Source organism: Saccoglossus kowalevskii, chromosome 13, assembly GCF_978046115.1.
Source record: "Saccoglossus kowalevskii chromosome 13, keSacKowa6.1, whole genome shotgun sequence".
NCBI classification, from domain to species: Eukaryota; Metazoa; Hemichordata; class Enteropneusta; family Harrimaniidae; genus Saccoglossus; species Saccoglossus kowalevskii.
This window is the reverse complement of record NC_140653.1, coordinates 31271962-31523830: the sequence shown is the minus strand read 5'-3', so window position 1 is coordinate 31523830 and position 251869 is coordinate 31271962. Positions and strand designations below refer to the sequence as shown.

Sequence of the window (251869 nt, the reverse complement as noted above, 5' to 3'; positions counted from 1 at the left end):
ATGAAAGTTTGGGAGCAAATTACTTATTAAAACCTTTCTCGCGTTCAATACACGTGCAGTTTCTGTAATAGAAGAGACTTTCTAATGAATGGATGGATGTGTGTACGTGTGAATGGGTAAGCGGGGTCCGGAGTGTGGCATTCTCTACCGTCATACTATCAGTCCTTAGTAACAGTGGTTACCGTAGGGTGGCGAGCGATCCTTGTTACGCAGGATGGAGTGTGGATGTGGTTTTACCTTTCATGTGTTTGATTATAAGATCTCCAGCAAATAAATATATATAGATGCAGGGAGTAGTCAATGCCTCAATGCAAGTACTACCACAGCTCATTACTGCTAAAAAAAACCTTTATGGTTAGAATGATGTCACGTGGTACAAAAACTGAATATTCAGTCAGCTTTCAGAATTATTATATCATTAAATCGTCTGCGCATGCACAAACGGTTTGTCTAGGGGCTTATCAATTTGAAAACCGAGAGGTGAACTCGTAGACTTTGTGAGAACAAAAAGTGTCGTGAAAATTAAAAAGAAGTGTTTCACAACGAAAAAGATTAAGGAGTGTGGACAATGTGAATAAAGTATTTAGTCAAAAACACGAATTATTCCAGCTTCTCATTTCACCATGAAAAGAAGTCGTCTGTTTACATCTGAATTTAGTATTTAGTCGGTTACACAAATATTTGTAAAGTTCAAATCAGCAATAGAAGCAGAGATGCTACATTAGGGGAAGAAATTATTTTCTTAAACAACCAGAAAGGGATCGGTGAAGTGATAACAATCTCTTCGCAAACTGAAAAGAAAGCGCGAATGCCTTTTCAACTGCATTGCAGAATTTCTGTACAGATGAGGATGTATGCAAAACAATGAGATCACTAACTATAAGCAAGGGCTTGAATGTTAGCAGTAGTACCGGAGGTACATTACTTGGGGTTTGTAACTACGGTGACATGATACCAAGATCCCGTTTCAATCTCGCTCTTACATAAGCGTTTCAACTCAGAAAAATGCGAATGCGCATGCCCGAGGTAACTAGGATACTGGAATGTCCAGGTGTATCAAAATAGCTGCTCACGATATGACGGATTACGATAACTATATTTTCTGTACATTTTTGATGAAATACATTTTTTCACTATGAATGTGGTAATACATGTTTTATTGTTTTATTACAAACTGCCTATGTCATGTCAGAAGGTCGTATCATCAGTCTCGCTATCTACGAGATGAGACTTGAAATGGATCTTGACATGATGTTACCATACAGTAGTATGCGTAATGTACCTCTGGTAGTATTTAAACACACTTTATTAAAAAACGTAAGTAATTAATATCATTGTTTTATTGGGACAGATAATCCGACAAGACTGTTGATGTACTCAAACACACTTAATGCGTTGTCTGTATGATATTGACTTCCCTGAAGAATGATAACTTTAACGACAAATTTACAATAGTTTCGATCAAAATGTTTTACTTTAATAATATGGTAAATAATTTAACGATATACCTTGATTGAATACTGGTAATTTCAAATATAATGTTTTGTCTTTTCTAAAAACAGCTAAACAGTTATTTTTGTATTTTTAAATTGAGATTGTCGAGAAACTTTTGTAAATATATTACTCTTCAGATCGTTTCCGTTTCCTGTTCTCTGTGCTCTTTTCGCAACAGTATCAATCACGCATGCGTCCTCTGCGTTGAACGTCAATACACGGATCATATAATATTAATATTAAACTCATACTGCATTAAGGATTAGATTAAGGTTTGAGGCCCAACTAATATTTTACAATGGCGATGGCATTTGACTATGTACGGGGTATTCCGATCAACACTAAAGTTTTATCTCGATAAGTGGGATTATTTTCACAATTGCTCTTAACAACATATTCTTTTCCACTAAAAATGTTCATTTTTGTATTTTTTCTATCACAATAACGCACTCAAACCAAACAATAGCTAAAGAGTAGTTCAAAAACCGGGAATCCAGATTTTATCCTGCGTATTTTCTTGCAAAGTGGTGAACTCGGAATTTATGCATAAATTACCACAAACATTTGTAACATAGTGTAATTATATTTCTTCTATTCGATATTACATGAACTAACCCCGAACTGACCTCGGAAGGCGAAACACCTGCTGTGGTCACATGCGATTTTCACTACTCACAATTCTTACTGATACACATTTTAGAATAATGATTTCTATGTTTATTTTATTTAGTAGACAGTCATCCGCCAACTATTACCAATGGAACATCGATCTCAAAAAGCAATTGATACGACTGCAATCAACGTATTATAAAGACGGTACATTGACGGCGTACACAGACCTACGGAAATCAACAAGCTTGGCAGGATATTATAACTGGATACACAACAACCCCCTGTGGGTATACTTATTCCGCTAGTACCGGCCTTCCATGCTTATTCGAAGCTTATGTCTTCACGATTATTGATACTATTACGGTCAACTATTCGTGGTCAACCAATACATTATTTCATTGAAATTAATGATGCCATTCAGACTTTGAGAATTATTTGGTACGAGAGCTGAAGAACAGCTGCAGTTGGATGGCATCTTGCATGGCCTCACTCACATCGTCATATATGAATACTGGTGACAAAACTTACAACACATCAAGTGAACAGTTACCATCACAGGGAGCCCAGGAACTATAATCAACTGTACGCAGTCCCTATGAGCGGGGGGGGGGGGGGGGTGGTATCGGCTAGTATATAGTGTAAGAAATAGACTATTTCTTACACTAGATACCAGCCGATACCCCCCCCCCCCCCGCTCATAGAGACTGCGTATTACAGTTGATTATAGTTCCTGGGCTCCCTGTGGATATAAATGCTATAAGATTGAGAATATTGGTGACTGTAGATATTGTTTTTGTCACAAACAGTTTGACTATGCAATTACGGGGGACTTCAAGTTATTCATTATAAAGTGGAATGTCTACGAGTCATTGACAGACTCAAAGCAGAAGATGAAGTAAAATCTCACATTTCACGTCACTCTTTTATTTCTGCATATAACACTGTAAATCAATTATCTAGTCGGATAAATTGTCATACGCAGAATGTATGACTGAATTGCATGATATATTCGTCCCAGTAGACATTCATTCTGCAAACACGGTTAATTTAACTCAAATGGAAATAACATCACTAATTGTGTATCTACTCTTTCTAATGAAGAATTCACAAGAACCATTTATCACATGGGTGTCACATTTCATTTCATTTCCAGAGGAAAATTTTGCATTGGATCCCCAGACGCCACAAAATCCTTATCAAACAACGTGATACAAGACAATAACAAATACTGTAAACAATGCATATCTCCATGTTAACTCATTCCCCGTCAACTAACCGTTATGTAAAACTAGAAGCACTAAAAAAAAAAAAATACATGTCACATGACGTCACACCTCTTACTATGTAGTGTGGATACTGACTTGAAAATCGCGATTGTGTAGTGTAGTCGTTTTGATCAACGTCCCCTTGTTACCATGACAACAATACCGCATACTAGTAATTATAAGTAGCTTCATTGTGTATGTACCAACAGTTGTGTGAGTTATAACTCAGCGTTATTTTTCATCTTGCTTGTAACTTCGTGTAAAGAATAAAATATATACTCCAATTGCAATAGTGGCGTTTGTAGTATTTGAATGCATGGCTCAAATTTCTGTCCGTGCGACCCACTGTGTAGATTGACATGTAAAATATACAACAGCGTTGTCATGGTGACGACCGATATTACTGCTGTAATCCAGTAACTAAGAAACATTGGGTATGTATGGAGTTTACTGAGTATACAGCGATACCTACTAGCGAATCGTTCACATAAAATGTCAATCAAATTATGATTATTATTATTATTATATTATTGCGTATTTCTAAATGGAGTCGCGGTTGGTGAATTGGAATTTGCAGTAACGTCTACTTCATCTCAAACATCCCACCATTGATTTATTCGAGACCTCATTTTGACTATGAACTGGAAACTGTTTGTCAGCTATCGCGCCACGACATGCTTGGCATTTTCTCTCGGAGTATTTGCACATTGCTACATAGAAATATATATTCGAGGGTAACAGTCAGTGAAAGGTGACTGATCTCGGAGCTGTTCTACATCATCTAGGTTCCTTTCCCCTTGTTGTCGATCATTGTTATGCTAATGTGCCCAACCCAAGGTCATTGATCTGTGTTAAGTCAATTCTACACAAATATTATACAATCTACGTGTTCTCGCCGTTTCTACATTCGCCATTTGCACTCAGCGCTGTTGGGAAAACCGTCACCCCTGCAAAGTAGCCACGATGCAAGGTAAAACTGCAGAAAAAGACAGGTACGTATAAATGATTTGCGGTCTAGACCCACCCACGTACATTACGGGAAGTATTATATGGTACATTGTGCCTGCAACGTCTGTAACTAACCAACTTTCAGTGTCAGGGTCTAAAATTGAAAGACGACTGAATTAACAGCACGCGTGTCCCGTATACATAGATATAATCATATTGTGTAGTCATTGACGCCACACTCAATTGAAAACGTTGAGCGGCCATTGTGATCGCCTACGATATCTTCAGATACACGCAGTGGGTACACGTCAAATAATGTAATATACCTATGGAGTATATGGGAATATAATGTCCAGTGCGTGTAAGGAGAAGTGCTTATTATTCATGTCAGTAATTGCCTTGCACTGTAATCGGTATATTTCCTTCACTTGATGCAGGGGGCATATTATGTGTAACACCAAATTACGAACCTCACGTCTTGAAAACTGTATTACAGAATGGCTTTGTTTTTATACAGTAAAATAAAATGATTGATATTCTTATCACGGTTTAACTAACAAATCGTGAAACGCGACGCTGACTACCCCGATTCTTCTCTGGTTTAGACTCGCCAGTAAATGCGGTGTTCCGAAAACCGTCTTCACGGCGATGTGTGTTCCTTTGTGTTCGAAAGCAACGTATTTATCTAGTACGAATATAATAGCCTTGGTTGTTGAAAATGTACTTCAAGTTCATGCTGTCACTGTTTTTTTTTTAATAGAAGTTCAGAAAAAGGTCTCCTTGTATTCTAGCATCCTGGGTAAATATTTAGTTGAATATAGGTGTAACATTGGATACCAAGCTATCCTGCTGGTTACGTCACACTGAATTTGATACATTATTACGTGCATTCGATTCTTGAATTCATTGTTAATGTTACCATAGCGACTCATTAAAACATATGTTAATACTCCACTTAAGATGAACAAAAAACAATCCAACCAGCCGTATTGCAATATAGCGCACTGTTTTGTAAACAAAATAGCAATATTGATAGTTCAAATGTAACAGTTTAAACAATATTGCAAGACAGTGAGCTATATTTTCCACAGTAAAATTACAATGAAATCAGGAGATGACAATATAATACATCCGGAGTTACGGGGAACCAAAATTGTAATTGCATATTACAGCGTATGGCATGGTGGGAGTGTGTACAAATCCTTTGCAATCTCAGAAGTCACTGGGTTGGTGTGGCTTGTTAGCTTGTGTATATATCTGGTAGCGTCGCTTATGTATGGGCTTTGAATACGAACGCAACGTTCAGCAACATCAATGAGGTTTGATTGACAACCCTCATTGATGGTGCTGTACGTTACCTTGCGTAAAACGTAAATTACAGTTTACCTCACTATGATGACGCATTGGTTGTGGGATACGAAAACAGAACCCGAACCATGCGCACTGCATACACAATATCACAGTCCATTGAGGGACTGTGGCAATATATGCTATTAACTTTAACAAGTTTATGACTTAGACATATCTCATGAGTATTATTTTAAAGTGCAATTATTAATAGAAAACATTTATTATGAAACGCCGGTGCCGGAATCATGTATATTAGGTCTTGACCCCCACTCTGTCTAGTGTGGCTATTTCAAGACTGTATCATACTAAGCTTTCTATCATGCTAAACTAGTCACCAAATTTAACAAGTGTCTCCGCTGTTTACTCTGATCGCCAGCGTGAGCGTTGACAAGCCTAAATAGGTTTAAATTGTATACAGCGCCACCAGACAGTGGCTGTTCTCGGCACCATGCGTCTAGTGAGATTCTGCCTAATGTGTAGTACTTCTACAATAGAAGAGGAGTTTCACTTCCCCCTTGAATGTCAACTATATCATATCGCATCATGGCATAAGACATGCTGTCTGTCCACACATACGTACTAACTCTGTTTTTTGTTGGGCTGATCACGCTAATAACAACGTCACATCTGCACTCTAGTAAGGTAGAAGAAAAAAAAACCTGCCCACCTTTGCCAGGGCATCAGCCGGAAAACGTATTTTTCCTATCTTCGTGCCAAAAGTAAAAATCTCGGACATATCTCATTCTACTTTGCGTGAGTGTGTGCCCAAAGTCGCTATTTGGTTCTTGGATTGGTGCTTGGTTCAACATGATTGTTTGCCTTCGCGGGTCACCAATCAGCCAACCGCTTGTCACGATTTAATTTGATTTATATTGAATCATAGACCTTGGAATCTCTTTTTAAGGTCTATGAGTATGATATGTACGTTTATAATGCGTTATGAACTCTATTTGCTCGTGTCGTGACGATGCGAAATAATACAGTAGATCGTGGTGAGATGGGGTTTGAAAAATAAACTGTCGCGTGAACTCTTTGCAAAATGAAAAAAGGCGATTCTCTGGCCACTCCTTTCTTCTCTTTTGAATTTCAAATGAAGTGCGTTTATACATATTCATAATATATACATAAGTTCATCAAATCTTGTGTATGAGTGTAGTTATGTTTTAATATTTCCAGAAATTACGAAGAGTCAAAGCAAGCAAGACAGGTCGACTCGAGAGAAAGTGATAAAGATGCAGAAAAAGTAAGAGGTAAAAAAGATGCGACAGCAATTGCTTCAACATCGGTTGGAGGTGCAAAAAATGACGGGTTTGATGACGTTGAACTTGATGAAGTCAAAGATAAAACCAAAGAGGGACAAACAGACACACAGAAAAAGAGAGACCAAGACACCAAAGACTCAAACGACAAAGCAACTAGGTGCAGCTGTACAAGAAAGCAGGTTATTTTTATCGTAGTAATCGGACTGCTTATTTTCGCCCTTGTGATTGCAACAATTGTGGCGATTCGCGTGACCCAGGATCAGCAGCTGATAACGACACCGTCGCCGAATGGATTTAATAACGGTGCTGTTGCAAGTGATTACACCGAATGTTCTGAAGCTGGGAGGTAAGATGGGTTAGGAAAATCATTCAATTGAAGTGGGGATTTACATTACCAGCTATGTCAGACATACCCTTTTCAAGCTGGTTAGGGATGCCCTAAAAATGTGACTTTATTTACACCTACAAAATCTACAAACCAAAATATATTTAAAGGGCAGTGGCCGTCACGCCACGCATGTGTGAGATATGGGTTCCATATAAACAAAGATGGCGACTTTGACTTTTGAGACGTTACCAAGATTTAATTAGATAATTTCTTTGGTGATTGGAAGGTATCGGAGGTGTTACAGGAGGAAATTAGTGCTAGTTGCGTCCAGATAATAATCGTGAGTGCATTGGATTGTGGCAAAATCATTTATCAACATAAATGTCGGACATTCGCGGCACGTATAATCCATGCATATCCCAAAATTTATCAAATAATGTATGATGTCCTATAGATAAAAGCAAAAGTCATGTTTGTAAAATTTACATACACGATACAAACAAAAGATTGGTATACAACATGTTTCATTGAATAATATAATAATATAATTCAAACCCTTTAGGTTCTAGTCTGGGGTATACAGCAGGTATAATACATGATATACACTGGAAAAGTGGATATACAATATATTCCCAAGTGCATAGAAAAGTTTCTTATGGTGACAAAACTGTTATTTAATTTTCTACCCAAAACAGTGTCATATATTATACATAAAATCCTAAAAACGGGATTCACTTGGCTTGCACATCTCCAGAAGGTAATTTATCCGTACTTGCTCTCCAGTATATGAACATGGCTATATGACGTCACACTATGCTAACATATATGTTCGGCAGTATTAATTACCAACACTATTGGTATAAATAGCATTCCAGTTGTCGGCGAAATGTTATTTGTATTGCTGCCACGCAAAGCTACTGCGCAACAATCAGTTTGATCGATAGTGTGGGTTTCTACTGTCTGGCAAGCTGTAATTAACTTCGTGACCGGAACACAAAACTAACACCATGAAATAACAGTGACGGACAATGCATATTTGACGATCAGACATATACTCTGCTGATTTTGAGAGTAAATAGTTCTAAAATGACTGAGTAACTGTTTTCAGCTGAGCAAGCTACAACAAATTTACAGCATGTACCATAACCCTGGGTTATACTCATCTTTAATGTTCAAGGTATAATGTTCCAGCTTGCTGCCTCAACATACGCAATTTTTGAACGGATACGAAACCATCCGAGTGGACGTTGGCTACAACAGTTTGGAGGGGAGGTCGGGGTTAGGATGGGTTCAAACATATTTAGACAAAGTTATCTTACGTGAATTCTTATTAAAATTCGCCTACTAATGTTTTGTAGTATTTTTGATTGAGAGAAATTTCCCGAGGTTTGGAATCACTCGCTCTCGTTCTAGTTATTGGAAAAGTTAACTTGAACATATCGAGTAAAATATGCAGAATAAGGCATACTGAATACATCATATAGGATGACATTGGACAGAATGTGTGTTCGTTTTTCTCGCTTCAGAGATGTTTTACAAGATGGTGGGTCGGCCGTGGATGCTGCCATAGCAACGGCGCTATGCCTTGGAGTGGTACAAAGCGAAAGCTCTGGAATTGGTGGTGGATTTGTGATGACTGTGTACAACAAACTGACTGGCGAAAACGTGTTTTTTGATGCAAGAGGGATGGCACCTATGGCAGCAGAATCGACAATGTGTTCAACTGACAACATGCAGTGTAAATATGGTAAGTTTCTATGCTTACAATGTGTTCAGAAATGTGTTCCACTGACAACCTGCAGTGTACATATGGTAAGTTTCTATGCTTACAATGTGTTCAGAAATATGTTCCACTGACAACATGCAGTGTAAATATGGTAAGTTTCTATGCTTACAATGTGTTCAGAAATGTGTTCCACTTACAGCATGCAGTGTAAATATGGTAAGTTTCTATGCTTACAATGTGTTCAAAAATGTGTTCCACTGACAACATGCAGTGTACATATGGTAAGTTTCTATGCTTACAATGTGTTCAGAAATATGTTCCACTGACAACATGCAGTGTAAATATGGTAAGTTTCTATGCTTACAATGTGTTCAGAAATGTGTTCAACTGACAACATGCAGTGTAAATATGGTAAGTTTCTATGCTTACAATGTGTTCAGAAATGTGTTCCACTTACAACATGCAGTGTAAATATGGTAAGTTTCTATGCTTACAATGTGTTCAGAAATGTGTTCAACTGACAACATGCAGTGTAAATATGGTAAGTTTCTATGCTTACAATGTGTTCAGAAATGTGTTCCACTTACAACATGCAGTGTAAATATGGTAAGTTTATATGCTTACAATGTGTTCAGAAATGTGTTCAACTGACAACATGCAGTGTAAATATGGTAAGTTTCTATGCTAACAATGTGTTCAGAAATGTGTTCCACTGACAACATGCAGTGTAAATATGGTAAGTTCCTATGCTTACAATGTGTTCGGAAATGTGTTCCATGCACAGTGTAAATATGATGAACTCTCACACTGCTTATTCTACAATGCGCACAGTTTATTCAGATCATTTATACTTGATAACTTTGAATTCTTAATAGATGACATAATTGTTGGTATGATCCAAAAAATAAACATTTTTTTGCTTTTCAAATTGTTTCATGTTTAACTTAAAAAACGTCATTCAAACTTGTTTTTGTTTATTGGATGTTATCGAAGTTCACCACGTAATATGAAGCGTTCATTTGACACCAAACGTGTCTTGATTATTGGAATAAGATCGACGTAATTAGAACGTTTTTATCAGAAGCAAACCAGTAAAGGAGATCTTGGAGGTATTGGTGGATTTTCCCTATTTGCGGTCGGCCATTAGGAACTTAGTTGTTTTTGGTGGTGGAAGTAGAAGAAATACCGTGCAAAATATTTTGTCTTCACTACTTAGTTTTGGGCTAGACTTTTTTTTTGCTTTTCTCTGTCCAGTGTGCATGGTTGTATGTGGATAATTCCTGTCTGTTAATGTTCCTGTAGATTTTGGTTTTGTAAATTTTCTGTTAAGGGCGGTGGTCGTCGCGCCCCGCATGTGCGAGATGTGGGTTTCATATTAGTCCTGCGTACAGTGCTGTGTGTACGGGGACGCGTTCGATTGATAGATGTCCCCACCACCGAACGCGTCCCCGTACACACAGCACTGTACGCAGGGCTAGGTCTCATATGAACAAGATGGCGACTTTGACTATTGCGCGGACCAACGAGTATACCGTTACCATTGCTTTAACTAGGTAATTTCGTTGGTGATTTGAAGGTGTCGAAGGAGTCATCGACGGCAATTGGTGCACGTCGCGCTCAGATCAAAACTCGTACTCGTGATTTCCACTGGAAGGACGCATTCGGTTGTAGGTAAAGCATTGTTTATCAACACAAATGTCGCACATGCGCGACGACCACCGCCCTTAAGTATTAGCTAATTATAGTAACATGAAATGTACACTGAGTACCCTCCATTCGCAGTCACGTCAGGTTAAACGTGGAAAAGTGCAGCGAATCGTTCTACGTTTTATGTACCCCAGTTATGACCGTAGATGGTGCTCCAGTATCCAAACTCACTGCAGTTGTAGATTTTACAGGTCAACGTGATACAAGTTATATCCGCTAAACTATTTCAGTTTCAAATTCTGTAAGATAAAATAGCATGGCATATAGTAGAATATGATTTCGTGAACATAAAATATAGTATTTGACAATGTATGCATGTACAGTCGCAGTTCTAAAGAATTTGGCTCATCTGGCTGGTATCCCGAGTCGCTACGGTTTTGTCGCATCCAACTTTTTACGACTCAATGATGTTAATTGTACATTTTAAATATTGTTTTGTTTTCTTAGGCGCCAAAGCGGTAGCTGTCCCAGGTGAGCTCCGTGGCTACAAAGCTGCACATGATCGTTTTGGTGTGTTACCATGGAAACAGCTATTCCAACCAGCAATACGAATAGCCAACAATGGTTTCACTGTCAGTTCACACCTTTCCAAGGCGCTCCGAGAATTAACTCTTGATCCATCTGTGGCATTCACAGATTTTACAATATTATGGTGAGTTTGTAACATCATATTTGCAATGGTTTGTCGACACTACGTGTATGCTAGGCCATTTTTTGCGATTCTCTAGGTGGAGAATAACACTCACCAGAAGCGCGGTCATGTTTTCGAAAATAAATCACTGACTAGAGGATCACCATGCAGCTTACCGTGTTGACGCAATTTGATTAAAATAAGATCTTTTTTTATTTATTATTTTACATTTTTTTTATTTTAAATATTTTATTTATATATTATGCTATAATCGCGAAATGCCACAAGACGATAGTTGAATGGTAAAAATAACATAACATACACGAAATAAAAACAAACACGCCACATAATACGTAATGTTAGCACTGAATAAATGAAAATGTGTTTCACTGATAAAGGTTGCTGTATGCAGAAGATGCGTATACAGAATGGAAAAGTGAAGGCGATAACATGACAAGACCAGTACTTGCCAAGTTGCTTGAACTGATTGCAGAAAATGGTGCAGATGAGTTTTACACTGGTAAAACTGCAAAAGCACTTATAAGGGATATTCAAGAAAATGGTGAGTACAGATGTGAGCTTATATAGGTGGAATGGGGACTCCTGGTTTAACATGGCATGGTAAAACAAATCCCGACTTTGATTATGGATGATTGGTTGAATCGCATTCTGACACTTACAGGTGTTATTCGATGTTAGACGAAAGGCATATATCTTTACATAAGTAATTATTCGTCTTTGTCGATGGTGTAGTGCACTTATCAAAAAACGGCTCAAGAATTTCTCGTATTTCCATAGGTGGTATCATGGCAACAGAAGACCTTAGTGAGTATGAGGTCAGAGTTGACGACCCTCTTGTGGTAGAAATAGGAGATTACACTGTGATTACACCGCCGCCACCGACAAGTGGTGCAATCCTAGCATTCATGCTGAAAGCTCTTCAAGGTATGGTATTAGCTGAATGTTATATTTATGAAACACAAAATGTTTTTTTAGATTGATCCTAACGCTGCCAAATGGCAATAAAATAAAATAAAATAAAATAAAATTAAATTAAATTAAATTAAATTAAATTAAATGATGTATGTATATATGTATCGCAGATTATAACAGGATTCACCATATAAACGAACGAAATTGACAATACTCGACTAGAGAGGGCGCCATTTCACAGCAACCACGCCGGTGCCAGGAGTTGCAGAAATAATGCATTAGATATATCGTTACCCTTTTGCTTGTACACACATTAAGCAGTAAGCTCTAGTGTCAGGCTATGAAATCAACGAAATGGAATTGAAGTACGCAAAACTCTTCTTCCGCGAATTCAATATAAACTATAAATATTACATCTAATTTGCACTGAATTATGTATTAAAGCGGGAGGGTCGTCACTTGCGGAATTTAGTCCCAAGCGACGATAACAACACACAAAGGCTCATGGGTAGACGCTTGTTTGTAAACATTGACACGCTGAGGTACTCCAAGAACGCAAACCTCCGCCTCAATCAGGTTGTTTTTATTATGCGATTACCGGTTTATAAGTGCTGAATTAAACCAAAGGCAATAATCATATGACCGTATATTAATAGGATTGACCTTCGCCATATCTGCAAAATCCTTACAAACACCTCTACTATATTGTATTAACCATATTGACTTCCATACTGAGTATTGAACACTAGTATTTAAAAATGAGCCAGTTTGGCAACGGTAAATAATCCGTCCAAATTGTGCTCTCTCCATAGCAACTGGATTTAGAATCTTCTAATGTAATCACGAGTTTATATCTGACTGAAACCCCTACTAACAATCAAAAACAGTTGTCGTTAACTTTTTTGAATCTAACAATAAACTAGATCTAACTGGTTGGTTCATGTAGGTACATTTCCCTTCTAAAAATAGCTGAATTACAGATACACAATTGTTCTCAAAATTGCTGTTTCCATGGCAACTGGTTCCGGATGACTCATAACATCTAATTAATTGATACGTGAGTCAGTGGTAAACCTTACTGAATATATCATGAGGAGCCATGCATAACTTTTAGAATTACAAATAAATAATCATTTCAGAAATTGGTGATTCCATGGCAACCGTGATTGGTTCTTGTGCCAAGGGCGACCTCTCTTTCATGAGAGTCTATCGATTCGACTTATCTTGCTTGCAGACAAACAAATAAATAAAAACAAGTCTGAAATTTGTAACACAGTAAAGACCTATGCTCGCTATGATACAATTGCCAAATATTCTCCGAAATAAAGAGTGGCTATTTACCAATGCTGGTATTACACCACTGGATCGCAGCAGCAATCTGCTTATTTTAATTCCCCAAGCTCATTGTGACTTAACTCGCCATGCATCATTGGAAAAAAGCGTTTGTGAAAATAACGAAGCCCGAAAACAGGATCAGAGCATTCAGAAAGAATTTATTTAATGATTAGCGGGATATCAGTTCAGTTGATATCGAATTCAACCCACCTATGTATACGTATACGTGCTAACGTCAAATTCACCCTTAACTGGCGTGATTTTCAACGCATTTATAATTGATTTAAATTTTTCTTGGTTATGTTTATCTGAAATATTCGTGTGCACCTCGACCCTTAGCTGCAGCGCCGCCAGACGGGATTGCATTTTACCACCAATTTATCGAGACGTGTAAGTTTGCTTTTGCCCAGAGAAGCAAAATTGCTGATCCAGTATTTGAAGATGTGGAAGCAGTAAGTAATCTAAATGTGGTATTTTTTAATTTTGCTCGTTTATATTTTCCTTCCACAAAGATGCTACGAATATTGAACTATTACATATATATGTACTCTTCAAATTATTCAAATATGATTTTACGATGATAATGCGGATGCGTTTGTTGAAAGTGTCACAGTTGTCGTGTAGCACACGTTTGAACGTATTTCACATGCGTTGTATACGTCACGTGGACCCACATAGAACACTGTGCGTCATGACGACTGTGACGTACTCTACCCATCGAGAGCTAAATGAAAAAATGTGATTGAAAAAATAAAAACTAATATCAACCATGCTTTGTTTACTTTTAAAGGCTGTAATGAGCCTCATATCGCAAGAATTCGTGGATGAAGTAGTTTCTATTATCAAACGTGGGCAGCCAACTTATGACACAGTGCATGGCTATGGAGATGTCTTCGTGTCTAGTAATGCAGACCGTGATAACAATCTGGGCGGCACACACATATCCGTCATCGCTGTCAATGGCGATGCTGTTTCTATGACGTCATCACTATCCTCAAAGTAAATTTAATTTTATATTATTTATTATTATTTACAATTCCACATTATGTCAACACATGTTTATCAACAGACTCATTGTGGACGCATTTATCATTAAGAGTTTTGTATTTGCACCCGTGACCGTGACAAAAGCATGAACACACTAGTACATACAATACATGAATACTAGTTGACGTGCAATTATACGAACTTTAATTTGAAACACAAATTGCTTTATATGTTGTTGTCACAATGAATCGTATTACAAGCACGAAGAACAAAATGATGTTATTTGATTTTGTTATTTATTTCATTTCTAGTTTTGGTTCGCGTTTTGTATCTGAAAACACAATCGTCCTTCTCAATAACCACATGTCTGAATTTACGCTGGATAACTCCAATACAATAAACAGTATAGCACCAGGGAAACGTCCATTGTCTTCTATGGCACCGTCTATAGTGCTGGATAATCAGAACAACGTTACCATGGTAATTGGAGGAACTGGAGGCGAAAGAGCGGTACCCTCAATCGCAATGGTATGTAATTTACATTTTCACAGGAACGCTTGCGGGTGACTGTGGGTGTTTGTGTGGATGTCTTAGATTCTGTTGTCAATGCAAGGGCAAACTTTTCTGACTGAAATAAAAAAAAAGATTTCCTGCAAGACATACTGTTAAAAAACGTACAGACTAGTACACTTATCCGTTCCGGGTATGCAGTTTTATAGTCATTGGCAATGTTTTATAGTGTTGTATCACGATCACTTCAGTGTTCAGTGTTGTTTATTACCAGGTGATGTATGAGATACTTTATTTAAACCAAACCCTTGCTGATGCCGTGAATAACGCACGACTCTATAACCCACTGGATCCTAATGTTGTCATTTTTGAAAAGGAATTATCCAAGGTGAGTGTGATCGTTATTAATATATAGAAAAAAACAAATATCACACCTTTTATTTAAAGATATAATATAGACGAACAAATTTTTTTTTTTAATATTGTTGTCCGATACTCCATGCTGTTGACTAAAAATCTACGATTTATCGTAATCTGAACATTTTGCATTTTGCAAGACAAACAACAGTATTATTAGATGAAAATTAAAATAACTATTGCGCATGTGCAGTCACAGTAATTGTTCGTAACAAAACAACCAGTGCACTTATGCATATGAGAGAATTTCATTTTTTTATTGAACTAATGTGCTACAAGAACTGCATTTTTAAGCTCATGTTAAAGCATAGTTCAATGTATGTATTAAAGCGGGGGAGTCGTCACCTGCGCATGCGTCAGATGGCCATAGCGTGTCATTGTTTACAAACAAGAGTCTACCCATGAGCCTTTGCGTTTTTAGCGTGTGTTGTTATGGTCGCTTGGGACTCAATTCCCGCGCGTGCGCAGGTGACGACCCTCCCACTTTAATATACAGTATCGAACAACAATATTAAAAATTACATGTACTCACCCATATTGCATCTTTAACGAATTATCCACTTTTTACGCCGTAACTATTATGTTATGTTTTACGCAGGCTATTCGAGATCAACTACAGGTAATTGGACACGCTCTGCAACAATTCGACCAAACTGAACTGTTTTCATCTGTTGAATCCATCCTCGTTCAAGACAATACAATTGAAACCGTCCCTGATTTACGTAAACCTGGGTTGCCAGCAGGATATTAACCATAATATAGCGCATTTGCTTGTCCACTAAAATGTGCTATAAGTTGTGATGAATTTGTGCCACGGCTGTCTCAAATTGGCCAATGGGCGTTCTGGAATGCGGTAACCTGGCAAAGGAGATAACAGCTCTGGCTCCCAGTATGCCACAAATCAAGCTACGCGTATTCATAGTCACGATGTGATTGGCAGAAACTTCCCAATTCGCGACAGGCGTGGTACAAATTAGTTGAATCATAGTCATTAAATGGTTACTGCACATAAATCATCACGTGACCATGATTTGACTATTACGTAACGTAGTGTATACTCCACTCCACTTTCACTCGGACGAACGAAGAATGAATACGTATCGATGTTTATTGACATGGTGACAACACTTGTGGGCCACCGTATAATCAAGGTAAAATAACTGCCGAAGATTTCTGATGTCTAAAACGTCAATGTCTGTAATATACGAGCTTCATCCGTAAATGGGAAAAGAAGCGGTACTTATTCGGAGTAGGATCTTTAAAGATGATTAAACTCTCAAAATGGAATATATTAAATTGATTAAAGTTAAATGTATACACTGAACAGATTAAGTGATTTATATCAAATTGCAATCAGTTCGAACAAATCCGTCATTTGATTCTGTAAAATAAGGATGTGGTTGATACGGTTCAGAGAAAACACGTTCCAAAGGCGCAATAATTAGAGATTGCCATAGTAATATTGACTGCCGTATGCTTCTTAAAAGCAACAAAACTTATATATTGCCGATGAATATCGAATGACGAACGTGCAAAGTGCATACGATATTTCTGGAAGCCATTAATTTGGTGTTCCCTTTTTTTTTAAAAAAAAAAGATCAGTTTTTGCATGATACAATTTCAGACATAATGCAATTTCATAGAAGAAGGTTTAGCGATTTTGGTTATTTCCTTTGGTTTCGGCAAGGTTGTAATATATTGTAAGCGTTAAATAGAAATGAAACTGATTTCGTGTTTAATCGAATGTATTGCAGATGTACACACCAATGAACCCTCATCATGTTGTATAATGTGGCCGTTCGTTAACACACGACATTTTTTTAAATAAATCTGTAAGACTATTACAGCGTCCATATTTAGATTTAAGTCTGTGGTGTGAGATCAATTTGATGTGGGACTGAGGTGGTGTGGGACCGATGTGATGTGGTATCTATGTGATGTTGGACCAATGTAATGTGGGACCAATATGATGTAGGACCAATGTGACGTGGGACCAATGTGATGTGGGACCAATGTGGTGTGGGACCAATGTGCCGTGGGACCAATGTGATGTGGGACCAATGTGTCGTGGGACCAATGTGATGTGGGACCAATGTGATGTGGGACCTATGTGACGTGGGATCGGTGTGATGTGGAATCGATGTGATGTGGGACCAATGTGATGTGGGACAAATGTGACAGGGACCGATGTGGTGTGGGACCTATGTGGTGTGGGACCGATGTGATGTGGGACAGATGTGACGTGGGACCGATGTGATGTGGGACCGATGTGACGTGGGACCGATGTGATGTGGGACCGATGTGACGTGGGACCGATGCCTAAACTCATTTTTCTGCCATATGACATCATGCTCGCAATACCGAGGATAACTTTCGATATAGGTAAACAAAGACAAACGCAGGTCAACTTATTGAACGCAATTTGATAGATGAAGTTCGCACAGTAGATGAATATAACAAGCTGACACTGTAGTTTAATATGTTGAGTATGTGCAGTATTTGAATAGATTTAGCTAGTACAACATTTCAAGTTCACGCATTATTTCCACATTATGTAACAAATATGATATGGAGCTCACACACTAGTTCAACAGATCGTACTCGTATAGAAACAATTCAACAGTAGTTTACGGTGGCCTGTCATGTTCATTCCACAGCAATTGGTTGTATTTCACCACATAAGCAGACAACATTAATGGTATTGGACACTACAATTCACAATCAGTGTCAACGTGTTAAACATTGTTTATGTTCGTTAGTGATGTCATCTATTTAACAGCCTTCTACAACATCCAATCGTCGTGAGTTGAATGCATTATGTATGTTTGTTCAACTTACAAATTATCACTAGATCTCAACAAAGCTATTCATTTTAATCGACATATACACTGACCACCAACAGTTTTCACTTTTTACAGCATGATAACTCCACCGCAATTGTTTATTAATCACTATCATGCCATGTTCAGCTTATTGTCACTCGTCGTGTTTAAATTATACATAATGTTCAATATTTCATAGTTAGTTTAGTATTACCATATTCTAACGGGCCTCTGTGTACAAATCAAAGCCACCAATGTCTCTCTCAGTGAACACAGTAATTAAGACAATGTCTCTCTCAGTGAACACAGTAATTAAGACAATGTCTCTCTCAGTGAACACAGTAATTAAGACAATATCTCTCTCAGTGAACACAGTAATTAAGACAATATCTCTCTCAGTGAACACAGTAATTAAGACAATGTCTCTCTCAGTGAACACAGTAATTAAGACAATATCTCTCTCAGTGAACACAGTAATTAAGACAATGTCTCTCTCGGTGAACACATTAATTAAGACAATGTCTCTCTCGGTGAACACAGTAATTAAGACAATGTCTCTCTCAGTGAACACAGTAATTAAGACAATGTCTCTCTCGGTGAACACAGTAATTAAGACAATGTCTCTCTCAGTGAACACAGTAATTAAGACAATATCTCTCTCAGTGAACACAGTAATTAAGACAATATCTCTCTCAGTGAACACAGTAATTAAGACAATATCTCTCTCAGTGAACACAGTAATTAAGACAATATCTCTCTCGGTGAACACAGTAATTAAGACAATATCTCTCTCAGTGAACACAGTAATTAAGACAATGTCTCTCAGTGAACACAGTAATTAAGACAATGTCTCTCTCAGTGAACACAGTAATTAAGACACTATCTCTCTCAGTGAACACAGTAATTAAGACAATGTCTCTCTCAGTGAACACAGTAATTAAGACAATGTCTCTCTCGGTGAACACAGTAATTAAGACAATGTCTCTCTCGGTGAACACATTAATTAAGACAATGTCTCTCTCGGTGAACACAGTAATTAAGACAATGTCTCTCTCAGTGAACACAGTAATTAAGACAATGTCTCTCTCAGTGAACACAGTAATTAAGACAATATCTCTCTCAGTGAACACAGTAATTAAGACAATGTCTCTCTCGGTGAACACAGTAATTAAGACAATGTCTCTCTCGGTGAACACATTAATTAAGACAATGTCTCTCTCAGTGAACACAGTAATTAAGACAATGTCTCTCTCGGTGAACACATTAATTAAGACAATGTCTCTCTCAGTGAACACAGTAATTAAGACAATATCTCTCTCAGTGAACACAGTAATTAAGACAATGTCTCTCTCGGTGAACACAGTAATTAAGACAATGTCTCTCTCGGTGAACACAGTAATTAAGACAATGTCTCTCTCAGTGAACACAGTAATTAAGACAATATCTCTCTCAGTGAACACAGTAATTAAGACAATGTCTCTCTCGGTGAACACAGTAATTAAGACAATGTCTCTCTCGGTGAACACATTAATTAAGACAATGTCTCTCTCAGTGAACACAGTAATTAAGACAATGTCTCTCTCAGTGAACACAGTAATTAAGACAATGTCTCTCTCGGTGAACACATTAATTAAGACAATGTCTCTCTCGGTGAACACAGTAATTAAGACAATGTCTCTCTCAGTGAACACAGTAATTAAGACAATGTCTCTCTCAGTGAACACAGTAATTAAGACAATGTCTCTCTCAGTGAACACAGTAATTAAGACAATGTCTCTCTCGGTGAACACAGTAATTAAGACAATGTCTCTCTCAGTGAACACAGTAATTAAGACAATGTCTCTCTCGGTGAACACAGTAATTAAGACAATGTCTCTCTCGGTGAACACATTAATTAAGACAATGTCTCTCTCGGTGAACACAGTAATTAAGACAATGTCTCTCTCGGTGAACACATTAATTAAGACAATGTCTCTCTCAGTGAACACAGTAATTAAGACAATATCTCTCTCGGTGAACACATTAATTAAGACAATGTCTCTCGCGATGAACACAGTAATTGAGAGAATTGTGGGTATGCCAAATACATTCACGATGTATTTTATTTACTCAGTATCATGTGATTATCTTCAGCTGATCCAGATCAACATAGAGGCGAGCAGATACCAAAATACATATGGTAAAAACATAGGAAATATGGTAGTAGCTGCATTACAGAAATCTCCTTGGCAACAGTCATAACATGACTGATGTTGACCGTTTGTTTCACATTCCCCTTTGTTTGGGCAGCGAGTTGTACAAAATCTGTCCACTGCTACTAGTTCCTGGGAAATTGTCACAATAGTCTCATTAACCTGCAATGAAATGAAACATATTCATTCAGTAGACTGTTCAATGAATTCACAATTATAGTGTAATGTTTCAAGAAAGAAACGATTAAGCATATAAAAATTGTCACTTTCAATTTTCTAAGTAATTGTTCAACGTGCTTTCTGATCTCATGTAGCTTCTTGATAGACTATGTGTGACAATCAGGCTATATCATCAGCACGATAAATAATTCAAACCGAAACTTATGACCTCAATTGTTACGTTCATTTATAAAAGTTGACTGTGATTTACTTGCGTCGAGAATAAATAGCAACAATTACTTACATTAGGCTGGGGATTTTGAAGCCATACAACAATTATAGTACTTCTGTGCAGACAGACTAATAATTTAAACTAACAAGAGAAAACTTACCACACACACACCAATACAATTTCTGTGCTTGTCAATGAATTCAGAGTTGAAATTATTATTTCCACAGTCGCCATCCAAACCCGGGTTGTTCACTCCCGTGTCATGTGATGTACTGCAGTAGTAGCAATCAAAACCATAAGCACAGCTTACTAAAACACAACATAAAACAAGCATTAAATCACGCTTTAACTTTGATGAAATAAAAAAAAAACATGTCAAGAACAATGCTTACACACATCCAGTAAACGTCACAAAGAAGATTTGTGCACCGGGTACTAATATAGACATATTAATATACTCTATGCATATCAATGCACTCCAGACATACTAATTTACTAAAGGCTTATCAATATATTCCATGCATATCAATATATCCCAGGCATATCAATATACTCCATGCACATCAATATGCTCTAGGCATACTAATATACTCCAGACAAACTAATATACTTTATGCATATTGTATATCAATATACTCCAGACATACTAATATACTCCAGGCATATCAATATACTCCATGTATATCAATATATGCCAAGCATATCAATATACTCCATGCATATCAATATATCCCAGGCATACTAATATACTCCAGACAAACTAATATACATTATGCATATCAATATACTCCAGATATACTAATATACTCCAGGCATAACAATATACTGCAGACATACTAATATACTCAAGGTATATCAATGTATTCCAGACATACCAGTATACGCCAGACATATCAATATACCCCAGGCATATGATTATACTCCAGGCAAAATATACTCCAGACATACTAATATACTCTAGACATACTATAGTATACTCCAGACATACTAATATACTCTAAACATACTATAATATACTCCAGACATACTAATATACTCTAAACATACTATAATATACTCCAGACATACTAATATACTCTAAACATACTATAATATACTCCAGACATACTAATATACTCTAGACATATTAATATGATCTTAGAGGTTTTATTTAAAATGTCATTGATTGTGACAATCCGTATAAAAAATATTTACCGTGTTTCGCAATGCGCACTGGTTGAATATTTAAAAACGAATTAAAGAATGGCGCTGTGTTCAAATGACATGACAATTCAGTAGCCATGGCAAAAGTAATATATTCATTTATCGTTCCACTGTGTTATGGTTTTTTGGGGTATACACTCAGGTGTTCGAGTACGAACACGAAAGGAAGTGCAATGTGGTTGAAATTTGAATAAACAAGAATAAAAAAGATAGAAATAGCAAATAGCAAATTAATAGATATTTGGTTGTCTCATTGCACTAAAATTACCGCATATATGTAATATAAATATATGTAGTGTCTATTGAAATTGGATAAACATTTATCTAATGATTGCGTAAATCCAACAATTTATTTTGATAAAAAATAACACTGCTTACATAATATATTGTCTAATGATTATATAAATGGGCTCTAATATGACAACTGGACACCCGTGGTTAGTCAAGATACATTGTATGCACCGTTTCTATGACAACCTTTTGATTGGCGCTGGTTTTAGAAAGCATGCTTATCTTGTCTGTTTAGAATGGTACATACGTGTACTGGGACAGCCAGTCGCCATCAGTTGTTTTATCTACTAACTAATCTACCATACTCTAGGGCGCTGGGGACGGTTTCAATAGTTTCATCCTACTAGACGCTTTGTGTAGATACAATGTACCCATGTTTGGTAATATTTTTTTTTCTGAAAACGTTATTGCCGAGAGCAAACAGTTTTATAGGATCCTATATCATATCCTATAAGTGTATGGTTACGCGGTATCTGTAAACAATGACGTATTGATGTTAATATTGTCATTCGTTTATTCGAGAAACGTCTATCACAATAAACCACTGACATATAGTAGTAACTGTAGTAATTAGTAATTAGTGTCATTGGCCAGTTACCCCTGGGAGTGTGTACTTCTAAATAAATTAGTAGATTGTGTCTCTCATCAACCACAATTAACCTATTTACAATATCCCAAGGCTGGAATTAATATATTTGCAACGTGAAAACCACCGTACTTTATATGATACAGTTGTGTACGGCGTCTGCTGTATCCAGCATCGACACGTAACACGTTTATACTGAAGAAGTGCGCACCATAAAATAATATGCCGTTGCCAAACACTTGTTTTTTCACTAAGCTCACTTTTCTTTGCGATATGTCATGATAAAAAATAAAATATATATTCATATAGACTTGGTTATAATCTCACTGAAAGTGGACGATAAATCTAATCTTCTAATCTACATTTAAAAATAAGGTTGTTCATGTTTGATTAAGTGTTCACAACCTCAATCTCGAAACAGAGATGCATACTAAATTGAAATTACCAACAGAAAAATGAATCTTTGCCCAAAGAATGAAGTAGATAATAAATATTATGTTACCGCACCAAGGCTTTTTACTACGATCAATGAAAAACAATTGTATGAAGAAGCCGGAAGCATGGAAAAAAAGATCTAATTTTTAACGATAACGGGCAACAAAAATATTGCAATGAATATTGCATTGGCAAAATTTATTGAAAAAACAACTAACAGCAGCACCTCTTGTCGGCATAGCATAATCATCATTTTATGAATGTATTTCTTGCCACAGATAGAATTTCCAAGCTTCTATTGATGTATTTCACCGTATTGTAGGGATAGTTTTTGTTTTGACGTGCAAGTATTTCGTCGTGTATTTAGTTTTTGTTGTTGTTCAATGTAACCATTATAATTCCCCAAGGGGATGAGTGTTTCAATAAATAGATTGTAAAATGGACCACAAGCAATCAACTAAATTTAAACTTGACGTTCCAAATTTTCTCGAAATTCTACTACATTTTAAAATAAGTTACATTACGATAGCCGTTCTAGTAATTCCTACAGTACAATTTATATCGTTACAATGTAAAGTTAGAATGTATATAACTCAACACCATTTCAGTGCTTTATTATACAGAATTCTTTATTCAAATATCAACCAATTACTAATTTACGTTGGAATGACCATTAAGAGACATCAATAAACTAAAGCCAGTTAATCGAAATGTTAATGAGATGTACATGTGATGAAAGTACGTAATTATAGACCGACAATTGCGAAGTTATTAAATATGGATCCTAATATAGATCTAATACCTGATATAAGTACACTCCGTGAGAGACCAGATTTCTGAAAACGCAGTAGCTAATAGTTCAACACATTTACGTAATATCAAATCTAGTAGCCCGAGGCATTTTGATGGAAAGACGAGCGGTTCTCGTTCGTTATCAGATTTCTTTCATCCAATATATTGTATCTGGTTGACGGCGATTTCTATCGGCGATGGCACGTGTGTTTATATTCACGGATACAATCGTCGTTGGATGGTGTCTTCTTTTTAACTATTGTTTGAATGGATGTCAAAATTTGTTACGAAAAAAAAATCATGCCAACATTTTATGATAAAACATAAGCCTTTATGTAGTGTGTTTTCTAGTTTATATAACATGAATAGATATGTAATCTGTATATCGTATTTGAATAAGGATTGCAGACTGCGTTGAATACTGGATTTCATTCGTGGCAAAGTGCAAATGATGTACGATCGTAGACTTGTATTGTATTCCATTCACATATCACTTCGTTTACAGGCTGGTAATTGCACGGTGGCTTTCAGACATAAAAAAACAGCCATATTGTCGCAGGAGGTGTTTATAATATAATATACTACAATAGAGTAATATACCTAATATCACCACGAATTCGATTAGTGTGCTGGCATCTAAGCTGATTTGTTTCTCATTACTTGTCACTCTATGTTCGAAGGATGGCTGTTTTTCTCTAAAGAAGATTACATTTCAATTGATGACCGACTTCCTATCCACTCTTTCTAATGACAGATTTGGTTTATAAGGACGATGGAAATATTTAGGCAAATCCAATTTATTTTTGAACGCAAACATTTATCTACGAAAAAACATAATGGAAAACCATTTACCACATTGAGTACAATATATCGACTTACATTATCATAAACCTAAACTTTATATTGTATAACTATATTAATTATTTTAGTGATCGGAGTCGTGTAGCTACGTCATTGGCTGTAATAATGTGGTCATGGCGTACACGAATCCCGTGTGATGAAATGAACCTTAGTTTGATAAATAAGTATGTTATGTAGCAAACTATAATGTATTATTACCAGACAAAATATAATAAATATATTCTGATCTCAGCGCAAACGGGTCGTAAATGCACAAATACTTGTTTTTGCTTGCATATTAATTATTGATATATGATTAGGGTTTTAGTGTGCATGTTACTTTAGATTAAATACATTATTTGCATAATTGTTCATTTGTTATATAGGACCAAAGCCTAAGCGATAATGATTCAAAAAATAAACATCATAGAATATCTTTCAAATCTGAGTTAAAACGTTATCTTATTTCATTGACATAATTATAATTGACATTTATTTATTTATTTATTTATTTATTTATTTATTTATTTATTTATTTATTTATTTATTTATTTATTTATTTATTTATTTATTTATTTATTTATTTATTTATTTATTTATTTATTTATTTATTTATTTATTTATTTATTTATTTATTTATTTATTTATTTATTTATTTATTTATTTATATAAAATTGTGTTCAATTGTACTTATTATATTTACAGATATTTAATCGATTGTTATCTCAACATATATTTACAGAACTGTATAACTGTTTATGAAATAAGGGCCACGGACACGATTAGTTCTTTCGAACTATTTCCGTGGTCCCCATCAGAGCATCGCGATCACTATATCCCCCCTGGTTTTCATTATCAATTAATTTAGTCCGAATTACTTGTAATTACGTCGTTTCTGGTGAAATAAACAATAACAAATAGTTGTCAATAAATATTTCACATTTTAATACTTATCGAAAGCATCCTTATGTTTGCAAAGAAAACTGACGTGATTTCACAGCGTGGACTTTGCAGGTGAACAGTTAGTCGTGGACAACCACTGGTAAAAGCAATGAAAGAGACAACCTTGTGACATTGACAAATTAATTCACAATATAGTGATTGGATGTTCACTGTAGAGCTTGAAATCTCGTTATCACTAAAAGCGCCAATGCGTATAGCAACGACAAGAGCTGGTATATCTACAACTGACAATCACTTTTACACTTACCTGATATGATCACTATAATTACACTTATGTATACAGACATCTTCCAAGATCCCATAATTCTACACATATACACACGATGCGACGACGAATCAGCGGAAATGCATCCCTACCACGTAATGTGCATGTATCCGTGATAAACAGATGGAAATGGAAGGAAATAAATTACATTATTATTTAACGGGAGCAATGGGGTGATTCATGATTCCCACAAGAAAAGAACGAATTGAATGATGATCGTTATATCAGTTTGAAACGAAATTGATATCCTTTATTCGTGATTCACAAAAATTGTACTTATTAAAGTTAATAGCTTATTTCTCTTGTCTTTTAATAAAGCCGTGTTAAATATAGTATCTATGGTTGTAATATTAGTATCATAGACTGCGTGACTACCATGCAGGTCAGCCATGATAGACCGATGAGTGGCCTCAAGTGACACAATGTAACCTACAATCAAAATACCGTTACCATGATACCGTATCTTGATTTCTGTCTGAATACAAATATCAATATGAAACTGTTATTCTTAATTTTCTTTAATTTGTCTAATTATACTATAACAGTATTTATTTAATGTTTCAGGCGTATCAGGTCTATGTCATTTTGTCAAAATATGCTCAAAATATAATTTTTCTTGAAAAATGGTTCTATCACTTTTGTCATATCTTTATATTACCATACCTGATTCAATATATTTAACGAATAATAGACATAATATTGAACAGTTGATAATGATAGTGTTCTCTAGTCTGACGGTATGTATCATAATGGCAACTATTCTACTGACGACCTCGGTAAGCTAGTAGTTCATTACAACACTACAAATCATAACACATTCATCCTGAACAACTTAAGACCGTTGTGGTCACAAACTGACCTTGATCATCATTTCAAATTTGTATTATACACACAATGTCCATTAGCACTAGTGTATCTATTAGACGTACCAAATGAATTCCCTTGGGCAATTGGTGCATATTTCACAACAGAAACAGTGAATGATAACGAAGACCCGCGTTCTTTACTCATCTTGAGTGAAATGTCTTAATTACGTTACATCAATATTAATACTGGTACGCTAAGAACGGATAAGATAGGATTTTAGGAATAATTCGTGATATTAGTTTTAACTATAATATTCACTCACCTTCGATGCAAGGTTCATACATCAGCCAGATATGAAACGTGCCAGTAAGACGTATTTACATTTTATCGATTAACAGTACAGAATTAAAAGTCGAAATGACTGCTGTAATTGCTCTGCTGCACACAATGCTAACCCCGATGAAAAAATAATCAGTGCGTTTCATTTGTGATACTTATTTGTATGCAAATGATATGTAAAATACGTACTACGTCACTAGCGGGCGGATGTACAGGATGTGCTCTCGATGAATACCAATACATCGCTCTGATTTGGTAAAACAACCTTAAATGATAGATTGTCAATAAATCGGTCACTTCAATTAGAAATGATAATTTTTATTGTTTATCAACAAAATGTAGACTATTCTTGTATCATGTAGTTGTTTGTGCCTCACAAAAATCGTTAGGGTCTAATGAGCATATTAATAATTATTATTATTTATGCCGTACTTAATATTCATATTTCTAGCCTGATATGTGTTTGTACATGGTGCCTGTATTTTTATTATTCCGTTTATCCCGATCACTTCCGAAAACAAATCTATAGCATCGCTATGGGTTCACCCATATGAAATGCACTAAAGCCTTTTTATAAGAAATATTTTTATTCATTTATTTTAGAAATGCTGTATGCGTTGTCTAGGGTACTGGCGAAAAATAGTTCGAAGTCAACATTCTTGTAATTCACATACATCAGAAACATTACCCACTCGGCGGATTTCAAATATTACTGTATATTGTCTAGGGCTTCATTTTGTTGCCATAGAGGGCACTTTTCTCGGTTAAGCCTCACTTTGCAGTGTCAACAGTGTCATGTTGAATTACAGCCAGAATAAACCAATCTCCCTTGGAACATTCCAATATCCCTAGTAACGTTGCCAGCAGTGTTTGTTATGATTTCAGTGTTTGCAATCCAAATAGGTTGACGCTCCTCGGCACAACCATTTTCACAAGGGGTGTCTGTTGTAAAATAAACCACAATGTACATGAAAACCATACACTAATATTTTATTGCATTCAGCCAATGGGCGCAATAAATTTATTATTATTATATAATATACATTTTGTTTTAAATTTGTCATTTTACCCAAGTAACACGTATGTCATATTGAAAAGGAAAATCCAAAGTAGGATCACACAGGTTGGCTGAATATTATATGAGACGTTGTTTGAATTCTTCGGAAAATATAAATCATGTGACCTGTATATCAACATAATACGTTCTCGTCAAAATAGCCTTATGCAATACACAAAGCCTTACAAAATAAAAAACAACTTCTTTAGAGTTGCACAAATTGTCTATGAAAATCGCAAATCGTTCAAGATTGTAACGATGGTCTGCTGTCATTCTATTCTTAGTCATCGCAGGCGCCATTTGGTTTATGTTTATTGCTATGTGCTAACTTGGACAACTCTCATGCTGAATGGACGCAGGTTTTACAGGCATGTCCAATCAGATGTTTGTGTTTTATCAAGGTATAATATTTGACCACTCGGTAGAATCACTCACAAGTTCACGATTGGGGGAGTTTACATGGAGATCGAAAAACGATTCACAGTGTGGCTACAGTGCCTTCAACTATGAACGATTCAACGTAGTATATCGGAAGACGAGAATAACATGCGATTTGCCTTTTTCCTCGTTCTATAACACAATCCCCCACTTACATTCAATATTAAATCACATTTAATGGATGTCAGTTCAAATGGTAAACATTCTCCCTAATGATTATCATGGTTTTTGTAATAAATTCATAATTGATGTTGTAGAACAATATTACGTGCCTTCTTTCATAAGACAAAATATGTGTGAGAGTTAATTAGCGACGGTATGATCTTTAACATAAGCACTCACATTATTTCTCTGAGAATTTAAAGCAAACTTTGAAAGTTATAATTGACGTAATCCCACTGGCATTTCAATCTGTATGCGATGGGCACTTGTCTTCAGTTTGGTCTTTGTAGAGCGATATGGGGGTTTTTCATCCTTTGAAAGTGTTTCTCTAGCAAAAAAAAATGTTTTTAATTCCCTGTACGTACCTAGTTTATTTTTATGATTTTTGTCTTTGTTATCATTGAGCATAATTAATCAAATTTAAGTTTGACTATACGTTTACCCGCTTTGTTGAATATTATTTTAATTTAGTAATACTTAGTTAATTAGTATAAATAATGTTATAAGATTTTCGTTGCTTAAGCACAGTTGTGAAAAGCTTTCTCAATGTATGAAGGAGTGTTATCTGTCTGTAATTGACGGGGTCAGTTTCGGAATAGTGACCACTATAAATATAAGGTAAAATGTGTTTGTAATGAAACAATGAGGGAGTTCCTTGATCGTTTCATTTTGTTATTTTATCCATATATGGTGCGTTTCTATTGTTTAACTTGCTGATTATTTATGAGCTGTAAAATGCATTTGTCCATAATAATAATAATAATAATTTTAGAGATGTTAATTTGACATTACTGTATCTCATTGTCCAAAATTATGTCATTTTGTAATGATCGTATTTTTAAAATTCTGAAGCTTGACTCTCAATATCTTCACTATTTTATAATTCTTTAATTAGATCCCATCAGTTCTTTGGGACAGATTTACCCATGATTACCTGGTTTGTTTATATAGTATGATTGTTAAATTCCCTTTAATTTCCCCCAATAATTTTTCTTTAGATTTTAACATCTAGATTTCATTTCTGCGTCATATGGATTAATACAGAGTTCAGTTGACAGTCTTTGTATCTTCTTTTTCATAAAAAAGATATATTCGTTGAACCATTTTGTTTTTTTCTTAGTGATGTTTTATTATGCATTTTTCTATTTTTCTTACGACATATATGTTTAAGCTCTTACCAGCTTCTCTAAGATAGACATTTGATAATAGCATGCTTGTATTTTCGATTGAATGTTGTTTGTGAGAGAAATTAGAATTGTTAAAATTGTCAATTAACTTATTAATACTTTCATAATTAAAATGGTAATTTGAGTCACATTGGGATTTTCAATTACATATTGTGCTTGGCTAATGTAATTCAGCGTGCCATCCGTTACGTCACATCGCACTAACGAACTAACAAAAAAACAAAAACGTCGAAGCCTCAGATTCAGTTGAGCTAATACGCAAATATTACTTTGTTAATAATTTGGTATTTAGTTATTGATATGAGATGCCGAATCCAAAAACAATACAATGTTGAGTGATTCCGATGATTTTTCAGTGAAAGTTCATGAAAATTGGCAAAGAGTGTATCATTCAAACTTACACCAGGGCCTTGGCGCACATAGTTGTGATCTGTAATAATTACCATCACAATATTTTCACGAAATGATGTGTCTCGTTTTTAAAAGACCAATAGCGATCAATAGTTTTAAAATGATTAAAATCTTACTTTTTATTTTTTTAAAACGTAAATTCCCGATTTATCCGAGTAAATACACTTCTCAGTGAAGAAATTTTGCTTGTGTTCAATCAATTGTTGAATCTCAAGGTTTTTATTTGATTTAATGATTACAAATATTTTATGGCATCGAAATAAAAGAAAAAAAAGTAAAGTTGTTATTGTTATATGTATTCATACTAGTGAATGAATGCAATTCAGTGACGAATTTCGTGCACATTATTGTCGACTGCGGAGTGCGGAATACTTGTGGAAGATTAGACCTCAGAGCCACTGTATCTGGGCCATGTATAAAGGGACTCCATTCACTCGACTCAACCAGTAGCAATACCGCCCTCTATGGATAGATGTTTTAAGTATCGCCTACTAATCTCGCGATTAACGAGACTCGTTTCTTCCGTGTTCTATTCGACTATGACGACCAGCAGGATATCGTCACGTTGGTTCCACCGCGTACTGTATTTATTATACCATATGTAGTTCTTTCGATCGTGGTTTAAGTCATGCTAAGGGTTCTTCTTTATGTATGTGATATTGTATACCCGACATTCACGTGAAAGTCGATTACAGCGAGTGACTTCTCAATAATTCTCAGGCTTGTGGACAACTTTGTTCGTATCCAGTTACGTAGTCGGCTGCAACGTTCACTTCCAGGAGAACAGAATGAAGGCGTCGTCGCTTGTACTTCACTTTCGATTGCTTTTGGTGATTTTGACATTCGCCTCAGAAATTGTGATGTCGGCCATATTTACAGACAAGTGGGCTGTTCACATAGTCGGTGGTGATACTGAAGCGGACCGATTGGCATCGAAGTATGGTTTTATTAATTTGGGCGAGGTAAGTGCAAGTATTGTACCCTGTGAAATGAACACATGGGCTGTTCATGCAACTACATGGGTGATTGAAGTGTTATACAGTAAGAAATTCATGTATATAATATTGACCCTGATTAACAACATTACTGGTTTTGGAATACAACCTTTTGTGCGTGCTATATGAATTGGTGATAGTATTAGGGTGGGCATACTAGATATAGACATGCCAGTAATAAAATGTTATAAATAAATTTCAACAGAGTAGCCTGTACATGTGAATGTGCATGTAACTCAGGGTAGGGGTGGGATACTGGCAGGTTTTAGTCACGTTAAATAATTTACAAAATAACTATAAATAATCCAGACTATTAATGTGCATGTCTTTCATGTTTATGTGCATTCATTCAAGTTATTTTCAAAATATTGTCTTGTTAACAAAAATTCTTTATTGTTGCAAACACCCTATGTAACCTACTCTTTTACACGGGAACAATAAAGTTCATTCATTCATTTCACTTTTCTATAGTATTTAGACACACATTTTATTTTCTGGGTATACAATGGTTTCAGGTTTCTAAACACAATAAAAGAATTGCAAATTTATAAATCCGAAAAATTGACTTGTATGTTGCAGCGGGTGAATAAACCTCCTGAAAGTGACTAGATAATCTGTATGTTGCAGCGGGTGAATAAACCTCCTGAAAGTGACTAGATAATCTGTATGTTGCAGCGGGTGAATAAACCTCCTGAAAGTGACTAGATAATCTGTATGTTGCAGCGGGTGAATAAACCTCCTGAAAGTGACTAGATAATCTGTATGTTGCAGCGGGTGAATAAACCTCCTGAAAGTGACTAGATAATCTGTATGTTGCAGCGGGTGAATAAACCTTCTGAAAGTGACTAGATAATCTGTATGTTGCAGCGGGTGAATAAACCTTCTGAAAGTGACTAGATAATCTGTATGTTGCAGCGGGTGAATAAACCTCCTGAAAGTGACTAGATAATCTGTATGTTGCAGCGGGTGAATAAACCTCCTGAAAGTGACTAGATAATCTGTATGTGCAGCGAAAGTCAATCAATCGACATAGGCATATCGATCATAATGAATCTGATTGGCTTTGCAGTACAGCTTTTCTGAAACCACATAACTGGCATTACACTTTACTTTATTGAGAGCGCATAAAATTTTCGTAAAGGAATTTAAATTGTTACATACCTAAAAAACAAACAAATACAGTGCAATTATTATAACCCCCCCCCCCCCACACACACACACACAAACAAACACCATCAAATATATCTACAAATTGTGGTGTTGCTGTTTTGGTATAAATTATGTTTTTGATAAATTTTTCATTAATTTATAATAGGCTTTGGTCGTCATGCCTCATCTTGATATGGGACTCATAGTAACATACAACACCTGTAAAATACATTATTTGTTTACATGAGCTGCGCGATGACCACCAGCTTTAAAAATATGAAATTTGTCATTCATAAAGAGGGTCTTGAAATTGGTAAAATATATCAAAGGACATGTTAAAATCCACAAAAAAACTAAAATTTAGTAAACTCTCCAATATCTTAAGTCGTAACTGTAAGTATGAATTTGACCATTCTGTCCATGCATTTTTCAATGAAAAGATGATTTGCAGATGTTTAGAATTGTACAGCAAATTAAAGTACCGATTGTTTCAAGGTTTGTAACATTGCAGACTGTAACTAAGTACTTTAAAAACGTCTGTTATATTTGATTCTTCTTCATTGGTGTCCAATAAATAATCTGATTACATATAAAATGTTGTTGTTACAGCAAGTCTCAGAAGTATTGAGGCAGCCAATTTGCAAACTCGCTAGCGAATTGGCTAACTGCTTGGGTTTTGACTAAACAGTTGGCTTTTGAATCTCGCTGGTGCTGACTTGTGGTCGCGTCCACTTTAGGCGAGTCTAAGTTGCACTAGGGGACATAGAATGCTTTTACGTAGCCTAGTAGGTACATGTCTAGATTCCCTGAATGATTTACTTTGTTATGAGGCATGATAATGTAAAAGTAGTTTCCATGGTAAGCCTGAGAATAGCCACAGTCAGTTGGCATAAAGCGATAATATGATTAATGCTGATATTTACTACTATATGGGGGTTGCTATTTTGAACACTGCTTGAAACTAAATAAAGAGACACGTTGATAAACAGTTTCCTACAAATTAGGAAGAAAATGACAAACTTTCACATCTAAATGATCCGTTTGAGTAACATTAGCCAACCGCTAAAAAATCAACCTCATTACACATAGAACACTTTCCCTGGTATATTTGAAAGTGAAATCGTCATTCAACTGTGGCTGATTAGCTCCTAATGTATGATGACCGTCCCCTGCTGTTATATAGATTCGCCCAGAGTGGGCGTCATCACAAGTCGACGCCAACGAGATTCGAAAGCCAACTGTTTAGTCAAAACCCAAGCAGTTAGTGAATTCGCTAGCTAGTTTGCAAATTGGCTGCCCCAATACTTCTGAGACTTGCTGTAATATATAAGGCCCTTCACTGCCAGTTCCCCAAGTATATTACTGAAATGTTGCATTCACATGTGTACTTGTGGTCTCAATCTTGTGGTTAATGACATGTCAAGACCAGGCATTTTCTGTATGTGGACCACATATGTGGAATGCCCTGCCGAACCAAATAAAAAGATGTAAATTTTGTCTGTCTGCGAAGACTTATGTTTATGAAATTACGATTAAATTTGGACACTAATTACATTAGAAACATCATGATGATCATGAAGTTCTGTTGCAACAACTATCAGTAAATGTGTTGTGAGGCACCTCACTGTCTTTTCCTGTGACCTGTTAGAGTCTGGTCCTAATCATGGCCCTTAAAAAAAAATTATTTGAAAGTACAAATATGCAGCCAAACAAGGCCGGACGTGAGTACCAATGTGGACAACCACTTGGGGATGATCTTTGGTCACTTATTGTTGAATGTCATTTTATGGTCAAGATATACCTGGTGTACCTTTGAACTGTCACTGTACATGGAAAGCGATTGCAATTTCACAGATACAGTATTTCCAACCTTCCCACATGGCTATGCCTCCCCTGACAAGTGATATCACTCCCAATGAATAGATGCAGCCTAGGAAGTTGCGAGTAGCTACTCGCAAATGCGTCTAAAATATATGTCTATGCGAGTACAAACTTGTAAGTATCCGCATTTAGCTTGTAGATTTCAGAAACTGTCGTATTTTGCGAGTGAAAATTGAAGCCCTACACGCAGCTGAAACGTGGCTTGCACAAGTCAGACTAGACAAGATACCGTGCACGATCTTTAGGCTTTGAATAATTTACGATGTACTGGGAAAGTCATAATAAAGGAATAGTAACATTGTAAATATGTTATTGGCAGTTGTTTTGTTCTAGTCAAAATACAGTCTTTGCAGTTAGTGTGTCTGTATGTGTGTGTGTGTGTGTATGTGTGTATGTGTGTCCGACTGTTCCACTGCTATCTCAAGAACCATACATCGTTTTTTGATGAAACTTGGTGCATAGATGCTCTGGGCCAATGCACAGATTTGATTAGGTTTTGGTAAAAATCCATGCTCGTTAATTACCTAATTTGCATGATAATTAGCTAATTTTTAGCTGTTCTATGACTGTTCCACTGATATCTAAAGAACCAGTAATTGGATTTTGATGAAACTTGGTACATAGATGCTCTGAACATATGCGCAGATTTGATTAGTTTTTGGTAAAAATCCGTGCATATTAATTACCTAATTTGCATGATAATTAGCTATTTTTTAGTGGTTCCATGACTGTTCCACTGATATCTAAACAACCACTCATTGGATTTTGATGAAACTTGGTACATAGATGCTCTGAACTAATGCTAGGTTTTGATTAGTTTTTGGTAATAATCCGTGGATACTAATTACCTAATTTGCATAATGATTAGTCAATTTTCGGGTTTTCCACTGATATCTCAAGTACTAATCATCACATTTCAATGAAACTTGGTACATAGATGTCATATGACACTGCACAGACCTGATAGTTTTTATGGTAATATCAGTACATATAATTACCTAATTTGCATAATTAATTAATTTTCAGCTTTTGATATAAGTAGTGAGCATTACATTTCAATGAAACTTGGTACTTACATACTCAAGGACTATGCAGAGATTGATTGTTTCGAATAAATATTTGTGCATATTAATCACCTAATTTGCATAATTAGTTAATTTTCAGCTTTTCCACGGGTATCTCAAGTACTAATCATCGCATTTCAATGAAACTTGGTACATATATTCTTTAGGACTATGCAGAGACCTGATTAGTTTCAGGGTAAATAATTGTGCATATTAATTACCTAATTTGCATAATTAATTTTCAGCTTTTCTACTGATATCTAAAGTACTAATCATCACATTTCAATGAATCTAGAATTATGCAGAGACCCAATTAGTTTTTGGTAAATATTTGTGCATATTAATCACCTAATTTGCATAATTAACCAATTTCCAACTTTCACACTGATATCTCAGGTACTAATCATCACATATCAATGAATGTTTATACATGGATGCTGTAGAACAATAGACAGACCTGGATAATTGTGGGTTAAAATCTGTACATATTAATTACCCTATTTGCATAATTAACCAATTTTAAGCTTTCACACTGATATTTAAAGTACTAATTTCCATTTTAATGAAACTTAGTACAAAGATGCTTTAGGACAATGTACAAACCTAATTAGTTTGGGGCAAAACTCTGTTCATATTATTTCCCTAATTAGCATAATAATTCATAATTTTTTGGTTCTAATCACATTTCAATTAAACTTGGTACATAGAGTTTTTGTTACATTGCGCAGACCTCATTAGTTTTACAATCAAATCTGTTCATGTTAATTTTCTGATTTGCATAATTAGTTTTCAGCTAAGTAATTTCAAATTACATTTAATGTGTCTCCAATACTCTCAGCACATGGGAGTTCTTTCTAAGCTTTCTTTGATTTTAAATGAATGCCGGTTTTACACTGTCGGCAGCTTTTTGATTGTCAAGTAAATAATTTTCATTGGCTAACGTGACGGCGTTTTTCAGTGTCAATTAAGTCGTGTTGGAAACATCAATAATCAAAGTCACACTGTCGCATTTTCGGCTCGAACAAGACATGGCGAATAAGCAGATTACTAATTTCATTCGGTCGGTTGGGCATAACAAAATCCCAACAACAAACTCCGGGACATCAGATTCTACATCCTCGCATTCAGCCACAAAACGGAAGATGTGGGTGATCTAATACTTATCAGCCTGGAAGGAAGGCCCAAGCATGGCCGAATTTGATCCTTCAGGTTCTGTTCCCAGATGGATGCAGGAATCGGTGTGGGCAAGACTACCAAATGTGAAACTGGAGTGGCCTGATAACATCGTACATGCAGTGTTCGACCAGGATACAAATCAAGACTGTTTGTAACAGAACAGTATCTCTCATTACAGTATGTCATTATTGTAGTTGTATTCGCAAAGATTAGCATAACATATTTTATTTGTTTTACGCATGAAACAATTTTGCTCCTAATTTTTTAGTGCTTAGGAGCATTTTGCTCCTTGCCAAAAAGTTAACTTCCTAGGCTGAGATGGTGGAAGCTGGTTGTCAATCTGTATATTTTATTTTGTTGTAGATGCTGTAGGGGAAGTAAATGGCTAGCTTTTGTCTGTAGTATTTATTAGCCCCTGTTAGGCACAGCTTGAGGCTAAATATATTTCTAACACTGCGCCTTATGTAAAAGTACACTTTTAATATAGATGGTAGTAGTTTTTGTATCACTTGTAGTAGAAGTAATAACAACTTTTAAAAGTTCAAAGCAGTCACCTGCGCATACGACAGATGGCTATAGCGTGTCATTGTTTACAAACAAGTGTCTACCCACGAGCCTTTGCGTTTTTAGCGTGTGTTATCATCGCTCGAAACTCAATTCCTGTGCATGTGCATGTGCAGGTGATGACCCTCCCACTTTAACTGAATCTTGCCTTGAGATTACACAAGTGAAGGGGTATCTCTAATAAATTAGTACAGTGACTTAAACTTGATAACTTAGGGCCTGTCAGGAGCTGTGTAATGTACACAGTACAGTCTGAGCACAACATAACATTTAGTTTGATTTAAGGTGGCTTAAAACTAGATTAGCTTGCTTTAAAAAAATCACTCTATATTTACATTGTGCAGTAATCTGCCTAAATATGTCTTGTATTAGTAACATAGGTAAATACTAAAGGAATATGTTGATTTTATTGATGAAAAAGCAAAGCCAGCTATGAAGTTAAGTTACACCTGTATTGTACTTTAGATGTAGACCAAGTTTGCATGCTATTGCAAGTAATGCTTTTTCCTTGATATAAAGCAGTATTATATTTTTTATCCATGTTTTGTCACTCCATTATCAGACAGTAGAATATTGCTTTGACTCAAACATGCATATTAATTAATTATAAAAATCAAAAAAATTCTATAGTGGTTTCTGTGCTTACGAGTGAACAAGATGGTGCATGCTGGAATCAAGTCTGTGACTGAATTAAGTGTTGTGTTACTATTTTTCTGGCTGACTTGCTGGGTGTACAGTGAAATTCAAAAGCACACAAGGGAGGTAATGAGTTTGGTGTGTTTATAAGCAAAATCTCAAAAGCCTATGAGAGGATTTTGATTGAATTTAGCACATGTGTACATGTACCTTTATGTGTGCAGACATGCATATTAAGTAGCCAATCTTGATAGCCAATCTTAATAGCCAATCTTGATAGCCAATCCTGATAGCCAATCCTGATAGCCAATCATGATAGCCGTTCTTGATAGCCGTTCTTGATAGCCAATCATGATAACCAATCTTGATAGCCATTCTTAATAGCCAATCTTGATAGCCAATCTTGATAGCCAATCATGATAGCCAATCTTGATAGCCAATCTTGATAGCCATTCTTGATATCCAATCATGATACCAATCCTGATAGCCAATCTTGATAGCCAATCTTGATATCCAATCTTGATAGCCAATCTTGATAGCCAATCTTGATAGCCAATCTTGATAGCCAATCTTGATAGCCATTCTTGATAGCCATTCTTGATAGCTATTCTTGATATCCAATCTTGATAGCCAATCTTGATAGCCAATCATGATAGCCATTCTTGATAGCCGTTCTTGATAGCCATTCTTGATATCCAATCTTGATAGCCAATCATGATAGCCAATCATGATAGCCAATCTTGATAGCCATTCTTGATAGCCAATCTTGATAGCCAATCATGATAGCCAATCTTGATAGCCAATCATGATAGCAAATCATGATAGCCATTCTTGATAGCCATTTTTGATAGCCATTCTTGATATCCAATCTTGATAGCCAATCATGATAGCCATTCTTGATAGCCAATCTTGATAGCCAATCATGATAGCCAATCTTGATAGCCAATCATGATAGCAAATCATGATAGCCATTCTTGATAGCCATTTTTGATAGCCATTCTTGATATCCAATCTTGATAGCCAATCATGATAGCCATTCTTGATAGCCGTTCTTGATAGCCGTTCTTGATAGCCGTTCTTGATAGCCAATCTTGATAGCCAATCATGATAGCCAATCTTGATAGCCATTCTTGATAGCCAATCTTGATAGCCAATCTTGATAGCCAATCTTGATAGCCAATCTTGATAGCCAATCTTGATAGCCAATCTTGATAGCCATTCTTGATAGCCAATCTTGATATCCAATCTTGATATCCAATCTTGATATCCAATCTTGATAGCCACTCTTGATAGCCACTCTTGATAGCCAATCTTGATAGCCAATCTTGATAACCAATCATGATAGCCATTCTTGATAGCCAATCTTGATAGCCAATCATGATAGCCAATCTTGATAGCCAATCTTGATAGCCATTCTTGATAGCCAATCATGATAGCCAATCTTGATAGCCATTCTTGATAGCCAATCTTGATAGCCAATCTTGATAGCCAATCTTGATAGTCGTTCTTGATAGCCAATCATGATAGCCATTCTTGATAGCCAATCTTGATGGCCAATCTTGATAGCCAATCTTAATAGCCAATCTTGATAGCCAATCTTGATATCCAATCCTGATAGCCAATCCTGATAGCCAATAGCCATTCTTGATAGCCAATCTTGATAGCCATTCTTGATAGCCAATCTTGATAGCCATTCATGATAGCCAATCTTGATAGTCAATCTTGATAGCCAATCTTGATAGCCAATTTTGATAGCCAATTTTGATAGCCATTCTTAATAGCCATTTTTAATAGCCAATCTTGATGGCCAATCTTGATAGCCAATCTTGATAGCCAATCTTGATAGCCAATATTGATAGCCATTCTTGATAGCCATTCTTGATAGCCATTCTTGATAGCCATTCTTGATAGCCAATCATGATAGCCAATCTTGTTCGCCATTCTTGATAGCCAATCATGATAGCCATTCTTGATATCCAATCTTGATATCCAATCTTGATATCCAATCTTGATAGCCAATCTTGATAGCCATTCTTGATAGCCATTCTTGATAGCCAATCTTGATAGCCATTCTTGATAGCCAATCTTGATAGCCAATCTTGATATCCAATCTTGATATCCAATCTTGATATCCAATCTTGATAGCCAATCTTGATAGCCAATCTTGATGGCCATTCTTGATGGCCATTCTTGATATCCAATCTTGATGGCCAATCTTGATGGCCAATCTTGATGGCCAATCTTGATAGCCAATCATGATAGCCAATCTTGATATCCAATCTTGATATCCAATCTTGATAGCCAATCATGATAGCCAATCATGATAGCCAATCATGATAGCCAGTCTTGATAGCCAATCATGATAGCCAATCATGATAGCCAATCTTGATAGCCAATCATGATAGCCAATCATGATAGCCAATCATGATAGCCAATCATGATATCCAATCTTGATATCCAATCTTGATAGCCAATCTTGATAGCCAATCTTGATAGCCAATCTTGATAGCCATTCTTGATAGCCAATCATGATAGCCAATCATGATAGCCATTCTTGATATCCAATCTTGATATCCAATCTTGATATCCAATCTTGATATCCAATCTTGATATCCAATCTTGATATCCAATCTTGATATCCAATCTTGATAGCCAATCTTGATAGCCAATCTTGATAGCCAATCATGATAGCCAATCTTGATAGCCATTCTTGATAGCCAATCTTGATAGCCAATCTTGATAGCCAATCATGATAGCCAATCATGATAGCCAATCTTGATAGCCAATCTTGATAGCCAATCTTGATAGCCAATCTTGATAGCCAATCTTGATAACCAATCATGATAACCAATCATGATAGCCAATCATGATAACCAATCATGATAGCCAATCATGATAACCAATCATGATAGCCAATCATGATAGCCAATCTTGATAGCCAATCATGATAGCCAATCTTGATAGCCAATCTTGATAGCCAATCATGATAGCCAATCATGATAACCAATCATGATAACCAATCATGATGGCCATTCTTGATAGCCAATCATGATAGCCAATCATGATAGCCATTCTTGATATCCAATCTTGATAGCCATTCTTGATAGCCATTCTTGATATCCAATCTTGATATCCAATCTTGATATCCAATCTTGATATCCAATCTTGATATCCAATCTTGATAGCCAATCTTGATAGTCAATCATGATAGCCAATCTTGATAGCCATTCTTGATAGCCAATCTTGATAGCCAATCTTGATATCCAATCTTGATAGCCATTCTTGATAGCCAATCTTGATAGCCAATCATGATAGGTTAATCGCTCATATTTACTCATATTTACTAATCTCATGGTACAATAATAATGTATATTATGAATAAATATTAAATGGCAGTGGTCGTCTACAGATTCTACAAATTAGTTGGGTTGGGTTGGGTTGAGTTGGGGTGGCAGTGGAAGATTTCATTTGTACACCATTTTATAATAAGGTCACCAAGTTAATTAAAAAGTTGATATTAATTATAGTAAAAACAAACAAACTCAGCCCCTGGTCTGAAACCATATATTACAATGACATCTCTCACAACAACCTTAAAAATGGAGATTTTATTAAAATATACTGGTACATGTAAAGTGGTGTTGTTGTGATTTTAAAATGCCATATTGTTCAGGAGATGTCACTTCCTGTTCCAGCCAAGTATTGCGTGCATGCAAGTTTTTGTGTTTGTTGAACAGTATGAAAATTTAATAGAATAGGAATACTAACATATTGTGTGGGAAGACTAACTTCTGCTACATATTACATACATAGAAATATGAGTACACAATTACTGTAGGCAAACTCGGGTAACCATGACAATTAATAAATTATGCAAATTAAACTGTATTATTGTTGGCCTGGTATGTTATAATATAATTTTGGTGTAAATTTGATTGTTATTTTTTAATCTTAAAACCTTGATTTATTTATTGAAATCTCACTGAATGTAATGAGTATTCTTGATTGATATGTAAATATTATTTATTTTGGCATTCATTCATTCAACAAGGATATTCCAATTTTCCTCCAAAAGGAGATATATAATTTCAAATGGTGTCCTGCAACAAAATATACATGAAAAATAAAAAAATAAAAACATTTAAATAACTGAAAACACGCAAAACATATACTCAAAATCACGAAATCATTAACAAAATATTTTACTGTAGTTTCAAACATATCCTGAATTGATTTTAATTCAAATTATGCAATCAGAGTTTCCTTATGTGTTCTATACATGTACATATGGTAGCAAATAAATATTTGTTTTCTAAACTTAAAATACAATTTCAGAATTTAGGATCGTTTTCTGTAGCATTTAATAATGAGTCAGAGAAAATTTAAAATGTATTTGATATCTTTCAGACAAAATAACAATTTTAGAGGGAGGGGGCCCTATTAAACTCATCACCATGGTAACTAATAATGATTTGTGTTTCTCTTTCTTTTTTCCCCAGATCATTGATAATTATTATCACTTTCTGGACAGGAGAATAAATAAACGTTCCATTCAAGCTAGCAATAAAATTCACCATATGTTACTTGGAAAAGAACCAACCGTAAGTATTTTGGTGTATACCTCAGTACAGACAGACTGTGAGTGTGTGAGCAACAGAGCAATATGCCACTATTCTAATGAAAGGTTTGTATAATGGATATTGTATTCAGCCCATTGCTTTCAACAGTCTTCAAAATATTGGTTTTACATACAACATTTTTTCAATTAATTAATTATAATTAATTTATTTATTTATTTGTTTGTGTGTGTGTGTGATTATTCACACAGAGTAGTCATCATCATCTGCGACAGGGTAGTTTTCGCTTTATAAAAATAGTAATAATAATAGGAAGTTAGTTCTGTACATGTCTATGATGCATACATGCATGAGATTCAACATGTCTAAATATTTCATATTAAAATGGATTTAATTCAGTCTAGATAATGTAAGATTACTCATGTTTTTTTAATCTTTTCATCTTTCCGAGTAACATATTTTTGTTATCTCAAAGTTATGAAAGTGTCATTTGTTGTGACATATCAAATCACATCTTAGTGTCTGAGAATAGATACAATGTAGAGATAGGCGATAATCCAATAAACAATATTTTTATGCAGCTTTTCACTCACAAAGTAGACCCAGAAGATTGTTACCATGGCAGCAGCAGTATATTAGAATTCCAGATTTGGACTAATGATAATCTTTAATTTACGGAGATCACAAATATATTTTTAGCTTTGTCAAAGTCGAGCAGATCTGTTCATATTACTGGCCATTTACGCCAACTTTACATTTTTGTACTTATGGCTTTGATACTTTCCAGAAAGATACTTTGAAAATGGCTTGCCAAATTGCTGTGATATTTAATATGGTAGAATTTCAGACTTTTTGTATTCAATCTGTGTATGTAGTTGTGTACAAGATTGCTTTCAGACTAAGCATCACAATGAGTAGAACTATATCAGGAAATAGGATGCTTGTTTATACCTTTTCTGTAGCAAGGTATATAAGGGGAAAATGCCTGTCCTCGTTGTTGTCGTCATTGACTCTGTTGTAAAACTTTTTTCTTGTGGTTACAATAACACAAACCGTTTCTATCCAATTTCTTTCAAACTTTGATATTATATTAACCAGTTTAGGATCTCAGCTAAGTTCGATTATGGTGTATGTTCTATGTATATTTTTCAAGATATTCATTAAATTTCACTTAAAGTTGTCTTCTTGTAATAATAACTTGAACAGTTTGTATTCAATCATCTTCAAATTTAGGAAACTTGTCAATTGCTATGAAATATGAAGTAAAGTATTCAAGATATGGGGTAAAATTTGACTTAAATAACATTTTTTAGATGTAGAAACAAGGGAACAGAATGAACACATTCATACTGATATGTTATGCGTATAAATAAAAAGGTGACAAGTTTGTCATCTTTTTCAAATCTGGCTAGTTTGTCGTCTTTTTCAAATCTGGCTAGTTTGTCATCTTTTTCAAATCTGGCTAGTTTGTCATCTTTTTCAAATCTGGCTAGTTTGTCGTCTTTTTCAAATCTGGCTAGTTTGTCATCTTTTTCAAATCTGGCTAGTTTGTCATCTTTTTCAAATCTGGCTAGTTTGTCATCTTTTTCAAATCTGGCTAGTTTGTCATCTTTTTCAAATCTGGCTAGTTTGTCATCTTTTTCAAATCTGGCTAGTTTATCATCTTTTTCAAATCTGGCTAGTTTGTCGTTTTTTTCAAATCTGGCTAGTTTGTCGTTTTTTTCAAATCTGGCTAGTTTGTCATCTTTTTCAAATCTGGCTAGTTTGTCATCTTTTTCAAATCTGGCTAGTTTGTCGTCTTTTTCAAATCTGGCTAGTTTTCATTTTTTTCAAATCTGGCTAGTTTTCATTTTTTTCAAATCTGGCTAGTTTTCATTTTAAATACATTATTGCACTACTATTTGAAAACTTCTTTTACAATTTGTGCTATAATATTTTATAAAGGTACATTGAGACTGATATAGTATATGTAGTATTATCTGAGGAACACATTGGCTAGTATTTTTCTTGTCAAAATTGTTAGCAGAGCTGTTGATTGTCCATCGTCGTTATTGTCCTGCAAACATTTTTTTTCATGACTTTTTGAAAACCGTTAACTCTATGACTTTCATAATTGGTACATTTATTCCCTTTGTGGACCTCTAATGGATTTGATCGTTTCATCTCTATATCTTTAATTCTCTATTTTTAATGAATATTTTTTTTTACTTTTTGGTAAAATAAACTTCTTCTCTGATTGTTTTGATACTTAGTATATATAGTATATATTTACCTTGGTTTGACCTCTATTAAATTTCAATATTTTAATTTGTGACATAACACTCTACTACGGTAATTTACATATATATCCTATAACTAGAGTTGATGAATCCAAAACATTGCTGCTATTAGTATTAAACTTATCCTTATCAGTGATAAGATCTAAACACAAGAATGGAAACACTCTTGTATGTTGTTTGTTCCTAAACTATTAGGACCTTTCATAAGATTCAAGTTATATTATTCTATAAGATTAATACAGTACATGTAGTATTATTTGAAGAACACAAATTTTCATTATTTTTTTTAAGTAATTATGATGACTTTTTTAAGCTTTATTTTCTGCACAAAATGCTTAGATAATATATTCCATTGTTTCAGAACTTTCATACTCACTTTTGCCAGATATTAGATTTTTAGTTTGTTGTCCATCCATACATGTGTTATTAAATATAGGTTCTCAATGGATAAGGTTGTAATAGTTACACTATGTTAACTTTGTGTTTAACATGTTGATTGTGTGCTCTTCTTTCTTCTTTAGCCTTTCAGCTTCCTGTAGAGCATATGCCACCCACAGTCTCCTTCCACTCTCCTTCTACTCTCTTCTGCTCTGGGCTAGTCTAGTGATGGTGTGCCAGTTGTGCCCCATCTTCTTCATTTCCTGTTCCCATGTTCTACGCCAGGTGTTTCTTGGCCTTCCTCTATTTCTCTTCCCCTGCGGATTTCATTGCAATGCCTTTCTAGTGATGGCCACCATATTCCCAGTATTTTTCTTAAACAAGAGTTTATAAAGGCTTGAATTTTCCTGTTGCATTCTGAGGTTGTCTTCCATGTCTCTGAGCCATATAACAATACGGCTTTCACTTTTGTATTGAAAATCTTTATCTTGTGTTTTTTGATTGCTCAATGAGTGTTTTAAAATTTAAGTGGTTATTCCCCATTAATGTGCCAACAACTCAGAATATGCAACAATTTGAATACTAATTATAAGCAATCTTTCTAGTTCTTGACAGTCAAATTAGTTACATCATTTTCACTTGACTAATGGCACATACACCCAGGGTTATAGCCAGAAATAAAAAGTGTCAGCGTGACTAAAATATGTATTTAAATGCAAAATAATTGTTGCTAGTCTGTAGCCACAGACTTGTAGTCAATTTGTTGTAGACTATTTAAGGCTATTTCGTGAAACCTGGTTTTTTTAACCAAAAATTGACAGGTTTGTGGAAATTTAAACTATCAAATTATATTTTGTGCCTGTGTAAAATGAAAAGTAGATATATAAGCTTTCTGAAACCCTGCATATACCGCTCGTACTTCACACTTTTGTGGTTTATTAACTAGTACATTTTCACTTTCACTTATGAAATCAATGTCAAAAACAGATGTTGTGATATTTTTAGCTCTTCTGTCGATTAAGTGGAGTGGAGCAACATGTACAATGTACATTACATTTATATTACTGATTGTCAGTGTTAGACTTCTTTGAAAACCTTAACCATACGGATACTGTGCTGGAAGGTACTTTGGGTAGTTCTTTCTCAGATTTATTCATTTCGTGTTGATATATTTAATTCTCTAATTTTTTGCATTTTTGGGTAGACCTCCACCAATTTTGTTTTCATTTCATGATTACAACTTCAGTTTTCTAATTTTTAGAAAAAATTTCACCATTTTGGCAAATCTTTTATTATTGAAAACAGCTAGTATAATACATTGTAACAATTTACTAATTTTTGGTTTGGTAAAACCATGAAGGTAGAAAAGAGAAAGAGTGAGGACGCTATTTAAGCCCATGTTAATCTTATAAACATCCTTTGTTTTCGGTCTGGTTAAGCCACTTATTGTTTTTCTTCAGAAGTCGTTTTATCTACATGATGATAGCCGCTTATTTACACAAGAAACTGAGAGTAGAACTGAAAAAAATAAATTCTGTTTAAACATCATCTATAAAATTGAATGCGCAAACCATAAATAAAAGAATTGTGCATGCGCAATGACCTTTATCGGATCACAAAGGTCATTTCACACTTGTTGATACCGGAAATTCTTCATACGGACGCTACAAGATGTGTGATTACTTCTTTTCTGATATTTTTCATCGCAATAGTCGTCCAACTTTGGACATTGATTGAAAAAATCTCGCAAATTTTCGCAGTGAAATTTAAAGATACATGATAAGATTATAACAAGATGTTTTGACAAGTCATTTTTCATTGGTGTGCAGAACTGTGCAGATGTCGAAAATCGCGCCTTTTGTTGTAATGGATTTCGGGCGTTGAGTAAACTCAGCGTACCTCTTTCGCTGCATTTTGTATTATTGTTATCTGTTTGGGCATGCGCAGTGCGTTGAAAATCTTCGTGAAGCTTCCGAATACAGCCGCAACACGTAAGCCGATTAACTGTGACAGTGTACAGCGTGTTTGCAAACTAATTACAATGTGTACTGAGTAAACAAATCCAAAGCATCATGAAACCAGCGGAAACAATAGCGTCCTCACTCCTTCTCTTTTCTACCTCCATGGTAAAACTGATATCTTTGGCTTCATATCCCAGAAGCTAATAGCTTACATATTCATTAGGCAAGTACCTTGCAATTGGGTGGTTCTGTATCAGATTTTTAGCTCCACTGTCATAGAAGATGACAGAGCTTATTGTAAATTGTCTGTCTGTTCTGGCCACCCATCCAGCATCAGTTTTTTAGCAAATACCAGTACATAGTTTTGTTATGGGAGGGGAGATATAAGCTGATAAAATATGGAACCTCAAAACTGTGCTATGAATTGGATGTGAATAATTTTGGTGATATAAAGTTAGGTATGTCTAAAACAACTACTTTCTTGTGGTTGAACTGTATTTAATTGCCTTGTTTGGCAAGCATTACTTTCGACTACCACAGTTTTCTTAATAGTACAGCCAAGCTCTTTCAACTGTCAGGTTTCATGACAATACCTTGCATTTTCTGCATTTTAGAACAATGTTTTGTTAGTTTTAAGCAGTCATTGGATGTTGTGAACATGAGTTAAATGACCAAAGGCTTAATTCTTTCAATGCTAGAAATAGAATATAATTTTAAACAATATTGTAAAGTCACCATCTGTTTTATCCTGTAGATGGAAACATTGATATTTGCATTCAGTGGATTTAAAAAAAGATATAATACATGTACGGTTATAGGAAGTGCTATACATAGCATATGAAATTATGTAAATTGTGGCCATGTGTCTTTGATTAAAATAAGGCATACTATAGAGGTATATATTCAGTAGATTTAACACATTGCCAGTTTACACCATTACATAACATGCATATCAGCTGTTCATAGAGGTTTCCAGCAGGCAGCATGTTAATTAATATGTTAATTTTAGTGGATTTGACTTGGTTTACTGGTTTTTGGAAAGAATAATTCATTCTGTTGTTAAATATGAATATTCATTAGGTTAAAATTAGTATATGTTAGCTGCCAGCAAAATAAACAGATAAATAAAAATCGGCGAATACTGTAAAATGACTAATTTTCACTGGGTTTAAATTTCACTGATTTAGCATTTCAGGCATATTCAGTGGGTTTTAAATTCACGGTTTTATCATTTAGATAATGTGTTCTATGCTAAATTTTACATATTCACTGGGTTTTAATTTAGCGCAATTTCCAGGCAGCGAAATAAGCAAAATTAAAACCCACTGAATAATTAACCCTTTTACAGTAATTAAGCCTTCTACAGTATTTTCAGTGTTCTAGTACCGGTACAGTGTATACAATAAATCAAGTGCCTGTTTTCCTGCACTACTATTGGAGATGTTTTCTAATAGAGCAAAAACAGTAAATATTAATTACCTATACACAATGAATAAATAAAGTTTTGACAGTAGAGTCTATATTTTCATCTGATTTCCCCTGGTCATAGTAAAATTTGTTATTTCCATTGTATGTCTACATGTATGCATATGGTGACACCTTAACTCTGTTTATATTTAGATCTTAAACACTGAGTACTGTAAACCCATTTATTTTCACCAGCATTTAATTTCACTATTTTGATGCTTTGCGTAATTTCACTGGGTTCGAAGGTCAACAACTTGGCAGGGTTGAAGGTCAACAACTTGGCGGGGTTGAAGGTCGACAACTTGGCAGGGTTGAAGGTCGACAACTTGGCAGGGTTGAAGGTCAACAACTTGGCAGGGTTGAAGGTCACCATCTTGGCAGGGTTGAAGGTCGCCAACTTGGCAGGGTTGAAGGTCGCCAACTTGGCAGGGTTGAAGGTCGCCAACTTGGCAGGGTTGAAGGTTGCCAACTTGGCAGGGTTGAAGGTCGCCAACTTGGCAGGGTTGAAGGTCGCCAACTTGGCAGGGTTGAAGGTCGCCAACTTGGCAGGGTTGAAGGTCGACAACTTGGCAGGGTTGAAGGTCGCCAACTTGGCAGGGTTGAAGGTCGCCTACTTGGCAGGGTTGAAGATTGACAACTTGACAGGGTTGAAGGTCGACAACTTGGCAGGGTTGAAGGTCGACAACTTGGCAGGGTTGAAGGTCGACAACTTGGCCAGGTTGAAGATCGACAACTTGGCAGGGTTGAAGGTCGACAACTTGGCCGGGTTGAGGGTCGACAACTTGGCCGGGTTGAGGGTCGCCAACTTGGCAGGGTTGAAGGTCGCCAACTTGGCAGGGTTGAAGGTCGCCAACTTGGCAGGGTTGAAGGTCGCCAACTTGGCAGGGTTGAAGGTCGCCAACTTGGCAGGGTTGAAGGTCGCCAACTTGGCAGGGTTGAAGGTCGACAACTTGGCTGGGTTGAAGGTCGACAACTTGGCCGGGTTGAAGGTCGCCAACTTGGCCGGGTTGAAGGTCGCCAACTTGGCCAGGTTGAAGGTCGCCAACTTGGCCGGGTTGAAGGTCGCCAACTTGGCCGGGTTGAAGGTCAACAACTTGGCCGGGTTGAAGGTCAACAACTTGGCCGGGTTGAAGGTCAACAACTTGGCCGGGTTGAAGGTCAACAACTTGGCAGGGTTGAAGGTCAACAACTTGGTTTGGGAACAATGAGTTCTGTCTGTTATTGTTTTATATAATCACATAGATTTAATTTAGCAGATGATTATTTATCAATGAAAATAGCAAAATTGAAAATCAGAGAATAATTAATAACAAAATATTAAAGGGTTATTGCTTTTTATACAACCAGTGAAGTATGCTGACAGTGTTTGGGTAACCATTATTGCTTTTGTTTAATCATTTCAGGTTAAATGGCTTGAACAACAAGTATCCAAAAAAAGAGTTAAAAGAGACTATCAAAGCACTGATTTTAATGATCCTCAGTGGCCTATTTGGTATATGGTAAGTTTATTATGTGTAGCTCAGTCCACAGTGGCCTATTTGGTATATGGTAAGTTTATTATGTGTAGCTCAATCCACAGTGGCCTATTTGGTATATGGTAAGTTTATTATGTGTAGCTCAATCCACAGTGGCCTATTTGGTATATGGTAAGTTTATTATGTGTAGCTCAATCCACAGTGGCCTATTTGGTATATGGTAAGTTTTTTATGTGTAGCTCAATTCACAGTGGCCTGTTTGGTATATGGTAAGTTTATTATGTGCAGCCTAATCCACAGTGGCCTGTTCGGTATATGGTAAGTTTATTATGTGTAGCTGAATCCTCAGTGGCCTATTTTGTATATGGTAAGTTTATTATGTGTAGCTCAATCCACAGTGGCCTATTTGGTATATGGTAAGTTTATTATGTGCAGCCTAATCCACAGTGGCCTATTTTGTATATGGTAAGTTTATTATGTGTAGCTCAATCCTCAGTGACCTATTTGGTATATGGTAAGTTTATTATGTGCAGCTCAATCCACAGTGGCCTATTTTGTATATGGTAAGTTTATTATGTGTAGCTCAATCCACAGTGGCCTATTTGGTATATGGTAAGTTTATTATGTGTAGCTCAATCCACAGTGGCCTATTTGGTATATGGTAAGTTTATTATGTGTAGCTCAATCCACAGTGGCCTGTTTGGTATATGGTAAGTTTATTATGTGTAGCTCAATCCGCAGTGGCCTATTTGGTATATGGTAAGTTTATTATGTGCAGCTCAATCTACAGTGACTTATTTGGTATATGGTAAGTTTATTATGTGTAGCTCAATCCTCAGTGGCCTATTTGGTATATGGTAAGTTTATTATGTGTAGCTCAATCCACAGTGGCCTATTTGGTATATGGTAAGTTTATTATGTGTAGCTCAATCCACAGTGGCCTATTTGGTATATGGTAAGTTTATTATGTGCAGCCTAATCTACAGTGGCCTGTTTGGTATATGGTAAGTTTATTATGTGCAGCCTAATCCACAGTGGCCTGTTTGATATATGGTAAGTTTATTATGTGCAGCCTAATCCACAATGGCGTATTTGGTATATGGTAAGTTTATTATGTGTAGCTCAATCCACAGTGGCCTATTTGGTATATGGTAAGTTTATTATGTGTAGCTCAATCCTCAGTGGCCTATTTTGTATATGGTAAGTTTATTATGTGTAGCTCAATCCACAGTGGCCTATTTGGTATATGGTAAGTTTATTATGTGTAGCTCAATCCACAGTGACCTATTTGGTATATGGTAAGTTTATTATGTGTAGCTCAATCCTCAGTGGCCTATTTGGTATATGGTAAGTTTATTATGTGTAGCTCAATCCACAGTGACCTATTTAAATTATATTCAATTATATCAGAATTAAGTGATAAATACATCTGACATCTTCTTTGAAATGAAACCTTTAAGACATAAACGCTTGTAATTAGTAAAAACTTACATGGCATACATATAATTATTTTTACAGTTATTTATCCTTCCACCAAAATTTAGCCATAAATAAATCCTATATTTATTAACATTTTCTTAGTTTGTGCCAAAAGATGGAAAGTCCTTGTTTATTTGGTTCAAACTAATTTAGGACTTAAAAACAACACATCAATTTAACAAACAATATAATATACGTGTACAGTATTTGTCCATATCTTATGATAGAATCTTGGTACAAATGTAAGTATAACTGCTTTTGAAGACTACATACCTTTCAACCATTGTTCACAAAACGTTTCTACCCTAAGGCCATTGTAAATTGACATGACCTTTAACCTTTTTCTGTTACTGAGGCTACATTGTACATGTATCGTTTAGTAAGAATTATACACAAATACTCACGATCAGATGGATGATAAAAAACTGCCTGTGAAGCACAAAATTTGTTAAAGCACAGTGTATTACTTGTCAAAAAAAGAATAAAATTGAAACGATTGGTTTTTAACACCTACTGTGTACATGTTACCTGTGATGTCATATGAATATTTCATGATATGCTGACATCATAACCTTCTCAGAATTTCCTCAGTTTTTTCATTTGTTTGTTGTTAAATAACTCCACAGTGATATGCCTAAATTCTAAAAGGATGGGAATGATTCTGTTATTTAACAATGGAGAATTCTAAAAACCAATTATGGCTTAATAATTAGATGTTATTAGGAGTTTTCAAATGGATAGATTCCAAAAATATCATCCAAAAGTGAAATACCTATAAAGTATTTGGCACTTTCCAATCAATATACTACTTGCCAAGACCTTAATCCTTAATTCATAATTCTGATTAGTTATATAGTTAAAATATTTGGTAATCCTAAGTAACTTTTCGAATAGCTAGACATTTTGGGCAATGAACCATTATCAGTAGCACATGGTGACTGATTTAATGCTCAAATGAATAAGGATAGATAAGGACTCTCAGAGTTTGATGCATATCCAGCTGAATTCATTCGTTTCTGTGTGGGTGGAATATTACATATGAGAGAACACATCTAGGGATTGAATTATTAAACATTTCCCAGCATGCACAGTGTGCATGTTGCTTTGAAAATTATCAGTTTTTATACCAAATATTGTTATTGATAATAAAGTTTGTTCTGGAAACATGTTTATCGTGAGACAATGCAGCAGCATCAATTTGTGTTTATCTGAGAACATATGTTAATTTGATTTCCTATCCTTATCTATCATGCATTCATCTCCAGTAATTACATATCATTGAACACATCTGCCAATATACTATATAAACTCTATTAGAGGACATCTCATAAACCCCAAATTACATTTGTTGTATTCTAGAGGATTAAAATGCCACTTATTTTGACCATAGACACACCTGTCATTTACATAAACACATACATAAAGCAAATACCATTAATCCTACTAACAGTGAATGTACAGTGACTGTAACATATATGTCACATCACAATTTGTTTTATTTCATAATTCACACTTCAAGACAGCTTGAACCATGTAGTAATTTTATGTGTGGTAAAAGTAACAATTTAAATCAGTAAAAATCTTTTTTTACTGTTCCATCAGCTGTATTATATTTTTAGCTCCGCTGTCGACTTTGTCGAGCGGAGCTTATCATACGAGTGATTGTCCGTCGTCGTCATTTGTGTCAATGTTTTACTTTTTCGACTACTTCTTGAAAACTACAAGCCTGAATGCTTTGATACTTGGTGTATATGTACCTTGGGTAGACCTCTCTCAGATTTGTTCATTTTGTAATGACATCTTTAATTCTCTAATTTTGGTGAATATTTTTGTCATTTTTGGTAAAAAGTGATATTTTCGACTTCTTGTTAAAAACCTCAAGTCCAATTGCTTTGATGTTACATATATAGGTACTACATGTGGTTCTAACTCAGATTCGTTCATTTCATGATGATATCTTTAATTCTCTAATTTTGATGAATATTTTTGTAATTTTTGGTAAAAAGTGATATTTTCCACATCTTGTTGAAAACCGCAAGTCTGATTGTTTTGATACTATACATATTGTTCATTTTTTAATGATACTTTCTGTTCTTTAATTGAAATGTGCATTGCTAACAGCAGAGCTATCTCAGCCGAGAGGCTGCTTGTTTTACTCTCCAACTAGTAGCTTCGTAGTGAGTGGCTTTGGTGGTGAGTAGCTTTCGTCATGAGTAGGGCTTTGTCTCAGTAACTGGTCCTTTCATAAGAGTTGAGAATTATTAGTATTTGTGTCATTAACAAGTGGTGTTAATCTGCATTTGAGGTTTTTATCATTTTTAATGGTTGTATATATTTTTATACATACAGGTTCACTCACAAAAATTGTGTACTTTGCAGTTTTCATTACTTGTATACTGTGTTCTCCAGCATAAATATCAGATTGTCGAAGCATAAGAATGTAATGTGAATTTCGTTCATTAATGCTATATGACACCCTTATCAAACACTATGCAGAGACATGCATTGTAAATGATGCATGACACCCTTATCAAACACTATGCAGAGACATGCATTGTAAATGGTGCATGACACCCTTATCAAACACTATGCAGAGACATGCATTGTAAATGATGCATGACACCCTTATCAAACACTATGCCGAGACATGCATTGTAAATGGTCCATGACACCCTTATCAAACACTATGCAGACATGCATGGCACCCTTATCAAACACTATGCAGAGACATGCATTGTAAATGGTGCATGACACCTTTATCAAACACTATGCAGAGACATGCATTGTAAATGATGCATGACACCCTTATCAAACACTATGCCGAGACATGCATTGTAAATGGTCCATGACACCCTTATCAAACACTATGCAAAGACATGCATTGTAAATGATGCATGACACCCTTATCAAACACTATGCAGAGACATGCATTGTAAATGATGCATGACACCCTAATCAAACACTATGCAGAGACATGCATTGTAAATGATGCATGGCACCCTTATCAAACACTATGCCGAGACATGCATTGTAAATGGTCCATGACACCCTTATCAAACATTATGCAGAGACATGCATTGTAAATGATGCATGACACCCTTATCAAACACTATGCCGAGACATGCATTGTAAATGGTCCATGACACCCTTATCAAACACTATGCAAAGACATGCATTGTAAATGATGCATGACACCCTTATCAAACACTATGCAGAGACATGCATTGTAAATGATGCATGACACCCTTATCAAACACTATGCAGAGACATGCATTGTAAATGATGCATGACACCCTTATCAAACACTATGCAGAGACATGCATTGTAAATGATGCATGACACCCTTATCAAACACTATGCAGAGACATGCATTGTAAATGATGCATGTCACCCTTATTAAACACTACTCAGAGACATGCATTGTAAATGATGCATAACACCCTTATCAAACACTATGCAGAGACATGCATTGTAAATGATGCATGACACCCTTATCAAACACTATGCAGAGACATGCATTGTAAATGATGCATGACACCCTTATCAAACACTATGCCGAGACATGCATTGTAAATGATGCATGACACCCTTATCAAACACTATGCAGAGACATGCATTGTAAATGCTGCATGACACCCTTATCAAACACTATGCAGAGACATGCATTGTAAATGATGCATAACACCCTTATCAAACACTATGCAGAGACATGCATTGTAAATGCTGCATGACACCCTTATCAAACACTATGCAGAGACATGCATTGTAAATGATGCATGGCACCCTTATCAAACACTATGCAGAGACATGCATTGTAAATGATGCATGACACCCTTATCAAACACTATGCAGAGACATGCATTGTAAATGATGCATGACACCCTTATCAAACACTATGCAGAGACATGCATTGTAAATGATGCATGACACCCTTATCAAACACTATGCTGAGACATGCATTGTAAATGATGCATGGCACCCTTATCAAACACTATGCAGAGACATGCATTGTAAATGATGCATGACACCCTTATCAAACACTATGCAGAGACATGCATTGTAAATGATGCATGGCACCCTTATCAAACACTATGCAGAGACATGCATTGTAAATGATGCATGGCACCTTTATCAAACACTATGCCGAGACATGCATTGTAAATGATGCATGGCACCTTTATCAAACACTATGCCGAGACATGCATTGTAAATGATGCATGACACCCTTATCAAACACTATGCCGAGACATGCATTGTAAATGATGCATGACACCCTTATCAAACACTATGCAGAGACATGCATTGTAAATAGCACTTGGTACACTATATTGCATTGTATGAAACAATACTTAGAAACATGGATTTTATTATATGGGACATGGTAACCTTATAGAACATTACTCAGACCCACTAAAGTGTATTAGTTATTGAGGTTACTTGACATGAGTTCATTTAGGCTGAAAGTCACCATTATAATAATTACATTTACTATTACTTGGGTTATTATGATTGCTTGGTTAGTAATGTTGTAACATGGATCAAATGAGAATGGTGACAGTCAATGCATACATTCAATGGCTGCTAATAATGATTAATTCACCTAGACTGGTTGTACATCTAGAGAGAATGAGATTATATTGTGGTGAGACTCGTCCATCTATTGTGACAGACTATAAATAATTAATTAAGTGCTAACAATTTATCTGACATTTAATTAATAACATTTATTAATTTCTGTCTGAAATATAAGCTGATATTTACATGTACGTTTTGTACATGAGTGGAACAAAGTGATTTTTTTCTTGACAAATAGTTTTTATTAATATTTGCACATTAAATATTTTATATAAAATACATTTATTATATATCATTTTTGAAGCTTCTATATATGTTAATTCACATGTAGGCATGTTTTAGTTAGAACATTAGATCAGTTGAGTAATCATACAATTTTTTTAAACAAATATGGAAAATAAATATATTCTGTGATTAGTTTTGAGGTTATTATGAGAATACCATCGAATATGAATAATAATAGTATTGCATATCCCACAATGCATATCAATATGTACTCATTTTCTTAACCAACCATATGCAAAATGGTAAATAAGAAATAACTTGTCTCCAGATATTAATTTCAAATTTTTGTCCCTGAAAATTGACAATTCTTGTCACAAGCCAGAAAGATATACAGTGAAATGGTTTTCTTTCTGTGTGTCCATTTTTCAATCTAGACTGTACATATATTATCCTTTTTTATTGTCATCACTTTCTCATTTAATTACAAAATGTGTTGGATAATAAGATTTGGATACTACAATTTACAACCCTTCCTAGATGGTATATTTTTACATAAATTGTGTCGGTAATATTCTATATTAATTTGGAGACTAGTTCAAAATTAAATTTCATTTGCCTTAGCATGTGTGATATTATTCCAGTCTTCTCCCAAATGGAATTTGTCTGCATGTATTATCGGTTGTTTAAACTAATTTATTTAGTTCATTGCTATAGTAAGTCTGTTGATACACAAAGCCAATGCATATACCGGGTACCTGTAAATGTTATTATATTCATATTTGGATGAAGGCGTCAATGCTGATTTATTTCATAGACTGGAGTTTATAATATTATAATTACATTTTACAGTTTGCTCACAAACTGAAATGATCTGATCAGTTTAACATTGTACCTTGATATGCTAACCTCAAAATGTGTTTTCTTGGGTTCTACATTGAATAGTTCCTATTTTGGAAACAGTTTGTAAGTTTGTTGTTAGACAATTCATTGGTCCTACGTTCAATACTCGGTAGTGCCCATTTTGATGAAGTCCAGAAACATCTTTTCAGTGTCATATTTAGCACATTTTAAAATCAATACAACTACAATGTATGGTCTGGTCTTCGCATGAAATAGTATAGTGCATACTACTTCTAGCCCTGTCGTCCGCCCGTCCGTCCGTCCGTTACAGTTTTTCTGATGTTTATGGACAGATTGCTCAAACTTTGCACATTGTTGATATATAATGATGTAGTTATGCTTCAGATTGGATTCCAATTGGCCTAACCAAGTTACATTTTATGTCACAGAGGCCATTGTTACAGAGGCCATTTCTTCCAAGACTTCAGATATTGGTGTTACCTAGATCAATTTGTTAAATCTGTTGAATGTTGGTCAAATTGGTCAGGTATGTATATGTGTGCAGTGCTGTGTATGGAGAATGCCCCTATATTGCAGTATGGACCAACATGATGTCAAAATGTACAATTAGTATAACAAATTTAATAAAATAAAAAGTGATTTTTGCCTATATTATACATAGTTAAACTAGCCAGTGGAACTATAAAATTGCAAGTATTGTTGCAAATAGTGACATGCAATTAGTACAAGTACTATAATAATGTTCTCAGACAAGAGATATGACTGAAATATCTAGTCATACATGGTTATGATTTCATTAAATATATACATTTGTCATACCATAGCCCATTGGAATCAGCCTGATCATAAATACCATATTTGCTGTCTGAAAAGTGCATGTACTTTTAGTAAATGACAGAGGTGTGTTCATTGTCAAAATAAGACATATTTCTGAATCAATGGTTTAGCTTACAATAAATGCATTATTTACTTTATGTGCACTTTTATTGGACATGTGCCTTTAATATAGTAATCACTCAGTATTCCTTATTTTTACTTCATGCCTCCAATACTCCTAGCACAAAGGAGTTCTTTCTAAGATTTCTTTGATATTTATTTAACCTTACAAGTGGTCTATATATTTTGATTACATGTACATGAATACATTACTGGCTTTGTTTCTTTACAATATTTATCATTGCCATTAGTAGTACTGTAAATTCTTTATTTTGCTGGAATTAATTTTCACTCAAAAGTCATTTTTGAGTGTTTTGGATGGAATTTATTTCCACTAATTTTTGATGAGTTGAATGTAAAATATAGGAAAAAAGGTATATTCACTGGATTTTATTCACTTAATCACCCCATCCCAAAATAGCAAAAAAATTTGAAGTATGAAAATTTGCATGTAATAATGAAAGCAAAAATATGACGTTCGCATATGAAAACAATATATTTTGCATGACAAACTGCATCCATTGTTTGCTTGGATATTCAGGCAAACAGTAAGCATAAACGTCCCTAGGAGGATTTACCGTAGATTATTCAAAATGGTAATTGAGTAATATTGCTTTTCTTTTACACACATTGATACTCAACTCATTAAAATCAGTAATACACATACATGTACATTTGTAATTAGATATGAATAGTCATGTAGACTGGTTATAAACTCAAATCCATGTTATATTTTTGCGTTTATTTGCCTCACTCTCAGATTTGGTTGATATTGTCAAACTGAGCTGTTATCCATCATACTATTTTGATTTCAACTGCTTACTGTAAAATACTTTATTTTTGCTGGAATTATTTTTCGGTGAAAGGACTTGTTGGGAGTTTTGTATGGAATTCATTTTCACTGATTTTTGACTAGTTGAATGTAAAATATAGGGAAAAGGGTATATTTGCTGGATTTTATTTTCACTGAATCATTCTTTCATCAAAATTGCGAAAACTAAATATTTTTAGTATTTACTAATTTATAAAGTTGCTTCATTTGCTAATTCATTTGATATATTTGTTATTTTGCAAATAAATATGTCTGGTGCAAATCAGCCTAGTATCTCCATACATACCCATAATAAATATGTTCTATTTTCAGCATTACATAGAGTGTATAATGAAAGCTTGATAAAGATGAGAAAATCACACAATCAACCACTTTCTAGTTTACGATCTCAATACACTGCTATTATTGATCTGTAATTACCTCCCAAAGAATATTGTAATAGTATGCATACATATTCTATATTTGTGTTAATAGGATGTAGTGGTTCTTATACCTGCTTAATTGATACTGCGTACATAATATACATTACTGATGGTCACCATCTTATAAAACTATTCACCGCATACATGTAGGAATTGTCCAAATATGGCTAAAGTCAATACAAACTAAATTAGACCACAAAACACCCTGGATGTTTCTATTCTAAACCATAGATTGTATTTGTGTGGTAGTGAAGCTATGTGATACCTGTAAAATCATAAACTAACTGCTAATGTTATTTCTCCTTCAGAAAAAGAATACAGTACAGCCATTGACATGTTATCATGATTGTAGGTTTTGTTGTAAATCATGCATGTACATGTATATTGTAATTTGTCTTAAATCTGAGAAGTTTCTCTAAAAGGTCAAACAGTTTTTGTTTACTCTTAAATTTCAGAAACGCTCACAAGGCAAAGACATGAATATTGTATTAGCATGGGAGAAGGGTTACTCAGGGAAAAATGTTGTGGTAACAATTTTGGATGATGGTATTGAAAAAAATCACCCAGATCTCATCGATAATTATGTAAGTCCCTTATATTCTCAGTTTTCATATATTACACTGTATCAGTTTTTGGTATATACTGTGAATAAACTAACCCAAGTCCCAATGTTCATTTTTGTGGTTCTGGATCAGGCTGTCTAGAACAATATGTAAAAACTTGGTGTTGGTGGATGTCATCAAGGAGGCATCTTGTGTGCTGATGATGCGCTGTGACTTAGGTAGTGCATCATCTACAATCTACTGATTGAAGAAAGGCAGTTGTCAAGCAATCCTATCATTAGGGGTTTTGTACACTACCGGGGGTAGTTGCTAACTAATTGAATCACATAGAAATGCTTTGTTGTTGATGTATGTGATTCTCGCTGCTGTTGGGGAGAATAAATTTATTATCCCTTATCAATTCTCACCAATATATTATAATCTCTCCATTAGATAATAATAAATGTATTATTATCAACAGTAGCAGGAATGAAAATGTAATAATTCTGACAAACTGTTCTACTCTGTAGTTTGTTTATGCATCATGTACATTTGTAGATGAATACTGAAAGTGGACACATTACAAATTGTATCTTTCTATCATAAACTATTTAATTAATTCCTGTGAATAAGAGAGTCATGCTGCCTAAAATTTCTACCGTCATACACTTTGGATTGTTCTCATTGTTGGTCAAATGAAGTGTTCTCCATTCCTTTGGAAAATGCTGTTATCTCATTCATGCATCTCAGCTAATGGCACTTGACATTGAGATAAGACAACATAACTGTACTTGTAAATGTAAGCTCCTGCTGTGTAAATCTGTGCTCAGGTGGTCTGTTGGATTTGGTCCATAATGTAATGATAAATCTCTGATTTGATGTGAGTTTCTAAATTAACCATTTTGGTAAATATGATAAAATTATTGTTTTATCTTATTTTTCTGTTTAAATTGTTTCAAATTCTTTTTTTAGTAATGCTACATGTCTTATCTCTCTGTCATTGTATTTATATCTTTTCAATTTTTATTATATTCATATTGAATTTTCTGCTACACTGTGACTTTGTCAAGTGGAGCTTTATTTTATACCGGTATGACTGATTTTCCATTGTCTGTCATCGCCGTTAGCATCCACATCAATTTTTTACTTTTTTTACTTCTTCTTAAAAACTACAAGTCTGATTGTTTTGATACTTATACATATAGATACTACAGGTGGGCCTGTAATTTCTCTAATTTTGATAAATATTTTTGTCATTTTTGATAAAAAGTGATATTTTCGACTTTTTGTTAATTGCTTTGATATTATACCACAGGTGGGCCGATTGGTGGATTAATGTATTTTCTTTATTCTTATTAAAAGTTTGGCATTTCAGGCTGCAAAAGAATTTCATAAACTATGCTTGCTGGTGTATCTACTGAGCAACTTCAACACTTGAGTGGTGACCTTAATATCCATCATTATATTGGATTGGATTTCTTCAAACCTTCAAATTGTCATGTTACGTCATCATTGTTCACTTCACACACACACTATGATTCCCTTATCCTAAATTTCAGATATCTAGCTTATTTGTTTTCAGAAAAGTACGTTTTATTTTGCCATTATTGTTTGATTTGCTGACAACTGTGTATATTATTTGCTGACAACTGTGTATATTATTTGCTGTATTTGTGTTTATTTGCTTGTGTTTCAAATAGGATAGTGATGCTAGTTATGATGTTAATTCACACGACTCTGATCCGTCTCCAAGATATGATCCGACTAATGAAAATAAGTATGTATCTGATGATCTTTCATAAATGGCAATACTCACTCATAAACTAGTTCCTATGTATGAATGTCACTTTTTGATCAGTTCAAATTTATCTTTCATTTTATATAAAAATGACACAAATTACATTATATGAGATACGACAATCAAAAATAATCATCATCATGTGAATTTTGTGAGTGAGTATGGTCTCATTTTGATGCCATGGAAACCCATTCTCTTTTGCATAACTGCTCCTATTATTTGGCAAATGACTGCGGGTGCCTGTTTAATATTGTCAACTTACTCAGCATCTCAGAATGGTTTTCCATGTCCTGTATTGAGCTCTGTTTCTGACATATGATTTATATGATTTAATAATTCCATGCAAACAATAACCAGGACAATGGTGCTAGTTATGATATAAATGGTAACGATCATGATCCACAACCAAGATATACTAAAAGTAACGAAAACAGGTTGGAGTGTCTTTAACAGTAAATTGTTTTATTTTAGAACAATTTATATTTATAATTGGTATTTATGTTGTCATACATGTATGTATGTTTATTTTATTCTTAATGGGTATGTCTCAACAATTTGATTATGTATCATTCTGAGGTTCTGGTCAATATTTGTCAATAAATTGCTCTGGTCAATATTTGTATATTTAATAATCTGGTCAATATTTGTATATTTAATAATCTGGTCAATATTTGTCAATTTATTGCTCTGGTCAATATTTGTAAAGTTATTGCTCTGGTCAATATTTTTATATTTATTGCTCTGGTCAATATTTGTCAATTTATTGCTCTGGTCAATATTTGTCAATTTATTGCTCTGGTCAATATTTGTATATTTATTGCTCTGGTCAATATTTGTATATTTTATTGCTTTGGTCAATATTTGTATATTTATTGCTCTGGTCAATATTTGTCAATTTATTGCTCTGGTCAATATTTGTATATTTATTGCTCTGGTCTATATTTGTATATTTATTGCTCTGGTCAATATTTGTCAAGTTATTGTTCTGGTCAATATTTATCAAGTGTTTTTGGTTCTGATCAATGTTTGTCAACAATTGATTAAACTAATCAAACAATTTTTACAAAATGTTGACAAAGTGTGTACAGATTATGCATATCATGTTGTTTCATACCCAGGTACAAGTATATCAACAACACCGTTTGTTGCGTCTGTTTAGTGCATACACGAATTTTTTCATTGCTTACAATTGTGTAGTTGTATTTCTCATTATTAGATGTATAATACATCTGTGTTCATTGAAACTACAGTTGCCCAATTTTACCATTTCTGTATGTGCAGCGTGCAAGTTTTTTGTGCTGCCAGTATTCTAGATTTGAGATACTCCATGTCTAGACCTATAACAGTTAACCAGGCATTTGTTTTTATCACTCGGCTTTAGAGTAGTGCTTACTGGCCTGTTCTGCACCTCCAGCATTATGCAAATTTCTTTTCATATTCCCAGACATGCTGGAAATGCAAAATATCCTATGAATAAATTTATATCATTTCGCAGATGTATGGCTCTTAAATCTGTGTGGGATTTGGAGAATACTGTATATGACAAAAGTAATGATACATGTAGATAGAACACGCGAAGGGAAATGACTGAAAGAGAATTTGAATCATTCATTCATTCATTATATCTACTCATGCTATTACTTGAGTGACTGAAATCTGATACGAGAAAACGACAGTTCCGATTAATATAACATGTTATAATGACCAACAACAAATACTGATTAATATGTTTGCCATATTTGGTTATAAAAATGTTCTGAAATGAATTCAAAAAGAAATTAAAAACTAAACTTTGAAGAATGATCAATTTATGTATATCCACGATTAAGGTCATTCCCAGGCATTTTTCATATCAAATAAAAGTGAAAATATTATCACATTCTTTTATTTTAAATGTGTGACATAATTATTGATTTAGTCATCATCTTTTGGGCTTTTTTACTTGTATGAAACATTTTTAGAAACTATTGGAATAGACCGTTTTCCGTTCACTGCGAGATCAATATTTTCACCATATGTACCTAAACAATATTTCGAGATATGACGAAACCTTTTTACCTCAGAAACCAATGGTAAATGGCCTAAAAATTACTATTTTCATGGGTGTTTAACCCATTCTTTGTGTGAAAATTTTGATGACCAACATTTTTTTTTTTTAATAAGCAACAGTATAAATTAAAGCCATACGGCGAAAGTCAAGGGAATCTGGTGATAAGTAATAATGGTAGCAAACTACATTAAAGATAGTAAAAAATGTATTGCCTTTGAAACTAGATAATGTCACAGTGGTATTTGTATGCTGGTACTAGGTGATCATGTTCTATCTGTGAATAATCTTGCATTTAATACCCCAAGGAATTGGAAGGTAGAATGTTATAGAACATGTTGGTAGAACATAGGCACAGACATGGACACAGATGTGTTGAAGATGCAATGTGGCTAACTTATGGGTGTGTTTTAAACATTTTTTTAAACATTTATAATTTATCAAAAAATACAAATGTTGATTTAGCAGTTAACATTGTAGTGTTCATAAGGACTTCAAAGTACCTGTACGCTTTGGTAAATCTACCAGTAATTCTCATACGCATTGCAGCTGTAAAACTGTTTCTACCATGATACAGTTTTTAACAGAATTATTGAAACATACTCTAAGTTACCACATTGCCTCTTTAAATGTGGTTTTTCACATCAGTTTAATATTGACTGCGTCTTGTTTTGATGTTATTGTGATTGTACAGTATATGGCAGATCAGTTTACACAAATATTCACAAGATGATAGTAGCTAGTGCAGTTGTTGCCAACGTACAGGGATAGCAGTATAAAGGCTGTTGATAATTCTATACTAAGTGTATTATGACTCAGTCTTTTCATTGGGACATTCATGGCAGCATTTATCTGGGTTCCTTCATTTTCTTTGTAATTAGATGTTTTTTTGTATTTTTAAAGATATTCATATTTGATTGATATATTTCTTATATATAATTAATATTAGTAATTATTCTATTTTAGACATGGTACACGATGTGCTGGTGAGGTGGCTTCCCAAGCAAATAATAACGTGTGTGGTGTGGGAGCTGCTTTCAATGCTAAAATTGGAGGTAATTATTTAAACTATATGATTCATCAGTATTCAAACAATTCAACTATTTAATCCATCAATGTTTGTTTCTATGGTAATACCCTTCAACACACACAGGCTCTTTCTAAACTTAATTATTATTTTTAAGGAATATTTATTAATTTTGTCCAAAACTTGTATAATTTTAAAATCCCACAAAATCATTTATTGAGACCCAGCATCTCTAAATGACAGTCACTTCATTCCTTGCATAGACTGTGCTCTCAGATAATTTCTACTTTTCATCAGGTGTAAGGATGTTGGATGGTGATGTAACTGATGCTGTGGAGGCCCAATCACTGAGTCTCAATCCACAACATATAGATATTTATAGTGCTAGTTGGGGTCCTGATGATGATGGTAAAACTGTTGATGGGCCAGCACAGATGGCTAAGAAAGCATTTCTGGACGGTGTCACAAAGGTAAATGCATTGCACTCTTGTTGATAAAATTAAGTTCCCATTCTATTGACATTTTAAATGAATTATTTTGACTAAGTTACTGTAAAATATTCATATTCATATTCAGTGGGTTTTAAATTCATGGTTTTATCATTTAGATAATGTGTTCTATGCTAAATTTTACATATTCACTGTGTTTTAATTTAGCGTATTTTCCAGTCAGCGAAATAAGCAAAATTAAAACCCAGTTAATAATTAACCCCTTTACAGTATTTATAAATCTCTTCTCTGTGAAAACCATGTCAATTTCTTTGTACCTCTCACAGGGACGTGGTGGACTGGGATCCATTTTTGTCTGGGCATCTGGTAATGGTGGTCGACAGCATGATAGTTGTAACTGTGATGGTTATACTAACAGTATTTATACATTGTCTATAAGTAGTGTGTCTGAGACTGGTAGTATACCATGGTATTCAGAGGCTTGCTCTTCTACTCTAGCTACTACATACAGTAGTGGTAGTGGTAGTGAAAAACAAATTGTGAGTAAAAAGAATTTTTCTCTATAAAACTTTGATTTATTTTTGCCATTAAAACATCAAATCACAGAAATTCCTAGCAGTAAAAATTGAGAGTATTTTGCTGAAGAAATGAGTACTAGCTTTTGCCATGTATTATATACTGTAACACAACAGGCAAAAATTGAAAAACATCATTTGGTTCTAAAATTGAAATTTTACTGGTATTTCATTATGATAACTAAAATACTCAATACTTTTAAAATATGCAAAGTGATTTAAATTATAGAGGTAACAAAAAGTGAAAAACTTGGCAAATGCAGTGCAGTTATGTTTCATAAATGACCTTTCTCTATCGATGATGGCAGAGAACATAACATGAAAGTGATTTTCTCCTTCAATTATGAGTCAAATCATGTATACAAAATACAAGCTGTTCTCTGATTGGTCTGACAGTTAAGTGTTAGGGTTGGGTAGCCAATCAGGCACAGTGTTGTAAGTAGATTCCCATATTCTTGCAGGTAACCACAGATCTGCACAAAAAGTGCACAGACAGACACAGTGGAACATCAGCTTCAGCACCATTAGCTGCTGGTATTTGTGCATTAGCACTTGAAGCAAAGTAAGTTATGCTCTAATTCTTTGAAGATTACATGTATGTTTCCCTATGTTTGCATTTTTTTTTCTTCAAACACATTGCTGTCTAAAGGAAATACACATATTACTAATCACTATTTTTTGCACAAGATGGACTGTTTCTTCGTACCACTATTTATTAGTCCCCGTTCAGACATACCGGTAGTTCGAAAACGGGGACTTATGTTTTGACCTCCGTGTGCTTGCACGCGTGCGTGCGTGCGTGCGTCCGGACCTGTATCTTAGAAATGCCTGGACCAATCACAATCAAACTTCACACATACATCATACATGATATTATACATATGCACGTCAATATGTTTCACGATCTGATTCAAGATGGCCGAATGGCAGCCTTTTTTGTGCTAAAAATCATCAAAATCAAGCATTTCTCTGCTGTTTACAGATGGATTTCGTTCAAACTTAGTATATACATTAGACATTATGGGACCTTGATGCAAATGATTTTGTTTTTCAGATAAGATTCAAAATGGCCGACTGGCGGCCATTTTGTTTTAATGAATGTGGTTCTCGTGCCATATCTCTAGCTTACTTTCACTGATTATGTTCAAATTTTAAATATTCATTATACATCATGTCATAGATAGACAGATATATTGGTTTGACGATCCTATTCAAAATGGCCAAATGGTGGCCATTTTTGTGCTAAAAAATCATCAAATATCAAGCATTTCTGGCATTTATGGATGGATTTTGTTCAAACTTGGTACATATATTAGACATTACAGTTTCCTGATGCACGTCATTTTATTTTTCAGATTGGATTTAAAATGGCTGACTGGCGGCCATTTTGTTTTAATGATTGGGCTTCTAGAGCCATATCTCTTAAATGCTTTGACTGATTATATTCAAATTTTATATATTAGTTATACATCATGTTATATATATATATACATGTATTCAAAATGGCTGATTTTGAATGCTGTTCCAGAGCAATATCTCTCAATATGAACATGTACTTGTGTGACGATCAGATACAAATGTCAATCATTTTAATGTTAAAAAATCAGATTCCTGACATGGTTATATTCCAGTTATATTACTATAAACAAAACTATATATCTTAAATTTCATAACTAACGGGGACTGTGCCATGCACGGCTTGTTCATATTTCTATACAGGCAGTAATGTTCTGAGTATTAAAGCAGACATCAGTCAATGCTTGGAACAAAAGGGTTTTCCAGTTTCAACACTTGAGGGCGTTTTCACTTTAAAACATTTATTAGTCAACTCACTGTAATTTTCTGTTGATACATTTTAAGATTACTGATTAAGTTACTGTTTGGAGTCTTTCATAATTTCACCACAAACTTATGAAACAAACTTTCAAAGCCATTCAATTAATATTCTGCAGTAATTCGCAGCATATTACTTGTCATGACTCTCATTTATATTGCAGTATCCTCGGGGGGCGGACATCCGGGCATTTTCACCGCCTGGCAACCTGCGGCGGTGAAAACAAAGGCCCAAAACTCGCAGAAAACGGTACTTTGGGATGATTGTTGAGACTCCTCTGAACAGTGTAACAAGATTAGCCCTACGTGTGTAACATATATAAATTTGGTTGTTTGGGATTACTTCAAAGTTGAGTTTGTGTTGTTTTCTCGAATTTTCACCGGCTCGACCGGCGTTCTTCAGCAGCGCGCACAGAGCCCGTAGAAATGCATGTACAGTGGTGCGTGTCGTAGCAACGTGGAACGTCTTGTGACGTAGCTCCGCCCCCGAGGATACATTGTACATGGTGATGGCAATTCATAAAATTACAGAAATGGCAAAAAATATAAATTCAGTATGCCTAATCTCAGTTTCAATTCAATGGCTTTTCTTGGCAACCGCGACCAGCAATTCGGAATTTTTGTCATGAACAGATTCAATTTAATTTAGCTGTCAAGTGTCTCCCTGGTATTGGTATCATGATTGAGATATTAACTATTAAACCTCAATGATTATATTTCTAGTTCTAGCCATTGAAAAAAATTAATCTTATTATAAGATAATAAATGAATCATTATGTATAGTGATGTGTAATATTACAATGTTACGGGTAGTAATAACCAAGTCAGTGCATCCAATATCTTACACCTGTTTTCAAATACATGTACTGTTTCTTTCTCCATATTGTAACAAATCAATAGCGCCCTCTATGTTGAATATTGAATTTTTTTATTATTTTTTTTATTACTTGCAGTCCAAAGCTAACATGGCGTGATATGCAATACATTGTAGTAATCACTTCACGCAGTGAGAATCTGAATGCCAATGATTGGGTTACTAATGGTGGGGGTTATCACATTAGTCATTCATTTGGATTTGGTTTAATGGATGCCACTGCCATTGTTGAATATGCAGAGAATTGGAATACTGTACCAGAACAACACATATGTTCTCAGAAATCACTGGCAACACCTGTGTAAGTATTTCAACCTTTCACAGATAGAGTTATTTTCTCTTTTCAAGTCTGAATGAAGAGAGCTCATAGCTCTTTTCATATTTATCTTAGAAGTAAAGTTCATGAATGGTTTTCAGATTTGTCTATTTATTCTTCTGATTTTCTATTTTGAAAAAAAAATGTAAATATTTATCCAAATTGATGAATTTATTTCTTTGTCAGTCTTTACTCAGATTTGTAATTTTCTGTGTATATTTGCAAATTAAATTTTGAGATTGCTGTAAAGAAATTTAATGAAATTCCTGCCACAGATTGTTTTACTGGACTGGCAAGTTTACCTACAAGAAACAAAAAATATTTATTGAAATAAACTTTTCACAGTACACCTCAAAATACAATTTGCACAAAATAAAAGATTGACATTGAAATACTGTTTTGCACTGGTACAACAAATTGTTTATACCTGACCACCATTTTTTAATGAATTCTGTACTAGTAAATATGAATCAATAATTATTGCACATTGTGTTTTCTTTCAGTGCTATTACCAGCAATGGTCTCAAGTTAACAACAACCACATCTGGATGTCAAGGATCCAGTGATGAAGTAGTATACATAGAACATGTACAAGCAATACTGAGTCTGTCTTACAGTCGTCGTGGTGATTTGGAAATATACTTGACTTCTCCTCATGGTACCAAATCTATGTTATTACCACAGAGGAGTAGAGACAGTGACAGCCATGAAGGTTTTAAAAGCTGGCCCTTCATGACCACACACTGCTGGGGTGAGAGATCTTTTGGAACATGGACCTTAGAAATTCATGATAAAGGAAATAATAAGAACAACCATGGTATGTAAAAAAAAAACATTAAAATATTATCATCATTTTAACTGCAAAGTAGCATACAATGAGAATCGTTAGGGGTAAAAATGTTGGCTGAGCATCTTGTGTATAAGAATTCTTGCATTCAATTATCTAACGAACTCCTTAACAATCTTTCTTGGAAAAGAACCGTGTCTTTTCATCACATCAAACACATCAAGTGGTTCATATGTTTATGTGGCTGCTATTTTGAGTAAAATTCTTTGACACTAGTGTGTGCAGTGGGTGGTTATTTTACTTTTGTGTGTTTGACTGATAAACAAAAAGTCTAACGAAATGAGTGTTTAAACTTGTCTTGCCATTGTCCAATTCCCACGGTTTCACTGAAGCCAACTATCCATGGACGTCTCTGCAAACATGTGCTTGATCGTATTAAAAAAAAAATGTATTTGACCTCAGTTTAATTGATTGATTTGAGCAGGATTAATTAATGAACCTCCCTGTAACAACAGTTCGTATGAATTTCAGAATTAAACTAATAGTCATAACAAAAATATGTGACTTTGCGACAAAAATTAACATGCGACTTTGCTATGGAAACACGTCACAACATGTGATTTTGTGTTCCATTTACCACGGAAATGCGCCTAAGTGTGTGCCATTGTGTTTGATTTCCTTAACAGTGAATACCGGTTTATAGTAGGATATATGCTAAAGAATAATGGTTAGGTGACAGCTAAATATATCAACATTGATTGGTAAAAAATGTTGTTTTGCTTGCCATACCACAATCTCCAGTCGGGCCCACAGAAGCTTGTAATATGTGTATATACAAATAACAATGCTGTTATTTTGATGTATGAATCATAAGATAATAACATTAATAGCTAGAGAAACGTACCGATCACTGAATCATGTTGCCAGCAAACTTGGAATCACTAAAAAATGTTATGTTATATATTTCAGGCATGTTGACTGACTGGACATTGGTATTACATGGGACTAGTACTGATCCACTTGATGATTTTCGTGCAGTCAATAAAACAAGTGAGACAATCCACTGTCCCATGGGATTCTACACAACTAGTCAAACAGTTAATAGCAGTCTTGATTACCAGTGTAATCCATGCCATACTACATGCAGGACATGTACAGCTTCAGGACCTAATCAGTGTACCTCATGTCATTTCTTTTATGAGAAACATGACACATCATGTGTTTTTATTCAAGAGATGTCGGATATGGAACGTGGTTCAAACATCTACTACATAATAGCTGTTATTCTTTGTGTTGCTGCAATTGCCTTGTTTGGTATCATCTTTGGTCTTTTACAAGCGAACACCCAAGGACTGCTTTGTTGTAATTCTACATCATATGTCAGTTTGGATAAACAACATTTTAATGGATTGGCTGCTAAAGAGTACTTGGAGAGTGATGATGAGCTGTATGAAGATGGTGAAGAGGCTGAAAACGAACATTTTACAGTAATGTCAAAGTGAAAGACTTTTCATTCATTCAATAAATCTATTAGATTGTACATTTCTAATGTGAATATTGCCTTACTTGGATCATGCAAATTTAAATAAACAATTTATATAGCTCCTAAATTTACATGCATTTTTTCGAACAAAAAATCATGAACAATGAATTATTTTGAAACAATGTAAACCTAGTATTTATGTAGCTTTAGCCTTTGACATTTTTAATTCCTGGCCTGTGGCTACCAACTCGAAGACTCTAATAGCCCTCCATGTGCCACAATTTTATTCCTCAATTAGGATTGAATCATTTAATCTTATGTTAGATAATCAGAGGGAGTGATAATATTAGGACAGTTTTGGTTCTGAATGTATTCACTGTTGAGATCAGTGTCTCAGCTTTTCTGGATAAGATAATTTTTTCAAACGATGAAAATTCCTTCAGCTAGAAGGCTTGGAATTTTCCCACTTTATTTTGATCAAGAGTTTGCACTTTTAATAACTCCCATCCCACAAACTGGTTCATTTTAAGCTTGCACGCAATGTTACTGTCTTGTCATTGTCGTTCCGTCTCTAACTCTGTTTCTTGAGGTTACACTAACGCCAGCTATTCTTGTCCAATCATGTTAGTCATTATGAAATCTTGCTCAACTTCTGGTTTGATTTTCTTTTCTTTTTTCTGAAAATGTGATTTAAAATTATCTTCTTGTGTTTATGATGAATGAAAAACAGTTTTATTTGATCATCTTCAAACTCAAAAATTTTATCAATCACTATAAAATTTCAATTTTTAAAATAGTTTTATATTGGTGTGATTATCATGATATAAGTTAAAATTAAACATAAAAAAGTGCAGAAATGAAGACATTTGCACGGATGTTCATGAGAAACAGATTCAGTGATATATACTCCGTTACTTCGATAGTAACTGGATATGTTGTTTTCACTATGGTAGTATAAATAATTTTTTTCATCATTCTCAAGTGTTTTTCCTGGCAAAATCGGGAACTTGCGCAATTCATAGTATATTGTTCTATAAAAGACCTTGTGATACAAAATGTTATTGTACAAGTTTTAAAACATACCCAAGCATTATTTAGTTTACATTTTCTCAGAGTTGGATAATCACCAGTGTGTTGTGTGGGATCTCAGCCAAGTCTGATTTTTGATGTCTTGCTTGTATATTTTTATTTGTGACAATGTAATCATCTTTAAACATGGATCACTGTAAAATATCAATTAAGTTCAATTTTGAGGTGACTAGCATGTATTATTTTTACAATGTAAGTGAAATGTAGTTTTTATTATGTGCTGTATATCATTTTTCCAGCCAAAACTTGACGCATAATTTTGCTGCCAAAACTCTGGCCTGTAAAATTTGTTGTAGATGTATTTAGTATCTTTTCTGCTATTCTTGTTTTTTTTCTATCATGAACCTTAAGATGATCATAATATGCATTATTAATGGTACAAAATATTATTAAACAAGTATTTATACCTACCCCAGCATTTATTTAATTTATAACCTTTTAGATATTCACACTTAGCATCAGTCTAGTTTGTATCTATCCTGAATTCTTATTCATTATGTAATATCTAGATTCTCAACAGGTTTCTAAAGTTGCATTATGTTTTTATTCAAGATGGTCTGAAGATTGCATGATTTTTAGAAGACTAGTGCCATGAACCATGACTTATCTCAGTAATTTTCAAACAGTTGCCATTTGGTGATAAAGGAAATCACATGGCCGCTATGTTGAGGGCTATAGGTTTTATTGCCAATAAACTGTTTTTCTTCACTCTCCTACTTACTTTTTAGAATTGTCAATACATGATGGAAAACATCACTACTCCCACATTGTATAATAAGCCAGAAATAAACCAACTTTTCATTTGGAATCATCAGTGTTTTATTAACTTGATTGCCCAGTGTCTCAGATTGTGGTGAGATGCTGTGGATTGGTGATATGACTGGTGAGCTAGTAATGTGATGTGGATAGGACTGGTGAGCTAGTAATGTGATGTGGATAGGACTGGTGAGCTAGTAATGTGATGTGGATATGACTGGTGAGCTAGTAATGTGATGTGGATAGGACTGGTGAGCTAGTAATGGGATGTGGATAGAACTGGTGAGCTAGTAATGTGATGTGGATAGGACTTGTGAGCTAGTAATGTGATGCAGATAGAACTGGTGAGCTAGTGATGTGACGGTAGATAGGACTGGTGAGCTAGTAATGTGATGTGATGTAGATAAGACTGGTGAGCTGTAATGTGATGTAGATAGTACTGGTGAGCTAGTAATATGATGTAGATAGGACTGGTGAGCTGTAATGTGATGTAGATAAGACTGGTGAGCTAGTAATGTGATGTAGATAGAACTGGTGAGCTAGTAATGTGATGTAGATAGTACTGATGAGCTGTAATGTGATGTATATAGTACTGGTGAGCTGTAATGTGATGTAGATAAGACTGGTGAGCTAGTAATGTGATGTAGATAGTACTGGTGAGCTGTAATGTGATGTAGATAGGACTGGTGAGCTAGTAATGTGATGTAGATAGGACTGGTGAGCTAGTAATGTGATGTAGATAGGACTGGTGAGCTAGTAATGTGATGTAGATAGGACTGGTGAGCTAGTAATGTGATGTAGGTAGGACTGGTGAGCTGTAATGTGATGTAGATAGCACTGGTGAGCTGTAATGTGATGCAGATAGAACTGGTGAGCTAGTGATGTGACGGTAGATAGGACTGGTGAGCTTGTGATGTGATGTGATTGCCCAGTGTCTCAGATTGTGGTGAGATGCTGTGGATTGGTGATATGACTGGTGAGCTAGTAATGTGATGTGGATAGGACTCGTGAGCTAGTAATGGGATGTGGATAGAACTGGTGAGCTAGTAATGTGATGTGGATAGGACTTGTGAGCTAGTAATGTGATGCAGATAGAACTGGTGAGCTAGTGATGTGACGGTAGATAGGACTGGTGAGCTTGTGATGTGATGTGATGTGGATAGGACTGGTGAGCTGTAATGTGATGTAGATAGGACTGGTGAGCTGTAATGTAATGTAGATAGGACTGGTGAGCTAGTAATGTGATGTAGATAGGACTGGTGAGCTAGTAATGTGATGTGGATAGGACTGGTGAGCTAGTAATGTGATGTGGATAGGACTGGTGAGCTAGTAATGTGATGTGGATAGGACTGGTGAGCTAGTAATGGGATGTGGATAGAACTGGTGAGCTAGTAATGTGATGTGGATAGGACTTGTGAGCTAGTAATGTGATGTGGATAGGACTTGTGAGCTAGTAATGTGATGCAGATAGAACTGGTGAGCTAGTGATGTGACGGTAGATAGGACTGGTGAGCTTGTGATGTGATGTGATGTGGATAGGACTGGTGAGCTGTAATGTGATGTAGATAGGACTGGTGAGCTGTAATGTAATGTAGATAGGACTGGTGAGCTAGTAATGTTATGTAGATAGGACTGGTGAGCTAGTAATGTGATGTAGATAGGACTGGTGAGCTAGTAATGTGATGTGGATAGGACTGGTGAGCTAGTAATGTGATGTGGATAGGACTGGTGAGCTAGTAATGAGATGTGGATAGAACTGGTGAGCTAGTAATGGATGTGAATAGAACTGGTGAGCTAGTAATGTGATGTGGATAGGACTTGTGAGCTAGTAATGTGATGCAGATAGAACTGGTGAGCTAGTGATGTGACGGTAGATAGGACTGGTGAGCTTGTGATGTGATGTGATGTGGATAGGACTGGTGAGCTAGTAATGTAATGTAGATAGGACTGGTGAGCTAGTAATGTTATGTAGATAGGACTGGTGAGCTAGTAATGTGATGTAGATAGGACTGGTGAGCTAGTAATGTGATGTAGATAGGACTGGTGAGCTAGTAATGTGATGTAGATAGGACTGGTGAGTTAGTAATGTGATGTAGATAGGACTGGTGAGCTAGTAATGTGATGTAGATAGGACTGGTGAGCTAGTAATGTGATGTGGATAGGACTGGTGAGCTAGTAATGTGATGTGGATAGGACTGGTGAGCTAGTAATGTGATGTGGATAGGACTGGTGAGCTAGTAATGTGATGTGGATAGGACTGGTGAGCTAGTGATGTGATGTGGATAGGACTGATGAGCTAGTAATGTGATGTGGATAGGACTGCTGAGCTAGTAATGTGATGTACATAGGACTGGTGAGCTAGTAATGTGATGTACATAGGACTGGTGAGCTGTAATGTGGTGTAGATAGTACTGGTGAGCTGTAATGTGATGTAGATAGGACTGGTGAGCTAGTAATGTGATGTAGATAGTACTGGTGAGCTGTAATGTGATGTAGATAGTACTGGTGAGCTAGTAATGTGATGTAGATAGGACTGGTGAGCTAGTAATGTGATGTGATGTAGATAAGACTGGTGAGCTGTAATGTGATGTAGGTAGGACTGGTGAGCTAGTAATGTGATGTAGGTAGGACTGGTGAGCTGTAATGTGATGTAGATAGTACTGGTGAGCTGTAATGTGATGTAGATAGGACTGGTGAGCTAGTAATGTGATGTAGATAGTACTGGTGAGCTAGTAATATGATGTAGATAGGACTGGTGAGCTGTAATGTGATGTAGATAAGACTGGTGAGCTAGTAATGTGATGTAGATAGAACTGGTGAGCTAGTAATGTGATGTAGATAGTACTGGTGAGCTGTAATGTGATGTATATAGTACTGGTGAGCTGTAATGTGATGTAGATAAGACTGGTGAGCTAGTAATGTGATGTAGATAGTACTGGTGAGCTGTAATGTGATGTAGATAGGACTGGTGAGCTAGTAATGTGATGTAGATAGGACTGGTGAGCTAGTAATGTGATGTAGATAGTACTGGTGAGCTGTAATGTGATGTAGATAAGACTGGTGAGCTGTAATGTGATGTAGATAGGACTGGTGAGCTAGTAATGTGATGTAGGTAGGACTGGTGAGCTGTAATGTGATGTAGATAGCACTGGTGAGCTGTAATGTGATGTAGATAGGATTGGTGAGCTGTAATGTGATGTAGATAAGACTGGTGAGCTAGTAATGTGATGTAGATAGTACTGGTGAGCTGTAATGTGATGTATATAGTACTGGTGAGCTAGTAATATGATGTAGATAGTACTGGTGAGCTAGTAATGTGATGTAGATAGGACTGGTGAGCTAGTAATGTAATGTAGATAGTACTGGTGAGCTGTAATGTGATGTAGATAGTACTGGTGAGCTAGTAATGTGATGTAGATAGTACTGGTGAGCTGTAATGTGATGTAGATAGGACTGGTGAGCTGTAATGTGATGTAGATAGTACTGGTGAGCTGTAATGTGATGTAGATAGGACTGGTGAGCTAGTAATGTGATGTAGATAGGACTGGTGAGCTAGTAATGTGATGTAGATAGTACTGGTGAGCTGTAATGTGATGTAGATAAGACTGGTGAGCTGTAATGTGATGTAGATAGGACTGGTGAGCTAGTAATGTGATGTAGGTACGACTGGTGAGCTGTAATGTGATGTAGATAGCACTGGTGAGCTGTAATGTGATGTAGATAGGACTGGTGAGCTGTAATGTGATGTAGATAGGACTGGTGAGCTAGTAATGTGATGTAGATAGTACTGGTGAGCTGTAATGTGATGTAGATAGGACTGGTGAGCTAGTAATGTGATGTGATGTAGGTAGGACTGGTGAGCTAGAATGTGATGTGGATAGGACTGGTGAGCTAGTAATGTGATGTAGATAGTACTGGTGAGCTGTAATGTGATGTGGATAGGACTTGTGAGCTCGTAATGTGATGTGATGTGATGTAGATAGGAGTGGTGAGCTGTAATGTGATGTAGATAGGACTGGTGAGCTAGTAATGTGATGTAGATATGACTTGTGAGCTGTAATGTGATGTAGATAGGACTGGTGAGCTAGTAATGTGATGTAGATAGGACTGGTGAGCTAGTAATGTGATGTAGATAGGACTAGTGAGCTGTAATGTGATGTGGATAGGACTTGTGAGCTCGTAATGTGATGTGATGTGATGTAGATAAGACTGGTGAGCTGTAATGTGATGTAGATAGGACTGGTGAGTTACTAATGTGATGTGATGTAGATAGTACTGGTGAGCTAGTAATGTGATGTAGATAGGACTTGTGAGCTGTAATGTGATGTAGATAGGACTGGTGAGCTGTAATGTGATGTAGATAGGGCTGGTGAGATAGTAATGTGATGTAGATAGGACTGGTGAGCTAGTAATGTGATGTGGATAGGACTTGTGAGCTAGTAATGTCATGTAGATAAGACTGGTGAGCTGTAATGTGATGTAGATAGGACTGGTGAGCTAGTAATGTGATGTAGATAGGACTTGTGAGCTAGTAATGTAATGTGATGTGATGTAGATAGTACTGGTGAGCTAGTAATGTGATGTGATGTGATGTAGATAGTACTGGTGAGCTAGTAATGTGATGTAGATAGTACTGGTGAGCTAGTAATGTGATGTAGATAGTACCGGTGAGCTGTAATGTGATGTAGATAGGACCGGTGAGCTAGTAATGTGATGTAGATAGGACTTGTGAGCGAGTAATGTGATGTAGATAGTACCGGTGAGCTGTAATGTGATGTAGATAGTACCGGTGAGCTGTAATGTGATGTAGATATGACTGGTGAGCTGTGATGTGATGTGATGTAGATAGAACTTGTGAGCTAGTAATGTGATGTGATGTGATGTAGATAGTACTGGTGAGCTAGTAATGTGATGTAGATAGGACTGGTGAGCTAGTAATGTGATGTAGATAGGACTTGTGAGCTAGTAATGTGATGTGATGTGATGTAGATAGTACTGATGAGCTAGTAATGTGATGTAGATAGGACTGGTGAACTGTAATGTGATGTAGATAGTACCGGTGAGCTGTAATGTGATGTGATGTGATGTGATGTAGATAGTACTGGTGAGATAGTAATGTGATGTAGATAGGACTGGTGAGCTGTAATGTGATGTAGATAGGACTGGTGGGCTAGTAATGTTATGTGGATAGGACTGGTGAGCTAGTATTGGGATGTAGATAGGACTGGTGAGCTAGTAATGTGATGTGGATAGGACTGGTGAGCTGTAATGTGATGTAGATAGGACTGGTGAGCTGTAATGTGATGTAGATAAGACTGGTGAGCTGTAATGTAATGTGGATAGGACTGGTGAGCTAGTAATGTAATGTGATGTGGACATGATTTCGCCATGAGTGGCTTATGTGATGTATGGCATTAGCAGCAAGTAGCTGTTGAGTTGTTAATTTGTCCTCATTGTTTGTGCAGTTGTTCTTGCAGGAGTTCTCAAAGAAGACCAATGCTCTGATATGGCCCTCATTTTCTTACTTAGACTACGAACCACTTGACTATTTATAGAATGGGCTTTGCATCACATGCTCTTGTTACACAGCTTAGTGACAGATGGGTCGTACCATTACCAATCTCTGTGGAAACTGTAGAGGGGTGTCAGGGCTACATTTTGAGGGGAATTATAGTGGTGATACTGAAACAAACCCAGGCCCTGGTAATATACAAAGACCTGAATTAACAAAGAAGTCAAACTGTTATTAAAGTTGTTCTTGAGCATATATACGTGTATGAGACATAGTTTGTTTGCACTTTTGTACTCTGAGATTTTGGACTCGGGTCAAGTTCTCAGTTATCAGTACGATACTAGATTAAGGGAAATCACTTTATGATGAGTTGTACCCACATAGAGTACATATTAATTCAACTGTTTGCAGAAGTTCCATGTATTATTTTAACGTGAGTATTTTATAATTAAATTAAGGGGACTGTGACATTCATGTCTTGTTACTAATGAATTTTATTACAACAAATAAAAATTGAAAGAAATTGCAATATAAAATATTTCATCAGTGACACTTCAGTGCTGTAAATTTTCCGGCGACATTTGCTTGAATCTGTAAAAATGAAATGTATATTAGAAAAGAAAATGTAATTTTTTGGGATAAATTGAGAAATATAGCAAGGTCTTCCGGTTTCATTGTAACGTTCACAGCTGTAAGAGCTGTGTCCCTAGCGACAATTAATAGATATAAATAATTTTTGTCATTAGTAGAAAACGTAAAATTGTTACAAAGTTTTTTTAAATAGGAAATCTGCTCCCAACTCTTCACGATGGGTGAACTGAGTTGGATAATTCTGAAGGTATCAACATATACACATTTAGTTTTATATAAAGTTTTTGTTGAAGATAATTGTTTTCTATTCCTGGTGAATGAGTGGTCTCACAAATAGCCTTGTGTTCAGTTTACAAAACTGTCATTTTCTAGACATGCTAGATGAATCAGGTGAAATGTAATTACAGGTAAAATGAAGTGAAAATATATATTGCATGTAAATACATGTGACCACAGTCACTCTCCTAGTAGAGTGACTGTGACAGATCCATATCTCAGGTGGGTCGAAATATTATTGGAATGGACGACAAATTAATTTATGAAAGTATATATGTTGATTTTTTTAAATGACAAAATAGGTTGATTGTAGATACGGTAAGATTTAATAAAGAATGTTGCCGTAGTTTAATGCATGATATGGTTAAAAGTAGACAAGGTGAGCATGCAAATAAATTGTTTATTACTTATAGAATGACGTGCATTTAAATATTATTACATTAACATGCATAATACATGAAATATGCAATGATATGCATAAATAAGATATAAGGTACTTTATAAGTAGCTACTGTAAAGGGTTAATTATTCACTGGATTTTAATTGTGCTTATTTCGCTGACTGGAAAATGCCCTAAATGAAAATACAGGGAATATGTAAAATTTAGCGTAGAACACATTAGCTAAATGATGAAACCGTGAATTTGAAACCCACTGAATATGTCTGAAATGCTAAATCAGTGAAATGTAAACCAATTTCTGCCAGCAACCTGTGAAGATAGACACTGGCAGTAAAAACGTATGAAAAAATATAGTATTGAAATAATGGTATATGTTGAGAAATTTTAGCATGTTATTTTTTCATAACAATTATGTCCAATGAATCCAATTATCTGATTGACCTGACACATGATTTGTTGATGATATATCATTGATTAAGTCCAGCAGTTAGATAACATTTTTATTAGAAGCGCCCAGGGAATTTACAGTGCACATAGTGCGGCCGTCTCCCAGCAAATGATTTAGCCCATGCATTGTCCGTGTCAAAATCGCGAAACTATCCGTTTTCACGCTATCTGGGAAGTTTGAATTACTGAACGAAGCACAGGACGACGAAGCTGAAATACCCAAGAACTAACACATGCCAAAAATTATATCTCAAAAGTAATTATTCGTGCTATATGTTGAGTTTAACTTGACTGGAAGTGCAAATTTGGTACTACTCTAAATAATAATCATTACAAGCTTAGTTAACAAACTGGCTTATTTGATTTTTTTTAAGTTAAATAAAGGACATCTGATACTACTAATAATAAAATACTTTATTAAACTTATATTCTCATTTGGAATCTAGATAAAAATACAATAAAAGTTTGAGCGAAACAAACCATAATTGAATAGACAAAAGAGAGACTTTAGGCAGCTGGTAAGTTTGTTTGCTAGTACGTTCACATCTAAAAAAAGATATTTTGGTGTATCATTCTCTAAGACGAGAAATTAATGTCGCCACCACCACCACCCCACGAAATGGGTACCAGGTCCCCCACAACCGAGCACCTACTAATCTAAGATTTTTCTGAGGTCCAAATTATGACCTAAATTCGTAAACATCTTTGATTGCCGGAAATGACTGTCACATTGATAAAGGTCAAGAATTAATCATGTCACCTGGGCGGTATATTGCGGTTTCAAAACGGCCTTGCATTCCAGAAGACAGGATCCCTTGTTATTGTGTCTTATACGGATGACCAGTTTACCTGAACTGAATCCCTTGTATCTAGCCGAACTATGTGGTTGGCCTGCTTATCAAGACAGAATCCTTTGTATTGTGAAAATAACCCACATTTTGCATGGTGTATGTACATCTGTGCAAAATGTTGGTCTTCCTACTAAACTATGGTAGCCACTGTCATCCAAATTGCTGCAGAAATCTGTGTTGAGATCAGCTTATGTGCAGGCATAAATGGTCAATATTATCAAGTAAAAATAGAATATTTTTTTTAAAGGTAGAAGCCTACTCATAAATAAAAAAAAACTGTTATGGCACACGTTTGTGAAGGGCGGGAAACATTATCTAAAGAATTTCGTGGCAGAAGGGAAAATTTACAGGAATATTTCGCAAGGCAGTGATGTGAAACATATCCCTCATCATAAGAGGTGGAGAGCGGGTAAAGAAATCAAATAAATCTCGAGGGGAGTTGAGGTATTCTCTAGCCAGAACAGCTTTCAATTTTCCTTCTTTACTCACAATTCTTTACTTCGTTGACTGTACCTTCTGCGATGATTGTAGAGAGGTCTACCTATCAATATACAATAAGATATTTTTCATGTGAAAATTCTGTTTTTATTTTCCTGCAAGTACGCAACCTTTTTATGATATACATATAGTTTGTTGGTGTTAGATTAGATTAGAATATCTTCTCCCCGGTGACTATTTATCCAGGTCTCAGCATGAGAATATACATACAGTATTCGTCCATGATTCATTGATGTCAAAAATATATTCACTATATTAAACAAGAATCTTTTCTAGCTTGTTAAAGGGGAACCGCTCAATCCCAGGGATTGCACCAAATAATCATGGGACACTATTCTTTATGTTGTTTACAAAGTTAATCTATCTTTTGTTATCCATTGTAATTTTAATCCAGAAAGTAAATTTGTTGTGAGATTAGGGCAACTGGAAGTGCCCCTTTAACAACACTCAAGATAAGAAATGGATAGTTGGAATTGACTGTTTCACCCGGGACACCTCTAGTTTTTTTATAGCTTGGCGATGATAATTAACAAATATATACATGTATGTAATAAATAGCATTTGTTTAATTATTTGGGTTTTCAGCCCTCAAATTACTGAACATGATCCCAATGGATTACGGTCAATGTTTGTTCTGTCTCGGCTTGAATGGCAGGCGTTAACACCGACACATCCACAGTCAACTGGCGCACGCGTGATAATAAAATAAATGCTATATTTACTATATGGGGGCGCCATCTTGAATGCGGCATAAAACTAAATAAGAGACACATACGCAAAATTGACAAATACACAAAGGGGTGTAATGTTATGTTTTATGTTAGGCTCAGAAATATTTTCGTTCACTCGGTCCATGCATTGAGCTCTTTATTTAATTCCATGACTTTTCCATGTTTTCTTTTTGGGAAAAACACCAATAATTATACAAACACATCGAGAACAACAATCAGGAAAGGAAACCCGGATTTCACGTCAATTTATTTTGCAATCAGACAATCATACCGTACTTGTGGCAGAACGTAACGTCACAATATTTTTTTAAATAAAATACTCCTTCTCAATAAAATCTAGGTCAAAGGGTCAGATTGCGTGCATATAATTATAGATAGTTAAACCTAAATATATTTGATTTCTTACGGCTATTCAACGTTTGAGGAAATCAGAATAGAACTTGAATAGGTACGTGTATACAATAGTGGCGACATGGCTATTGAGACTATTCGACTATGATTGGTATCGGTATGATACCACTGAATCTTAACGTCTATAGTCGTAGCTGGTCAGATACCGCAACAGCTATCCCATATATAGACATCATCATATCTTTAACCACCCTCCTAGTTCCATATAATATATTGGAATGTTTATACTGTGGAAGTGGTCGAAAGTCGCGGCATCGATCGCACAATTAAAAATTATGTTCCGTTTTTCAGGATACTGAGCTATCAGGTGGCAGAGATGTTCTTTCGCACTCCGTACTCGTGTAAACGTTAACATGTAACTGTTTGGTTCTGTAGGAATGTCATCGTTATCAATATACCACTATTTGAGACTTGTTTTTGCTTCCATGTAGTGTTCCATTCAATGTCATCACGCCTCTGCCTACGCTGATATCTAACCACTGTACTTGCAACAGTGAATGCGACGCGAAGTGAGGAATTGGAGAAAGATTTATTCGAGAGGTTGAGAGACAAGTCACGAGGCTCTGTCATGAATTTGTTTTTGCGTGTCTGTTGACCGACTTAATTAGCTGATTACGAGTGAATTGCTGTGTTATGTCTGTCATCGTTTAGGCCTATTTGAAGTTTTGGACGGAACTTGGCTCAGTGATTTGGAACTAATAACCGTCGCTATTCTGACTACTATTTCTGACAGTTAGTATTCATAATTATTAATGTAGTGAACGATTAATCAAAAGATATGACGTATTCAGTACTTAGTGTGATTGGCTTTATGATTGAAGGTTATGCCTTAGAGTCTTTTTACTGCATTGTAATTGGTCAAGGTTTTGAAATTGAATAAAGAGAGTTTGAGTTGGTCTTGGCGAATACTCCACAAAAGACGCAGTCTAAGTCCAGCCTAAGAGAGTCGTGGTCCAGTCCTGGAGAATAAGTTTTTCTATATTATTAAAAGGTGAACATTAATATAAAAAAGTGTCGGCCGATTTTTTTTCATTCATTTCGCCATAGTACAGCGCCCTCTGTTGACAATTTGATTAAACCTGCAAAAAATGGGTGCTGTAAAATATTTAGGAAAAAAACAAAAAAAAATCGCCTCATCGTCATATTTATAAAAACTGAACTACCACATAAATACTGTGAAACTTCCATATAAGGGATCAAAATAATGTAATGTAGCGATTATGGGTCCTTTCAGCTGATACCAACCACGCCTTGGGAAAATATGATAAAATGTTTCTCCATATCCTTCATACTAGCCCCCCCGTTATCTCATGGTCCTGCCCTTACATCAACAGCTGCATTGATCTGTTCGACCAGGTATGTCGATGTCAGGGCGGTAGATCAAAAGAAAGCTACTTGACGAGTTAAATCATCATGGTTACGTCATAAAAACCATAAATCAAGAACTCCCATTTCCCAATTCAAGACAGTAGTGGTACAAATGTTGGTAGAAAAACCCGAGTACATGTGCATTGGGGGGGGGGCTCCCCTGGAAAATTGTCAGGGATATACCCTTTTTCTCCGTCCAGAACGCTCCCGCTTTCCAAACCACAACAATCTGAAAATGAATATGTTTACAAACATTTCTGACAAATATATGTCTCTTCATGAGTACTTTTTGACACTAGTCATGTAAGGTATTGAACCAGTTTATATTAATAATAATAATAATATATCAATATATACAGCTATCTATATATCTACATACAGCTTTTCAATGGAAATAACCAGGGATGTACTATCTCGGCTTGTTGGGTATTTAGATGGTTACATCAGCAAATGTTTTTGTCTGAAATTAGATTCATAGAATTCTGTCATTTTGAATTCTGAAGGGGTAAATGTGAATAGAAGTGGTCTCACGGTGAATAGGTAAAAAAAATCCACACGTCACAATGAATACGCTGAAAACACAGTGCTGATCTGATCACAACGAGAAGTCGTGTAGTACTCGCATATTGCATCAGCCTTATTAACATAATACGCACAAATTAACATAACAAAGCACACGTTCCTGTTTCGCCCATGCTTGTGTACAAAACATACTTTTACTGACAACGAACCGGTGAACATATTTTTAACGTTCTGTCTAATGTACACTGGAGAAATGCGGATTTTCTCCTATTTTCTGACAGACTAGGTTTAATTACAGTAATATTGTTGGTATCGGTCACTGTCATACCGAAAACCGTGGGAAATACGCCGAAAACGTCGTACACGCTACCGGAATTTACCGTATATCATACAGTTGGCGGCAAGAAGAGCTACACATCCTGTAATTCCAAGTCAGAATATTGTATTTTATCACACATTCACCGTGTATATTCGACGAATGTGAAATCGTTTTTTTTAAAAAATAATTATTGTATTACTAGATACTATTTATTCGTATTTGTTGGTTGTTCATCTTGGACCATGATTTTGTTAAGAACCCTGGCAGTGCTTCGAGGTACATTTTTATTGGTGGTTATCGCCGAAAGGTGCACGATTTCTTCTAGTTTTAAGGGTAAGTAGTTGACACTCTCTATAAAGTATTGTGACTAGCTAGCTACATACGTGTTAGTATGTAAATATACTGTTTTCTTAAATTTTCACCTTGCAGTCTCAACTAAACATGTTGTTACTGGTTTTCCTTTCAAGGCGACATTTCTGATTTCAAACATTTGACTGTATTAAACAAGTATGGGAAAGACAATTTTATATTTATACCAACAGGGCGACAAAGTTGAAACAATGATTGCGTGAGCTGAAAGATGCGACTGTTTATAGTGAACTGTGTACAGGGCATATGGGTTTGTGCTTGTCACGTAACATTAACAGGGACTCTATATTTTGGTTATTTCTAATCCATTTACCATATTTAGTTTTCGGTATATTCCACACCACACGTATATCGAAGACACGCCGCTCAATAATTAACATATGTTATGTATGGGCGGTACTGAAACAACCTATAAGAAAACGATTTCATTCATTAATCCGTGAACACACCCACTTCTGTGTAGCTTTCACGTGCTCTTTTCGCGCTCACCACGTGAACACAAGTCAAGTGGTTTGAATTCATGTTCCAGGGCCACGATATACACACTACACAGTTTGCGTAAATCAGCATGTTTGGACGTCAGTAACCCATGAGGTCGACCCATGACATGGCGAATTCTGTGATGTAATGGTAATGATAAGTGCATCTTGTTTGTTCCCTAAATAGAATACAATAAAGATACTGAAACAATATATTACATTAAACCTTATAAAAATGATATCAAGAATATTGTTTTATAATTCAAATAAGGAATATTTTGCACAAGTTGTTTTATCTTCGAATCTTTCGTCGTTTGTGACAACATTTTTTGGTGCGACTGAACAAATTATCTTTTGTGAGAATATACTACTAGTATATTTATACTACGGCATGGGGTGCGTGGGCGTATGCAGTGATCAAATATGCGCTGCAGACAGTCTGTTTTTTTGTTTGAGGTTGGTGTTATACATCCACACACTGATGGTGTTCGTGGCTCGTAGATTTTGCATCTAAAATACCACCCTGTTTTATCATATTGATTCTCTGCTAATTTGAAATGTACATTGGTATAGTCAAGCATATGACTCCAAGATATCAACACGGAATCAAGTGCCACAAAAGACAATTAACTAATTAATTAATTATAATTGATAATTAATTATATTGGCAGTGCAATATTTATACTACCAAAATCTAGATATCACAAAATATTTTATACGGCACGGTGGAGATCGAAAACTGTTGAAAAATGTCTGCAATTTGCAATAGAAAGTTGGATGATGCAATCGAACGCACATGTGTTAAACCATCCAGGCACTACTAATTATTGTTATGAGTAAGACGTGCTGAGATGCAATATTATTAAAATCTAAAAAAAAATTCTATTTTTAAAATCACATGTTCTTTTATCCAGCGGCACATTATTATGTCTGCCTTTCTCAATTTTAAGGCCATCGTTGCTTGTCCTAAATTTTTAAATTAACCTTCTAAGACCATGGTTCTGCACATTAATTAAGTAATTTTCAAATTTGAAATTTTGTTTTAAAGAGTCTGTATGTTCTTGGTTTGTTTTTATTTCATGTAGTTACCCAGAGACGTGAGATACGTATTAATTAATACGGCGCTCCCGGCTTAGTGGTGGTTGTTCTCCTTGTATGTACTATAGGGGAAGTTTTTTTACGTAGTCGATTGGCCTTTCACGTGACAGCTGCACTTTTTTGACGGTGGCAAGACCAGATTATGTATACAAGAGCTCTCTCTCTCTCTGGATTCCTCCCTTATCACATCCCTCTCATGGTTTGATTTATAGATGCATTCGAGGCCACTGACTGCAAAACGCCTTACTATTTTAACTAACGGAACACGTTAATCGTGGTAATTACGTCACTACGTTACGTCAGTTCGAAACGGAACTAAAAACTGCAATAAGCCGCGTGGGCCGGAAATCCTGACTCAAAAGGATTCACTTGAGTGCACAGCACGATCTGTGTTGTTTAAACCATTCAACTGATTTAATTGCTTTCTTAGTATTTCTTTTGATTCCGGCGAACCGCTGCTTATTGATATCCCATACTTCCATTGCAACCTCCGATATTGCCGATTCAATAGCCTAGAATATTGGTACGGCGATAACTGTGAGGTACAGTAATACGAATTAAGTAAAAAATACGATCCGAAAAGATTACGTGTACAAATCTAAACCTACATTCTTCTGTTCTTCATTAGTTTAGTAGTACGAGAATCCGTATATAGATTCTCATTTCAGATACAGTCTGTGGACATCAGTTCCGTTCGTTATTGTTGTATGGGACCCCGGGTCATATTTGTATTATTACTGAATATTGTATTCATGTCTGGGAATGAAGAGAGCGGGACACCCGGCCATAATCGTCATTTTGTGCGACTCTTTTGAAAATGTGCCCACTGTACTCGTCATTCGTCTGTGCATTGTACCTCAGACTAGTAATACAAGTCTGAGATTGTACGCATCCCCCAGGCTGTTTCCGATAAATTATATTACCCACCAAGTGGGGTCCGTTTTCTGTGCCGTGGATTCTGGGAAAAGATCTACTTGTTCAATTTGATAGCGGTCTACATTCACCATTCACAAGCTTAAAAAAATCGCTACTTTTGTATCGTACAAAATAAACAACAAAAATTAAAGTAAAGATGTATTGCAAAAAGGAGGAAAGAATAGGGTTCACTGACAATGTATCATCATCATCGCACACGATCTCTAACTGTTTCTTTTGACCTTTACATGTATATTATATTTTACTGATATTCACAGAACAAAATATAAAAAAGCGGTGTGATCACATATTTATTTTTTGTATACGAGCAAACATACACATACGATAATCTGAAAAATTGAAGAATTAAAGTCTCTGCTATGTTTTTGTTGATTTAGATAGTAAAATCATAATTTAATTGGCAAAGCCCATACGGGAGGTAATGCCGTACTGATATATGTCTGAACGTAATTTGCATACTAATTAACTGTTTTCATCTAGTTTATTCTGTATCATAACAACGGTTTTCTCCAATGGGTTGAAACTTGGTATATGCTTAAAACTTGTATGGTTGATTCGCTGATAAATATTTTCTGATTAATCTGTTCAGTTTGATTAGCTAGTTTACATACTAATTAACTGTTTATATAATATTTTGTTTGTATCGTAACATTTTGCTCAACTAAGTATTTGCGTACTGTAAATATTTGAAATTACTCTGCGCATATTAATTATGCTAATTTGCTTACTAATTACTAGTAAATGTTTTCAGCTTGTTTATTGTGTATCATAGCAATAGTTCGCTAAAATGGTTTGAAACATTGTACCTGCTTACTGTTTTGTTTCAAATTTATGTATACATATAATACAGCTAATTTGCATACTAATTACCTATCTTTGTTTGTATAATATTAAATAATTACCAGGGCATAAGATTATTCACTACCATAATCTGTATATTATATATATATATAAGATAAGATAAGATAAGATAATTCTTTATTACAACCTTATAGAATGAATTACATATCTATTTTGGTTTATGAAATGCAATAAAGGTGTTAAAATAAACATAACAAGTTAGATATCTTATATCTACTACAATACAGATACATGGAATAATGTAAATTATATATATATATATACTACTATAAACTATGTTTTGCTTGTATATATGATATAATTTCCTATTTTGTTAGTGGACCTTCACGAACGAAGTATTACAGAAGAAAATATTGACGGAGTCTATAGTTGTAAAGCGTCAGAGAAGTATGCGTTTGCAAGTCAATGCGTCGACTATTGTCCCGTTGGAACTCATACTGATGATGAACACGGTGTATGTATTCAGTGCGACGAGAGCTGCAAAACATGCCAAGATGACGCCACGATATGTACGAGTTGTCACGAACCATATTATCTACTTGGAAACAGGTGAGCATTTCCTGGTGACGTCGTGCACCACCTATATTGTCGCCGAATCTCGTATCATCGGCCCCTGGAAGTTAATACAGGGAAATGTGTTACTTGTTACAACTAATTAATTCTATACCACAGACCCAGTGTCATACTAGATAGAGGGACTGTCGCTATATTAAATAAACCATTGTCAGTAAATTGTGATGCTTTCAACTTTGGTATACCCGATAATATACGACAGCATATGTTGATGTGTTCAGTAAATATTGTATTTAACAGTGACGGGTACACAGAGGTATGCTTTAATTGTGAATATCTCTTGGCAGGTATAAATGTGCAAGCAGAATCCGGATAACACGTCTGTACCACATCCGGTAGACCCAAGAATGTTTACCCATTCAAAAAACCTGTATACCGAAGGACACGAATAACAATTGTATTCAACTTCTTAGTGGTATGTGTGTACTACACATGTACAGACTGTGTCCATACATGTTTTGCTGGCTTCCTATGTTCACTTAACTGAAATATTTCCCAATTGAAGCGACACAGACGTTTTGCAGCACATTAGAATTTCGTGTTGACACATAATGAATTTCACACGCGTTGTGTACGTAACGTGGGACCCATATCGATCACGACCCCTTGTGTACGTCACACAAATGTGGGACAAAACTCGAACGAAAAGTCCTCGTGACAATATCTTCCCCGAGTTTCATGCCTCACATAGTATATAAACATCGGAGAAGATGACAGTCACATCTATTATAATATCATTTTTAATATATCGCACCTTTTACGATACATGATTTTATATATAAATACAACAAACATCACAATTGCGTGAAATTAGTCAGATCGTAACGTGTCCCAGTTGAAGGTAGATGTTGTGTTAACGACGCACATTTGTGTTAGGCTAGTTTATAGGGGGCATAGCTCTTCTGTGTTGATAAAAATCCTAGTCTCAATAACAAATTTGATGACACTAACTAAAGAAACACCACAAAGACTATTAGCCGACACAAAAAGAGCAACGGATCCACAGCTAAATCAAACTGTTTCACTCGTTAAAACACGGTATATCTCTTTCTGGAGGATGTAGTGGCCCTAAAAAGTACCGTTTTGTACAGTTTCTGAGCTAAACGAACAGATATCCCGCTGCACTGAAGAATGATCTAGTGTCAGCTGGTGTAATTTGCTCAACGGCAGAGTATATAGAATACGGAAAATCTTCCGTCGAAGCTGATTAAAGACAACGGTGGTCGCTCTAAACACCTTTATTTTGTTAAAACAAAATTCCCCGGACTATTTCACACACACAAATACTTTTCACAACAATGATGAATGTACACGCTCAACGCGTGTTCAGAGAAACTTCCACTTCCTGAACTCAAATGGGTGTCAGACTGGGTTGCCAGACCGGGGTGCCAGGCAGCTCCAGCTTATTACAGGATTTAGTTATCGGTATATTGAAAATTGTCGAACCGTTACCATCCAAATCTTGTTTTTATACGAACGTGTTACATTCCGGGTTTGTTCGGCACAAATGTGATCACAGTTACCACTCCTTTTTGTCGCTGATTGTTTTTAAAATGTAGCCAGTTTGTTGTGACAGTTATACCGGCCAACAAGCAATCGACGGCACCAGGTGCCTGGCAGGACAAACGCACAATCAATCAAACGGACCGACCGTTCCAAACTAATTTCGAGCAATTATGCGGTTCGTTGTATGATGAATCGGATCTTTTACCATAGATCGCTATAATTCAGGCGTCGCGTGTATACGCTTAATGATTTAATGTTAACCAAACTCGTAACAAAGTACAAATGGAAAAGGAGCCTCGAGTAATTCGAGATTCGAGATCTCTGAAATTTTCGTGGGACGGTTTTGTCCTATTTGTCACTTGTCTTTTTGTCCGGGAAGTTTTTGGTTTGGAATGTCGTCCTGTTTCTATTTTTAAATTGTGGTTGCTTAGTCGAAATTTACATAATGTTTGTCTTAGTTCAACGTTTTTCAGTGATATCAAATAGTTTTCTAATTCAAATTTATTTTAAAATTTTCTGTATGTTCTCAATTTATTACTCTCTCGATCATTATTCAATTCTTCTTTCCAGTACTGTTTAAAAAGAATGTGGTTTAGTCTACCACAGTCTTTACTACAGTACAGTATGTTATTATATTGATGACGACAACATAAGGTTGAGATATAAAAAATACAAATTTCATTCTCACCATACATTATTATTCTTTCACAATTAATTAATTCGATTAATTGCTATATTTTTGATGTCCCACTTTCCAGAGTTTCAAGAGTGCAGTGCCTGGGTATTTTAACAAAATCAAATTTAACTTACTTGGTATATTTTAGTGTTTTTAAGAAAGCTTTGAAAATGCCAGGGATTGTCAAACGTATTTATTTTTTTACCATTTTTAATCAGGGGCTCGCCGATAGAAGTACACACAGAGGAATAAATCAATAAGGAGCAGCAATACGCAAGTGTGAAAGCAGAAATAAACATTTCAATTATGTAATTGTAATAGCTATGTTGAACTGTATAGAATCGCTGGCATAGGGAGCACTTTGAATCTGTTGAAAGAGTTCATCTCAGATTCGTCAAATTATCTGTCACAGAGCTGGTACTCAGTATGAACTTGAAAACTATAAATATAATATCTGACGTCTTTATATAAGAGACGTAAATACATTGTTGTTTTTATACAAATTATCTGTCACAGAGCTGGTACTCAGTATGAACTTGAAAACTATAAACATAATATCTGACGTCTTTATATCAGAGACGTAAATACATTGATGTTTTTATACAAATTATCTGTCACAGAGCTGGTACTCAGTATGAACTTGAAAACTATAAACATATCTGACGTCTTTATATCATAGACGTAAATACATTGATGTTTTTATACAAATTATCTGTCACAGAGCTGGTACTCAGTATGAACTTGAAAACTATAAACATATATATCTGCCGTCTTTATATCAGAGACGTAAATACATTGATGTTTTTATACAAATTATCTGTCACAGAGCTGGTACTCAGTATGAACTTGAAAACTATAAACATATCTGCCGTCTTTATATCAGAGACGTAAATACATTGATGTCTTTATATCAGAGACGTAGATACATTGATGTCTTTATATCAGAGACGTAGATACATTGATGTCTTTATATCAGACGTAAATACATTGATGTTTTTATACAAGTTGTTCATGATGATGCACATGATATTTTATCTCAAGTTTTTTTTAACGCACCTGTCAGAATTCTTCGTCTTTTTCAGACCTTGTGTCAGTTTAATTATTTTACATGTAAATGGAAGTCTATAAATTAGCCCAGGCTCAGTCGTAGGATATACAAACATTATATGACAATGTCATAATTGTATGTGTAGTAACTAAGTGTTTACGCTGGAGAGAAAAAAATATGCTATGCCATCATGAGTCAGCTGTTTTCTTGATATTGATGTCCTCTTCTTTTCAATGGGAATTGCGCTGGAAACTGTGCTACACGCTCGTAGCTTTGTGCCACAAGCATTGTTGAGTAAAAACGCAATGTCACTGTGAATATAGCGTCTTTAACATGCGTACATGAAAACGTATTCAGACTATACTTTATGAATGATTTACTAGTATTTTAGAATACGTTACAATATGAATAAGGCCTAACAAAAATTATTGGTTCCGGTCAGGTGTGACTGGTATAAAAGAAGGTGTGACATCGACATGCACAAATACCTGGGCAGACGTATTTCACATTAGTACAATTATTGTCAAGGGGGTCTCTGACGCAGGTTTTTGGTTCAATATTCTATATCTACTATCCCATTAAATGTATTCCATAATATATATATATACTTTTATCAACTATCAAAAAGGCGATGATGAGAAAGTTTCTTTTTTCTCTTAATCTAATACTTCACGAAATGAACAACATCGGTGAGTCTTTCCACAGTCCCTCTAATAAAGTTGCCTCTTAGTATATTATATAATGTAATAATAATAATAATAATAATAATAATAATAATAATAATAATAATAAACTTTATTGAAGTCGTATCCTAAAAATGGACATGTATTTGTTCCACTACAATACGATGTATATGAGCAAATAACCTGATTAAAAGATCGTCATGTCAGCAGCTCGCCATAATGCGAGAGTAAATACATGTTACATTAAATCTATTTAGAAAGATGCGTTTGCACACAGTCCCTCGTGCGATATAGGGACAGTTGTATGTCACCTACAGTTGTGTATTAACACCTTCGACAGCGAAGTGTGTTACCCTTGGTCATGTAAGTTACTTATTCAATGTATATTTCACTACAGAATAGTATAGAATATATAATTCTTCACTAATACCGTGAATATAATGTGACATTTCTTTTTTTGGCACAGATGCGTGTTGGACTGTGCACCCAAACTGAACCGCGGTCCTCCTCGTAGCCGGCTTAGACTCCGTGGTGGCAGCACGTCATTTGAAGGACGTTTGGAAATTCTACATGAAAATACATGGGGTACAATCTGTGACGATGAATGGGATATCGTCGACGCCGATGTCGTCTGTCGCGAACTCCAAATGGGTAATAATTGTTTATTTTATATTATTCAAAGCTTTGTCACAAATATGTTGTTTTTTCGTGGTGTATAATTATTAGGAAACCAAATTTCAGCAAATTTGACTATATATTTATTTATTGATTTGCAATTGACAAATATGTCTGACAATAAATATCCATAGAGGCGGGCACATACAAACTGCTGACAAAACAATATTTATTTTCTTAGGCTATGCATTGGACGCACTAACTATGTCATCAGGAGCATTCAGCGAAGGATCTAACCGAATGCCTGTACATCTAGATAATGTCAACTGCGATGGCACAGAAGCAAAATTAGAATTCTGTTCCCATGATCACTGGGGGCAACACAATTGTGGACATTTCGAAGATGCAGGTACAGTATATAATTTGTACTAGGACAGAAAATGAATGTTATCTTACTCCAGCTTGTTCATTTCGTATTTGTAGGATACTAAGGATATGGGTTTTGTATACCGGGGGGGGGGGGTGATTATTTTATTTTTGCCAACACCAGTATGATTTTGCAATATTCTGTGTGATAAAATTGTTCGCACACAGTCTTGAAGGCCGGTGACAAATAAAAAATAACCATAGTAACTAAGTAAATATAAACTTGTAGTTACATTTTGGGACGTATTTACTTTAATTAATTTGTCTGTGGTCAATTAATTTAAATGTGAATAGCATGTAGACGTTTTTTTAAAAAATGATAAACATATATTCGAAGATTCGTCAAGTGGATTTGCAGAATGTGAAAACTGGCACACTGAACGTCATGCCGCCATCTGAAATTGTTGCGCAATTAAACACTTTCGAAACAATATGTTGTAATAATCTTATTGTTATAAGTTGTATGTTTCATTGTAATCCCTTGGCATTATGTTTTGAGAGAAGGTGATGGCCATGGGCAATATTTTACTATATTAAGTGTTACAATACACTGTTTTTGTTTTACATTTCTAGGAGTTCGGTGTTCTGGACCCGATTTAACCCGTCTGTGTGTGGATACGTGTGGCGACGGGTTTTATCACAGACCAGAAACTCATATGTGTGGGTTGTGTTCAGAGATATGTCTAACATGCTACCGCCAGTCCGATAACTGTCTTACTTGTGATGAACCACGCTTTCTTCTTTCATCATCGTGTGTATTAGAGTGCGGTCATGGATATTTTGGAAACACAGTCACACGAAAATGCGAGCCATGTCACGATAGCTGTCGCAACTGCAAAGACGGTGTTCTGAATAATCACTGTACAAGCTGTTACGATCACCAGTATCTTCGTGGAAATCAGTGCGTAGATTCATGTGACAACCAACTTTCCAAAAATAAAGCGGTTCGTCTTGTGGCTGGACCCACTGAATTCGAAGGACGTGTTGAGGTATTTATTTCCTACTTTTATAGTTTTAGAGACGCTTACAATGTCACTATGAAAGTTTCGTTTGAAGTGAAGTGTTCTGGGTAAATTAAAACATGGCGGACGTTTTGAAATGTACGATTGCAAAAAGTGATCCCCGAAGCATAGGTGATTCAATCTTGTACGACATTATTCTTTGTATGGTGAATGGGTGAGCGAGTGTGTTGTCATTTGACCTACTGAGTTGTACATTAAATGTAGAGATTGTAACATGCATTGGAACCCCAGGGAGCTGACGATTTGGTTGTAAATTAGACTACATATATTATTTTATTTATTTGTCTTATTCCTGGGCTCCCTGTGGTTCGATCGAACAGATCGCAGTGGCTGTTGATTTGGACAGGGCCAGTGATTTGGACGATTTGGTTTTAAATTAGACAACATATATTATTTTATTTATTTGTCTTATACAGGTATATATTAATGGTGAATGGGGGACAGTATGTGATGATGGTTGGGATATACATGATGCTAATGTTGTATGTCGTTCTCTGGGTTATGGAAAAGCACTGGCAGCCGTCAGATCACCGGCTTATGGTCCTGGAACAGGTACAGTTTGCATTAGACAAAGTGTTGTAAATTGTATGTATAAGAATGTACATGTATATACAATATGTGTAAATAAATCTGAACAAAAAAATGAACCATTTTATTTATTTATTTATTTATTTATTTATTTATTTATTTCCACACTTAGGGAAATGGCAATGTAATTCTTGCTATTAAAGCTGGACAGTCACATACAGATATCATAATGAAAAATTCAATTTATCTAATTGGCATTTCTTCCAGCTTAATATCAATGACTCTGTAAAACATTGAATTGTTGCCGCTATGATAAGAAGAAATATAAACTATAAGTAAAATGCCAATATTAATGTGGCACACAACCATCTAGAAATGTCCTGAGTGGTAATCATTTCCCTTTGTACACCGTTTTGATTGGTTACAAGTTTGGGTGCCCTTTAATTTATTCAAGGACCATCCAGCATATATTGCTAATGCATAAATTATTCACTGGATTTTAATTTTGCTATTTCGCTGATTTCCCTGAAAAATTGGTGGAATATGTGAATATGATCAAAACATAATGGTGAAATTAAATGTCAGTGAAAATGTATGGTTTTGTTGTATTACCTTTTCAAGCATGTAGTCAGTTTTGCTTGGAAACCTCAATTCATAAAACTCAAACCAGTTGTGTTTGAACAAACATTTAACAAGCACCAACGTGTTAATACAAGTCATATGGTCATTTTAAATATTCTTCCTCCATTGATGAAGATATCTATTCAAATCGTGTTTTGCCCAGCAAGATGGAACTGTTTTTTTGTTCAGTTTATCAGCAGCTGATTTTTTACGCAGGAAGTGGTCGGCTTGCCATTTGAATACCATGGTCAAATTGTTCATCTGTTTTAAAATAGATAAAATAAATAATTTTTGGGTTTTTTTTTCATAAATAAAACAACTGTCATTACCTATGGGTAAATTATGTTAATTTGGTTTAAAATTAACAAGACATTTTTAGAAAAATACATTAAAAAGTGCCAAAATGACTAACATCTGGTGTGAAAAATTTAAGGTTCAATTAACAAGTACCGGTATAAAATATCTTATCAAGAGAAATGAAAACACTTATTCTATCATTATGATTTTTACCGTTTTGATATTCATTTAAATTATTTAATTTAAACTTTAAATTAATTAAGTGATTATGACATTTTTAAGTTGTTGTTGTTGAGCAGCCAACTTGAGTTATAGTATTTTATACATCTCATTTTATCATCTGACTTTGGTGCTTTCAGTTGTTTGGACTGTATGACAAAGAAAAAACATGATTCTACTTTTTACTTTGTACATTTTGTTGATGACTTATTTAAATTGTACTTTGCTACAATGATTATTACAGGTAATATATTGATGGATGAAGTGGATTGTGCTGGAGATGAAGCAGAATTAATCAATTGTCGTCAACATGCGTGGGGAGAAAACGATTGTGGACATAATGAAGATGCTGGAGTACGCTGCTCTTCTACAGAATCTACAGGTAAAAAAAACAGATATCATTAAATTCTACATATAACTACGGTAATTTCTTGCGTACTCTAAAAAATTCATATTTATTAAATTCAAATAATAAGTTAAATAGTTTTCTACATCATATGCACACAAGCTTTTCAAATTGTGCAATTACCGGTATTGCTAATTATCATTCATACCTTTAGGTCAATTAAAAAATATATTTACATATATCGTACTGTTGAATACTTTCTTTTCGCTTGGAATTAATTCAGTGAAAAAAATATTCAGCAAAAATACCTTTTTCCTATACTTTACATTCAACTTGTCAAAAATCAATGAAAATAACTTCCATACAAAACACCCAAAAAGTCTATTCAGCAAAAATTGAATCCATCTAAGTATAGATCATATAAAAATATCTGCTTACAACTGGTCATTTTGTGCACTTTTCGACACTGCTTATCAGCCACCTCAAGTGCCAAATCTACCTAATATTACATGCAAGAACGAAAAAAATCTGTCGAGATTTCACGTTTTCCCTGTAAAAAGGGTGTTGCTGTTCCTTTCTGGACTCCCTTCCTGTGTATACTACCGGTACCAACTCCTACCATGTCCTTACTTGGTGACGCATGTCAAGCTATAATCAGGCAACAGTACTCATTTTGCCTAATCTCCAACTTTTATCAACCGCCTAATTTCTGACCGGAAAATGATCATATTTTTATCCCTTTCTTTTCTCGCTCGCTTATTAAAAACACTGAAAACTTGTCCAAACACTGATCACTGCCACATGAGTTGTCGAAATGGTTGTTTTAACACTAAAGTATCTTTCGCGAATGCACCTTAACTATGACCTCTTGTTACGTGAATGATCCACAACAAGCTGATAGAGTGGACTGTGTTCCGTTTGAATCCAGGGCTGCTACTTCGTTTCAACAATATGATTACAGCCATGTATTTACAATGCGAGCGAGCAGACAGACAATATTTCAGACAATGATGATTGGAAGTTTTCAAGTGCTCATCATAACTCTCCTACAGCCCTTTGAACATAACCCGGAGTAAATCATGGCTCAAATTGATAGGGAGTAAAACATAGAATTGGAAGAGCTGTCCATGCATTGACCAATCACAAAAGAGCTCACAAACACTGATGAATATTTTTGCTGTACTTAAAGGGGCACCTTCCAGTTAAGATTAATTTCACAACAAATTTACTTTCTGGATTAAAATAACAATGGATAACAAAAGATAGATTAACATTGTAAACAACATAAACAATAGTGTCCCATGATTCTTTGGTGCAATCCATGGGATTGAGCGGTTCCCCTTTAACAAAGAGGTTTGGTACTAAAAACAATGGAACATTTATAGGATTAAAGTTGGATTTAGATCATGTTATCCCGCTTGGAAGTGTTGTAAGCAGAAATTTTCATATGTTTGTGCTATTAGAAGCACATCTCTAGTGAAGGAGCCTGGTACCTGCAAATTGCACTGTAGTAGGAGTACTTCAAATTCATCCGCACATTTATTTTTGCATTATAAGTTTAGCGTGTATATAACACACAATATGTTTCTTCAAACTTTTATGAATCACAATAGCTAATTACATTGGGATGTTAATAATAATAAAGATAATTTATTGCATCCTTAGAAATACAGTGTTTCCATCAGTTTATAGCAACAAAAGTAAGATATTAAAAAACAAAATAACAAAATAACTATAGCAAATAATAAATGATAGATTTTAGTGTTTTTGTTAAGTATCTTTCTCGTTTCTCATTAAGAACGAGCTGTGTATAAATTCTCCAACAAGTTTGATTACATTTGTGTTAGAATTTTTCATTAAGTATGTAAATTTCTGTTGGTCAGTTTTTGTTTCATCAGGAAACTGTATATTTGAGAATATATCCATTCGCAGTGTGTGATATTTTGGGCATTTGATGAGGAGATGCATTTCATCTTCTATGTCTGCTAAAGTACATTGTTTACAAATCCTGTTTTCCAAAGAAATTTTAGGTTGGGTATGTCTACCCTTTTCTATTGCTAGGCTGTGATTACTTGTTCGGAATCTAGAGACAGAAATTCTATGTTTTAGATTCAGTATAATTAAGTAACTTTCAAAGTTGTAGTTTGTTTTGAATTGAGTATATGTTCTCAACTTAGGTTTATCCATAATTGTCTCCTTCCAGAATTCAATATATTTTTGTTTAATATTGTTTCCTATTCTCTTTATATTTTGTTTTGTTGCATTCAATTTGTCATTGATATTCTTTATATCTAATGTGTTATCTTCCTTATTTAACTCTTTGTAAATTGACATAATCCATGGGAGTTTGCAGTTTATCTGTTCATGGTATGCCTGTTTTGTTAAATTACATTCTGGAAGTTCTTTGATCCGTGCCAAATACTTTATAAGATTTATTTTGATGTCTACTAGTAATGGTAGTTCACCTATTTCTGCTCTACAAGCTAGATTTGATGAAAATTTATTCAATCCAAGCATTCTTTTACTAAATTTCAGATGGGTTTTCTCGATTGGTGTAATGTCCCATTTATTATTTTCTTGAATTTCGAAGCCCCATACATCTGATCCATATAATAGTATTGGTCTTATACATGTTTTGAATAGGTGTAACATTGTTTTGCAGTCAGTTTCTTTTGGCACAGAAGTCATCATTGCATATAAAGCTCTTGTGGCTTTGTCTGCCAAATTATTTCTTGTGTCGCTGAATTTACCATTCGACTGTAATGATACCCCAAGGTAGTTGTATGAAAATACACAACTAATATTTTGACCTTGATATGTAAATTTTTCAGTATTTCTCAAGTATCCTCTTTTAAATATTACAATTTTACTTTTTGACATATTCACTTGGAGTTTCCAATTTTGGCAATATTTCTCCAAATTATTGATTGATCTCTGTAGACCTTTATTTGTTTCTGATATTAAAACTAGATCATCTGCATAAAACAGTGAGCTAATTTTGATGTTATTAAGTTGAACTTGATCTTTGTCATTGTTTTGTATTGGACTATTTAAGTCATTGACGTATAGATTGAAAAGCATTGGACTCATAACACATCCCTGTCTTACACCTGTGATAGTTTCAAATATCGGAGATATCTTATCACCAAAACGAATACACAAATGTATATATGAAACATTAAACAAACAAACAAACAAGCACTGCTATGTTTTTGCATAAAGTTTGTCTTTGGAGAGGCTTAGATGAAGAATGTATTTGATTATTTATTGTTTCTTGTCAGATGCACTTGAACTTTAGTTTATTTGTAAACAGTAATGTTTGACAACGGATTGTCTTTTGATTATTTCACCATCCTTTACATATGTGGGTAATCTGATAATCAGACTGATTGCTGTTTTAGTGAATGTATTGCACAATTTTACTCAAAGACCGACCATTTTTGGGGATACATCGGTGCTCAATATGAAAGTTACATACCTTTTCTTATTTTCAATATAAGTATACTGGGGTTATATAATCCTCGCCCTATCATTCAACCTTCTGTTTATGCCACATAATATTCACAAAATATAATTTAATTATCCGGGAAAGTATTGTTAGCTGGAGTTATTTATAGGTCAAAATTTTGACCATTCTCACGTCTTTCTCACGTACGTGAGTTGGGCCGGAAATTAGCCATTGTCACGTAATTACTTTTTCGTGCGGGAGTTTGACAGTTTCCGGTCAGTTCTCACGTGCGTGAGAATGGCTATTTTTTAGTGTGTTCTCATGTGAAAAAGAAACATTGCGTCCCAATCTCACGTGCGTGAGAATGATTGTTTTTTAGTGCGTTCTCACGTGAAAAAGAAAAATGCGTGAGATCCCTTATAGGGTTTTGCGTCCCAATCCCACGTGCGTGAGAAAGACTGTTTTTAAGTGCGTTCTCACGTGAAAAGAAACATTGCATTTTGAGTCCGATCTCACGTCCGTGAGAATGATTGTTTTTTAGTGCGTTCTCACGTGAAAATCGAGAATGCGTTAGATCGCGATCTCTCGTGCGTGAGAATGATTGTTTTTTAGTGCGCTCACGTGAAAAAGGAAAATGCGTGAGAACCCTTATAGGGTTTTGCGTCCCAATCTCACGTGCTTGAGAATTGTGATTTTTTTAGTGTGTTCTCACGTGAAAAAGGAAAATGTGTTAGAGCCCGAACTCACGTGCGTGAGAATGATTGTTTTTTAGTGCGTTCTCACGTGAAAAAGCAACACGCACGTGAGATCGGGATCTAACGCATTTTCGATTTTCACGTGAGAACGCACTATAAACCAATTATTCTCACGCACGTGAGATCGGGATCTAACACATTTTCGATTTTCACGTGATAACGCACTAAAAACAATCATTCTCATGCACGTGAGATCGGGATCTAACGCATTTTCGATTTTCACGTGAGAACGCACTAAAAAACAATCATTCTCACGCTTGAGATCGGGACGCAAAACCCTATAAGGGATCTCACGCATTTTTCTTTTTCACGTGAGAACGCACTAAAAAACAATCATTCTCACGCATTTTCCTTTTTCACAACATCTATAAAGGATCTAATGCATTTTCTCTTTACGTGAGAACGCACTTAAAAACAACCATTCTCACACACGTGAGATTGAGACGTAAAACCCTACAAGGGTTCTCACTCAATTTTCTTTTTCACGTGAGAACGCACTAAAAAAAAAAACTCTCACGCACGTGAGATTGGGACGCAAAACCCTATAAGGGTTCTCACGCATTTTTCTTTCCACGTGAGAACTCTCTAAAAAACAATCATTCTCACGCACGTTCACGCATTTATCTTTGTAACCCTTGAAGTGTACTGTGTTACGTGAGAACACGCGTAAAACCACCCATTTTCACGCGCACGCGTGAGTTTGGCCGATTTCCGGTCTAACTCACGTACGTGAGAATTACGTGAGCATGGTCATTTTTTGGCATTTTAAATACCTGTTAGCTGACCAGGTTTCATGATGAGTCAAATGTTTCAGAAGTCAAACTTGACCAAAAAAAGTGTTTAAAAGTAGGGGTTGGGCACTTAATCTAACGTACCAATACGTCTAATAGAGAAAATACTGTACAGTAATTACATTTATTAGAAGTCTATTATATTCTGTATGTTTAAACATTTCATGTGTTATACTGATTTCAATCTTTTTATTGTGAAAACTTGTGTGCTGTGGTTTTTGTGATATGTAGTCAATAAATATAAAAGTGTAAAAGTAAAATGTAAATGTAAAAGTATGCTAGAAAACACATAAAATATTCAGTATTTTAATATTTCTATATGTAATACTATTTTTAACCTAATTTTCTAGCATTGTTGCTTGCCTTGAATGTAATTAACAGTCTATGTTCTCCATTTATTCCTATAATGTCTATTATAGCACTGGCATATAGTAGATAATGGTGTCATGCACAATTAAATCATTTTCTGTCAAGTTTGTTATCCACTCATTTCAACCAAAAATGTTAAAAACATTTCGATCATTTCTGGTAATGTAAGGTTGCCTGGAGATGTATTATAAATGAGTAAAGCAACATAATAGTCACCATCATAACCTGAAGATTCCTAGAAAGTATGAATATACTTTCACTTTCCAAATGATTAGTTGTGCATGAACGATCTGTCACATTGAGGATTGATAAACTTATAGTTTCACTTCACTTTTAATTACTTTACTATAAAATAATATCATTATTATACCATATAGAATATGTGATAATTCATTTAATTTAAAATTACACATGTAATGAATAAATTTAGTTTATTCCTCATGATCATCAATGATATGCCTGCCCATATTATCAACTTCACATACTTTCTATAATGAATATCAAATAATTTCTTCACTGTGACATAAAACTACAGTATCTTAAGAATGTTGAAGCCATTCTTTTTTTTCTTACAATCATACATTAAATTTTGGCATGTAAGCATGATATTGGGTGTATTGTCTGTATGCATGTGTAAAGGTAGCTTCAGAAAAAAAAATATGATTCAGACATTTCTGAATGCTAAGCATGCTAACTGCCTATATCATTTGAAAGCTTAAATATAAGTGGATATGGTAGTGCATATGCTGTATCTGTGTACTTTTATTTTATTGTTTTGCAAAAGTATTTTAAATCCATTCTTTGCTGGAATTCTGAAAAAATTCTGAAAAAATTAAAACTTTGTCCTATTCAGTGCGAGCCAAAAAACCTAATGAAAGGTACAAGAGCAGAATTTTATATCTGTAAAAAAAAAATTTCCACATGCACTTTGTTTTTGCTTTTGGTATCTAGTGGTAAAAATGTACATGTATAGAGATCTGTATATTCCCTTCTAGTTTGATGATGTAGAATCAAAGTTTAGTTTGACACTTTAGGCAAGATTACAATTTGGATATACAAGTTCAGAATTTGATTTCAGCAAAGTATGGTGGTAAAATTCTGGTGGCATGAATTAAGTAGTATCATAGTTGGTGATATTGACTTTTTATTTGATTCAGGGTGGTATTTGGGGTCTGTGGAGGTAGATAAGAATGGTAAGTAAAACGGTGGCATTATTATTGTTTCTCATTAATCCTTTTGTTAGTGATACCACTTTGAATTTGCTTGCCTAGTATGTGCACACTAAACTCACAGCCAGCAGTTGCTTTTTTTTGGAAGAGTAAAATATGCAAAATGGAATCAGAATGGTATGGGGCACAGGGGAGCTGCTTTTCAGCACGTTGGCAAGTTGTCATAACCATCCTGTTATTCAGGACCACAATGGAGCAGGAAATACACCATTTATTTTGCTGTTTTTGCTGCCCTGAATAACAGAATATGTATTGCATCTATGTAACATTCACAGCATTCATGAAATATGCAGTGTCCAAGAAACGTGCACAGCATTCATGGAATGTGCACAGCATTTATGAAACGTGCACAGCATTCATGAAACGTGCACAGCATTCATGAAACGTGCACGGCATTCATGAAACGTGCACAGCATTCATGAAACGTGCACAGCATTCATGGAACGTGCACAGCATTCATGGAACGTGCACAGCATTCATGGAACGTGCACAGCATTCATGAAACGTGCACAGCATTTATGAAACGTGCACAGCATTCATGGAACGTGCACAGCATTCATGAAACGTGCACAGCATTCATGAAACGTACACAGCATTCATTAAAACGTGCACAGCATTCATTAAAACGTGCACAGCATTCATGAAACGTGCACAGCATTCATGAAACGTGCACAGCATTCATGAAACGTGCACAGCATTCATGAAACGTGCACAGCATTCATGAAACGTGCACAGCATTCATGAAACGTGCACAGCATTCATGGAACGTGCACAGCATTCATGGAACGTGCACAGCATTCATGGAACGTGCACAGCATTCATGGAACGTGCACAGCATTCATGGAACGTGCACAGCATTCATGAAACGTGCACAGCATTTATGAAACGTACACAGCATTCATGGAACGTGCACAGCATTCATGAAACGTGCACAGCATTCATGAAACGTACACAGCATTCATTAAAACGTGCACAGCATTCATTAAAACGTGCACAGCATTCATGAAACGTGCACAGCATTCATGAAACGTGCACAGCATTCATGAAACGTGCACAGCATTCATGAAACGTGCACAGCATTCATGAAACGTGCACAGCATTCATGGAACGTGCACAGCATTCATGGAACGTGCACAGCATTCATGGAACGTGCACAGCATTCATGGAACGTGCACAGCATTCATGGAACGTGCACAGCATTCATGGAACGTGCACAGCATGCATGGAACGTGCACAGCATTCATGAAACGTGCACAGCATTCATGAAACGTGCACAGCATTCATGGAACGTGCACAGCATTCATGGAACGCGTGCACAGAACTTTCGAGTTTAACTAAAAAAATGATAATTCACAAATTTGTCTGCTCATTGTATAAGCACCTATGAATGGCAAGCAAGCACTCCACGGTTCGATAGTTTGAGTTCAACAATTGGTGTCACTGGGATCATTCTAAGACCAGTCTTAATTATCATGAATCCAATGGAATAATCACATGGTAATATGAATGAAAAAAGTGCCATTGATGAAAATTCATTCAGCTTAGACACTGTACATGTGGGTCAGACAGTACCTATCACGATGTGTGTAACCACAATATGTCATGTATGTGTGTGTCATTGTTTATCAATACAGTTTTTCAAATATAGGTTGGTATGATGTGGATGCTTAAGAGTTTTCATGTTAGAACATGTTCTATTGCCAATGTATATTTATTAGCATAAGGCAAACAACTAAAACTTCACAAATAGGTCCATACCACTGCTTTATCTTAACCCTTTGAGTGTTTTGGACCAAACATTCTAGTTTTTGATCAAAAAATAGAACTATTTTGTGGTTGCTGCCCGAAGTTGAATTTGGCGCCCAAAGTGTTAAATTATTATAGTGTTTGACCTCAATTTAAAAAAAAAAGAAGGAAGTTTTCTAATTGATTAGGCCATGTAATATTTTTTCTCCATGTATTAAATTTGGAATCCACATAAAGTAATATGATGTATATCTCCTAAATTTGGTTCATGAACTTGCATTGACCTTGTTTTAAGTATTCACTCTATAAGTCCAAAGACTTCCATGAAACTCATCAACTGTAATACTCACTGCTTGAAATAAATCTTGGTTTTTAGCATAAATAAAAATAAAAAAAAATATTTTATTATCATTGTGAAGAACATATAGGATTAGTTGGTAGTTGATGAAAAATTTTTGGAACGAAGTGAAAAAACACAAGATCAAAAGAATCAAAAAAATTTACATGGAAACAATACGGTTTTAAAGTTACTCAATGTTTTATACGTTACGAATCATGGGGATGATTTCTCAGAATACAAACATTAATTGTAAAGACTTTAATACACTTTGAACTATTTCTATTTAGGTGCAACTGGTAAGTGCTTAGATCACTGTGGACTAGGATATTGGATGAAAGAAAACAAGGAATGTGTTGCCTGTAATGCTGACTGCTTAGATTGTGTTCATAGTGCCAATGATTGCATCAAGTGCAAATCACCCATGTTTTTACTCAAAAATGTAAGTACTGCTTCTGTCTTGAACATAAATAATACAATATTGGGTGAATTTATTAGTAATTATTTCTTTTATATCTCCATGGTCAATCAAAAAAACCATTCATACTTACATACAGACAGACAAGACTATATACTACATATATTGTATTGGCTATTAATAATAAGCAATGATAAATAAAATGTATCTTTTAATTTTTCTCTTCAAAGTGTTGTTTTTGGAGTATAATATTCAAATTTGTTTGTGCCATAAACACCTTTCATGAGAGAAACCCACATATTTTGGTGTATTTTGATCTGTAGCAAATAGAAATTATGTTTTTTGGTCCAAAATTAACAAAGAAATGAAAGTAAAAATATATAGCGTCCAACATATTTTTACATGCTTCGTATGTTTTGAAGACAAGTATATAAAAACTATAAATATATGATACGAATACCACGTCAGCATTTCATCACATTTTTTATCGGTAAATCTCACTCATAAAATAAAATAAAATATTTATTAAATTGAATAATTTTCAAATGTAAGGTGTTACTCATTACAATAAACCCATGAAAAACATATAAAATATTTCACTAAAATTTTGATGTAGACCATAATGGCATTCAGATAAAACATGTCAGGTGTAATTTATTTTCATTTTGAGGCATTTTTTGTGTCTATTTCCCAGCTGGGTTATTTCATCATCTTTGTAATACTATGACTGAAAGGTGAAAGGCCTTAAATGTTTCATCATCCTTGTGTATAGCATTAACATACTGTAAATTATGCCATCTGCAAATGCACCTTAAAGGCCCCAGACTCTGAATACCAATCTTGAGATTCTGTGAATGAACTTCATTGATTGGTACCTATTCCAATATTTAAATTTAAACATCAATAGCAATGTATAAAACTGAAATATTAGAATCGTTATTGTATATTTAGAAAGTGTAAATGTCACACTGTTAACCTTTAGAGGATTTACATTCAAATGTTTTTCCAGTTGTCACAGTAGGGTGTCTGTATGAATGAGAACTTTACTACCTCGTTCCCATGTTATTCACTTCACTTCACTTCACTTCAATGCCCCATTGTCCATTTTTCCATGCATTTCCTCTTTTTTTCTTAATTACTCATATTATTAATTCTTAACCTGTTTCTCAATAGTAAATTTAAATACATTTTTCCGGGTTGATGAGACTACCATACCAGTCAATTGTGACTATATGTATTTTTCAAGCTATTTAATTTCCAATAAAAGCTATTTTTAGCTAATATAGTTACAAATTACATTACAAATTACTATTTCTACTGTGGTGTGGGTGGGTAGGATGAGGTTGTGTGGGTGGGATGGGGTGGTGTGGGTGGGATGGAGTGGTGTGGGTCGGATGGGGTGGTGTGGGTCGGATGGGCTGGTGTGGGTAGGATGGTGTGGGTGGGTAGTTTGGGGTGGTGTGGGTGGGGTGGTGTGGGCGGGATGGGGTGGTGTGGGTCGGATGGGGTGGGTGGGTAGTTTGGGGTGGGTGGGGTGGGGTGGGGTGGTGTGGGTCGGATGGGGTGGTGTGGGTAGGATGGTGTGGGTGGGTAGTTTGGGGTGGTGTGGGCGGGATGAGGTGGTATTGGTGGGATGGGGTGGTGTGGGTAGGATGGTGTGTGGGTGGGATGGGATGGTGTGGGTGGGATGGGGGTGGTGTGGGTGGGTAGGATGGGGTGGTGTGGGTAGGATGGGGTGGTGTGGGTAGGATGGTGTGGTGTGGGTGGGATGGTGTGGGTGGGATGGGGTGGTGCGGGTGGCAAGGATGGGGTGGTGTGGGTAGGATGGGGTGGTGTGGGTAGGATGGTGTGGTGTGGGTGGGATGGTGTGGGTGGGTGGAATGGGGTGGTGTGGGTAGGATGGGGTGGTGTGGGTGGGATAGTGTGGTGTGGGAATGATGGTTGTAATATTTTGTTCGTGTTGATATCAGTTTAAATTGAAAATTGTTTTATAGTGTATGTATTTTATCCTAACAGAAATGAGGGTAAATAGAACCAGTCTAAATTGAAATATTTAAAATGTTTTTAATGTAGAAGTAATAATTTTCACTGAAATTAGTTATTGTATTTTCAGATTTTCCAATAATAAAATAAGTTCTAAAATTTTTGAAATCTTACATATTATTTTCCGATTTCTAATATCGGTAAAAATTATAAAATTAAAACTGATTGAATAGTTTCTCTATATGTTGTTGTGCAGCATGCATTGATTCACAGGCTTCTATCTACAAACACAATACAAATTGATCTACATTATATGGATGTAACAAATTATTTAGAAAAATGAACCCCATATGCATCAGGACTCGTTGTGAGAAAAAAATTAGGGTGCAGAAAAACAGTTAATTTTTTCTGGTCACCAGGCATTGAAACATTGCATCACAGCTTTTTTTGGTGTCAGATTATTAGTGAAATTTTAAAATCAGTTTTTATGAAATATCAAAATAAAAGCACAAATTTAATAATAGAAAAAAAATGAAATTTCACTGTATCTATTTTGGAAAACAAATAGATGGAAACTCTTTTTCTTTTTTCCTGGCATTATACATATGTGCATCATCTGGAAAGCCATTGTACAACAATTGAAAGGATTTATTGATGATTGCATCATATTGTGTACTGTCCATATGTGCACATGTATATGCACAGATGTGAATTAATTGTACACATTATGCTGATTCGTTACTTCACTGTTGACAAGTTTTTACTGCATTATACCTTTGTGAAATGAATTCTATTTGTCACATTGCTTTATGATTTAATATATTTATTACTTTAATATTCATGTTAATATTTATTAGTTAATATGTAAATTTTGAAAACTAAATTTGTCAACAGTAGCCAACTAGTGACAAAACAGTGGCCAAATAGTGGCCAAACAGTAGCCAAGTAATGGTAAAACAGTGGCCAAATAGTGGCCAAACAGTAGCTAAGTAATGGTAAAAGAGTGGCCAAATAGTAGTCAATTAGTGGCCACACAGTAGCCAACTAGTTGCAAAACAGTAGCCAACTAGTAGCAAAACAGTAGCCAACTAGAGGCAAAATAGTAGCCAATTAGTGGCCAAACAGTAGCCAAGTCATGGTAAAACAGTGGCTAAATAGTGGCCAAACAGTAGCCAAATAGTGGCCAAACAGTAGCTAAGTAATGGTAAAAGAGTGGCCAAACAGTAGTCAATTAGTGGCCACACAGTAGCCAACTAGTTGCAAAACAGTAGCCAACTAGTGGCAAAACAGTGACAAAACAGTAGCCAACTAGAGGCAAAATAGTAGCCAATTAGTGGCCAAACAGTAGCCAAGTCATGGTAAAACAGTGGCTAAATAGTGGCCAAACAGTAGCCAAATAGTGGCCAAACAGTAGCTAAGTAATGGTAAAAGAGTGGCCAAACAGTAGTCAATTAGTGGCCACACAGTAGCCAACTAGTTGCAAAACAGTAGCCAACTAGTGGCAAAACAGTAGCCAACTAGAGGCAAAATAGTAGCCAACTAGTGGCAAAACAGTAGCCAACTAGTGGCAAAACAGTAGCCAACTAGAGGCAAAATAGTAGCCAACTAGTGGCAAAACAGTGACAAAACAGTAGCCAAGTCATGGTAAAACAGTGGCTAAATAGTGGCCAGTAACCAATACTGAGTTATCTATATTTTAAGCTGACACTTACCACTGTGAACGCCACCATGGTTTCTAAATCTCAATGTATTTTATTTCAGAATGGACTTGGACAATGTGTTACTGACTGTGGTACTACGATGTATGGTAATACAATTGATAACGTCTGCTTACCCTGTGACACTATGAAATGTGCTACATGTGATAATGCACCTACCAATGATAACTGCACTTCATGTCCAGATGGTCAAGTACTCAAGGTAGATTACATGCACTCATAAAATATATAAAGTGATATTTTTGACTTCTTGTTAAAAACTGCAAGTCCAATTGCTTTGATATTACATATATAGGTACTACATGTGGACCTCTCTCAGGTTAGTTCATTTCATGATATCTTTAATTCTCTAATTTTGATGAATATTTTTGACTCCCATGTGCGAAGCACAAAATGGGAGTCTTTGCAGTTAGTGTGTCTGTATGTGTGTGTGTGTGTGTGTGTGTATGTGTGTATGTGTGTATGTGTGTCCGACTGTTCCACTGCTATCTCAAGAACCATACATCGGTTTTTGATGAAACTTGGTGCATAGATGCTCTGGGCCAATGCGCAGATTTGATTAGGTTTTGGTAAAAATCCATGCTCGTTAATTACCTAATTTGCATGATAATTAGCTAATTTTTAGCTGTTCTATGACTGTTCCACTGATATCTAAAGAACCACTCATTGGATTTTGATGAAACTTGGTACATAGATGCTCTGAACATGTGCGCAGATTTGATTAGTTTTTGGTAAAAATCCGTGCATATTAATTACCTAATTTGCATGATAATTAGCTGATTTTTAGCTGTTCCATGATTGTTCCACTGATATCTAAACAACCACTCATTGGATTTTGATGAAACTTTGTACATACATGCTCTGAACTAATGCTAGGTTTTGATTAGTTTTTGGTAATAATCCGTGGATACTAATTACCTAATTTGCATAATGATTAGTCAATTTTTGTTTTTTCCACTGATATCTCAAGTACTAATCATCACATTTCAATGAAACTTGGTACATAGATGTCATATGACACTGCACAGACCTGATAGTTTTTATGGTAATATCAGTACATATTAATTACCTAATTTGCATAATTAATTTTCAGCATTTGATATAAGTACTAATCATCACATTTCAATGAAACTTGGTACATAGATGTCATATGACACTGCACAGACCTGATAGTTTTTATGGTAATATCAGTACATATTAATTACCTAATTTGCATAATTAATTAATTTTCAGCATTTGATATAAGTAGTGAGCATTACATTTCAATGAAACTTGGTACTTACATACTCAAGGACTATGCAGAGATTGATTGTTTCCGATAAATATTTGTGCATATTAATCACCTAATTTGCATAATGATTAGTCAATTTTCGGTTTTTCCACTGATATCTCAAGTACTAATCATCACATTTCAATGAAACATGGTACATAGATGTCATATGACACTGCACAGACCTGATAGTTTTATGGTAATATCAGTACATATTAATTACCTAATTTGCATAATTAATTAATTTTCAGCATTTGATATAAGTACTAATCATCACATTTCAATGAAACTTGGTACATAGATGTCATATGACACTGCACAGACCTGATAGTTTTTATGGTAATATCAGTACATATTAATTACCTAATTTGCATAATTAATTAATTTTCAGCATTTGATATAAGTAGTGAGCATTACATTTCAATGAAACTTGGTACTTACATACTCGAGGACTATGCAGAGATTGATTGTTTCTGATAAATATTTGTGCATATTAATCACCTAATTTGCATAATTAGTTAATTTTCAGCTTTTCCACGGGTATCTCAAGTACTAATCATCGCATTTCAATGAAACTTGGTACATAGATCCTTTAGGACTATGCAAAGACCTGATTAGTTTTAGGGCAAATAATTGTGCATATTAATAAATAATTTGCATAATTAATTTTCAGCTTTTCTACTGATATCTAAAGTACTAATCATCACATTTCAATGAATCTAGAATTATGCAGACCCAATGAGTTTCTGGTAAATATTTGTGCATATTAATCACCTAATTTGCATAATTAACCAACTTTCACACTGATATCTCGGGTACTAAACATCACATATCAATGAATGTACATGGATGCTGTAGGACAATAGACAGACCTGGATAATTGTGGGTTAAAACCTGTACATATTAATTACCTAATTTGCATAATTAACCAATTTTAAGCTTTCACACTGATATCTAAAGTACTAATTATTCCATTTCAATGAAACTTAGTACAAAGATGCTCTAGGACAATGTACAAACCTAATTAGTTTGGGGTAAAAATCTGTTCATATTAATTCCCTAATAAGCATAATAATTCATAATTTTTTGGTTCTAATCACATTTCAATTAAACTTGGAAACATAGATTTTCTGTTACATTAGTTTTACACTCAAATCTGTTCATATTAATTTTCTGATTTGCATAATTAGTTTTCAGCTAAGTAATTTCGAATTATATTTAATGTGTCTCCAATACTCTCAGCACATGGGAGTTCTTTCTAAGCTTTCTTTGATTGTCATTTTTGGTAAAAAGTGATATTTTCGACTTCTTGTTAAAAACCGCAAGTCCAATTGCTTTGATATTACATATATAGGTACTACATGTGGACCTCCATCAGATTTGTTCATTTTGTAATGATATCTTCAATTCTCTAATTTTGGTGAATATTTTTGGTAAAAAGTGACATTTTCGACTTCTTGTTAAAAACCGCAAGTCCAATTGCTTTGATATTACATATATAGGTACTACATGTGGACCTCTCTCAGACTTGTTCATTTTGTAATGATATCTTTAATTCTCTAATTTTGGTGAATATTTTTGTCATTTTTGTAAAAAGTGATATTTTCGACTTCTTGTTAAAAACCGCAAGTCCAATTGCATTTATATTACATATATAGGTACTACATGTGGACCTCTGTCAGATTTGTTCATTTTGTAATGATATCTTTAATTCTGTAATTGATGAATATTTTTGTCATTTTTGGTGAAAAGTGATATTTTTGAATTCTGGAAATGAAATGTGCAATGCTAACAGCAGAGCTGGATTTTCACACACAGACAAACTTGTAAACACAATACTGGAAAATACACACTGTACAACATACCGCACTATAAATAATATCCACAAATAGAATTGTAAATATTTGCAAGTTTCAGTACCGTATAATCTCATGAATAAGCTTCATTCTAAAAATGGAGCTACCGGTAGATGCTTTAATTCAGACATCAGGAAAGAGTATAAGACCTTCATTTGGTTCTAAAATGGGTGTCATGAAATGTTGAAATTAGTTATTTTCGAAAGATAAACTGAGCATTGAAGAAGAATTTAACTTTTTACGATGATCACAGCTGAATGTTGAAACAAAGTTTTACCCATTCATGCTATAGCCACAATAAACATGCTCTTGAATAAGCATCAATGACTACGGAAAACCTAAATTAGACTCTAATCTTGGCATCAGGAAAGATTGAAAAGTTCAAAAAATAATTAAACAGTATATCTCTTTCTGAAATATGTTCGTGTATGTGAAAGTTTGTGCTGCAGCTTATAGTGCAGGATTTCCCATGTCTCAAGTTAGGGGTGCTTCTTCTATTAAAGCTGCGGCCTCAGTTACGATTTTTATGGTATTAGTGTTTTCGATACACACTGGAAAGTTCTTTCTCATAATGTTTTCTATGCCATAAAATTTATATTGACTTTGCCCAATATTTCTGAATAGAAATATTGGTGAAAATGTAACTCTCCAACTGTGGGTCAGTATTTGTTTGTATTTTGTTCACTACAACACAATGTAATATGAATTTACAGGTATCAACTTGTGAATTGACATGTGGACCAGATATGTATCTATATAACAATAGCTGTCGTGCTGACTGTGGTCCTGGTTTCTATGGTAACCCTGCTTCATTTGTGTGCGAGACCTGCCCTGATGAATGTCTTACATGTGCCTATAACAGTGACAACCACTTGCTGTGTAAAACATGCAAAATTCCAAAGGTAAATAAAAGTTGTTTATTATTTCTCAATTCTTTGGGTCTTTCATTGCAGTCATATCTTCACTTTTGTTGTTGGTTTAGACTTTTTTAAGCAATGAATGATAAATGAAGACTATCGATAGTTATATTTTGAAATAATAACTGATGAGAAAAGTAACTTTTCTATGGACTAGGGTCCTAGAGTGTCAAAGTAACTTTCACTATGGTCCTAGGGAGTCAAAGTAAATTTTAGTAGGGTCCCAGGGAGTCAAAGTAACTTTCACTAGGGTCCTAGAGAGTCAAAGTAACTTTCACATAATTTCCTAAAAAATAACCTCAAATAATCAAAATTTAACTAGGAAAAAGTGTGTGCATATACATCAGTAAGAAACACTATTGTTACAGTAGTAATTCACTGCTGTCTGACCTTGTGTCAATGTCTCAAATCAATGGACTTGTTATACATTTGTGTTTGCAAAATTCTTCTTCTTATACTATGATAATTCTTCCCTATAGATATTCAAAAATGGCCAGTGTGTGTCAGAGTGCCCGTCTCCGCAATTTGCTGCCATTGTGGATCCTTCTCAGCTTGAATCAACTGCACAGATCAGATTGGTCGGAGGCAAGAATCAACTTGAAGGAAGATTAGAAGTATGTATGGTCGTATTTATATGTTGCAAGACATGTACACCATGCCTAGAATATATGTATGTTTAAATGTCTCAGACCTTTAAGCTATTCCTAGTCTCGTCAATGCCAATTTTATCGAATACTCAGGATGCATGGCAACCTCGTGTTGTTATTCCAGAATTGTTTCACTAAAAAAGTCTGATTTTTGAACCTAGATATCTGATTTATAAACCTAGATATCTGATTTATAAACCTAGATATCTGGTTTATGAACCTAGATATCTGGTTAATGAACCTGGATATCTGATTTATAAACATGGATATCTGATTTATAAACCTAGTTTTTGAACCTAGATATCTGATTTATGAACCTAGATATCTGGTTCATGAAGCTAGATATCTGGTTAATGAACCTAGATATCTAATTTTTAAACCTAGATATCTGGTTTATGAACCTAGATATCTGGTTAATGAACCTGGATATCTGATTTATAAACATGGATATCTGATTTATAAACCTAGTTTTTGAACCTAGATATCTGATTTATGAACCTAGATATCTGGTTCATGAAGCTAGATATCTGATTTATAAACCTGGATATCTGATTTTTAAACCTAGTTTATAAACCTGGATGTCTGATTTATGAACCTAGATATCTGGTTCATGAAGCTAGATATCTGGTTAATGAACCTAGATATCTCATTTTTAAACCTAGATATCTGGTTTATGAACCTAGATATCTGGTTAATGAACCTGGATATCTGATTTATAAACATGGATATCTGATTTATAAACATGGATATCTGATTTATAAACCTAGTTTTTGAACCTAGATATCTGATTTATGAACCTAGATATCTGGTTCATGAAGCTAGATATCTGATTTATAAACCTGGATATCTGATTTTTAAACCTAGTTTATAAACCTGGATGTCTGATTTTTGAACCTAGATATCTGATTTATTAACCTAGATATATGGTTAATGAACCTGGATATTTGATTTATAAACATGGATATCTGATTTATAAACCTGGATATCTGATTTTTAAACCTAGTTTATGAACCTGGATGTCTGATTTTTGAACCTAGATATCTGATTTTTGAACCTAGATATCTGATTTATAAACCTAGATATCTGGTTTATGAACCTAGATATCTGGTTTATGAACCTAGATATCTGGTTTATGAACAGCAATTCTTGTATTCTACCATTAATATGAAAAATACATCATGTGACCCTAGTGTCACTCATTTGTCTATTATCATTTTATCTGTAGATTTTTCATGATGGCAGTTGGGGGACAGTCTGCAATGATTTCTGGGAGATGGATGCTGCCAATATTTCCTGTCGTCAACTCAATTTGGGTGAATATTTTTTGTCTGATTGCAGGATCATGCATACTTTAGGAGTTGAAAAAAATCAAGCAGACTTTATGTTCTTGAAACTACTTGTTGCTATTTGCAGCCAAGAATCTTTAATTATTACCGGTAACTCTGAACACCTACATGTATACATTTTTGTCACCGTTTTTCAATGATTTTGATCACTAGTAGCCAATGAGAAATTATTTCCATCTGGCTGAAAATTAAAAAAAGAAATATAGAAAAATTTTCACTCATGTGCAAATATACTTAGCAAGAAAATTTTGATCTAAAAAGTGATGATATTCGAAGGGTAAAATGCGATTTACTTTTGCAGGTCATGTGATTGGTTTACTTGAACTTGGAGGTACTGATGGAATTGTGGGAGGAAATGAGCGCATCTGGTTAGACAATGTCATGTGTAATGGTGACGAGACTCGCATAGAAGACTGTCAACACAAAGATTGGGGTGATAATAATTGTAATCATAACAAAGATGTGGCAATAAGATGTTCAGGTAATATAGTTTTACCGTTTCACTACCAGTTCCCTATTTTCATCATAAATTCACTTTCCTTCAGAAGAATGGGAAAAAATAGCCAAATTTAATTTAATCAAAACAAATTTTGTCTATTTATCTAAGAAAAAAATGCAGAAAAATTTGGGCAAGAAAAGTGGTGAAAAGGTTATTATGAAGCGGTTAATATTGATTTCATGTTTGTCGTCATCGTATGCATCTACTTTAATAATTTTATTTTAATAAAAGTATTGTCATAAAGGGGGGCATTGATTTCATGTTTGTCGTCATCGTATGCATCTACTTTAATAATTTTATTTTAATAAAAGTATTGTCATAAAGGGGGGCATTGATTTCATGTTTGTCGTCATCGTATGCATCTACTTTAATAATTTTATTTTAATAAAAGTATTGTCATAAAGGGGGGCATTGATTTCATGTTTGTCGTCATCGTATGCATCTACTTTAATAATTTTATTTTAATAAAAGTATTGTCATAAAGGGGGGCATTGATTTCCATAGATATAAGCAAATACATTCAATTTTCAAATTTATTAACAAGTAGTCAATCGTCAATACATGATCCCACAAAAAACTAAACATGAAAATGACCAGAAACTTGTTTGGGGGATCTGAATTGTCGCCTTGTTCTCATCAATTATCTTAACCTTTCGTATATGAACATTGAAATATTAGGGATACAAAATCACAGTTGAGTCAAAGTACAAGTAGAATTTGATATGTCGAAAAAACCTGTCAACAAACAAGATGTTTTCTGATTGGTCTGACTGTTTGGGGTGAATAGCCAATCAGACACAACTTTCTATTGCATTGAAATGCTTAATTGTCAAGGATCCATGAATTGTGAGAAGTCAGAGGTTAATCATATTGTTGTTGATTATATCCTGTATTTAACTCTAAACTCTTTACCCTGACCTATTTACATACATTGTAGTACCAGTACAAATAATATTTTATGTGTCTAAAAATAATAAATAAAAAAACTCATGCATACTACCCTATAAAATAGAGTTTGTTAAGACATTCTCGTTGTTTGGAAACTCAAGCAAATGTAACAACTACAGATAAAAATGTGTGATATGAATTCACACACCACGTGGCCAGGATTTTACAACCCAGATTACTTAGTAAACAAGCCAGTCAGCAGTTTGAATGTATGTTTTCATGTTCTTCAGGGCCTGGTATTCGCGAGTGTCGTATAACTTGTCCAGAAGGTTTCTATTCCAATGATGAAGATCACACATGCCATCCATGTTTTGGTAACTGTGCTCGTTGTTCTGGTTCATCATACCATTGCACTGCATGTGTGGAGGGCACATACTTCAATGGTACAACGTGTGTTGAAGAGTGTAACCATGGTTACCATCCCAATCACCAACAGCAGACTTGTGAACCATGCGATGATATCTGTGCAAGTTGCAGATTTGATAAGTCAACTTGTACAAGTTGTAATTGGCCACTCTATTTGCAAAGTAAGTCAGTAAATTGAAATTAAACATGTTGCACGTTGGTGTTATTGGTATTATTTCCATTTTCAAGGTCATAATTTATAATCTTATTATGAAAGATATATTTAGCTACTTTGAATGCCATCAATGCAATCTCTATGAATTGTGAACCCTGCATTGTGTTAAACAAAAGAATGAGGTTTCAGTTTCCATACTCATTCCTGATACCAAAATTAAAATCACCTAAATATATTCTTTTCTTCAATAGACATTGATGATGTTTTTGACTCCCATGTGCGAAGCACAAAATGGGAGTCTTTGCAGTTAGTGTGTCTGTATGTGTGTGTGTATGTGTGTATGTGTGTATGTGTGTATGTGGGTATGTGTGTATGTGTGTATGTGTGTATGTGTGTGTGTGTGTATGTGTGTCCGACTGTTCCACTGCTATCTCAAGAACCATACATCGGTTTTTGATGAAACTTGGTGCATAGATGCTCTGGGCCAATGCGCAGATTTGATTAGGTTTTGGTAAAAATCCATGCTCGTTAATTACCTAATTTGCATGATAATTAGCTAATTTTTAGCTGTTCTATGACTGTTCCACTGATATCTAAAGAACCACTCATTGGATTTTGATGAAACTTGGTACATAGATGCTCTGAACATATGCGCAGATTTGATTAATTTTTGGTAAAAATCCGTGCATATTAATTACCTAATTTGCATGATAATTAGCTATTTTTTAGTGGTTTCATGACTGTTCCACTGATATCTAAACAACCACTCATTGGATTTTGATGAAACTTGGTACATAGATGCTCTGAACTAATGCTAGGTTTTGATTAGTTTTTGGTAATAATCCGTGGACACTAATTACCTAATTTGCATAATGATTAGTCAATTTTCGGTTTTTCCACTGATATCTCAAGTACTAATCATCACATTTCAATGAAACTTGGTACATAGATGTCATACGACACTGCACAGACCTGATAGTTTTTATGGTAATATCAGTACATATTAATTACCTAATTTGCATAATTAATTAATTTTCAGCATTTGATATAAGTAGTTAGCATTACATTTCAATGAAACTTGGTACTTCCATACTCAAGGACTATGCAGAGATTGATTGTTTTCGATAAATATTTGTGCATATTAATCACCTAATTTGCATAATTAGTTAATTTTCAGCTTTTCCACGGGTATCTCAAGTACTAATCATCGCATTTCAATGAAACTTGGTACATAGATCCTTTAGGGTAAATAATTGTGCATATTAATTACCTAATTTGCATAATTAATTTTCAGCTTTTCTACTGATATCTCAAGTACTAATCATCATATTTCAATGAATCTAGAATTATGCAGACCCAATTAGTTTCCGGTAAATATTTGTGCATATTAATCACCTAATTTGCATAATTAACCAACTTTCACACTGATATCTCAGGTACTATACATCACATATCAATGAATGTACATGGATGCTGTAGGACAATAGACAGACCTGAATAATTGCGGGTTAAAATCTGTACATATTAATTACCTAATTTGCATAATTAACCAATTTTAAGCTTTCACACTGATATCTAAAGTACCGTAAAAACTCCAAAATTTCGACCGGTTTTAAATAATTTGTGTTAGATATGTGACGTGTTTTTAGAGTCAAAATTAAGGTGCATTTTCGGACGGTCGAATTTTTCAGAATAGAAATCAGCAAATGAAAAAATGGGGATGATAGACAGTGTGCTTCATTAGTTTTTAAAAAATGCAATGTCCGTCAATTGACGTAAACTTCCTCATGTTTCACGGTAAAAGCAAAGGTCGTGGCCGAGTTGTAACTCAAAATCTAAACAAAGTCATCAATCAGTGAGTATTATGACAAGCAAAACAAAACATCAAGACGCGGAGAAGAGGTCAGCACAAAACTAATAGGTCAAAAGACAAAGCTGTCTCGCACTACCTAGAAAAACTTGCGAATGTTCGAAGTACAGGTACCCATTGGACAAAAGATACATGGAAGTTTAGCAAACGATCTCCCCGACTTATTTGAGGGACCAAATACTGCCGTAAATTCGCCCTTGGATTAAAAAATAAAATGGGATTTAAGAAAATAAAATGAAGGAAATACTCGCTGTTACGGCACGCCTGATTGGCTGAAAATGAGTATGCGCACTTGATTTAACCAGAACTCTGTGCGAATCCCCCTTGATTCTGGCTGCTGGCCATTTTCGATCATGAAATTGTCGGATATCACCAGAAAACGCGCGATTTGTGCAGTTTTGAATAAAACCTAGTTAGCGATTATGAACAATGGTTATTAACATAACACCTGACCCCCTCTGCACTTTTTGTTTCGCATTTTAAGGTAAGAAATCAACATTTGAAACCGACAGGGTGTCGATTTACTAGGTGCCATGTTTCACAACTTGTTTATTTATATACGTATAGCGGATCATTTTTTTTTGAAAATTAGTATTTATTGATTTTCAGCCCCCAAGTGACTGTGCTCCAATACTCTCAGCACATGGGAGTTCTTTCTAAGCTTTCTTTGATTGTTTTTTAAAGCGTGATGGCCGTCGCGCAGTGCGTGTTCGAATTTCGTGTAAATAAACAATGTATTTTACATGCGTTGTATATGTCGCTATGAGTCCCAAATCGAACAGGATGCGGCGCAACGACCACCGCGCTTTAAATGATATAAATAAAATTCGATGTGAAGATATATACTTTATATTTAATAATGCACTTCTCATACTCTCTACAGATTCCCAGTGTGTATCTGAATGTAATGGCTTCAAATCTGTAATCAGTGATAAAATACGGTTAGCTGGTGGAAGTACACCATTAGAAGGGCGAGTTGAAATAAAAGATGAACATGGTGATTATGGTACTATATGTGATGATATGTGGGATTTACAAGATGCTGAGGTAGTATGCCAAGAACTGAAGTTAGGTCATGCAGTTGAGGCTGTCATTATGGCACAGTGAGTGTAAAACATAATATAATAACCAATCTCTATTGGCCTTTACAAGACAAATCAGCTGTACTGTGTGTCCATTGGCCACTGCTGCCAATGCTGGGTGTATAATAAATAGGTATTGTGTAACAAGTCTTAACAGTACTCTGTATCCATTGGTTACCTCCAGTGTTCTCCCCAGGCCAAAACAGCGTCGCGGACCGCGACGCGATCGGATTTGCCCGCAACGCTATGTGTTTCCTCCGCGATGCTATTATTTATCCCATGATCAGATTTCTTCAGTCTCTCACAGACTGTAAAGTTTCCTGGCTAACAAGTTAAATCTACAAATGCATTGTATTAACGCCAATTTCCCGGGATAATTCCCTGTTGTTTCTCATTGGTTGGATATCGTTTAAAAAAAAACAAAGCAGTTCTATAAAGACAAAGCCGTAAGCCCCGGTGTCAAACGCTTTTTGCCAAATGTATATTCATATGCAAATGATATAGTCACACTTGGGGTCAAAAGCCACATGTTTCTGGTGTGTACGAAAGGTATATTGTATTTGTTTTTCGAGATCAAAATGTGAAAAAATATGTATTTATGATGTAAAAAATTTGACCTCGTGATCGTGAATCCAAGATGGCGTCATCCACGTAAAATCCGGCGAGCGTAAACTTCCCACTCGGATCGCATATCGTGCTCAGATCCGGATGAATTAAGTGAAGCAATTGTTCACATTTGTGTTGAACAGACAACATTGACGATTAAAAAAATACATAAAGATGGATAATTTCAGCCAGAAAAACTATTATTGCTCGAACATAGTAGCGTAAGTAACGTGACTCGTAACAGTTGTTGTACTTAACCGGAAAACAACAGAAACGGTAGATAAGCACTGAGAAATTATTAACCCAATGTTTAATTTACCAGGACCGAACAGGGTTTTATAGAGTTGCTGATTGGTGGGCCAAGCAAAAAACAGAAAACTCAGTATTTCTGCGGGACATTTGCAATACTAAACATGCGGTGCACTTTTATTGTATACAGATTGTACATAAAATAAATAGAAAAAAAAACTGGTCTTGTTTTATTTTTGCCATATAACAAACAATATGTTAATTTATGTTAATTATTTGCTAATTATTATGCAAATTAGCCGCGACTCTATGGAAAATTTCTGGGGAGAACACTGGTTACACCTGCCTTATGTATCTTATTGGCCAATTAGTAAGAGTTAAATGTCTTTATAATACTCTGTATCCATTGGCTACCTCATCCGGACACCTGCCTTATGTATTTTATTGGCCAATTAGTAAGAGTTAAATGTCTTTATAATACTCTGTATCCATTGGCTACCTCATCCGGACACCTGCCTTATGTATCTTATTGACCAATCAGTAAGAGTTAAATGTCTTCATAATACTCTGTATCCATTGGCTACCTCATCCAAACACCTGCTTTATGTATCTTATTGACCAATCAGTAAGAGTTTCAAATATTTACTCAGGTATATCAGTGTACATGTTGTAATTTATTTAATTACACGTTTCATGAGTCTGGGAAAATAGTGAAATATATTGTATTAGTGGATGATTCATCAAATCAATGTTTACACACTATATGCTAAAGATGTTATAATGTTTCTTTGTTTTCAGCTTCGGACAAGGTCAAAATCACATTATACTAGATGAAGTTCAGTGTATTGGGAATGAAAGTTCAATATTTTCATGTCAACATGATGGATGGAAAGCAAGTGACTGTCGACATTCTGAAGATGCAGGTCAGTGTTCACTGCTATTATGCCATTAAATGTCCGTGGTAAACTATCTATTTTCTAAAAGCTTAATAAACTGATGGAATATAATACAACTGATGTAGTGTTCACTGCTATTATGTCATTAAAAAAAATGTCCTTGGTAAACTATCTATTTTCTAAAAGCTTAATAAACTGATGCAATATAATACAACTGATGTAGTGTTCACTGCTATTATGTCATTAAATGTCCCTGGTAAACTATCTATTTTCTAAAAGCTTAATAAACTGATGGAATATAATACAACTGATGTAGTGTTCATTGCTATTATGTCATTAAATGTCCCTGGTAAACTATCTATTTTCTAAAAGCTTAATAAACTGATGGAATATAATACAACTGATGTAGTGTTCACTGCTAATATGTCATTAAATGTCCCTGGTAAACTATCTATTTTCTAAAAGCTTAATAAACTGATGCAATATAATACAACTGATGTAGTGTTCACTGCTATTATGCCATTAAATGTCCCTGGTAAACTATCTATTTTCTAAAAGCTTAATAAACTGATGCAATATAATACAACTGATGTAGTGTTCACTGCTATTATGCCATTAAATGTCCGTGGTAAACTATCTATTTTCTAAAAGCTTAATAAACTGATGCAATATAATACAACTGATGTAGTGTTCACTGCTATTATGCCATTAAATGTCCCTGGTAAACTATCTATTTTCTAAAAGTTTAATAAACTGATGGAATATAATACAACTGATGTAGTGTTCACTGCTATTATGTCATTAAATGTCCCTGGTAAACTATCTATTTTCTAAAAGCTTAATAAACTGATGGAATATAATACAACTGATGTAGTGTTCACTGCTATTATGCCATTAAATGTCCCTGGTAAACTATCTATTTTCTAAAAGCTTAATAAACTGATGCAATATAATACAACTGATGTAGTGTTCACTGCTATTATGTCATTAAATGTCCCTGGTAAACTATCTATTTTCTAAAAGCTTAATAAACTGATGGAATATAATACAACTGATGTAGTGTTCACTGCTATTATGCCATTAAATGTCCCTGGTAAACTATCTATTTTCTAAAAGCTTAATAAACTGATGCAATATAATACAACTGATGTAGTGTTCACTGCTATTATGTCATTAAATGTCCCTGGTAAACTATCTATTTTCTAAAAGCTTAATAAACTGATGCAATATAATACAACTGATGTAGTGTTCACTGCTATTATGCCATTAAATGTCCCTGGTAAACTATCTATTTTCTAAAAGCTTAATAAACTGATGCAATATAATACAACTGATGTAGTGTTCACTGCTATTATGTCATTAAATGTCCTTGGTAAACTATCTATTTTCTAAAAGCTTAATAAACTGATGCAATATAATACAACTGATGTAGTGTTCACTGCTATTATGTCATTAAATGTCCTTGGTAAACTATCTATTTTCTAAAAGCCTAATAAACTGATGCAATATAATACAACTGATGTAGTGTTCACTGCTATTATGTCATTAAATGTCCCTGGTAAACTATCTATTTTCTAAAAGCTTAATAAACTGATGGAATATAATACAACTGATGTAGTGTTCACTGCTATTATGCCATTAAATGTCCCTGGTAAACTATCTATTTTCTAAAAGCCTAATAAACTGATGCAATATAATACAACTGATGTAGTGTTCACTGCTATTATGTCATTAAATGTCCCTGGTAAACTATCTATTTTCTAAAAGCTTAATAAACTGATGGAATATAATACAACTGATGTAGTGTTCACTGCTATTATGCCATTAAATGTCCCTGGTAAACTATCTATTTTCTAAAAGCTTAATAAACTGATGGAATATAATACAACTGATGTAGTGTTCACTGCTATTATGCCATTAAATGTCCCTGGTAAACTATCTATTTTCTAAAAGCTTAATAAACTGATGCAATATAATACAACTGATGTGAGGCAGTTTTCTAATCTAAACTTTCTAGATTGCTCCAAAGATCAGTGCGAGCTACTTTTTTCCTATTTTTCTGACCACAATACTATTGTTTTTTTTTAGGTGTTGTTTGTTCTGGTCCAGATACTTCTGCATATTGTATTGCAACATCTGATTGCACTGATGGTTATTATGTCACCCCAACAAAGGAATGTGGTAAATGTTCACCAGCATGCGTCACTTGTCAAAATGATCCTGATCATTGTCTGACTTGTCCACCAAACAGATATGTCAATTCTGAAAATAAATGTGTTCAGTTCTGTGAAGAAGGTTACTATGGTGACCAGAGTGGTCAATGCAAGATGTGCAGGTTTGTTACCTTTTACCTTTAGATTTGTTTACTTTTAAAATAACAATGGCGAATGCAATGCACAAGAATTTTTTTTTTTTCAACTGAGGAATGATTGTTATATGATTTATTGAATGTATAATTGAATTGTATTGACTTACTGTCTTGATAAATGAATGAACAAGCAAACAAACAAATGTTTGTTGTAGATCTATTATTGGCAATACTTACTATTAAAAGTAGCTTTTGGATTAATAAATTTGTAATTTTGTTTTCAGTACTCAGTGTTTTGATTGTGTAGATACTGCCAGTAAATGCAGTAAATGTCCACCTAACAAGTATCTAAGTATGATGAACACTTGTGTGGATAGTTGTGGTACAGGTTATATCAGCAAAGGAAACAATGAAATAAGACTTGTTGGTGGTAGTGATGAATTTGAAGGCAGAGTTGAGGTGAGTTCAATAGCGTAAAGGAGTTTTTAGTAACTGAACACTGAGACCTTTCATCAACATGACATTACTGTCATTGGTGGGGTTCGCCTACTCACAGACTTCTTCTGGCCACTGTCACCGGTTTAATTCTACTGTCTGTTTGTGTGTAGGGCACGTACCACAATCACAACAAAAATCAATATTTACAAAAGTCATGTACATTCACTCAGGAATTACAAGACGTACAATATGTCACACACTGTCATGTGAATTAAATACACAAACTTGATAGGCTGAAATAAAATGAAGGTGGTGCAAGGTTGGATTGTACTTGAGCAGGAACTACATCATAGGAAACCAGAACATCTGAAGGTTACCCAATTCCATAACAATAGCTATAGTACTGGTTATATCAGCAGTTTATATACATTGTACATAGCTGTTGTAATGAGCTTGAAGTCTGAGTTGATGCAAGTTAATTGTGGTACTGGCGCAGTTATTTAATGCCATCACCTTTGTTAAAGTGATACAATATTTTTGAAGCAATATATTTACATATAATTTGATTATCTATCAGGTATATTATAATGGTGTATGGGGGACTGTTTGTGATGATAGCTGGCATATTGAAGACGCCACGGTGGTTTGTCGTCAACTCAGCTTAGGATCAGCTATCTCGATATTTGAAAGTAGTCATTTTGGTCCCGGTAGTGGACCTATTCTTATGGATGACGTTGAATGTTTAGGCTTTGAGAGAACACTACAGCAATGTTCCATGCATCATCTTGGTATTGGTCACAGTGATTGTGGTCATCAAGAAGATGTTGGTATACGATGTACAGGACCAGACTCAATGCAGCAGTGTGTCATGGAATGTGGACCTGGGTATGTATTGCTGAAAATATTTACGCGTTACCAGTGCTAGATTTTGGCAATGAAATCGGTGATTTGTGTTTATACTACAAAATACTTTGGATCTCAATTTTAACTTTAAAATAAAGGTTATACAATATTCATTGAAGACCTGCTGGAGATACACGCACAGTTCAAAATTTCTGCTTTGTACATGTACATCTAATTTACATCTGCTAATGATTCTGATATCATGTCTCTTTGTTGTATTGCTAACACATTGCTATTGATATCAATTCCTGTCTTACAAATCAGATTCAGACCCATAGTAACAATGTGTTTCTCCAGAGTCTCCAAAACATCTACACTGCTCTAAAAGCTGTCAGTGTTAAATCATGTTGATATCTAAACATCGCATGATTTCATCTTCGCTAGTCAAGGTCTAAGTTTATTCGGCCAAACCTCTAAAGAGACCTTGGCAGAACGACCATCAAATATGCATAATTCTAACAGCGCCCCCAGTAGTCAGTTGCGGCTAATCATTGTCCAATCAGTTTTCGTGTTACAAATCGCTCTTTGGCGTTTCATTTTAAACAAAATGAAAGCGCCCATGAATCGTGATATTTGTGATGATAAAATTGCGAAAGTTTTCGGTGTTGGTGCCCTTAAGCCTCATCAGGTACATGCAATTGACGCAGTTTTGTGTGGGAAGGATGTCTTCATAGCGACAAAAACAGGAAGTGGAATTTTGTTTTATAATTTGGTACCTCCAAGCTGATTGGGCGCCTTGTATCTCACTGCTTAAGATACGCAATTAGCCTATGCGATCCCGCACAGTATCGTGTAGAGGCCTATAGGTCGATTCGGACAATGCATGATTTGGGCATGCAACATTTAAGCTAGGAAATGTGTATGGAGAGTATTTGATTTCCTTGGTTCCAGTAAACCCAGCCCACAGTATGTGACTATATGGTTCCAAGAAATTTAATATAGAGGTCTCAGAAGGTGTACATCTAGGCTAGCCCCATTATTATATTATATTATGCTCTGCTGTAATGTTTAACATTTTGTATTTGTAGTTATTATGCTGGAGTTGATCATGTCTGTCTTCATTGTGCCGCTACCTGCAAATATTGCAGTAACTCTCCAGAAGAATGTACAGCCTGTGCAGAACCAAACTTTTTATATGGCACGACTTGTATTGATAAATGCCCAACTGGTTACTATGGTAACACAATTGACAGAGAATGTCAGTTATGTGATAGCAAATGCACTAGTTGTTTTGATGGGGATAGCAATGCAGTCTGTAAATCCTGCAACATTGGATATGCACTGATTGGTTAGTATCTGTATTTTATTGCTTTAGAGTTTTGACAACTAACATACAATGTAGCTTAGTATACTAAATTTATTTTCACTGAAATAACACTGGTTGTTTTATCTGAAGTTTGTCACTGATATTTGATGAGTTGATTGAGTTATTTTCAAAGGATTTTATTTTCACTGATTCTAAGTTTCATAAAATTGCATGGTATCAGACAGCTGTCGGTTAAAAACCTGGTATATTCTACATGTACATGAATACAGACAGCTGTCGGTTAAAAACCTGGTATATTCTACATGTACATGAATGCGGACAGCGGTCAGTTAAAATCCTGGTATACATGTAGTCTACATGAATGCCTGAGGAATAATTTACTGGTAGTACGGGTATATAGCCACAACTTGCCGATAGTTACACCACGCATGCAGATTCTCATCTGATACTGTTTTTTCAAATAGTGGAAAATTCCACCCAATGAGAAGGGTCTGACATGCTTCTTTTTCAAATTTTAATAATTAATAATATTAATAACCTTATTACACAACTGCACCATCAATGGGTGCTGTATGGTAGGGATACAGATCTGGTAGTGGAAAATTCCACTCTATGAGAAGGGTCTGACATGCTTTTTTTTCAAATAGTGGAAAATTCCACTCAATGAGAAGGGGCTGACATGCTTCTTTTTCAAATAGTGGTACATCCACCCAATGAGAAGGGTCTGACATGCTGCTTACATGATTCCTACCTCATCGGTGTTTATTACCATATTCCTATGTACAAAATATTGCCTTCACTTGAAACCTTGGAAATTTGCACAAAAGCATGTTATTTAGGGTGAATGAAATTAAATGAAATAACCATCCTTATATTGCTATATGTGTGTTAACTATGACAGTATGCACTGAAGACTGGCACATTTTATTTAACACATATCATAACAGAACTTTGCAATATACTTCAGTTCTAAACTATTCATAATTGTTCTTTAACAGACTATACGTGTGTTACTGAATGCCCAGGAGGACAATATGTGTTAAGTTCTATTTTACCATCTCGACCTAACCCGATGTTAGTGAGACTAAATAATCCAACAAGTGTCAATACATATGAAGGAAGGGTAGAGGTGTTCTATGATGGACAATGGGGGACTGTATGTCATGATAAATGGGATTTAGTTGATGCTGATGTAAGTAAAACAGATTTTTATTTTATTGAATCAAATTATCATTGATACTTTAATTTTATGAATGACAAATTTTTGCAAATTTTAAAAGGCAGTAAATTCTGTTGCAGTTATTTTGATTTTGGGGATTTTTTTTTGGTTTGATTTCAAACGTTCACACTTCCTGGTATTTTTAGTGGCTACAAATTTACTATCAATTATTATTTCTCCCCAAAAATGATATGATATTGATATTTATCACATACAGAATCAAATTGTAGTAGAAATTTACAAATTATATAGGAATATTTAACATTGGCCACATATTCTGTTATTCGGCAAATTAGTTTAAGTTACGTTGTTAATCTCCACATCAAATATTAGTGTACTGGTACTTCACAACAAATGAGTGCATGACCCCATGCTTACAATGTAGCTTGAAATAATCTCTGTATTTAGTGGTTCCATGCATATTCTTACCAGATATAGCACAGGTTTATCTATAAACAACTACTGATATCATATTTTGTATCTTTAGAAAAATTGAGAAAAACAACAAATCGAAGTAAACTTCTATTTCATGAATTATACAATATGATTTGTAAATTACCTTGGTCCAATGTATTTACAGATTGTTTGCCAAGAATTAGGATATGGTAAAGCACTCAGTGCTCCGCTGTCCTCGTCGTATGGTATTGTTAGTTCAGATACGCCAGTGTGGATGGATGATGTAGACTGCAAGGGATATGAAATGTCTTTGACGCAATGTCAACATACCGGATGGGGACAAGGAAATTGTGACAGTAACCATGGTGAAGATGCAGGTCAGTTGTGGAATTTCTGTCAACCGATTCTGTATGCAAGTCTGGTGTAGATTCATTTGCTGTATCAGTTCACCAGATCTTGTTTTTGATGAAATAGATGTCGCTGTTTGTTTAAAAAACCAATATGGATAACTTTGTGTTTTTTTAGTGAGTTTATATAATAAATAATTTTATTTAATACTGCCACTGGATATAATCTTTAGGGTATGATTTATCATAAAATAAACAAGCACAGTATTCATTTGATACAATGACAAAATACTTGTGTGTAGAACAAGATTTGAATTATATTAATTTTTGAAAGTATTAATAGTAAATATAATTCAACTAAACGTGTTTGCTGCTAACTTATTTTTACTTCAATATACAGATACAATATATTTTAATACAACAAAGTTATGCATGCTTCTTGTTGAATTGTGTATTGCAACAACACACATCACTATAATATACTGAATCTTTGCATTTCTTTAGGTGTGAGATGTGATGGTAGTAGTTACAAGAAACCACCACTCAATATGTGTCGTCAAGTACGCGAGTTCCCCTGTGAAAGACATGGTTGTTATGCTGGCGTTGAATGTGTTGAGTTAACCAATGGTAAATCAGTGTGTCTACAGTGTCCTGATGGTCAAGTAGGGGATGGAGAAAACTGTACTGGTATGTTTCTAATATTTCAAACTAATTCAGGATTTTTAAAATCACATAGTTTGCGACAAATTTAACAAATCGCCTACTGAACGACCTGAACAGATAAATAATAAAAATAAATGGAGAAAACTAGTATCAACTACCGTAGGTGATGTTTTAACATCATCTTATAGACATTATTAATTATTCCACCTTTGGGCGAAGTAAGTTCATTCGTCCAGTGGACATTTTTTTGACTTTATCTGCTTATCATAACAAGTACTGGTATATCATGGTACGTACCATAGACATACTCGTATATTGTGGCAGAATAACGACGATTTGCCTCTGCTATTCCTGTGTTTTATTTGGTCAGGGTGTGTGTACATTTGTTTGTCTTCAAAATTACAGGGGCTATGTCATCAGTCCATACTGTATGCATGAACCATCACAATTAACTAAACTCATAAACCACACTGGATATATTTGATTCTTCAAAAATACACATTTAGTTTGCTAAAATTCACTGAGAGGAGGTTGTATTCCAGCGAGAAAAATTAGCCTAATTTCCTACTCACCATGCAGTTTTTAGCTCTGCTGTCGACTTTGTCGAGCGGAGCTTATCATATGAGTGATTGTCCGTCGTCGTCCGTGTCAATGTTTTACATTTTCGACTTCTTCTTGAAAACTGTAAGCCTGAATGCTTTGATACTTGGTGTATATGTACCCTGTGTAGACCTCTCTCAGATTTGTTCATTTCATGATGATATCTTCAATTCCCTAATTTTGGTGAATATTTTTGTAATTTTTGGTAAAAAGTCCAATTGCTTTGATATCACATATACATGTGTATAGGTACTACATGTGGACCTCTCTCAGATTTGTTCATTTTGTAATGATATCTGTAATTCTCTAATTTTGGTGAATATTTTTGTAATTTTTGGTAAAAAATTATATTTTTGACTTCTTGTTAAAAACCACAAGTCCAATTGCTTTGATATTACATATATAGGTACTACATGTGGACCACTCTCAAATTTGTTCATTTCATAATGATATCTTTAATTTTCTAATTTTGGTGAATATTTTTGTCATTTTTGGTAAAAAGTGATATTTTCAACTTCTTGTTAGAAACCGCAAGTCCAATTGCTTTGATATTACATATATAGGTACTACATGTGGACCACTCTCAAATTTGTTCATTTCATAATGATATCTTTAATTTTCTAATTTTGGTGAATATTTTTGTCATTTTTGGTAAAAAGTGATATTTTCAACTTCTTGTTAGAAACCGCAAGTCCAATTGCTTTGATATTACATATATAGGTACTACATGTGGACCACTCTCAAATTTGTTCATTTCATAATGATATCTTTAATTTTCTAATTTTGGTGAATATTTTTGTCATTTTTGGTAAAAAGTGATAATTTCGACTTCTTGTTAAAAACGACAAGTCCAATTGCTTTGATATTACATATATATAGGTACTACATGTGGACCTCTCTCAGATTTGTTCATTTTGTAATGATATCTTAAATTCTCTAATTTTGGTGAATATTTTTGTCATTTTTGGTAAAAAGTGATATTTTCAACTTCTTGTTAGAAACCGCAAGTCCAATTGCTTTGATATTACATATATAGATACTACATATGGACCACTCTCAAATTTGTTCATTTCATGATGATATCTTCAATTCTCTAATTTTGATGAATATTTTTGTCATTTTTGGTAAAAAGTGATATTTTCTTTTTATTTATGGTCAAAAATGATATTTTTGAATTCTTGTTGAAAACAGCAAGTCCCATTGCATTGATACTATGCATATTGTTCATTTTCCAATGATATCTTCTGTTCTTTAATCGAAATGTGCATTGCTAACAGCGGAGCTATCTCAGCCGAGAGGCTGCTTGTTTTAGTTCTCGTTCAGATTCTTGTGTACTGCTTAGGAAAAAATAACTGAGGATTGTTGAAAGAACACTTCATCCAACAGTCTTTTTGTCTAATTATAATTGAACCATTTTCTGTATTGATTTTTACAGTGGTATCAACTGATATTCCTGAGTTTAAAGTTACACCCAGCAATCGGACAACAAGACTTGGATTCAATGCCATTATGACATGTGTTGCTGATGGAAATCCAGCTCCAACCATTACAATAGACAGTTGGTACAAAGACGGCAAACCACTTAACCCTGTTGGTAAATGCACACATTATAATAGTCTGATTTCAAAGTTAGTTTTCAGAACAGGACCGTGATAGATAGTTTGAATGATAACAAGTTGAGATAATTTGTATTTTATTGCACTGTTATTTCCACACATTTTTTTTTAATATGAATAATTTTTGTATTATTAGACTTCTAATTGTTTCTTGATTGCAATTAGAACTTTAATAATAAGGCTCCTGGGGATTCTTTATCTTCATTAACACTTATTTGTTCATTTGAAGATGTCAAGTCGGGTCGCATCAAGGTCTTGCTGAATGGTAACTTGCAATTTACACGTACACATCGCTATGATACCGGTGAATACACCTGTTTGATTCGTAACACTGCTGGTACAAATATGTCTAGTGCTTATTTACACATTGAAGGTGAGTCAATCATTATATTTATTTTAACTTGTTTTGACTTGATGTACCCCTCCCCTGTAGGTGGCTGAACCAGGGCATGAATTATGTGAAATGTGATGTTGGGTTATATGTATGAATCGGTTTATGAATTGAGTTTGGTGGTGGTCAGAATTGTGCTCAAAATCTACATGATCAATGTTAGAATGTAGATTGGATTCAACTGAATTATGGGTACACATTCTGATTCTATAAATGACATGATTACTGTAAATCTCTTATTTTTGTGACTGACAAATTTTTCCGTGAATCAGGAAAACCACCAAATTTCCCCTGTGGTCCTTAACAGCAAGTTGTGATTACTATCATGAATTGTAATAATATCGAAACATGTGATATTATTTGTGTACATTACTTGGAACGCGCACAGTACTATATGGTGACATCATGCCAAGATCCCATTCAAGTCTTATCTCGTAGATAGCGAGACTGATGCTACGACCTTCTGACATGACATAGGCAGTTTGTAATAAAACAATAAAACATGTATTACCACATTCATAGTGAAAAAATGTAATACATCGTAAATGTACAGAAAATATATTTACCGTAATCCGTGATATCGTGAGCAGCTATTTTGATCACAGTCCGGGACTGTGTTTTGATCTACCTGGATATCCCAGTATCCTAGTTACCTCTGGCATGCGCATTCGCATTTTTCTTAGTTGGAACGCTTATGCGAGAGCACGATTGAAACGGAATCTTGGTATCATGTCACCGTAGATGCAAACCCCAAGTAATGTACCTCTGGTATTACATAATATAGCAATATTTTTTTTTATTTTTCTTAGTTTAGTATTTGTTTGAGTAATTGTTTCAGCAATGTATTGTATTGTTCTCTCAATAGAAAAACCTGAAGTAATTGGAATTCAGCCTGGCCTAGCTGTTCTTGGTGAGACTGCTTTATTACAGTGTGTAGTAGCGGGTATTCCTGAGGCTAATATCACATGGCAACGCAATGGACTGGAGTTAGATGGTCATCGTTATATTAGTTTTGATGAGAATGGCACTTTATACATAATGGAAATCACTGCACAGGATAGTGGTCACTACCGCTGTATTGTAGAAAATGAATTAGGGATTGACTTTGCTACAGTGCCACTTACAGTACAAGGTATGTTCAGAATAAAGATACAATGTATTGGGGTGTACTAGCTGCTTTCAATTTTTTTCTTGTAAATTTTGGACCTTTGAACTATAAAAATGACTGAAAATATATAGAATATGATATGGCTCAAGTAGTGTGAGGAATGAAAACAACTATTTGTTGAGTTTTGCATTCTTTTTGTCCAATTGTCTCAGAACCGCCAACATTCAGCATAAAACCCACCACTTACGAGGCGAATGAAGACGACAACGTTCTGATGGTTTGCCGAGCTGTTGGTACACCAACGCCAATCATTCATTGGAAGAAAGATGGAGAAGACTTGCCTAAAGGCGGTAATAGGTAACGTCTCTTTGCACTTTCATTACTTTTACTAGTATCCACTGTTACCCATGTTTGGCACCAGTTCAGGCACATCCTGTGATTTCTCAGATAGCTTGTCTGAGCATATTCAAACTTGGTACAAGGATAAATTATGAATTTCTTTTTCATGTTGAGTAGATGTTTCAAACCTCTGTGACACTTAATTAAACATTCCTTCCGTTTTTCAGGTTTATTACAACACCCACTGGTGACCTGCATGTAAATAGTGTGATACGAAGTGACATGGGAAATTATGCGTGTATTGCTGTTAACAGTGTGCAGATAGTTACTGTATTCACACAGTTGCTGGTAATTGGTAAGTATTCTTTAAACTCTACATACGGTTTATTGTATATGGTATATTCTTAAAAGAGGATTAACCTTTTCACCACCAGACTTTCTTGCCCAATTTTTTTTTTTTTTTATATATTCTTCATTATTTCTGGAAATGAACCATCATTTTGGAGTAAACAGACAAAATTTGAGTGAATTTTCAGTTTTTACTCAAAAAAGCTGCTATTTTTGTCTCAATTTTCTGAATGGAATTGCAGACTATAAACAGGACTTTTTTTGAATTTGTGATGAAAAGAGGGAACTGGTGGTGAAAAGGTTAATGTTAATAAATGTGTCACTCATTTTATGTATTAATGGCTGCTCTTTGAAAAGCCTTCCAATTTCCATGGCAGTATGGTCATTTATGGAATATTTGGTGATATTGATGTGTATATCCAAGTAACATAATGTAATGATGTCATAAATAAGACTCTGAATTATCTTTTCAAACAGGTCCACCAATGATAACAAAAGCACCAGAAAATACTACATTATTTAGTGGTGATCGTTTGAGCTTGGCATGTGATGTGATTGGAGCTCTCAGTCCTACAGTTATTTGGATGTATAATGAAAAGAAATTGCATAATAATCAGCATTACATAATATCTAGCACAGATCATAGTCTGGTTATTGAGTCTGTCAACTCATACGATAGTGGAACTTATACTTGTATTGCAAGCAACCGAGAGGGATCAGCAAATGCCTCAGCTAATGTTCTTGTACTTGGTAAGTTTCTGCTCTTTTATTCTGGATCTCAAGATAGCGAGTTTATATATATATATATATATGCCTGCAATGACGAGCCATTGACAGCATGGCCTTCTTTGTTTTTGTTTGATTATTGACAAAAAGTTCCATGCGGTGGTCGATTTAATTACTGTAGTTTTTGTAAATATCCCCCTCCCCCAGTATTTCGTGGTCTTTTCTTTCTTTTTAGTGGTAATTGTGCTATTGTTTGCATTCAGAGACTTAAATAATAAGGGAAACGTTTTTGAATGTTAGAATAGTACCCTATGATAAATCAGTGAAAATATTATGTACATCTCATTCAGATAAAAATATCCAACAGTTGAGTTTACATTCAGATATAACATGATGGAATTTATTTTGTTGCAGGTGCATCACCATTAAAATCATTGACATCATCAATTCCCCATGGAATGATAGCAGGCATTGTGATTGGTATCTTGGTTTTTATTGTGGCAGTTGTAGCGCTTATATTCTATAGACGACATTATGTGAGGAAGAAACAGTTCTCTCCTGCAAGACTTAATCAAATTGTGCGTCAGTCGGGAATGAAAGGACATTCAATGGAATTTAACACTGTGTCTTATGTTGCAGGTGAACGCATAACCATGCACCCAGAGGGTGAAGATGTCTCTCCATTAGTTTCAGTGTATTCAGACAAAATTGAGAAAGTTTAATAAAAGTATTGTAATTTAAAGACACTAGAGAAAACAGATACTTGACATGGTAAATAATATGAGATGAAGTTACTTAAATATCAATCTTGTTTCACCATGTCCTCAAAATGCAGCAATTGATTTTAATTGAAAACAAAATGAATAACAAATTAACATGTTTGCCAATTGGCATATTTTATGCATAGTAATCAAATAAGAGTAAATATTATCCAAATGCTGACAATCATAAGTATAGTAGCAATTTGTGTCTTCCATTCGAATTGAAGATTACATATTATTATAGAATCATGCCATCAGGATACCAACAAATATTCAGGTCACTGGATATACCGGTATTTGCAAGATAGAAAATGGTAAATTATTTCTTCTTATCACACAATATGAAAAAGTCATATCTATTTAATTTTAATTTAGTGACTTTCCAATGCAGTAATTCATTTTACATTATATACAATGGATAGTTCTCTCCCATGATGCATTGCATATGTGCAGTATGCAAACTTCGTTTATGTAAAAATTCCTTAGTTCAGGTTGCTGTTTTCTCTAGTGTCTTTGATTTCCAAAAAATAAGATTCATTTACTTTTAAGACGCAAAACTATTTTAAGTAATACACTAAAAGTGGGAGTAGCTAGAAATAAATGTACATGACTATTTTTGTGCAAACTGAAATCTCAATATAACTTTACCATAGTAAATATTGATATGCAATTGTTATAGAATACATATTGACATTTTTAGGTATTTCAAATAGCATTTCTTTTCCTTTCTGATCCAATTGACTTTTTGTTTTTTAGAATAATGTTTTTTAGGAGTGTAGATATTAATCTGTCGTAGTACAAATGGAAGAGCTATATATCTGCCAATTTGTGTATAATGAAATATAAAAATTATATTTTCAAAATTTGCTATTTTCATTTGATGCAAATGTCTCTGTTCGTTTCCCCATGATGGAAAAATACACAAAATGTGAGGCACCAAGAATTCTGTTATATCATTGACCACCAGAGGAAGCAACTAGAAAGTTGTACAAACACAAATTATAATCTTAGAAAAAACAGTTTTTATGAAATTTAATTTACTGGTACTCAAAGAATGATTTTCCCAACTCTTTGGTGTGCAATCTCCAGTATTTATTTAAAGTGGTGCAATATACTCAACCGCATCAGTCTGCCATTTTTGAAAGTCACCATTTCAACCTGCATTTATATTTTATACATGTAACATAGAAAACAAATATGTTATCAGATGAGTTTATGTGATCACTGTACAATGAAGACTATTAAGTATTGTACTAATATTATAATGTTAAATTATTTTCTTTTTTTAAATGTTTTTGTACCAGGCAGCAGTTCTGGACATTGAATGCCACTGTTGTCTCTCATGACTTTTTTCAGCTCCGCTGTTGACTTTGTCGAGCGGAGCTTATCATACGAGTGATTGTCCAGCATCCGTCGTCGTCCACCGTCCGTGTCAATGTTTTACTTTTTTAACTTCTTCTTGAAAACTGTAAGCCTGAATGCTTTGATACTTGGTGTATATGTACCCTGTGTAGACCTCTCTCAGATTTGTTCATTTCATGATGATATCTTCAATTCCCTAAATTTGGTGAATATTTTTGTAATTTTTGGTAAAAAGTCCAATTGCTTTGATATCACATATACATGTGTACCTCTCTCTGATTTGTTCATTTTGTAATGATATCTGTAATTCTCTAATTTTGGTGAATATTTTTGTCATTTTTGGTAAAAAGTGATATTTTCGACTTCTTGTTAAAAACCACAAGTCTGATTGCTTTTATATTACATATATAGGTACTACATGTGGACCTCTCTCAGATTTGTTCATTTTGTGATGATATCTTCAATTATCTAATTTTGATGATTATTTTTGGTGAAAAGTGATATTTTTGAATTCTTGTTGAAAACAGCAAGTCTACATATTGTTCATTTTCTAATGTCTACAGTTCTTTAATTGAAATGTGCATTGCTAACAGCGGAGCTATCTCAGCCGAGAGGCTGCTTGTTTCACTAGCAATTGCTGACATATTGTGTATTTTTGCCACAGAAGTCATATTCCTGTTTGGGACTACGCGACAAGGCTGTGCAGCCATCTCTCTATCAAATAGCAATTTAATATGCTATCCTGGGTCAACCAGACCCAGTCAAACACAAGTCCCTGCGACCTTAACCAAGTAAATGAATCTCCGCCAGTGGAATTGGCCTTTGAGTCTGCAGGGTAGGGGTTGACCCTTTTTGGTGTTCAGTCTAAGAAAATATTTTAACTTAGATCTACCTATTGGAAGTCTGATGCAACAACCAGTGACTGGTATTTTATTGAAATGGAGGGGGAAATTCATTACTGGAACAAAAGTTACTGACATTTATCAAAGACTGAGTTTTGCTGTGTGTAAATAAACCATTTACTTACATTTACTATTCTATATTAAGCTTGCCTTTTGAAAGTCTGTACAACTTCAAATTCAATATAATATAATTGAGAAATCTAGCACACTGCATATCAGTTTTGCAATCAAAAGAATCAATCACAGTCATTAATCTAATATCCTAATGATGTAATATTGTTTTTATACCTAAAACACAAAGTAGCTGCGAGATGCATTCTTTTTCTGACTGGAAAATTCCTATTTAAATGCTTGACTACAATGTATTGTTATACTTTTTTCTTGAATTGAGTTTAAATCACAACTTTGCTTATCTTTTTGTCATGTACTATATTTCCATTACTACACTAAATATATCTTTTATAGATGCATAATATCCCCTGCATTTTAATGCATCCTGAAGTGAGAATTATTGTAAAATGTAGTTCCCATTTTGTTTTTTATCAAGAATGTTTTAAGCCGCTGCTTCATTGATGTGATTCGTGAACTGGTTTTCATACAATCACAGATTTAAAATAACATGCGTTTTTTTTTTATTGTTCGCTGAATATCTTCCTGAATATAATTTTAAAGTATCAAAGTAATACAGTTTTGTTTATATTTTAAATCATTTAATGTAAGTTTAATTCCACAACATTGTTCAAAATTGTGCCTTCAGTGTTGTCTTCCAAAAACAGGACTTTAGTTTCATGCAAAATAGCCAAATGTATTTATATATACATGACCTGTCATTCATTTCGCTTTTCTCATAACAAATATTTGACCAATTCTGAAAAGAATTTCACAAAACAAATTTAAACACCTGCAAGCACTTTTAGTAAATTTTTTTATTTAATCGGGATTAATATAATAATTTAAAAAGTGTCTTTCCATCATTTTTAGTTATGAGAGGGATAGAAATCAATATGTTGGTACTATTATGTATTTATTTACAAATAAATTATATTATTTACAATAATACAAACAAGTTATAATAAAGTTTTCTGTTTTACATATCATAGATGTACAATTTATTGACTTTTTAACCCCTGCTTGATAATCTGCCTCAGTTGTCACACCAAATAAACAATTTACATGAATACTATGCTTAATACTTTGAGTGAGAGGGGAAACCACTATCTGTTGATAATTCAATTCTATGCAATACTCCAGCAGATTTACACAAAGAAATAGTAACTCAAATACATGTGACTATATAATTCACATTCTAGCCAACATCTGAAACAACCATAATGATTAATTTAATATAAATCCTGAAGAGATATAATGTGAAACGTATTGGCAGATATTGACCAATCAGATAACTAGGATTTTTATTACATTAAGGTGATAAACTACTATGTTAAAAGTGATATATTTTTGCAGTTATAATATCACATGTTTCGATATTATTACAAGATGTGTGACTGATGTGTCGGCACTGTTGTACTACTTCAATGATATCCACAGGTTGGTGGTGTTAAGGTTATGCTGATGACATGTTTTTGGTTGGTGGTGGCCAATCAGATGAGCTACAGGTTGGTGATGCTAAGGTCATGCTGATGATATGTTTTTGGTTGGTGGTATTAAGGTCATGCTGATGATATGTTTTTGGTTGGTGGTGTTAAGGTCATGCTGATGATATGTTTTTGGTTGGTGATGGCCAATCAGATGAGCTACAGGTTGGTGGTGCTCAGGTCATGCTGATGACATGTTTTTGATTGGTGGTGGCCAATCAGATGAGTTACAGGTTGGTGGTGTTAAGATCATGCTGATGGCATGTTTTTGGTTGGTGGTGCTCAGGTCATGCTGATGACATGTTTTTGGTTGGTGGTGGCCAATCAGATGAGCTACAGGTTGGTGATGCTAAGGTCATGCTGATGGCATGTTTTTGGTTGGTGGTGCTCAGGTCATGCTGATGACATGTTTTTGGTTGGTGGTGTTAAGGTCATGCTGATGACACGTTTTTGGTTGGTGGTGTTAAGGTCATGCTGATGACATGTTTTTGGTTGGTGGTGTTAAGGTCATGCTGATGATATGTTTTTGGTTGGTGGTGTTAAGGTCATGCTGATGACATGTTTTTGGTTGGTGGTGGCCAATCAGATGAGTTACAGGTTGGTGGTGTTAAGGTCATGCTGATGACATGTTTTTGATTGGTGGTGGCCAATCAGATGAGTTACATGTTGGTGGTGTTAAGGTCATGCTGATGACATGTTTTTGGTTGGTGGTGGCCAATCAGATGAGTTACAGGTTGGTGATGCTAAGGTCATGCTGATGATATGTTTTTGGTTGGTGGTGCTCAGGTCATGCTGATGACATGTTTTTGGTTGGTGGTGGCCAATCAGATGAGTTACAGGTTGGTGGTGTTAAGGTCATGCTGATGACATGTTTTTGGTTGGTGGTGGCCAATCAGATGAGTTACAGGTTGGTGATGCTAAGGTCATGCTGATGACATGTTTTTGATTGGTGGTGGCCAATCAGATGAGTTACATGTTGGTGGTGTTAAGGTCATGCTGATGACATGTTTTTGGTTGGTGGTGGCCAATCAGATGAGTTACAGGTTGGTGATGCTCAGGTCATGCTGATGACATGTTTTTGGTTGGTGGTGGCCAATCAGATGAGTTACAGGTTGGTGATGCTAAGGTCATGCTGATGATATGTTTTTGGTTGGTGGTGTTAAGGTCATGCTGATGACATGTTTTTGGTTGGTGGTGGCCAATCAGATGAGTTACAGGTTGGTGGTGTTAAGGTCATGCTGATGACATGTTTTTGGTTGGTTGTGGCCAATCAGATGAGTTCCAGGTTGGTGATGCTAAGGTCATGCTGATGACATGTTTTTGATTGGTGGTGGCCAATCAGATGAGTTACATGTTGGAGGTGTTAAGGTCATGCTGATGACATGTTTTTGGTTGGTGGTGGCCAATCAGATGAGTTACAGGTTGGTGATGCTAAGGTCATGCTGATGACATGTTTTTGGTTGGTGGTGGCCAATCAGATGAGTTACAGGTTGGTGGTGTTAAGGTCATGCTGATGACATGTTTTTGGTTGGTGGTGCTTAGGTCATGCTGATGACATGTTTTTGGTTGGTGGTGGCCAATCAGATGAGTTACAGGTTGGTGGTGTTAAGGTCATGCTGATGACATGTTTTTGATTGGTGGTGGCCAATCAGATGAGTTACATGTTGGTGGTGTTAAGGTCATGCTGATGACATGTTTTTGGTTGGTGGTGGCCAATCAGATGAGTTACAGGTTGGTGGTGTTAAGGTCATGCTGATGACATGTTTTTGATTGGTGGTGGCCAATCAGATGAGTTACATGTTGGTGGTGTTAAGGTCATGCTGATGACATGTTTTTGGTTGGTGGTGGCCAATCAGATGAGTTACAGGTTGGTGATGCTAAGGTCATGCTGATGACATGTTTTTGATTGGTGGTGGCCAATCAGATGAGTTACATGTTGGTGGTGTTAAGGTCATGCTGATGACATGTTTTTGGTTGGTGGTGGCCAATCAGATGAGTTACAGGTTGGTGATGCTAAGGTCATGCTGATGGCATGTTTTTAGTTGGTGGTGGCCAATCAGATGAGTTACAGGTTGGTGGTGTTAAGGTCATGCTGATGACATGTTTTTGGTTGGTGGTGCTTAGGTCATGCTGATGACATGTTTTTGGTTGGTGGTGGCCAATCAGATGAGTTACAGGTTGGTGGTGCTAAGGTCATGCTGATGACATCAATCAGATGAGTTACAGGTTGGTGGTGTTAAGGTCATGCTGATGATATGTTTTTGGTTGGTGGTGCTCAGGTCATGCTGATGACATGTTTTTGGTTGGTGGTGGCCAATCAGATGAGTTACAGGTTGGTGGTGCTAAGGTCATGCTGATGACATCAATCAGATGAGTTACAGGTTGGTGGTGTTAAGGTCATGCTGATGATATGTTTTTGGTTGGTGGTGGCCAATCAGATGAGTTACAGGTTGGTGGTGCTCAGGTCATGCTGATGACATGTTTTAGGTTGGTGGTGGCCAATCAGATGAGTTACAGGTTGGTGATGCTAAGGTCATGCTGATGACATCAATCAGATGAGTTACAGGTTGGTGGTGTTAAGGTCATGCTGATGATATGTTTTTGGTTGGTGGTGCTCAGGTCATGCTGATGACATGTTTTTGGTTGGTGGTGGCCAATCAGATGAGCTACAGGTTGGTGGTGTTAAGGTCATGCTGATGATATGTTTTTGGTTGGTGGTGCTCAGGTCATGCTGATGACATGTTTTTGGTTGGTGGTGGCCAATCAGATGAGTTACAGGTTGGTGGTGCTCAGGTCATGCTGATGACATGTTTTAGGTTGGTGGTGCTTAGGTCATGCTGATGACATGTTTTTGGTTGGTGGTGGCCAATCAGATGAGTTACAGGTTGGTGGTGTTAAGGTCATGCTGATGACATGTTTTTGATTGGTGGTGGCCAATCAGATGAGTTACATGTTGGTGGTGTTAAGGTCATGCTGATGACATGTTTTTGGTTGGTGGTGGCCAATCAGATGAGTTACAGGTTGGTGATGCTAAGGTCATGCTGATGACATCAATCAGATGAGTTACAGGTTGGTGGTGTTAAGGTCATGCTGATGATATGTTTTTGGTTGGTGGTGCTCAGGTCATGCTGATGACATGTTTTTGGTTGGTGGTGGCCAATCAGATGAGCTACAGGTTGGTGGTGTTAAGGTCATGCTGATGATATGTTTTTGGTTGGTGGTGCTCAGGTCATGCTGATGACATGTTTTTGGTTGGTGGTGGCCAATCAGATGAGCTACAGGTTGGTGGTGTTAAGGTCATGCTGATGATATGTTTTTGGTTGGTGGTGCTCAGGTCATGCTGATGACATGTTTTTGGTTGGTGGTGCTAAGGTCATGCTGATGACATGTTTTTGGTTGGTGGTGGCCAATCAGATGAGCTACAGGTTGGTGGTGTTAAGGTCATGCTGATGACATGTTTTTGGTTGGTGGTGGCCAATCTGATAATTTGAACGTAGGAGTTGAAGGTTGATGAGTTGATAACCTCCGAAGAAGAGCTAGCATTTCAGTAAATCTGAAATTGAAAACAAATCAGAAAGATGATAGTTATTCTGTTATATATTGTTATAGAATGAAATCCCAATTTTATCAGTGAATTTGAAAAATAATGGATTAGATATTTATGGTATTCTTGATTTATTTGCAGTTGTCTCTAGAACAAACATAATTATATATTTATTTTGTTCATTACACTTTGGGTCTAGAGGGCATAGTATTTTAGATATTTCTATTTCTTGGGTTTGTGTTATTAGCGGCAATAAAAATTGACTTAAGTGCACGGAAGAAGTTATATTCCAACTTGGGAAAAATGAAAACTAATGGAATCAGTTCTTGTTGGAAATAACATTTTATCTTTATTTCATTCATATAGTGTAGCTTGAGTGACAGCAAGAGACTTTGGTTAATCGATAGCCACAGAGGTCTATTTCATTGGGGAATGTCCAAGAATTGTCTGCATTTTAAGATTCCTATTTGAGGCAATATATCATGAAAGAGCTGTTATGTGTGTGTTCTATGTGTTTTCTATGATTTCAAAATCTATTTAGAAATTACACTGCCAAATCATTTGGTTATATTAAATATCAATAAGAACTACGATTATATCTTAGCTTATCAGTCGTCGTTCTCATATTTGATATGGGTCTCCTATGTGACATGTTGATATGAAATTAAATTTTGCACTAATGTTGTTGCCATGACTATCAACATTAAAACTTACTGCAATCTTTGTGTCTGCAATTCTTCTTTCAATTTTGTGATTTCATCTTTCATTTCATTTTCTAGTCCAATTGACATGGGCCTCCCTTTAAAACACTGCAACAAAAAGATGCAGATCATTTATTACTGTACACGCACACACAAGGTTTTTTTTATAGTCACACTACATGCAGTCTACATTTGTATCTGGCATAATGGATTGTGTTATGTTATGTTATATTATCATTGGCCAGGACAGCAGGTGGTAATTATAAAACCCTTATTTTATAATTAATCAATATTATTAATTACTAACAAATAGTGTACATGATAGACAGGACCCTGGGTAAACAAAGGGACTTTATATCAGCATTGGTAAAGATGAGTCTCTAAAGTTAGGAGGTAACTAGGGATTGAACAAATTTACAACATCTTCTGTAACATAACAAAATTTACAATGTCCATAATCTAATCTCTCAAGCACACCATGACCAAAAGTATGTACACGATGCTTTTCTTCTATATCATATCCAGTAAGAAAAGAATATATTGAAAAATAAATATAAATAAATATAATTACATTTTTGCCAGAATATTGCGTTAATTCTTACCCACTGAAACCATGAAACTGATTTTGTATCCGGTTTCTGGTCTACGTATATTGTTGACTCATCTTCTAGTCTTCCATGTGAACATCTCCAAAGCCAACGCGACAGTGGTTGTATCATAACATACATTAAACTGTGTTCTAGTTGTAATTGTAACTTGATCTAAGAGGAAATATCACACAAACAAACAAACATCAAAGATATTTATTATTAGTCATGGGTATCCCCATGGTAACTGAATATAATAAACAGAGAAAAATGTCTTATTATTTCACTATCTAGGTTCATTGTTTGGGGTACTTAGTGTGCATGATATCTACATGTAGATATATAGAAAACATAGCTAAACTATTACAACCTAGCCCATTAATGGATGGATGGATACAAACTAACAATGCACAATCTATTTTTCCATAGCAAATGAGAATATAAAAGTCCTGAAACAATGCAATAATATATCTAAACATTTTGCATGGAAATCCTAGCTTAGGTGTAGATCAATAAAGTCATCATAATGACGTAACAAGAATACTTGTTCCTCAAATATTTCTTACGTGTAAATATTTCTTATTTAATTTTTGCAAGCTACATTTACAGCAATATCTTGAAAAATACTACATTCTGATTCATTTCAGTGCAGTCAAGGTGATAGTAACAGATGGACCAATAATGAAGACATCACTAACTTTGTTCGAAAGAAAATAAATTGAAAAAGATAGGTTGATTATTGATTATTTCTAAAATGATACATACCTGGAGCAGAATAAGTTGTTGATAATGGTCTCGCTGAGTTGAAAGCACATCGTTAACAGCTAATGCAATCTTGCAAAAAGAAACAATCAATCAGTGTTGCTGCCACAGCACAGCAGTGTTTTTATGATGTTTTGACTTGGATTATTTATAGTTTTAATAGATTAGTTCAACTGTTAAGTTATCAGTGTATTGCTTTAATCTATAGAATTATCTTGCAATTTTGTCTCATCTAAAGTTCAAGCAAAAAATATTTAAAATGGCAATAACCGTGATTTTGAACATTATTTTGTTTAAATATAATCATGATTTCGATGAAATTGCTCATGCAATGGAAACCATAGAAAATTGTGATGCTCAGTGCAGTTATGGGAAATAACACATAAAACTCTTAGTGAGAGGCTGTCAGAAAAAAGCTTAGCCCCACACGATGGCTGAAGTTTGCTTGACAAACTAAATAGATTGTGCTCTCTTGAGGTAAATATACTGTAATAACTAACAATACAAGTCAATTTCTAAGAAAAAACTTCCAAGAATGTCGTATTGGAATGTACATCCAATAAATTTCTGTACAAGCCAAATACAGAAAAAATAGTACCGGTACATGTATAATGAGCACCAATGGTTTAGATATTTCAAGTTGACTATTAGGTTGACTATTATTAGCTGATCTATTAGGTGTCTTTGGTTGACACAGTGCATTAAGTAAAGTTTGCATCTCAATTTCTTATTTGAATTTTTTTCTCTATTTTATAACCTTTACTGCTGTATTTCCTGTCACTATTACACCAATAAATTTTATAGTAAACATGATACTTACTACCAGATTGCCGATGATAACCACCAAAATAAGGAAAACAATAAGAACAATGACCACCATGACTGAAACAATAGAGCTATTGTCTTCCACAAAATTACCATAATAATTAATTTCACCAAGCATCATGACAGCCACAGTCAGCACAGAACGAGGCAATGAAGAAAATTCATCCTGGATAATAAAATTACAGTAAATGTCTCAAAGTGAACAAGAAGAATTAAGGACAGTCAGCACTTTTCTGAACATATTCTTTGTCATTCAAACTGGATAGTAGTATAGTGCCACCACCATAGTGTTATAGTGCCCTCATGTGCTCATTTGTTCCAACATTTCTTCTTGTTAACAAATCTTATTTCAAATATTAACATATTGCCAAATATAAATGAATAGCCTCAAGAATATATATATTATAAAGTTTTTTCAGCATTTGTTGCTTTCAACAAATATTTACAATATTACTACAGAGCAGATCATATCACGTAACGAGATAAAGATAGAAAATGTCCATTATGATGCCAGTATAGCAGAAGTAATTAACAACTGCAATTTAAATCTACTGCATTGCAAGGCAATTAAGAGTTACTTACTTGACTGGACAAAAGAATATAGAAAGCAATCCCAAATCCAATGACAGGAAATACTAATGCTGGACTCATTTTCAATAAAGTTTTTAAATAACATTTTCCCATGACTGCGTATAAACCAAACACTGGTAACCTGCAAAATATAAGTGTAATAGTATATTATTCCATTCCATCTTATCATTTACAATATAATTTAAGTGTAGTCTATATTCTGATCACTTGAGATAACAGAGTATGCATTAATCCCATATTCTGCTTCTTGAACCCTCAATTTTAGTACAAGGGTTGAATTTCTAATCAATATTCACAGAATATATTGTTAATTCCTCTTTATTTACTCATTAGGATTTACTACACTGAAATGTTTTTCCTTCCATCTTATCATTTAATATTAATCATGAAAATGAGAAATCTGAGGACAATAAAATTAATGTCATACATTGGAAAAGAATATGGGTTACAGATACAGAGACACTAGGCATGTCACAAGGAGTGTCACTATAACATCACATAACTCACCTCTGTACTTGCAACACAAGAACCAGCCATGAGGTTAAAATGGCACTGGTTGCCATGGAAATCTGAAATGATGATCTTACTATATCTACGTACATGGAAATGATGAAAAGTATGGTGGTAATATCTTGAAGTGTTTCCATTAAAAGGCGGAGGTTTACACTGTCCATTCTCTGAAAAGGGAATTAGAAATATACTACGTTTCATCTATTAACCTTTTCACCACCAGTTTCCTTTTTTCTTCACAAAATAGTCCCGTTTATAGCCTGCACTTTCCTTCAGAAGATTGGGACAAGAATAGCCAAATTATGTCTGTTGGCTCCAAAATCAGGAATCATTACCAGATATATTTAAGAATATAGGAAAAAAGTGCAGAAAAAATGTGGGCGAAGAAGTCTGGTTGTGAAAATATTTAGGTAAATCTTGATTTGTTTAGGATATTGTTAATTTGGGGTTTACTCTGATGCCAACTAGTTTTGTACGTTCAGTCTGCTCTTAATTCATGAACTTTGACATCACAAAGTAACTTACCTGTATGACTATAGAGTAGACAACAGAAATCATGTCGAACACGGCAATAAATAAAACAATACCACCAAGAACTTTTTCCAAAATTGATATTTCTAGCTATAAATAAAGAAAATATTTCCATAATATTGTAAGTTATATAATAATTAATATAATAACTGCGTGGTCATTTAAAATCATTAGAAGTTTGCATGCACTTTATAACAATAGAAAAGTTGACAAGAAATTAATATGCACAGATTTCAAACAGGGCTGTGTTCTATCCCAGGACATGTACTAAGCTAAAATTTATTGTCATAAAACATTCAACAAGCAGTTCTTGATATATCGAGTATCGGTAGAAGAGAGTCACAAATATTACAGCCTGAAAAAGAGCATTGTGCACTCATGCAAAGAAATGCATTTATCTTTCTAATGTTGGGTAAATGAATGGCCAGTAAAGTATAATATACTTTCAACAAAAAGCCTGTTGGCTGAGATAGCTTCGCTGTTAGCAATGCACATTTCAATTAAAGAACTGAAGATATTAGAAAATGAACAATATGTATAGTATCAAAGCAATTGGAATTCGAAAATATCACTTTTCACCAAAAATGAAAAAAGAATTCATTAAAATTAGATAATTGAAGATATCATCGTGAAATGAACAAATCTGAGAGAGGTCTACCCAAGGTACATATACACCAAGTATCAAAGCATTCAGGCTTGTAGTTTTCAAGAAGAAGTCAAAAAAGTAAAACATTGACACGGACGATGACGAACAATCACTCATATGATAAGCTCCGCTCGACAGCAGAGCTAAAACAAATATTTAGGCTAAATGATTTTTCACATGCAGTATGTATTTGCAACTCATCTACCTTAAAATTTAGACTAGTATGTTTTCATTTTAATAATAAATTCAGGGCATTCACAAGTAGTAAACTACACAAAAATTATGGATGACAAACAAATTTGCATGACTTATGATAATCAATAAAATTTGTGAATAATGCGGTTTAATATTAGTTATAATATCTTACATTGTACTGCAACTGGGAATCCGTTGTCTGATTTCGAAGAGATATCGGGTTATTTAACATTTCTAACCAAATCACAGCTGTCATCAACACCACATACACAATGTAACAAAAGAGTCCAGTGAAATATAACTTGGCACCAAATTTATACCTAAAGAACCAAGATATGGAAATATTTTGTTGTTATTCTGATGTGGAAAACTTCAAGATGAGTGTATGAGGAAGACTGATGCATTATAGGAAAGTAAGAAAATTCAGTTGCATTATGGGTAATTTTGGTTGAGATTGATGCAGTGCAGATAAGTTGATTTTGATGTGTTACAGTGGATTTACTATGGTGCATTGTGGGTAATTTGGTACACTTACGAGCATGACAAGTATTTACTGATGGCATGGGGCATTGTGGGTAGTTTTGTGTACTTACCAGCATGACAGCAAGTATTTACTGATGGGATGGTGCATTGTGGGTAGTATTGTGTACTTACCAGCATGACAGCAAGTATTTACTGATGGCATGGTGCATTGTGGGTAGTTTTGTGCACTTACCAGCATGACAGCAAGTATTTACTGATGGGATGGTGCATTGTGGGTAGTTTTGTGTACTTACCAGCACGATAGCAAGTATTTGCAGATGACATCATGGTTTAAGCATTCCCTACTTTTGTATACAGCCTGAAATATCAAGCAAAGGAGGTCAACAGGAATAAATCAATATTTTGAGGTCGAATATATTTACTGAATATATTTATTGTCAACAGCAATTATTTTCCACTTTTCAGAGCATAATTTCCTGGGATATTTATTCTAAAACCAATACCCTTAACTACCAGTAAGCGGAAACTTCTCACCTGTAATGGTGACTGTGTGCCTTTAATATTTATTCTATTGGTCATGTATGCAAAATCATAGACCACAACCTATGAAGAAAACAATAACTTGGATCATATGCCTATATAAGACAACATGTTATTAGGAAGTAGAATAGACCTTTTGTGCACTCTACCGGAAGCCATTATGCGCATGCATATTGATATGCAAATAGACCGTTTGACCTAGCTCATATGGTCTCTAGTGTAGAACTGTGACCCATTTCTTTCCCAAAACTTTTAATTCATTGTATATTTATGCTAATTGTAAACTGATCACACTTGATATGCAAAATATAAAAGCTACAGTTGTGTATGAGTCTGGGCAAACACCTTTATGCTGCCTTATAGAGAATGCAATTTACAGTATTTTTATATCACTTTTCATTTTCTTGATATTCAAACATTTAACTTCATACTCTAGCAAAGGATTATGGGTAAAGTGTGACATCATACCCATAATTTAAGAAAATGATTTCATTTTTATAAGACACAATGAATTGGTATCTCTTTTCTAACAAACAAACAAACAAACAATATCATTTATTGCAATAGTATGCTGCCTTAACCTTTGACTTTTAAACCTTTGAATGCCAAAGTTGATTTTTGTGTGAAGTGTCACTGATGTAAGACTTTTAGCTAATCTGGGGAGTTTTGAATATTGTACAAACATTTCATAAATTATGAAAACAAAACTTGCATTCTAGTATATAATAGTATGGAAGTTTGCAATTAGATATTACCGATCACAGAACTAAATCATCAAAATCTGCTGCAAAATCTTCGTTGAATTGTCATTACCTTTAAATTATGAATGGTGTCCTCAGCTTTTTTCATCCTATCCAAGTACTTCTGAAATAATGAATAAATCCAGATTACATAACAATTCACTCACTTACTATAACTCATTGAGTGTAAAAATGAACTTTTGTCACCATTCAAATATACATAATTATGTTTTGGGTAATTTAGAAAATACATTTGTAAGATGTCTCCATCTCCACTAAGCTTTACATCAAGTAGTTAATTATTCATGAAGATATTCAATTCAAACAAACAAATGAGTAAACAAGTTCTAGTGACAGACATTTTTATAACTGTAACTGACAATAAAATAAATAAATAAACTTTCTTGGGATTCACAAAAACTCCTAAAAATCAGCAAAGTAACATAGTTTAAGTTTGAATTATCATTATGCTGTCTACCTTTGATCTTTGTTATGCACTCTCTTTCTTATATCGCAAGACAAAGGCTAATTGTGAAAAACTCAGTAAACAAACGACTGGTTTTACACCAACCCTCCTTCATAGACTCTGAGACTCTAACACAGATGTAATCTCAAGTGTCATTTTGAGAACAAGATCAATCATGCATGTAATTGTTACCTCTCTGTAACTTTGTTGTTTGTATTAAATAAAGAATCTATACCTCTAGAACCCACATTGACGTGATATGTTTATTTTGAGTGCCATATAATTATTTCCTGTCAACATTTTATTTCAATTTTTTGATGCATTTTTCTATAATTTTCTTTGATAATATTGAACCAAATGGACATAATTTCTCATTGGTAATAGAAACTAGAAAATATGTATAAGTAGAGAAGTTTGTTTTGGAGTTCAAACGATCAATATGGTTCTATAGATATATCAAATTAACAAACTGTTTTACATAATTATCATAATTCAATAACCTCATAAATCAAGGGTATGTCAAGTACAAACTAAAATTATATGCAGTATAGAAATATTAATCATTTTACCTTTGCAACATTTGGCCATTTATTAATCAATTCAACTAGCTGTGGCTTGGATTTCTTTCTCAAACATTTATCCCACCTGGAGTTAATATAATTACAGTGAATATGTAACAATTACTTATAGTTCATTCTGATTGCCATCTATCTACACTGTATCACACATCATTTACAAATATTTCACAAACAAATATATGACCATGAATTTACGTAAAACACATGTTTGAAATCCATCAAAGAAAGCATGTAGAGTCTGGTTTGAGAGTCAGCCATATTGAATTGAATTAGGAATCACTGATGTGTATAGCTAAAATGTCCACCAATCAGCCATATTGAATTGAATTAGGAATCACTGATGTGTATAGCTAAAATGTTCACCAATCAGCCATATTGAATTGAATTAGGAATCACTGATGTGTATAGCTAAAATGTTCACTAGTCAGCCATATTGAATTGAATTAGGAATCACTGATGTGTATAGCTAAAATGTCCACCAGTCAGCCATATTGAATTGAATTAGGAATCACTGATGTGCACAGCTAAAATGTCCACTAGTCAGCCATATTGAATTGAGTTAGGAATCACTGATGTGTATAGCTAAAATGTTCACTAGTCAGCCATATTGAATTGAATTAGGAATCACTGATGTGTACAGCTAAAATGTCCACTAGTCAGCCATATTGAATTGAATTAGGAATCACTGATGTGTACAGCTAAAATGTCCACCAGTCAGCTTTATTAGATTGAATTAGGAATCACTGATGTGTATAGCTAAAATGTCCACTAGTCAGCCATATTGAATTGAATTAGGAATCACTGATGTGTATAGCTAAAATGTCCACTAGTCAGCCATATTGAATTGAATTAGGAATCACTGATGTGTACAGCTAAAATGTCCACTAGTCAGCCATATTGAATTGAATTAGGAATCACTGATGTGTACAGCTAAAATGTCCACTAGTCAGCCATATTGAATTGAATTGGGAATCACTGATGTGTACAGCTAAAATGTCCACTAGTCAGCCATATTGAATTTAATTAGGAATCACTGATGTGTATAGGTAAAATGTCCACTAGTCAGCCATATTGAATTGAATTAGAAATCACTGATGTGTATAGCTAAAATGTCCACTAGTCAGCCATATTGAATTGAATTAGGAATCACTGATGTGTATAGCTAAAATGTCCACTAGTCAGCCATATTGAATTGAATTAGGAATCACTGATGTGCACAGCTAAAATGTCCACTAGTCAGCCATATTGAATTGAATTAGGAATCACTGATGTGTACAGCTAAAATGTCCACTAGTCAGCCATATTGAATTGAATTAGGAATCACTGATGTGTATAGCTAAAATGTCCACTAGTCAGCCATATTGAATTGAATTAGGAATCACTGATGTGTATAGCTAAAATGTCCACCAGTCAGCCATAATGAATTTAATTAGGAATCATTGATGTGTACAGCTAAAATGCCCACTAGTCAGCCATATTGAATTGAATTAGGAATCACTGATGTGTATAGCTAAAATGTCCACTAATCAGCCATATCGAATTGAATTAGGAATCACTGATGTGTACAGCTAAAATGTCCACTAGTCAGCCATATTGAATTGAATTAGGAATCACTGATGTGTATAGCTAAAATGTCCACCAGTCAGCCATATTGAATTGAATTAGGAATCACTGATGTGTATAGCTAAAATGTCCACTAGTCAGCCATATTGGATTGAATTAGGAATCTCTGATGTGTATAGCTAAAATGTCCACTAGTCAGCCATATTGAATTGAATTAGGAATCACTGATGTGTACAGCTAAAATGTCCACTAGTCAGCCATATTGAATTGAATTAGGAATCACTGATGTGTATAGCTAAAATGTCCACTAGTCAGCCATATTGAATTGAATTAGGAATCACTGATGTGTATAGCTAAAATGTCCACCAGTCAGCCATAATGAATTTAATTAGGAATCATTGATGTGTACAGCTAAAATGCCCACTAGTCAGCCATATTGAATTGAATTAGGAATCACTGATGTGTATAGCTAAAATGTCCACTAATCAGCCATATCGAATTGAATTAGGAATCACTGATGTGTACAGCTAAAATGTCCACTAGTCAGCCATATTGAATTGAATTAGGAGTCACTGATGTGTATAGCTAAAATGTCCACCAGTCAGCCATATTGAATTGAATTAGGAATCACTGATGTGTATAGCTAAAATGTCCACTAGTCAGCCATATTGGATTGAATTAGGAATCTCTGATGTGTATAGCTAAAATGTCCACTAGTCAGCCATATTGAATTGAATTAGGAATCACTGATGTGTATAGCTAAAATGTCCACCAGTCAGCCATATTGAATTGAATTAGGAATCACTGATGTGTATAGCTAAAATGTCCACTAGTCAGACATATTGAATTGAATTAGGAACCACTGATGTGCACAGCTAAAATGTCCACTAGTCAGCCATATTGAATTGAATTAGGAATCACTGATGTGCACAGCTAAAATGTCCACTAGTCAGCCATATTGAATTGAATTAGGAATCACTGATGTGTATAGCTAAAATGTCCACTTGTCAGCCATATTGAATTGAATTAGGAATCACTGATGTGTATAGCTAAAATGTCCACTAGTCAGCCATATTGAATTGAATTAGGAATCACTGATGTGTACAGCTAAAATGTCCACTAGTCAGCCATATTGAATTGAGTTAGGAATCATTGATGTGTATAGCTAAAATGTCCACTAGTCAGCCATATTGAATTGAATTAGGAATCACTGATGTGCACAGCTAAAATGTCCACTAGTCAGCCATATTGAATTGAATTAGGAATCACTGATGTGCACAGCTAAAATGTCCACTAGTCAGCCATATTGAATTGAATTAGGAATCACTGATGTGTATAGCTAAAATGTCCACTAGTCAGCCATATTGAATTGAATTAGGAATCACTGATGTGCACAGCTAAAATGTCCACTAGTCAGCCATATTGAATTGAATTAGGAATCACTGATGTGTATAGCTAAAATGTCCACTAGTCAGCCATATTGAATTGAATTAGGAATCACTGATGTGTATAGCTAAAATGTCCACTAGTCAGCCATATTGAATTGAATTAGGAATCACTGATGTGCACAGCTAAAATGTCCACTAGTCAGCCATATTGAATTGAATTAGGAATCACTGATGTGTACAGCTAAAATGTCCACTAGTCAGCCATATTGAATTGAATTAGGAATCACTGATGTGTATAGCTAAAATGTCCACTAGTCAGCCATATTGAATTGAATTAGGAATCACTGATGTGCACAGCTAAAATGTCCACTAGTCAGCCATATTGAATTGAATTAGGAATCACTGATGTGTACAGCTAAAATGTCCACTAGTCAGCCATATTGATTTGAATTAGGAATCACTGATGTGTATAGCTAAAATGTCCACTAGTCAGCCATATTGAATTGAATTAGGAATCACTGATGTGCACAGCTAAAATGTCCACTAGTCAGCCATATTGAATTGAATTAGGAATCACTGATGTGTACAGCTAAAATGTCCACTAGTCAGCCATATTGAATTGAATTAGGAATCATTGATGCATACAGCTACAAGATACATAATGTATATAGACAAATACATGTACGCATGGATGCACAAACGATTGGAGTTCAAATACCACTCTTAGCAAAAAATTTGTAGAATGTGCCTCTATCGAAGTCTTCAGTATATACAAGTGTGCATAGCTCCAGAAATTTCTCACTCAAAACTAAATATTATTTATAGCTTACTGTGTACTTGATGCTATTTCCATAGCAACATCTTCATGTCCTCGTTCAATGGAAATATCAAGACAATTTTTTTGGTCTTTGTTTTCCTTGATATCTGCGCCGAGAAATAGTAACAGCTTGACAACTCTTGAATGACCATTATGTGCAGCATGGTGTAGCAGAGTGTTCTAGTAGAAATAAACATACATTCGTATAAATGCTGAAAAGTGGGACATGTCAGGGAAGGTTATCTATTCTAGTCAAGTAACCAACCTTATTTTTAGTATCTCTTCGATTGAGGAAGGATAGCCTTTTTTTAAGTAGTAACTTAAGTGTCTCTATTGATCCATTCCTAGCTGCCACATGGACTGGGTAACACCCATCAACATCACTGTTAAAACAACCAGTTGTATCATTTAGTGTACAGTGTTACTAAAATATGACAACATCACACTATTAAAAACAAAAGTACAACTGAAAATATATAAGAGGGCACTATTTAGGCACTATACACCTTCTGGCGCTTTTTTATATTTTCATGCTGACAATCAATAAATGTTTGTATTACAAAAATATCAGCTAAAAAAAACAAGAAATATAATACCAACAAAATTACACCACATATCATACAATAAAACGTAAGTGAATTTACAGGATGTTTAAACTAAATAAGTACCTTATGAAACGAGCATTTTTTTCAAATAAAAAAGAAACCACTTCTGTATGGTTATGATAAGCCGCTAAGTGAAGGGCCGTTCTGTTCTTTAGGTCAGTACAATTGATAAGTTCTCCAGTTTTATCATAATCTAGAAGTTGTTTGACCACATTTGCATATCCACTTCTGAAAACAAGAAATTATGAAATACACATCATAGCATGCTTTTCAAAAAGCTGTGTATAGAAATTGTTAAAAAATTTCAACCAGAAAACACTAACGTACATATCCAAATTTTTCATTGGCTCTATTACCCATGAGCCTCTGCATCTTTCCCTCGAATATGGCTGACTTGCATAAAAATGCCTGTCATCAAGTAAATTCAAAACAAAATTGTTGTAATGAATCATCATCACTCCAGAATTCTGTTTTGGTGTTATTGATCCACTAAGGCATTGTAATTAGTCAAGTTCTTTTCAATAATCATTTGAAATTTATGAAGTTTTCATGTTTATTTTATATAAAAAAAAGACATTTACAGCTTTCTGAAAAGAAGTATACATTTATTATATAATCACAATTGGTAACATTGCTAAATGATGTTTGTTTCATAATGTCCGAAAATAAAAAAATCGATAGTTTCATTTATTATATTCACAAAGTTTCCTAGAATAAATAAATAAATGTTTTAATCTCACCGTGCAGCGATATGTAGTGTTGTTTCTCCCCTTTTATTCCTCATATCTGGTTTGAATTTTCTCATCAAGAGCAAAGAAGCACTCTACATATATTTCAAATATGAGAACATTATTAGTAAATTTATAACAGATAAACAGATAACATTTATTTATGTGTTCATCAAACAAAATATACACATATGATTTTGTGTTCAATTTGTCAATGATAGATTTAAGTTCACATAAATAAATTGAAGTTAATTAAATATGAGAATTTAAGAAGTGGCTGCTAGAAAAAGCTTTCTCATTAATTGATTTTTGAGGTTTGAAACTTTTGACAAGATAATCTTTTAAAAGTATTTGTCCATTTTTCAAATCAAATTGAAGCTACATTGTGGAAAATGCAATCACTGTTACCTTGATACAATATTTTATTTAAACTCAGTCAAACAGCAAAAATTTTTCTATTTTAATTATTATTGTCGAGAGAAATGAGACATACCTGTGGGTGTCTTTGTACAGCATGATGTAATGCCGTCCATCCATGATTATCAGATACATCAATCATACAAAGAGACTCCTCTTGCTAATAATAAATAATATGTATAATTATATTATACCAGTATATTGATGGTGTTAATCCATTGATTTGATTGGTCCAAACACAAAATTTGCATATGCAATGCATGGTATATTGGCTGATAATGCACAGCTATAAAACCAAGTGGCCCTGGAACATGAATTGACTACAGGTTTAATACAGAAATACATAAAACCGGTAGTATTTGATTTTTAGGGAAATATAGTGGTTGAATTTTGGAAGAATATTGAAAAAAATACTGAATTAAAAACATCTGAAAAGTTATATAACTATAATATTGCTTTTTGTTAATGGTGGGATCCAAGTTGTGAGCGTCGGTCGTTGGGTGATTGTCGTTCGCCACACAAACCTAAACCACTGTCCCTCAACACTGTGAGGTGCCTACACGAACGTCAGAACGCTATGTTCTCAGTGTTGTTACTTTGAGGTGGATTGCGAACTTCCAACAAAGAAAACATGATCTTTAAGTACAAGATATAATTGAGGGATTTAATGACATAAAAATGCAAAAAACTATGAGTCACAGGCAAAAATGTATGCCACCAATAACAACCGGTGTCCGGTAGCGGCAGTGCACTCGGGTAATTGCCATCTGTTTCAAAAAACACAGGACAACGCAGGATTCGACGACGATATATGGTATTGTAATTCTCCACTATGGGTAAATAAATTACAGGAGATGATGAAGGTAATTTCGAAAGCTACAGATTTGTGCCGAGTGTACACCAACCACTGTATTAGAGCGACGGCGGGCAAAGTCTTTCGGCCGGAGTTGAGCCAAGGCATATCATGTACGTGTCACAAAAACGATGCGAAATCCGATCTTACACCATCAAACTTACCCCAGAACAACGACAAAACTTGTCAGTCATACTGTCACAAAACTTTGGTTATACCAAAGGTATCCAGGTCAGATGTTGGAACTGAGGTCGCTGTGCCGGTCGCCGTACATGATACCCCGCGTCCCGCCGCGTCTCAAATTTCGGTCGAACCAAGTACCGCTGAACGTAAAATATCCACAGTTACAAGTAGTATGATGAGTCACAAAACCGGTTTATTTCACAACTGTACTTTCAATGGGCAAATTACAGTCCAAATTGTACAAAAACCGGAATTAAAACGTGGAAAATCCGTTGTTTAAATGATCCAAACTGTACACGACCCTGTATTTCAAATCGCGTTGTGCGTCAGTAAAAGGTCAGAAAGGTCATCCTTTGTTATGCTAATTTGTGTGTTTACGCTGTTCTATTCAACGTGGATATGTTTCTTTTTCATGTGGAATAAAAATTAGTTTGTATTCAATTTGAACTGTGTTGCGCATGTAATTTGTGTATGCATTCAGCGTACAACTACATACTATTCTTATAAATATTCATGTTCAAGGGCCATAATCATGATCTTTTAGTAGATGAAAGTAAACTCTTTTTTTACTAGTTTTATCGAATTGTCAATATACTGGTATAATATAATAGCAATAACCCCCGCCGAAGTTGGGTATACCACTTGATATTGCACAATTCACTCCATATATGCACTCGCCTGTGGCTCGTGCATATATGTCGTGAATTGTGCAATATCTCGTGGTATACCCGCCTTCGGCGGGGGTTATTGCTTAAGTATTACACAGAAACTTTTTATAGTTTTTGAGAACTTAAACTTATGATTGTACAAATATAACTAACCTTGAGTAAGCAGCTCAATGTTTCTTTATTGGCAACAGCTCTATGAAGAACTGTTCTATTTTCATGATCAGTGATTTTCATATCAGCTCCAAATTTCAATAATATTTCTACTTTTCTTTTATGCCCTGCAGCTGCCGCAATCAAGAGTGCAGTGTGTCCAAAATCATCCATCTCATTCACTTTAATGTCAGGGAAACGTTTTCTGTAATAATCCAGATATTAATAACCAAATCAATGGCTTTTCAGACTTGCATCATAGTTGTACCTTTATTTATGTTACCGGGATATGGGTTTAAAGGAGTGACCCACAAAATGACATATACAGCACATGTGTAATACATTGATTAAATAAAATTTAAACATGCACAATTAAAATATTTAATACCAATAAATACCAGAAAAAGAATACTAGCTTTTTTTTTAAATTTAATTCATATCATTTAGAATAATACTGTATTCAGATAAACCTGAGAGACAAAATTAATCCGGTGGTTTCATCTAATAATGCTTAAAAAATGACTACTATTTAGCATAGTGCAAATATAAAACTTGCTGAAAACATGTCTGAGAAATGATGACCACAGTGCTCTAATATATTTAATTTACAGTTATCCAAAATCGAATATCATGTGATGATAAGGTCAGACGTCAAAATGTCAATCAATTAAGTTTACTTACAAGAATTCATGTAGGAAATCTGGCGGACATTTTCCTACAGCAGACATCAAAGCAGTTCTCCCACATACATCCACTGTATTGACATCACCACCCTGCTCCACCTAAACCGATCAGAGAAAATCATCAGAGTCACAAAAATATTACATATTTTTATATACATAAAGGGCATAAATGGCGAGTAGCTCTGACCTCTCTGTTTAAAATATTATCAATTAAATGTTATGGTACCTTGAGTTATTACTATTGAATATAGTAATATTTTTACCATTTTGTCAATAATTTCCATGTCAGTTGCCATAGTGATGGCCAGGTATAATGGAGTCTTATCCTCATCTCCTTTTAGGTTGATTTCAACACCTTGCTGTTCAAGAATAAACTGAAACAAAACAAACATGACTGTGTTTTATTACTGTACATCCAACAACACTATGAATACAATAAAGATATAGTATTCTTGAAAATAACATATTTCAGTTCTCTGCCTGAGCATTATGACTACATACCATGACAACTGACCAATATGAGTTCTGTGTCTGGTCATAGTGACTGCATAACATGACAACTTACCAATACAAGTTCTCTGTCTGGTCATTATGACTGCCTAACATGACAACTTACCAATATGAGTTCTGTGTCTGGTCATTATGACTGCATAACATGACAACTTACCAATACGAGTTCTCTATCTGGGCATTATGACTGCATAACATGACAACTTACCAATATGAGTTCTCTGTCTGGTCATTATGACTGCATAACATCATAACTTACCAATATGAGTTCTCTGTCTGGTCATTATGACTGCATAACATGACAACTTACCAATACGAGTTCTCTGTCTGGTCATTATGACTGCATAACATGACAACTTACCAATACGAGTTCTCTGTCTGAGCATTATGACTGCATAACATGACAACTTACCAATATGAGTTCTCTGTCTGGTCATTATGACTGCATAACATGACAACTTACCAATACGAGTTCTGTGTCTGGTCATTATGACTGCATAACATCACAACTTACCAATATGAGTTCTGTGTCTGGTCATTATGACTGCATAACATGACAACTTACCAATACGAGTTCTCTGTCTGGTCATTATGACTGCATAACATGACAACTTACCAATACGAGTTCTCTGTCTGGTCATTATGACTGCATAACATGACAACTTACCAATACGAGTTCTCTGTCTGGTCATTATGACTGCATAACATCACAACTTACCAATATGAGTTCTGTGTCTGGTCATTATGACTGCATAACATGACAACTTACCAATACGAGTTCTCTGTCTGGTCATTATGACTGCATAACATGACAACTGACCAATATGAGTTCTCTGTCTGGTCATTATGACTGCATAACATCATAACTTACCAATATAAGTTCTCTGTCTGGTCATTATGACTGCATAACATGAGAACTTACCAATATGAGTTCTCTGTCTGGTCATTATGACTGTATAACATGACAACTTACCAATATAAGTTCTCTGTCTGGGCATTATGACTGCATAAAATCACAACTTACCAATATGAGTTCTCTGTCTGGGCATTATGACTGTATAACATCATAACTTACCAATATGAGTTCTCTGTCTGGTCATTATGACTGCATAACATGACAACTTACCAATATGAGTTCTCTGTGTGGTCATTATGACTGCATAACATGACAACTTACCAATATGAGTTCTGTATCTGGTCATTATGACTGCTTAACATCACAACTTACCAATATGAGTTCTCTGTCCGGTCATTATGACTGCATAACATGACAACTTACCAATATGAGTTCTGTATCTGGTCATTATGACTGCATAACATCACAACTTACCAATATGAGTTCTCTGTCCGGTCATTATGACTGCATAACATGACAACTTACCAATATGAGTTCTCTGTCTGGTCATTATGACTGCTTAACATCACAACTTACCAATATGAGTTCTCTGTCTGGTCATTATGACTGCATAACATCACAACTTACCAATATGAGTTCTCTGTCTGGGCATTATGACTGCATAACATGACAACTTACCAATATGAGTTCGCTGTCTGGTCATTATGACTGCATAACATCACAACTTACCAATATGAGTTCTCTGTGTCTGGTCATTATGACTGCATAACATCACAACTTACCAATATGAGTTCTCTGTCTGGTCATTATGACTGCATAACATGAGAACTGACCAATATAAGTTCTCTGTCTGGGCATTATGACTGTATACCATCACAACTGACCAATATAAGTTCTCTGTCTGGGCATTATGACTACATAACATCACAACTGACCAATATGAGTTCTCTGTCTGGTCATTATGACTGCATAACATGACAACTTACCAATATGAGTTCTCTGTCTGGTCATTATGACTGCCTAACATGACAACTTACCAATATGAGTTCTCTGTCTGGTCATTATGACTGCCTAACATGACAACTTACCAATATGAGTTCTGTATCTGGTCATTATGACTGCCTAACATGACAACTTACCAATATGAGTTCTCTGTCTGGTCATAGTGACTGCATAACATGACAACTTACCAATATGAGTTCTCTGTCTGGTCATTATGACTGCATAACATCACAACTTACCAATATGAGTTCTGTGTCTGGTCATTATGACTGCATAAAATCACAACTTACCAATATGAGTTCTGTCTCTGGTCATTATGACTGCATAAAATCACAACTTACCAATATGAGTTCTCTGTCTGGTCATTATGACTGCATAAAATCACAACTTACCAATATGAGTTCTCTGTCTGGTCATTATGACTGCATAACATCACAACTTACCAATATGAGTTCTCTGTCCGGGCATTATGACTGCATAACATCACAACTTACCAATATAAGTTCTGTGTCTGGGCATTATGACTGCATAACATCACAACTGACCAATATGAGTTCTCTGTCTGGTCATTATGACTGCATAACATTACAACTTACCAATATAAGTTGTCTGTCCGGGCATTATGACTACATAACATCACAACTGACCAATATAAGTTCTCTGTCTGGGCATTATGACTGTATACCATCACAACTGACCAATATAAGTTCTCTGTCTGGGCATTATGACTACATAACATCACAACTGACCAATATACGTTCTCTGTCTGGGCATTATGACTGCATAACATGACAACTGACCAATATGAGTTCTCTGTCTGGGCATTATGACTGCATAACATCATAACTTACCAATATGAGTTCTGTGTCTGGGCATTATGACTGTATACCATCACAACTGACCAATATAAGTTCTCTGTCTGGGCATTATGACTGCATAACATGACAACTGACCAATATGAGTTCTCTGTCTGGGCATTATGACTGCATAACATCACAACTTACCAATATGAGTCCTCTGTCTGGTCATTATGACTGCATAACATGACAACTTACCAATATAAGTTCTGTGTCTGGTCATTATGACTGCATAACATCACAACTTACCAATATGAGTTCTCTGTCTGGTCATTATGACTGTATAACATGACAACTTACCAATATAAGTTCTCTGTCTGGGCATTATGACTGCATAACATGACAACTTATCAATATAAGTTCTCTGTCTGGGCATTATGACTGCATAACATGACAACTGATCAATATAAGTTCTCTGTCTGGGCATTATGACTGCATAACATGACAACTTACCAATATGAGTTCTCTGTCTGGTCATTATGACTACATAACATGAGAACTTACCAATATGAGTTCTCTGTCTGGTCATTATGACTGTATAACATGACAACTTACCAATATAAGTTCTGTGTCTGGTCATTATGACTGCATAAAATCACAACTTACCAATATGAGTTCTCTGTCTGGTCATTATGACTGCATAACATGACAACTTACCAATATGAGTTCTCTGTCTGGTCATTATGACTGCATAACATGACAACTTACCAATATGAGTTCTCTGTCTGGTCATTATGACTGCATAACATGACAACTTACCAATATAAGTTCTGTGTCTGGTCATTATGACTGCATAACATCACAACTTACCAATATGAGTTCTCTGTCTGGTCATTATGACTGTATAACATGACAACTTACCAATATGAGTTCTGTGGTCATTATGACTGCATAAAATCACAACTTACCAATATGAGTTCTATGTCTGGTCATTATGACTGTATAACATGACAACTTACCAATATGAGTTCTGTGGTCATTATGACTGCATAAAATCACAACTTACCAATATGAGTTCTCTGTCTGGTCATTATGACTGTATAACATCACAACTTACCAATATGAGTTCTGTGTCTGGGCATTATGACTGCATAACATGAGAACTGACCAATATGAGTTCTCTGTCTGGTCATTATGACTGCATAACATGACAACTTACCAATATGAGTTCTCTGTCTGGTCATTATGACTGCATAAAATCACAACTTACCAATATGAGTTCTGTGTCTGGTCATTATGACTGCATAAAATCACAACTTACCAATATGAGTTCTCTGTCTGGTCATTATGACTGTATAACATGACAACTTACCAATATGAGTTCTGTGGTCATTATGACTGCATAAAATCACAACTTACCAATATGAGTTCTGTGTCTGGTCATTATGACTGCATAAAATCACAACTTACCAATATGAGTTCTCTGTCTGGTCATTATGACTGTATAACATGACAACTTACCAATATGAGTTCTCTGTCTGGTCATTATGACTGCATAAAATCACAACTTACCAATATAAGTTCTCTGTCTGGTCATTATGACTGTATAACATGACAACTTACCAATATGAGTTCTCTATCTGGTCATTATGACTGCATAAAATCACAACTTACCAATATGAGTTCTGTGTCTGGTCATTATGACTGCATAAAATCACAACTTACCAATATGAGTTCTGTGTCTGGTCATTATGACTGCATAACATGACAACTTACCAATATGAGTTCTCTGTCTGGTCATTATGACTGCATAACATCACAACTTACCAATATGAGTTCTGTGTCTGGTCATTATGACTGCATAAAATCACAACTTACCAATATGAGTTCTCTGTCCGGGCATTATGACTGCATAACATCACAACTTACCAATATGAGTTCTGTGTCTGGTCATTATGACTGCATAAAATCACAACTTACCAATATGAGTTCTGTGTCTGGTCATTATGACTGCATAACATGACAACTTACCAATATGAGTTCTCTGTCTGGTCATTATGACTGCATAACATGACAACTTACCAATATGAGTTCTGTGTCTGGTCATTATGACTGCATAACATGACAACTTACCAATATGAGTTCTGTGTCTGGTCATTATGACTGCATAAAATCACAACTTACCAATATGAGTTCTCTGTCCGGGCATTATGACTGCATAACATCACAACTTACCAATATAAGTTCTGTGTCTGGGCATTATGACTGCATAACATCACAACTGACCAATATGAGTTCTCTGTCTGGTCATTATGACTGCATAACATTACAACTTACCAATATAAGTTGTCTGTCCGGGCATTATGACTACATAACATCACAACTGACCAATATAAGTTCTCTGTCTGGGCATTATGACTGTATACCATCACAACTGACCAATATAAGTTCTCTGTCTGGGCATTATGACTACATAACATCACAACTGACCAATATAAGTTTTCTGTCTGGGCATTATGACTGCATAACATGACAACTGACCAATATGAGTTCTCTGTCTGGGCATTATGACTGCATAACATCATAACTTACCAATATGAGTTCTGTGTCTGGGCATTATGACTGTATACCATCACAACTGACCAATATAAGTTCTCTGTCTGGGCATTATGACTGCATAACATGACAACTTACCAATATAAGTTCTCTGTCTGGGCATTATGACTGCATAACATGACAACTGACCAATATAAGTTCTGTGTCTGGGCATTATGACTGTATACCATCACAACTGACCAATATGAGTTCTCTGTCTGGGCATTATGACTGCATAACATGACAACTTACCAATATAAGTTCTCTGTCTGGGCATTATGACTGCATAACATGACAACTGACCAATATAAGTTCTCTGTCTGGGCATTATGACTGCATAACATGACAACTTACCAATATGAGTTCTCTGTCTGGGCATTAGGACTGCATAACATCATAACTTACCAATATCAGTTCTCTGTGTCCTGTTTTAACAGCTTCATGTAGCAATTTATCTCTAGTATTTGTTAGAGGAGCATTGACGTCTGCTTTATATTGCACCAGTATCTGTACTGCTTTCAGACTTCCATTCAATATGGCTCTTTGCAGGAGGGTCTTGTCCTCGTCGTCAACGTCAGTGCTTATATCTGACACAAAAAATAAATTAATATTTTAAGTTAAATATATAATATTTCTTGTTAATGTCAAGTTTAGTTACTGAAAAATAAATATACTCTAAAACAAAGTGAAGAAAAACATACTTTGCAGTTTTCGACCCTGCCTGTGATAACTCTGAGTGATTGAGACATGACAACTCAATAACACGGTGAATAGACTCTCCTACCTTTGTTAAAAGTTGGTTTACATTGGAGTGCTTGTTCTAACTGTTCTACATTCCGGTCATTTACAAGGTCATGTAAATGTTTCACCCATTTGGTCTGAAAAAAATATATGATGAAACAAACAAGAATACAACGTGGTTACTAAAAGAAATGCAAGTACCCGTGAACGAACTTCAGTCGCGTGTATTTCATCATGAATTCTGTCCGTCTTATAGTATCAGCTGGGCAATCGATAGTGAAATTGACTTAAAAATACGCACGACTGTGATGAAGCTAATAAATAAGTTAGTAGACAAAACAAAACCTGGTCATTACGTCGCTTTCACAAGGTGAAATTATAGAGGGCGTAATTGTGAACTTGTAACTTTGGTGGCGCTCCAAGAAGTGTATGCTGCATGATCTGAAATAAGATCTTTGTTGATGTTTTATCGTTTATTTATTTATTTTTTATTTATTTATATTTACAAGATTCGTTTTTTTTTTCTGATCACGAAATCGTTCGGGCTTGTATGACTTCAACGATCTGATAACACACATCTGCTGGCACATAAAATATAAGCCAATAACTTCCTTTCTCTCTCTGTCGAGTCTGTGTCTCGCACCCATAAAATAGAACTGGTACAAGCGATTTCAAAAGTTTTAGTTTGGTTTTTAATGCAATCCTACTAAAGTTCAAAATATCTTTGAACTTGTTGAAAGACATCCTTGTTTTGTTGATACTGTTGTTTATATCATTACGTCACCATCTTAATGGTTGACCTTGGTGCCTAAATAGGTAAACTAGACCACTTCATTTTAAAAACAAAACTGGAACACAGAATCTGCACAAGATGTGACAATAACTCAGTTGAGGATGAGTACCATTACATTATGGACTGCCCACAGCACAATAAAATGAGACAGATACTTTTTACAGACTTACATGGGGATAATCCTAATTTTACTTCAATGGATCATCCCGATAAATTGATATACATTATGACAAACTGCCACATTAAGCTTGGTGTGTTTATAATGCAAACAGGTATGTATTAATAAAACACCTGATTCTGTACTACCTTGTAATTGCCTTTTAATTAATCTGTTATTTCAATTTTTTTTTTGATCCTCTTTACTTTTTTTTTATTTTATTTTACTTGACTGTGTTCATCTTCTATAGAAAGAATAATGTCAATAAAGTTATCTTATCTATCTTATCTTTAACTGGTGGCCGTCTATGACTATTTTGCTGTCGGATTTGCTGTTTAGTATCGACACTTTAGATTATAGATACTTTAGACTACATTGTTTAATCTTTGATGAAAAAAATGTATTCATTCATTCATTCATTACCCACTTACGAGTTCAACATCTTTTTTACTTGACTTGTGTTTGGGAAACTGAACGACGTGTCCATCGTATGTTGCACTTGTCCTATCGTTGGTGGCGTCCTGATTCCCCGTCCCCGATCTTAACCGTATCTTGTGTGGTCTTTTCAAACCTGCAATAGATACAAACTTTCTTTGAAACAATTCTTTTGATAGGTTAACGTTGGATGTTGTCCCTTTTCTGTTTGTGTAGAATACCAAAGATGATAACGGTACCCCGATGTACCCATGGTTATGAATCTTGGTGTCGTTAGTAGCATCGACATCGTGCATTTAAGTATTTAAGTTAATGTCAATTTACAGGCGTCTAGTCATTAATTGAGGTTTATTCGATGTTCTCAGCAAAATAATATTCTGATCTTGAACTTCGGCAGCAGCACTAAATGACACACTTTTTTTTACCGAAGCCATCACTATTCATTGTATAAGCACCAATATCAATCACTGTAGGTCTCTGATAGATTTATCACGAGATTTGTTGAATAATAATGATTTTAATAAATATGTACGTATAGTATGTATTGTACCCTAGCAATGATAATAAATTTAGGATTATATTCAAGATTGTGGGGTTTTTAATCACGTGATATCTGTGACATTCTCTTTCTATTTCAGACTTGGGCCTATACTAATCTTTACATTATTGAGAACGCATATAATGTCTCAAGAAGAAATGAAATGGTTGCATACCAAAAACAAAACAAACCAAAAATAAGACAAGATCAATACAAATAGCAATAAGTTAAATTGAAAATCTGACATTTAAACCATAAAATGGGATCTGAAAACAGAATCTGAAAAAAATGTCATCGAATTAAATACATTTACAACATAGACCTGACTATCATCACAGCTGATTCCTTTTTAGAAAAAATCAAAATACTCAGCTTCCATAAGCACCAAATTAAAATAGGTATACAAGACACAAGAGACCAATGATGATTGAAAAGCGAATTTTCATAACATTGAATTCAGCAAAAATAGAAGATGAAGTTTATCAAATCACATCTTGTAATGTTATAGTATAAAGTGGGCAGCAATATACATTAGAATTATTGATAAGTTTCCTTTCTTCAAATCATATACAATAATACCGTTATTACAAATATCAACACAGACGACTACAAACTTATCAGATATCTAACTTGCTAAGTGAAACTATGTTATAAGAAACACGACAATTTCAGTCTTCAGTCTTTTTATTTATTTTTTTATATCAAGATATTGAAATTTACACCTTTTTCTATGTTGTTGCTTATTTACTATAATTTTATCTTGTCTAAAACTAATTTCATTACGGTTTAAATACAAATTATTATTAAATACTGTACTGTAGTACAGTGTACTATTTTAACGAAAAACAACTAAATCACTGACAAGTAAATCATATAGTGTTTTGTTTAGCATTGTAAGAAGTGCAATGGTGAAGTGATATTCCTTGTACAGAGAGAGGTCCATGTTCTCAGGTGACAGCAGTCGTTTTTTAGAATGCTTTGCTATTATTAAAGAACGCTGTATTGTAACCACTCTGTACTGTGTTGCACTAACCGTACTGTATATCCCCCTTGAATGTTTAACATGTAAATGAAACGATTCAACTAAAATAAATACGACCACTACAAACGTCTGGTGGCAAAATGTTCAAGCCATCGTCACGGTTTGACTGAATCGCCTATTGTCCATGGTGCACAGTACACCGGTTTCACTTCAGTTCATCTCAAAGGATTCAGTTGGTTCGTATTTACAGTAATTGCGTGTAGCCTGTGTACGCCCAGTCAATAAAGATGGTCACATGCTTTCACGATACTTTCACCAGTTACGAGTTATGGGACAACATATAAGTTTACAAACCAGTGATATACGAAATAATTATGACCTAGAATGCAAAGGTCATGGGAATTTCACAAGTGACGTCAGTACGTTGTGACTTACGTGACCATTGTGTTAGTTAGTACTAGAAGACACGTGTCATGATCTATGTAATGTATGAAAACTGGTTATGTAAATACAACACGACATAAACAAATTCAAACTTTCTTATTTAGAATAATGCAAACTCCAGGCACTCTAGACTCAGGCTGTTATTTAAACAACCAGTGTTGTGCTTTATGAATAGGAATCATATAAATGCCAGTACCAACCACAACAACAACGTCATGTCAATGGCATATCATATATCAGGCATCGCACCGTAAAGTACTAGTAGTATGGCCACCCATTGACCACCATCGCTACGCACTTTATACATTAAACATGCAAACACAAATGGTTGAAAACGCAAATCTGGCTGAGTATTCCATTACCTGGTTGATGCAAAGGGTTCTCAATCACAATAGCTTCGGAATCAACAGGTGTTCTTACGACCTCCAAGTCGGCTACGGCATCACCTTCGATTTTCACCGAATTCTCCGACGTCTGCTCGAGATCGTTCTGCTCCATACTCGAACTCAAAGATTACGCATATTGCGAAGGTTGCTGCAGTAAAAGGTGACACAAGAACCACACTGTAGGTAAAAGGTTTTATGGCGACACACAATGAACAAAGCATGCAAGTTGAACAGCTCACCTATCTTTGTTTGAATTGAAGTATTGTAATTATACGGATGTATTGTATTGCGTCTTTCAGTATATCGCATTGAACATCAAAATATAAAACACCACGCCTGCATTCTTGCCACCAAACTATGTCAACCCTACTCTATCGGTATACATTAAAATAAAGGTCAATGAAGAAATAACGTCAGGCAGATTCTATTCAATAAATCAGGTAACCAATTGTTGTATCTTAGTATATGCCTCACAGCCGTAATACTTTAAATAAATGTATTACAGTTAAACAATACATTCAGCCAGGGGTTTTCGGAATACTAACACAAACTTTAATACCTATTTGTTTGACATGAATTTAATTGTCAAATAATACCTGTATGCCAAAGTGTTGTAGACACAATAACATATTTAATCTTGTTCAATAAAAGATATAATAATAAAAATGCAATTTAACCTTTTTTTTATGTCTTGGCAATCTTTTATACAATGAGAAAATGCATTACATTCTCAGATATCCACAGTCGTGTGACAATTACTTCGTCTTGCTCATACGGAGGCGGCGGTAAGAAATTTTGCGTGGGGGTGGGGTAGTGTCTGCTCACCGACCTTGCGCCGAAAGCACGACCTTACTAGGGGGGGTCCGAGGGCATGCTCCTTCTTAAAAAATTTGAAATATAGGCCCTCTGAAATGCCATTTCCTGCACTTTGAAGGACAACATTTGCTGACACAAAGGGGTTCTGCCTGATTTTGGAGGGACCCCCCAACATTTTTCAGGGGGGGGGGACATGCTATTACATTCAACAAAGTATAGTGTGTATCTGTACTTTGTTATAACCTTGAACCTTTCTTTCTCCACCTCAATATGACTTGATTCACAGAGTAGGGGTGGTCAACCACTTTTGTTCAACCCAAGGGTCTACTAATCATGAGTCCAATGCAATAACTCTGGTGATCTAAAATTTTCAAAACATTAATAGAGTCTGTAAACATCAAAAACCAACAGTCATGCACACAAAATGACGTACCGGGTACTTCAGATTTCTCATTACATTATATATATATTTAATTGTTATTTTTGTTTATGAATATTTTTTGTTATTGTATCTCGGTCGCCATTATTCAGATGATAATTTACTAACAAATACTATTTTTTACTATGTGTCAGATCGATCAATGGTGGATACCATGTACATAGGACTATAAGCACATTCAGTTGACTTTACTTCTTGCCTGTATGTCTTGAGATGCATATCTTGCTATTTTGCTTGTGCCATTGAGTCATGTCGACCCCTGGTAAGTTGGTACCGGTAGTTGTCTTTGATGTTCCTCTACATATTATGAGGTCTAAAGTTGAAATTTGGATGATCTCCTTAATCTGGTCACAGCATCTCTGCTTTGGACATCCGCTTTCCTTCATCCTTCTCTGTGCCAATCAACACACCCTTTCAAGAATATGATTACCTTCCGAAAATGAAAATTTCCCTTCGAAAGGAGTCATAGAGAGCACAAAAACCACCACTATTCATGTGTCAGACCAGTGAAAAACTTTAAACCAATTAAGCTGAATATTCATGTACTCTATCAGTATAGAGCAGGGCAACACTTCTAAGCGCTATTGTTCATGTGTCAAGCCCAGCAGAAGCTAAAACACTGTCCTTAGTGAGGCCTGGGAAGAACATTAATCATGTATCATAGCCATAGCAGTATCTTCATACACTGTTTTGGTAAGGCCAATGCAAAACTTTCATTGACTCTCCACAGGACAGGGCAAACATTTTCTGCACTGCCCCTTTGAAGGCAGGTCTAAACTAAAACTATCTACATGTCAGATCACGACACAACCCCTATGCACTTTGCCTGTATCAGATCAGAGCAGAATTCTCATGCTTTTTCAGACTAAGGCAGTTAGTTTCAGGCACTGTCCCTCTGTCAGAACAGGGAGATCCTTTATGCTCTGATGTTGTGGCATGCTTGTGCAGGGCAGATATTCCATGCATTTTCCTGGGGCAGGTCAGGGTAGAACTTCCATTCTCTGTTCATGTGACGTACAGATTGGGCCAGAACTTTGATGCACTGTACTTGTGTAAGGCAAGGGAACAATATCCATGCATTTTCTCTGTATCATGCATAAAACAGAACCTTGATTCAGTCCTTTTGTCAGGCTCGAGCAGGAACTTCTTGCTTGAGCAAACTAGAATGGAACACAATACAGTGATGATAGCAAATATAGAGGCTACTTTAATATCCTAATAAAGAAAGACAACATTTAACTGACACAGTAGTTTTGTCATTGATACCGGAATTTAAAATTGATTCCATGTAACATGGTAAGTAATTATCAAACTACTTTATTGAATTTAATTTTATTTTGGCTACTGCATATTACATCATTGCCATATAGTCTCACAGAACACATTAGCAGTACAACCATTAGTATAAATTACATTTACTGAGAAGATTTTCAATCATCCAGCTCAGTCTGCAAAACGTTAAAAGTCAAGGTCCATCCATCTTCAATTAAATTTCAAACTAATTTGTATAAAATAATTCTATTAGTGAAAATAAAAGTACAAAACAGAAATAAAAGAACTGAAAAAAAAAAATTATTGAATTGCAAAATTCATCATAATAAAAGTTAACCTTAATACTAGTGCAAAATAATTGTCGCCATGGAGAATGTATAAAAACATCACTGCGTATCAAATGAAAAGAAATGAATTTGTGAAAATGTGTTTTATCTAATGAGAGACCTGCTAATTTTTATGTGGGTGAACATGTCTTTTATATAATTGGAAATAGTTCTGTACACAATGTTTGGAAAAAATCAATCAAGTTTAAGACATTATTATTTTCTGGGTCCCAAATCCACACAGGAGAAAGACAAAACTTTTTAAAATACGCATCAATAATTCCAGCATTTTAAAGTACATTTTGTATTCACTAAAAAGGCACATCTCATTTGAATATAAGATGGCAGTTAATTTACTCACATGATTGCGGCCTCTATAGTTCAATAAATTCACCACTGGTTGGTTGCAAATAATTATGGTTCTATAAATATTTAAGAAGCAGTTAAGATATCTTGAAAAGAACGATAAAAATGCCATTGCATCATTGAATGCGTTTCATGATTGATGATACTCCCACAATGCAATTTGTTGAGCATAATTTCTGGTTCAAGGTAATCGCACACTAAGTTTTTTCATGTAAATCCTTATTAGACTCCTACAATAATTTTACTAATGTTGGCAATTTTTTCGGCAAGCTTTTTGATATACATTTTGTTTGATCTTTGACACTTCCCCAGCTTTATGACATAGCAGATTGACTTTGTATCAGTTTTTGTTTTTTGATCTCTTGCTGCATACTACAAACCCACTCGGCAATTATTTGTGAATTGCTGTCGTCATACATCTGAATGAAAGGATGCATCATCAGAGCCTCTGGTTTTGGCCTATTGCTCGGTGTTTTCTGCATACTGAAACAAAATGTATAAAAAGTTGATTACTTGAATAGATGCAAGAGGCAAATTTCCAAGAAGCATGTTTTAGTTTTTCAATTTGTATTTGTCATAAAAATATAGTTATATTATTGTCAATGAATATAGGTTAATATACCTGGCATTAGTCTTTCACACCAACTATAATTTTTAAATTTGAAAAAAATGCACCAAATTTTTTATTGGCTACTGGTCTCAATTAAATTAATTTGACAAAATTGAAAAAAAAAAATTTCAGGTTTATTTAGTGAAACATGACAATTGTTTGCTTTGTCAGAATATTATTGGGTGAAAGTGATATCTAAACTGTCCATCTGTTTACATGTAAAAACCTTTTTACCATAAGTAATTTCACTTTACTTAAAGACAGAAATCAGTGATGTAATTTTAAATTTAAGTTTTTTGTTTAAACTTTAACAATAAACAATTACAAATTTTACACATTATATATAGAACAAACTACTAATAAGGAATTGTTGACAGCTTATGAAATGTGAAAAATGATAATAAGAATTCTCACTTCAATCATCAACAAGACCAACAAGTCTTATTATTATTACATACCACTGTTCAACAAAATCAGCAAATGCAGCAGTAAATATTCCTGGTGGTAGTCTGGGTGGATTCTGAAAACAAAAACAAGTTTAATAATCTGATAACAGCCAATAAAGTGGAAAAGCTGCCATTGGGGGCGCTATTCCTCACAATCAAAAGTTGTAGAACACATAGAAAAAATGTTTTACTTTGAATGCATAGTCATGTATGTATTATATAATGATAATCAAAGTTCATGTTGATTGTTTACATCCAACATAACAATTTAGCTTGACTAAAATAAAACCAGGTCACTAAACATAAATGAGGATGTATGCATCAAGCTCATATAAAACTGCTGTAACCTAGCAACAAACATATGACGCCGAGTAGAACAAGATGTTTTTATCAGAATTTGTTGTACTATTTGTTTGTTTCAAATTGATATGACATTCAATGGAGGTCCACAAAGCACACTATCACCGTAACTTGAAGGTTCACGTCACGTCGGTTTACATTTGAATTTCTGAATATTATGCTGGATATCAACTTACTTCATGTACTATACACTGTAAAAGATCTATTGCCTACAAATAAAAACAAAACAATTTATGGTATTATTGACAGAATATTATTATAATAGTGCATAATTAGTTTAATCACATCATGTGTAAAAACCACTTGATTTTTGCAAAAATAATAATTTCATACTTTTCTCTAGCAATTCAAGCCCCTGAAGGAAAGACCATATTCAGAAGATATCAATTTGATGTTTTTTTAGTTGATGAGAAATAAGATTGATTAGTTTTCTGTGTTGCGTCTTTATGTTTCACAATTTTTCTGTTTGGAATTATCCACTGGCATCTCCAAATTTACAATCATGTTGCCACCGACAAAAATATGGAATTTGAAATGCAGTATACTCACTGAAAGAGCTTGTTCTTTGGGAGTAGTCTGGAGTAAAGAAACAATAAACAATCAATTAGTGGGACTTAATGTAAATGCACATTCACCTTTTGTGCATTTTACAAATGCTATATACATAACATGGGACCCATACCAAAGTTGATACATTTAAATGAATATCATCTGTAAATTTACCCCATAATTCTGTACACTGCTTTATGAGTTACCTCATATTACACATCTGTCACTCTATCTCTATAAATGTGTCTTCATTTTGTGGTATTGCATGGGGAAATGTGAATTCCAAATTATGCTTATTTACAAGATGTTTGAAAAAAAAAAATTCATAGCAAATAAGTGACACTATTTTTTCTAATCTTGCTCAGTCCTGGGCTTTATACAATGAGCAGTTGAATCAAGAAAATGTGTAATAATAATGTCATTACAAAGATTCTACTATGCATATGATCACTGTACTGTCTTCATGCATACTTTGTGGTATCCTTTAAGGTAGAGATGCAGGTTCGTGGGCATTTTTCGTGATTTTTTTTTTTTTTTGCTTTTTCTCACCCAGACAGTCTTGGCTAGATAGTGTTAAAATTTCAGAGCATTGTCATTGTTGGAACATACTCAAAAATCACTTTTAAAATATAAGAAACCGAGGCACGCGTATGTGATTAAAAGTCCCGAAAGTTTGTTTGCGTTGCTCTTTGATTGACAAGTCACTGTTGATGTTATATGCAAATGATTGCTGGTCCCAGTTACGGAGCAGCCGGTGTGCGACTTCCTGTCCTGGCTCTCTGTTTACTTACCTCAAGCGCGATCAACTAGCAAACTACAAAAAACAGACAAGACGTAGACGCTTCCAGCATGCAAGCGGAATGAAACAAAACATACACTTGTAACTGATAAGTAAACTTTTTCACGCTTAAATACATTGGTTTTTCATTTATTTTCATGTAGGAGGTAGCGTCGATAGAGCGATTTAATTTTCCCGCAAAACAAGGCCACAATTTTTTTTGTTTTCTTGGTGCATAGATTTCAAGCTTTTTCGCATTGTGGGCGAAACTAAAAAATGTTTCCACAAATTTTTACTCCAACGGCATTTTAAAACTGAAGTAAACATTTTTCGTTTCGATGTAATGATTATCGTGCTGATAGAATTGTGATGCAATTGACAAACAACACTGCTGTTGCTGTCATCGATAACTAACTTTTCAGTGCCAAAATACACAAACATAAAATGCTCGGTTAATTAAAAATAAAAAAAATACCCTGGAAATTACCGAAAATCGGCAATGAGATGCTGTTTTTAAACACCGCGGAAAAATCATGCACTCTGCGATGCCATCTTGGTTACCTTAATCGGAAACCCCCTTGTCAGCTAGCATGCACCGGTAGCGATGTCGCAAACTGCGTTGTATGGTCGTGATCGGCGACCTCTGGTACTAAGGAACTCTATGAATGAGGTATTTCCAGAGGTCAGAGTTCGTTTAATTTGCATCGACCTGTCTCGTCTGTAGTTGAATGAAACCTGCATCGATTTACAATAGTTCCCTTTCCAATGTGACTTTATTTCGAATTTGTTTCACCGGCGTTTGCGAATAGTCGTTGCGTAGTAAAATATTAGGGCCCTTTTCAACCTGGTCGTCTAACTTCGCACGGTCCACGGAAACTGCGTCATACAAAGTAGTTTTTAAAGGTTTGAGGGAAGGTAAATTTAGACTCAACCCACCCAATGGCGATCGCTATGTTTATATAACTGTATGAATAAGTCATCGGCTTTACGTAATCCATTGTGTCCCTCCCTCAGTGGAATTGATAACACGACGCCATGACAGTTTTCACGCTAGGTTGAGACTTCGCGGACGATTTTTTGGCCGTTTCCCTCGAATTGTAAATGTTTTTATTTTAATTTTTTTACCTGACGATTTAACATCGGCAAATTACGGTGTATGGTGTATTTCTAGGAGTTTCTGTTACACATATGAAGCGAATGATTCGTTTTAAAACTTTTTTTTACAAAATGACGATTATCTCAGTTTCATTTTTTACTCCAAATTTCAACTTTAAAACTATTTAACTTCTAGACGGTTCATTTGTTTTCGATGAAATTTTCAGGGGTCATTATTCAGGTCTATCCTAAGTAAATGGCTTCGTATGGTTTCACTGTCTTTACTGGAACAGAAACAATAGAGCTGCCAATTAGCGGCTCTGTTAACTGTGGACGATTTATAAAATGTGAATGTTTCAAAGAGCACTGTGTAAAAACTTTTCAATGGAAGCACTAATAAATAAGCCATTATGTTCCTAGTAAACAGAAGTTTTAAATAAGTGTTCTTAAATTAAAATCAGGGTATGCATTCAAAAGTTAAATAGTTTTAAGTGCACTTTCACCTAAAATGCACGATTTTAACCCAAAATCAACACCACTTAATATAGTATCATAGTACATTATTGTAAACCATAAAACTCAAAAGTTTAAATAAAACTCTTTCAAATGATATATAACTTGATTGGTAAAAAGTATATTTTACTCATGTAATTACAGTAATTAGAGGCAATTAGAAATATAGTCTCCCAACCTGCATCTCTACCTTAAATGACCTCATATTATTACATCCCTTAACCATCTCTCAACAGTTATAGTCTATGAATGCACTCTGTGAACACATTTACAAGTGTACAAACAGGTAGATGCAAAACTTTCTAACATACTGCTTACAATTGAGGAATGGGTAAAATTAAAACTTACAGGGTATGGAAATCTTCCTTGAGCCATCTATGGAGAAATCAGAGTAAACACAATTCATAAAATGATGTGAAAAGAAATAACGATACTGTGAAAACATTAATTTTCATTGGGTTTTAAATTCATTGATTTTCCAGTGAAAACTGAAAATGACACAGTCTCTATACTTTTTCAAAGTGATTTTTTGTGAGCTAAACAACAGACATTAAGGGAGGGAAGTATAGTGGTAGAAAACATCAATAGAGTAGTTAGTTTTGTATGCATTTTTTGAGATAAAACGAAAATATAAATTTGAAGTGTATTTTTGCCGCTAGAAAATAGTTACATGTACCCATGAGGCTTTGTGCAACCATAAGGTACTGCTAAAAACATGATTAACAAATCAACTAATTCCACCCACAAGATGAATTATGTAATTTTAGGAATTTGTTATTCACAACACAAGCTAGTGTTTGATCAAAGTAATTTCTGGTTTACCTTCAGCTCTGGTATTTTAAATAAACATTGGGGACATATACTTTCTCATCCAGCAGAATAAGATGCCAACTATTTAAATAATAAGTTTGGTTATAATGCCGTCTGGAAATTTTCATTCAATTAAAGCATTTCATCTGATAGTATCATGGTGAAAATATATACCTAAATCTTATGTTGACCACAGAGGGCGCTCTTTCAAGAACCATGACTTTTAACATATAGTACATAAAGCACTAACTACTAACTATTGAAAATATGTTGGACTTTTGAGTCAGTTTGGAATATTTAATTAATTTTCAATACAATACTTTTATTATTTATGAAAGAACAGCAATAAAAAATGATCATATTACCACAACAAACTAAAAATAATAAACGATTACCACTGAAATAGTTTTGCAACTTTTTTAAAATAATTTTTTTAACTTTGATAAATGAAAAAAAAAATTTATGTGGTATTTATTGTTCTCGATAAACAATTATCATCAGTAAAACAATGTAAACTGATTTCATTCCATGCAAATCAGTGAAACTTTGTAAGCAGTGAAAATGTTACTGGGGTCTCAAGGACAAAGTCACAGTGACTACCGGTATATTTGCAAAGTACTGTCATCACAAACACCATTAGTCTCCAAATCACAACCATTCCTAGCAGCAAAAATTGAACGGTTTAACACATTGCCTACTGAATTCTCCACAGACATAACAACTCAATGGGAAAGGAAACTGCAGGTAATGTGTTTCAGTTGAGCTGAAAAATACCTACTTCCAATAAAAATACACCAAGACTCCAGACATCTGAAGGAACACCATATTCATCACCAAGCACTCGCTCAGGCTGGAAAAAAAATTACAGAGTTCAGACACTGTAAATATTGACATCAATTCAGAAAATGTGATAAGACGTACTGTATGTACAGGAGATTGCTTATACTATTTCAAAAGGTGTGATGACAATGTCAAGTAATGGTGTGGCATGATCCATGTATGACCTGTGAAAGCACATAAGAGATTAGACAGATTGAATGCATACAACATTTAGTGCAACAATGCATAAAAGAATGTAATACAAAATGTCCATAGATGTGACTTACTGCCATATATGCATTTGTTCCTACATAGGTTTTGGTGATAGAGTTGACAAGTTGAGTGCTTACACCAAAGTCACAGAGTTTCACTTCACCTCTAGTACTGACCAGAATATTAGAGGGCTTCACATCTATGATAAAGACAACATAAAGAGCAATATGAAAGAACAAAATAATAATTATAAACAATAATAACATTTGACAAAATATGGATGAGTGTGAATTTGTCAGAGACATCTTTCCTTCAAATTTACAGGTGGGCATGAAAATTGAGAACAGGTACAAAAAACAACCAAATATCACTGTGTCGGAGAGATTAAATAAATACACAGTACCATCTTACCTCTATGCATAATCTTTAAACTCCATAAGTAGTTTAGGCCTTTCACAATCTGAAAACCAAATAAATATGTATTGAGCATCTCAAACTGTAGAAGACTAACAGAGGGGAAGAGGCTCCCTGTAATATAATTTTAGGGGTACAGTGGCAGTATACACTGCAGCTGTCAGGTTGAATACTTTGTGTGACATCCTCAAAATAACCTTGTTAGAAAACATTGTTGCAGTTTACACCCCCAGCCCCCTTCATTGGTGTGTGAAGTTTAGGACTATGCAATGTACCCCATTTTGGCATATGAAGCCCAAGATTGGGCAGTGTACCCTGCATGGTGTATGAAGTCCAGGATTGGACAGTGTACCCTGCATGGTATATGAAAGCCCAGGATTGGGCCGTGTACCCTGCATGGTGTATGAATCCCAGGATTGGGCAGTGAACCCTGCATGGTATATGAAGCCCAGGATTGGGCAGTGTACCCTGCATAGTATATGAAAGCCCAGGATTGGGCAGTGTACCCTGCATGGTGTATGAATCCCAGGATTGGGCAGTGAACCCTGCATGGTATATGAAGCCCAGGATTGGGCAGTGAACCCTGCATAGTATATGAAAGCCCGGGATTGGGCAGTGAACCCTGCATGGTATATGAAGCCCAGGATTGGACAGTGTACCCTGCATATTATATGAAAGCCCAGGATTGGGCAGTGTACCCTGCATGGTGTATGAATCCCAGGATTGGGCAGTGAACCCTGCATGGTATATGAAGCCCAGGATTGGGCAGTGTACCCTGCATGGTGTATGAATCCCAGGATTGGGCAGTGAACCCTGCATGGTATATGAAGCCCAGGATTGGGCAGTGTACCCTGCATAGTATATGAAAGCCCAGGATTGGGCAGTGAACTCTGCATGGTATATGAAGCCCAGGATTGGGCAGTGTACCCTGCATGGTATATGAAAGCCCAGGATTGGGCAGTGAACTCTGCATGGTATATGAAAGCCCAGGATTGGGCAGTGAACTCTGCATGGTATATGAAGCCCAGGATTGGACAGTGTACCCTGCATGGTATATGAAAGCCCAGGATTGGGCAGTGAACCCTGCATGGTATATGAAAGCCCAGAATTGGGCAGTGAACTCTGCATGGTATATGAAGCCCAGGATTGGGCAGTGTACCCTGCATAGTATATGAAAGCCCAGGATTGGGCAGTGAACTCTGCATGGTATATGAAGCCCAGGATTGGGCAGTGTACCCTGCATAGTATATGAAAGCCCAGGATTGGGCAGTGAACTCTGCATGGTATATGAAAGCCCAGGATTGGGCAGTGGACTCTGCATGGTATATGAAGCCCAGGATTGGGCAGTGTACCCTGCATGGTATATGAAAGCCCAGGATTGGGCAGTGAACTCTGCATGGTATATGAAGCCCAAGATTGGGCAGTGTACCCTGCATGGTATATGAAGCCCAGGATTGGGCAGTGAACTCTGCATGGTATATGAAGCCCAGGATTGGGCAGTGTACCCTGCATAGTATATGAAAGCCCAGAATTGGGCAGTGAACCCTGCATGGTATATGAAGCCCAGGATTGGGCAGTGTACCCTGCATGGTATATGAAGCCCAGGATTGGGCAGTGTACCCTGCATGGTATATGAAGCCCAGGATTGGGCAGTGAACTCTGCATGGTATATGAAGCCCAGGATTGGGCAGTGTACCCTGCATAGTATATGAAAGCCCAGAATTGGGCAGTGAACTCTGCATGGTATATGAAAGCCCAGGATTGGGCAGTGTACCCTGCATGGTATATGAAAGCCCAGGATTGGGCAGTGAACTCTGCATGGTATATGAAAGCCCAGGATTGGGCAGTGAACCCTGCATGGTATATGAAAGCCCAGAATTGGGCAGTGAACTCTGCATGGTATATGAAGCCCAAGATTGAGCAAAAATTAAACAGTGATAACATGTGATAGTGTAGTAGTAGTGTGTATTCACACCTGCATACTTTGCACACTGTAGAGAAGAAACAGCAGTAAATCAAATACAGCTGCACGTATATCCTGTTCAAATATGTGACTAAATGCAGACAAATTTACTAAATGCAAATGAATGAAAAAATACAAAGAAGACAAATACAGTAGTGACAGAATGATTACTTTAATTTTTATCCACCACATTCAAAATTATCTAGACCTCAAAAAAAATATGAAGTGATCTACAATTGTCATCAATTCAAGCACCAATAATAGGATAAAAATATTCAAACCTTTTCACAACCAGATTTGTTTGGCCTAAATTTGTCAGCACTTTTCTTATATTCTTCAATATTTCTGGAAATGAACCCTAATTTTGAAGCCAACATACAAAATTTGAATTTATTTTCAGTTTTTACTCAAAAAATTAGGTTTTTTTGCTCCAATCTTCTGAAGGAAAGTACAGACTATAAACAGGACTATTTTGTGAACTTGTGATGAAAAGAGGGAACTGGTGGTGAAAATGTTAAGTAACAATGAGTTATTTCTCTTTCTCATATAAAAGTTTACAGATGTCAATCTGTCATCTTGTTTATGCAGAATGATGACAAGAAGAAATATCTTCATCACCAACAAATTGGACAGCAGGAAATGGCCAGAATAATGAATAACACAAATACCGTATTTGGTCTATTAAATGCAATCATGTTTACATAAATGACAGAGGTATGTCTATTGTAATAAAAATACGTCATATTTAAATGATTCAACATTGAGTAAATGCAATTATTGGTTCATGTGCACTTCTATCACAAATGTACTCTAACAGAGCAAAAACTATAGATTAGGTATGGCAAACAAAGCTAAAGAAATGACGGGATATTGTGACAAGCACACTGTAACATTCCTAACGGTTAGAAGTGACATAGAATTCATCAATACCATGAAATCAAGGTCATAAACATGTCATGACAATCAAATCGGAATTGCAACATTTCTAGTTCTGTCATCCAGAAGTAACGATGTTTACTTGATTCCTATTATGCTGAAATCGATGCCTACTTTGTTGCCATGGCAATAAAAATTACTAGTTGGATGAAAAGTTCTACTACCCAAATTGTTCACATCCCGAAAGTTACTCCAGAGGCAACCAGTACACTTTGACCAAAGTACTGTAAAACATGTCTTTTCTGCGAGCATGTCTTTCAGCGAATTTAGCGAGAGAACTAATTCGCTAATTTAAGATGTCACTAATGACTTCATTATAAATTCAAAATGACGGCTAAGGGAACATCTTTTTCTCCACACACACACTTTGTAAACAACACAGAAAACCTAATAATCTGGAGTGCTTCCTTATTACACTTGATAGTTTTTCTTGGTTTTTATGGAGTTGATAACAGCGCATTTGTTTTGGCAGGCGACAGACAAGTATTGTGAAATCAACAAAGACAGGCGAGATTTGCTAAATCAACATTTTGCTATTAGTCATTTTACCACAATTCGCTAAAAAAGTGTATCGTTTTTTTAACATGTTTTACAGTAAATACCGGGTACTTAAATATCAAAATCGCCTTATTTTGAAAGACAAATTTTAACATTGAAAATCAAAAATTTGGTACAGCGAAAATGTCACTGTCACAAATTCCACAAATTACTCCCAGCAATAACAGTCAACAGTATATTTTACTCACTGCGACTGCGATTCTTCCCAGGACTGGTTCTGGTATACAGCCATAAATATCAAGTGAACACCCTGGTGGAAACAACACAAACAATTAATGTTTATTTGGCTGACATGGAGGTGGGTAGAATATTATACCAATAAATACCCCACAGCAGTATGTACCATATATACAGAGTTTAGTCTGTGAAACATAAGTATACAAGTCACATGAATTTCAATTGAGGATCTGACAACACAGGATATTAAGCGATAAGCGGTCGGAAAAAAAAGCGATAAAAGCGGGAGGTTGGGCAGAATGAGTACTGTATGGTACTGTAGATTAATTTATTTTCGCTACTTTCGCTGAACGGATGATTCAGTGTAAATAAAATCCAGCGAATATACTTTTTTTCCTATATTTCACATTCAACTATCAAAAATCAGTGAAAATAAATTCCATACAAAACACCCAAAAAACCTTTTCAGCGAAAATCAATTTCAGCTAAAATAAAGTATTTTACAGTATATGAATTATGTTTATACTTGCCGTCCATGTATTGCGTGCAAATTGATATTCTATTTTCTGAGAAAAAAGCACCATAAAACCCTATAATAACGGGAAAGTTACACTGCAAGAAATAAATAGAAGAAACAATTTTTGAGTTTATTGAGGATTTTAGAATATATCTTTATGATTGTCAAGTGTAACTGTGGTGTGGGGTGTGGGGAATGGTAAGGTGTAGTGGGAAGTTTTGAACGAAATGGTTCCTTTTGTTTAGAGTTTATAGTCTTTCATCATCGTTGAGGCCTAATTGATTTATTTATTTTCTGTGAAAAAATGATCAAATACTGAAGGCATTCACAAACTGCATGGTGCATGCGATTCAGTCATCTATGATGTCAGATTGCCATGAGGTTAATGTACAATTAGTTGTGTGTTATACCAAAAAATTATCTGGACCAGTGATACCAAATTCGTTGATGGTGAGCAGATATCTAGCCTAACTCAAAGATTAGCTAGACATTATTTAAATAGCTTTTAAATTACCATATATCTGGATTGAACATTGAAAACATCTTTTCACTACTTATTTTTTCCACAAATTATATACTTGGTGAAAATTCCTTGTTGAAATTGTACACTAAGACTAGTTCAGTATTATCATTTTATAAACAATCTTTTGTTGTTATGAGAGTGACTGCATGTGGAGAAGACAGTGTTTTGAGTGACTGTTGTAAAATTAACAACAAATTACTGTAAAATACTTTATTTTAGCTGGAATTAATTTTCACTGAAAAGACTTTTTGGGCATTTTGTGTATGGAATTTATTTTCACTGATTTTTGACAAGTTGAATGTAAAATATAAGAAAAAAGGTATATTTGCTGGATTTTGTTTTCACTGAATCTTGCTTTCAGCGAAAATAGTGAAATTAATTCCAAGCAAAAATAAAGTATTTTACAGTACAATTAAGTCATTTAACACAATTTGGAAACGTGGAAATGCTAGTAATTTGTGCTATTGTTATTGTTATTGTTGTTTCTCTGGTAATTAAACAGAAGATGTTCATTTATTATTTAATCTGCATACTGAAATAATTGATGACTAGAATTATGGTTTTTGTATATCTAAAGTTCCTGAATCAAAGCCAGCTGAGAACCCATAGGAATTGAGCTACAACATGATGTATGTTACTGATACAACATGATGTATGAGAACGTAACCAGTTTAATTTTGTTTTACTGCCTGGAAAAGGCAATACTATAAGTACCTTTTATACCATGTTACTAAAGAGGAAATAAGATATATTAGTTCAATCCAAGCACAGAAATTTATAGTGTGAAATAAAGCTTTTATCAGAGGTACATTACTTGGGGTTTGCAATGAGCATAGTACTGTATGGTGACATCATATCAAGATCCCATTCAAGTCTCATCTTGTAGATAGCGAGACTGGTGCTACGACCTTCTGACATGACATAGGCGGTTTGTAATAAAACAATAGAACATGTATTACCACATTCATAGTGAAAAAATGTAATACATCGAAAATGTACAGAAAATATAGTTATTGTAATCCGTCATATCGTGAGCAGCTATTTTGATCCACCTGGACATCCCAGTATCCTTGTTACCTCGGGCATACGCATTCGCATATTTCTGAGTTGGAACGCTTATGCGAGAGCAAGATTGAAAAAGGATCTTGGTATCATGTCACCGTTGTTGCAAACCCCAAGTAATGTACCTCTGCTTTTATAAAGAAAACGTGAACATCTTTACGGATACAGAGTGGTTAGAGAAGTGTGTGACTAATCAGTGCCCATGTCAAAGGGAAATATGAGATGTTCATGGTAGACAAAGGTTATGACATCATATCACTATTCATTGACCAACACGAAGCAGTTTGTAATGCTTTTCCAGTAGCAGCTAGCAGACCAATTCACTGAGAGTAAACAAACACTTATTATACAAGAGAACTGGTGATGGTTGTAGAATCATAACTGCCTCAGCTCAAAGATTGTTATGTAATACAGGGGAATGTGAAAGGAAATGTATTGTAGTGTTACCTCTGTGTAATTTACAATATATCTGCATTAACCTTCACTGTAAAGGACAATATGGGAGTCGAAAGCAAGGCTGGTCAAATTCTGCGAAATAGTAGTTAGAATTTCCAGATACGCAATCGACACATTGTGAGATATCAAAATATGGATGATAAACAGCAAGTGATATTCCAGTGATGTAGTTGGAATTGAAGCAAAGGAGTGACCTATTAATCCATGAAACATACTCACACATATCCATACATATCATCCTGTCTTATTGTGTGTGGGCAAAGCTGTCATGCACACAATCGGAAAAATATGTTATTACTGGAAATAATTATGAACAATAAAACTGAAAATAAAAACTATGAACAGTTAATAAGGAAAATATGTGATTTGCTATGCAGTTTCCAGAAAATTATTACAAGTCCCAGAAGTGCATATGAGCCGTCAAAACGTACAGTTTGGTGACAGAACCCAAGTCACGGCGAATACTCTCTAGCAAGTCACCCCTCTAAAAACGTCATTACTGTGCCAATGACATTGAACTTTGCTCTTCCATAAAGCAGCAGTTTCCATCTTCAAATAATCAAAATAAACTTGATACCCTGGGGAAGCATGTCTATTGTTTAACAACGACTGTCCCAGGGGATGTTCGTCTTCCCAATTTCTCAAGATAAACGTCCCAGGGTTGTTTTGTGTACTAGAATGACATGTTTATTGTACCATTTCTTATATTAATTTCCATTGCACAAAAAAAAGAAGAAGCAAATACTGTTACTGAAGCACAGAGTTTGCATGAATTTTTCTCCCCGGCCATTCACGCAAACTGCAAACAAAGTCTTTTACCTCATCCATAATAGTTGTTGACACTTTGCACCCGCCTTGATGGATGTATTGTGACGTATTTTGACCCTGGATTCTGACCTTGCGTTCCGGCTACATGTACTGCCCTTTCATACCAGTTCGATTTCCTTTCATTATTACATCCAAATGTCATGATATTTAATATTTAAAACCAACCTTTATTTCACAGTCACTTTAGTTTTCACTTTTCTAAAATTATTTTACTGATCAAAAGACTTTTCACTTCCATCATGCAACCTCCCATAGTACTTCTGCAGACACAGCGGCGATTGCCAACATATCTACAAATAACCTCGCTCTCAGGAGCTGAGGAGTCAAAAGACTTTCCACTCCCATCATGCAATCCCCCATAGTACTTCCGCAGACACAGCGGCGATCGCCAGCATATCTACAAATAACCTCACTCTCTCGAGCTGAGGAATAACGCATGAATTTACAGTTTTATATATTCTAGTTTACTTAGCCTTCTCTTCATAACATCGCAACCATGGTTACTATAGTTTTCAATAAGCCCATAGAGCTATTTTTTAATCCCTGTACTTGAGTTAAAATTCTATGGTGCCAAATGAGTTAACACATGGTAATATGACATAGAACATATACTCATGACAATGGATAGCAAATAGCTGGACAATTAAATTTGGGCTGACTGTTTATTTGCCACATAAAGTCATTTTAGCTGAAAAAAATAAATGGATTTAAGAATATGGAAATTTAAATTTGAAACACTGATTTGATACAAAAATATGCACATTAGTGGGGAGGGGTAGCACTGATTTAAATTTGAAAGGATGATTTAATACAAAAATATGCACATTAGTGGGGAGGGGTAACACTGATTTAAATTGAAAACGATGATTTGATACAATAATATGTACATTAGCGGGGAGGGGTAACACTGATTTAAATTGAAAACGATGATTTGATACAATAATATGTACGTTAGTGGGGAGGGGTAACACTGAATTAAATTGGAAAAGATGATTTGATACAATAATATTTACATTAGTGGGGAGGGGTAGCACTGATTTAAATTTGAAACAATGATTTAATACAATAATATGTACATTAGTGGGGAGGGGTAGCACTGATTTAAATTGGAAATGATGATTTGATACAACAATATGTACATTAGTAGGGAGGGATAACACTGATTTAAATTTGAAACAATGATTTAATACAACAATATGTACATTAGTGGGGAGGGGTAACACTGATTTAAATTTGAAACAATGATTTGATACAACAATATGTACATTAGTGGGGAGGGGTAGCACTGATTTAAATTGGAAACGATGATTTGATACAACAATATGTACATTAGTGGGAAGGGGTAACACTGATTTAAATTTGAAACAATGATTTGATACAACAATATGTACATTAGTGAGGAGGGTAACACTGATTTGAATTTGAAATGATGATTTGATACAACAATATGTACATTAGTGGGGAGGGGTAGTACTGATTTAAATTTGAAACGATAATTGGATACAACAAATTGTACCGGGGTACATAGTTGGAAGGGGTAACACTGATTTAAATTTGAAACGATGATTTGATACAAGAATATGTATATTAGTAGGGAGGGGTAACACTGATTTAAATTGGAGACGATGATTTGATACAACAATATGTTCATTAGTGGGGAGGGGTAGTACTGATTTAAATTTGAAACGATGATTTGATACAACAATATGTACTTTAGTGGGGAGGAGTAGCACTGATTTAAATTGGAAACGATGATTTGATACAACAATATGTACATTAATGGAGAGGGGTAGCACTGATTTAAATTGGAAACGATGATTTGATACAACAATATGTACATTAGTGAGGAGGGGTAGCACTGATTTAAATTGGAAACGATGATTTGATACAACAATATGTACATTAGTGGGGAGGGGTAGCACTGATTTAAATTGGAAACGATTTGATACAACAATATGTACATTAGTGGGGAGGGGTAGTACTGATTTAAATTGGAAACGATGATTTGATACAACAATATGTACATTAGTGGGGAGGGGTAGCACTGATTTAAATTGGAAACGATGATTTGATACAACAATATGTACATTAGTGGGGAGGGGTAGTACTGATTTAAATTGGAAACGATGATTTGATACAACAATATGTACATTAGTGAGGAGGGGTAGCACTGATTTAAATTGGAAACGATGATTTGATACAACAATATGTACATTAGTGGGGAGGGGTAGTACTGATTTAAATTGGAAACGATGATTTGATACAACAATATGTACATTAGTGGGGAGGATAACACTGATTTATATAGGAAACAATGATTTGATACAACAATATGTACATTAGTGGGGAGGGGTAGCACTGATTTAAATTGGAAACTATGATTTGATACAACAATATAAAAATTAGTGGGGAGAGGTAACACCGATTTAAATTTGAAACAATGATTTAATACAATAATATGTACATTAGTGGGGAGGGGTAGCACTGATTTAAATTTGAAACGATGATTTGATACAATAATATGTACATTAGTGGGGAGGGGTAACACTGATTTAAATTTGAAACAATGATTTAATACAATAATATGTACATTAGGGGGAGGGGTAACACTGATTTAAATTTGAAACAATGATTTGATACAACAATATGTACATTAGTGAGGAGGGTAACACTGATTTGAATTTGAAATGATGATTTGATACAACAATATGTACATTAGTGGGGAGGGGTAGTACTGATTTAAATTTGAAACGATAATTGGATACAACAAATTGTACCGGGGTACATAGTTGGAAGGGGTAACACTGATTTAAATTTGAAACGATGATTTGATACAAGAATATGTATATTAGTAGGGAGGGGTAACACTGATTTAAATTGGAGACGATGATTTGATACAACAATATGTTCATTAGTGGGGAGGGGTAGTACTGATTTAAATTTGAAACGATGATTTGATACAACAATATGTACTTTAGTGGGGAGGAGTAGCACTGATTTAAATTGGAAACGATGATTTGATACAACAATATGTACATTAATGGAGAGGGGTAGCACTGATTTAAATTGGAAACGATGATTTGATACAACAATATGTACATTAGTGAGGAGGGGTAGCACTGATTTAAATTGGAAACGATGATTTGATACAACAATATGTACATTAGTGGGGAGGGGTAGCACTGATTTAAATTGGAAACGATTTGATACAACAATATGTACATTAGTGGGGAGGGGTAGTACTGATTTAAATTGGAAACGATGATTTGATACAACAATATGTACATTAGTGGGGAGGGGTAGCACTGATTTAAATTGGAAACGATGATTTGATACAACAATATGTACATTAGTGGGGAGGGGTAGTACTGATTTAAATTGGAAACGATGATTTGATACAACAATATGTACATTAGTGAGGAGGGGTAGCACTGATTTAAATTGGAAACGATGATTTGATACAACAATATGTACATTAGTGGGGAGGGGTAGTACTGATTTAAATTGGAAACGATGATTTGATACAACAATATGTACATTAGTGGGGAGGATAACACTGATTTATATAGGAAACAATGATTTGATACAACAATATGTACATTAGTGGGGAGGGGTAGCACTGATTTAAATTGGAAACTATGATTTGATACAACAATATAAAAATTAGTGGGGAGAGGTAACACCGATTTAAATTTGAAACAATGATTTAATACAATAATATGTACATTAGTGGGGAGGGGTAGCACTGATTTAAATTTGAAACGATGATTTGATACAATAATATGTACATTAGTGGGGAGGGGTAACACTGATTTAAATTTGAAACAATGATTTAATACAATAATATGTACATTAGGGGGAGGGGTAACACTGATTTAAATTTGAAACAATGATTTAATACAATAATATGTACATTAGTGGGGAGGGGTAACACTGATTTAAATTTGAAACGATGATTTGATACAACAATATGTACTTTAGTGGGGAGGAGTAGCACTGATTTAAATTGGAAACGATGATTTGATACAACAATATGTACATTAATGGAGAGGGGTAGCACTGATTTAAATTTGAAACAATGATTTAATACAATAATATGTACATTAGTGGGGAGGATAACACTGATTTATATAGGAAACAATGATTTAATACAATAATATGTACATTAGTGGGGAGGGGTAACACTGATTTAAATTTGAACAATGATTTAATACAATAATATGTACATTAGTGGGGAGGGGTAACACTGATTTAAACTACAAAACTAAACATTGCTTCCTGTTTGAAAATTATGTCAAGCTGCACACTAAAATAAACTAGATTTTCACACAAGCAATATACATAGAAATATACTTTTATGTATACATGTATGTATCACACATGTTAAAGAGCACTTCTTGGCATAGAATGAAGGTAGCCCATTCATATTGAGTGTCCTGGCAACAGAATTCTAGGTCAACATTTTCTGTTTAGAAATAAAGTGAAGAAAGCATTAAGCTTAGTCATATACAATCAGACATATCCACGTTGCCAAGTTTACTCAATAAAGCTTCTATTTAAAAATTAATATAAAATGCATGGTCAATACAATAAAGACTTCACTAAAAAACTATATTTGTCTATCATTATATTTTATGCCCACAATGTTATAAGCTTGTTTAAATGTTTTTAGCACTAATGAAATCCTTTTTAACAGATTATTTTTAGTTCCACTCTAGTTTATTAAAAAAATTGTCAGTTAATATAATAGTCAGATTTCCTGATAATATTTTAGGTCAGGTGTTATAAATTGTAATTGAGTGGTTTCAGGAAACTTGGTTGGAAATATGTCATTGCTATATGGAGTGTTTTTAGCCAAAACAAAAACAAGTCTATACTGAATTGTTTGGATTTTTTTTTTCAATTATTTAAATCTAAGTATTCAATTATTTTAATTTTATTTTAACAATTTTATTCAAAGTTTATTCAGTAGAAGATACAGAAGTTGTCAACAAGGTATAAAATAGATTGTATGCTTTGCTTGAATCATTGTGAGAAACTCGTAACACATATACAGCTGTCTGCAGAATAGATAATAAATGAACACTATCTTCAGCATTAATCAGGCCAATTATGTTGGACACCCATGACAGCATCAGTGATCACCACACAACCTCTTGAACTCAGACCATGACAAGATATATTGGAGGGGAGATAATAAATACCACAGGGTGAAAAATAACTCATTTCAAATAGATGAGAGACAAAGACAAGACTAACAAAGAGAGTGTAACATATTTGCAAAACAAACATAACAGTATATGTTGTCAGAAAGTCCGCTGTAAAAAAAACAGGGGCAGCTTTATTTAGACATTACTTCATGAAGCGAGTGATCCCCAAATCAAAACTCTATTGTAAATTGTGTAATTTTCACAGCTGGAAATTTTCAGGGCTTCAGGATTCAGGAATTCATGAAGATTTCATGAAAGTCACTGACACTAAATTAGAATTTTTTACTGCTACAAAAATTTTTAGATTTCACTGACTCACAAAATTGAAGAGGTTTAAAGTAATTCTCACTTCCAATTCATAACATTTAAAAAAAAAACTTTAGTAGTATATTAACTTCCATATCACTTGCATTACTGTGTTCTGGAAAGCCATTTTAAGACATCCCAACTATTTTTCAAATGCAAGGCCTGCTTTATTCAGGTTGTCCTCACAATGGGAATTGTAATACTCAGTCTGGATTTCTTTCAGTCATGCTACAACATGTACCAGAATACTGACCTGATATGGACAAATTAAACTCAATTTATGTCACCACCATGCTAGTGTGGAACACAGCAGTGCTCATCACGCTACATAGCCCGCCTCTAACAAAACAACATAGAAACATATACAATAGGACACAAATAAAACCTTACATTTGACCAAGTACACCCATTTAACTATTGAAATTGCATCTGAAAAGTAGCGAGAAGTCTGGTAGCTCAATAACTACTCACAACACTGATTTAAGATAAAAAAAGATATTACAACTAACGTCAACAAGTATGCTACTGAAAGAAAAATGTTAGTTATTGTTTTTATCCTCAAACATGGAGTGGAAGATTTCCAAAGGTGCATCGATCTCTTTGCCCCTGGCTATTTAAGTCTACCTTAGGGTGGCTGTTCACCAATGAGAATACATCCAATGTCTAGAAAATAACCACAAAGTAGTAAAGAGTTTCTCTGTATTTTTCACTTGTGTTGACTCAAAGGGGTTTTTCATATGTAGAACAGATGTTATGACTGATTCAGTTAGTTGTCTATTGAAAGCAGATTGTTACGTACAGCATAAATGAGTACAGTATGAAATCAATTACACCAAGCCCAATGAAAGGATAACAACATAAAATGCATTGAACTATACATTGGATTCAAGAACTGAATTAGTTTTTAATTCCTCTCCAAATCCTTTCCAGGATCCCTAACAATTTGATAACAAGACTCATCAAAAAAAAGAAAATAAATTGTTTAAAAATAACTGCGACTGGTGGTTTCCAAGGAAACGGTACAGGGTATATAAAAAAAAAATAAAGTAGCAAAAGACAAGACAGTGAACACAATGTCAAAGGTTGGGAAAGTCCCAATGTGGTTGGGTTAGCAAGTAATTGATCAGAAAGCTAAAGAATGAATGGACAGAAGAAAGAACACACTATCCAATCAGGAAGCCTTGAATGTCATTGATGTTTATCATATCTGTGCATTGAAATACGAGGGTTTACTCTTCTCAGCTGGCGATTCAGTGTGCTGTGTCAGTCTGCATGTCCTGAAATACGAGGGTTTACTCTACGCTACTCAGCTGGCGATTCAGGCTGCCGTCACTGTGCATGTATGAACCACTCTTGGGACGATAATTAATTGATACACTTCACTGAGCTGGAGCAGTAACGGCACAGTGAATGATTCACAAACTTTGGAGCTAATTTACATACAAGGGTGACACGGTGCGGAGAAAATAACATTTTTATTGCATATGCTGAAACATCAGTTATTTATTTGACCAGTAGTCTACAAGTACACTCACTGTGCAGGGCAACCACCAAAGATCACAGTGTGAAACTTACGCCAAAATCGTGACTGTAACAACGCTTGAATACCGACAGCTACAGCTCGCCCCAAAGCATTGCACTCGGTGAAGGAGGAAGAGAAAAAGCAGCAACCTTGTTTGCTGAGTATATTTGTACAGGTAAGTTACTACAACTTTCCAGATCTTGTATCACAGTGACTGCTTGAAATCACTTTAAGTAGTGAGTGTCAATATAATTATAGGATTAGTGCATGAACTGATGGATATCCTTTATGATTCTTCACTCAAACGTTTTATTACTAAGTACTGGACGCAAAAATTGAGGCAAACTTTTTTGCTTAAAGCAATACATAAAATGAGATGGTCAGATTTGGGTATACATTAACTTCATACTTTAAAGTAATATTAAGCTGGCTTTAATAATTACAATTATATTGCAAGGTTTTCTGTTTTACTGTAATTGAAATTACAACTCTTAAGCTTTTATTTAGTGACTTTCTGAAGTGTAACTAAAAGCTGGTAATTTGTCTATTAACTGAAAGAAATAACAAACCCACCATGAATACCACCAGTATATAGCAAGAATACCATGTTTAGTTACGGCTTATAAACATACAGCCATACAAAAAGACTCACAATGTCCCGAAACAAAAAGAAACATCATTTCATCGTGGATTGCATATAAAAGCAGTGAGGTGCCAGCAGGCATGTAGTGTTTGTATTTTCTATGAATTTCACTAACAAATGGGACATACCCTCAGCCTCCCCGCCACAAAGAAATATGGAACCTTCTAAAAATTTAGTATTGAATAATTTCACAGCGTTATTATAGATTATTCATTTTAATGAATGCACTAATGTATGAAAAAAAAGTCCGGTCTCAAACGTATACAATTCAGGTCTTTAAATAATCGCCTACTCCAGAAACACAAAAGCTGAAGTTATCTCAATCCAAAAGATTTTTCTTTTTATATATTTTTTTTTGGATAACACAATTTTGTTCAAAGCGTGTCTAGGTCCTTTTCATTGGAATTCAACAGCTCTATTTAAGCAATGACACAAATCCTGCTTTCTCACTTCTCAAAAGCCATTGATTATCATGCCTTTCAGCATTTTGTATCACTTATAGGGAGTTGCTGATAAGTTGATGCTAGTGCCAACTTCAGCTGTGCGAATCGATGCGAGTGTACGAGTGTTGTGTGTCTACCGAATAATTAACTTAGTTGCAGTGCAATTCAAACTGAATAAGTGTATGACGGTGGTCTAATGCATTGATGGATTACTGAAAAAAAGACCAGTTAGTGGAGAAAAAACAGCAGGAGACGTATTGTTAATGCTACATGGGTGGTGCAGTATTATAGTGTTGTGAATGCATTCAGAGATTTGTCTTGGAAATTTAAATATACTATGCAACTAACAATTTTAACAAGGAAACAATTTACAGTAAATTAAATTCCTTAAAAATAAGAGATACAATTTTTAAGTAAAATGCATTCCATTTGTTTAATTTTTCATTATTATGTAATTATTATGATCTACAATAAGTATTGTGTTATTAAAAGTTTATTATAATCAAGTAAAATATAGAATGCTGGTTTGTAATTTATTATGGGTTCTCCATGGCAACCGTGTAGTAGCGATAGCCACTGCAAGAGATACAACAATCTCTATTAGGTGAAAACAAGTTTTGGATTTAACCTTAAATGTTTCTGTGCTGAAAAACCCCTTTAATAACAAGGTGTGTGGGGGTCAGGATTACAGAATGCACCAGAAGATGTGGTGGGAGAAAGCAGCTAACATGGAATTATGCATGGTGGTTCCAGTTACAATTAAAACATACCAGAACAAGTCGAAGAATACAGTAACCAGCAAGAAGCTTTAAAAAAAAGCACTTAGCAAATAAAAAAAAAAAATAAGTGGTTGTGAACAGTATACAATAATCTTGTCTTGCAAACAAAAAAATCTTTTCATTGGTGGAGAAATTAAAGTGTTTTTTATGCCCGATCATGAGCCCTCATTACTAAAAGATTAGACGGCTTAGCGTCAAACAACCATGCTTATTTTTGTCATCTCCGGTCAGCTGGAAATCAATGGTATGAAAATGACACAGATCAGGTCTATTGTCTGATAGTCTTTGTCACAAGTATTCTCTATTCTTCTGTTATAGTGAGCATTTTAACATAATCAACACAGAATTTGGCCAAGATTAAAAGCGGCAGGTTTTTATCATGCCATTAATGAAAGGGGCTAGTTTTTAGTTAAAGTATTACCTAGGTGATCAAAGAAGGTGTCCGAGATATGTGGAGGTGAACATATTTGAGGGCCAGACCAAACCTAAAACTTTAAGCCATGTCAAGGGCCAAACCAATCTTAAAACTTGAAGGCATGTCAAGGGCCAAACCAATCTTAAAACTTGAAGCCATGTCAAGGGCCAAACCAATATTAAAACTTGAAGGCATGTCAAGGGCCAAACCAATCTTAAAACTTTAAGCCATGTCAAAGGCCAAACCAATCTTAAAACTTGAAGCCATGTCAAGGGCCAAACCAATATTAAAACTTGAAGGCATGTCAAGGGCCAAACCAATCTTAAAACTTAAAGCCATGTCAAGGGCTAAACCAATCTTTTAAAACTTGAAGGCATGTCAATGAGGAACAGACCACAGATCTTTGTCAGTGTTAAAAATTCTCGTAATTCTTCCAAAAAGCATTTCAATTTATTGAATCAATTATTTCCACGGAAATCGACATGTGTGTGTGTTTGTATTGGCCAGGTGGTTTTAACTGCAGCTGTGAAGTAATTCATGAAAGCTTGAATGAATGAATGAAAAAATATGAATTAATGAATGAAGGGATAGATGGATGGATGTTTGAGACACCATTAACTACTGAGTCATCTAATATACATGTTGTATTTTAGAGATCTACTGTCATTTATTATGTTATGTATTTGCTCTCCTAAGAAGAACATGTTAAAAAGTTAGCATAAATGAAACATACTATGGTATATGATGAAATTCAAAAAATTTTACGTTGTAGTTGTAGTGATTTTTGTGAAATTTTGTCTGCGTGAATGTCATAAAATCCTCAAATCCTGACAATTCTTAGCAGCAAAAATTCTTCAATTCTTCCCAAGGCAGTTTTTGTCAAAATTGGATTTCTTTTTAATACTATTGAAAGAAAAAATTGCCAGTGTTCGACTTTTCGCTGGGCATGAATGAGTTGGCTTTACAGTATTACTTTCTTTACAGGTTTGTGGGAATACGATTTTAGTTTATAATGCATCTAAATCTCAAAAAAATTGCAAAGCTAAAAATGGTTTAGAATTTAACATTTTTTTTTCTTAATATTGCATTCTTCGCATTAAATTATATCAGAGAATTGTTATCATTAGACGTCAGGGGCATTCTCGATTTTGAAAACAGCCCACCTAAACTCAGTCCATCGATGCCATCTGTCACCAAGATACATCCTTTTAGATTTCAGAATTAAAGAAGAATTCAAGCCATTTGAACTACTTTTCAATACAAAAGACAAAGAAAGAAAAAGGCCAAACAAGTAACTGGCACCACTCGACACATTTATATGTGGTTCAACAACTTTATTTTTATAAAATTGAAGAATGCAACACAAGTGACAATTTGATTTTAAAAGCACTCTTCCTATAATCTCACTGGGAATTCAATTACCGTAGTCACAATTGACCCAAGCAGTGACACTCGGCAAGGTCCATTCTAGATAAAAAGTAAGTTCTCAAAAGATCTCTTTTTTTCAATGCATTACCTAGCATGCCATTTACCAACATGAATCAAAATACAATTATCTACATTAAAAGTACCGGTACATTCATTTAATTGATTCCGTCTTAATCCAACGATGATGTCAAGAATCTCTATGGTGTTATCCATTAGCTTTCGTTCTTCATCATCGACTGATGGTGACAAAAAACTCACGACGATCTTGCAATTATGCATTCATCCCATTCGCAGCTGCCCAGTACACAAAAGATTAGAGTAATTTTCCGTAATTTCCATGGTAGTTAGCGAGAAAGAAGAAACCCTTTCAGAAATCTGTTTTGCTTCCCACTTACATAACTCTATAAGTAGAATATTTGGCAGGATGATGAGTATACTTGTTTTCATTGAAAATAATTTATTGTGCCAAAACTGTACTCAAGATGATATCACAGAGATTGAGAGGGTTCAGTAATTGAGGTTTAAACAAGAAAACACAAAAAATAGAAAGACTCTGTAGAAAAGTAGGAATTTTTGCTTCCCAATTAAATGCATGTTTGAAACAGGTGCTAAAAATAGAAATGTTATGAAATGATGAAGAAATGAAACAGAATGTTTGATGATGTGAAATGAGGTGCTATAAGCGCGACTTGGATTGAGAAGTGTGTGATGAGAGAATCCCTTAAGCTAGCCTGAGGACAGACACACCACAGAAAGCCATAATTTATGTGAATTCATGCGAGACAGACTTGACTCCAGACCGAGACATTCAAACCAATTTGTTACAGTTTCAACAGATGAAAAGATTAGAGAAAAGATCTCTTTGGGTGTAATCAAGTAAAAGATGTCTTTATTTCCAATCACATCACAGCATTCAAAGTCATGTTTCTGAAGAGTGCTATATGAATCTGACATGAATAAAATAATTATACTCAGAGTTCTTAGTTTTAACAATACCGATATTATATGAACCCCTGCACAATTCAAAAAAGCAAGTTGAATATTCCTTTGATAAGAAAACCAACAAAAGTTTACTGTTCAGTGGGGGAGCTAACTTTCATGATAACTTCTAGCACTTATTTTTAATTATACTTCAAAAATATTTGTTTCTGAAAGTGAATTTGCACCCCCAAAAGTACCAGGATGTATTCACCTTTAAAGAACATGCAAAAATCCTTTTTATTTGGTTATTCATATTTTGTTGAAAGGTTCTCATTACTTAAATGTTAATTACTAAACACATGGAAAGAATCAAATCTGAATGGAACAAGTCAAACGTTTTATTCCGACATACATACCTCTTTAAGTTTTAGAATCTATACAACATAGTAAAAGTTTCTTTATGTTCTTTAAATTATCAGGAGATTTATAGTGCGTTACTAAACAACATGAACTGACCAATGATTTCATTTCAAGCCAATACACAAATACACAAAGCAGTTGGACATCTGGTACAAGGACTGATACGAGACTTAATAAACAAATACCATTATTTCTAAATTGAATGTTGTGTGGACAAAAACACAGTGAGACTATACTAAAAGAAATTCACCTTGAAGATAAAACATGTGGTACTGTGCTTACATTGTATTTAACTGCCAATTAACCACAAATGATAATGGCATGCTGTAATCAGTCGCATATGCATGTACTAGTGTTTTTAGGGTTACAGGGCAAATAATTCAATAACTTTAAGGAGTTGACTTTCGTTACAATTATTAATTTAAAAATTCATTTAAGTAAATTCAATTATTATACATCTGTCACCGTAATGCCATTAGTTACAGTGTGTCGTAATTTTGCTGTATTTTTCGGGGTATTTTCATCCTACCATATGAGGAAAATATGAATTCCAAATATGGAATGATTACGCAAGTCCTCTAATAATAAAAACAAACATGGCTGTTACGAAGGTTTGACCGGACTCCACACAAAGAAGTTCGCTGATTCTGTTCTAAACTTTTTGGATTTCAGCATTCCATGATTTGGAAGCAAAAGATGTATAATAATGAGGTTATTACGAGGATACCTCAAAGTATGCACTCAGACAGTACACTGTCGCAGCGACCTCCACTGCCGTCGGTCAATACTCCCGCTGTACTGTCTTCATGCATATATTGAGGTATTCTGGTAATAACCTCATATTATATGATGTAAAAATTCAGTATTTAATTAACATCATAATTCTATTATTAATCTAGACACTGTAGAGATTTGCCATTGATGTATCCCAGTATGTGTTATGCCATGGTTTAAAACTATAAAATACAATTCAAATACACAAGCAGAATTCAGAATGATTTTTTTATACTAAGTAGAAAAGACTGCAACCGATTTTAAAGTTCATGCATTCCATTTCGATCTAATAGCCATGGCTGTAATTTGTTACCATTACACTATAGTGGTACATACACGTAATTATTTTAGCAATAATAATAGATTCCAGAAAATTCGATAATCCCCCGTTCCTTCACAAAGTTCCCGATTATCATCACTTAGAGCAACTTGTACAATAAATGCCGACTGGTGATCTAAAAATAAGATTGCATGTTTTTATTTTATCTTATAAATCTTCATAATTTTTTTTTTGATAAGCAATTGCTCAATTATCTACAAATGGGCCCATTAAACCCATTTAGAAATGAAAAAAACAATTATTACTATGTAATACAATTGTGGACACAGGAAATAGACAAAGACTTATTTTAAATTTGTGTTTAGTATCATGTTCCCTCTCTGAATCGCACTCCCCGGGGTACTCGTATCTTGATGTAGATAGCTGCATTCAGCAATTATCGTAAATCGTACATTTTGAAAAGCCACCCAGCTGTCGATCGGGCCATCAGCAAACAGGATACATTCAAAACTGAATGTGTGATAAATTTTATGTTCTTGGATTTGTTTGATTGGAAATTGTGCATTCATCTATTTTTCTATAAAGTCACTTTTTTAAAAAAAAAAACCCACCGCCTGTCTGCTTGGATGAAATAGGCTCTTCTAGATACAAGACACACTATTTGGTAAATACTAGTCAACATGTTGGTCATCTACCTTTGTTGATTTGTTCCCCTTGAATAAATATTTACTCTAGGCTTGCCTTTCTTCTCAATTGTATTCGCTGCTGTGTGACTGTTATACAATCTATGCCACACTCCCTTTGGGATAATTAAATAACAACCGTAAGTCACTACTGTAACTGGCGTAAACCGAGAGATCCAACTACAGTGAGGAATGCAAACAAACAGTAGATCGCATAGCTGAATGCAATTGAAAGAAGCATTGAATTTCACGAAAATACACGCCTGTTGCTTTTTTCAGTCAACCAACAAAAGTATGTACATTGGAAATATCACATCTGGGTCGGGAAGTGTCTCTTTGCATTATATAAACAGACAGCATGGTTTAAAAAATGCGATCAGCTGGTTCATGCCCCATTGTTTAATTTTATTTTATTTTCTTACTGACAGGTTTATTTCCAAGAAATACACGACATGAATCAATCATTAGCAATAGTGATGTTAGTAATTTCAATTCTTCAGTGCTATGGCAGCTTAGAGGAAGATGATGGTACAATCAAATACACCACAAAAAGCAGGCGTAGAAAAGATCGTTGTGAACCATGCTGTGAACGAGGTGAAATGGGCGTGCAAGGTCCTCCTGGATCTCCTGGAGTTCAAGGAATGGCTGGTTTTCCTGGCAATAATGGGGTACCAGGAATGCCGGGAATGCATGGACTGAAGGGTGAAAAAGGAGAAAAAGCTGAGACCACATGCAGCCAAGGTGATCCAGGTGCACCAGCTAGTAGAATTGTTTCAGCAGGAATGCCTGGACCACCGGGTACACCAGGATTACCCGGTGCAAAAGGTGAGCAAGGTGAGCAAGGACCCAGAGGATATAATGGACTGCCTGGAGCATCAACATCAGCTTCTATCAAATCAGCATTCACTGCAGTTCGTACTTCTGATCTGATTGGTCACACTGATCGTGGCAAAGATATTGAGTTTGACACAGTGATAAGTAACCTTGGTGGGCACTTTGATGAAAAAAGTGGCCGATTCACATGTGCTATTAATGGCACATATTTTTTCATATTTCATGTGGCACATAACCGAGACACCCAGGTATTCCTTGTGAAAAACAATGATCGTAAAGTCTCAGTGCATGGTGATTCTGGTAACACGACCCGGGAGTCATACAGTAACAGTGCTGTACTACAGCTGATTATTGGTGACCAGGTCTGGTTAAAACTGGGAGGAATGCATTCTCTTACCAGCAATACAGAAAGGCTCACTTCATTTTCAGGTTTTTTATTGTTTCCTGACCTTGGAACTGTGTGATAAGGATTTCAATAAAACTTACAAATTTGGAGTATAACAAAGTCACTGACAATTCATGTTATGTTATCTGTTTTAAGAAGAAATGTATATAATGGCCATAAAACAAAATTACCCTGGTAGGTATACAGAAACATACAACCTCCCACATGATGAAAAAGAAAGTTTGTTATGATTTCATCGGTTAACCAATATTTATGATATCATCTGTTTACCAATATTAGCAAATAATTTTTTTGGATTAATCAATATTTATGATTTCTTTTGTTATCCAATATTTCATCAGTTTACCAATATTTATTTTATTGGTTTACTATTAATAATAATAACTTTATTACGCAACTTAACCATCTGTGGGTTTAGTGCGGTAAAAAATGATTACAAAAGACAAATAAAATAAGACACTAAAATTAAAATACACTGAAATTCAACAAAAGAAAGAAATAAAAATTAGAAAATTACTGAAAAATTGATTAAACACCAGCAAGGTTCTCCCAGACCACAGTTACATATTCAACTTATCATAGGTCATGCACGTAGAAAGAAACACACACATAATAATAAGGCCATGCTGGCAGATAAAAACAAGTGTTTTGAAAATCAACCTATTTCTGTGTGTTGTTGCATTCGCATTGTGACATCTAAATCTACTTTGAATTCACCTTATTACCAATTCAATACAGAGGTGTATGTATGCGTACAAGTTTCGAACTGGGTATAATTGATGTAGTTTTTTATGGTGGTTAAGGAACATGCAGCGGATGTACTTTACTTAAACCTTGGTATGGACTTTTTTCTTGTAGGCATTGATTTGCGCAAAACAAAGTTGTTTCTGCGGACTTGTGCACGTTGCATTGCGAATATGTTATCAATGATCTCACTCATAATGAACCCTTATCTGACACATATGTGTCAAGTTCACAGTACTTTTCTTGTTGTTTGTCTGAATGAACTGATTTCATAAATAAGTACTTTATGGCAATAAGTAGAAGTATGAATCTGTTGTTTTTTATTAAAAATAAACTTGCTTCAGCACCTTTTATATGAAATTATTTTCAATTCTTTGCTTAGACTGACTAACATTTCCACATTTGACTCAAGATTAAATATGATCAAATTAAAAATGCTACTTCTGGAATTTAGAAAGGTATGACAAACACAAAATAAATATGATTAACAAATTTTCACTTTTCTTTTAAAATTTTAGGCAAGTTTTGGTTTCGGTGACTGAAAATGACAGAAAAATTACTAAAGTTACAAATCCTGATAAAAACATCTAAATACGTTTTTTGAATTTAAAAATGACATGATGAATGGGCACCATCCCTGTAAATCGCAAATATGTCTCCAAGATATATGACAAATCAAACGATAATATTAACTACTTGCTTTCTAGGTCAAAGTGTTATATCATTTTGATCAAATACTATTTCGTCCAAAAGGTAATATCACAGTAGTTTCACTGTTTCAAATTTCTAGATATCACATTAAGCTACCATTTGGTAAATGGGATTTCATCTACTGTATATATATATATATATATAGCTACCCATAATGCACTTGTGAAATATGAAATATATATATTCAAGAAAATACATTTATAAATTAGCCTAATTTCAAATTTATGTTTATTATTATATTATTATTATAGTATTGTTTATTAATTCAAATGAGTTATCATCTAATGTTTATGTATTATGAAGTAATCTTTTACATATTGGTCATATACAACAATGTTTTTATTTGTACTTTTTACTCATGTTTTCCGTGAAGACTGTAATAGATGTTAAATATAATAGGCACTCGTAATTTTAAGAAAGCTGCTAACTGCACATTTGTGTTGTATCTATAAACCCAACTGTCTGTAGACTATATTTTTATGTACAAATACAGAACAGAATATATGTAATTATTCACAAACAGTATGTGGAGTGGTAACATTGATGGTTTTTTGCTGGATGTATGACTGAAAATGAAAAATGTTCTATATTATAGTTTTAAATTTTATTTGTTTTCATAACACTGTACTTGCTCCATGTGCAAGTAATGTATTGTCCATTATGGCGTAGCTGGTTACCATGATTACGGTATTTCGTGTCACGGTCACTGAAAGTTATCATCAAACTCAGAAATGTAATGAAATAAAAGTCACTTTATAACTACAGTGTATTTTAAATCTGTACCATATGTTGGGTCTACTTGAGAAAAATCTAAGAATTATACTCAACAACTGTGGGAGGCTAGAAGAAGATATTTATCGACAGCAAACCAAAAAACAGTTCATTATATAATCGTAATTTGAATGTAACTAAATAAATATCTTTTATTTGTTTGTTTGTTTGTTAAGCATAATGATTTCTATGTTTTTGCTGACATTGTAGCAATTTGTATTTCATTTTGTTGTGATTCCTTACCTTGTACAGAATTTGTAGCTCAGACATAATTTGTTTTTGAATTTCTGGAGTAATATCTAGTGGAATAACCTGAAAATGTAATAAAACATGGAATATAAACATCAAATAACTATGGAAAGCGTCCTCTGTTGACAACAAAATTCAACGCAAACATGAGGCCAATTTCAATGAAGTCAGATGATCGGTTGTTCTTACATACCGTAAACGCTCTATTAGTTTGACTACCTGATACAATTAATTATTGTTTTGTTTTTTCTAGCAACTCAACCACCTAGCAGTAAACAGTCACATTCCAATGATACCAAATTACCTTTATGTTTCTTATTTTCAAAAATAGACAAAATTACATTTTTGTGGTGGTCGGCCATATTGAATTGAATCACAGGTTCGTGGTATACTACACATGTGCTAAGACCAAACTGAAACAGTCATTGCATTCCAGAGAAACTAACATGGAAAGCAAGATATAAACGTGACAGTCCCCACCTTTGAAAAAGATATACCGGTACATGGCCTTAAATATCATGACAAAATAAAGTTGATAGTATTGTATCAACAGAAAAATTAGATTTATTCCGATGGAATTTTTCCAGTCCACATGTAGGATTGGTTGTGAATGAAGTGCATTCAAATATTAAGAGGAGAAAGCAACACAAGAAATAACCATCATGTCTTGCCTATCTGAAACAGAACAATACAATTTTCTACATACTTTCAACAAAAAATGGTCAAGGCTTGTCCTGGAAATGGTTAAGAAATTAGAAAACAAGCAGCCTATCAGCTGAGATAGCTCCGCTGTTAGAAATGCACATTTCAATTAAAGATATCATCACAAAATGAACAAATCTGAGAGAGGTCCACCCGTAGTACCTTTATGTATAATAATATAAAATTAGTCAAAAATATACTAGTAATTTTTACCAAAAATGACAAAAATATTCATCAAAATTAGAGAATTAGAGATATCATCACGAAATGAACAAATCTAAATTAGGTCTATCTAAAGTACATAAACACCAAGTCAAAAAAGTAAACAGTTGGACGACGGTGATGGACGTCAGCGACACACAATATGATAAGCTAATAAAACATGGTTGCCAGTCGGCCATTTTGAATCAAATCACACAATTAGTGATTTGTAAAAGAACCTAAAAGCTGAATTTACCTTTATTGCCATGACTTCTTTTGACGGCAGATGAAGAGCTCTGAAAAATGAAAACATGTCATTACTAGACCATACATACCATCAAAACTTTATCTGTTGGAAAGTTATGACCTCTGAAAGACTTCTGTAAGTCCCTTCTAAAAATACCTCTATTAAACAAATATCACTAGTGTCTTTGGTTTAACTGTATACAAGACCTTTATAAACTGAGCGCCTCTGCAAACCAAACGTTCTTTGGTTTATAGTATAGACAGGTTTCACTTTAAACACGACCTCTATAAACCGAACACCACAGCATACACAGCCTGTATATAATAATATACCTCCATAAACTGAATACAATTCTCTGTCTCTTTGGACATTTGGTTTAGACAGGTTTCACCATACCGGGTAATACCATTATTTTATGTGACACAAAGATGATTTTATTGACAGATATATGTGGCACTTGATGCTATTGGCCAACCCATACTCTGATCTTTTTATTATATTTCAGCCATAATTTTATGCTGCTAACTCATTGTCTGTTACACCACAGCTCATAAAAGGGAAGACGCAAATCATACCCTGTGGTAATGAATCTGGTCAGAGTGCTCAGTAAAATGGCTGTTTTTGATAATCACAATGCATAGAATACTTTATTTTTCTGTTGTATAAATATATGCAATTATAAATATTTAAAGAAATTTAAATGTTAGTCCCCTCACTGGACTATATTTTAACAAAATTCTCACCAAAAAAAATCAATAAAAAATTTTAAACAGCCATGCGAGTCTTCAAACGAACTCTCACAGGTTTATTGAAATCAAAGCATAAAGGTACAATATGTCCTTCCAAGGCAGGTGTACATAAGATGTTAGCACATAGAAATAACATCTATGATAACGTTTATATTCATAGTGAACAATGAGCAGACCAATTAAATTTCTCATGATTCAATAGTGTAATCCCAGGGATTACAGAGCGGTGCTTTAATGCAAGACACTTACATACATAAATACAGAGAGTCTGTTTATAAACAATCAAAAGGGTGGTTTATTTACCATCACTGTTACGCATAAATGACCTTTATTTTTTTTCTTTGCATATGAATTTCACATATCCTCAAGAACATCTTGATAATTGTGCAAGTAATCATAATAAATTTGTATAATCAGTACTATAAAGTGCCAAAAGAATACTGGATTTCAATAGTGAAACATAGTTTTCCGGATTTCTCACCAGCGATGTTGACTGTATACTATTAGTAACATTTTAATCACCATTGTTTTGGTCATAAGCAAAAGTGCGCCCTCAACCAATAAAATGGTGAAAACAAAGGCAAATTTTGTTTTGAAAATTCATATTTTCCATTTATTATTACTTGCAGAAAGCTTAAATGCCAAAAAAATACTACTACACTGCTGGTAAATTCAACATACTTATAGACAGATCCAGCACATCAATGTATTGAATATCTGACAAAACTTGACTTACTTATAGATGGATCCACTATGGCCAAGTCCAAGCACCTCAATGTATTGAATATCTGACAAAACTTGACTTACTTATAGACAGATCCACTATGGCCAAGTCCAAGCACCTCAATGTATTGAATATCTGACAAAACTTGACTTACTTATAGACAGATCCACTATGGCCATGTCCTAGCACATCAATGTATTGAATATCTGACAAACTTGACTTACTTATAGATGGATCCACTATGACCATGTCCAAGCACCTCAATGTATTGAATATCTGACAAAACCTGACTTACTTATAGATGGATCCACTATGGCCATGTCCAAGCACATCAATGTATTGAATATCTGACAAAACTTGACTTACTTATAGACAGATCCACTATGGCCATGTCCAAGCACCTCAATGTATTGAATATCTGACAAAACTTGACTTACTTATAGATGGATCCACCATGGCCATGTCCAAGCACATCAATGTATTGAATATCTGACAAAACTTGACTTACTTATAGATGGATCTACTATGGCCAAGTCCAAGCACCTCAATGTATTGAATATCTGACAAAACTTGACTTACTTAGAGATAGATCCACTATGGCCAAGTCCAAGCACCTCAATGTATTGAATATCTGACAAAACTTGACTTACTTATAGACAGATCCACTATGGCCATGTCCAAGCACCTCAATGTATTGAATATCTGACAAAACTTGACTTACTTATAGATGGATCCACTATGGCCATGTCCAAGCACCTCAATGTATTGAATATCTGACAAAACTTGACTTACTTATAGATGGATCCACTATGGCCATGTCCAAGCACCTCAATGTATTGAATATCTGACAAAACTTGACTTACTTATAGACAGATCCACTATGGCCATGTCCAAGCACCTCAATGTATTGAATATCTGACAAAACTTGACTTACTTATAGATGGATCCACTATGGCCATGTCCAAGTATATCAATGTATTGAATATCTGACAAAACTTGACTTACTTATAGACAGATCCACTATGGCCAAGTCCAAGCACCTCAATGTATTGAATATCTGACAAAACTTGACTTACTTATAGATGGATCCACTATGGCCATGTCCAAGCACATCAATGTATTGAATATCTGACAAAACTTGACTTACTTATAGACAGATCCACTATGGCCATGTCCAAGCACCTCAATGTATTGAATATCTGACAAAACTTGACTTACTTATAGACAGATCCACTATGGCCAAGTCCAAGCACCTCAATGTATTGAATATCTGACAAAACTTGACTTACTTATAGACAGATCCACTATGGCCATGTCCAAGCACCTCAATGTATTGAATATCTGACAAAACTTGACTTACTTATAGATGGATCCACTATGGCCATGTCCAAGCACCTCAATGTATTGAATATCTGACAAAACGTGACTTACTTATAGATGGATCCACCATGGCCAAGTCCAAGTATATCAATGTATTGAATATCTGACAAAACTTGACTTACTTATAGATGGATCCACTATGGCCATGTCCAAGTATATCAATGTATTGAATATCTGACAAAACTTGACTTACTTATAGACAGATCCACTATGGCCATGTCCAAGCACCTCAATGTATTGAATATCTGACAAAACTTGACTTACTTATAGATGGATCCACCATGGCCATGTCCAAGCACCTCAATGTATTGAATATCTGACAAAACTTGACTTACTTATAGATGGATCCACTATGGCCATGTCCAAGCACCTCAATGTATTGAATATCTGACAAAACTTGACTTACTTATAGATGGATCCACTATGGCCATGTCCAAGCACCTCAATGTATTGAATATCTGACAAAACTTGACTTACCGGTACTTATAGACAGATCCACTATGGCCATGTCCAAGCACCTCAATGTATTGAATATCTGACAAAACTTGACTTACTTATAGATGGATCCACCATGGCCATGTCCAAGCACCTCAATGTATTGAATATCTGACAAAACTTGACTTACTTATAGACAGATCCACTATGGCCATGTCCTAGCACCTCAATGTATTGAATATCTGACAAAACTTGACTTACTTAGAGATGGATCCACTATGGCCATGTCCAAGCACCTCAATGTATTGAATATCTGACAAAACTTGACTTACTTATAGACAGATCCACTATGGCCATGTCCAAGCACCTCAATGTATTGAATATCTGACAAAACTTGACTTACTTATAGACAGATCCACTATGGCCATGTCCAAGCACCTCAATGTATTGAATATCTGACAAAACTTGACTTACTTATAGACAGATCCACTATGGCCATGTCCAAGCACCTCAATGTATTGAATATCTGACAAAACTTGACTTACTTATAGACAGATCCACTATGGCCATGTCCAAGCACCTCAATGTATTGAATATCTGACAAAACTTGACTTACCGGTACTTATAGACAGATCCACTATGGCCATGTCCAAGCACCTCAATGTATTGAATATCTGACAAAACTTGACTTACTTATAGATGGATCCACCATGGCCATGTCCAAGCACCTCAATGTATTGAATATCTGACAAAACTTGACTTACTTATAGATGGATCCACCATGGCCATGTCCAAGCACATCAATGTATTGAATATCTGACAAAACTTGACTTACTTATAGATGGATCCACTATGGCCATGTCCAAGCACCTCAATGTATTGAATATCTGACAAAACTTGACTTACTTATAGACAGATCCACTATGGCCATGTCCAAGCACCTTAATGTATTGAATATCTGACAAAACTTGACTTACTTATAGATGGATCCACCATGGCCATGTCCAAGCACATCAATGTATTGAATATCTGACAAAACTTGACTTACTTATAGATGGATCCACCATGGCCATGTCCAAGCACATCAATGTATTGAATATCTGACAAAACTTGACTTACTTATAGACAGATCCACTATGGCCATGTCCAAGCACCTCAATGTATTGAATATCTGACAAAACTTGACTTACTTATAGATGGATCTACTATGGCCAAGTCCAAGCACCTCAATGTATTGAATATCTGACAAAACTTGACTTACTTAGAGACAGATCCACTATGGCCAAGTCCAAGCACCTCAATGTATTGAATATCTGACAAAACTTGACTTACTTATAGACAGATCCACTATGGCCATGTCCTAGCACATCAATGTATTGAATATCTGACAAACTTGACTTACTTATAGATGGATCCACTATGGCCATGTCCAAGCACCTCAATGTATTGAATATCTGACAAAACCTGACTTACTTATAGATAGATCCACTATGGCCATGTCCAAGCACCTCAATGTATTGAATATCTGACAAAACTTGACTTACTTATAGATGGATCCACTATGACCATGTCCAAGTATATCAATATATTGAAAATCTGACAAAACTTGACTTACTTATAGATGGATCCACTATGACCATGTCCAAGCACCTCAATGTATTGAATATCTGACAAAACTTGACTTACTTATAGACAGATCCACTATGGCCAAGTCCAAGCACCTCAATGTATTGAATATCTGACAAAACTTGACTTACTTATAGATGGATCCACTACGGCCAAGTCTAAGCACATCAATGTATTGAATATCTGACAAAACTTGACTTACTTATAGATGGATCCACTATGGCCATGTCCAAGCACCTCAATGTATTGAATATCTGACAAAACTTGACTTACCGGTACTTATAGACAGATCCACTATGGCCAAGTCCAAGCACCTCAATGTATTGAATATCTGACAAAACTTGACTTACTTATAGACAGATCCACTATGGCCATGTCCAAGCACCTCAATGTATTGAATATCTGACAAAACTTGACTTACTTATAGACAGATCCACTATGGCCAAGTCCAAGCACCTCAATGTATTGAAAATCTGACAAAACTTGACTTACTTATAGATGGATCCACTATGGCCATGTCCAAGCACCTCAATGTATTGAATATCTGACAAAACTTGACTTACCGGTACTTATAGACAGATCCACTATGGCCAAGTCCAAGCACCTCAATGTATTGAATATCTGACAAAACTTGACTTACTTATAGACAGATCCACTATGGCCAAGTCCAAGCACCTCAATGTATTGAAAATCTGACAAAACTTGACTTACTTATAGACAGATCCACTATGGCCAAGTCCAAGCACCTCAATGTATTGAATATCTGACAAAACTTGACTTACTTATAGACAGATCCACTATGGCCATGTCCAAGCACCTCAATGTATTGAATATCTGACAAAACTTGACTTACTTATAGACAGATCCACTATGGCCAAGTCCAAGCACCTCAATGTATTGAATATCTGACAAAACTTGACTTACTTATAGATGGATCCACTATGGCCATGTCCAAGCACCTCAATGTATTGAATATCTGACAAAACTTGACTTACCGGTACTTATAGACAGATCCACTATGGCCAAGTCCAAGCACCTCAATGTATTGAATATCTGACAAAACTTGACTTACTTATAGACAGATCCACTATGGCCAAGTCCAAGCACCTCAATGTATTGAAAATCTGACAAAACTTGACTTACTTATAGATGGATCCACTATGGCCATGTCCAAGCACCTCAATGTATTGAATATCTGACAAAACTTGACTTACTTATAGATGGATCCACTATGGCCATGTCCAAGCACCTCAATGTATTGAATATCTGACAAAACTTGACTTACTTATAGACAGATCCACTATGGCCATGTCCAAGCACCTCAATGTATTGAATATCTGACAAAACTTGACTTACTTATAGACAGATCCACTATGGCCAAGTCCAAGCACCTCAATGTATTGAAAATCTGACAAAACTTGACTTACTTATAGACAGATCCACTATGGCCATGTCCAAGCACCTCAATGTATTGAATATCTGACAAAACTTGACTTACTTATAGATGGATCCACTATGGCCATGTCCAAGCACCTCAATGTATTGAATATCTGACAAAACTTGACTTACTTATAGATGGATCCACTATGGCCATGTCCAAGCACCTCAATGTATTGAATATCTGACAAAACTTGACTTACTTATAGATGGATCCACTATGGCCATGTCCAAGCACCTCAATGTATTGAATATCTGACAAAACTTGACTTACTTATAGACAGATCCACTATGGCCATGTCCTAGCACCTCAATGTATTGAATATCTGACAAAACTTGACTTACTTAGAGATGGATCCACTATGGCCATGTCCAAGCACCTCAATGTATTGAATATCTGACAAAACTTGACTTACTTATAGACAGATCCACTATGGCCATGTCCAAGCACCTCAATGTATTGAATATCTGACAAAACTTGACTTACTTATAGACAGATCCACTATGGCCATGTCCAAGCACCTCAATGTATTGAATATCTGACAAAACTTGACTTACTTATAGACAGATCCACTATGGCCATGTCCAAGCACCTCAATGTATTGAATATCTGACAAAACTTGACTTACTTATAGACAGATCCACTATGGCCATGTCCAAGCACCTCAATGTATTGAATATCAGCCTCAGAAATCTAAATAAAAAAATGATCAGAAAAGTCAGTCTTAACTAACTTTGACATAATTAACGTGAGCAAATCAGTTTAATTAAAACTACTTCAAAGATCCTGCTACCATAAACACATCACAACATAGGCATCCAGACTAAAATCCTCTTCTCATGATTATTAATACATTTTGTAATTTAATGTTCAATATCTGAGACTATTGGTGTTATTCAAAACATATTGTCGTGAATCATCAATTTGAAGAATTCTGAATAAATTTTATGGGGTTTATGTTCCATGAAAATCTGCTATGGGCATTATAAAAGTCTTCTATACCGGTAGTCAATGACATTCATACTTTCTTTAAAAAAAATAAATTAAAAGTGTAGAACAGCTTTGTCAGGTCTGAAGTCTGAATATGCCTTAATGTACCAACTTTTATAGTCATACACTCAGAATAGCAAGTTTTTAGGTTAAAGCATTCATGAGAAGCACATGACCATGGTCACACACAAAATCCATGATGGGAGCCAAACCATGTGACTGATATTCTCATAATAAACTTTAGCAATACAAGCTACCAGTATATACAAAATATCAAGTTGAATGGTTAAAGCATTCATGAGAAGCACATGACCATGGTCACACACAAAATCCATGATGGGAGCCAAACCATGTGACTGATATTCTCATAATAAACTTTAGCAATACAAGCTACCAGTATATACAAAATATCAAGTTGAATGGTTGAAGCATTCATGAGAAAAAATTGCCTAAACTTTTGGTCATTTCAAATGACAAACTTAAATTATTTTTTTCCTCTCCGAAGAAGTTCAGTTGAGAGATGAAACATAGCAAATTTCGAAGAAGGATAAATGAGGCATCAATAAAATACTCCTTCCTGTTTAGAAGAAATACAACATGGCGGCCAAATTACATGGCCAACCACCCAAAAAATGTAATGTCATTTACACATAAAAAAACAGTTCAGAGCTTCTGGAGATTTTTAGGCATGTTTTGATGATTTTCGGGGGAAATGTCAAGGCGAAAAAAGTCACATGACCGATAAACCCTTCCAGTTAAACATTCATTCAAGATGGCTACCAAACCAATTGAACAATCAAAATTCAGATAAACTAAAGTCATATTAGAGTTTATCATTATAGAAAATTTCAGACCATCCCATTCAGCAGTTTTCTCAATACGGCTTGATGAAAAAAAACAGCGGAGGAAGAAAGAGAAAGAAAAACATAAACAAAAGGGTTCAACAGTCCAGGTTGCATGTATGTAAATAGGTCTCTATGTGGTAGTTGAGCGCGGTAACTGAGCGTCTCAGTTTTCATGAAGATACGAGTTGAGCGTACGCTCACTTTCAAAAGTAAGCGTGGTGCCAAACAATGGAAAGCTTGAGTGCGCTAACTTTTAAAAGTAAGTGTGGGGACAAATCATGGAATACTGGTGATGTAATGAAAGCTATGCTCAGTTTAACATGAAGTTGATACAAGTTCGTTTCAGAGGTCTAACTTACGTTGAAGAATCCAATCTGGATTCACATGAGCAGGACGTTTGTTAAAACTGACGCAACCATATTTAATTAAATATTCACGCAGTTTGAACCCTATGACCTTGTAAGGTGGACGCGTCTGATAATGAGGGACTACGCTCACTTTTACAAGTAATAGTAGGCATGGGACCAACAATGGAATGAGAAGTGCGCGTGTCTGATTTCAAGTAACCATAATTCGCCAGTGTATACATAAAGTTTTTGAGAGTACTATTTTGATTTACACAAGATAAATGCTGGGATCGGCCACAATTATATTTAATAGTAATAAAGATGTCTTGAGTGTTTTCATTTGTCGGCGTCTGTAAACAACGCTCAGTGACAAGGAGTTAATGATGCACACACTTGCATGAGCCAAACAATGGAAAGCTTGAGTGCGCTCACTTTTAAAAGTAGACGTGGGGACAAACCATGGAATGCTGGTAATGTAATGAAAGTTACGCTCAATTTAACATGAAGTTGATGCAAGTTCACATATTCACAGGAGAGGGAGGTTAAAACAAAGCAACAATGTTTAATTAAGTATTCACGCAGTTTGACCCCAATGACCTTGTAAAAAGGACGCATCAAAAAGTAGTCTTCCTCTATTCATTGTTAAGAGCGTCTCAGCTTTCTGAAAATGCGAGTTGAGGGTACGCTCACTTTCAAAATTGGGCATGGAGCCAAACAATGGAATGCTTGAGATACTTGTAATTTGAAGTCTTGCGGCCCAATTAACACCTCGACCGAGGTGTGACCTTATTGTTTATTGTGTAATCGGCGACTGAATGAATGGAGATGTCCATTTCTGTCACTTGTAGACAACTAACCAGTAGAGTCCCAACAAGTGTGGGTGGTATGAGAAGCATTATATCAATAAATCTGTTTCCATGTCAGTTAGATAAATACGGGCAAATATCAGCGTTCAAGTGACTGTGCGTAGCTCCGATGTTTTGCCGCTCGTCAAAGAAACGGCCTATTTGTTGTTATCACAGTGAGGGACGGCTGTGTTTTAAATTCAGACAAAGATCATCACGGTAATAGACAAAATGCCAGTGCCTGGTGATTGTTTTTTTTTATGTGAAGTTACAGCGGGTAGAGTTATTTTAATTCCAGCTGAGGTCATGAACCCAGGATTATGTTTGGTGATTGACACTGTGACCCGATGTCCAACATTGAAAGCCAACTACTACCACCACCATCCCCACCCCAGACCCTGTTGAAGGAAATGAACCGTTTCACAGTATTTCAACAAATAGATTGATAACTGCTGTCATGCGGCAGTTTTTGGAAGTGTTAATAAATATTGTTTCGTCACATTGCTACATTTATTTTGTTATTGCACGTCATATTTAATTAAGGTAAGTATATTTGACTGATGAAGATGGAAATACATGTTATCAAAAGTAAAATCGAGAAAGGGTGCAATTATGCGAAGTACTGTATGCATGGCTTCCAACTCGATGTCACAGAAAGAGAGCGTATGCTCACTTGTAAAAGTAGGCGTGGGAAAAACAATGGAATTACACAGAATTACATGCATGACTCATTACAAGAAACCAGAATTATTTTACGCACACTTTAGTCGCTGTTGTATGCATAGAGTTTTTAAATGCCGGGTCGATCACCGAAAACAATATAGTAATTTAATAGATGCAACGGGAAGCAACGCTGATGTTAGTTTTGTCCTGATTTTTTTCATTTGTTGGCATCTATAACGATGCTCAATGATTATACAATTGTTTTCAAACGTATTTTCAACGTTACAGAGAAGCAACGCAAAGTAAAGTAACAGAAAAGCAGCATATGTGTATATGGCCACCAATGTAGTCTCGATCAAATGTGTATTTTACATGTAAATTTATATTTTCATGAGGGTCAGCCAATCGAAGCCAAATGATTCATAACTGTACGATCACGGAATGATTCACACACAATGCATAAATGTCGCAACGTGCAACTTTGCACTACTATTGCTGTCGTGTAAATCTATGAGGGTTGAGCTGAACATATGAGCAAAATGGGAATGTACATTTCATTAATAAAACGTCATTCTTGTATGTGTGCACACTTTCACTTAATGCAAGTGTGCGCAACAACTTGTTGTCACTGAGGGTTGTTTACAGATGTCGACAAATGAAAACAATCAAGAGAAAACAAACGTCAGAGTTGCATCTTTATAAATTATTACTATTAAATATAATTGTGGCCGATCCCGGCATTTATCTTGTGTAAATCAAAATAGTATTTTCAAAAACTTCATGTATGCACTGGCGACTTATGGAAATCAGACACGCGCACTTCTCATTCCATTGTTGGTCCCATGCATACTATTACACGTAAAAGTGAGCGTAGTCCCTCATTACCAGACGCGTCCATCTTACAAGGTCATAGGGTTCAAACTGCGTGAATATTTAATTAAATATGGTTGCGTCAGTTTTAACGTCCTGCTCATGTGAATCCAGATTAGATTCTTTAACAGAAGTTCGACCTCTGAAACGAACTTGTATCAACTTCATGTTAACTGAGCGTAGCTTTCATTACATCACCAGTATTCCATGGTTTGGACCCACACTTACTTTTAAAAGTGAGCGCACTCAAGCTTTCCATTGTTTGGCTCAACTCGTATCTTCGTGAAAACTGAGACGCTCAGTTACCACGCTCAACTACCACCTAGAAACCTATTTACATACTCTAGGCTGATAAACAGGAAATGTGAGCTGAAATTAGACAGCTGAAAAGATAAACAGATTCTCACCTGGCCATTGGCTAAAATATCCCTGATGTCGGGTTCATGCTTTGTTCTGTGAAATGAACAAATACAAAGTGAGATAATATGTGTCTGTACTGGCATTTTGGTCAGTTATGACTACCGGTAACTGGTCTGATTGATAAAAAGTGTAAGAACACATACATAAAATAATAAGGTTAGCATGAGAAAACTGCAAAGTACATAGTCAGGCAGTACAGGATATCATCCAATTCTATGATGCCTTCATACATACAGATACTTGACAGTATTGTCGCAATAACCTTGTGGTACAAATATGACATTAAAATAAAACTAAGACCACACCATACTGACTTACAGTGACACAGGAAACACCAATACAATCTGCTCAAGGAATTCATGCACGCAAATAGGAATTAGCGTACTGACTTGAAGACATAGCGATATGAATTACATATGATCATGTTTCTGTACTTTCTTAATCTCACTATGTGAAAATAAAAGCACCCTGCTTTCACTGTAAATGATACACCCATACTCTGTATGACTACAGACTCAAGACAGTAAAATCAGACTATACTGTGCACTAATTAACTATACTACTGTAAACAACCGATGTATGATCAAATGTACTGAATTTCTGGGACAAGTTATTCATTCTCACACCTTGAAATGATTGATGCACACATGGTTAAGTCCAAATGCTTATAGACTCACAGCACACATGATTATAAATGTACTTACACTGCCGGCACCGCAGGCACCACTGCTGGAACAACAGGTTGTGGAGGAGAACTCTGTGCCACTCTAGTATTCACCTAGCAGATACAAAGAAAATGAATGTATGAACTTATGTGTGATTACAAGTATGAAACAGTTTGAATGTGATCAGTCTGGGCATGTTTGAGATATACCGGTATATGTACACACGGTTTAATCATGCTTTGAGTTCCAAATATTGTTTAAAAGTTCATATGTACCTTCAACCCATGAATATTTTTCTTTATTGGAGGTTTTGAGACTTTGGGATAAATATTGAGAGGAGGCGGCATGTCACTTTCTTCACAGTCAGCTGTCAGATCAAAATACTGAAAAATAAAAAACAAATTTATGTAGACTTATAAAATTTCATAACCCATCAATAAATAAAGGTTATTACCGAAGATAATGTTTCTATGTGAATATGAAAATAAAATCACAGCCTACACATGAAAGCATGGCTATCATTTCTTCATCACTTCTAACAGTAATTCGATCACCATCTTCGTCTTCATCTAAAAAAATAAATACCAAATTAATACTGAGAATTGGCAGTTGCATCTAGGGAGAGCATATCACAACTAACATCTAGTTTAATGTCTGGAAAGTAGCGACCTGGTAGTAACTGTGCAAAATATATGTACTTAAAGTTACATTCTGAGTTCATTCGTAGAGCTTTATTGAGGCTTGCGACTACATTGTGAAATACTTGATCTGAATTTCTGTGCTTTGTAGAAAACAAAAATTTCCAGAATTTCATTTTGTTTATCAAATACTCTAAATAAATCTGTATCCACTTATGTCCTTGATGATGACCATCACGCAAACAATCATACAAATTAAATGCAAATTTAGTCAAAATCATGTCCCAAACTATGCGCACAACTTGCTCAATGAATTGACAAGTTACACAACAAACTTTTATCATCACATAGGTTAAAAATAACAAGATCAAAGCTAACATTTAGCTTGAGATTTTGAATGACAAAGATAATGAATCTGATTAAATTATTTTTTTTTTATTTCCAGATTTTATTTATTGTAATTTTGTTCATTTAGAATTATTTGTTTGTGTTACTTGCCATTATTAATTATTTTAACTTAAAGGTGACTTATATCAAAAAAACTTAAAAGTCGAAACAATAATCTAATAGCTCAATCACTGACCTCTGACCTGATTGAGTTCACATCAAAGCACATAGCTATATCTGTCATATAGGGTATATGTTAACAAAGCATGTAAGTAGGGGAAGGAGATGTATGATAACTTACAATCGAAAGCTGTGACTGTAGTGTCAGGAAACACCTGTGACATCACCTCCTGAAAATGTAAATAACATGAGAAACATTAAATCTGTAAATCAGTGATTTTTGATGATTTCATAGAAAATGCAGACACACTGGCTCACAACGATAAGTTTTAAAATCATACAAACACCAACAAAAGTTTTCACAAATTTATCCTTCTTTAAACCTGTCTTCTTTCAAAGCCTTTTAAGATAGATTGCTACCCAAAAGTCATTTACTTTTATTGAGATGAAAACATTGTTGGTATTACCAGAGGTACATTACTTGGGGTTTGAAACTACGGTGACATGATACCAAGATCCTGTTTCAATCTCGCTCTCACATAAGCATTCCAACTCCAACAAGAAAAATGCGGATGCGCATGCCCGAGTAACTAGGATACTGGGATGTCCAGGTGGATCAAAATAGCTGCTCACGATATGACGGATTACAATAACTATATTTTCTGTACATTTTCGATGTATTACATTTTTTCACTATGAATTTGGTAATACAATAACATGTTTTATTGTTTTATTAAAAACCGCCTATGTCATGTCAAAAGGTCGTAGCATGATCAGTCTCGCTATCTACAAGATGAGACTTGAATGGGATCTTGACATGATGTCACCATACAGTACAGGGTTCTCCCCAGGGCTTTTTAGCGCCGAGGTCCGCGGCGCTATACCTGTGAATCTCGGCGCTTCACTTGGGACCTCGGCGCTATGTGTTCCCACCTCGGCGCTTGATTTCATATTTGACATGCCAATATCAGATGTGAAAAAGCTTTGTTCGCCACGCCGGTCGGCCCCGACCGTCACTCAAAATTAGTGACCACCACGGAAATGCTTCCGACGAGGACTATTGTCTGATTGTTGGTATAATTAAGTACCGACCGACACGCATCCTGCCAGTCGTGGATTATAATTTATAAACAATAGACCTAGTCGCACGATACGTAGCGGCTAGTCAAATTTGTGGAATTAGCACCTCTTTGTTTGTAAGTAAATACTTTCTGCGATAGACACAGTCTTTAGATTTAAAGCTAAAATTATTTCAAAATCAATTCCACCTCGATATAACATGGTCAAATCGGAGTTCACGATCAGTTCACGCTACTCGAGAAAAAAACAACGTGTTTATTGCGTGATTTGGTAAAATACATTTGAACTGTTATCATTGGGAATCATGTAAAAACTATTCTTTCAAGACCTAATTTACCTTTTAAAAATTGCAAATCACCTCTTTTGAAAGCCGTCATGCAGTTTTCAATTGAAATCGATGCCAACACATCGTGCTACGACATCGCTTTACTTCCGCAATGTAATTTTTATGCTCACTACCATTCGGAAAACTTCGGGTTCTACCGGCATTACCATGCGGCATTTTGATTGGTTAATGGAATTCTTGACCCATCGGGTCAAAGGACACATGCTAATGTTTCATAAACATCATGGCGGGTCTGTTTTTTTTTACCGAAGCGATCAAGTGATCAAAAATAATCGCTCCCGATAAAAATAAGTCTGATTTTACTTACATTTCATATCAAAAAAAAAAGAAGTAAAATTTGTTGAGGAATTATTGCTATAACTGGTGTATAACATGGCCAAGTAAGTTATGTCACGTCGTAACTTTGATGATCGTTTTGAAGCTTTATTTGTTCGCTCATTACTGTAATTGTAAACGTTTTAGAAGTTGATGGTACGAATAATAAATTACAACAATACGTCAATTAATTACGTGATCGATTTTTTGAAGGAGAATGTTTTTGGAGTGAATAAAATTATGAGATTCGTGAACATAAATCTGGCTTAACGTTTTGAATGCGTTTCCTTCAACGTTTTACAAAACAATTAAATTGCAACAATAATGTATTTGTGTTTGTTTTTAGTCTGCAGCATTTGTATTTCGAGAATGTTTCAAACTCTTCTAAATTGTGAAACATAATGTGTTGATTCCATTAAAAAAAATATTTGCCTTGTGACTGAGCTCACTAATATTCATAATTGTAAATAAGTTCTGTTAATCAATGAAGGAAATATATGTAAATGATATGCAAATTATTATGCAAATTAGCCCCGGCGCTATGCATTTTTTCTGGGGAGAACCCTGCAGTACTATGCGCGTTGCAAACCCCAAGTAATGTACCTCTGGTATTACTGATTTATGGTTATTAACAAAATAGCGGAATATATTTATGTAATAGTACAGCGAAGGTATTCTCTGAGACAATATTGTAGCATCTATGACAAAACTGTAGTGTACAACGTACTTGACCTAAGTACACATCTTTACATGATTAAACAGATTCAAGAACATTTATTTGACATTTTTTGAATTATTAATATAAATTTTTTTCTATCAGAGGAGAGTAAACTGCTTTTATAATTTTTTTTTTAATTCTTTTAAATAATTTTATATCTTAATACTTTATTGATGTCCACGGATATGATAGAAATCTTATTTTTAAAGATGCAATTTCTTTGTATAAATTAAGCAATGTATTCAAAAACTTTCATAAAACCATAGACTTTTAGAGGATCTATGATAAAACTGAAGCAAAGTGTATGACAGACCACGATCAGCTGGAATGTGTGACCTTGGGTGTACACAGAAAGAGGAGAGACCTAGTCACGGGGGTTACGTGCATTGATGCCTCCACGAAACAGCATCCCGGTGAGTGGTTACAACTTACTGCCAATGCACATGACAACAGGCGTGCTACGATGACTGAAAACATGTGAGACTGACACAAGTGATTCACCGTCGTTGCGATTGACAGATTCACGCAACTTGTTGTGAACAAGTACTAACCATAACTTCATTGAATTTCAGCTGTATAGTTTGAACAGTCCAGTCGACATCTTCTCCTTGGTCATTTTTTATTCTTATTACAAACGGCTGGACGGACATTATTCTACATCGCAAACATCTCGACAAAACTACAACCAACTTTACAACCGGAAGTTCTCCATCTTTAATCCAGGTTTGTTTGTTTGATGTGTGACGTCTCAAACGCGATTCTTATTTGCATATGCCTGGAATTCAAAATACAAACCAATACTGGAAAAAGCTGGCAATTGGATCGCAACATAACCTACGTACGTGGTCAAGTAATTGTATATATAATTCTGTGTTACTTATCGGTAAATGTTAAAAGAAATCAATGGATATATAAATGCATGAATTTTATATATAGCTGCCATTAAAATTTATCTCACCGTGTATACAATTGTGTCGATATTTGTAGCTATATTATGGAATGGGCTCCTATTGTTTAATCGGTGGTCCGATGGCTGTGGGTTACCCTACATTGTATACAGTCTAATTTCAGTCAGTTCCGTGTGATGTGATGCGAGTTAGATACATAAACCTCCCACGCCGATCCTTGACCACTTTTGTTGACATTGTTTTGTATTATTTTATTTATTTGCGATTCGAACAATGTCAGCGAGTGTTTTCAAAATGCACGCACACCAACTTGAATAGCATAAAATGGAAATTACTGTTTTCTCGTGCTTCCTCGCTAGCTTATTCCGTTCCGAATATGTTGGTCACTTCTGGCCTAATGACGGTCAAGTGTAACAAATCCAATAACGTAAATATTGGTGTTTTCGAATTTTCAATATCTTTGTTATTTATTTAGTGAATACCTGCATTGCTGTGTTTCCCAAACATTTTCATTAAAGGTCTAAAACGAAATATAGGCATTAATATTCCCCAATTGTGAGCGACGTTGTGGAAACTCGTCAAGTCAATAACAAAGCCCCTACATGAACTTGTTTTTGTTTTTATGTTTTGGGCGAAAAAGTGTCATTTTTGGTCAAAAAAATAAAAATCTGTGTCTTATTATAACTCCATAACGCTTTGACCAATTTTCATGATATGCAATCCGTGACCAATCGCGGTCATCGCATAAAGATCAAGAATAATCGATATGACATAACCTTTACCGCTGAGTATAGCGAAAGGAGTTAACAATTATTTCGTTGCATGGACGCTTTTAGCCAGCCGATTCAAGAGGTGACAAATAGCGGCCACGAAATGTTAACCATGAGTACTGTGGAATACTTTATTTTCGCTGGAATTAATTTTCGCTGAAAAGGCTTTTTAAGCGTTTTGTATGGAATTTATTTTCACTGATTTTTGGTGAGTTTAATGTGAAATATAGGAAAAAAGTATATTCGCTGGTTTTTATTTTCACGAAATCATCCCTTCAGCGAAAATAAAGTATTCTACAGTACTCAAAATTACATATCACGTGACAACTTTATCCCGTTGAGCGTTATGGCGTTCAGGAATCATGTGGCGATACGCGCCCATTTATTATCTGCGGAGAGATACCGATGCCAGATTTGAAAGTGACATTGCGCAGTGAGATGCGAATGCATTCGATAAGGGATGGACTATGCGTATCCATAGGAAGGTATGGAGTGTGATACAATTTTGGTAGATTCATTATCATGATTTCAGGTCGTTAATCTCTAACAGGATCGGTCACAAAATCATAGGATTAACCCTAGAGACAATTAATTAAAGCGCGGTGGTTGTCGCACTGCTCATGTGTGATATTTGTGTTGATAAACATTAATTTTCCCACAATCCAATACGCTCTTCAAATGAAAATCACAAATATGAGGTTTGACCTTGGCGCCACTTGCACTGAATACCGCTGGTGACTCCTTCGATTCCTTCCAATAACCTAAAAAATATCTAATTAAAGCTTAGAAATGTCTCAGTTTGTACTCAGTTTGTTGATCTGCGCAACAGTGAAAGTCGCCATCTTTGTTTATATGAGACCCATATATCTCGAGCATGCGTGGCGCGACGACTACTGCCCTTTAAATCATGATGTGATTTGCTTTTAGGTATCGCGGATTAAAAAAAATATCCCATTATAAGGAAAAACACTCATAATTGGACAGAATACAGAATACAAGTTAAAGGGAATCTGCAACTAAAGTCAAGCTATTGACGCCACGAGAGTTACCAATTATATTACGGTATCATTGCATCACGGTAGTCTTGTTACAAAAATGATAAACGTCCGGAATATAATACAAGTACCAACATATTCACGCACATGGGTGGGCGAAGAATGTGGGCGGTGTATGCATATGCTAGTAAATCACTCAAACATGAATCATATTAATCCAATTGCCGTTAAATTATCGTCATAAAGTTTATTTAAAAAAAAATGCTCAAAGGGATAAAGTACCAGACGAGTGAGCGATTTTTGATGTTAATTATTCCTGATCTTTAAACAATGGCCGCGATTGGTCACAGATTCAATTCAGATGCGTATCACCAGTTGAAAGTGCACTGATGCGCGTACATTATATTTTATATTATATATTATGATTTTAGGTATGTGCGGGTATGGTTTTGGGGTCAAAAAGTGTCATTTTCACCTTTTTTTGACCACTCATAATTGACTTTGTCTGTAAAATTGAGCTTATCAATATATGTGTTTTGTATTACCCATATACGTTTTAATGAAATTGATCAATGTTTTCGCGAGAACAGGCAAAACATATTTTCAAACTATATTTTACCAACTTAAGAATGACAATTAGACCCCTTTAATGGATTTTGATTGTGACATGTACATTGTGCATTGTCATTAACAGGAAAAACATCCTTTTCTCCTATTTTTTACCAAAATTCGTACTTAACATGCACATATCCAAAAACGGATTAATGATACACACTATACACCTCTGTAGCGAATTTCGTCAAACTCGGTCAAAAAAACATATTTAACCCCCGGGGTCTGATTTAAAGATTGATCTGGTGCGCATGTCTGTGAAATAAAACGCGTTAAAAGGTGTTTTTGTTTTTTTTATAGAAAAGCACGTTAACGCGCGTTACGCGTTTAGGTTTACCATTTCAGTCAAGATATACAAAAAGGGTGTCTTTTCCGTTTGACAGTGCAATTATCATTGTGAACATTCTGCCTTGATATTTTGAAAATACATTACAGCACAATTGTTAATTTTCAATTAAATAATTTGCAAATTCAAAATTGGTTGTGAAAGACCCCAGGATGAGTTGAGGTAGAGTGGGTTTTATTTATGGGTTTCAGATATATGCTCAATGAGGGAAATTGTCGAAACCAAACTGGAGAAATTTCTTGATGTTTGCATATTCCTGAAAAATAAATATGATCCTAACATAATATGTTGTAGTGTAAATCATTTAGAAGTAAGGATATTATAGCCACACTGTGAAAGTGACTAATACAGTGTTAATTGCCATTTAAATGCTGACAACATTTCTGCTTTAATTTTGTTTCATGCCGTAAATAGATTTTAAAACGCATTTAGGGTATTATTTTAGCTTTCTAACAGTGAAAAGGGTACGAAATTTTGACCTTTTAAAACGTGTTTAGGGTCATTTTGAAAACCTTTTGCAGAGACATGGGTTCCAGGTATTTCCACAAGTCGGATCCCCTGGTATTTAACATGCACAGACTAAGAAACAAAGTTGACATGCATATGTACGTTTCAGCGATACACTCATAGTTCAAAGTGCTTCGGGATTACGTTGATACAGTGTAACAATGTCGGCGCTGGTGATCTCTTACCAGTGTGCAACGTAGCCAAAATTAAAAGCACATGACATTTGACCACTGTTATTAAAGACTGGAAGGAGGTAATACATTTGGACCTGGGGCGTAAGTATTCAAAAATGACTTTTTGGCTGTTGCATTGGCAGCGGTGGGCCAGGATTTTTTTCAATTAGTGACAGTACGACCTGCCTGTCAAGTATGAACAAAACCAGCCAAGCCCAAAAAAATCACAAGGGGGCGCTCCAGAGATAGCGTCATCTTACAACATTATAGCTGCGGTTCCGTAGCTCTTTATTGCGACCTACAATCGAATTTCGCCTTATCAATTTCATTTGGACGTCTTCTTTTTAATTTTGTTGTTGTACGTCGAACAGAGTCAGTCACGTAAATAATGCGGTCGGCAACATAGGGCTATGATTCCACAGCTAACAACATTAATGAACGAAATTTACATTGCAATTTCATGCTTCCGAACAATCCGATGTTTATGCCGGAGAACAAAGTATACAAGTACTGTCTACGATCATGGAAGGTACTAACGTTAGTACCTTCCATGCTACGATATACCGCAAAGTACAAAATTCCAAGAACACAAAACAAAAAATTGACAACAATCGACAAAACAAAACAAAAACTGCCCGAGTACACTACACAGTCACATCGGTATGAAAAAGATACTGTGGAACTGATGGCAAGTGTAAATACAAAATAAATGTCAGTGAGTACAATATTTATAAAAAAAATATTGCAGCCTCCATTGACAAGTTGACAACCCCCAATATTGCGAAACCGTCAGTTGTGAACTGAACTTTAAATCTCATTGAGATTTCCACAGACAACAAAATGCATTATTAAGACAAGGAAAAATAATGTTTTTTTATTTTTTGTCAAGGCAATATACTATTTTGGGGGTATTTGTGTGAGTGTTTTACATAAACATATGTTAATCCATTATTATCAGAACTTCAAATGTAATCAAAGTGCAAATGTCATAGTAAACAAAATTATCGAGAATGATTTTGTATTTGTTGAAAAAATAGCCGAAATGTTGTGACATTGTCTAATTGGCAGTGGGAAGTGCCAAGCCAGTTTTTATAAAATACTAGTAAATAGTGAACAAACATTTTCGTAAATATTACTGACCGCGAATGACGCCCATCGCGAAGTGTCTTGTTATCGCCATCAAATGTGTTTTCAAAACATCTTGAAAGTTCAGGGTAAAATATTAAATTGCTTCCATATTCTCGCGAAGAGGGGTATTTCTAAACAGATACGATGCCTCAAATGAGAACCAGTGCGCCCTCTGTTGATGTTTTGTAGCCAAAGTAGCATACTAGTAACTCACGGGGACGTATTGTCCAAACAATACTGATTCTGCCATGGTCATGGTCATGTTTAGAAGCTAATAACCACGGCGGTGTCTTGTGGTCACCTTAAATGGATGATAATATGAAGTCATTATTTCTAAATAGCAGTGTGCCACTCACCGTACACAGAAAAGTGCTGAAATGTAACCAGTATAAAAGTAACTTCAACTTCAATGCTTATTGGTGGTCCGGAGGCATCGGTTTGAACAACGAATTTCCCCGATCCCTGATATAGGGACTGATGCAGTATTGTTATCCCTATACACAAGGGAGACCTGACTGTTTGGAAAATACCAATGATGTTCGACCTGTGCCGTCATTTGACTACCATCTTTATTATAAAGTCCAGTTTTAACATGCTCACAATTTCACTTGGAAGATTTTTCTGCCAGTACATTTATCACCTCTACTTTGAGGTTAATCAACGAAACCACTCAACTAAGAAAACATATCTATACTGTGTTGTGGAAATTATTACTTTGCGGGGTATGGAAGGCCAAGTGTTGCAATATTCATTAAAAATATTTATGTGCGAGAATTTAAATTTATGAATTACATATTTGTATTCATAAAACCTTTATTTATATTCTTAAAACCGTCATTTGTATTTGTAAAACTTCCATTTGTATTCGTAAAAACCTCCATTTGTATTCGTAATGCAAATTTGCATTTATATTCGTAAAATCTATATTTGTATTCGTGATTCATCTATTTGTATTTGTAAAAAAAAAAACGTGATAAGTGAGCATAGAGGGCGCTATGTATACAATAAAAATGTATATTTGTATTGGTGAAACTTCCATTTATATTAGTCAACCTCTATTTGCGTTCGTTGCATCATGTTTATATGCGCCGAGTGAGCGCAGAGGGCACTCTTTGTCATTGACTTCGATTCAACACATAGATTGTAACAACAGCATGGCGGCAAGTGTTAACTCGCATTGGAAGTGATCCAGTGAATGTGCCTTTGCGGGACGGTGTTTTACACCGTTCCATCCTGGTCTCTCAGTTCCCAGGCGCAACAGGTTTGCGCTATATGATCGAAAATCTCAAATGGCAATTGCTTATGACGCAATAAATGACAGTTTTTTGGCGCCGGAAGGAGGTTGGGCGAGCAGAACATACACAGTAGTTTCCTCAGCGACCACCGGCACTGTGGTTGATCAACCAAAACAATCGGGTGTTATTGGTGAGTATAGTTTGTAATGTACAAAACTGGATCTTGAACAGTAAATATTTTGAGAATTTGGGGATTTTGGAGTTCTTTCTCAATATGATTTCATTTTGAGCAATGGATGACTATAAAAAGAATTTCGAGTTTCCGGGCATCATTCCTTGTTGCCATGAAAAAAGATTTTACATTTTGTAATTATATCAGCTGTTATTGTTTCACGGCATTCTAGAATCAAAGTACATATATAAAATATTGTTATTGTATTTTTTAATTATCTCTTGTCACTGTTAGTATCATATGTAGTTCTGTTCAACTTAAACTTATCTTATTGTGCAGATACTGTTAAGAATGAACAATGTGCGAGCATTTTGCAAATGCCTACATGCTACATTAAAAATACTTAGGGGGGTCTGAAGAGATCATGGCCGGGTCATTAATTAATCTCAGTTGTGGGAGGTTGAAATAAACCACTGTTGAGGGGGGGGGGGCTTGAAAGTTTGTTTAATGTCAGAAGACAAAGGAAATCCTTATCCATATACTTAAAACAATATGTTTAAATAATCCAGTCAGTGTCAACCACCACCCTCCCCATATCAGGGTTTAGTGGGGATTTAGAAATTATTGTGGGCAAGAAGGATAGGCACCCCCCCCCACACACACACACGCACCAAGCACAATAAAATCTCACACATACATCATACATAATATTGTACATATGCACATTAATTTGTTTCACGATCTCTTTCAAGATGTCAGAATAGTGGCCATTTTTGTGCTAAAAAATCATCAAAATCAAGCATTTATGGATGGAACTTTGTTAAACCTGGTACATAAGTTTAACTTTATTGGACCTTGATGCACCACATTTTATTTTTCAGATCCAATTTAAAATGGCCAACTGGCAGCCATTTTGTTTTAATGAATGCAGTTCTAATGCCATATATCTGCCATAATTTGACTGATTACGTTCAAATTTTATATATTCATTATAGATCATGTCATAGATATACAAATATATTTGTTTGACTATCTGATTCAAAATGGCCAAATGGTGGCAATTTTTGTGCTGAAAACTCATCTAAATCTGGTATTTCTGGCATTCTGGAACGGGATCTTGGTCGTTTATAAATAGATTTTGTTCAGACTTGGTACATACATTAAAGATTATCGGTTTCTGATGTACATCATTTTTTAGATCGGATTGAAAATGGCTGACTCGTGACCATTTTGTTTAAATAAACATGCTTTTAGAGCCATATCTCTGATATGCTTTGACTGACTCGTAATTAACCCTATTTTGGTGGGACTGAGATAGCTGTGGGTGGAGGTGGGGCTAAAAATTCTATGCCTGGTTTAGGGGGGTGCCTGGAAAAAAATGTGGAATACAAATCCATCTCGTCAGGGAACCCCCCCCCCCCAACATTTTTAATGTAAGCAGCCTAACATTTTAATGCATGCTGTAATTGAATTTGAGGTGATGGCTAATTTAAATATTGAATACAATACAATTACACCACTTATATATAATTATAACACAAATTTTGATGGGGGTGGTGGATTGACGAACATTTCAACGACTGAGGGCAGTATTGCATTAGCTAACTAAATACGTAACAGATGTAACATTCCGTGTTAAAATATTTTTCAGGTGTGATCCTGATAGAAGTAAACACGGAAACAATAATGGAATACAAAACTGAGTACGAATCACATTTATCATAATTTCCATGTTTTTTAACCCATAAACAATATATAATTTTGTTTATAGAAAATGAAGTAGAAGTAACTCTAAAAGACATTGTGGTGTTTGCCATCGGTTTGGAGAGTATTCCTCCTTTTTGATTTATTCCATCTCCAAGTTTAGAATTTTTAATTGGTGAAGACAATAATATGAATTTGCCAGTTGCAAACACATGTGGCAATGTGTTGCATATACCTGTAGGCAAGTCATATGAAATATTCAAAAACTCAATAGAGTTTGGAATTTTGAACAGCCCTGGATTTGGTCGTGTGTAAGGTATGATGTTGCTCATTCTGTTTTTAACTTGTTTGTATCATCATAGATGGTACAAGGTATTTGTTGTTAACTTTTTCTTGTTACAATAACTCTCTGTTTCTCTCAATAACTCTCAATTAGTCAAGTTCGAAAATAAGGACTTATAATTTTTATTATTTGTTTAAAATGTAATAACTTGAACATGCTTAGACATTTTTTAATCGAGCCTAGCTTACTTAACACATTATTTTGAACTGTTATTTATTAAAACTGCAAATTTGAGGACACTGCCTTCACCATATTTTTCAACACAAGAGGGCGCTTGACTTGTAGAAGGGGTCTATTGGCCACTTTAGTCCAGAACTAACAATACAATTACAAAGAGTTTGCAATTGCTGTATTTCCAATCCCTATCGAGTTTGATGTAAATAAACAATCTGTTGTATATGTCACTTGGGACTCAAGTTTCGACTCAAGCTCATTGACACGATGAAAATAAAAGGAATTACTGGTTGGAATTGGAAGAAATGAGGCAAACTTCACATTAGTATTTATTTGTGCTGCAAGTTTAGGCCTTATATTTGTGAAAAAGTTGTATGTGCCACTTGGGACTCAAGTTTCAAGAACATGCTCATGGCAACCCCTTCGCTTCAATATGACGAGCACAAAGAGAACTTTCAAAATTTTAACAGGAACTGTGTCACTTTCAATGACTTATTATACATCTTTTTCTTTAAGGGTACATCATGAGAATGCCAAAATCCAAAATATTCAGAACAGAATCAGAGAACTTTTTTTTGTGGAGTCAGGTCAACCACTGGTGGCAGCCATGTTTGTTTTTACTATCAGAGTATGCTTACGTGCGTAATCATTCCATATTTGGAATTTGCATTTCCTAATATGGTAGGATGGAATTACAGAGTGCTGGAACTTATGGCGTTACAGTGACAGATGATGTATAATAATAATTTGTACTAAGTACTTCCCAAGTGAATTCATTTGCTCAAAGCTATAATTCATATGCTATTTAATGATTTCTTACCCAACACTTCAATCACTTCACAAAGTCAAGTGTCAATGTTGGTGGATCTGCCCTGAGCCTGAAATATAATATTTGCTGAACAGCTTTTTCAAGTTGGACCAAATTTGGTAGAGATAAACATTGATGTAAACATTTCATGTAATTTTTGGTTTAATTTGCCAAGAAATTTATAGGTTAGATATAGCTTAAAATCCCTGTGATTTAAATTCAAATTATATTTTATTATATATATATTTAATTTATATTATTTTTCCAGCTCTTTTCAACCAGCTCCATTGCATTGGAGAAGTAGGTCAATTCACACAATGAAAAGCATTTACTTGTGTAAGGGTGTTGTTCCTGTGTTCATATTAGCTGTATTCAAGCAGACGTTCATTGAGGCACAAGCTCACAATCTTTTCTAGAATCATGTTTGATTGACAGATATTGCATTACTTAATGTATTTTAACTGTGTCCAGAAACATGCATAGTGATTGTTGATTATAGTTATGAGATGTTTAAATTTTGGGAACTCACTTTTACTTCAACTCTGTACTTCTAATTTGTTATATTTGTTATATAATTGATTGCAATGAGTCATGGGTAAAATGTTTTTGTTACATTGTCATGTTGATATAGTGTAGGTAAATTACAGTTGAGTAGACTGTTTAAGTGATAGTTTGGATGTTAGAACAGTGAAATTAGTATTCATTGGCCTGATATATTTCACCATTAAGTCGTATGAATGCTATACTTCTTTCCAAGTTTAAGTCACTGGATTTTAAACACTATTATTCATGCAATTGTGTGAACACTTTGATTCCTGCTTACAATGTTTATTTGGGATTGAACAAGCTATTTTTTGTGTACCATTGATGTCTATTAAATTGCAGTGTCAGTTGTGTAGTATGGAGTCTGAATGTAAAATTTATTAAGTAGTTCTCATAGCTACATGATCTAATGTGTGTATAGTTCTTTAAACTTGGTTTTGCCTCAATAATGTTGGGATATTATGTTTTCTGTTATCTACTGAATAAAAGAAAACTGCTTCTCATAAGGTTTAAGCACTTTATTCTACAGGTTTGCTTACACGCATTTACATAAAGAGTTCTTACCAAACATCCTTAGTGACTACTACCAAGATCCAGATGTAACACAAATATTGATCAATTGATTAATGTATTGGATCATTCTAACACTATGACAAGCAATAACAATATCTATTCTTTTTGTTGATTTGATTTCACTGTAAATTTCAGCTGTTTTGTTACAATATAGATGAAATATTTTTCATTAAAATTTACCTACTCATTTGTTACACATCTGTATTAAAACCCAACCAGATATGACCATCATTCAAGTGTACATGACTGTCAAGTTAGATATGAAACTGCACAGAACTGGTTGAGATATCAGAACAATTGTTTGAAAGGCGGTGGTCGTCGTGCTGTCAATGTGTGACATTTGTGTTGATACACATTGATTTCCCACAATCTAATGCACTCTTCTAATGGAAGCATATGTATGAGGTTTGGCCTTGGTACGACTTGCACTAATTACCACTGATGACTCTTTTGATACCTTCCAATCACCTAAAAAATACCTAATTAAAGTTTGGTAGCATCTCAATTTGTACTCGTTGATCTGCGCAACAGTCAAAGTCGCCATCTTTGTTTATACAACCCCTATATATCTCGCGCATGCGTGGTGCGACGACTACCGCTCTATAAAGGAAACATCAATCCAAACAACATAATGACCCCTAAAGAAAAAGCTCCACAAATGTAGGAGAATGCAATTTACAGTATTTTTATATCACTTTTCATTCTCTAGATATTCAACTTTTCATTAGTATTATGTAGTCAGCCATCTTCATTCTCAAGCAAAGGAGCACTATAAACTTTCATGTGATAAAGTCAACATAACATAGAATGTCATGTAAGTTTGTTAAAATGTAGATTTTCTGAAGGGAAGCAAGGCAGCCTCAGTAGTGTTTTCCAAAATCAGCAACACAGGTTTAATCTGTGTGCCTATAAGTTTCAAAGATAAACTTATTAAGACAAAGCAATGTTAGGATGTGTTATCAGTAGCTATCTGACACACAATGAGTGTTTCCAAACATTTTAGTGGTTTGTCTCCGCCCCTGTTTATTTCACAGATTAGTCATTTGCATATGAATGTGTCAGACACAAAGTCACACAGCCACTGAAAAAAATCATTCATTTTGGTGTTTTCATATGCCGAACTTATCCAATTATAGCTATCCCATTCCTTTATTTTTTTGGTTTCCAATAGCCTTACACATTTGGATGTCCCTACACATGTTAAAACAGACCTTGATGGGAAAACATATTGATTGTGTCGTTAAACAAGCTTGAAAATCTTTGCTGTTACTTCATGGACGTTTTCTAGGAGTTTATGTTTTTCAGAATACAAGGTCTTTAACAAAAAATAACGTATACTTATTGTCGTCGAATTAACACCAAATTTTCACAGCTTTAAGGTGACAGTGAGAGGAACTTGAATGTGTCCAGACAAACTATTTCATCGATTATTTACCAACGAGTTTTGGTTTGAGTTGGGGGCAATGCGACTAAAACAGTAATTGAAATTCAGCACACTATTTTTTAAAACGCGTTGCTTGCATAAAACTGACCAGACACATTCAATTTACCAGACTATTGAACAACTAGGAAAAGTGAAAAAAATACTTCTTATCGCCAGCATAAATGCGTAATTATTTTTTTTACAGAAAAAGTAATTTTTCACTTTTGATTAAGTAACGCGTCATAGAATGCAGATACGGGTATAGCAAACACACCTTTGTAAAACTTGAAGTCTGGCGATTCTAAAAATATATACTTTCCTGGGTCTATTTGTAGTCATTTGGTCACAATTAGAAGATGAAAACAAGTATGCAAATAATAGTCCCGCTACCTTAACCAGATTTGTAGTGGGGACCGTTCGCAGACCATGCCTATTGAAGGCAGCAGTAAATTCCTCCAGTGCACTGTTGATTCTAGGGACAAAAACAAAAGTGCAAACAAAACAGATCCACTTCACTATCCACATCTAGATTATTTTGTGTCTCCATATGATAAAACAATGCATAGAATGTTTGTATGACAGCATAGTACACATCTCTCCATAGGTGTTCAAATCGAGAATTATGAACAGAGCGTCCAGCAATAAAACTTCCTCTGTTTGGTCCTCTTTGTGTTTCCATAAAGTCAGATACACGAACATTCTCTGTACCGTTGTCAGCACGAACTCTTGATGGAAGACCATATTGGTCTACAGCGCCCACAAACAAATCCGCTACAGTTATTGCTCTTTTATTTGTAGAACAATGCAAATATACAATTAATCTGCTATATCCATCAATGGCCCCATGATGAGTCACTATTCTCCATCGTATTAAAGCATGATGGCCATCAATGTGCCATAAATTATTTGGACCAGGTACAGAATAAATCCTACGTTGTGCCACTAAACCCCATCGAAGAGCAGAATTGGCAGGATCAATTCTGTGCAAAGCTGATCTTACTCTATGACGCTGCACTGCTAAGCCCCTTGATTTTAAATGTCCCAGCATCATAACAACACCAGTATGTGGATGATTGTGATAAATTTCAGCGACAAGACGACCATCACTCAAAGTAGTATACCGTGTAAACTCTACACCTGCTCGGCGGATATTCCGCCACAGTGTTGTTCTGTTTACAAGTAACATCGCTGAAATAATTGTATATGTAAAACCAGCTGATAAAAGAAACTCTACCTGTTCCAAATCTATATAAACCCTGGGACGTCCAGGCGAGTTTGATTTAATTAACTGCCGTTCCCCAATCAGTGCTGGTATTGTACATCGTTGGGTTGATAAATGCAGAAGACGTTCATTCCAGATGTCTTTTAAGTATCGTAAACAGTAGACGAGAGTGTCAATGCGTGAATGCAAATCAGTGTTATCGATACCACTGTCATATATAAACAAAACTGTTCTCAAACATCGAATTAGACGTTCAATAACATACCGCACAAACACAACGTCCTCACTCTCAAAATGATAGTCGCATAAATTCAGTAAATCGGCAATATGATTAAAGAAAGCGATCCATGCATCTGCGGTCAGTGTCTCGTGATCTTCTCCCATCTTTATTACAAGCAGTAGTAGCACCTCCACGCTTGCAAGACACGAGTAAGTGAATGGCGATTTTACAAGTACAAATGAAAGTTTAACGAATAGAAATGGGCATTTTACAAACACAAATGGAGATTTTGTTAGAAATGAAAAAAAGTAGTTTCACGAATACAAATAGAGATTTCACTTACACAAACAGATTTTACGAATACAAATGTAGGTTTTATGAACACAAATAAAAAAAATCAGTAGAAATAGAAAATGTAATTTCACGAATACAAATAGAGATTTCACGAATACAAATATAGATTTCACGAATACAAATATAGATTTCACGAATACAAATAGAGATTTCAAGAATACAAATAGAGATTTCAAGAATACAAATAGAGATTTCAAGAATATAAATAAAGGTTTTATGAATACAAATATGTAATTCATAAATATAAATTTAAATTCTCGCACATAAATATTTTTAATGAATATTGCAACACTTGGCCTTCCATAGCGGGGCCCTATTTCCACGATGGCTAGTAGTTTCATTCGATGTGACTCAAACTGTAGGAATATCTAATCTAATGTCGTAATACCAGTAATACTAGTGTCATGAATTTGTTTTTGCGTATCTGTTAACCGACTTAATTAGTTGATTACGAGCGAATTGCTGTGTTATGTCTGTCATCGTTAAGGTCTATTTGAAGTTTTGGACGGAACTTGGCTCAGTGGTTTGGAACTAATTACAAGATACCGTCGCTATTCTGACATCCGTAGTTATTAATGTAGTGAACGATTAATCAAAAGATATGACGTATTCAGTACTTAGTGTGATTGGCTTTATGATTGAAGGTTACGCCCTAGAGTCTTTTACTGTTTTGTAATTGGTTAGAGTTTTGAAAATGAATAAAGAGAGTTTGAGTTGGTCTTGGGGAATACTCCACGACAGACGCAGTCGAGTCGAAAGTCCGAGAGTCCAGTCCAGGGGCGAGCCTTGAGGCAGTCCAGTCTTGGGCGAGTCTTGGTTCAGCCTTGTGAGAGTCTTGGGGACTTTTCCCCAGGGCGCTGTGTCTTATAGAGTGCTCGATTGACCGACTAAGACGAGAGCTGAAACGTATTTCGTTGTGTGTGTCTTATTTGACTGTAAAGTTAAAGTGACTTTCCCGATCCCGTACCTCAAGGGGACGAGATAGAGAGACGAGACGAGTTTCCCCCCTGACAAGTGTGGAGAACCCGAGAAAAGAGATTTTACCCCTGATACTAGAAGGGATTGGACCTGGGAATTATGGGAATCTCGGCCATCTGCATAATTCAGCAGGTTTGACCGAGGGAATGACCATTTATTATGCCTAAGGGGGTCGGGCAATTCTCTATATGTGCATGTATTTTTATTGTTCAATAAAAAGGCGTAAAGTAAAAAAAATTTGTGTCTCAATCTTTAAGAGAAAAATATTCGCCCCCTTCAAACCTTTGCGGCTTTGGAAAATATGCTCCTCTGTTTTGCCCGACCCCCCCCCCCCTCAGGAATAATAAATGGTCATTCCCTAGCTCACTTCGGATGAACACAAAAGAAGTACCCAGCAGTAGATCAAGTGACCACAGTTGAAGTAGTGCAGTAATTCGAAATTGATACTACCGGGTATATATAGAGTAAATCACGTGACTGATGTTGACACGCAACTTTGTATCGCGGCTCGACTGCAATGCGACACACGAAGTAATTTAGAATAACGTCTTTTGTTTTGATTGATGAAAGCCGGGCGCGATACGGGAAATACTAGTGCATTTGTACTAGTAACGAGTGTTGTCCTTATGTGAGGGCGCACTTCCCATAGCGTTACAAGGTACTGTTGATCGTACTAGTACATGTATATGATAAATTGCAGTATCACTCGTAACTAGATATATTCGCGATAGGTACATGCTAACATTGCTAAATACAATATGAAATAAAACATTTTATTAGCTAATGAATATTCAAAAAATGACATTGTGTACAAACGAGCCTTGTAAATGCCACACATTACATAAAAAAACATGGATTATTGAGGAATATAAAGTAAAACTGTAGATAAAAAGTTGAGTCAGAATACGAAGACTTTTACGACGTGAATCGTAGACTTACTGGAGGGTCTATGCTTAAACCAATCGCCCAAATCATCTATCAATTTTAGAGAATTTCTCATTTTCGAAGGCGTTTAGTGAGTCTTGTCAACAATTCTACACGAGGTGAATTCGCTATGGAAAAGAGGACCAAGCCTCTATTTTACAAATCCAATATGTCACGGTATAACCGAGAATGTTCATTACGCAATGCGTAACGTGTTGCATGATCGTTGACATTGCAAACGTTATGAGAACAATGACTGTAACATACCGTGATTGTGGCATGTCGACCCTATACGCAAGTTTGAATACTGATGAACTTCGAAAATGTCATATTGCCAGTGTTTTTCATTTTTGATGTCACATAAAAAAGTCCGAAGACTATTGATGAGAACAAAAAGATTTAACTTGATAATTTTAATGCATAAGCAGTCTTGTAATAGAACATTCTGATTGGTCACTAGATTCGGTGAATGTAAGAAATGCGAAATAGCAGTATGATCGAGATGAAACAAACAATTGACATACTCAACTCAAAAGCTGTCATCCGATGTGTGTATGATGCCCTCAGCGAATAAGTCGTCTGGTGTGTGTATGCTGCCCTCAGCGAATAAGTCGTCTGGTGTGTGTATGCTGCCCTCAGCGAATAAGTCGTCTGGTGTGTGTATGCTGCCCTCAGCGAATAAGTCGTCTGGTGTGTGTATGCTGCCCTCAGCGAATAAGTCGTCTGGTGTGTGTATGCCGCCCTCAGCGATAAATCTAACTTTCTTCGCCATAACTACGGGAATGAATTTTCAAACACCAAGACATTTCTGGCTGACATTTCTGTTTTATTTCATGAATCAGTCATATTGATTTATCTACAGGTGTACTGGAGGCCCGGGCCCCCGAATTCTATATTAATTAATGAGTATTTAGAAAAGTTTGTCTTGTTTACGTATAATAGTATAATTTGTGCTAACACGAAACGTGAGTGTCACCAGTTAACTCGTTAAGCAACCCGATACCTTGATGTCAATCTCCGATATCACTTCTCTATTCATGTTTCGCTGTGACATTTTGAAAATTGGAGTGCCTGTACCATGTTACATTGTGAAACACTTGAACCATCGACACAAATACCGTAAAAGCATGGAAAATATACTCCCACAGAGCTACAAACCGTGAACCATAAATAACACATATTTCAATCACACGTGACAGATTGTTGTCCCGACAACGTATTAGCACGCTTGTTATTGGATAGAAGACAGAGAGGGATAAAGTGGGATTAAAATCGGTCAATCTCGTACGCCCTCGGAACCAATCGGCTTTATAGGGTTTCACATTTGATGTCTCTTCTATACGCATGTCTGCATATCAATAAACACTGCACTTTATGCCGGTTTTACAACTCATTCATTCTGTCCCACTTCATCAACAATTTAAAGAAAATTAACTGCAGCTCATGGCGTTCCGACAAGTGGTTCAATGAATGGGTCAGATTTATAGTGGTATTCTCTTGTAAAAGTATGCGACTTTCCGTCTCCAATACGGAGACCGCCTGAATGACGGAGTGATGCACAAGTTGTTGACAATAACAGCCATGAAAGACATTTTCGTCTTGTGTTTTAGTTGAAAGGTGAGTGCGATATTTACTTCAATATAAATGTCATTGTTATATCTATATTTATTGGTAAATCAATCAACTCTGTTTAAAATTCATGAACAAAAATTACGTAATTGAATTATGTCGGCCAATCATCCTTCACTTATAGTGTTAAAACTGAGTATTATGCTCGTGGCGGTAGGAGATCAATTCTCTATTATTTTAATGCTATCGAGTCACATGGTTAACGGACACCGTTATAATGTTGGCTCTACTCAATATTAGACGGGTTTGTTGACTGTGCTAGACAAACGTGAACGCAGTCATCTGGAATACAAAATGGCATCCACGCGGTCGAAGTGTGACAAATATAGTCCATATATTTGTTAGATACAAATTCGAGACACCAAATTTAACATTTTTACGTGAAAATTATGTATTTAGTTGTCCGTCTGAGCCTGAAAAGACGAATTTTAAAACTACTAAATACTTATCGGATCTCGACACAGGCAGTCTTTGACCACATTTTTGCTTTAGTCTTAAAATAACGAATACTTCATTACAATATACGCATATTTCGTTTATCGAAACCATGTGAATATTCTACATATACTTAAACATTACGTATTTTAGGTAATAAACCTGTAATTCGTTCAAATCACCATTGTGGATCGGATCATGATAAATATAATCGTTAATCTATGTCTAGTATAGTATGTCTAGTTATTCTAGTTTGAACATCGTATGTAACATAAAGTTTGTAAACTTAGAAAAGGGATACTTTATATTGCTTAACTTGAACGAAATAACATGCAACTTACGCTAAACTTGGACCCCTTGACAGAAATTATAACCACGCCGTGTCCGCCATCTTGGACACACCGCACTCAGTCCATACTGTTGTCATTGTGTCGTGCCTATTCTAGGTCAAACGAGAACACTAAATTAAACTCCATGTTTACTTGGCGTGTGGATTCGAATTAAAACATATAACAGGTTTTCCGTCTAAGATTTCGTTAGTTAGAAGATTTCAAAACATAAACAGAACATGGACACCATCTTGATATTGACATACAGTGTTCTATCAGCAACTTACCCTCTATATAAAATAAACCAAGTGCAATTCGATAATAATAATCTTTCATTATGAGGAATTGTGCAAGTGTAAATTATAATAAATTTCCCGAGATTGAACGTATTTAAGTTAGTATTCATATAGAACCAAACTCTTTAAAAGTTGTCAACAATACCAGTGCTCGCTGGAAATGTGTTTCAATCACACTGATCACAGTTTTGAAAAAAACGTTTGTTGTAAGGGTTCAACCGTTTGTAATTTTCCATAAAAACGAATTTCATTTTCAAAATGAGTTAGTATTACATGTATGTCCCTCGTTCGAATGGATTGTGTCAACCCCATATTTTGCTTACCGACCCCCAAAATGATTAAGGGCCTCCACATAAGTACAACAATTATATTGGAATTTCCAATTAATTTTCTCGCTGGGACTTACACGAATATGCTAAAGCAATCCCTACTCTTATGTAATACTAGTACTAGTGCCGAGGCATAGCATAGTGGCCACAGGTCTAGAGTCTCTCAATGTAATATATGGGATGGCACTTACAAGCACAAGCAGTGTGATATGTACAATGTCTCAGAGAAATACACATACTTAAAGAGTGTGAGAGGTCAAAATAGCAATCCTCAATTAATTAATTGGACACCATTTAGTACTGAACCTTTACTTGCTTCGGTATTAGCTCTAATCTCGACACTTTCATACATTCGTCGTCTTCAAAGTAACCTTCATTCATTCCATGTTATGTTGGTGTACTTCGATGTGTGTAGTCCTTAGAATCATGAACACATTGTCGTTCTTAATTAAAACGAATGACCAAGTGGAAAATACGCTGGCACTTATATATTGCAATCAGTTGATGTTTGGTTAAACTGAAAAAGATGGCAGTGCGATTCATTCATTTATAGAATGTGAGGAGTAGTCAATTCGTTCTGAATAATTTTTAATTATTATTATAGAATTATGATTTTCGCAGTATTTCTCGTGTTTTTATCATTTTCTCGCGATGTCTTGTCTGTACATTTTTTTATTTGTCTTGAATTTTGCCAACAATTATTCCTGCAACATTTTGCCTGCATTTTGTTCTCTTTCAGTGTCTAGCTTGTATTTTTTCAACAAATCTTTCAGCCACCCTCATAATTTCAAATGGTCAACCCTTTATTCACTCAGACGTATTCCCAAATATTAAATGAAAATCGGATATTGAGTAACATTAATCTCGATTCGTTCGTTTCAATTCATTTTATTCACTAGACGTAGCTGGGATTCGAATTTAACAAACTGTAGACGCCATTACGCACTAGTCAATGTTTACTCAAGCATTTGAACAACAGGATTGGTCTATTACTGGTGTGTCGGTTTTCAGAATATGCAGTGACCATACTAAACCAGACCAAACCAACACCAACTGTCTAAATTTTAATAAAAAAATGTTGACTTGATATCAACGAATAATGCTTTCAGAGTAAAACTATGGCGTTTCTGCCAATAAAGTATTGGTATGTAACAATATTCTATCTATCACCCTTGTGTCATTCTTTGAATTACATTTCAAATCGATTTGTTGACTACTATCATATTATTAAATGACATCACGCATTAATATTGCCATAACACGATTGCAGTGCAGTAACTACTGCCACTGTTCAAGACAGAAGTGTAGTAACACATGTTACTGTTCCGGGGGTTAGGCATACTAGTAAAGTCCAGTAGACAGTCGCTATAATCTAACGTCGCTTCAAATTTCGATATTTAATTACTATGGGTACTGTAGAATTACTCCTTCGGTGCATTGTGTTGTCTTATTTGATATACTACGTCACACTGAGTAGTGTGGCTTCGAGAGGAAATTATCCGCTTCCAGAGGTCAGATATAAAACACCGACCGTACTCAAAACCATTATACTAGTAGTCAACATAATCACGTGGATAACGGAACTATGTAAAGTAGAATAAGACAGGAGGCAGCAACCTGATCAACCCCGCGCTGTCCGTAAATAGCTTTATCACAAACACTTGCACCGTGATCATTTAGCATACAAAGACATATTGCACATTTTTCTTTCAATCAAATGATAAAACTTGTTTACTTGCATGAGAAAGATGATCACATTATTTCAATGGGCGGTCATGACTTTACGTAGCTTTAATGTGATATTCACAGACTGTTGTATTTGACATAATAGAGTTCTAAATCTCGTCTATTACAGTAGAGAAATTCCATAGTAACCATCAAATAACACAAATTATATTGCCGATATGTTGAGTTCAGTATATGTGCGAGATTGTGGATTTATTGTACAATATCTTAAGTGTCAGATCAGTTACATAATTGAATAAACTTGCTTATTTTCGTTGTAATTATCAAACAGTGTAACAGTACGTATTTCCTTCGCGATGGTCTCCGATTTCACCTGTGGTTGGGTTGTACGTTTCCCGCTAACTTAAAAACAAATAACGACAATAAACAAACAGTAGACATTAATGACATTGGAACCTCTCATACTTAGTATTGAATGGGGTCATGCCTGGAGGTTAAACAAACTTTTACCCATCATTCATTCACCTGATGTCGTTCTGATTGGACAACCGTTGAATACATGTACATCGAGAATTGTATTCCATGCTGTTACTGTATATTTTAGTTCTAACTTGAATAATCATGTATTATCTATAAAATAGCAACTACAATGCTTAAACATGTTAATTTGTTACAATTGGTTCATTCCATTTTATATTCAATCAGTCATACTATTTGTTATTTTGATAACGCCAAATTTGGCGGGCGTTACGCGATAGGGCTAATTTATATTTACCATCTTTCTCAGCAATACAAGCGACCATAAATATAAAGACGGGGACTGCAAGCTCATACCTGATGTGAATTAACAAAAACACTTCTAACACTTTTTTTTCAAAATTTCAAAATTATTTTGTCCATGTTCATTTCATTTATGTGTGTTGATAATATAGCAACAAACGTTAAAAAAAACAAGTAAAATACTCGGTTTTAAAGAGAAATCTCTGTAAAGCCGAGTCTTGTATTATGCTGATTTGTATAGGTCCTGCCGTTTTGTCTGGAGGGATCATCTCAACTAGTTGACCCCGGTGTGTCCGTGGGAAGACCTGCCAACAATAGCCCCAGTTAACATTTAAAGTATACTTTTTCAAAGTAAATTTAAAAAAAATATCTCCATGCGTTTTTAAACTCGCCTGTTACACGACTGGACTGTAGTGATTTATATAACGGGTGTACATAAGCAAGCATGTGTTCACATGGAACATACAATGAATACAAATAAGTTTTCATTTTGACTGAACGATGTAAATGACAGACTTCTTTCTGTTATTGGGTAAATAACACGTGTTACCCATCTGTTCCCACTCGAAGAACGTTTGGTAGAAAACGTATGAGCGTTTTTATTCCCAGTGCCAAGAAAGCTTACCAAGACACACTGGGTGTTTTTGAGAACGCCCACAGTATAACGATGAGTACATAGCACCGCGTTATATACGCATTTCGCCATACCATGGTGTACAGTGTGATGTGCGATGCAATGCTACTGTATTAATGAAATTACTGTATTCAGTGGTACAGTGTTATTCTAATTAGACATGAATTTTCATTCGCTGTAATATAAAATTAACGCGTTTACAATCACAGGAAAAGATCTTCGGGTCCTTCCTCCGTATGTGAGATTATTCGAAATCTCTGAGCAGGTTATCGACAACCAACTAATCGGGATTTGTATTTTGCGTTTGACCAAATATAATGCTTCACGGCCAGTCTCGGTCTATTAGTTACTTGAGCCTTGAACCCTGATATCACACTGTCTTGACAGTACATGAAGAGTGGGTGTCAGTTCGTCCAGTGTTTTATTGTTTCAACTTAGATAACCATGGTCAGATCAATTAACGCTATGAAAGGATTCTCAAGGTAGTTTACGCATGAAAAGCACACAAAGAGTATTGTGTTTTATTTAAATGTCTCGCACATCAACTAATTTCAATAAATCTCAGACAAGATTTGAGCGTCTGACACCTCGGTATCTGTAGTGCAATACGTCTAGGTCGATCCTTTGTACCTCGGTAAACGTCTGACACCTCAGATCTACAGTGTCAATACGTCTGGGCTACTTCTTTGTTCTGCGGCTCGTATCAGTATTACTGCTTTTGTTTCCCAGTTCCGCTATATCGCATTCAGTTAATTATAAAGTCGGTTGACTTTTTAAATTAAATCAAGCTGCATGACCGGTCGATGCAGCTATTTTTTCCAGTGTTCATTACTGTGCATAGCTGGTTGTACAATGATGGCCAAGGGCTTTTCTTTGTAAAGATACCATAGAGCACCAAGCGTGTGGCAAATATAACGACTTTAATTAAGTTTCACCCTAAATCACAGCTGATACTTTTAAAAAGTATACTGACTTTCGTTAAAAATCAGTGTATTAGATAATGGCTAATCTTGTAACGGTATCCACAGGACTCAAGTTTCCCACTGAGTATATCAAATGTCCATTTACTGTTGTTCGGTTTCATCTCACAATGAAACTGACAAGAGAGATTCGCGATCTCATAAATAAACCAAAAAACATGGAAAACAGGTAGAAAATATAAGCTAGATAGTATGTAAGTATTATCAAAACCAAATGAGTGAGTTTTGACACTCTAGAACGAAGTATTCGTCAATCTTGAACATGAATGAGATTCAAGTTTCCACCGTGCCAGGACGTGTATAATACATGATGACTTATACTGTTATTGATTATGTTTGATTTCAAGTACTAATGACCTCTAATTATGCTTGGCATATCGTGACCCACTTCTCTTAGGTAAACATCATGATATATCGATTATACCTTATCAAGTTGGGTGTGTTTGTTTCAAACTGACAAGACAGACTGTTACCCCCTATAACGATTACTTTTCACCGCCACGATTGTCGAACCGGAAAGTTCAATGGAAAATATAGTCACGCATTTGAACAATTTTGAATTCAATCAAACAACTGGTTTCATTTAGAGTATAAATGGTGCTTTATTTCGTTGTTGGGAAACACAAAGAAATCTCGATACATGGTGTTATATTCGCTAGTAACAGCACATATAGTTACCATCGCCTAACTCGTCGGAATGACCAGCTCCGTAGTACACTGTGTTGTGATCTCGCTCCAATGGTTTTGACGCGGCTATGAGTGTTATATATGTCAGTCGTTTCAAAAGATTATTTTTTAAATGCAAAAAAAAAAAAAGAAATACAAATCAGAACCCCTAGTATTTTCGTATCTCCAACTTGTAAAGGAAGTTTATCTGCATCGTATGGTAGGGTACATCTTTGTCGCTCTATACCCTTCCCGCGGCGGTGTTAGAAACTATTTCGTTGACATACTATACATTTTTATACTAATTATATAGGTGGCGAAATAAATGAAACAAATGTACGTTTTTCTTTGCGATTATCGAGCTCATAGTACAGAAAATGTTACATCGATTATGAAAGTGACTCGTTTTACATTGACACACATACAACAAGACATTTTCGAATGGCGAGAGGTTTTAGTAGAAATTAACAGACTCAGTGTAAATAAATAACATTCGTCGAGTCGTTCGTGTACATGATAATGTCTCAATGTTGTGTTAGTCTTTGTGTGGATGGTACTAACATCTCTAGCGGGGAAATCAAATACTACTACATTATACACATATTGCAGATATTTACTCAGACTGGGGAGCGATATTTGTTTCATTTGGCCCGAATTTCGTTGAAATGCTGTCATGGAGTATGCGACAACGCATGTTTGATCTGCCGCGTTTAGTGTCTGATACACGTAGCAACATGTTTCAACCGCGTATTTTCACACCAGACTATTATCTTAGGATTCTTTCGCATAAAAATAAGGGTGGTAACTCTTGTTAGGAGCCAGCTACTCGCTAAAACGTTGTACAGTTGCTCACAAAGCACATAGTGTCTGTAAACAACGACTTTTCAAAAATTGTATTGCCCAGGGGACTTCACAACAAAAACGAGACCAACTTTTTTGAACAGGCAAAATACGCTAAGGGCATTGGACCGTTATTTGTTTTTTGAGTTTACAAAATCTTGGATTATCCATTTGTTCCACAACAGGAAGTGCTTTCAACGAAATTTGCAAGTATAGCAATAATAACATATACGACTGCATTGTCCGTCAAATAGATTGTATTAGGTAAGTATTATTTTTCAATTTCGTTCTTCCAGAACTGAGTGTCACATTTTAAGTAATTAATGATTTCTAACAAATTAGTGTTTAGTACATTAAAACAGATTAAGTATTGGCACTGTGATGTTCATTTTTTGTAATTATAGTTTATTCCAAAACACGTATGATAACAACATATAGTGACTAATCCCATTACTAGCAATGTGGTGATGTTTAAATATTTAGTGGTCTCACTTTTTCCATATGTGCATTTATTTCAAAAACTGACGAGCACAATAGCATAAGCACATAGTGGGCGCATTCATGGGTTGGCAATATCATGATTGATGTGCGTGTTTTTATAGCAGCTATAAATTCTGAGTATAGGTAAAATAAATCGTATCTATGAACATCATAGTGACATATTTTACTCATTCTACACATTCTATTATCTGACATAATGTCATGAAACTGCTACTGATGAAGTTCACGCTCTGTTATCTCTGAATCGATATCATAAGGTGGCATCGAACAGATTCTCTACTCACACCACATATTTACAATCTGTGTGGCATATACTGTATTTTGTTATTTATTCGGCCTAGGTGTTCATAAGTGAACTTACTCACTGTAACTCATCAGCGATAAGAATGGTGTCCTCGTATGTGCATAGTTTATAAAATGACTGTGATGGTGTGTTCTTTTACATGATTCCCTGGGACCGACAGTTATTCTCTCCGGTTGGACGCCATATTTATAACACTTAATACCCCTAGTTCTCTTTGTCAACTACTGAATCTGAAGGCGATCACTGGATTGGTGTTGGGCATACATAATTAAGTCATCATATCGCTATTTTGGCAATAACTGTCACAGTCGAGCTGCTCTTTTTGACCCCCGTTTTTAAAATTGTTGACCATTTTGAGCCAATGAACTTCTCATCATCGATTATTTTGGGTTCAAGTTTATAACTTGATGCAGAGCGGTCTCACCCAAAATGCAGGCGACTACCTCCGCCCATTGCTGCCAGAATAGTGTTACTAATGTGCAATATTGTTTTTTGGTAACAGGACTAAGGTGAAATAACTTTCCATATTAATAAATGTAATAACAGATTTAGCGGTGTTAATAATGAATAAAAACAAAATACATATATGTATGACCATAGGTGGCGCTATGCATTTTGATCACAGCGTGTACCGTATCACGAGAAACGTTTATCTTTTATAAATGGGTTATTACACAGGTTTTTATTACCATACTGACTTATCATTCACTCCAGTCGAATTGAAATTTTAGTTGTTTGTTATTTTTATTTGTTTTACTTATTTTTTAAATATAGATAGATAATTTATTTGACACAAAACTTTGTATCACATTGTCCATGGTCAAGAAACTAATCTAATATATGTATCCACTTATTATTGTTTCATGAAGTTTGTTCTATTTATATTACATACAATTCATAATTTATTTGCTTTCAGTTTTTCAAATCGCGAAATTTCCTATTGACGCTGAAAGTGTGATATTTGTATAAACAAAACAAACACAAACGAAAAATGAATAAACCAATGTTATACAAATTAACGAATCTACTATAAAAACTTCGCTATTTGATAGAAGGACACGACATACTAGCAATTACAATCAAAGACAACAGAAAAGAATGTCTTTGTTACAATTGTACTTATTTTGTATAATTTTATTTTATTTTATTTAATCTTTATTTGAACTTTTCATGAAGGTCGAGTTTAAGAAAAATTATCACATTACATTAGAAGAACAAAACAAATAAATGATTATGTTTCTTGATAAAATTGTTACAACAATCTTTCTTGCCCGAACTTTTAAAAATAGACAATGACTGAATCTCTGACAAGTTTTGGTAAATAATTAACTCTTCAACACCCTCAACCCATATAGAATACATAGCATAGCAAAGCATAGTTCTGACTCTAGTTACTTGTAATAGGTTCTGATTGGTTGGACGTAACACCCTAGACGGAATATAGCGATGGAACATGCTACTAATATATTCTGGGTTGCCTTGTAAATATGGACTGAACGATTTAAACGAAGAATTAACTTAACAGGAAGTGGTACAATTCGAAGACCGAGTTCAAGTTCTGTTAACGCTCTAATGTATTGATATTGTGTTCTGTTGTAAAACTCAACAATTAGAACAATAATTAATATGTGGTAATAATAATGATAGCAAAAATAGTTTTTTTTCAACGGAATTAATATGGCTCAGATGGTTAGACCACTGGCAGTCTTGGTTGTTGTAAATAGAGACTCCAAGCCTGAGTACCGTAACTTTCCAGAAGATACAGGACGAAAAAAATTGCCAGCCATTACCAAATTAAGTTATCTTATTTGAAAATGTTTTTCTGACAGCATGGCTGTAGGAAAACTAGTTCGTTTTCAGCTTTCTGGTTACATTTGTGATTTTTTTTCAAACGATCAAAAAGTGACACACAGATCATAGTTTGTTAGTTTGACATTGCGCATGCGCGCTACTACTGAGGGCGCCATGTTTGAACTTCTGTGACAGCTGTAGTCAGCCGAGTTGGAAAAGGTAAGTTTCATGGAATTTAGTAAATAAATATTATCACTGTTTTAGATGCTACATACTGTACAGTAACGACAACCACAACAACTAAAATATACATTTATTTATTTTAATTAAACCGTATTTTCAGTGACCAGATTTGACAGTACTGCTTTGTTTACGTCCGACATGCGTGCAAACGGTGCATGCTGCTACAGGGCATGTTTTTGTCTTTTGTGTATTTACTTTTCGGGTCCTTGCTATTAGTAAAAGGGTCAAATACGTGGCTTTCCAGCCAGTGCGATGTAATGTATGTAGACCGTAACGCGAGAAAAAGGTCATTTTTTTGATGAGTGCCTGTAATTGTCGATGGTCGCTGCCTGGTCCCTTTTCATTTTCAAAGTTGACATATCGTTTTAGTTCGTCCGAAGACATGTCTGAAGTTGCCTCCTTTGATTTATGATGCTTTTCACACCTCTATCTATATAAGAGCGTTACTGTTTGAGATGTGATAGTCAGTAATGTCGTGTGTGTACGTTCCAGTAGTTGCATGATTTCCAGCAACCAGTCAGGCACATGCCTGTTTGTTGGAGCTAAGTATCTATTTTGCATTTATTTTAGTAGGTTTTCGGGAAAGAGATTCCATTATACATTGTACTCCCACCACGAACCGTCGATCCACCCCCAAATTGTTTATTTTGCTCATAGTTAAATGCACTAAATGAATATCAATAACAATAGAATGTTAAGTTCTTGTTTCCTTCATTAATGAGTGATTTGAATGAATGAATGAAATTTATTTCACCAAAAAACAAAGGTAAAGGTAGAAATTGCACAGGTAGTAAATACATATAAATAAGTAAATAAGTAAATAAATAAATAAATAAATAAATAAATGAATGAATGAATGAATGAATGAATGAATGAATGAATGAATGAATAAATAAATAACGATTTAAAAACCTAGTGAATATTTCAACAACATCAAATTCACTAAAATTAAACCCAGTGGATAGGTATTTCTATTTGGTCTTAACTGCTGAAAATCATAGACTTGAACCTACTGTAAATTATGTATTTCAGCTATGATATTAATTTTTTCACTACATTTGGATTATTCTTCAATATTATTCAATAATTGTTTTTGTATTGGCTGGCATGTTGAGTTTGTGAGCTCTGGCAGATGGATTCACTTGGAATCTAGTTCCATGCTACATCTAAAAGAATCGGTTGACAAAGATGCAGTAAGGTGCACAGACCACATTGGTCGATGAAGATACAGTAACTTGCTCAGACCATGTTGGTCGATGAAGATACAGTAACTTGCTCAGACCACGTTGATTGTTAGTGTAAATGCAGTAACTTTCACAGACCACGTCAGGCTAGTAAAAGTTTGTGTTTATGCAGATTCATGTTGAATACCATGACATCTCGGTTTCCAACACAGTTCCTCCATTACTTGTCTAACCCTTTGCCGGTTGCCAAGGGTGAACTACATTTGGCTACAACAAATAATGCAACTTTCACCACCAATGGTTAACAAATTTCAAACCATAAATTATTCTGAAGAAATTGTCATGATTTAGAAACATGTCAACACTCACAGAAAAGTAAATTAACACTTTAACAACCAACTCAACTTTTATTCACAATTTATGAACCAGCATAATTTTTTTCAATTTGAAAAAAAAATGATCAAGACTGGTAGTTAATGGGTCAATATGTATATTTGATCCAACAAAGGAATTATAGAAAAATACATAAGAATATGCAAATATTTGGTTACATTTGAGGAACATTACATGAATTACATGTAATTTTCCATAAGCAAAATCTAAGCATTATCTCCAGACGCTTGTGGAGGGGGGGCGGGGCTAACACACACAATGTGTCTGGTTACCAGGCTAGTAAACATGGTGGTGACCGAAAGGGTAACCTATAGTGTATTTTATATTTGCTATATTAAAGCAGATATGCTTAGATGTCAATTGTTTGAATATGGTCAAATTTAATCATATACATTAATGGTCAATTGTGATAAATAAAATTTATTTGAATTTCTATTGGAGATGTATTTCTAATGTAAATATGGTATACTAGTACCAGGCAAGCTGTGTCACCAGAATTTGTCTATCTATAGCGCCCTCTGTGGTATGTTTTGCATGTGATCTCATTCCCCTGTAGGCTGTATACATAAAGGCAATTGTTCATGTCATTGTATTGAAAAGATGTATGTGTGTTATTGCCAGCTTTGTTGAAAAATATATTTTGCAAACGTATTTGGTATTTTAGGAATGGTCTGGTGAATTTCTGTGACATCAGTCCCAATTTGCAAATTTAATGGCAAGCACATTTGTTATGGGTGAAATAGAGCTGAACATACTGTTAAAGTGGTGACTCTTTAGAATCACTACACAGATAAAATATAATCACAGATAAAAGATACATGAAAATTGTGCACACACCAAATAATAGTGAGGGAATCCCCAGAAATTAGAGTGAATCGTCCAATTGTGTATACTGCTGCTACCGGTACTGCTTTTTCTCTTGTGTGAAGTTAGGCAAAACTAACAATTGATCTATACTTTGCTTTTCTTTTGAAGTTTATCTTTTCAAAATCTGAGAATGCTGAACAGGAGGAGTGAGTGTTCTTCTCACAGAAAGTCAGCAATCCTCTAATTTGTTCCATGAAATATGCAAATATGTATTAATAATGGAAAAATCAAATTAACAAAGTTGCAAACTGAAGTTTTATTTACAGTTACAATTACAGTTCATAACTTTCAGTCAGTCTCAATCAATGTTCATAAATATATAGAAACAGTTTTACTAGGAATTTGCACCTCATAGATTGAATGTACCGGTATATACAAAAACATTTCCTCCGTTTTATGAGTGAACTGGCGAAAAATGAAGCTTTAGAGAACACTTGTTTTCTTTTCCTAACTTTAAGATTGAAACTATCACTATGTGTTCTATAGTTGTGTTTAATATCGTGTTTGATGCATTTCTCATTTAATAGTTACT

The 251869-nt window shown here is 35.0% G+C and overlaps 7 protein-coding genes across 10 annotated transcripts; 4 read left to right on the top strand and 3 right to left on the bottom strand.

Annotated features, from left to right (window-relative positions):
- Positions 1-3922: 3922 nt before the first annotated feature.
- LOC100367500 (scoloptoxin SSD14-like) lies at positions 3923-17371 on the top strand. The gene is made up of 11 exons (XM_002731551.4): positions 3923-4363; positions 6846-7277; positions 8786-9006; positions 11140-11344; positions 11722-11885; positions 12122-12268; positions 13931-14043; positions 14382-14590; positions 14890-15106; positions 15363-15476; positions 16104-17371. Exons 1-11 carry the CDS (start codon positions 4335-4337, stop codon positions 16254-16256), a joined length of 2004 nt encoding a protein of 667 aa, XP_002731597.1. The 5' UTR covers positions 3923-4334; the 3' UTR covers positions 16257-17371.
- A 3024-nt stretch (positions 17372-20395) lies between these two features.
- LOC144363595 (uncharacterized) lies at positions 20396-27554 on the bottom strand. Of its 2 annotated transcripts, none has more exons than XM_078014222.2 (4): positions 27415-27554; positions 26268-26373; positions 21071-21219; positions 20396-20681 (listed from the first exon to the last, which is right to left on the bottom strand). In XM_078014222.2, exons 1-4 carry the CDS (start codon positions 27430-27432, stop codon positions 20457-20459), a joined length of 498 nt encoding a protein of 165 aa, XP_077870348.1. In that variant the 5' UTR covers positions 27433-27554; the 3' UTR covers positions 20396-20456. The 2 variants fall into 2 exon arrangements, with proteins under 2 accessions (XP_077870348.1, XP_085362911.1); XM_085506785.1 differs by having other exon boundaries at positions 26268-26326.
- A 3636-nt stretch (positions 27555-31190) lies between these two features.
- Positions 31191-73246, top strand: LOC100366895 (furin-1-like). Its single transcript, XM_085507218.1, has 12 exons — positions 31191-31648; positions 42651-42752; positions 50217-50312; positions 60074-60202; positions 61861-61937; positions 64972-65060; positions 65330-65502; positions 65808-66020; positions 66518-66618; positions 68843-69064; positions 69583-69896; positions 70836-73246. The coding sequence occupies exons 1-12, from the start codon at positions 31475-31477 to the stop codon at positions 71366-71368; spliced, it is 2223 nt and encodes a 740-aa protein (XP_085363344.1). The 5' UTR covers positions 31191-31474; the 3' UTR covers positions 71369-73246.
- An 11742-nt stretch (positions 73247-84988) lies between these two features.
- Positions 84989-139714, top strand: LOC100366741 (scavenger receptor cysteine-rich domain-containing protein DMBT1-like). 2 transcript variants are annotated; one of them, XM_085507216.1, is made up of 31 exons: positions 84989-85453; positions 89181-89412; positions 93816-94000; positions 94206-94373; positions 94964-95379; positions 95829-95964; positions 97322-97459; positions 103944-103979; positions 106389-106540; positions 110261-110419; positions 114057-114245; positions 114740-114874; positions 116133-116220; positions 116555-116734; positions 117931-118227; positions 120974-121193; positions 122826-122950; positions 125012-125258; positions 125516-125690; positions 126247-126554; positions 127601-127860; positions 128838-129031; positions 129639-129831; positions 130306-130488; positions 132500-132658; positions 132910-133053; positions 133937-134203; positions 134392-134536; positions 134746-134873; positions 135344-135616; positions 136007-139714. In XM_085507216.1, exons 1-31 carry the CDS (start codon positions 85363-85365, stop codon positions 136312-136314), a joined length of 5931 nt encoding a protein of 1976 aa, XP_085363342.1. In that variant the 5' UTR covers positions 84989-85362; the 3' UTR covers positions 136315-139714. The 2 variants fall into 2 exon arrangements, with proteins under 2 accessions (XP_085363342.1, XP_085363343.1); XM_085507217.1 differs by lacking the exon at positions 103944-103979.
- Positions 139715-143302: 3588 nt separating this feature from the next.
- LOC102801064 (transient receptor potential cation channel subfamily A member 1-like) lies at positions 143303-170318 on the bottom strand. The gene is made up of 25 exons (XM_085506783.1): positions 170179-170318; positions 167849-167988; positions 166511-166604; positions 166132-166313; positions 160230-160340; positions 159965-160065; positions 159287-159488; positions 157506-157589; positions 157025-157107; positions 156348-156512; positions 155945-156062; positions 155693-155859; positions 151903-151978; positions 150941-150991; positions 150122-150190; positions 149881-149945; positions 149277-149424; positions 148258-148353; positions 147730-147899; positions 147214-147343; positions 146627-146797; positions 145810-145878; positions 145060-145218; positions 144471-144565; positions 143303-143765 (listed from the first exon to the last, which is right to left on the bottom strand). Exons 1-25 carry the CDS (start codon positions 170312-170314, stop codon positions 143654-143656), a joined length of 2994 nt encoding a protein of 997 aa, XP_085362909.1. The 5' UTR covers positions 170315-170318; the 3' UTR covers positions 143303-143653.
- A 2320-nt stretch (positions 170319-172638) lies between these two features.
- Positions 172639-222446, bottom strand: LOC100366587 (dual specificity mitogen-activated protein kinase kinase 5-like). The gene is made up of 20 exons (XM_085507215.1): positions 222297-222446; positions 221890-222113; positions 219061-219109; positions 218236-218303; positions 218010-218117; positions 217774-217847; positions 217057-217102; positions 212718-212782; positions 205747-205786; positions 204582-204650; positions 184193-184274; positions 183674-183735; positions 180026-180074; positions 179689-179813; positions 179361-179432; positions 178121-178147; positions 175387-175413; positions 175014-175046; positions 174490-174551; positions 172639-173904 (listed from the first exon to the last, which is right to left on the bottom strand). Exons 2-20 carry the CDS (start codon positions 221986-221988, stop codon positions 173736-173738), a joined length of 1326 nt encoding a protein of 441 aa, XP_085363341.1. The 5' UTR covers positions 221989-222113; positions 222297-222446; the 3' UTR covers positions 172639-173735.
- On the top strand, positions 193812-204690 carry LOC144363577 (uncharacterized). Of its 2 annotated transcripts, none has more exons than XR_014931425.1 (2): positions 193812-194261; positions 197579-197645. XR_014931425.1 is itself a non-coding variant. In XM_078014184.2 (2 exons), exon 2 carries the CDS (start codon positions 201325-201327, stop codon positions 202168-202170), a length of 846 nt encoding a protein of 281 aa, XP_077870310.1. In that variant the 5' UTR covers positions 193812-194261; positions 201301-201324; the 3' UTR covers positions 202171-204690. The 2 variants fall into 2 exon arrangements, 1 of the variants encoding a protein (XP_077870310.1); XM_078014184.2 differs by lacking the exon at positions 197579-197645 and adding an exon at positions 201301-204690.
- Positions 222447-251869: the final 29423 nt, after the last annotated feature.

Excerpts from the sequence above, each read along its gene's own strand:
- LOC100367500 (XM_002731551.4), top strand. The coding sequence starts at position 4,335 with ATGCAAGGTAAAACTGCAGAAAAAGACAG. Across the intron at positions 12,269-13,930 it reads CATGCTGAAAGCTCTTCAAG|CTGCAGCGCCGCCAGACGGG; the intron begins GTATGGTATTAG and ends CTCGACCCTTAG. Across the intron at positions 14,044-14,381 it reads TATTTGAAGATGTGGAAGCA|GCTGTAATGAGCCTCATATC; the intron begins GTAAGTAATCTA and ends TTACTTTTAAAG.
- LOC100366587 (XM_085507215.1), bottom strand. The coding sequence starts at position 221,988 with ATGTCCGTCCAGCCGTTTGTAATAAGAATAAAAAATGACCAAGGAGAA. Across the intron at positions 219,110-221,889 it reads TGAAATTCAATGAAGTTATG|GAGGTGATGTCACAGGTGTT; the intron begins GTTAGTACTTGT and ends TTACATTTTCAG. Across the intron at positions 178,148-179,360 it reads TTGGTGTATTTTTATTGGAA|ATGGCTCAAGGAAGATTTCC; the intron begins GTAGGTATTTTT and ends ATTTCTCCATAG.
- LOC100366741 (XM_085507216.1), top strand. The coding sequence starts at position 85,363 with ATGATTTTGTTAAGAACCCTGGCAGTGCTTCGAGGTACATTTTTATTG. Across the intron at positions 85,454-89,180 it reads GATTTCTTCTAGTTTTAAGG|TGGACCTTCACGAACGAAGT; the intron begins GTAAGTAGTTGA and ends CTATTTTGTTAG. Across the intron at positions 125,691-126,246 it reads AATTTGAAGGCAGAGTTGAG|GTATATTATAATGGTGTATG; the intron begins GTGAGTTCAATA and ends ATTATCTATCAG.
- LOC144363595 (XM_078014222.2), bottom strand. Across the intron at positions 21,220-26,267 it reads AATTATAGTGATCATATCAG|TAAGCTGTGCTTATGGTTTT; the intron begins GTAAGTGTAAAA and ends GTTGTGTTTTAG. Across the intron at positions 20,682-21,070 it reads ATTGTATTGGTGTGTGTGTG|GTTAATGAGACTATTGTGAC; the intron begins GTAAGTTTTCTC and ends ATTTCATTGCAG.
- LOC102801064 (XM_085506783.1), bottom strand. The coding sequence starts at position 170,314 with ATGGAGCAGAACGATCTCGAGCAGACGTCGGAGAATTCGGTGAAAATC. Across the intron at positions 150,992-151,902 it reads AATGGCCAAATGTTGCAAAG|AAGTACTTGGATAGGATGAA; the intron begins GTAAAATGATTA and ends TCATTATTTCAG. Across the intron at positions 150,191-150,940 it reads ACACCATTCATAATTTAAAG|GTTGTGGTCTATGATTTTGC; the intron begins GTAATGACAATT and ends TTTTCTTCATAG.
- LOC100366895 (XM_085507218.1), top strand. The coding sequence starts at position 31,475 with ATGAAGGCGTCGTCGCTTGTACTTCACTTTCGATTGCTTTTGGTGATT. Across the intron at positions 50,313-60,073 it reads AGTGGCCTATTTGGTATATG|AAACGCTCACAAGGCAAAGA; the intron begins GTAAGTTTATTA and ends CTTAAATTTCAG. Across the intron at positions 65,503-65,807 it reads TTCTGGACGGTGTCACAAAG|GGACGTGGTGGACTGGGATC; the intron begins GTAAATGCATTG and ends TACCTCTCACAG.
- LOC144363577 (XM_078014184.2), top strand. The coding sequence starts at position 201,325 with ATGAATCAATCATTAGCAATAGTGATGTTAGTAATTTCAATTCTTCAG.